This window comes from Ylistrum balloti, unplaced genomic scaffold, assembly GCF_031769215.1.
Source record: "Ylistrum balloti isolate Yb309-2 unplaced genomic scaffold, AGI_CSIRO_Ybal_v1 Utg369896, whole genome shotgun sequence".
Taxonomy (NCBI): Eukaryota; Metazoa; Mollusca; class Bivalvia; order Pectinida; family Pectinidae; genus Ylistrum; species Ylistrum balloti.
This window is the reverse complement of record NW_026782026.1, coordinates 1-272,307: the sequence shown is the minus strand read 5'-3', so window position 1 is coordinate 272,307 and position 272,307 is coordinate 1. Positions and strand designations below refer to the sequence as shown.

The 272,307-nt window shown below is 36.7% G+C and overlaps 5 protein-coding genes across 5 annotated transcripts; 4 read left to right on the top strand and 1 right to left on the bottom strand.

Annotated features, from left to right (window-relative positions):
* Positions 1-24,480: 24,480 nt before the first annotated feature.
* Positions 24,481-41,264, top strand: LOC132546566 (glycine receptor subunit alpha-2-like; the record flags this gene model as incomplete). The annotated part of the gene is made up of 7 exons (XM_060210284.1): positions 24,481-24,565; positions 31,469-31,536; positions 34,060-34,286; positions 35,605-35,687; positions 36,351-36,491; positions 39,297-39,616; positions 41,118-41,264. Coding segments are annotated over 7 exons (1,071 nt in total), but the record flags the coding sequence as incomplete, so codon positions are not given.
* A 10,802-nt stretch (positions 41,265-52,066) lies between these two features.
* On the top strand, positions 52,067-58,126 carry LOC132546565 (apoptosis regulator BAX-like; the record flags this gene model as incomplete). Its single annotated transcript, XM_060210283.1, has 5 exons — positions 52,067-52,241; positions 52,846-52,930; positions 53,177-53,312; positions 53,951-54,049; positions 54,910-58,126. Coding segments are annotated over 5 exons (603 nt in total), but the record flags the coding sequence as incomplete, so codon positions are not given.
* A 5,907-nt stretch (positions 58,127-64,033) lies between these two features.
* On the top strand, positions 64,034-67,664 carry LOC132546577 (ankyrin repeat domain-containing protein 49-like). Its single transcript, XM_060210297.1, has 4 exons — positions 64,034-64,120; positions 64,392-64,488; positions 66,104-66,264; positions 66,458-67,664. The coding sequence occupies exons 1-4, from the start codon at positions 64,034-64,036 to the stop codon at positions 66,794-66,796; spliced, it is 684 nt and encodes a 227-aa protein (XP_060066280.1). The 3' UTR covers positions 66,797-67,664.
* Positions 67,665-73,855: 6,191 nt separating this feature from the next.
* LOC132546575 (vacuolar protein sorting-associated protein 18 homolog) lies at positions 73,856-98,426 on the bottom strand. The gene is made up of 29 exons (XM_060210294.1): positions 98,370-98,426; positions 96,596-96,682; positions 96,110-96,183; positions 95,055-95,164; positions 94,489-94,637; positions 93,827-93,911; positions 93,560-93,639; positions 90,566-90,678; positions 90,205-90,293; positions 89,191-89,289; positions 87,379-87,547; positions 86,842-86,899; positions 85,954-86,057; positions 85,417-85,477; positions 84,883-84,947; positions 83,959-84,094; positions 83,470-83,622; positions 82,811-82,904; positions 82,055-82,128; positions 80,902-81,063; positions 79,923-80,063; positions 79,583-79,714; positions 78,655-78,739; positions 78,135-78,262; positions 77,692-77,813; positions 76,988-77,105; positions 76,469-76,609; positions 74,769-74,827; positions 73,856-74,598 (listed from the first exon to the last, which is right to left on the bottom strand). The coding sequence occupies exons 2-29, from the start codon at positions 96,677-96,679 to the stop codon at positions 74,535-74,537; spliced, it is 2,949 nt and encodes a 982-aa protein (XP_060066277.1). The 5' UTR covers positions 96,680-96,682; positions 98,370-98,426; the 3' UTR covers positions 73,856-74,534.
* A 15,639-nt stretch (positions 98,427-114,065) lies between these two features.
* Positions 114,066-268,523, top strand: LOC132546582 (MAM and LDL-receptor class A domain-containing protein 2-like). Its single transcript, XM_060210303.1, has 168 exons — positions 114,066-114,075; positions 114,951-115,097; positions 116,508-116,770; positions 117,184-117,274; positions 118,070-118,231; positions 122,315-122,568; positions 122,760-122,850; positions 123,117-123,254; positions 124,622-124,881; positions 125,536-125,620; positions 126,162-126,263; positions 127,186-127,326; positions 129,217-129,473; positions 130,141-130,225; positions 131,101-131,262; positions 131,821-131,975; positions 132,144-132,617; positions 132,938-133,048; positions 134,837-134,927; positions 140,156-140,296; positions 141,287-141,454; positions 142,496-142,678; positions 142,851-143,057; positions 143,401-143,669; positions 145,052-145,136; positions 147,483-147,632; positions 148,236-148,430; positions 148,853-149,014; positions 149,256-149,390; positions 150,323-150,582; positions 151,641-151,728; positions 153,632-153,763; positions 156,936-157,076; positions 158,546-158,811; positions 159,248-159,332; positions 159,538-159,714; positions 160,038-160,297; positions 160,798-160,888; positions 161,036-161,436; positions 162,501-162,663; positions 163,113-163,253; positions 163,569-163,828; positions 164,929-165,013; positions 165,227-165,382; positions 166,136-166,287; positions 166,804-166,920; positions 167,173-167,263; positions 168,325-168,465; positions 170,287-170,543; positions 170,708-170,792; positions 170,972-171,052; positions 171,794-171,952; positions 172,065-172,336; positions 172,568-172,655; positions 173,042-173,188; positions 174,003-174,203; positions 174,564-174,719; positions 174,886-175,026; positions 175,568-175,827; positions 175,984-176,140; positions 176,526-176,660; positions 178,002-178,282; positions 178,431-178,518; positions 178,813-178,998; positions 179,394-179,659; positions 180,338-180,425; positions 181,950-182,087; positions 182,768-182,931; positions 183,109-183,289; positions 183,712-183,789; positions 184,287-184,424; positions 185,484-185,831; positions 186,410-186,559; positions 186,913-187,169; positions 187,419-187,647; positions 188,423-188,557; positions 189,613-189,743; positions 190,095-190,179; positions 190,495-190,572; positions 190,784-190,930; positions 191,286-191,446; positions 191,779-191,974; positions 192,572-192,718; positions 192,931-193,190; positions 193,572-193,662; positions 193,931-194,074; positions 194,630-194,898; positions 195,771-195,855; positions 196,010-196,087; positions 196,298-196,441; positions 196,601-196,954; positions 197,707-197,850; positions 198,088-198,432; positions 198,942-199,079; positions 199,423-199,676; positions 200,720-200,804; positions 201,416-201,502; positions 202,587-202,736; positions 202,922-203,187; positions 203,834-203,924; positions 204,595-205,013; positions 205,389-205,479; positions 205,671-206,095; positions 207,726-207,843; positions 208,039-208,182; positions 208,631-208,887; positions 209,192-209,306; positions 210,496-210,755; positions 211,024-211,252; positions 211,730-211,855; positions 212,355-212,609; positions 213,161-213,561; positions 213,755-213,848; positions 214,116-214,253; positions 214,515-214,771; positions 214,904-215,132; positions 216,109-216,371; positions 216,852-216,948; positions 219,386-219,499; positions 219,970-220,104; positions 220,760-220,885; positions 221,472-221,602; positions 223,667-223,751; positions 224,280-224,399; positions 224,762-224,911; positions 225,659-225,777; positions 225,942-226,106; positions 226,251-226,341; positions 226,795-226,944; positions 227,059-227,193; positions 227,615-227,746; positions 227,855-227,988; positions 228,362-228,482; positions 230,251-230,391; positions 230,531-230,796; positions 231,144-231,234; positions 231,372-231,509; positions 231,921-232,183; positions 232,516-232,747; positions 233,482-233,604; positions 233,804-233,931; positions 234,519-234,654; positions 235,524-235,676; positions 235,817-235,975; positions 236,237-236,358; positions 236,959-237,049; positions 237,338-237,478; positions 237,772-238,033; positions 242,385-242,391; positions 243,385-243,604; positions 244,643-250,771; positions 251,182-251,804; positions 252,375-252,543; positions 252,833-252,930; positions 254,121-254,300; positions 255,330-255,420; positions 255,692-255,844; positions 256,031-256,519; positions 256,963-257,088; positions 259,373-259,674; positions 259,995-260,199; positions 260,832-261,209; positions 262,007-262,123; positions 262,349-262,418; positions 263,070-263,164; positions 267,981-268,077; positions 268,229-268,293; positions 268,510-268,523. The coding sequence occupies exons 1-168, from the start codon at positions 114,066-114,068 to the stop codon at positions 268,521-268,523; spliced, it is 34,677 nt and encodes an 11,558-aa protein (XP_060066286.1).
* The last annotated feature ends 3,784 nt before the right edge of the window (positions 268,524-272,307 follow it).

Here is a 272,307-nt window from a genome sequence, read left to right as displayed (position 1 = left end):
ACTGTTACAGAGCTCGTGTTTACGTCACTAGTGATGTCACTGTATTAAATATGAGTTAGTATATGTAATGTAGACAATGACTTTATTACAATGACAAGGTCTGTTTCCTTATTTACATAACCAAATTAGGTAGAATTTGTTGTGTACAATTTGTATACACATGTAAATCTATTAAGGCAAGGTTGATTCTGGTAAAAACCGCACCAAGCTATTTCTGTAAATACCGTGTAGGTAGCAACAGTTAACAATGATTGGACATTAAGAAGGAAATTCCTCCTCAAACTGTCGATTCATCATAAAAGTCCGCACTGAAAATATGTTTCATTCGTGGTCACGCGTGCAGATTTTGATATAAGAAAGAAGACGGATTAAAATGTAAATAAACCAGACCTTAAAAAACTGGTTGTTAGTTGTACTTTGTTGTACAAATGCCTCCACATGTCGTTTTTACTTATAATGGAAAATAACGTATCGGTAAAAATCCGGGAAAAGTGAAAATAGCAGCAGAAAAAGAAAACAGATGTGCGTGACCTTGTCAACAAAGGCGGGGTTACAATACTTACTGACAGTTATATACCTAGATATAACAACTCTATATACACATGTGTACGGTCAAGGCAGCTCGAGGTTATATCAAATACATGATACAAAACGGAGGATATTGAGGTCTATTACAACACAAGATAAAACTAATGCATATTATTGTTGTATATATGAGTGAGGTGTCAGTGCAGATCTAAGCATTTTACATAAATGTATATTGATTGATGTTAAAACGTTAAACGTTGTATTTAACTAGACATAGATATGTGCTATTTTAGACCAGTGTATGACATATTCAATAAAGACCCCTATCCCACTCAAAAACACAAACGAAACGGAAAACGATCGGACAAATACACACATTATAAACACAAACGAAAAACGGTCGACGTTAAACGGAAAACACTGATGTTAAACTCTGGACAGTTGGTGATAAAGACAAACCGGAAAACAGAAACAAAAATTGTAAAATAGTTATGTTTTTATGTACATTAAACAAGATAACGGTACCTTAACTTGTAAATGTAAAAACGTCTTTTCATTTTTCTTTCCTCGTACATCGGTTTTATTCCAACTTTTTCAATTTTCGTTGAAAAAAAGGTGCGTTGGATGAATCGAAACTGACACACTAACAGCGATGTATAGAAAGTGATTAATACTGAGAAAGGGAAAACCAAAACTGATCTCATTTATCAACCTAATTATTAAAGCTAACTTAATCGTCTGATATAACGGCAAAATATGTACAAGGGGAATATGACCAGGTGTTTCGGAAGGGTAAGCGTCGTCGGTTTCATCCACGACACTCACCATGTAAATCTTGGGAAATGCAAATAAGTAATGTTACGTTCCAAAATGAGGCCGAGCATGAACCAGCAGTTACCCATAATCTCCATCAACGTACATTTCTCGGAATCCTGTGTTGCTGGTTTATCTGGCAGGTGTTCATATTTTGCCAGCACCAAAATCTTGATATTTGGAGCAAGCCCTTGCATAACTAATCAACTGTGATATGTAAAATACCACAAGTATGGGTTGCAGAAGTGTTGCTATCAAGAAATTGAAAAAATCACGATAGGGACAGCATCACCGGCTTATCAGATAGTTTGTTGTCAGGCTACATCTCATTTGTTTTCCGTGTTGTCATCAGTATAGAGATATCAAAAGGAGAAACGGAAGGATTTGTCAAAGTATTTGTGACCTGTTTTAATGAACTCTCAGTACGCTCCACACAGGTATAGTGTAGAGACGTTACACATAGTTCTCTTACTTGTTATGATACAAGAATTTGTATCCTGTACATTTCGGTTCTTGTTTTACAGAATATTTGATGGATTTTGTTTTGACATCAATGTATTTTATGTAACCTATGTAAATATCGCTATTGTTCATATTCTTCACCGTTTAACAAATTCAAGTTAGAACTACAATTATTCTAATACGTCCGTATTCCGTTCTGATAGATTGATTGGTTGGTTGGTTGGATGTTTGTTTGTTGTTTGGTTGTTGGTTGGTTGTTGGTTGTTGGTTGGTTGTTGGTTGGTTGATAAGTTGGTTGGGTTGATTGGTTGGTGGTTGGTTGTTGGTTGGTTGGTTGTTGGTTGGTTGGTTGGTTGGTTGGTTGGTTGGTTGGTTGATAAGTTGGTTGGGTTGATTGGTTGGTTGATTTGGTTGGTGGTTGGTTGTTGGTTGGTTGATAAGTTGGTTGGGTTGATTGGTTGGGTTGATTGGTTGGTTGATTTGGTTGGTGGTTGGTTGTTGGTTGGTTATCGGTTGGTTGGTTGTTGGTTGCTAAGTTGGTTGGTTGATGGTTGGTTGGTTGGTGGTTGGTTGATGGTTGATTGTTTGGTGGTTGGCTGGTTATCAGTTGGTTGGTTATTGGTTGATACGTCGGTTGATTAGTTTGTTGGTGGTTGGTTGGTTGTTGGTTGTTGGTTGGTAAGTTGGTTGGTAATGGTTGGTTGGTTGTTGGTTGATACGTCGGTTGATTAGTTTGTTGGTGGTTGGTGGTTGGCTGGTTGGCTGGTTGACATGTTTAACGTCCGATTTGACCAATGTAATAAGCGTTCAGCATACACGAGGGGAGGGAGGTGTCCTCGCCTCTAATGAGACATGGCCATGCTCTGAGTTGTACCAGCTCTATGGAACGGAGTGTCGACCATAACTCGAGCGTCCCTCTGTTGAAGCAGCCGTCTATGGTGACTGATTCTGCCATTTCGTTGTTTCGTATTGTCGCCCCGACAGAACGATAATTATCGTCTTTTCGCCCCGCTAATGATCGTCTTTTCGCCGCGCTAATGATCGTCTTTTCGTTTTGTCGTGGCGAAAAGACAATAACTAGCGGGGCGAAAAGACGATAATTATCGTTATGTCGCTGCGAAAAGACGAAATTTAGCGTGGGCGAAAAGGCGATAATTTTCGTTTGGTCGGGGCGACAAAACGAAACAACGGAATGGCAGAAATGAGCCACCATAACCGCCCAATATCATTGCTACAGTTATACTCTGTATTATTGGCCGAATATTCTGACACCAATAGTGAAATTAACGTCACCTTGTTATTAATTGATGTAATGTGACAGTATTGTAAATATACTTTATTTTACGATACAAGTCTGTTAATGATTTATTTGGACAGTTATTGCTTGTTACTTATTAGGAATGAAAGAACTGTCAGGTAGCCCTGTCACCTACCTATTAGGTGTAGTTTATACCTGTCGTTAACCTTGACATCCCCGTGCGCTGAACCCTTTCTATCTCATCGTCCTGACTTATATCTAACACACGACTAAATTCCTTATCTATTGTCAATAACAAATCATTGTTATTGTTTTATTTCTAGGACATATATATATATATGTAAATAACTGTTACAAATTTTGTTTGGTTTGACCTATCTGACGTTAATTCGGTTATTCATTCACTGTTAAATACACATCAACTCCATAAGACTACTGAATCCATGTATCGCATATTCTATATTATATTGGGGCGAGGTATAGATAGCAGACGAAATAACAGTAAGATCATGCGCTGTGCTCGGTTTTCACGTCATGTTTGATGAAATCTAGAATTAAGAGCCAGCCTGTTCACATGCATGTCGTTTACATTGCCGTAAGATTAAAGAAAACCATAGATTTCATATGGAGATATTTTTCACAAGCAAAACGCAATTCGTTGATGGACATTTCAAGTGTTTAAATAAGGATTGGTCAGAATCTATCTCATTCCAAAGTATACCTCTCTGAAATTTTTCTTGTCGTAACTAAACACTAGAGTTCAGGTTTGTAGTATTTATAGTTCGTTATACGGGACGCGACTTATGTACCATTTCAGTAAAAATGGCTGTAAAAGATTTATACAAGTTCGGAACATCCTCTCCAGGTATATAGCTTTTGATTCTTTCCAGATTTAACGATTTGGAGGGCTTTCGTCTTTTCGTTATTTCGCTGTTTTCGCCCTGCGTCATTTAAATGGGCAGAAAAGCGAAAAGACGAAATGCCCATTCAAAATCAATTCAAAACAATAGGCAGTCGTAATGTGGATGTCGCTAAAAGTGTTTCGAAATTGCCCTCCCTGATATGAATGAGAATGCTTTTAAATTGCTTTTTCCCTTCGAGAGGACTATGAACACTAATAGGTATGAAAAAAAAAAAATTCGACATTCCGATATCAATGATTTACAGATTGACTTATATATTTTCACTTAACCTTTTAGACCGTAACAGGACTGTTTTGGACAAATGGTGACTGTAACAAAACGAAAGTTCGATAATTGAATGAAACTTTTTGTTTTAATCTGTACATTCTTATTCCGATTTCATTTCCAAAAAGAGGCAATTCAATTAAATTTTCTGTTAGCGAAAATATATTTATTCAAGATACAATTAAGGTCGGTGACTGGTGCTCTTACTGAGTGTTGTATTTGTGTATGTAGGTCTATTCTCAAGCATTTCCCCTATGTCTGCTCTGATAATTATTGTTAACGGGTTCTTTAATTGTTTTAGCCGAACGGAAAAGAGATTATAAATGGCTGACAATGGGTACATTTCTGGGACCGCCATTTATGTGGAAATGCCATGCTGATAATCATTTAATTAAACAGATGACAGTTAGTTGGCCTGGTGTACTCAGTAGGAATGTAGGAGCCTCTTAAGCCCTTCACGAGGTCTTCACCCACTCCGTAGGAATGTAGGAGCCTCTTAAGCCCTTCACGAGATCTTTACTCCCTCCGTAGGAATGTAGGAGACTCTTAAGCCCTTCACGAGATCTTTACTCCCTCCGTAGGAATGTAGGAGACTCTTAAAGCTCTGGACAAGGTCTTTACTCCCTCCGTAGGAATGTAGGAGCCTCTTAAGCCCCGTACAAGGTCTTCACTCACTCCGTAGGAATGTAGGAGCCTCTTAAACCCTTCACGAGATCTTTACTCCCTCCGTAGGAATGTAGGAGCCTCTTAAGCCCCGGGCAAGGTCTTTACTCCCTCCGTAGGAATGTAGGAGACTCTTAAACCCTCCACAAGGTCTTCACTCACTCCGTAGGAATGTAGGAGCCTCTTAAGCCCGGATAAGGTCTCAACTCCCTCCGTAGGAATGTAGGAGCCTCTTAAACCCTCCACAAGGTCTTCACTCACTCCGTAGGAATGTAGGAGCCTCTTAAGCCCTTCACGAGGTCTTTACTCCCTCCGTAGGAATGTAGGAGCCTCTTAAGCCCCGGGCAAGGTCTTCACTCACTCCGTATGAATGTAGGAGCCTCTTAAGCCCTTCACGAGGTCTTTACTCCCTCCGTAGGAATGTAGGAGCCTCTTAAGCCCCATACACAAGGTCTTCACTCACTCCGTATGAATGTAGGAGCCTCTTAAGCCCTTCACGAGATCTTTACTCCCTCCGTAGGAATCTTCTTACCCTCCCTCTTCACTCACTCCGTAGGAATGTAGGAGCCTCTTAAGCCCTCCACAAGGTCTTCACTCACTCCGTAGGAATCTTTCTTTACTCCCTCCGTAGGAATGTAGGAGCCTCTTAAACCCTCCGTAAGGTCTTCACTCACTCCGTAGGACTGTAGGAGCATCTTAAGCCCTTCACGAGGTCTTTACTCCCTCCGTAGGAATGTAGGAGCCTCTTAAACCCTCCACAAGAGCCTCTTAAGCCAGGTCTTTACTCCCTCCGTAGGAATGTAGGAGCCTCTTAATTCCCGGGCAAGGTCTTCACTCCCTCCGTAGGAATGTAGGAGCCTCTTAAGCCCCGGGCAAGGTCTTCACTCACTCCGTATGAATGTAGGAGCCTCTTAAGCCCCGGGCAAGGTCTTCACTCACTCCGTAGGAATGTAGGAGCCTCTTAAGCCCGGATAAGGTCTTTACTCCCTCCGTAGGAATGTAGGAGCCTCTTAAACCCTCCCTCCAAGGTCTTTACTCCCTCCGTAGGAATGCAGGTGCCTCTTAAGCCCCGGACAAGGTCTTCACTCACTCCGTATGAATGTAGGAGCCTCTTAAACCCTTCACGAGGTCTTTACTCCCTCCGTAGGAATGTAGGAGACTCTTAAACCCTCCACAAGGTCTTCACTCACTCCGTAAGAATGTAGGAGCCTGTTAAGCCCCGGGCAAGGTCTTCACTCACTCCGTAGGAATGTAGGAGCCTCTTAAACCCTCCACAAGGTCTTAACTCCCTCCGTAGGAATGTAGGAGCCTCTTAAACCCTCCACAAGGTCTTAACTCACTCCGTAGGAATGTAGGAGCTCTCTAAATGTAGGAGCCTCTTAAATCCTCCACAAGGTCTTTGCTCCGTCCGTAGGAATGTAGGAGCCTCTTAAGCCCCGGACAAGGTCTTCACTTAGTCCGTATGAATGTAGGAGCCTCTTAAACCCTTCACGAGGTCTTTGTTCCCTCCGTAGGAATGTAGGAGCCTCTTAAACCCTCCACAAGGTCTTCACTCACTCCGTAGGAATGTAGGAGCCTCTTAAGCCCCGGATAAGGTCTTTACTCCCTCCGTAGGAATGTAGGAGCCTCTTAAACCCTCCACAAGGTCTTCACTCACTCCGTAGGAATGTAGGAGCCTCTTAAGCCCGGATAAGGTCTTTACTCCCTCCGTAGGAATGTAGGAGCCTCTTAAACCCTGCACAAGGTCTTCACTCACTCCGTAGGAATGTAGGAGCCTCTTAAGCCCCTTCAAGGTCTTTACTCACTCCGTAGGAATGTAGGAGCCTCTTAAGCCCTTCACGTCGTCTTCACCCACTCCGTAGGAATGTAGGAGCCTCTTAAGCCCTTCACGAGATCTTCAAGGTCTTCACTCACTCCGTAGGAATGTAGGAGCCTCTTAAGCCCCGGGCAAGGTCTTCACTCACTCCGTATGAATGTAGGAGCCTCTTAAGCCCCGGGCAAGGTCTTCACTCACTCCGTATGAATGTAGGAGCCTCTTAAACCCTTCACGAGATCTTTACTCCCTCCGTAGGAATGTAGGAGCCTCTTAAGCCCCGGGCAAGGTCTTCACTCACTCCGTAGGAATGTAGGAGCCTCACTCACTCCGTAGGAATGTAGGAGCCTCTTAAACCCTCCACAAGGTCTTCACTCACCCCGGGTCTTCACTCACTCCGTAGGAATCTTTAAACCCTCCACTCTTCACTCCTCCGTAGGAATGTAGGAGCCTCTTAATCCCAGCACAAGGTCTTAACTAACTCCGTATGAATGTAGGAGCCTCTTAAACCCTGCACAAGGTCTTTACTCCCTCCGTAGGTCTTTACTCCCGTAGGAATGTAGGTCTTCACTCCCTCCGTATGAATGTAGGAGCCTCTTAAGCCCCGGGCAAGGTCTTCACTCACTCCGTATGAATGTAGGAGCCTCTTAAACCCTTCACGAGGTCTTTGCTCCCTCCGAAGGAATGTAGGAGACTCTTAAAGCTCTGGACAAGGTCTTTACTCCCTCCGTAGGAATGTAGGAGCCTCTTAAGCCCGGATAAGGTCTTTACTCCCTCCGTAGGAATGTAGGAGCCTCTTAATTCCCGGGCAAGGTCTTCACTCACTCCGTATGAATGTAGGAGCCTCTTAAGCCCGGATAAGGTCTTTACTCCCTCCGTAGGAATGTAGGAGCCTCTTAAACCCTTCACGAGGTCTTTACTCCCTCCGTAGGAATGTAGGAGCCTCTTAAACCCTCCACAAGGTCTTCACTCACTCCGTAGGAATGTAGGAGCCTCTTAAACCCTCCACAAGGTCTTCACCCTCCGTAGGAATGTAGGAGCAAGGTCTTTACTCCCTCCGTAGGAATGTAGGAGCCTCTTAAACCCTCCACAAGGTCTTCACTCACTCCGTAGGAATGTAGGAGCCTCTTAAGCCCGGATAAGGTCTTTACTCCCTCCGTAGGAATGTAGGAGCCTCTTAAACCCTCCACAAGGTCTTCACTCACTCCGTAGGAATGTAGGAGCCTCTTAAGCCTCTTAAACCCTCCACAAGGTCTTAACTCCCTCCGTAGGAATGTAGGAGCCTCTTAAGCCCCGGAAAAGATCTTTACTCCCTCCGTAGGAATGTAGGAGCCTCTTAAACCCTCCACAAGGTCTTCACTCACTCCGTAGGAATGTAGGAGCCTCTTAAGCCCGGATCTTTACTCCCTCCGTAGGAATGTAGGAGCCTCTTAAACCCTCCACAAGGTCTACACTCACTCTGTAGGAATGTAGGAGCCTCTTAAGCCCTCCGTAGGAATGTAGGAGCCTCTTAAACCCTCCACAAGGTCTTCACTCACGTCCGTAGGAATGTAGGAGCCTCACGAAGGTCTTTACTCCCTCCGTAGGAATGTAGGAGCCTCTTAAACCCTCCACAAGGTCTTCACTCACTCCGTAGGAATGTAGGAGCCTCTTAAGCCCCGGGCAAGGTCTTCACTCACTCCGTATGAATGTAGGAGCCTCTTAAACCCTTCACGAGGTCTTTGTTCCCTCCGTAGGAATGTAGGAGCCTCTTAAGCCCCGGAAAAGATCTTTACTCCCTCCGTAGGAATGTAGGAGCCTCTTAAACCCTTCACGAGGTCTTTACTCCCTCCGTAGGAATGTAGGAGCCTCTTAAGCCCCGGACAAGGTCTTCACTCACTCCGTATGAATGTAGGAGCTTCTTAAACCCCGGATAAGGTTTTTACTCCCTCCGTAGGAATGTATGAGCCTCTTAAACCCTTCACGAGGTCTTTACTCCCTCCGTATGAATGTAGGAGCCTCTTAAATCCTCCACAAGGTCTTTGCTCCGTCCGTAGGAATGTAGGAGCCTCTTAAGCCCCGGACAAGGTCTTCACTTAGTCCGTATGAATGTAGGAGCCTCTTAAACCCTGATAAGGTCTTCACTCACTCCGTAGGAATGTAGGAGCCTCTTAAACCCTTCACGAGATCTTTACTCCCTCCGTAGGAATGTAGGAGCCTCTTAAGCCCTCCTTTACTCCCTCCGTAGGTCTTCACTCACTCTGTAGGAATGTAGGAGCCTCTTAAGCCCTTCACGAGGTCTTTACTCCCTCCGTAGGAATGTAGGAGACTCTTAAACCCGGATAAGGTCTTAACTCCCTCCGTAGGAATGTAGGAGCCTCTTAAACCCTGCACAAGGTCTTCACTCACTCCGTAGGAATGTAGGAGCCTCTTAAGCCCGGATAAGGTCTTTACTCCCTCCGTAGGAATGTAGGAGCCTCTTAAACCCTCCACAAGGTCTTCACTCACTCCGTAGGAATGTAGGAGCCTCTTAAGCCCTTCACGAGGTCTTTACTCCCTCCGTAGGAATGTAGGAGCCTCTTAAACCCTCCACAAGGTCTTCACTCACTCCGTAGGAATGTAGGAGCCTCTTAAGCCCGGATAAGGTCTTTACTCCCTCCGTAGGAATGTAGGAGCCTCTTAAACCCTCCACAAGGTCTTCACTCCCTCCGTAGGAATGTAGGAGCTTCTTAAACCCTCCACAAGGTCTTTACTCAGGCTACATTTTTACCTGGTACATTTCGATGTTTTGAATGTCTTGAAAATTTTAGGCAGTCAAAAGTTTATCATTTCATAAAAGCGGGGAAGGTCGGTTCACGTTAAGATTCGTGTTTAATTTTACTCTATTACCAACAGAGAAAAAACAAAGGAATATAGCGGACTTGTTAACAAATGAATAATTAAAAAAGAGTCAACGTAATAGTTTTTTTCACCAAAATAAACAAAGAGTCTATAACAGACAGCTGATAATCTAATCCTTTGTGCGATGTGAAGCTGGACGTGTTTGATGCTCATTAGATTGCCTATATTTACGAAGATTTACATGACAGGTGCCGTCAATGAAGCAAATATTTTATTCTCCATATAAATCTTTCAATTGTTCATATTTTATTCTAGTTTTATTGATTTTGAGTTTAGATTATGATAATGTTGACATGGTTGTATTTTAAACTCCATGTAAATATATGAAGAAAGTTTAAACGATATTCAATGATCAAAATTCAGTATGATTACGTTGTCTATTAATCAGTAACTGGTAGAAGTATGTACTTTGTTTATGTTTTACTAAGAAATATACGAATCCACATATTTATTGTATTATATGACAGTAAGGATGACCTTATTGTGAATAGGAAAGAGATGCGATCTTTATCATTCTTCAATGCCAGTCTCTATGTAATTAAGGTCTGCCACCCACCCACTCTGTTTTAGGCAGCCTTTCTTTCCGAAGGTCATGATGGCACAGGACAATCAATTTCATACTTTGTTTTCCTCTTTTTTACCGTGTTTATTCTCATTTAATCAATTAAATACAAATCACTGGATTTTAACATCACTTTGAAATCGTTTAACACTAATTTAACAACATTGAACAAAACCCTATGCGATTTCGGATTGACGCAGATGAAATTAACTTTAAAACATGATTAATTTCAGTTTATTTTAAGCCGTTCCATGAGGGTCACCAGGTTAGCCTCACTATTACAGACCATGTTGCCACATAATATAGTAACGCTGCACGCTCTGATAAAGAGGTCTTACATTCCGTTAACTACTGGGCTTTGTTCTGAGCCAGAACCATTTTTAAAGCAATTTTTAAATTGGAAATGCTTCTAAAATTCAGATAGAATCAGTTTTTCGCTAAACAGGGTTTTTACGTGTCACACTGGAATACACTGACGTGTGTTATATTAGCAATGTTTCCACAGAATCCTTCTACACGCGGTCATTTTCTCAAATGACGTCTCCAGAAATGACGTATTTATTTAGCACTGAATTACACTGAAACACGTATATACGGTATACATCCAATCGTGGTACCACATCGGCTGAGTGTCTGGCCACATGAATGCCGAAGAGTGTTTTATATAAATAGTAACAGGTACTCGGAACAACCCTTAAGATCCCCTTTGACATTATAGTCGTTTCTGTTAGTGTGAAATTCGGTTCAAATTTCTCCAGGAATTAAGATTTGAGGACGACGAGATGAAGTTTCTAAAATACCAACGGTAACTTTGACCATATTTCCCTAACACATAATTGTGGCTCTTTTTAAGTATGTAAACCCTTAACCCTACAGCCTCGAAACTTGCTCGATAAATGATAGTCCTTTATAAGTATGCTGAAACTAAGCGAAGAAATCCCGGAGCTTTATATACTCGAGAGCTGATAAGAATTTTCCCAAGAGAAATGGTGACTTCAAAAATAACTCCACAGCACTGAAAATTCGTGCGAGGCATTCTGATCCTTTACGAGTATGTAATGTTTTATCAAAATCCCTCAAGAGATGAAACCGCTAGTGTGCTGGAAATGATTTACAAAACTAGCGTGTGACCTTGAGCTTGATTTTAAAAGTCTGAAAATCAAACTTGCTGGCGATATTAACGTCCTTTATAAACAAGTGATAAAATCGTTTTAAGAATGAAGTCGCTACAGCGAAGATTGAGCATACATCGAATTTGACCATGTCGTTGATGATAAAATCGAAACCACCATCCCTTTGACTTAATTTATATGCCGTTTTATTATTAGAGTCATATTAACTTATGATATTCGCTTTGTCGACGACTAAACTTTGTATCCCTAGTTCAGGTTTGATAAATGGTGCATGGCCACCGCACTCACGAATAATAAGTCATATAAATGGTGAATACCAGCAGTGTTGTAATGATTTATGTGCAACAGAACTAATACGAAGATGTCGTACATTGTACTACACAGTTTATAAGATGAGACAAACAATTCTTTGACATGCCAGATTTAAATCGCATTTCCTTGCCGAGAACAGTAAATCTTACATGCGTTAGGACGGCAATAAAAGCCGGGGTTCCACGAGTGAGGTGTTGTCCCCTATATTATATTTCTGAACATGGGATGCTATCAACTGCATAATGCACTGGAAAATATCATTATTGTGTAAAGGACGAGCTCATCCTTACATTATTTGATAGCCCCGCACCAACATGTGTATCAAGACTATTCCATGAAATCACTTTTTTTATGTGTTTTTCTAAGTGCTGGGTGCGTTTTTGTTCCACTGGATATCTATATGGGTGAAAATCGATTATTTCTGTCCTGAAGCCCCAACTGTAATGAGGCCACAGCTGACTTGAGTGATGCACATACAGGTGAAGTAGAAGACAATTGATTGTCAAATGTTCTGGAGACACACATCAAGTCTGAACTAGGAGGTACTGCAATGTCACGTCTTCGGAAGACAGAACCTGAACTAGAAGATATTGCAGTGTCACGTGTTCAGGAGATAAAGAGACTGAATTAAGAGGCGGTTTATAGTCACCTATTCGGGAGACACATAGTCTGAACTAAGAGGCAGTTGATAGTCACGTATTCGGAGTCTCAGAGTCTGAACAAGGAGAAAGGTGATCAACACGTGTTCGGAGGTTCAGAGTCTGACAAGGAGACAGGTGATCAACACGTGACTGGAGGTCCAGAGTCTTAACAAGGAGACAGGCGATCAACACGTGTTCGGAGGTTCAGGGTCTGACAAGGAGACAGGCGATCAACACGTGTTTGGAGGTTCAGGGTCTGACAAGGAGACAGGTGATCAACACGTGTTCGGAGTCTCAGAGTCTGACAAGGAGACAGGTGATCAACACGTGTTCGGAGGTTCAGAGTCTGACAAGGAGACAGGTGATCGACACGTGTTTGGAGGCTCAGAGTCTGGACAAGGAGACAGGCGATCGACACGTGTTCGGAGGTTCAGAATCTGACAAGGAGACAGGTGATCAACACGTGTTCGGAGGTTCAGAGTCTGACAAGGAGACAGGTGATCAACACGTGTTTGGAGGCTCAAAGTCTGGACAAGGAGACAGGTGATCAACACGTGTTCGGAGGTTCAGAGTCTGACAAGGAGACAGGTGATCAACACGTGTTTGGAGGCTCAAAGTCTGGACAAGGAGACAGGTGATCAACACGTGTTTGGAGGTTCAGAGTCTGGACTAGGAGACAGGTGATCAACACGTGTTCGGAGGTTCAGAGTCTGGACTAGGAGACAGGTGATCAACACGTGTTCGGAGGTTCAGAGTCTGGACTAGGAGACAGGTGATCAACACGTGTTTGGAGGTTCAGAGTCTGGACTAGGAGACAGGTGATCAACACGTGTTCGGAGGCTCAAAGTCTGAAAAAGGAGACAGGTAATCAACACATATTCGGGAGGCTCAGAGTCTGAACTAAGTGGCAGTTGATAGCCACATATTCTGGACACACGGACGTCTGTTCTAGGAGACAGGTGAAAACAAGGTGTTGATCGGAAGGTACAAGGTAACAACGGATATCTATCGGCTCGGGAAGCGAAGGTTAGTTATGAGACGATGTTGTAACTGAGATAGGTCAAGTACTAAATTGGTTTACTTTAACCAAGACTGTCATGCCGTGTTCACTAACATTTTTGATATACACCATTCAACATTTCAATCTTGCTTTATCTGAAACAAATACAAACACGATGTATTCCACTACTCTAACATTCCAACAAGTATTCACACACATAAACACACATTCACACCGTCATTACCACACACACACACACACCAAACACCCACCACAACACACCATCACCAAACACACACCCACCACAACACACCACCATCACACACACCAAACACACACACCCTCACCAAACACACACCACACACACACCACCACCACCACCACCACAAACACCCACCCACCCACACACACACACACACACACACACACACACACACACACACACACACACACACACACACACACACACACCACACCACCACCACCACCACCACACATACACACACACACCCTCACACACACACCACCACCACCACCACACATACACACACACCCTCACCACACGCAAACACCATTACACACATACCACAACACATAGAAACACACACCTACCTACCTTCCTACATACATGCATACATTAGATATATTGATTTTAATATACAAATGGATATTGAATATTCCTTTGGGCCGGGAGTGCACAACTTTTGTTTTCTTCGTTCCAATATCAAACTTAAAACTTATCGTCGTGTATGTTTTGTGGTTTTTGAACGTATCACATTTATGGAGAATCTAGACAACATCACTTACATCTATTGTGATATAAATGACACAAACACTAGTGTTGACCTCGCCTCGCTAAGTACATGTGTACTTAAACAAGTTATAAATATTTAAAGCATTAATTCTATTATTTGTTCGATGTTCAGAACCTGAAACCATAACAGTTTAGGAGAAGTGAACCTTCACACTACATATCACCTCCATAAGACAAGCCACCACGGTATTGTAAAATTTACATAGCCATGTGTATATATTATACTGTCTGAGAACCATTTCGATGTGATAGGCATAACTGATGTTGTAATGACCATTATGCTGGTCTCCCAAGATTTCAAGCCAATTACGAACAGCCGGAAAAGAGTATCAACTTCGAGTCTAGTCAAACGAGAACGTACTGGGCCTTTTATTTAATTTATATCTGTAATCTTGTAGTATTTTTTCTGCATTTACACATTCTGTAGGTAAATTTTGAATCTAAATCCCACTTCGTACTTTATATAACCGATGAAACCGGTGTTGCCAATGAAACAAGTGTAACCAGCAGAAAAAAACAGTCTCTGCTTCCGTCTTTCAGTTCTATTCTTCTTTATTTTTGTTACAGACGAAAGGCATTTGTCTGTAATATATCAAAAACATAACATTCGATGAAAACACAGATAATAACGCACCTGTAACAAATTAGAATAAAAGATTGAGAATGATTAACATATTGACCATCATCATACAATTACATTGATGGTCACATCTCACATATGATTACCTACACATTTGGCATGAGTTACACCGAGAAACAGCGTGCATTAACATGACCTATGTCAACAGTAATCAGAACAGTGTTAACAAATCTCAACCTAAGTAAGGTAGACGAGACATAATGGCATAACCATTCTTCGCTTCACAATAAATCTCACCGAGATGAACGCCTGAGGTGGACAAACAATCTCATTCAATAGAAACTTATATATGAAAAATACAAGAATAAAATCCAGTTACTTCCGAGATTCGAACCTCGGCTACGAGAATTAAAAACCATCCCAAATTACATCACCAAGACCTTATCCATTATACTATCGCAGACGTTATCAAATAGTAATGAAGCGAATACACACGAATTGACACTTACGATATAATTACACATATGTAGATACAGGTAAAATATTAATCAATAACAGCGATCACAAATACATTAAGTTGCGTTAACACGTACTTTTCATATTCCAGTTATACTTATACATAGCAAATCATAAACAGATATATTACTTAGAAATGAAATTGCTAACTCAGACGTTTGGAAACAGGTACTGACCGTCTGCTGTCAGATCTCGAACTGCCAGATCGATCACAAAGAAATTGATTTGAACTGATCGCTGAAATTTGATTGGTCGACGCAGTTCGTTTTATTCCGTGAATAAACTTTAATTTTTTATATAAATTACGTATTCGTTGTTACATATACTAAACCTATCAGTAGATCATAATACGATTATAACAATAATAATTAATATCATTGAAATACATGTAGTGTTAACCTACATTGTACATTTGTATCACGTGGCTGTCATGTGACATAGACAATATCTATATAGCATTATAGTGATAAAACCTTAGGGGACGAATATTAACAAGGAAATACAAATGATGTCCAATACACCATGTTATACAAATATTCAGCTCAATTTCAATCAAACTCGTGACACGGATAACCTTTTGTGTGTGGATGAAATCCCAGAGCGATTCTATACTGATGACTCTGTCGAAAGTTCATATATCTATCACAAAGCTGATATCATCACTCATGTCACCGGAAGCGACGACACATACGGTTCTACCGAAGATGATACAACAGATATATATGGCCGTCCCTGACAATAGGCGAAAGTTTTCCCGCCTCTCCTAACATTCTCAGTCGATAGAAGAACAATATATCCACTTCTGAAGTGGCCTTCTAACAGAATGATATCAAAATAATTAAAAAAAACCACACAAACACACCACCACACACACACCATATCACTTTTTGTCCCGAGGTTTAAGGTAGCCATGTTACAATTTCAATCTCTCCCGAGATGAAGGTAGCCATGTTACAATTTCAATCTCTCCCGAGGTGAAGGTAGCCATGTTACAACCTCAATCTGTCCGAGGTGAAGGTAGCCATGTTACAACCTCAATCTGTCCGAGGTGAAGGTAGTTACTGAAGTTGTAACATGGCTACCTTTACCAAGGGTCAGAAGGAAGTTGTAAGTGGACATAGTAAGTTCATTAAAAACGAAATGAGTCGATTGTGAATCCTAAAAATTATTAATAGTTAAAAGTTTCACTGATTTAGCTGTTAATATGAAAATAGTTTATATCATAACGTGAAAGGATTTTTTCGCTAGTGTCTGATTGTCACTTTGGGATTGCTCGGCGGAAATTGAACTGGAGAATATAATTTGAGGTTTATATGCCCTTATGATCACTGATGAGATCTAGAAGAACGAAACAGCTGTATGGTGTAGTTTAATTCAATTTTTGTTCTACTCTATCTTATTATAAATTTGAACTAAACAGTGATATTCAATGGTTTAATGAATTATGTAATGACAATAGCCAGATTTACGGTTATACTGCACACGACTGCAGTGTTCTTAAGCTTGCTTTCACAACACTAATAGAGTGCCGTGCCCATGCTCCGGAGTATGGCAACGTCATAATAGATAGTGACTAATTGACGTGCCCTTGGTGAAGTGAAATTATCTATCTTATGTAATGATAAAAAAAAATTCTCTTCCTATTTTTTCTGTTCAATGTTCCTAATTATGACACTTACTTGTTTACGGTTGCTTTTGAAAATGTAAGAAATGAAAGCACTTTCTACACCAGTCAAGTACAAAATAAAAAACAATGATTTTTTGTGCATTTAGGGAGCGCATCAGTATCTAATTTTAAGATAGTCAAACATTTTGTATAAAAAAAACAGCTGCTGCCAAGTAATCAACGGAATTGCTTTTTTAATCTAATGTATATTGACATTTCAGTGAACACATCGTTAATACTACAAGAAAATAATGATTTCTTCGTCTAGATAAACAGTATTAGAAAAACATGTCATTATGGAGAGGAAAATATTTTACTTTGGAATTGTTAAAAATGTTCGTTATTTATGATTGCATCACAGAAAAGAGTTGATTTCAATTTAAAAGGGTCCGACATTCTTTGATAGTGAGACGCCTCCGGCCTCCTCAGGTGACAATTAACTCAATTTCTTTGCTATCATTTAACATAACGTGTTCCAACGAATCCAGTAAAATGCCAGAAGAAGATAGAATTCTATGCATCAATGGGATACGGGTAATGTCTCCCAGGAAAAAAACCCAGCGTCGTTAGTAATGTTAGTGAATCCCTTGTCATCAATCTACACCAGTGACAAGCAGAGCGTCTCCTCTCTGTAACATCACAGACACGGTGATCACGTATCCTCTCTGTAACATCACAGGCACGTCGATCGCGTATCCTCTCTGTAACATCACATACACGGTAATCCCGTGTCCTCTCTGTAACATCACAGATACGGTAATCACGTGTCCTCTCTGTAACATCACAGGCACGTCGATCGCGTGTCCTCTCTGTAACATCACAGGCACGGTGATGGCGTGTCCTCTCTGTAACATCACAGACACGGTGATCACTATGGAAGCGTATTCCGGCCACGTTGTGTTTTATTTTAACTCGAAATTTCGAGATAGTAACTCGAATTATCGAGTTAGTAATCCGAAATTTTGATTGCAACACAGTAAAGAGTTACGGGTTAATAGCTTAAAATTTCGGATTTCTAATTCGAAATTTCGAGTTGCTTTCTCGAAATTTCGAGATGAAATAAAACACAGTGTATAGGGAGGGATTCCTTACAATAAAGACAAACTTAACCTCGTGTGAGACCGTGTATAGAGAGGGATTCCTTACAATAAAGACAAACTTAACCTCATGTGAGACAGTGTATAGCGAGGCATTCCTTACAATATAGACAAACTTAACCTCATGTGAGACGGTATATAGAGAGGGATTCCTTACAATAAAGACAAACTTAACCTCATGTGAGACGGTATATAGAGAGGGATTCCTTACAATAAAGACAAACTTCACCTCGTGTGAGACAGTGTATAGAGAGGGATTCCTTACAATAAAGACAAACTTCACCTCGTGTGAGACAGTGTATAGAGAGGGATTCCTTACAATAAAGACAAACTTAACCTCGTGTGAGACTGTGTATAGCGAGGCATTCCTTACAATAAAGACAAACTTAACCTCGTGTGAGACAGTGTATAGCGAGGGATTCCTTACAATATAGACAAACTTAACCTCGTGTGAGACAGTGTATAGAGAGGGATTCCTTACAATAAAGACAAACTTAACCTCGTGTGAGACAGTGTATAGAGAGGGATTCCTTACAATATAGACAAACTTAACCTCGTGTGAGACAGTGTATAGAGAGGGATTCCTTACAATATAGACAAACTTAACCTCGTGTGAGACAGTGTATAGCGAGGGATTCCTTACAATAAAGACAAACTTACCTCATGTGAGACAGTGTATAGCGAGGCATTCCTTACAATAAAGACAAACTTAACCTCGTGTGAGACTGTGTATAGCGAGGCATTCCTTACAATATAGACAAACTTAACCTCATGTGAGACGGTATATAGAGAGGGATTCCTTACAATAAAGACAAACTTCACCTCGTGTGAGACAGTGTATAGAGAGGGATTCCTTACAATAAAGACAAACTTAACCTCGTGTGAGACAGTGTATAGGGAGGGATTCCTTACAATATAGACAAACTTAACCTCATGTGAGACTGTGTATAGCGAGGGATTCCTTACAATAAAGACAAACTTAACCTCATGTGAGACGGTATATAGAGAGGGATTCCTTACAATAAAGACAAACTTCACCTCGTGTGAGACAGTGTATAGAGAGGGATTCCTTACAATAAAGACAAACTTAACCTCGTGTGAGACAGTGTATAGAGAGGGATTCCTTACAATAAAGACAAACTTAACCTCGTGTGAGACTGTGTATAGCGAGGCATTCCTTACAATAAAGACAAACTTAACCTCGTGTGAGACAGTGTATAGCGAGGGATTCCTTACAATATAGACAAACTTAACCTTGTGTGAGACAGTGTATTTAAGCATCATGAGAGACGAAATACCAGGAGTATTAACGAACAATGAAATATTTAAGCATAAGGTAGAACAACGAAGCACTTGGAATCTCTAACGAAAACGGAACCATCAGGCGTTATAACAAACAGCGATTTTTTTTTGCCTGACATACAAATTGACATTTCTATTAACACAATGATGTTTTATACAATGGGATTTTACAAGGGAAATGAAAAGCTTTGATTTAAGATAAATCTAACATTATGTGAGATGATATATCATCCTGTCAGCAAAGAATGGGTAGTAAAACTTCAATGTTGTCTTTCGAGCTTCACAAATTGACAACTAAAACATCAAACTAACATGAGATCAACCTAAATATTTCAACAGCTGAAGGTCTTGTATCAGATGTAGAGTCTACTTATACAACAAGCTTGCTATTGGTTATTGTAGAAATTAATAAGACGTGATAGTTTATTTCTTAAATACGGTATATCAATAGTTTATCATAACTTATCCATCAATATCATCCAATTTTATATAATTAAGTGTATACCTCTCTATTGTAAAAACAAAATACACACAAATGGACCATGTGTCACTACTAAACGCGGGACAGACACGTGCGTTACATCAGCTATAACGATGTAGTGACGTATCGTCATATGTCACTACTAAACGCGGGACTGACACGTGCGTTACATCAACTATAACGATGTAGTGACGTATCGTCATTTGTCACTACTAAACGCGGGGCTGACACGTGCGTTACATCAGCTATAACGATGAAGTGACGTATCGTCATTTGTCACTACTAAACGCGGGACTGACACGTGCGTTACATCAGCTATAACGATGTAGTAACGTATCGTCATTTGTCACTACTAAACGCGGGACTGACACGTGCGTTACATCAGCTATAACGATGTAGTGACGTATCGTCATTTGTCACTACTAAACGCGAGGTTGGCACGTTTGTTGTATCAGCTATAACGATGTAGTGACGTATCGTTATTTGTCACTACTAAACACGGGACTAACGCGTTTGTTGTATCAACTATAACGATGTAGTGACGTATCGTCATGTGTCACTACTAAACACGGGGCTGATACGTGCGTTACATCAGCTATAACGATGTAGTGACGTATCGTCATTTGTCACTACTAAACGCGAGGTTGGCACGTTTGTTTTATCAGCTATAACGATGTAGTGACGTATCGTCATTTGTCACTACTAAACGCGAGGTTGGCACGTTTGTTTTATCAGCTATAACGATGTAGTGACGTATCGTTATTTGCCACTACTAAACGCGGGTCTGACACGTTTGTTGTATTAGCTATAACGATGTAGTGACGTATCGTCATTTGAATGTTATCTTGCAATTACATAAAAGAAAAAAATATCATATCTAATCATTTCTGTACATCTTTTTAAAAACGATTGATTTAGTTGTTCAAGATTCATTAAATTTTTGATAAAATGGGAGTAGATCTGAGTCATTTACAGCCTGAGCGACAAATATGTTTGGCAGATAATTATGCCTCTCTCACATCAACTATTCCAATTTCCTTCTTCTCTAAAATCAATAATTATCCGATCACACAATTTCCAATGCACATATATTCCTCCAAGATTTTCAATCTTCTGAATGTATCAAATTTATAATGTGGTATTTACGGCGTTATAAATGACAGAGCTTTTCAGGAAAACATACGGCACTTTAGCGTGTAGTATTGTAGGGTTTTGTTACATAATGTTTATAGAGCGATTAGGAATAGATAACTGGAATTGAATTTCTGTAGTTAAAGTAACCATGTCACTGGATACTTAAAGTACCGTATATCTGGTGTGGATCAGCGCTCTAGAAGTATAAATGAAATTATCTCCCTTTATCCAATTGAGTTATTTAGGATGTAGAATACTAAATAGAAATAAAGGATTTTCCCATAAATCACATTGGTGTGATGAACAACTCTACGTTCATATTACATAATTATAAGATCAGATAGGGTCTCTGGAGACCGACCCACAGGACCGCTAGAGTGTCTGTGTTTGGTATCACTGGCCGAGGGGAAATGGCTGTACGAGTAATGTACTACAGTGTTTTGTTTCATGTAAATTAAGTTACAAGCAGGGACATATTGCCTTTAGTGTTCGTCACACAAATACTCTTTCACAGCTGTTATGTGTCCTATAAACATCTCGTTTCCACGAATCGTATATGTAGAGCAAAGCTCTTGGTTATAATGTGACTTTAATGATAATTTTACCAAAGCAAGAAAAAAGAAATTTAAAACACGAAAACATATATGGTTCAATGGCCCTCAATTGATACAAATGCGTTTAAGGCTGTTTCCGTGGTTTTTCCATATTGATTTCTCTTTTACTACTAGAAACATGTATTTCCGGATATCCACTTCTACAAAAAACACGTACATCTTATGATAGACATCCACCTCTACAGAAACACGTACATCTTATGATAGACATCCACCTCTACAGAAACACGTACATCTTATGATAGACATCCACCTCTACAGAAACACGTACATCTTATGATAGACACCCACATCTACAGAAACACGTACATCTTATGATAGACACACACCTCTACAGAAACACGTACATCTTATGATAGACACACACCTCTACAGAAACACGTACATCTTATGATAGACACCCACCTCTACAGAAACACGTACATCTTATGATAGACACCACCTCTACAGAAACACGTACATCTTATGATAGACATCCACCTCTACAAAAAACACGTACATCTTATGATAGACATCCTCCTCTACAAAAAACACGTACATCTTATGATAGACATCCACCTCTACAGAAACACGTACATCTTATGATAGACTTTCACTGTAACAAAAATACGTAAAATGTATTAATGACATTTTAATGATGACTGAGAACTAATTATTTTAGTGGATAATGTGTTTTTTGAGATCCACCTCTACAGAAACACATTCTTATCATAGACATCCAGATATAATGTCTACAGAAACACGTATTGGTTCCAATATTTATGGTGTGAGGTTTTACACGTACATCTTATGATAGACATCCACATCTACAGAAACACGTACATCTTATGATAGAAACGGAATGGTTGGAATTCAACGGGGTGCGCGAGTTATAAACGTTCGAAATAACGAATTTCGACTGATTAAGAAAATGCCGAAGGAAGATGTCACACGTCGCTAGCCCACCGGATCCATTTAGAGAGTATCTTGTAATAAAGAGAGGGGAATCTCACCAGAAAGATTGACATAAAATGATGTTCACATAGGCGTCAGGGCAACAAATCTCACCATGTTTTCTTCATTTAAAAGACAGTCGTTCAGTATTTTGTGATTAAATTGTCCAAAATATGGCGCTTTTTAGTTAAAATCGTTGTCCCGTTTATAATTGGTAGACTTTAACAGTAAAACCGATCACAGGAGCTTTGGATCTTGTTAGGAATGAATTTAAAATCTTAATCCCGTATCTCATTGTAATGTTATCTGAGACTGGAAATGAAAATAACATTGATCTCATTTAAGTCATATTGGCCCCACAAGCATGTTACACTGCCCTCACACGTTAAAATATGATTTTGTTTAAATTGTAAAAAAATCGATCGATGAAACAGGTACAGAATGGCAGCTCTGTTGGGATATGTATGACTGTAAGGCTTACAGATTTTAGCGGACCGCCTCTCAGCGACCAGTCATCCTCGTGGAACAAGTGAACCGTCAAACTTCGGTTAATGAACAGTGGTGGAAGCTGTCAGCATCACTGACTGTTACTGGAGAACTGTTTAAGTGAGGATGGTGTTCGGATGGCATTGTGAACGGTTCTCCTGTTCCAGGGGAATTGTCGTTCTTTTGTTTATGCTTATGCACGGAGTATCCAAGGCAACAAGGTATGTCAATTTTACTTTGTGAAAACGTACAGTATATAGCTTGGTCACTGACCAACACGGGCACGAATAGTCTGTTTCAAGTCATTACATGTTAATATCATTTTAATTCAGTGAACATTTCGAAATGATATTTTTTTTTTAATTGCAAACAAAAATCAAGGAATGATTTTTACAACTCTCAGTCTTCATGAAAGTATAACAATATCGTGTTTGTGGAAATATTCCATGAATCGCGATAGTAATTAAGTGAATCGTACATTGTTTTAATCCCATGAATTTTGATCAGAATTATATCTGATATTCTACCATGTTTTACTTATACTATGCACATTTTCTGATGTTTTACATGGGAGTGATGTCGAAAAAAGACATTTTTTTTCGCGCGAAAGTATCCGAGATATTGGCATTGTCATAGCAACCGTCCTGAAAACAACAGCAAAGAAATGGCTCGATTGACATTTAATTTGGTTTCTATCAGAAATAAAATCAAATTTGTTTTGAGTTTCTAATATAGCGTTTGAAGAAAAGGGAAAGTTTTCTAAAGATTTGACGGCGAAGAATGCAGTAAAGTCTTCGAAGTAACAACCCGGTCGTAGCGTAACTATTTCAGTGAAGGGTGTCATTTTGCCATCAGTTCACCGAACTTTGAAAATTAAAACCGTTGAAAACAAAATAAGTTGAAGACGATTCGATTATCTAGTTCGATACGAGTGTTTATCGGTTACAGCAGCAGACGCGTTAATGTGCTGTCAAACCTGGCTATAGCGATCAACCAGGACACTAATAGAATATGGTCGCTATAGACAGAGGGTCGGTACAAACATGTTTGGTCTGGTCGTCATCTGATTCATTGATATTTAAAACCCGGTTTGCCTTTTGAGAACGTGACATTATTTGGACTGACCAATATTTTCAACATCATCCAACATTTCCATATTCGTCAAATAAACAAGTATCTTAAACAATGACGAGATAATGTTTTGTAATTCAGTTGAAACTTTTTTTCGTGAGTTTCTTGGTGGGAACTATAAACTCTCCGTGTTAGAAATGATCATGTTTTTCAAAACGTCCAGTACGGCATCCGGTAAAAGGTTATTTGTATTTCTTACAACCATGCACAACGTGTCCTGCTACAGAAAATAAAAAAGAGAACAGAGAGAGAAACAGAAAACAAATTGATAATTTATTCCTGAAACGCGTGGTCTTCTCCATGCAGTGTGTGATATTCGCTATTTTCACCTTAAGTTACACGGCGCATATTAAACACGCGAATTTTGATAATCAAACAAAATGTTTTCAGTTCCTGACTGTAAGTGATGAAAATAAATGACTAAAATAAGATGACCCGATAAACTTTAATTTTTTTTTTTAATTCACTATATTGTTTTTATTTTACCGTTGCAGAGAAGAATTTATTCAAGCACTTCTTATCGACTACGACAGTAGAATACAACCAAATTTTGAAAATGGTGAGTATAGTCCTTGAATAAAATTTATACAAACCTTTTTGGTACACAACGGATGCATGTTCCTTTGTTAAAATGTTTTCACAAAAATGCTTGCTTATAATTAAGAAGCAGACAGACAGAACACATAGACAGAGATACTGAGAGATGAAGACCTTAACCTTCAGAGAAAAGAAATTCAGTGTTGAGAGCTGGTGGTTATATGTACTTTACTAAATGCTACATGAACAGTACAGGAAATTTTTCAACCTTGACTGTGCATTCAATCTTGTGTGGAGAAAGGAATTTCTAAATCCCGGGAGACTTTTTATTGTTAAAAATCATTTTTGAGACAAACGTGCCGTTTGACATTTACTTGTGTAAAACAGAATAATTCCATATTCTATTGCTGATTCAAAACATTCCCTTTATTTTATCTTTTGTGTTGTCTACACATGACCTTTATAAAAGTCTTGTTGCCCCAAGCCTCCTTGGTGTAACATTAGTGCGTGTCTCTAGCGATAATTCGTACTGAACATTTCTCAAAGGCACATCATTAGTGTGATTTCTGACCGAACATAATTTCGCGATAAATTTTCTGCCTATATCAAATAGTTCTTGATCTACAACCGCATGCGAGGAATCGACATGTCGACGGATTCTTTAAGTCGCATTAACAGGTTATCGAAATAACAAGGACTTACATGATATTGCGATTCCTGGAACACTTGCTTGTTCTGTGAAAATTAAGCCGTCATATGTACTTTTTCTGGCCACAGCTAAACACCATATCCCAAGCAAGGAATCCAGCCCTTACAACATTAATCTAACCAGAAGGTAAAGCATTTGTAAATGACGTCTTTCACTCCTCGACCGGTCACCCCCATTTCGAATCTACCTGATGGTATCCCTTTGAGAGTCGTGGAAAAATCGTGGGCTTAATACAAAATTCCAAGTCAAGTTTAAACTATCCCAGACAAGCTATTCATTACATCCGAGACAAAAATAAGAGACAAACACAGAATTAAACGAATTTCCTCCATAACAGACTTCTAGCAAGAGATTCACCTTGCCTCTACCAAATGCTATTTGAACCCTATGTCAGACAGTCTGTCTATCGCTGAGACCTTGAGACTTCTAGCAGTGTTATTTGCATCTTTACACTACAACTACAATGTAGCTTCTGTTTCGGAACATTTTCATCATCATGGTCATGTCGGTAGAGTAGAAGTTCTTATAACACAACCTGTAGAGGATTAAAGTGTGACGTTTCGATGACTACACGGACACTTTCATCTTATAACACAACCGGTAGAGGATTAAAGTGTGACGTTTCGATGACTACACTGTCACCTTCATCTTATAACACAACATGTAGAGGATTAAAGTGTGACGTTTCGATGACTACATGGTCACCTTCATCTTATAACACAACCCGTAGAAGATTAAAGTATGACGTTTCGATGACTACACGGTCACCTCTATCTTACTACACAACCAGTAAAAGATTAAAGTGTGACGTTTCGATGACTACATGGTTACCTTCATCTTATAACACAACCAGTAAAAGATTAAAGTGTGACGTTTCAATGACTACACAGTCACCTTCATCTTATAACACAACCAGTAAAAGATTAAAGTGTGACGTTTCGATGACTACACCGTCACCTTCATCTTACAACACAACCAGTAGAAGATTAAAGTGTGATGTTTCGATGATTACACGGTCACCTTCATGAAACAGATGACTATTGTGGAGTATAGTAGTACTGACGTACGTAGTGTACGGGATGGTGAGGAATCGGTTTATTTGTTCGGCTGTACCATAATCCTACCTGCATTAAGATAGAAAAAAATGTAGCGAGATTGCAAGGAATTGACTAACGTTTTCGGCTGTAATATAATCCATTGTTCACTAAGGTCGAAAATAGTGTGACGAGATGATAAAAAAATTGAAGACCAAAGAGTACACGAGATGGTAACAATGTACTTAAGTCAATTCGACCTCTGTTTAGCCCTAGAGGATGTATCGTAGGGCCAACCTTTCATTAAAAACATTCCAAAATATAGCTCCGCCATTCTCATATAAATCAGTGTGATATTTCATTATCTCGTTGTTTCACAGTGAAGAGCACACACTTTATATGCTGTTTCAGCTATTACTTAGAATAGGAATTGACGCGAGATGACTGACCCGAGAACCTAATTATACAGAACGGCCAAGTTTATCCCGTGATTTGTAGCCAGTACTGAGCAAGATGAAAGCACTAGCATATGTTTAAGCTACTATTCAATAAATCAAAATGATTTTTAGCTGAAAAGATTTGGCTTTGTCATTAGATAATATTAAGCGAAGCCATACAATTTAATACCCTGTGTCATTAGGTAATATCTAGTGAAGCGACCTTACAATGCTTATCCGACAAAATTCCTTATTTCATCACTCACTATCAACTTATAACTACCGCCTAAGTTGTGACCGAAAAATCCTTTCCACTCAGGAAGATTCCTCGTCATTAACTGTTTTATTCCATTGACAGTTTCAAAGACATCAGTTTGAATTTTTTGCCAAAATGTCCACCCCAATTTAGTCGGAGTATGTGACAATCAAATAAACCACGTGAGTAATTCCCAGTCGTAATTTAGTCTAGCGTGTTCGCTGGTCATTATTTGTCTGTAGTCTTTATCCTAAGCGGGGTTGTCTGTCCTGTTATTCTCTTAACGATTTCAGAACGCAGACCTTGGAAGTGTAACTAGTCTATACATTTCACGAGCCTGGTGTTTGTGTTTCCCTCGATAGTGTTGTTGGTGTTCTATGAGTTGGACTGTCGATACTATCACCTCAAACTTCAAAAGCACTGGGTATTGTATGTAACGAGAAGAGACGATCATATGGTGCAAAATTACATTGGCTATAATTTTGTCTGTTAGATCCTAAATCATATCAAACATTGCTTCACAGAGTCAAATAAAAAATATATTGTATTTAATTCGTCTACACAAGATATACGCTTGGTCAGTCACATATCATCCTACATATTCATGTTATCAATGGGTTGTAACTTTAACAGCCTGTTCATGAATTCACTACTGTGGCCTTGTCACTTCATACATTTACAAGTGATACTTCAATCTGACGAACAGACAGATTTGGCCAAACATCCGTCTGACGAACAGACAGATTTTATCAAATATCCGTCTCATGGGTTTGGAACATTTTATCATTCGGTTGTTCAATGCGAATATTCTGTCAAATATTTATTGCCACAGATAATAACATTATTCATCCATGACAAAATTCACAGACCAGGAAAACCATGTATCCATGTTTTATACACAATATCATATAAAATATATATCAAATTCCCTGTTATAGTATATTTTTGTTAGACCAGAAATCATTATATTTACACTTACATTTACGCCGTTTCATAAAAAATATTTATTTCAATTTGAACCCGTTTAACATAGAGATATTAAATCAAAGTCTGCTTTATTACGGTAAGTAGCAATAATTACTATAAATACATCAACCATCAGTTAAAATTTCCGAAATCTCTTAAAAAGGTGACATCTATTTATTGATGTAAGTTATTCATAGGATTTTGTCAAGGTTGATAAAAACCCTTCAGATATTAAAAGTGGCAGTTTTCTCTTTTTCATAGACAAAAATATCCAGTTTTTTCCAAACTTCTTTCCTAATGAAAAAGAATGAAATAAATATGGTTGGATGTGGGGGTTTTTTTGGGAGGGGGGGGGGTTATTTTGTTTTTGTTTTTTGTTGTTGTTCTTTTTTATTGTTTTTGGTCTTATTTTACCTTATTAACCGTGAAATTGTATCATTGACCTATATTGCATGGCGGGTGTCGTTGAAAAACTAGAAGCAAAAATATGCTTGTCCATGAACATGTTTTTTTATCATCTTTTATTATATATATGTGTGTGTGGTTTTTTTTACTTTCTAAAGTGTCAAAGATTCTTTTTTAACAATTTTTACCATGCTTTAAACGATTCTAAGTGAGATTTACAATGTGGTAGAAAATTTTCCTCATCACATTTACACCGTTTCATAAAAAAATATATTAATTTCAATTTGAAACCGTTTAATATAGAGATATTAAATCAAAGTCTGCTTTATTTTTGAAACATAAAATGGCAGATGTCATAAAAATTATAGATATATAATTATTACTAGTCACCCTAAAGCTCAGATCAGACGGCTCCACACATCGATTTTCTAAAAGAGACCTTATTGTGTATCATATATTAGGTAAGGGGGGCGGGGTGAGGGTGTCCTATGTCAGTCTCCCCACTCCTCATTATATAGAGTAGTCTGTCATTGATCATCTTTAACATTACATAGCCACCAAGTCGGCTTTGTTTAACATTAGTGGAACTTGTCTGAGTTATCGTGGACAATCAATCTCAATACGTCTTAGTTGTCTTTTTTCAAGGTTTTTTGTCTCGATCCCCAATTTAAATCCTGCATGAAACACTTCCCCACTTCCTTTCAGCCGTGCTCTTATCTATTAGAGGGTCATTACCCTTGCTGTGATAACCAGTTCTTTTTCTAAATAAAATACAGAAGCACATCTCCGATTCCTCATAGAAGCCTGTTTTTGCTATGAGTCCGACATCAATTTTGTTATAACTGGTCTCTTCAGACTTCTTCAATGCATCTATTTTATTTTATCTTAACGATTCCATTTTTCAGGAAGACAAACGAGGTATAATTATTGCAGTGTGATATTCCGTTAGAGTCTATTATCTGGTTGTAGGGACCGTGGGTGTTAGAGTTAAACTGGTCGTAATCGTTACACCGAAGGACATTGAAGATTTCTGTAGCTTAAAGGCCGACATTACATGGAATTGATAACCTAATAGAAGGATAAATCCAATAGAATATCCGGAAAATAGCTTCCGAAAGGTCATTTTAGGCAGTTCCGAACGTATCTCTTCGGATATTGAAAGTGACATCCGCAGATTCGCGTGAACTACGATAAACGTGATGACAATCGTGCTACACACATTGTCTCTCTCTCTATATATATATGATCATCTAGGTCTTAACTATTTACTACAGCTGTACATACTAATGAGCCATTAAATAGCATTGATATGGAGGGGAAAGTTTTGTAGGTAGAGTTTTAATAAATGTTATATATTTACATTTTATCAAAAGAAAACAGACTCGGTTCAAAACTGGCAAAAAAGAGGAATTGAGCCTTTATTGTACATCCATTCTGGCTCGGTTTAAAACTTGTAAAAAAGAGGAATAGAGTCTTTATTGTACATCCATTTTGTTCAAATATGACATAATAGGAATGAGAAAAACAACAACGTTTCAATAAGATATAGCTGAAATGTGTATCTATTGATGAATACTGTAACGAACAGACACGTTATGAAGGGATAGACCTCTGCATTCTGGGTCTCCTGACAGTACGACGTGTTATGTACTGTGGTACATAAGCTTTCGGATGTATTTATCACAATATATAATGATAATGGTATGGGTAATTTAGTTAACTCGTCAGGTGTTATAGGATTGAAGTTTTCGGCTAGTCTTATCATTTTGATAATGATTAATTTCAGTCAGTCAATGGCTTTCAAAATTGCAAAATCTTAACTTCAAAGGGAAAATCGATATCAGGCAGAACATCCATATCCTATTATCACAAAAACATTTTGTGAGTTGTAAGTTTCGTCTCTAGTCTGATCGACTTTTTTTGACAAATGTTATTTTAATGGTTATAATTAAAAATATTACTTGTGATATCATTAAACGAATCAGCATGGCTGTTAATACGTAGGCGAGACAATTATCCCTATCAAGGCTTTATAGTCAACATTAATATTGTCATCGCCCGATTACTTTAACGTGTTATAAGTAAACACGTCAGCAAATATCACTGAATCAATGTAGGCGTTCCTAATAAGGCTGTAAATATGCACGTTAACAAATGTTGCTGGAATCAATTAAGGCGTTCCTAATAAGGCTGTAAACACGCTAGCAAATGTCACTGGAATCAAGGAAGGCGTCCCTAATAAGGCTTAAAACACGCTAGCATATATCACTTAATCAATATAGGCGTCCCTAGTAAGGTTGTAAACACGCTAGCATATATTACTGGAATAAATGTAGGCGTCCCTAATAAGGCTGTAAATATGCACGCTAGCAAATATCACAGATTCAATATAGGCGTCCCTGATAAGGCTGTAAACACGCTAGCAAATGTCACTGAATCAATGTAGGCGTCCCTAAAAAGGGTGTAAACACGCTAGCAAATATCATTGGAATCAATGTAGGCGTCTCTAGTAAGGCTGTAAACACGCTAGCAAATATCACTGAATCAATGTAGGCGTCCCAAATAAGGCTTTAAACATGCTAGCAAATATCACTGGAATCGATGTAGGCATCCCTAGTAAGGTTGTAAACACGCTAGCAAATATCACTGGATCAAGTAACAATACCTCTAGAATTACTTTAATGTCCCCTAACAGACCTGAAGATATGACTGTAGACTTACTAGCAAGTGTCTGTGGAATGTGTATTTAATTGAATCGTCCTATTCATGATAATGTAAGAAGGGAGTAAGTAACATTTTGCACGGCTACATTGATATGATAAGCCGTACTTACATCTATATGTGAACATCGTAGTTTGGCTGTTCTCACTAACCTGTAATACTTCCAATATCCAGTATAGAGTTGTCTCGTTTATCCATTGCATACCAGAGCATTATAAAGTATCTTAAAATGGCGATCACAAAATCTGTGTTTGGACCGACAGTGGCATGTCGACCAAACATTTAGGGTTGGACATAGCAACAGTTGACCAAATTTATAGCAAATGAGAATGCTAAAATTTGTATCTGGTCCATTTCAGTCATCAAGTATTGATTTCAATATCTTATTTAATTCTAGATTCCTATACCGATGTAAACGTCAGCCTCTTCATCAACAGTGTAGACTCCATCAGTGAGCAGACAATGGTAAGTATTAACGTCACTTCCGGTCTCATCCCTTTCATGGACCTAGTCTGGATAACATGTTTTGATACTACAGTGAAAGCGTATGTAGATGATAACACTAACCCAACTCAGATTTAAAATAATAAGGAAGGTGTTGAAATGTATTAAACGTCTTCATACAAGCAAATATTGAAATTCATGATATATAGATGTACGTTGGTGTTGATATTTGCACGAGAACTACAAGTTCCGTCAATATTTCTAGAGTTGTAATGTAAATCAGCTTAGCCAGATCCCTGGGGAGCGGCGTCATTGTCGTTCTCGGAGAGTAAAACGATATGAACTTCCCCTAACTGTTTGACTAAAAGGTTAATGGTAGCGACGTGATCATAAGTGTGGAAGAGTAAGGTCATTCCTTTAACTTATCGAACAGATAACAAGTCAGGACGAATCATGCTTCAAAGGCACAAGTCTCAAATTATAAAGACAACAGACACAGACAGGAAGCGCCGCCACTCATAAATAAAGTAACAGTATGTAGGCTTTTCATGGGTAGTTCTCTACGAATTTTTTCAACGCGCCGTGTAATATATGATACTTCAAATAAAACAAATGTGAATCTACATTAAAACCTCTCACACAATGATGCGCACCTGTGTACATATGAATGACGGGAGAGTATCATGAAACGATATTTTAGAGTGTAACTTACATCAACAGACAGAAAAGTATAATTTCTATTTACTTTTTAATTGTATAATTTACAGTTTGTAAAAACATTATTTTTTTAACAAACTATAGCGGAATGAGCAGGACAACGTCATCCCTGATGGCCGTCTGGTCATCATCTTTTACTAAATCTCCTCGGTTGCCACATTGTCATGTTGTGACCAATGGTTTCCGGAGTCCACTTGATTGTCGACATCCTCGCTATCATCACTTGTTTACGTGCATGCTGCCTCTGCTCATGCACTAGTTAGAACGATTACAAAACGGTTGTCCTCCCACACAACGCTGTCCTCACCCACAACACTGTCCTCCCTCTAAGCACTGTTATCGCCCCTCAATCCTGTCCTCACCCACAGAGCTGTCCTTCCCCACAACACTATCCTCACCCACAACGTTGTCCTCTCCTTAATGCCGTCATCGCCTTCAACGCTGTCATCCCCCTCAACGCTGTCCTCACCCACTACGTTGTCCTCCCCCTCAGCGCTGTCCTCAGTCACAATCCTGTCCTTGCCCTTAACGCTGTCCTCACCCACAACGCTGTCCTCGCTCTTAACGCTGTTGTCACCAACAACGCTGTCCTGCCCCTCAACACCGTCCTCGCCCTTATCGCTGTCCTCGCCTGTAACGCTGTCCTTCCCCACAACACTATCCTCACCCACAACGTTGTCCTCTCCTTTATGCCGTCATCGCCTTCAACGCTGTCATCCCCCTCAACGCTGTCCTCACCCACTACGTTGTCCTCCCCCTCAGCGCTGTCCTCAGTCACAATCCTGTCCTTGCCCTTAACGCTGTCCTCATCCACAACGCTGTCCTCGCTCTTAACGCTGTCTTCGCTATTAACGCTGTCCTCACCCTCAACGCTGTCCTCAGCCAAACCGTTGTCCAAAGCCACAACGCTGTCCTTGTTTTGTTTGTCCTTTCCTTGTTTTGCACATTATTCCCTACACGGGAGCAAACATAAGCAGTTCTAGCCTCCACAAACAATGCACAAGGCACGACATGCCGCCTTTCGTACGGACAAGTCTGCACAAACAATGAACAGGACACAACGCACCGCCTTTCATACGGACTAACGTACACAAACAATGAACAGGACAGGACACGCCGCCTTTCATATAGACTAGCCTACAAAAATAATAAACAGGACACGACGCGTCGCCTTTCATACGGACTAGCTTGCACAAACAATGAACAAGACACAACGCTGCCTTTCATACGGACTAACCTTCACGAACAATGAAGATGACACGACGCGTCGCCTTTCATACGGACTAGACTACACGAACAATGAACAGGACACGACGCGCCGCCTTTCATACGGACTAGCATACACGAACAATGAACAGGACACGACGCTCCGCTTTTTGTATAGAGTAGCCTACACAAACAATGAAGAGGACACGACACGCCGCCTTTCATACGGACTGGCCTGCGCAAACGAGGAATAAGATTTTAAAAATTTTATTCAACGAGAAAAGATAGGAAAGTGAGTAAAAGGGAAGAATAGGAAGCAATGGGAGGGAGTGGGATACAGAGATGAGGTAGAGCTACTTGACTATGCTACTTGACCTGTTCTAAAACTATAATCTAGAAGACAACCCCTCGGCCTAATTGTAGACCTAGCCTACTATTAAATTACTTTTATAAAATGTTCACTCACAACTAATTATAAAGTATCCTAACTAACGGGAGATGACACAAGTGGCAATGACGGGAAAAGTCAGGCAAGTCATAAAACCAATTCCATATAGAAATACTTTCGTATGTAATAAAAAACAAATAATTTTTTGTATGATTTATTTTCGAATATCGTAGGATCTTCAGCTGAACATGTTCATACAACAAGAATGGATAGACGCCCGTCTACAGTTTTACGAACTCATCGACTCGGCATATCTCGAACTCGACTCCAAATTGATTGATCTGATCTGGGTTCCTGACCTCTACGTTACCAACGAAAAGAAGGCGTCATTTCATGACGTGACAGTGCCCAACAAAATGCTCCACCTTTACGAGAACGGTCGGATCGTGTATCGATTACGGTAAAGTATATATGATTTCATACAGATTTCAACAAATTCAATTACTGTTAAATAATTCCTAAATACATTTCTTAGTCCCTCGCTGAATATCGTATATCTGTTTTACCTTTCTGTTGATCTCCTGGCAATCTTATTTTGTATTTTCTTTCTTGTCTATTTATTAATCATTTTATTTATCTATTAACCAATTTATTGAATATATTCATTCATTCATTTATTTTTTTATTGTTTTAATTCCTTTTTCTTTCTCTTTGGTGTGACTGATTGTTTTGTTATTTAAATAGTTCAAGATATTTTGTGTATGTTTGTGTACATAATTTGAAGCATGGATTTTAAATTGTATTTGATGAAGTTAAACTTTTTAAATACCCTAACTGTTCTGGTTTCAACTTAAACTCCTTTTGAATGGATGATTTATTTTTTTCATCAGACACTTTTATCATTATCATTTAATGGAGACTTGTATTGAATTATTTCATTAGATTTCATCCTTTTACAGTACACAGAGGCTATAAGGCTATAAGGGACAGAAAATAACACTTTCACTGACTTATAGACAGGTGAAGACAGAAAACAATGTGTTCATGTTACAATCGCTAGAAATAAGGCAATGTGTTAATTATTGTTACCCCTCTATGTTGTACTATCCTTATGTTATACAAAAGACCAGCAACAACCGTCCTCAAGTACAAATGTTGAGTATTAACACAAGTTACAACAATGATAACATGTATGGCCTGAGTATCGAGCTTAACAAGTTACTCCTTCCACGGCCACACCAGGACTGACTCTATTTGCTGTGATCTTACAGTTTATCCTAAAGTAATTATAATCTAATTCTGATAGGGAAAAGTGTCTTCTACTGATCTACAATTAAACCGTGACCAGTTAATGTCTCACTGGTGGAGAGCATGTCCAGCCAATGTTTCACGGCATGATTCTGACACTAAGGTGACCGCAATTAAATTATCTGTCTGATAAGCCAGCCGGTCACATTAAGATTTAACACAAATTATGTTCTACACTTGAGCGACAAATTTCACTATTAACAATTATGTTACTGTTTTTTAGAAGTTATACAATGTTTTAACAATGTAGCTATCGCTAGAAATTATACAATTACTGAATAATGTTACTATTTTTAGAAATTATAAAATGTTTTAATAATGTTACTCTCGCTAGAAATTATACAATGTGTTTATAACGTTACTATTTTTAGAAGATTTACTATGTGTTATTTATGTTACTATCGCTAGAAATTGTACAATGTTTGAAGTCTTTCATGTCACGTGCGTGTTTTTCGAACTACTCATGACAGGGTGTCCATTACCACCTCATGTCCGATGAAGCTCCACAAGTACCCACTAGACTCTCAAATTTGTGCGCTCTACATGCAAAGTTGTAAGTTGGCAATCATTAGTATGTATATAGAGCATAGGAAATGTGAAATTATCATTACATATCCTTATTGTTTTAATAGAAGAATAGTCTTACATTGATGTTCATAACAGGACATATTCATAAGCATATTCAAGAATCATATGGTTATCAATTAGTTTTTCAGGGTATTCCATATATCATACGTATTATTTCAGCACACAAAATAACACACATGCGATAATTATTTTTCTACAGATTTCACAGCACCTTACATCTATTTCACTAAGAACGTTACCAGTTTATTAATTTTAAATAACGACGTTATCTAACGGCCATTTCACAAAATAACGTTACATAAGTCATTCATTTTAAACTACGACGTTATCTAACAGCTATTTCACAAAACAACGTTACATAAGTCATTCATTTTAAATAACGACGTTATCTAACAGCCATTTTATAAAATAACGTTACATAAGTCATTCATTTTAAGCATTTTAAGTTAAGTATATATATTTAACCATAGATATCGTTAACTAATTTGTCAATAACTACTTTTAGAATAAGACATAATCTGCTTTAGAATGATAATTGCGTCACATATTTAAATTTTCAATACAGCATATATATGTCAGTATTGTATCATTGATAAACCTTCATCAAACCTTTCATGGCTCATTACAGTTGCCTTTACCAGAAACAATTTACGATTCCGTTGGCGTAAGGTTAATCCGATACAAACCAACGAAAATATGGAACTCCCGCAATTTGATCTCACTGAGCACCACGTTTCGGAATGTTTAAGCTTTGGAGGTGATACTGCAGGTTTGTAAAAATACTTTCTTGCATGTACATGTTTCGGTTTCATATCACCTATTATGTTTCGATGTGATATCAACTGTTTGTGTTTCGATGTGATATCAACTGTTTGTGTTTCGATGTGATATCAACTGTTTGTGTTTCGGTGGGATATCAACTGTTTGTGTTTCGGTGGGATATCAACTGTTTGTGTTTCGGTGTGATATCAACTGTTTGTGTTTCGGTGGGATATCAACTGTTTGTGTTTCGGTGTGATATCAACTGTTTGTGTTTCGATGTGATATCAACTGTTTGTGTTTCGGTGTGATATCAACTGTTTGTGTTTCGGTGGGATATCAACTGTTTGTGTTTCGGTGTGATATCAACTGTTTGTGTTTCGATGTGATATCAACTGTTTGTGTTTCGATGTGATATCAACTGTTTGTGTTTCGATGTGATATCAACTGTTTGTGTTTCGGTGTGATATCAACTGTTTGTGTTTCGATGTGATATCAACTGTTTGTGTTTCGATGTGATATCAACTGTTTGTGTTTCGATGTGATATCAACTGTTTGTGTTTCGGTGTGATATCAACTGTTTGTGTTTTGGTGTGATATAAACTGTTTGTGTTTCGATGTGATATCAACTGTTTGTGTTTCGATGTGATATCAACTGTTTGTGTTTCGATGTGATATCAACTGTTTGTGTTTCGATGTGATATCAACTGTTTGTGTTTCGGTGGGATATCAACTGTTTGTGTTTCGGATTGTGTTTCGGTGGGATATCAACTGTTTGTGTTTCGGTGGGATATCAACTGTTTATGTTTCGGTGTGATATCAACTGTTTGTGTTTCGATGTGATATCAACTGTTTGTGTTTCGATGTGATATCAACTGTTTGTGTTTCGATGTGATATCAACTGTTTGTGTTTCGATGTGATATCAACTGTTTGTGTTTCGATGTGATATCAACTGTTTGTGTTTCGATGTGATATCAACTGTTTGTGTTTCGATGTGATATCAACTGTTTGTGTTTCGATGTGATATCAACTGTTTGTGTTTCGATGTGATATCAACTGTTTGTGTTTCGTTGATATCAACTGTTTGTGTTTCGATGTGATATCAACTGTTTGTGTTTCGATGTGATATCAACTGTTTGTGTTTCGATGTGATATCAACTGTTTGTGTTTCGGTGGGATATCAACTGTTTGTGTTTCGATGTGATATCAACTGTTTGTGTTTCGATGTGATATCAACTGTTTGTGTTTCGGTGGGATATCAACTGTTTGTGTTTCGATGTGATATCAACTGTTTGTGTTTCGGTGGGATATCAACTGTTTGTGTTTCGATGTGATATCAACTGTTTGTGTTTCGATGTGATATCAACTGTTTGTGTTTCGATGTGATATCAACTGTTTGTGTTTCGGTGGGATATCAGCTGTTTGTGTTTCGATGTGATATCAACTGTTTGTGTTTCGATGTGATATCAACTGTTTGTGTTTCGGTGGGATATCAACTGTTTGTGTTTCGATGTGATATCAACTGTTTGTGTTTCGATGTGATATCAACTGTTTGTGTTTCGGTGGGATATCAACTGTTTGTGTTTCGGTGGGATATCAACTGTTTGTGTTTCGGTGTGATATCAACTGTTTGTGTTTCGATGTGATATCAACTGTTTGTGTTTCGGTGGGATATCAACTGTTTGTGTTTCGGTGGGATATCAACTGTTTGTGTTTCGGTGTGATATCAACTGTTTGTGTTTCGATGTGATATCAACTGTTTGTGTTTCGATGTGATATCAACTGTTTGTGTTTCGGTGTTTGATATCAACTGTTTGTGTTTCGATGTGATATCAACTGTTTGTGTTTCGATGTGATATCAACTGTTTGTGTTTCGATGTGATATCAACTGTTTGTGTTTCGATGTGATATCAACTGTTTGTGTTTCGATGTGATATCAACTGTTTGTGTTTCGATGTGATATCAACTGTTTGTGTTTCGATGTGATATCAACTGTTTGTGTTTCGATGTGATATCAACTGTTTGTGTTTCGATGTGATATCAACTGTTTGTGTTTCGGTGGGATATCAACTGTTTGTGTTTCGGTGTGATATCAACTGTTTGTGTTTCGGTGTGATATCAACTGTTTGTGTTTCGGTGGGATATCAACTGTTTGTGTTTCGATGTGGTATCAACTGTTTGTGTTTCGGTGTGATATCAACTGTTTGTGTTTCGATGTGATATCAACTGTTTGTGTTTCGGTGGGATATCAACTGTTTGTGTTTCGGTGTGATATCAACTGTTTGTGTTTCGGTGGGATATCAACTGTTTGTGTTTCGGTGGGATATCAACTGTTTGTGTTTCGGTGGGATATCAACTGTTTGTGTTTCGATGTGATATCAACTGTTTGTGTTTCGGTGTGATATCAACTGTTTGTGTTTCGATGTGATATCAACTGTTTGTGTTTCGGTGTGATATCAACTGTTTGTGTTTCGGTGGGATATCAACTGTTTATGTTTCGGTGTGATATCAACTGTTTGTGTTTCGATGTGATATCAACTGTTTGTGTTTCGGTGGGATATCAACTGTTTGTGTTTCGGTGGGATATCAACTGTTTGTGTTTCGGTGTGATATCAACTATTTGTGTTTCGGTGGGATATCAACTGTTTATGTTTCGGTGTGATATCAACTGTTTGTGTTTCGATGTGATATCAACTGTTTGTGTTTCGATGTGATATCAACTGTTTGTGTTTCGATGTGATATCTACTGTTTATGTTTCGTTTTATATCGACGTGCAACATTACCCGAGATATAATAACATTCCTATATTACAGGTAACTTTACGTGCATTCAGATGCAAATGCATTTCGACAGGAACATCGGCTATTTTGTCATACAAGTCTACATCCCCACCATACTTATAGTGCTTCTCTCCTGGGTATCCTTCTGGCTCAGTATTGACGCGGTCCCAGCTCGAATCTCACTTGGAATTCTCACAGTTCTTACACTTACCAACCAGAGGACAAACCTAGCGTCGTCCGTACCGCAGGTTTCATATATCAAGGCACTTGATGTGTGGATGGCTGTGTGCTTAGGATTCGTCTTTGCCGCCATGTTGGAATACGCCCTGGTCAATGTCATGGAGCGGAAGGACGTATGTATTGATGATAAAATTTTTACATCATATAAACAAAACATTTCTGTAAAACTAAAAAGATTTGTTTGATCCCATGTATCCATTTATTTTTCTGGAGACAAATTGTCATAAGCATGGATAAGTTTTCGTAATAAGTGACTCTGCAAAGTACCAATACTATACCCAAGGTACTGGTATTTCTAAATGTTAGATAATAGAAATCTTTAATCCTTCTTAAAGAGCGATGAATGCAATATATACCTTAAAACATCACTGTCTCTCATTGATTGGATTGGACTTTGGACGATTTGATTTTTTTCTCGTACCTGTAATCCAAATATGTTCTGCAATAAAACAAAATATGAAAACAACAAAAAATACCAATATGTGAACAAAATCATAACCAAAACTTAAATCAAACTAGGGCAAAATATAAACAAAAATATATATTCAGGTGTTCCGGAAGAGTAAGCGTCTTCTGCTTCATCGACGACACCTTCCATGTAAATCTTGGCCAAGTTAAATAAATATTGTCACGTTCTCAAATGTGAACAATATAAACAACAACGAAACCAACATGCAAACTCGATGGAGCGTAAATATGGAAACATTTTTTAAAAAACATATGTTAACAAAGGTTTATATAAAGAAGTATTTACACGATGACGCCATACGTTGCTTCCCTTTATCGGCCTGTATCTCTCGAAACACTTTGAGCAAATTCATTGTAAAGTAACGACATCAAACAACCTTTGATATTGGAAACATGCTCTTGACTGCAACGTGGTACTACAGTGGCACATTTTAAGTGGCATCATTAAAGTGTGAGAAAAAAAGGAATAAAAAGAATTTTACTTGCAATGATTTATCTCGCAGGTTGGAAACTTTCAAAATTTTTATCCCACTTTTTTTTTTAAATATCTTGTATTTTTCAAGAAAGGAAGAATATCTTCTGATTCTAAAATATGGGAAAAATGTATCAATAATTAACCAAATTTTTAATTCAAACCGAAAAAAGGATTCAACAAGGGCAATGATGAACAAGACAGAATCAGGTGGAGACCGTTCTCTGTTAAACCAGGACAATAATGAGCGATACAAATTTAAAATAGACACCGTTTCTCTTCGACGGAATTTCTCTTTCCTGCCTTACTTTATGTATAATCACGCATTCTTCATATATGGATGTTAAATCGTCATCACTGTGATCCCTTATTAAGGCAATGATGTTATGAAATGAAATTCAGACCAAATTCATTGTTCTTTCTATATATAACAATCACATGGAAACAACAATGCACTATGTCTTTACTTATTCTAAAATTTTTATACCAACTATAGTAATATTACTGACATCTCTAAATAGAATAATTAAACACAGATCGACAATCTCATATTTAAGTACAAGTGGAAAAAAAAAGAAACGCAAGTTCCGTTTTTGTAATATAGCTTTTAATATAGGCATTCACTATATGGTATGAATCAATCATGATTCTTTATTCTAAATACTTTTTTGTAGGTGAAGAAAAGTGACAGTTTTGATCCCGATTTATCCAAAGTGAAAGTTCGGAAACGAGGAGAGCGAATCGATCGGATTTCCAGGCTTGCCTTCCCGCTGGTTTTCATCATATTCTGTGCATTGTACTGGATAGTTTACACTGTCTAGTGGTCATACCTTACCTGTATTGTACTGGGTAGTTTACACTGTCTAGTGGTCATACCTTACCTGTATTGTAGTTTACACTGTCTAGTGGTCATACCTTACCTGTATTGTACTGGATAGTTTACACTGTCTAGTGGTCAGACCTTACCTGTATTGTAGTTTACACTGTCTAGTGGTCAGACCTTACCTGTATTGTACTGGATAGTTTACACTGTCTAGTGGTCATAACTTACCTGTATTGTACTGGATAGTTTACACTGTCTAGTGGTCAGACCTTACCTGTATTGTAGTTTACACTGTCTAGTGGTCAGACCTTACTTGTATTGTACTGGATAGTTTACACTGTCTAGTGGTCAGACCTTACCTGTATTGTACTGGATAGTTTACACTGTCTAGTGGTCAGACCTTACCTGTATTGTACTGAATAGTTGACACTGTCTAGTGGTCAGACCTTACCTGTATTGTACTGAATAGTTGACACTGTCTAGTGGTCAGACCTTACCTGTATTGTACTGGATAGTTTACACTGTCTAGTGGTCAGACTTTACCTGTATTGTAGTTTACAATGTCTGGTGGTCATAACTTACCTGTATTGTAGTTTACACTGTCTGGTGGTCATACCTTACCTGTATTGTAGTTTACAATGTCTGGTGGTCATACCTTACCTGTATTGTAGTTTACACTGTCTAGTGGTCAGACCTTACCTTATTGTACTGGATGGTTTACACTGTCTGGTGGTCAGACCTTACCTGTATTGTAGTTTACACTGTCTAGTGGTCATACCTTACCTGTATTGTACTGGATGGTTTACATTGTCTGGTGGTCAGACCTTACCTGTATTGTAGTTTACACTGTCTAGTGGTCATAACTTACCTGTATTGTACTGGATAGTTTACACTGTCTAGTGGTCAGACCTTACCTGTATTGCAGTTTACACTGTCTAGTGGTCATACCTTACCTGTATTGTACTGGATAGTTTACAATGTCTAGTGGTCATAACTTACCTGTATTGTACTGGATAGTTTACACTGTCTAGTGGTCATAACTTACCTGTATTGTACTGGATAGTTTACACTCTCTAGTGGTCAGACCTTACCTGTATTGTACTGGATAGTTTACACTGTCTAGTGGTCATACCTTACCTGTATTGTACTGGGTAGTTTACACTGTCTAGTGGTCATAACTTACCTGTATTGTACTGGATAGTTTACACTGTCTAGTGGTCAGACCTTACCTGTATTGTACTGGATAGTTTACACTGTCTAGTGGTCATAACTTACCTGTATTGTACTGGATAGTTTACACTGTCTAGTGGTCATACCTTACCTGTATTGTAGTTTACACTGTCTAGTGGTCATACCTTACCTGTATTGTAGTTTACACTGTCTAGTGGTCATACCTTACCTGTATTGTACTGGATAGTTTACACTGTCTAGTGGTCCTAGCTTACGTCTGATGTACGAGAGTATTTAGTCTGTCTATTGGCTGTAACTTACGTCTGATGTACGAGAGTATTTAGTCTGTCTAGTGACCGTAACTTACGTCTGATGTACGAGAGTATTTAGTATGTCTATTGGCCGTAAATTACGTCGGATGTACGAGAGTATTTAGTCTGTCTAGTGACCATAACTTACGTCTGATGTACGAGAGTATTTAGTATGTCTATTGGCCGTAAATTACGTCGGATGTACGAGAGTATTTAGTCTGTCTAGTGGCCGTAACTTACGTCTGATGTACGAGAGTATTTAGTCTGTCTATTGGCCGTAACTTACGTCTGATGTACGAGAGTATTTAGTCTGTCTATTGACCGTAACTTACGTCGGATGTACGAGAGTATTTAGTCTGTCTAGTGGCCGTAACTTACGTTTGATATACCTATGATATATTTGATTCTTCACACTTTGTTAAAAGATATCTTAAATGGCACTCCTTCCAATACTAACATACACATTGACATGTACAGCACTGCTTTTTTCAATGTTGAGGTGATTTTTTCTTTTAACAAGAGCGCGTTCAACATTACATTTTAACTTAATTCCAGAACCTTAAAATACCAGTTTCGGAGTCCCAGCTTTGTACATACTTACTGATTTATATATAACATTTTCTTCTATTATGACATTTGTCATCGTCTTTATCTGTGCTGACCGAAAAGCACATTACGAATGTTATGACAGCTTGTTTTACTTCATGACAATAAAGAGTTTTTGATATAATACGGAAAGCCTTCTTCATCTTTCCGTTTCAAGCCAGAAACGAGAAATTTGCGTACACTCCGAGGAAGAGAATATGAACAGACAGTGATGGTTATATAGCCAAAATACAGTGAATTTATTCGTCGGCGTATTAACTAAATCACCAAGGACAAATTTCGAGTGAGAACAGGTACATGGAAAATTACACCAAGTGTCCTGAAGTGTAAGCGTCTTTATCTTCAACAACACATGCCAAGTAAAGGCGACGCTTTAGAAGTATGAACTTGGGGTGATGACATGCTTCGAGCACATTTCAATTTAACTTTTGAATCGTACCAGAAAATAAAATTACTAGCCAATGAGAGCTTGGGAGAACATAAAGAATCATACACTTCTTGACCTCGCATTTTTCGAAATCCTGACTTATATGTTGTCGATACCTGATGCACCATATAAACGAAATAAGTTGTAGAAGTAGGAATGTTACTAAAGAAGAAATAGGAAATTCAAGGAATGGAAATAAGATCATAACGTTACTCAAACAGCTGAGCGGAAATATGTCAGTAAACACCGAGGTTGGCGGCAGATGAAGAGGAAACTGATTTCTATTGTTAACGAATCTTTTGTTATTCAAGCACAAGACATTATCAATATACCTTAAGATGAAGCTACAGGACTTGAAAAATTTACATTGTAGTTTTTCAATGTAGTTTTCAATGTAGTTTTCATTGTTGCACATGGATACCCCTTGTCTTGGAAGAATTCCCTAATTTGCTCCGATCGTGACCAGATTTCATAAAAGAACTTATAGCAGAATCACTTTGGTGTTTTAAAGCCCCAATATACGTAACATTTACCAAAAATTCAGTGTAGAATCACACATAATTATTGAGATATTCTCTTAGATGTAGTTAAAATTAAGTTATTCAAACCATAGTTACCATGACTTTGTGCATAAAGTATTGATATATAAGCAGTTGAAACTCGTTATTTGTAAACACACCTCCATTTTAAACACGCCGCCATCGAAATTACGATTGTTGCCGAACCACGTCTGAAAGTTCATGACCTGATCTCGCGAGAGTTGAGGTTTCTACTTATAGAGGAAGCACATGCAGATATGTCTACTGTAAGTTTTTGTTTACAAACATTGTTTGCGAAGTCTTGTCGAAGACTTGAGGTATTCCTGTGATAAACATTCAGTTTTTGGGAAATTATTAGAAGGAATAATTAGTTTAGAAACGATACGACGCACAATTATAACGTAAGAATTCAAAATTGGCCTGATGTATGATTGGAAAAAAAGGAAGCGACTGGTGAACGTCTGTACTGTGTCTGCCATGTTTACACACGCGGAATATGCGCATGCGCAATGTCATCGCTACGAGCGGTAATATATGAATTATTGTGGGTCCCACATTGTTTATTTTCCGATTTTTTCAATTTTTATTTAAATTGAAAACAGTCAGTTTTATTTTCTTTAATTAAAGGAAAGTATCTGTTTTGTTACATATATTACGGGGAAAATAAGATAAAGTTTGTTTTTTATAGTGATTTTTACGTATATTGGGGCTTTAAAGGTCACAGATCAGAGTACGGATATATAGTTACAGAAAGTGACGCGGCTAGAAATAATGTGTCGTCCATAGGTATGTGTCTATCTCTAACATTCCGATTATCTAGCTCGTCAGCAATGTCGTTGATCGTTTCAAGAAAACACCATTCGGATACCACTTGACCTTTATCCCCTAAACTATTGGATACGTTCGCCGTCAAAAAGCACCGATAAGGTCACATTAGTAAATGAACCAAACACTCCAGAAAATTAAGATCCAAATGATAGAATTAGTAAATAGCATTGCTTATCTTCACTCTATTTTTAGTATAAAAATGATAAGTTTACCGTGAATGCTGTCGTGATACTTCTAATTTCCTATTACACGCCTGCTACACTGTTAAGGACTCTATAAGATAAAGCTTGTTTCCAATAACTTCTGTGGTATTGGTGTAAGAGTTATGTCCCTTTAGTTGTCTATTAATGATAGAATATATCGATATGTTTAAGATATGACGTCATTTCTAGTATATCATTTAAATATATAACGAATGTGTTGAGCAAATGACGTATCCAATATGTCTGGCAACTTTCTATCCTTGCCCACAGATGTTTCAACTGTTTCGGTCTAATAGCGTGTTCGATTCTAACTTTATACCTACACCGTTATAACGGTCGACTATTATTTCACTGAGTTTCTTGAATTTATCACCAAAATGTGACACATTAAGGAGAATTGATGATTTAAGAAAATACTCATATCATACTGCTCTCACAGAAAGAGCAAGATTTCAGGGTAGTAACAGTAACTGTGGGATATCAGAATGCGGGAATCGAACCCAGAACGGCCAGGTGAAAAGCGATTGTGTTATCAATGCACCAACGGACCATCCCTTACTACCACAAACCTTATTCAATGTATCTGTCATACAAATTATTCAGACACTTGACTGTATTAAAAAAACTTGTGAATAGATGAATTGGTAGATGACAACCTCTGTCATTACCATACTGGGTTGGTTATTTGGTTGGTTTCGTTCGGTACAGGTTTTCCGAATTAAACCAAAATTAGGATTATCAACACCGGAATAGAGAACTAACATGATCGAATTAAACCAAATATGGGATTGCCAACACCAGATCAGAGGAGGACCAACATGATCGAATAAAACCATAACTAGGATTGCCAACACCAGAACAGAGAACTAATATGATCGAATTAAACCAAAATTAGGATTGCCAATACCACGTCTGTGTTCTGGCTCTACGGCTATTCCAGAATCTGATCTCCGGTACATTACAGAGGATGGAACTGAAAACAGAACTGGATTGCCAACACCGAACAGAAACTAACATGGAAAACATTGAAAATTAAGAAAGTAACACCAAAAATGGAAACACATGACCTAAGAATAAAACCACACATCAACGAGGATTGCCAACACCAAAAGAATGAAGAAAGCAACATCATACAATACAAGGTTTCGGATAGTGACAGACTTCTTAGTGTAATTATTGATAAAAACACGAAATGCAGGGAGTATTTAAATAAAAATATACAGCAAATAGGATTGCCAACACCAAACAGAGAACTAATAAATTTCGATCGAATAAAACCAAAATTAGGATTGCCAACACCAGAACAGAGCAGGACCAACATGATCGAATAAAACCAAAATTAGGATTGCCAACACCAGAACAGAGAACTAACATGATCGAATAAAACCAAAATTAGGATTGCCAACACCAGAACAGAGAACTAACATGATCGAATAAAACCAAAATTAGGATTGCCAACACCGGAACAGAGGAGGACCAACATGATCGAATAAAACCAAAATTAGGATTGCCAACACCAGAACAGAGAACTAACATGATCGAATAAAACCAAAATTAGGATTGCCAACACCAGAACAGAGAACTAACATGATCGAATAAAACCAAAATTAGGATTGCCAACACCAGAACAGAGAACTAATATGATCGAATAAAACCAAAATTAGGATTGCCAACACCAGAACAGAGCAGGACCAACATGATCGAATAAAACCAAAATTAGGATTGCCAACACCAGCAGAATGATCGAATAGAGAACTAACATGATCGAATAAAACCAAAATTAGGATTGCCAACACCAGAACAGAGAAACATGAAAAATGGATTGCCAACACCAGAACAGAGATAAAATAAAACCAAAATTAGGATTGCCAACACCAGAACAGAGCAGGACCAACATGATCGAATAAAACCAAAATTAGGATTGCCAACACCAGAACAGAGAACTAACATGATCGAATAAAACCAAAATTGGGATTGCCAACACCGGAACAGAGGAGGACCAACATGATCGAATAAAACCAAAATTAGGATTGCCAACACCGCCAACACCAGAACAGAGAACTAACATGATCGAATAAAACCAAAATTAGGATTGCCAACACCTGAACAGAGAACTAACATGATCGAATAAAACCAAAATTAGGATTGCCAACACCAGAACAGAGAACTAACATGATCGAATAAAACCAAAATTAGGATTGCCAAAACCAGAACAGAGAGGACTAACATGACTAACATGATCGAATAAAACCAAAATTAGGATTGCCAACACCAGAACAGAGAACTAACATGATCGAATAAAACCAAAATTAGGATTGCCAACACCAGAACAGAGAACTAACATGATCGAATAAAACCAAAAATAGGATTGCCAACACCGGAACAGAGGACTAACATGATCGAATAAAACCATAACTAGGATTGCCAACACCAGAACAGAGAACTAACATGATCGAATAAAACCAAAAATAGGATTGCCAACACCAGAACAGAGAACTAATATGATCGAATTAAACCAAAATTAGGATTGCCAACACCAGAACAGAGAACTAACATGATCGAATAAAACCAAAATTAGGATTGCCAACACCAGAACAGAGAACTAACATGATCGAATAAAACCAAAATTAGGATTGCCAACACCGGAACAGAGAACTAATATGATCGAATAAAGCCAGAATTAGGATTGCCAACACCAGAACAGAGAACTAACATGATCGAATAAAGCCAGAATTAGGATTGCCAACACCAGAACAGAGAACTAACATGATCGAATAAAACCAAAATTAGGATTGCCAACACCAGAACAGAGAACTAACATGATCGAATAAAACCAAAATTAGGATTGCCAACACTAGAACAGAGAACTAACATGATCGAATAAAACCAAAATTAGGATTGCCAACACCAGAACAGAGAACTAACATGATCGAATAAAACCAAAATTAGGATTGCCAACACCAGAACAGAGAACTAACATGATCGAATAAAACCAAAATTAGGATTGCCAACACCAGAACAGAGAACTAACATGATCGAATAAAACCAAAATTAGGATTGCCAACACCAGAACAGAGAACTAACATGATCGAATAAAACCAAAATTAGGATTGCCAACACCAGAACAGAGAACTAACATGATCGAATAAAACCAAAATTAGGATTGCCAACACCAGAACAGAGAACTAACATGATCGAATAAAACCAAAATTAGGATTGCCAACACCAGAACAGAGAACTAACATGATCGAATAAAACCAAAATTAGGATTGCCAACACCAGAACAGAGAACTAACATGATCGAATAAAACCAAAATTAGGATTGCCAACACCAGAACAGAGAACTAACATGATCGAATAAAACCAAAATTAGGATTGCCAACACCAGAACAGAGAACTAACATGATCGAATAAAACCAAAATTAGGATTGCCAACACCAGAACAGAGAACTAACATGATCGAATAAAACCAAAATTAGGATTGCCAACACCGGAACAGAGGAGGACCAACATGATCGAATAAAACCAAAATTAGGATTGCCAACACCAGAACAGAGAACTAACATGATCGAATAAAACCAAAATTAGGATTGCCAACACCAGAACAGAGAACTAACATGATCGAATAAAACCAAAATTAGGATTGCCAACACCAGAACAGAGAACTAACATGATCGAATAAAACCAAAATTAGGATTGCCAACACCAAAATTTGCCAACACCATTAACACCAGAACAAAATTAGGATTGAGAACCAGAACAGAGAACTAACATGATCGAATAAAACCAAAATTAGGATTGCCAACACCAGAACAGAGAACTAACATGATCGAATAAAACCAAAATTAGGATTGCCAACACCAGAACAGAGAACAAACATGATCGAATAAAACCAAAATTAGGATTGCCAACACCAGAACAGAGAACTAACATGATCGAATAAAACCAAAATTAGGATTGCCAACACCAGAACAGAGAACTAACATGATCGAATAAAACCAAAATTAGGATTGCCAACACCAGAACAGAGAACTAACATGATCGAATAAAACCAAAATTAGGATTGCCAACACCAGAACAGAGAACTAACATGATCGAATAAAACCAAAATTAGGATTGCCAACACCAGAACAGAGAACTAACATGATCGAATAAAACCAAAATTAGGATTGCCAACACCAGAACAGAGAACTAACATGATCGAATAAAACCAAAATTAGGATTGCCAACACCAGAACAGAGCAGGACCAACATGATCGAATAAAACCAAAATTAGGATTGCCAACACCGGAACAGAGAACTAACATGATCGAATAAAGCCAGAATTAGGATTGCCAACACCAGAACAGAGAACTAATATGATCGAATAAAACTGAAATTAGGATTGCCAACACCAGAACAGAGAGCTAATATGATCGAATAAAACCAAAATTAGGATTGCCAACACCAGAACAGAGGACTAACATGATCGAATAAAACCAAAATTAGGATTGCCAACACCAGAACAGAGAACTAACATGATCGAATAAAACCAAAATTAGGATTGCCAACACCAGAACAGAGAACTAACATGATCGAATAAAACCAAAATTAGGATTGCCAACACCAGAACAGAGAACTAACATGATCGAATAAAACCAAAATTAGGATTGCCAACACTAGAACAGAGAACTAACATGATCGAATAAAACCAAAATTAGGATTGCCAACACCAGAACAGAGAACTAATATCATCGAATAAAACCAAAATTAGGATTGCCAACACCAGAACAGAGAACTAACATGATCGAATAAAACCAAAATTAGGATTGCCAACACCAGAACAGAGAACTAACATGATCGAATAAAACCAAAATTAGGATTGCCAACACCAGAACAGAGAACTAACATGATCGAATAAAACCAAAATTAGGATTGCCAACACCAGAACAGAGAACTAACATGATCGAATAAAACCAAAATTAGGATTGCCAACACCAGAACAGAGAACTAACATGATCGAATAAAACCAAAATTAGGATTGCCAACACGAGAACAGAGAACTAACATGATCGAATAAAACCAAAATTAGGATTGCCAACACCAAAATTAGGATTGAACAGAGAACTAACATGATCGAATAAAACCAAAATTAGGTTTTCCAACACAGGATCAGAGGACCAACATGATCGAATAAAACCAAAATTAGGATTGCCAACACCAGAACAGAGAACTAACATGATCGAATAAAACCAAAATTAGGATTGCCAACACTAGAACAGAGAACTAACATGATCGAATAAAACCAAAATTAGGATGCATTACACATGATCGAATAAAACCAAAATTAGGATTGCCAACACCAGAACAGAGAACTAACATGATCGAATAAAACCAAAATTAGGATTGCCAACACCAGAACAGAGAACTAATATGATCGAATAAAACTGAAATTAGGATTGCCAACACCAGAACAGAGCAGGACCAACATGATAGAATAAAACCAAAATTAGGATTGCCAACACCAGAACAGAGCAGGACCAACATGATCGAATAAAACCAAAATTAGGATTGCCAACACCAGAACAGAGAACTAACATGATCGAATAAAACCAAAATTGGGATTGCCAACACCAGAACAGAGAACTAACATGATCGAATAAAACCAAAATTAGGATTGCCAACACCAGAACAGAGAACTAACATGATCGAATAAAACCAAAATTAGGATTGCCAACACCAGAACAGAGGACTAACATGATCGAATAAAACCAAAAATAGGATTGCCAACACCGGAACAGAGGACTAACATGATCGAATAAAACCAAAATTAGGATTGCCAACACCAGAACAGAGAACTAATATGATCGAATAAAACTGAAATTAGGATTGCCAACACCGGAACAGAGGAGGACCAAATGATCGAATAAAACCAAAATTATGATTGCCAACACTAGAACAGAGAACTAACATGATCGAATAAAACCAAAATTAGGCATATAACATGTGATGAAATAGCGGTAAATACTTTTATATGACAATTTTACCTCTGGCTTACTAGTCTATCACACAACGAGGAGATCTTGTAGGCGGTATTTAGTATTAACCAGGGTTACATGTTACCTATATATGCATAATCATTTGGAGTACTTTTATCTGTCAAAACTTGTTAAGTCTGGTTGTAAAGTTCTCAAAAATTAAGGTTGGACATACTCCCATACATAATGGTCCTATGTTTGAAAAACAATTCACACTTTCAGTGAAAGATTTTTTACTGAGATGCAGGGTAATTTGAACATGAACAGTTCTTTGAAGCATTTGCAACAATAAATGTTCCATATTTTTTTACATTTACTGACCTGTACATGCTATCACCTGACAATTATCTGTCAGACTGTGTCAACATTATGAAGTGTTAAGGTACTCTTTACTTACTTGCAGCAATACAAAGCACACAATTTTAAGGGTTAAGGCACATATGCACCTGGTAGTCACTGCAACTCTCCCATGCGACCAGGACAAGTACACCTATTTTTTTAAGACACTGTGCTTCATACAGCTGTCACCCAGATCATAGTTTGTTTTTCAAAGTCTTACCCTCACAGAACTTAAATGCACCAAGTATATGTCTCCTTCACACACATCTCTGTCCCAATCCAAGCAATAAAATAAATTTCAGACAGCTTCTTAAACTGAGCCTATGTCAAGTTAATCTGTGTTTTCTTTTAATTTTTTAAACTGATGGTCATTATTCCACAGGTAAAAAGAGTTCAAGAAGTGAACTGACTAAAGATGACATAGGTCACCAAGCCAGATTTTTGTTGAACAATTTCATCCATGAACGCATTCAACAAGATGTTGCAGATCAAGTACCTGCTACAGATGATTTGCAGGAACCAGGCACACCAACAGGTAGGTAACTATTTATGGGTATCCTTAGTATGTCATCACCCAGACATGCTGGTTGGTATACTAGTCTACTACTGAATAGTGAAAACTTTTCTTATAGTAATTTGAATTCTCTTTATGAAGAAATAATGAATAATGTTTGTAATTATTAACCAAATCATAGTCTTGACACAGAGGATGCATGTATATTCCACAAGTATATGGGAGAATATAGCTGGTAGATATATTCTTTCAAACAAATGAAATATATATGCTATTTAACAAGAAATTATGGAATATTCTTTTTATTACATTTTCTTATAGGAAATATACTAATCCAAATAGGATTATCTGCAAATTTCAATGCAGTGATCAGAAAGCACTGCTATGTATGGTCAAAGCATTGCTATGATTGGTCAAAGCACTGCTATGTATGGTCAAAGCATTGCTATGATTGGTCAAAGCACTAGTGCTTCATTGCATGTTTTTGATAATAACCGTTTACCTTATGTTTGTGAGGTGCTCACTGATCAATAACATAATGGTTTTTGTTGATTTAAAATATGAAGAATGGAACGAGACTTGAGTACATATTGTGGTGAAATTGCTGATACTTGTTCTTTCACAGGGCCTCCAATGGAACACATACGTGAGATTGGTCGAGCTCTTCGCTGTATTGGAGATGAGCTAGACCGCAATGAAAATATACAAAAGTAAGCTGAAATTGTAGATAAAACTATAAAAATCATAGTAGCTGTTGTTTGTCTGCATTTGTACACAGCTTTATTTTGATGGTTCTTTACTTTCGGCATTTACCTTCTTTCAAAGTTTTTTTTCCAAAACTAGCCTTGAACAATGATAAGATTTGTTACCAGACTGAAAGTACTATCTAGATTTTTTCAAATATCATTAATGAAATTTTCTGAATTTTTTTTATGAAGTATTTGGGTTTGTTTTAGTCTGTGTGCCAGAGTTCCGCCTGATGCCCCACACAACACGTTCCTTAATGTTGCCAAGAGTTTCTTCTCTGACGGTATCTACAACTGGGGCCGCGTAGGATCACTCTTCTATTTTGCTTACAGAATGGCTTTAAAGGTATGGGATCTTCTTTTATCCAGCTACTATTTAACAACAACTTTATATAGACAATTATAATTCCACATTATAAAATGATCGAAGTACTTCTTTTTGACAATTTTCACAGATACAATATAACTACTACAAGAATGGCTGTCTCCTTTGTTTTGAGGGTTTTTCATGAATACTGGGTAAATAGAACTACCTGTCAAAGTACATTAGGCCTAAAAGCTTTCTTGTATATCTGCCAACACTGCTGACTCTATTTTTTAGTTTGTCCTAAAGCTTTTTTTCTTACAGTACCCAGAGAAGGACTATATTTAAGTCAAGATTACACCTTAATATCATATCTAAAAATAAAAAGATTTCACTATCAACCTACCTTTTTATGGCATATTGGTAGAAATACATAAACAATTTTTCATTTATATTTTCTCCTAAACAAGATTGTTTGTCATAACATTGCTTAGAAATACAAAGATGTGACCATGCTTATAACCTATAAGATTTTACACCAATTATGCTCACTCGTAATGAAGTCCTTTACTCAGCGGTGATATCACGGTAGTTCAGCAAAGTTAATGATGAGCTGATGTAGTTTGTAAACTTTACTATGTTTGGAAAATGTTGACTTTCTTAATTTATTTTGCTTTCAGGCTTTAGATAAAATAGCCCTGATACGAGCCATTGTGAATTGGGTAGTGAATTTTATAATCGATAATGTTGCTCCATGGATCATTGAGAGGGGAGGATGGGTAAGTAAAGTACCATATCACTGTAAACAATGTTGTATGTTGATATAGAAATGTTCTCAAATAACTTTTGGGGTCTACATCCTCGCTGTCTGCACTCCAGGAATATTTCATGACAAAATTGAAGGTTCCATATGCAACACCTTGTAGACAAGATGAAAAGATGTACTTTCAATAAATCTCGAGGTCACATAACACTATATCATAATGGCTTCAAAGTTGAGTGTCACTCCTTGATAATCCTCAAAGGGAGTGTATCAGTCTGTGATTGGTCAGTTTTTTTCTCCTGGAACCAATAAAATTACTTCACTTGTGCCTTCAATTTTGCCAATACATACTTCAAGGGTACAGAGAGTAAAAGTGATCGTAACCCATGGAGTATCAAGGATGATTTTGATAGTAGATAAATTAGAGCCGGTGATGTTGGGGAAATGATTGCAATAAGTTAACTTATGTTGAGTTTTTGAAATAAATCACTTACGTCAAAAGTGCATCAGTAGAATGGTTTTTTGATAAACCTAATTCCACAGATTAATGACATAGACCTATTTCATTGACACTAACAAACTTGGAATGTCCTTGAGCAAAGTAGATCCTTAGGTGCAGTTAGGTCTTGGATAATGATGCTATGCCTGTAAGCTTACTTGCTGTCAAGTTTGCTGGTAGAAGCCTTGACCTATTTTGAACATCATTATTTGGCATTTGTAAATAATATTGGTCATTGTTTTTCTTTTGCTTACCTTCCTTCAAATAGTGCCAGAGTGACAGCTAAATTATTAAATGAAAGATGAAAGATGGTATAACTATGAGAATAATTATTGTATGTTTTGACACAAAAGACATTAAACATTGCAATTTTTCAGGAGGCCATTGTGGAATACTTTGGAACACCAGGTAAACAGGTGATGTCTGTGTTTATGCTGGGTGTTGCCCTCAGTGCTGGCATCTACTTGTACAAGACCAGTCATTGAATCCTGAGATGTTAGAACTTAAATGTGCAATGCTGGGCATCACCTTGTCTCCTGATAAGGAAGATGTCTCTATGGAGAGATGTTTGTGTCGTTGAAAACGTGTCTGTTGTAATACTACAGCAATCATTATATAATGTTGGATAAACAGTGTTGTCATCATTCCTTAATGGTGTAGCCATATAATATGTATGATGTAAGAGCTGTGACTTAATGTATCACAAAGTGTAACAATTGTTATACAGGATTATAATGTAACATTTGTTACTTATTGTCAGGATTATAATGTAGCATTTGTTACTTATTGTCAGGATTAAAATGTAACATTTGTTACTTATTGTCAGGATTATAATGTAGCATTTGTTACTTATTGTCAGGATTATAATGTAACATTTGTTACTTATTGTTATGTGTGTAATGTGACACCTACAACCAACAGGTTTACATATTAGTTGCTGATTGTTGAATGTCTGGTGTAAGAGCTGTGACAGAATGGATCACAAGTGTAACAATTGTTACTTATTTACAGGAACATAATGTAACAATTGTTACTTATTGTCAGGTGTGTAATGTAACATCTACTACCAACAGGTTTACACATAAGTTGATGATTGTTGAATGTCTGGTGTAAGAACTGATATACAAGACTTGTTTGTATAGCTGTATACTTGACCTACTTAATTTATTTGTCTGGATGTTTTCTTTCTTGATATGTAGATGTGAGTATCCATCAGTAGATATTATAAACAGGAGGTCATGGTATACAATTTCATGTTATATTTTTGTTTTAATCTGCACTAAACATTTTTTTTAGTTTGAATGATTGATATGACAATACTTTGAGTGTTGTTGATGTGTAATTCAGTCAAGTTCCGCCAGATGTAGCAATCAAGGACCTTTTTCTTGGCCTCCATTAAATCCATATCATAAATTTATGTTGATAAGTGAAGTACACTCATAAGTATCCCTAGGATGTTGTTGTGGATTAGACTGGATTTTTATCTTGGGCTTAGCTCAAATCTGTAAAACATTCATTTAGATTTTTAAAGTCTGGGTGATACATTATTTACTCACCATTACACAATGATGATATCACCCTGGTTAAGTACTTAGATTCCTTTACTGACACAGTGGAGGGAAAGGTTACTTGGTAAAGCATTAAACTATAGTAGTACATGTAAGGCAGGGATCCCAAAGGTCTGAGTCCTAGTCATGTAGAAACAGAGACATAGAAGTATTGACATTTGTTACATCGAGGATAATGTGTCAGGGGTCAGAAGGATTCTCAATCCCTCTTAGTTCCACAAGGGACCATTCATTACTCCACTCATTATGTAATACTAGTGCCATCAATTGTTTCATTATTCCTGTCAGCTATTCTGATGGCGGCTGCTATTTGCCCTTCTAGCAAACTGCTATAAAATAATCAAAATTTTTGCTGGTCCTTGTTACATTGAGGGATCATTCATTATATTTGTCAATCCCAGTTGCACTACATGAGGGAACATTCATTATTCTTGTCATTTCCAGTTACACTGCTTGAGGGATCATTCATTATTCTTGTCATTTCCAGTTACACTACATGAAGGAGCGTTCATTATTCTTGTCATTCCCAGCTTCACTGCTTGAGGGAGCATTCATTATTTTCATCATTCCGTGTTACACTGCTTTTGGGATCATTTATTAGATTCATTGAACACTGCTACACTAATTCTTGGATCATTCATGATACCTCATAGTAATACTGGTGTGGAGCGTTGTCACTTTTTTCTGGTAAAAAGTATGATTTTATTAAATTTTTTCCAACAGTTATATTTCTAATTTTTAAGTGAACATAGACTGTGTTAGATTCATTATGTTTAAAGCTAGATATTGACATTGTTAAAATAAAATGCTGAAAAAAATTGCCAATAAGATAGATTTTCTGTAATGGCTGCTGTTGACTTTAGTTGCACATTAGCACCATGTCTACCTTGCATTCATACCAGAAATGGGAAACTTAACTACATCCAATTATAAAGAAGCAATGATTATCATCTAACTGTATTTTGATAATTTCTATGAAGTGCTTTGACTTTGTGAGTGCTGAACCATTGTGTTTTGTGGTGTTATATTAAAACAGATTTCTGCTTGGCTGGGTTGATGTTATTACTGATTTCCAGAATGACACCAGGGGGAATCTTGTATCAGTATTTCTATATCATATTGTACTTTTATAAAAGTTTTTTATGATTTTTTTATACTACATCTGTTTAGTTACATCAGAATGTAATGGATTTTTTAAGTTCACTGCAAAGCAGTATAATTCCACTGTGATTTGTGTTGTTATGACCATCTGTTAGAACCTTTACATACTGTATCATTGTAGAGTAAAATATCACTGCAATCAGATTACCAAGACAATGTGTATATATTCTGGGTCAGGTCGTGAACCTGTTGTTTGTTTTTAGTTTATCCATTTGTCTACACACCATCAACTACATCTGATATTCTGTGAAAGGTAACATATTGTATTACAGGACTACAAGGAGTTTATGATTGTTTAAAGCTGAAATTTAAATAAATGTGAAATTATATGAAAAATGTGTTAAGTGGAAAATTCTCTTTTTTTATCAAACTCAGATATTGTATTTGTCGTGGGATACACCCCCAAGTGTAAATCAGAGTTTACACCCAAGTGTATATCAGAGTTTACACCCACAAGTGTAACTCAGGGTTTACACCCTCAAGTGTAAATCAGAGTTTCGTGGTGATTTCATTTCATTGAAAACTTCAGTCTCAATAAAACAAATAGAGCAAATAGCATACTCATTATAACAGAATGCTGTTTAAGAGTATTTAATATTGAAGTAACTGTTTGTTGAAATGTGTAAAACAAACACTAAGTTAAAAAAATGAGGAAAAATTATAATTAGAATGTTATAACATATGTTTAATGAGAATGCGATGTTCAGTTTACTTTTTGATATTATACATTTGTGTTCAAGATGTGAAATAAAGTAATTTTTTTTCTATATTTTCAGAATGAATTGATCGGTATATAAATGAATGTTCATAATTTAAATAGAAGGTGATGTTATTTTGTTTTATTAAAAGTATAACTGTATAGTGTTTAGAGACCATCTTGGAAAAGTATACTTTCTTTTACAAACTTTGAACTTTTAAATTTTGAGGAGTTCTTTATATAGTGTTATAAACTCTTAATCTACAAATTAATTTGTCCAGGAAATGATACAAAGTTAAGAATTGACGTTAATTGTTTAGTACAAGTGGCTATCCTAAGTTTTTTCTTTCCAGTGCCAGCAAAACAGTGGGTAATTTCAAAACATGAAATTTTAGTCCTATGAAAATATATTCTTTTCCTAATACTTTGCAATGGTCAATCTAGAGTTCATTTCATTCTCACATTTGTGCTGACGTCATTTTTGAGTGAGTCTGAGTGGTGTTCTTCTTCAGGACTATATACAACATATGTGAAAAGCACACTTAAGCATTTAGGGTTTATGTATAGTAGTGTAGCTATTTAGCCTGATGTGAGAGATGATAACTCGGACATTGACTCATTAGTGTTACTACTAGTATGAGTGGTCAGGATTTGAAGAGTAAGTATTGAGTCTTATGTGAGAGATGATGACTCAGACATTGACTCATCAGTGTTACTACTGGTGTGAGTGGTCAGGGTTTGAAGTGTTACTATTGAGTCTGATGTGAGAGATGATGACTCAGACATGACTCATTAGTGTTACTACTGTAACTATTGAATCTGAATTTAGTCTGATATGAGACATGCTGAATCAGTCATTGACTCATTTGTGTTACTACTTGTGTGTGTGTGATTAGGACTTAAAGTGTAACCATAGAGTCTGTTGTTAGAGACACTTACTCAGAAATTGACTCACTTGTGTTACTGGTAGTGTGATTGGTCAGGGCTTGTAGTGTAACTATAGAGTCTGTTGTTAGAGATACTTACTCAGAAATTGACTCACTTGTGTAACTGGTAGTGTGCGTGGTCAGGACTTATATACTGTAGTGTAACTACAGAGTCTGTTATTAGAGATACTTATTAAGAAATTGACTCACTTGAGTTACTGGTAGTGAGAGTGGTCAGGACTTATATACTGTAGTGTAACTATAGAATCCGTTGTTAGAGATATTCAGAAATCAATTTGTTTACTTAACTCATAAAATCTGTTAACATTTTCAATTTTTTTTTAAATAAATGTTGTCTTCTATATTACATTACCTTTCAAAATGCTATGAAAGTCAAATAGAGCACAGCATTCCTCACTATCGGAGATACATGATGCATTCAATGTCAGATATATTAGCTCATTAGCCTGGAGAGTTGGTGAACTGATGCATGCTGTCTATTGTCTGTCTATTTGGCATCAACTCTTTCCTTTCAACACCTTCTTCTGAATTACCAGGCCTAGGGTCAGCTTATTTGAACAGCTGCATTCTGAGATTAAAGGCTGTCTGGATTTTTGAAAAAGATGACCCACTTTCAGTGTCAGCAGGGTAAAATATATTAAAAACGTTAATCAACTTCTAAATATTGGCTAGGACCAGGAGTATGCTGGGATGAAAGGCTCTCAGTTTTTGCAAGAGAATTACCTTTACATATCTTTAAGTTCAAAGAGGTAAAATATGATAAAATCTTTTGAGGACTTCTGTTGAGTAATTAAGATGCTTCTTTATGATATTTTTGCTGGTATTGTTCTACAAACTATTATCAAGACAGAATGACCTTGACCTCTCAAGGTCATCAGGATCCAATGTGATTAAGTTCATGAATGACTTTTTTTGTGAAAGAGTCTACAGCTCTGTCTAGTGACTGAGTCAACTTCACCAACAATGACTGAGTCAACACTGCCATCTCATGACTGATTAATAGAGTCACAGGACAGATTTGTTGATTCAGTCACAAAGCAGAAATGGTGACTCAAATATGGAAGGGTGTTGGTGCAAACACTGGACAGAGATATTGACTTGGTCACTTGACAGAGATGTTGACTCTGTCATAAGAAAGAGATTGAGTCAGTAATGAGTCAGTTGTGTGGAGTCAGTCACCAGATAGATATGTTGACTCAGTCCAGGAAAAAGAGAGATTGAGACAGTTATAGAACAGTAGTGTTGACTCAGTCATTTGCAGATGGAATATGGCAGGCTCTCAAGTAATTCTTGTTTCCTGATCCTCCCTCAGGCAACTCCTGTGATCTGCAAATCTCTTGTGAAACTCCTGTTATCTGGAAATCTCTCAGGCAACTCCTGTTATCTGTAAATCTCTCAGGCAACTCCTGTTATCTGCAAATCTCTCAGGCAACTCCAGTTATCTGCAAATCTCTTGTGTAACACTTTTAATCTAATTAATCTGGTAACTGCTGTAGATGATTCCTCAGGTAACTTTTCAGTTAGATTGATAATCTGGAAATCTCTTGACTCTTGTTATTTGGAAATCTCTCTGGTAACTCTAGTTATCTGGAAATCTCTCTGGTAACTCTAGTTATCTGGAAATTTCTGGTAACTCTTGTAACTGGATTAGGTACACCTCAGGTAACCCCTTTAATCTTATAATCCCACAAATAAACCTCAGGGTAACTCCTGTGACATGATAATCCCTAAAGGTAACTGTTGAAGCTACATTTCACTATGCACATAGTGATCTCATAGGTAACTTGTATGAATTATTGATAAAAGTGATACTCAACTCTCAAATCTCACATTTAATAAGAATGAAACAGACCATTTACTATGTGTGTGATAAGTCATTCTTTATGCAATATCTAGTGCATATTTCATGTCATGATACATTGATATTAAAAATAAACATGATGAAAACAATTGTTTTACTGTTTTTGTCGGGTTTTATAGGGCTAGATGCTTTTGATGTTTGAATATATAATATGTTTTGTTTAAAAAACTGAGACTGCTTGTCTTCATCTAACACAGGACTGATCTCCGGGCTGGTTGGAATAACTTCCTCTCAACATGTTCATATAGAGAATTTCACCCCTGTGACTTTAAACACAGAAGTATACTGGTAGGGTATGCTGTCTAAACATGGCGAATGTTCATCAAATGAATTAAAAATGAGATTAATTTTACTCCGAGGTGAATCAGGAGTGATGATGAACCTTTATTTTAGGTTATTGACAAGTTCAACAATCAACAGAAGCTCAGTACAGTGTATATTACAATGCTACCACAGGAACAAACATACCATTGATGGGGAAACGACTAATTCACCACACATCATCCCTCGATACAAGCGTGCCTCAAACCATGTTTTAGGTGAAAGCAATCTGCTCATTTGATTGCACAAACTACAGCAGTCATTCTGTTAGTGCATTGTTGACGATAGCTAGCGAGGCCCTAGTTGGCTTCATGGCAGCACAGTGGGAATGTGATTAGATAGGTAGTTTAACATCACAGATATAGCCATATGTTTAGTAGGGATGAGGATAAGTTCAGTCGTTATCATCTGCAGGACAGATTCTACTGGTCAAGAAGTTTTACTACTGGTTCAGATTCTATTACTGGTCAAAAAGTTCTACTACTGGTCGAGAAGTTCTACTACTAGTCAAAAAGTTCTACTACTGGTCAAAAAGTTCTACTACTGGTCGAGAAGTTCTACTACTAGTCAAAAAGTTCTACTACTAGTCAAAAAGTTCTACTACTAGTCAAAAAGTTCTACTACTGGTCAAAAAGTTCTACTACTGGTCGAGAAGTTCTTCCACTGGTCACGAAGTTCTATTATGGATCAAGAAGTACTGCTGGTCTAGAAGTTCAACAGGTCAAGAAATTCTACAGCTGGTCAAGAGTTCTTCTACTGGTCAAGAAGTTCTACTACTGGTTGAGAAGTTCTACTACTGGTCGCAAGTTTTACTATGGGTCAAGAAGTTCTGCTGGTCGAGAAATTCATCTGGTCATGAAGTTCTACCACTGATTGAGAAGTTCTACAGCAGATCAAGAAATTCTGCTGGTCGAAAAGTTCTAGTACTGGTTGAGAAGTTCTACTACTGGTCAAGTGTTCTACTACTGGTCAAAAAGTTCTACTACTGGTCGAGAGTTCTACTTTGGATCAAGAAGTACTGCAGGTCTAGAAGTTCAACAGGTCAAGAAGTTCCACAGCTGGTCAAGAAGTTCTGCTACTGGTCAAAAAGTTCTACTACTAGTTGAGAAATGCAAGGATGGAGTATGGTGCTGTCCTGAAACAATGGATGCTGTGTGTGATGAAAAAAACTAATATTGTCCTGTCTTGTCCACAGTTGTAATAACTCATTATCAGAGATCATTCATGACAATCTGGAATGTTTGCTGTTAAAGACGTATAAAGTTTTGCTACAGTTGCCCCTGAGGTACTGTTGTCTGCTTTGAGTGCTTTGGTGCATATTTCAATACACAACAGTTTTTTTTAATGTTTATTAATGACATTTCTATCTCTGAAACCATTATTCCACATCAGTCCAATAAAACGTCTTCAATACAAGACAAGGACAGAAATTTTTTTATTAAGTTCATAAATGGCATTTCTTCTTCACCATCTTGTAACAGATGTCATTACTTATATCAATGCCTCTTCTAGAATTTGGATTCAGGATCTCTGACTTACTAGTCTGACTCTAAAATAATAGAACTTAAAAGAAGTTCCCACTAGCCCTCTCCAGAATATCATAGCTTGTTTTCGAGTTTCCTAGGGTTACAGCAATGTTTATAATAATAATTTGAAGTATTATACCCGAATCCCTACCTTGGTCTAGTAATAAAGAACAGGCAAAAATACACATTCCCGCTGAGTGTTGTAACAAAATGGATAGTAAAAGTACATTTTGGGTCAGAAATTAAAGTACAAAAGGTATATCAGGGAGCAATAACAACAGGTGTCATAAGTCAGGCACCGGACCAGGCTTAAAGACCTGTGATGGACAGGCAGTATGTTAGTCCTGAGATACCTAAGGTGTGCCTCAGGTGCCTAGCCACAGTAGCGAGATAGCTGGGGAGGGATCGCTGATTGTAGTAGATAGAGTGCTGGACTGGAAAGTACATCTAGATCCCTGCCACCAGGTAAGATAAGGTCACCTGAGAGCGCACATGCCTTGATAATTATATTCTCCGAGGGTTGGGTTATTGTCATCCAATTGGGGCTTGGCTAGAATGGAAGTGTTAGGTATTATTAATACTAAGACGATGGTGAGCAGGGGAGAGTTGTTGGGTAGTGGCTGGGGAGAGAAGTTGGAGCCTAGAGCTCGCAACCCAAGGCGAGAAGGGACTTAAGCGGGAGATGGGGGAAGGACTTAACCAGTAACTTTTGTAACCACAATGTCATATAAAACAGAACTCAAATACCATGTGTCGGATTAATTATTGTGCAACAGTGTCCTGACCAGGAATCCAACCATATGTGATACTCAGCTCTGCCAACAGAACCACAGAAGCATTGCCTACCAACTGAGAGACAGAGGTCATGTAAGTCCTCCTTTTACACTACTCCCCCTGAGATTTCCAAAATTTCAACCCAAATCTCTAAATACCACAACCCACTGGATTTCATTGAACACTGAAGTAGCAGATGTCACTATATACATGTATATCAATGTCTCCACTCCTATTTTAACCAGGGATCCCTGGCTTACTAGTCTGACGTTCAAGCAAAAAATCAACTCTCTCTTACTGAGTAGAATGTATGCCTCTGCTAGTATTTTACCAGTGTGGCATGGAGACTAGGGTTTTAAAATGCTATGTTACTCTTCTGCTATCCATCTTTTAGTAAATATGTGATCAATGTGAATCGTCTTTTGTGGAAAATAAGACAAAGGGATTTGTTGGTGTATTTATTTCGAAAATAAAAGATTACTGTTTTGATTAAAAAAAAAATAATAAGTAAATGATTAAATAAATCTGTCCCCGTTCACCGTCGAACCAATTTAGCTGTTAACAAGGGCGCATCCATTTATTACTTGGGTTATCTCCCTGTACCGGAAGTTTAAACAAAGCACACGAACGAACGAGCGAACGAACGATGGAAGATGACGAGTACGATGACACAGAACTGGAACAACAGTACCCACCCCTGCTCAATCTGGGTTCAGCAGACGTGCTGGAAGCTGTATGTAACCTTGAAATTAATTTATGTCCATTAAAATGTAGGAACACACATTCGTTGTTTGGACCCTGAGTTTACCGGTGTTTCTCAACTAGCTTCTGTCTTTTATTTTATTGTCCATAATCAGCTGGTTGATTATTTTTAGTTCTGCTGTCATTGATGCATTTATAATCATATCTTTAATCTGAGTCTATGATTACAATTAGTCTACATGGTCATTTTTTCACAACAGTTTTATTTTCCTCACTAAATTCTTGTCTTCCTTTGTTTTCAGGTGATGAGAGCGAAGGACGGAGCACCAAACCAGTTTCAGAGTTTCTGGGAGATGGATGAGGAGGGTGTAGATGAGGCCACAAATGATGAGATACAGAGTGAGAGTTGATATTTTAACCCATCATCAGATGATGTGGTTTATTCAAATCGCCCTGCATCCGCCTTTCCTTTAACAGTACTTGTTCTCGCTATATCTTGAGAAGTACAACATGAATCTTTTTTCAAATTTCACATGTAGGTTTCCCTTGGTCCCTTGTTGTTCATTGTCCTACTTTTGAGCTGATCCGAAAGCAATATGACCGACAGGTGGTCGTCATGGATTTAGACACTAATAGATAGTTATTGCTATTTCTAGAAAAAATACCCGATGGAGCTTTTTCAAATTTCATATATAACAACCCCTTGTTGTGTATTGTCCCATTTTCGGACTAATCAGAAAAAGAAACAGGCCGAGGGCTGACAGGAGGCCATCTTGGCTTTTGAAAGTAATAATGTGTTATCACCATTTCTTGAGGAGTTGTTGATGAAACATTTTGAAATTTCAATTTCATATTCCCATGGTCTCTACTTGTACCTATTGATTTTGCGACTGATCAGAAGAACAAAATGGCTGACAGGCAGCCATCTTAGATTATGACTCTGAAAGTTTGTTATCACCATTTTTGGCAAGTACTAGATGGATCTGTAGGTTCTTCTCTGTCTGTAAATGTGCCCATTCAGTTTTCAGTCATCTTAGATTTTGAAATTAAACGTAGTAGTTTGTTATCACTATTTGTACTCTTTGACCCCTTGTTCTGTTGTTTTAATTTTGGGATTGTCAGAAAAATAAAGAACTGGCAGGCAATCATCTGTTATTGGACAATTAAAGATTATTATTCTATTTCTGGAGAGGAATTCTCAAACTTCATACAATTGTGGTATCAGGCAATGCACCAAAAACTTCATGCAAACATAGTGCATAAATGGTTTACACATCACACATTTATCATCCCCACACTGTGTGCACCCACTCACGATATAGCATCTCATGTACAAAAGGATCACACTTTTTGTGTGCTTTATTAAAAATGGATGATTAACATTACAGATTAAAAACTTAATTGAAAACTCACTACTAAATAGATGCATTGAATGTTGATTGGTGATTTTAAAGGTCATTTGTAGTTTGATAATCATTGAAATACAACTGGACTTTATAAGATTGGGAAAAAAATCCTGCGCCGCCGATTAAGAGCAAATACGAGAATATAAGGGAAAAGATCCAACTTCAAAGATCAGTCAGTGTTTTAAACCAAGATCCCTTCAAGATTTCTTGTTTGTTGGAGGCTGTAGCTAGAACTTCTATATGGTTGTAGTTACTATCACCCTTGTAGCTTTATATTTGTTGCCTGCAATGTTCCAACAATGTTAGAGCTTTTCACTTTGAGAAAATTATGCACCTAATAACAATCAGCACAATAATGTCAGACAATAAATCAGCTTAGCAGTGGCCTCCTATGTTATAGGAGTAGGTGGTTAGCTGTGATACAGGTATAAACTAAAATTACGGACATAATTTATGAAATATAAACCTGTGTTAACTCTGTAACAATGATGAGCCAGAAATACAGGTGTTGACTAGCTCAGGCAAACAGAGCTTTGTTTGAACTGAGTATCCAACAGTTTTTTCTGTATAAGGTTGTAGAGGTTTTAAAGTTATCATTTCCTTTGCAGACAACCCAAGAGTCAGGATATTGTGGGCGGCAGAAAACAATGAGCGGGAAATAGTGGAGACAATGTTAGCAGAGGACCCAGACCTGGTGAATGCTCGAGATAGTGATGACTATACCCCACTTCACCGTGCCTCTTATAATGGTCATGATGCTGTTGTTAGGGTGAGTATACTTTGGAAAAGGATGTGTTGGTATTTTTTCACATCAAATTTCTAATGCAGGTGACTTGTAGTAAATGCATTGTCTGTCTATCTGTCTATTATTTTTCCTATCCTTGCAGCAATGCCATGAAAATTTTTTGATGAAATTTTATGCGAAGAAAGTACTGGATATGTTTTATGCAACACTCTTTTAGCTCCTGTTGGCACGGAAAGCAGATGTTGAAGCCAGGACTATAGATGGTTGGCAGCCTCTACATAGCGCATCCCGATGGAATCAGGCAGAAGTAGTCGCAACCTTACTACAGCATGGAGCCCCTATCAATGCACAGACCAATGGGGGACAGACGGCCCTTCATTTGGCCTCATCAGAGCGTGACAGTCGTGCTACACTTGAGGTACTACTAACCAATTGTAATATTGACGTCAGCATCCGTAATCGTGTAGGAGAGACTGCACATGATATATGTCGGCGTACCAGTGAACATTGCTCACTGTTCCAGATAACAGACGACCATATCAACTCTCTACAGTGATGGAAAACATTATCCTAAATATCTCATATACTGATGCTTGAGTTGTGCCCCTTTGTAAGCAGGATCTCTCAGCACTTGTTCATGAAGACGTGTCAGTGATACACTATATGTCACAACAACTGAAGCTTTGAGAGGGTGTGATCCCTAGGAAAGCTTTATATTGTATGGCTGACTGTTGAATAAGGATGGCCTGCTTTTAAAGTGATGTGTTCACATTTGAAATATTAAGAATAAACAATTTTACTGTGTGTTGTGCCAATATGCTTGCCTTAAGTTCAATTGAAGTGGCTTAGCTTTGGTCAAGAAGGGACACAAATGCAATATGAAATATGTCATATGAAATCTGTCTCACTTCAGTGGAATCCTGGGAGATCAGGATATTGACATTCAGTGTTTTGTCCGTTCTAGTAATTAGCCTAAAATTACTAAATTTCATTTAAGTGTTGCAGACTGGATTCCAGTGTATAAACAAAGAGTGCCATACATGTTTTTACAGCTACGACTCATTATCAATTACTCTGAAACCTTTGGACTATATTTATTGATAGAATATGAGAGAAATGTTAACAGCTTTCCCATGTCTTAGTTGCTAAAATGAAATAGCTTAAGTCCTGTAAATCACTTGGATTACGCTAATAGATTATTTCATGAAAATATCTCTTCAGACATATTCGGGAATAGATAATTTCGCAAAGGAAAATCTAGAAATGACTTCAAATTCGCGAATAATGGACTATTAGAAAATACATACAGAGTCAGATATCTGTAACTGTTTTAGAGATAAAATGTTGTTTTGTTTGATGGTTCAGATTTTCAGTTCTGCCAAAACCTCAAAGCAGAAGAAATGTATATTTGTCACACAAGTCATTAAGTGAACTATTTTTTTCCTCTGTTTCATTTTTGACAAATGTCATCCTTCATTTCTTTCTCTTAGAAAGTCAAACAAAACTTACAGCGTACCAATATTGAGAGGTGAATTCAGGGTGTAATTGGTTTATGATAAAAAGTAAACAGTAATTATATGATATTACTTTTAAGTATTTCTTTATGATATATCTATATATTAGTCTCTACTGTATCTCAGTGGTCTCTCTAAAGTTATAAAATATTGAGTGATGCCTAGTATAGAATAAGGAAGTAGTATATAATGTATTTACTAGAGTACTACTGTAATTTTTACAATAATCCAATGCCAAGTAACCATTTAAATGGTACCAGGGTATATTAAACTGTTGTGTTTTTCTATTGTTTCACCTGTCCATGACTTTTTATATATCCATGTTGCTTGATATTATGTTTGAGAAACTATTTTTAATTTATATTGTGTTTATCAATAAGGCAATAATGCAGCTTCTGCTTTCAAGGTGTAGATCTTACACTAACTTTTCACTAATATTTTTTTTCTGTAGAATTGTAATGCCAAAAGGTTTGATAGGTGTCTGTTACAAATTAATTGCTGTGTAGAAACTGTGTCTTGGTTCAAACACTGTAGATCTCAAGATGACAAATGCATGTAATAATTAGAACCAAAGATTTAGGAATGATAGTCTTGGTTTTTTTTTTTTTTTTTTGTTTTTTTGAGGAAGGTAGTGTGTCAAATAAAGCTTCATGACTGAAATGTTTCTTTGAAAATTATAATTGATAAAAAGAAAACATATACTGGAATACAAGTACATGAATTATGTGTTTTGCAGCTAGCTGATGAAGATTGGCCTGGTTTTGTTTAAATGCATTCTTTACTTTCCTAAGATGTGTTAAAAAAGTTAGTGGTCTGCTGCATAATTGTTAAATTTGATCAAAGATATCATTTATACAAGTGTGTTAAGATAATGTGATGATTCATGGTCAGTTTTGTTGCTTCTACCATTAGCTAGCTTTTTTGGGATTAGATGTCATTTCCATGTTCTGAAGTTAAGTGACATTAAACAAGGTCAGCACATAACTATGTGACTGATTGGCTTACTCCACTATATAAATATTCTGAATACAATACAAAATGTTCAGTGATAAAATCAAGATGTTAAAAGGAAGATTAAAATATATCATTTATCATGTAAAATGTTTTATCATCGAGTATTATTGGGTGCAGAAATGTGTCTGCCACAATGAAATAAAAAGTTCATTTAGGTAGATTGAAGTTCTTTTAACACAACCAGTGAAAGATTTGAGTGTGAAGTTACAATGGCTTCATGATACCCCTTCATCAGACAAATTGAAGTGTCACACTCTAATCTTCTACTGGTTGTGTTATAAGATGAAGGTGACTGTGTAGTCATTGAAACATCGCACTCTAATCTTCTACTGGTTGTGTTATAAGATGAAGGTGACTGTGTAGTCATTGAAACATCACACTCTAATCTTCTACTGGTTGTGTTATAAGATGAAGGTGACTGTGTAGTCATTGAAACATCGCACTCTAATCTTCTACTGGTTGTGTTATAAGATGAAGGTGACTGTGTAGTCATTGAAACGTCACACTCTAATCTTCTACTGGTTGTGTTATAAGATGAAGGAGACCGTGTAGTCATTGAAACGTCACCCTCAAACCCTCTACAGGCTGTGTTATAAGAACTTTTATTATATTGACATATTGAACCTTAAGAAAATCTTTGGAAATGCTCATTTTGGTATCTATTATAAACATTGCAGCATCTTCATAAATACTCTTTTTATTTCATTTTTTTATTAGATTAGATATCAATATTTCACAGTATGGAAGTGGTATTAGTATTTGTTTGCTATCAATGGTGTTAACCCAGTCCTTTAATAAAGAGAATATGCAGGGTAGTGACTTTGCAGGTTTTCAGTAAAGCAGAAGTTTTTTTAAGGAGAATACTATTGCAGGCTGTTTGTTCAGCTTTGAAGTGTCAATGTTTGTAAGCATGCCCCTTTCCTTAAACAAAAATTATTTGACCTTTAAATCTATGTCAAAGAAATCAATCAGTTTGACTGGGAGAGCTGAATGAAAGTCTGTTTAACCAGATGTTTCTGTTTGAACCCAACTTGTAAGTATATTCTGAGTTCTATTTCTTTTTTATCAGCTTTTTTTTATACTTCATACTTTCCTTTTCATCAGTTTAAAGTCTAGTTTGATCTTCAGATGTATCTCAGGGGAACTAAGGATGGATAATCTTCATAATCCATACATATTTATGTTCTTAATTCTTATAGACTAATAGTTCATTTAATCCATAGAAAAATTTCCCTGAATAGTTTCATATTGTTTCAGCTTTTTCAAGTGTGACAAAAATTAATGTTTTGCAAAATCAATAAATTTCAACTAATCATACATTTTTAGATCAAAGCTTTCACAGTTATGAACATTCCTGTAGAGAATAGTGTCCAGTATCTATTTTGTTTGTCAAATTCAGCATTTTATTATCATCATAAACCTGGTTAGATATATCATATCAAGTGTTGGTTGTGATACACCATATTTATTACTCTCATATTATTTATAGTCCCATTTCAATACATTAAACAGATCAGCAAAAACTTCTGTCATGGTATGAAACAATAATCACCTTAGTTATAGACATATAGGTGTGGCAATCTTAGAATTACCCTCAATGTAGCCCCAAATGTTGTAAATTTCCCTCCACAGAGCCCTGAATGTTGTATAATCACCCTTTATGGCGCCAAAATGTTGTAGACCACTAGAGTCTTATTATTCCCAGTATCATGGACAACAATAACTTCATTTCCTTTTTACAATAATAAAAAGATCTCAATTTGCAGCCTTGTCATTACAATAAAACACACTCTTGTGACATGATTACTCCCCTAAATGACCTGATTACTCCTGGAGTGAATTGATAACCCCCTTAAGTGACATGATTATTCCCCATAGTGACACGATTACTCCCCTTTGTGACATGATTACTCCCCGTAGTGACCCGACTACTCCCTGGAGTGACATGACTACTCCATGGAGTGACACGATTACTCCCCTTTGTTACATGATTACTCCCCGTAGTGTCCTGACTACTCCATGGAGTGACATGATTACTCCCCATAGTGACACGATTACTCCCCTTTGTGACATGATTACTCCATGTAGTGACCTGACTACTCCCTTGAGTGACATGATTATTCCCCATAGTGACACAATTACTCCCCTTAGTGACCTGACTACTCCATGGAGTGACATGATTACTCCCCTTTGTGACATGATTACTCCCCGTATTGACCTGACTACTCCCTGGAGTGACACGATTATTCCCCATAGTGACACGATTACTCCCCTTAGTGACCTGACTACTCCCTGGAGTGACATGATTACTCCCCATAGTGACACGATTACTCCCCTTTGTGACATAATTACTCCCGTAGTGACCTGACTACTCCCTGGAGTGACACGATTATTACCCATAGTGACACGATTACTCCCCTTTGTGAAATGATTACTCCATGGAGTGACACGATTACTCCCCATAGTGACACGATTACTCCCCTTTGTGACATGATTACTCCCCGTAGTGACCGGACTACTCCCTGGAGTGACATGATTACTCCCCTTAATTACAGGATTACTCACCTTAGTTACAGGATTACTCACCTTAGTTACAGGGTTACTCCACTAGTGACATGAATATACCCTATAATATGTACAATCAGTTGATACTTGCAGTTAGTTTATAATTATGTGAAATAGATGTGCAAGCTTTCAGTTGATAGAAGTAGTAAGTTGATCTAGAGATGTACACTCCAACTGGTTTGCATAAAGTAATTCTTTAAAAGTTTATTACAGGCACAGACTTATTAATGAACCTGTACACCAGACTCAAAAGACAGAATAACATTAAATTCATGCAATTGTGATAAACTCAACAATGAAGGATTTCTGACTTTTAGTTAAATCCAGTTCAGCACAACGGTACATATAACTGAATTAAATTGTTGACAAGGCTGAGTGTTAATATTGAGGAATGAAAACAATCATGCTTTTTGTGGTTGTTTTAGACTTTTGAACAATTTCAGCATTTAAATCAAATAAGTCATGTATTTTATTATTGTAATCATAATTTTGATGTTATTTTAAATATGAATTTATAATTATTGAAAGTTTTTTGATGTTCAGATCCTACTGCCTTGCCTCTAGTGAGCCAGAGAGCACTGGCTGGAGCAAATATCCATGAATTATGAACACTTTGTTTTCTGACATTAAGACTGTGAATGTAAACAGGAAAGGGACCAAAGTATTATTCCCTGGAAAAACAATGCTCCAGTCTCTGTAGATATTTGTTTATGCATCAACTATGTAACTTTGTACACTTTTTACCTTTTTACTTGTTTCTGCTACAAATTATACAACTGTAGTGGTTTTTAACAATATTTCTGTTGTCCATTTTTTTATACTTTATATATAACTTTTGTTGTCCTTGTTTACTGTAAACATTACAAGTTATTGTTCATGTATGTTGTAATAAGTAACACTGTGTAATTCTCCAATAAACTGATTGTTTTCACTTTTTCGCTTTTTCTTTTTTGTTTTAAACAAATGTGTACAAATGATAGTGTTTAGTAAGACAGATATTCACATATAAAAATGATGAATAAAACAGGTGTCTTCATGTGTTGAGTCTAGATCTGGATGTGTCTGATAAAACAGGTTTCTATTAGATGGTATTGTTGAGAAAGTCAAACATCTGTTAACATGAGCAAGATAATGTTGAGTATGACACGTGTTTACACAGATTGTTGAGCAAGACATCTGTTACAATGAGTGGTGAGTAAGACACCTGTTTACACAGTGTTGACTTAGAAAGGTGTTTACATAGAGTTGAGTAAGGCATGTGTCTACATGTGATAGTGATAATTAAGACATGTGTCTGCATGTATAGTAAGGAATAAGACAGGTGTCTACATGTGAGAGTGTTAAGACGTGTCTATATGTTTAGTACTGAGTAAGAGGTGTCTACATTTATAATACTGAGTAAGACATGTATCTATGTGTGATAGCGTTACGACATGTGTCTACATGTAGAGTACTTAGTAAGACGTGTCTACATGTATAATACTGAGTAAGACATGTATCTATGCATGATAGTGTTAAGACAAGTGTCTACATGTAGAGTACTTAGTAAGACAAGTGTCTACATGTATAATTCTGAGTAAGACGTGTCTACATGTATAGTACTGAGGAAGACGTGTCATCATGTGAAAGTGTCATTGGTGTCCACAGATAGTTTTGGGTAAGCCATGTCTACATTTAGAGTTGAGTAAGTCAAGTGAATGTTGAGTAAGACAGATATCTACATGAGGTAATGCTCAGAAAGTCAGGTATCTACATTTGACAATATTCATGTGGTGTGGTAGTGTTTAGTTAGACAGGTGTCAATATAGATAGTATTGGTTAAGACAGGGGTCAACATGTTGACCAAGACAAGTTTTTTTTACATAGTCTTCTAATTGACATAATTACCGCTCTTGCAGGTAACACATTGGAAAGACAGGTGAATCTGACATCATTATAATCAATACGTCACATTTAGCTGTATGTGATTTAAAAGTACCATGTAAGTCTGACATGGCAACAAAATGTTGAAATATTGTAGGTCATGACAGGTGTATATGTAGGTATGTGTAAGTTATGATGGGTCTACAGAAAGGATGTGGGTCATGACAGGTGTCTATGTACTGATGTGTTAGTTATGATGGGTCTACAGAAACGATGTGGGTCATGACAGGTGTCTATGTAGGTATGTTATAAGATGGGTTTACAGAAGGATGTGGGTCATGACAGGTGTCTATGTAGGTATGTTATAAGATGGGTCTACAGAAAGGATGTGGGTCATGACAGGTGTCTATGTAGGTATGTTATAAGATGGGTTTACAGAAGGATGTGGGTCATGACAGGTGTCTATGTAGGAAAGTGCTAGTTGTGACAGGTGTCTTCATGAGGCTGCTTTGGACAAATGTGGTGTATCAGACAATGTTGTTTGAGATGTATATAGTCTGTATAGCTATCAAATTGTGCTAGGAGGAAAAATCAAAAACATCCAATATCTACTGTTATATTTTATGTTTAATTATGAAATAAATAATTATGATATTACTATTGCACATTAAATCACATAAACAGCAATATATTACATCTTCACATTTTGTTGTAATTGACAATTTTCATGATTTCTCTTTCAAGCAGGAATATTCAGATACACACGGACATTGCTTTCTCTACCAAAAATAACAAAATGAAATATGAATCCTTTGAGGCTGGAATAGGTGAATGTCTGAAATCTCCTTGGAAATTGACTACAAAAACTTCTAAACTTCTAAAAAACACACTTCCACACACTTTTAATTCAATCTATCCCTTTCTCACCAAAACAAATGACAGCTTTATGATCCAGACATAAAATCCTTCCAAGCACTACCCTTTATATCTGGGTACACTCTTCACTCTACCGTCGCAAAAATAGCACTACAGCGCTAATGTTATTACTGTTTGACATATGCTTATGACCATCCCTTTTTAAAGTTTTAACCATCCCATGCTAGCCAAATATATAGCTATCTTAGCCAAATATATAGCTATCTTGTGTCAGTCAAAGTTTTAACCATCTACTGCTGGTCAAAGGTTTAGCCATCCATTACTATTCACATGTTAAGCCATCTCTTGCTAGCCAAAGATATAGTCATCCCTTGCTATCTGAAGTTATAACAATCCATCGCTAGCCAAGGTTTTAGCCAACTGTAGCTTGCCAAAGTTATAACCATCCATTGTTTGCCAAAGTTATAACCATCCATTGTTTGCGAGTTCCTCTTCGTCCTCCTCTATAAATAATTTCTCCACAGACCTACAGACAATACAATGTTATATTCAATTTGAAATTCAAGATTACACAATATATTTTTGTTAAAAACTGTTTAACTCCACACCAAAGAATATTGTTAAAGGGTTACATTACACAATATCTACCTGCTACATATGTAGTCCTGATATATATATGGTATATAATGTACAAACCTGACCATCATGTCTCCACAATAGATACACTCAGAAGCCACCAAATCATCCAACTCCGACTGGACAAAATAAAACACATGAGGTTATAATTTTCTCTATATTAATACCAGTTTACATACATTTGATTCACGACTATGTAAGGAATGTACAATTGGATTGCAAGCAATTAGCATACACAAGAGTGCACACTTCCTTCTGGATCTAAATTCCAATTATACTTACCAGGTAAATATATACTATTTTGATATTTGAAAATCAAATATTGATTCCCTTCTCTTTAAGGTCATGAATGTGGCCTCGATGACTTGACAAATTAATATCACTGTAACTTCGGTGACTTGACTATTCCATGTCCCTGTAACCTTGGTAGATTAACTATTCAATGTCCCTGTAACCTTGGTAGATTAACTATTCAATGTCCCTGTAACCTTGGTAGATTAACTATTCAATGTTCTTGTAACCTTGGTGACTTGACTATTCAATGTCCCTGTAACCTTGGTAGATTAACTATTCAATGTCCTTGTAACCTTGGTGACTTGACTATTCAATGTCCCTGTAACCTTGGTAGATTAACTATTCAATGTCCCTGTAACCTTGGTAGATTAACTATTCAATGTCCCTGTAACCTTGGTAGATTAACTATTCAATGTCCCTGTAACCTTGGTAGATTAACTATTCAATGTCCTTGTAACCTTGGTAGATTAACTATTCAATGGCCCTGTAACCTTGGTAGATTAACTATTCAATGTCCTTGTAACCTTGGTGATTCAACCTTTCAATGTCCCTTTAACCCTTTAACCTTGGTGATTCAAACTTTCTATGTCCCTGTAACTTGGTAACTTGACCATTCAATGGCCCTGTAACCTTGGTGACTTGACTATTCAGTGGCCCTGTAACCTTGGTGACTTGACTATTCGATGGCCCTGTAACCTTGGTGACTTGACTATTTGATGGCCCTGTAACCTTGGTGACTTGACTATTCGATGGCCCTGTAACCTTGGTGACTTGACTATTTGATGGCCCTGTAACCTTGGTGACTTGACTATTCGATTGCCCTGTAACCTTGGTGACTTGACTATTCAATGGCCCTGTAACCTTGGTGACTTGACTATTCAATGGCCCTGTAACCTTGGTGACTTGACTATTCAATGTCATTGTTACCCTGGTGATATTGAACTTTCAATGTCCCTGTACTCTTGGTGATTCAACCTTTCAATGTCCCTTTAACCCTTTAACCTTGGTGATTCAAACTTTCCATGTCCCTGTAACCTCGGTAACTTGACCACTCAATGGCCCTGTAACCTTGGTGACTTGACTATTCAATGGCCCTGTAACCTTGGTGACTTGACTATTCAATGGCCCTGTAACCTTGGTGACTTGACTATTCGATGGCCCTGTAACCTTGGTGACTTGACTATTCGATGGCCCTGTAACCTTGGTGACTTGACTATTCAATGGCCCTGTAACCTTGGTGACTTTACTATTCAATGTCCCTGTAACCTTGGTGACTTGACTATTCAATGGCCCTGTAACCTTGGTGACTTGACTATTCAATGTTATTGTTACCCTGGTGATATTGACCTTTCAATGTCCCTGTAACCTTGGTGAATTGACATTTCCTATCATTGCACCCATGTGATAATGAGTTTTTGATATATAACTGACAGGGGATACTACACTCTACAGGGTAACATCCTTACCTTGATCTCCATTATTTTAAGGTTTGGACCTTGACCTTGACGACTAGACATACTATGGGGTCCTATGTCCTCATGTTCAGCCAACTTCCTCTGTAGATCTTCCACACGTGATCGTTTTTTGCTTGATAAATTGGGTACAACCTGACAAACAATAGAATGAAATATGATTACTTGTAATAAACAGATTTATCTCCCCTGGTATGCTGTCGTAATCAACAAACTTAGTTATCTACAGAATAGAAGTTCTTATTACACAACCAGTATAAGATTTATAATAACACTTTGATGACTACATGGTCACCTTCATCAGATTGTAGTGTACAAGATGATAAAGAATAGACATATTCACCTTTTAAGCAGTAATAATGTACAGATTTACCTCCTTAATTAAGCAGTCAGAATGTAATGACTTACCTCTCCTGTTAAGGAGTCAGAATGTACAGACTTACCTCCCCTATTAAGGAGTCAGAATGTACAGATTTACCTCCCCTATTAAGGAGTCAGAATGTACAGACTTACCTCCCCTATTAAGCAGTCAGAATGAAATTTGTGTTGACATGGAAACAGATAAAATCCACGAGTCATAAGAGGGAAACCACAGGCAGCACATTTGTCCACTGACTTCACAAAGGCAAATCTGTAAGATCAAAACAGATAATCAATCCTGACAATATGAAAGGTTTAGCTGTTTGTAAAAACAGTAAAAATATTGACAACCTAAAGTTTTTGGAAAAGATCCATTCAGTATTTCAGTACTCCAGAAACTGTGATTGAAAACCATCGTAGTCAAAATCAGGGATTGTTGCCTATCAAAAATTTTTTTCTAGGTCCTAAAATCAAAATGACACACTTAGGGACAAACGGGAACATTTATATCAAATTTGAGAAAGATCTATCCTCCACTTGTAAAGAAATATAGATGATATGAATTGTTTAAGGAATTCAAATACAAAGACCATTGATACAGCACGATTTGCCAATGGAGGGTTAATAAGTAGAATATGAAATAGACTAAAGTTCTATCAGCAAGTTTTTTTTTTTTTAATTCTCATTAAATTCAGGCAGGTTCTGAAAATTGGACTTACCATTTTTATGAAAGTTTCTATGAAATTTCTCAAATTTGAATGGCCAAAACTCTGAACATGACCTGCATATTACAACTGTAAGTAGAACCTTGAAAATGCTTGAGCAGAAAGCATCATTACAAATGAATTCATTCTTACTTGTTGCGAAATCCTTGAATTTCTTTTCTGATTTCCTCAGCACTTCCTGTTGCTTCATCCATCTCTTCCTTGAGAGCCTCTATGTGCTGGTTGTATTCCTTCAGTGACGTGATGATGGCGTCCTGTCAAGATCATGTATACAGGGAAACTTTTACCACAGTTTAACTTAATTTCCTCACACGCAGTTGCCTAAATAACAGTTTGGTTTCACATTTGACCAAGACCAATAAGGTTTATATGACAACTGTAAGAGTTAAGGTTTGGTAGTGACAGGTTCTTCAAAACTCTTTTACTTCTTGTCAAGTTTCAAATCGCTCTCTACATGTTCCTTCTTGTCCTCTTAACTACAGTACCTTGATTCAATATGAAGTCTTCCTTTTTTTAAATATATTATGTAATATATACATATGAATCAACATCTTCCTCATTAATAGCACTCTCACCTTAAAGTGATCAATCGTGACAAAATCAGGAAAGAAAGGCAAGATGTCTTCTATTTTGAGAAGGTCACAGTCATGGAGAAACTCCATTGCTCTCTTGACATCTTTTTCTTCCTCAACAACATGTCTGGCTGTAAAGGGAGATAATCAATCACCTTGTTAGTAAACAAAAAGATATAACTCTGTAGAAAGTAGGTTAAAGTAAATGAAGGGCTATAACTCTAAATACAGTTATTGAAAGTAAACAAAGGGCTATAACTCTATGTACAGTTATTGAAAGTAAACAAAGGGCTATAACTCTATGTACAGTTCTTGAAAGTAAACAAAGGGCTATAACTCTATATACAGTTATTGAAAGTAAACAAAGGGCTATAACTCTATATACAGTTATTGAAAGTAAACAAAGGGCTATAACTCTGTATACAGTTTTTGAAAGTGAACAAGGGGCCATAATTCTGTATATGAGCTTAAAGTTAATAAAGGACTATACGGTAGTTTAAATTAAACAAAGGAATGTACCAACCTATTCTGAGCCAGAGTTTCTTACGGAGGTCTAGATCATCTTCATCTGGTTTGTCTGCCTGGTGCTTTGCTAAGTCAACATCAACCTATAGAAAATAGTTAACACTTGTTGAATGTCATGGTTTTTATTAAGTGAATAGCATGACATATTCTTCTTAATCAAATCCAGTGAATGTTACCAATGTAAGAAACAATTAAAGACTGTTTAAAAAATTCATTAATTTGAAAATCTAAAAAAGGATATCTTCAAAGAAGTTGAATTGGACTGTATTGACTGTGTAGCAAAGTTTGGTTTCAATTTCCAAGCATTCTACCACACAAATAACATTACCCTGGGCCTAATGGAAAATGGAAAAAACTTTGCGGTTATAAACATGTTCAACCCCTGCACTTTGAAAATCGGACAATGTCACTTCTTTGAACAAACTTCATAGCCCTTCATCTCGACACACTACTTGCCAAATATCATTGGCTTCAGCCTTTTTCCATTTGTTATTGGAAAGTTATTTAGAAAAATTAACACACTGATTTTGTGACATTGAGTCATGACAGCCCTTCATGTTACGAAATCAATATCAAACCCTCCTACAATGCTACATAACCAATATCAGTTCCTTGGTCCTCTTTATTATTTAGAAGAATTTCTTTAACATTTTAACACATTTGACACCTCTTAACTTGAAAGTGGGCCAAAGTCATTAATTTAAGTAACTTGGTAGCCCTTCATCCAAACATGCTACCGGCACACCAAGGGTCTCTTGGCAACTGAGAAGTTGATTAAATGGAGAAGATGAGGTCAGACAGATGATGAATGGATAGACAAAAAACCACTTGCCAAGATATAAGCTTCAGGCATCCCATAATAATAAAGCCCAGCTTTTGGTAGCAGTATTACAACATTAGAAGGTGATGTAATCAGAGAAGCTTACCGCCAAGGCAAGGTCAACAGCCTCCTCATACAGTCCCATAAGGGAATAGATGTGGACACAGGCCTTCTTGTGTTTATGTTCAGCACACAAACGCAGGGCATACTTCAGGTCATAGCAGATACTTTCAGGGTCCTGTCAATATTGATCACAGTATTGAAAAATGCATTTCTGAATAAAACTAGAAATGTTTCTTTATTTATATAACAAGCAAACATAGTGTGGCCTAGCCTTTTACTTTCTGACTCCAAGCTGCTACATTTGTATCTAAGATGGTCCATGATTATTTACATAACCCTACATCTGTTGGTAAGTCATCATAGTGCAGTAATTTATTACTTACCGTACCCTGCATCTGTAGGTAAGTCATCAATTTGTCAGGTTGTAGTTTTGCATACAGTGACAGTAGATAGTTGTGGATAGCTTGCTCTGTGTTCTCCATATCTTGAATACAGAACTCCAAATAGCGTATTGCCTCATTCCCCTGAGAGTGTTAAAAGACAACATTGTAACTTACTGAGGGTGTGAAAAGGCAACATTGTAACTTACTGAGGGTGTGAAAAGACAACATTGTAACTTACTGAGGGTGTGAAAAGGCAACATTGTAACTTACTGTGGGTGTTCATTCAAAGGCAATATTGTAACTTACTGAGGGTGTTAGAAGGCAACATTGTAACTTACTGAGGGTGTTCATTCAAAGGCTACATTGTAACTTACTGAGGGTGTTCATTCAAAGGCAACATTGTAACTTACTGAGGGTGTGAAAAGATAATACTGTAGCTTACTGAAGGTGTGAAAAGACAACATTCTAACTTACTGACGGTGTGAAAAGGCAACATTGTAACTTACTGAGGGTGTTCATTCAAAGGCAACATTGTAACTTACTGAGGGTGTGAGAAGGCTACATTGTAACTTACTGAGGGTGTGAAAAGGCAACATTGTAACTTACTGAGGGTGTGAAAAGACAACATTCTAACTTACTGACGGTGTGAAAAGGCAACATTGTAACTTACTGAGGGTGTTCATTCAAAGGCAATATTGTAACTTACTGAGGGTGTTCAAAGGCAACATTGTAACTTACTGAGGGTGTGAAAAGATAATACTGTAGCTTACTGAATGTGTGAAAAGATAATACTGTAGCTTACTGAAGGTGTGAAAAGATGATACTGTAGCTTACTGAAAGTGTGAAAAGATGATACTGTAGCTTACTGAAAGTGTGAAAAGACAACTGAACTAGCAGTCATCTTGTTCATGTGTTGTTTTAATTACACATCTTGAAGAGTACATGTTATTGCCCTGAGTGTTAGCAGAGATAACTCTACCTGTTGTCTGTATCTGTTATGGTCATATTGTACAAGAGCTGGAATAAGGCGCAGAGGTTCCAGGTTATTTTTCAGCTTGATCCAATCAGTGACTGTCTCTTGTGGAATGTTCTGCATCAACAGCGGAGAGAACTTGTAGAATAGGTCAACATCTGCTGAACACTGCAAACAATGGGATACAAGTTTGTTACACCTCACAAACACCATAGACAATGGTACTCAAATCAGTTACTCCTCACAAACACCATAGACAATGGTACTCAAGTCAGTTAGGCCTCATAATCACCATAAATATTGGTACTCAAATCAGTTACTCCTCACAAACACCATAGACAATGGTACTCAAGTCAGTTAGGCCTCATAATCACCATAAATATTGGTACTCAAGTCAGTTACTCCTCACAAACACCATAAATATTGGTACTCAAATCAGTTACTCCTCACAAACACCATAAATATTGGTACTCAAATCAGTTACTCCTCACAAACAACATAGATATTGGTACTCAAATCAGTTACTCCTCACAAACACCATAAATATTGGTACTCAAATCAGTTACTCATCATTAACACCATAAACAGTGGTACTCAAATCAGTTACTCATCATTAACACCATAAATGTTGGTACTCAAATCAGTTACTCCTCACAAACACCATAAACAGTGGTACTCAAATCAGTTACTCTCACTCATACTATAAGTATTGAATAGGACTTTAATTTTGTATGGACTAACTTTTTGTAATTGTCCTAATTAGGCTGGGGTATAAAATTTCACATACACCTATGAACTGGTGTCAAACTACATGAGAATAACAGACATTTTCTGAGATATTTTCTCACTGTAGAAATATTTTGCTGTTTTCTAATTTTGCACTATTTCTACTGATTGCGACTATAGTGTAATAAAATTAGAAACTATACAGTTATACATATCAGTTACTGTCACAAATCCTGTAAATAATAGTAACAAGTCAGTCATTTAATTGTAACGAACACCTGTCAGTGATTCTTCTCACTGAGAAGAGATGATTTTTAGAGTTAAACAATGTAAAATAAAGGTATGAGAGAACTTTTCTACATGGTGTTTATGTCCCTGTGGTGTTTTCTGATTGATAAACAAAACTACTGTGAGAGAATCAGGTTTGACTTACATGCTTTGTAAGAACTTTCAGAGCATTCCTGTATTCATCATGTTGTAAGTAGTGTGTGATAACTTTCTCAAAGTCTGAAAGGTTAGATAAGAAAACAAGAAAATAACAACATGTCAGATATACATGGAGACCACAGAAAAAATTCAGGAATAAGACCAGGTCTTCAGGGTTTTCCATAAGAGCCTGTCGCCGGCCAATTTGACCGGCTTCTTTGATCATTTGGCCGCCTACACCAATCCAGTTCCGTAATAATGTTCCGTACACAACTACACGTACACAGCAGGCCACCCCCACCTCGCCGCATAGCGGCTCGGGTCGGCTAGCTTCGCCAGCCTCCTAATTTCACTACACAGCCTACTCCTAATAAAATTATGGAAAACCCTGGGTCTTAGAGGAAGTGTCTTCCTTGACAATGACAATTACAGCTAAAAGTCCCTTAGGATTAAAAGAAAAATTGAGTCCAATTTATGGTAAAATTTGATACAATTTCAAAAGTTACTCTAAACGGTTAGCTTAACCCAAAGTTACTCAAACTCATGAGCTTAGCCCACAGTTACTCTAACTGGCAAGCTTAGCCCAGAGTTACTCTAACTGGTGAGCTTAGCCACAATAACTCTAACTTGTGAGCCTAGCTCAAGGTTACTTCAACAGTTTCTCTAACTGGTAACCTTAGTCCACAATTATGTTTACTTGAGCTAAACAGTTACAGATTCCAGGAAGTGAATATTCATTAGAGACATTTTACATTTTACTTACCTTGCATTAGGAAGGCAAAGAAGACCATATCCTCCACATCACCATGACTAGCAATGAGATCATACACCACACCTCGGTTATTACTAACACACTCCTGTAAAACAAACAAGAGTTATTTCCCTTGAACAGTAATATTTACTACAACATGACACCAATCAGGGATATATCCCATTAACAGTTATATTTACTAGATCAGGGTTATCTCCCTTACCCGTTATATCTAAAACACCATGAAACAGACCAGGGTTATCTCCCATTAACACTTTTATTTACCACACCTTGACACAGATCAGGGTTATCTCCCATTAACACTTTTATTCACCACACCATGACACTGATCAGGGTTATCTCTAATTAACACTTTTATTTACCACATCATGACACAGATCAGGGTTATCTCCCATTAACACTTTTATTCACCACGGCTTGACACAGATCAAGGTTATCTCCCATTAACACTTTTATTTACCACACCATGACACAGATCAGGGTTATCTCCCATTAACACTTTTATTTACCACACCATGACACAGATCAGGGTTATCTCCCATTAACACTTTTATTGACCACACCATAACACAGATCAGGCTTATCTAACAGCCAGATCTTTATTCATTTGATTGAGCAAATACCTGACCAGACATACAATAAATAATTACCTTGACTCTGACTTCATTGAGGAACTTTCGAAACTGTTCTTGTAAGCCATCATATTCAGCTGTTTGGTCCCGACCAGCCTCTTTCAGTTCGCCAAGTTGGTTCAGGTAAATCTCTACCAGCCATGTCACCAACATGGTTAGCTGAGTCTTGTCCTTGTAAGAAACAAACAAACACGGTAAAATAACAAACCAGTTATCAGTTTGGATTCTGATCAATACCTAAGGCTTGTACAAAATACCCTTGTTTAACAGGTACATTAGTCAAAAATCATTCTTAAATACACGTATGTTCATGTGTCATAGTTAGAAACATGCATACTTGATGAAACACATCTGATTTTATTTCCAAATTAGTGTCTAGCATCAATAGATATTTCCAAAACCCCATCAGCATTCTTCAAACCAAACCTTAAAAGCGGCATCAGTATTCTTCAAACCAATCTTAACTCAGGACAAAAGTCGCATCAGCCTTGTTCAAACAAGCCTTACCTGTGGTTTAAGGGACTCCAATTTTTTCAGAATAAATGACTTGAGTGCATCTTTCTTGTCAAGCTTGATGAATCGAAGAGCAATTTCCTCAAATGAGTTTTGTGTCTGGGCATACATCATAGCACTTTCTTCATACCTAGAAAATACAGAAGTGGTGGTGAGTTACATTTACTTCTATACAGTTAACCTATGGTTTCAAAGTAATTTGTTTTGCAAACTTTGTTTAGCATCATCTCAGGAACTTATAAAGAAAACATTGTTATTCGAGGTCTTTCAGTTAATTACAGAAACTTTTGACAAAATCTGACCCCTGTGACCATGAATATGAGTCAAGGTCATTTCTTCTTGCAAATTTTGTTATGCTTCATCCCAGGAAACTACCAGCTAAAAATTGTTAATTCAACCTTTTGGTTATTGAGAAGAAGTCCTTTAGAATAAAATACTGGTGACAGAGTAACAACAGACAGACAAACACATTAGATGCTACGCCATGACATAAGATAAAACTTGTACTAAGTATATTAGTGGTAATGATGTCCTTCTTACTGGAGAGAGTTTACGGTGCAAGGTGTTCACAGTATGTAAAACATATTCTTTAATACATTACATTTGTGTAAATTATTGTCAACTACTAGGAGATAGGGATCACAGCTGAACTGCCCCTGAACAACCAAAATCTACACTAAAATTTTGCAACCAATTTTGTCCTTTGTGAAAAAAATTTTGTACCAGAATGCAAACGATGCTTCCAGAATGATATGTATGAATGGAATTTTAAAAAAGACAAACTACACCAATGCCAAGAAATTCATTATCATAATTTAAGCAGGAAAATGCGTAGATCCTAATAGACAGAGATCCAGACTAGAGTCAGGTTAGACAGGTTTTAGACATGATAGTAATCTAGATGTACCCTGTACCTACCTCTCATTAGTGAACAAATACTCTGCCTGTTTGGTAAGTACACGGTCCATCTGGGCCATGTTGTCCTACAAGTAAAGGATAATTAATATCAATTGTTTTCATAGATATAAAGAGAAATGGAAGAAAGTTGCAATGATAAAGGCTTGTGACTGCAGAAAATTCTAACATTTACAAAGTACTGTGTAAATGTAATGACTTAAAAATGATTACTTGACAATGAAGATCATATATGTATATACAAAAGTATCAGTGAAACTGATAAATGCTCCCCGAACACGACCTTATTTGGCATACAATTTTAACAAAGAGTAATTAAATTTGGTACACTGCACATCACCTTAATATGACCAATGTATAAAAATTTTCATGATCTTGGTTTAACTGTGAGAAAAGTTATGATCCAGATATATAGGACGGATGGAAAGATGGACAGATGGATAAACAAATTTTGGTAGAGCATGAAGAACTCGTTATCATCTTACTCATCCTAACAAGAATGAGGTTGGGGACAGTGTACAGAAATATAAAACCAACCCGACAGTAATCCTTGGCAAGATCAAACTTGCCCATATCAAGGTACATCTGCCATACATCCCTGGAGTAAAAGAATGAGATATACCATTACAGATATAATAAAATGTTCTTGTTTGGTGATTACAATACTCTATCACAAGAATATTTCAGTTTATGTCAAAGCTTAACAGGTAACCACCAGAAGTAAATCATGTCATATATACAGTATATATTGTATATCAACAAAATTTTTAAGAATAAGAAACAGACCTGCAGAGCACTCCTGGAAACAATAATATCTGTCTAGAATTCAATATCTGATATTAATAGTGAAAGAATATTAGACAAAACTTTAGAATAAGATTTAATAAACTAATACATAAAGCACTTCAGCCTGAAATGTGAACTTAACAAAGATAGAGCTATAAGGATAGATTTAACTTACTTATTCCTAACCCTGAGTAAGTATTACAATAACAATGATCTACATACAGAACCTTTATCCCCTCTGTCACCATCTGAGGGCAGGGTTCCCCTTGCCTCTGTGACCAAACTTACCGTGATTCTCGTACAATTTTGTACTTGAAAACACTCTGAGATGTAAAAGTCCATAAACTGCCTTTAAGCGGGTCTTTGCAAAGTCCTAGTAAACGTCCCAATCTCTGTAAAACAATTTACATAGTCCTAGTAAACGACCCAATTTCTGTAAAACAATTTACACAGTCCTTGTAAACGACCCAATTTCTGTAAAACAATTTACACAGTCCTTGTAAACGTCCCAATCTCTGTAAAACAATTTACATAGTCCTAGTAAACGTCCCAATCTCTGTAAAACAATTTACACAGTCCTAGTAAACGACCCTATCTCTGTAAAACAATTTACAAAGTCCTTGTAAATGACCCAATTTCTGTAAAACAATTTACATAGTCCTAGTAAACGACCCAATCTCTGTAAAACAATTTACAAAGTCCTATCTTTCTGTAAAACAATTTACATAGTCAGTCCTCTGTAAAACAATTTACAAAGTCCTTGTAAATGACCCAATTTCTGTAAAACAATTTACATAGTCCTAGTAAACGACCCAATCTCTGTAAAACAATTTACAAAGTCCTTGTAAATGACCCAATTTCTGTAAAACAATTTACATAGTCCTTGTAAACGACCCAATCTCTGTAAAACAATTTACACAGTCCTAGTAAACGTCCCAATCTCTGTAAAACAATTTACATAGTCCTTGTAAACGACCCAATCTCTGTAAAACAATTTACACAGTCTTAGTTCATGGTCCAAACTCTGCCAGGTCTTCATGCAGAATTAAAGAGGTGATCAGGTATTGGCTGTATTAGAGAATTATTAACCAGACAAAACTTTCAAATTATCTTAAAACAAAAGTGTAAATAATAAAACACATATTTAAAATATCAATATCAGAGAACTCTACTTACATCAGGGTAAATGTCATCAAAGATTGGCTGTTCATTCAGGACGCAGACAACCTTGATCCTGACAATACAAAACCAGATAAAGACATGATGAATTCAGTGGTACATACAGAACCTTACATCTGATAGATAATTGTATTAGTCAGGCTGGTACATATACAGAACCTTACATCTGATAGATAATTGTATTAGTCAGGCTGGTACATATACAGAACCTTACATCTGATAGATAATTGTATTAGTCAGGCTGGTACATATACAGAACCTTACATCTGATAAATGATTGTAGTCAAACATAATTTATCTAAGTTTACTAAGTTTACACAAAGCTGATGTTTGTAATTGGCATTCTTCTTACCTTGTTTTCCTATGTTTAATCATGTAGATTTAAACACATTAATTATTTAGGGTCTGACTATTACATAACAATTATCTACTATGTTGTTACATTGTCTATATAAATGTATAGAACTGTCAGCTAGGTAAATCGTATGTCTTTTGTATGTAATGAAGAGGGGGCTATAAAACATCACTACTTACCGGTCAGGGAAGAGCAACAGGACATGAAATTCTGTCAGAGCCATAGCCTGGGGGTTAGTGCCCCTCTCATCTGGGTCACGGGGGTAAGGCATCAGCTTTGTGTTGGTAGTGACGGTGGAGGGGCCAGCAGCCCCAGTCACTTCTACATCCCCGTAATACACTCCTGGTCCTAGACAATAGCAACCATAACATAGTCTTAGTTTTGTCCAATCAAACTTGCCTATTTGTCACTATATATATTGATTATCTAGACTTAGTCCTTGTCATTATATATACTGATTATCCAGACAATGTTCCTGTCACTATATATACTGATTATCTAGACTTAGTCCCTGTCACTATATATACTGATTATCTAGACCTAGTCCCTGTCACTATATGTACTGATTATCTAGACTTAGTCCCTGTCACTTTATATACTTACTATCTAGACTTAGTCCCTGTCACTATATATACTGATTATCTAGACTTAGTCCCTGTCACTATATGTACTGATTATCTAGACTTAGTCCCTGTCACTATATATACTGATTATCTAGACTTAGTCCCTGTCACTATATATACTGATTATCTAGACTCAGTCGCTGTCACTATATATACTGATTATCTAGACTCAGTCGCTGTCACTATATATACTGATTATCTAGACTAAGTCCCTGTCACTATATATACTGATTATCTAGACTAAGTCCCTGTCACTATATATACTGATTATCTAGACTTAGTCCCTGTCACTATATATACTGATTATCTAGACTTAGTCCCTGTCACAATATATACTGATTATCTAGACTTAGTCCCTGTCACTATATATATTGATTTTCTAGACTTAGTCCCTGTCACAATATATACTGATTATCTAGACTTAGTCCCTGTCACTATATGTACTGATTATCTAGACTTAGTCCTTGTCACTATATGTACTGATTATCCAGACTAAGTCCCTGTCACAGGTATATTTTTCTCACACTTCAGACAGAGATATCCCAATTAATACTCCATCCTAGATTTTTCTATTTCGCCCGATCTGTATCATACTCTCACGTGTTTTCGTGTAATTCTTTATGCATCTGTGTATTCATCCAAGTGTAGGCATAAGTGGCACCTAAACCCATGTATTTCAACAAAAGCATGGGTTATGTTGTTGTTGAAATTTCAACGATATTCTATTTAATTAATCATATTTAAAATGAAATCGAAAATGCGACCAGCCCTCTTGAAAGGTAGTACAGTACTTTTAATTCCTGCCTACATTGTTTATGCAGCACTATCCAAACGATATTTAAAAGTGAAGAGGCTGTAGATGCGAGAAAAAACTACTACCTGTAAGTGAACAAGATCGGGGTATCACAGTCTCGGGCTAAGATCCTGTAACTATCTAACCTTGGCTAACGCATCAGTTAGAATTATGTTACTGGATCTTAGCCCTCGACCGAGATACCCACGATCTCACTCAGTTACAGGTAACAGATTGTATTAATCACATGATTGTCTTGTTATTTAGGGAATATACTTATGTCATATTTTTGCATTTACACATGTGTGTATTACAGCTTATTGTCACTTAATGAAATGACGTCACACATTCACAGATGGCACTGTGATGTAACCATGGAGGTCATGGATACATAGTGGATGTGAATTTAAGTTTGATCTAAAAATGTCAATATTCTGATATATTTGCTTGAAAAATATGACAAAAAAGGGTCTAAAATGAATTTCCATTTGAAATGTGAACCGATGAACTTTCACCTTTAAAATTCCTAGAGTTGTTAAATCAGTTATTATTATTTACTTCCTGGTGATACTTACCAGTCATCCAAGCAAAATTCTTTGGAGCAGCTCGGAATCTTGGTAGGTACAGCTTTAATTCACTATTTCCAAAGTCTCCTGGCAGCTCTAGGAACTGTTCTGTTTATCACAAGAACAACTTTATTGTTAAGGTATTAAACACAAGTCACATACATGAATAACTCAGGTTATAACCTTTCATGTAGTCTTACTGTTTCCTGAACAAATCAAACATGTAAAATCACAATAGAAATATGACATTGTTTGAGCAAATCTTTATCTTAACTGTTGAGATAAATGTTTTTAAAAGCAATGACCATATTTAGCAGAGGCCATTAATATAATCTGAAAAGTGACAAGAATAAACACACAGGTCACAGGTGGACAGATCACATTACGAAATTATCACACAGGTCACAGGTGGACAGTTCACATTACGAAATAAACACACAGGTCACAGGTGGACAGTTCACATTACGAAATTATCACACAGGTCACAGATGGACAGATCACATTGACAGAAATAAACACACAGGTCACAGGTGGACAGATCACATTACGAAATTATCACACAGGTCACAGGTGGACAGATCACATTACAAAATTATCACACAGGTCACAGGTGGACAGATCACATTACGAAATTATCACACAGGTCACAGATGGACAGTTCACATTACGAAATTATCACACAGGTCACAGATGGACAGTTCACATTGACAGAAATAAACACACAGGTCACAGGTGGACAGTTCACATTGACAGAAATAAACACACAGGTCACAGGTGGACAGATCACATTGACAGAAATAAACACACAGATCACAGATGGACAGTTCACATTGACAGAAATAAACACACAGGTCACAGATGGACAGTTCACATTGACAGAAATAAACACACAGATCACAGATGGACAGTTAATATTGACAGAAATAAACACACAGGTCACAGATGGACAGTTCACATTGACAGAAATAAACACACAGGTCACAGATGGTCAGTACTAAATTTACAGTTGGCTGCAGTGAGTACCTGGTTTGTTTTCATACTGCTGGAACAGAGGCTGGAACATTGGGGGCTCCGACGACTTGGACACATTTCCAATAAACTGGTACAGACGACTATAATAAACACAATGATAGATGTTACTGTTTGATTTCTTACCTATGTCTGCCACATATGATATCAATCTTTACTCAATTAAAGGAAGTTAACATATTAACCAAAACACATTTCACAAACAAATCTCATAATAAGCTTTTATTGACAAACAATATAATGGAACCACCATATACACAAATTCAATCAACAGGCCATCAACTATCACACAAGATTAATCAGGTTTTCTGACTTCATAATAATTTTATCATGATATTACAGCTAAAGTACCTACCCTGGAGTGGTGATCATGATAAAATATTTATATTCAGTCATAGCATCAGATGGCATTCTGTCAAACTCCAGTCCTGTGATTGCAACAGCCTTGGATTTACCCAGGTTAAACAACTGAAAAAAAACCCAACTTTTTAGTAGTGATACATTCTAGTAGTATGACATTTTAGTAGTGATACATTCTAGTAGTATGACATTTTAGTAGTGATACATTCTAGTAGTATGACATTTTAGAAGTGATACATTCTAGTAGTATGACATTCCAGTAGTGATACATTTTTGTAGTATGACATATAGTAGTATGACATTCAGTAGTAATACATTCAGGTAGTATGACATTTTAGTAGTGATACATTCAAGTAGTATGACATTTTAGTAGACATTTTAGTAGTATGACATTCTAGAAGTATGTCATTCTAGTAGTAAAACTGCCAGTCAACTGGTTTTGACCTCTCAGGCTTCTTCAGGCCACAATTTTGCATAACATTGTTATTGATGAGTAAAATAACCGTGACTAAGTTATGGTTTTCGTATAATAGTTAGACGCCATAATTCAACAATGAGATTTGTCTCCTCATTTTTATCGGGGTAAAATCTCTGTGTAAATTTGTGCACTGAAGAAACCCGAGAGGTGAAACTGGTTGACAACAATAAATCTTAGAACCCAGCCTCTTCACCTGTTGTGATTTACCTCTATGCCTCTAACATTCTAGTGGTGAGACATTCTAGTAGTAAAACATTCTAATAGTAAAGCATTCTAGTAGTAATACATTCTAGAAATAAGACATTTTAATGAAATATATTCTAGTTTAGTAGTAGTTTAGTTCAGTAAAATGTTGTTAGATGTCCTATTAACAGTAGTATTTACTAGTAACACATTGTTGATGTCATACATTGTAGCAGTAATACATTATAAAAGTGATTAACACTAGTATTGAGTAACACATTGTTGATGTCATACATTGTAGTAGTAATATATTATAAAAGTGATCAACACTAGTATTAAGTGACACATTGTTGATTCAATACATTGTAGTAGTAATACATTATGAAAGTGATTAACACTAGTATTGAGTAACACATTGTTGATGTCATATATTTTAGTGTAGTAATCTATTATAAAAGTGATGCATTCTACCAACTGGAAAACCATATATATATATAACCTCATACTAAACATTTACTGTACAACAACAAGATGACCTGGTAGGAGTCAGTATAAGATAAATGTACAACCTCACACTGTTGAATGTATATCAATCTCATCAATATATAAAGGTAGGTAAATCACATGATATAAAATATATATAAAAACTTAAACACTTTAAACAATACATGCAATCACAACCAATCTTACGAGAAACACAAAAAAAGCAAGCTGTCAGTAGTCTTTAACCAACCCCCTCCCCCCATCAACCCTCTCTCCCAACCCCAACCCCCAAATTACACTCTAGAAATCTGCATTACTGCATTCTTGACACATGCAAAGGATGAATTCCCTCTTACAATGTCATATAGAGCAATGGACTTAAAGCTATATGCTAGATTAACAGAGTCATGAGGGAAGACAACTGACTTAAGGTTATATACTACCTTGGAACTTCTCTCATGACAATCTAGGATATTCAAGGATATACAAATATACATACTAGACTTAAGGCTATATGCTGTCATAATAACACAGAAGTATACTAACATGAGGCTGTATGATATCTTACTTTGTCACTAAGGACATTTTACTTAAAGATATATGCTATATTGCAGTATTACAGGGAACACTAACCCTGACCTTAGCTTGAGGTGTTACAGGTTACAGCACCAAGAGGTCTCATAGGGATTTTTTTGCCCACCATCAAATAGCTGAGTAGTTTGATCCCAAAGGCAAATATACACAACCAGGGGAAATGGGGGGCCTACACATGAAAGTTTTGAATGATCTATAAGTAGCTTCTGAAGAAACAGCAATAACAACCTGATGATAGTGAGCTAAAGATATATACTATCTTACAGCGTCACTTACTACAAACAACTCAGGAATATATGCGATTTTCCATGCATCAGATACATTATTAAAAATGAATTCACACAATTACAACAGTGGCGTTTCAAGCAAATGAAAATGCTTTACTACAAAAACTGTTAATTCTACGATTGTACTTTTCACCTTTGGTCTGCAAGGCAGGATTAAAGTAATGTTTGTTTGATTTTTATTTTTTCTTTCTTCAATAACTTGTACCATTGAATTAACAGAAAAAGCAGGCAAAGAACTGAGAAGTTTATTTATAACTGTATACAATAGCTAGTACCTCCTCTGGACGAGCCAGAATTTTCAGCTGCATTTAAGAGGAACACAAGATATAACATTAACACCTGTTCTCCTACAGGTACTGTACAAATTATATGTGATGTACAAATGAATTTGAAGTGCTATGCAACATGAATTCTGTGTGTGAATTCAAGGACTTTACAACTGAATTCTAAGGACTGTACAAATGAATTCAAAGTGTTGTACAAATGAATTCCAAGGACTGTACAACTGAATTCAAAGTGTTGTACAAATGAATTCCAAGGACTGTACAACTGAATTCAAAACGTTGTACAAATGAATTCCAAGAACTGTACAACTGAATTCAAAGTGTTGTACAAATGAATTCCAAGAACTGTACAATTGAATTCAAAGTGTTGTACAAATGAATTTGATTGATACTTAATCATGTTCAAATTTATAATCCTCATATTGTGTTACTAATGTCTAGTAGTTACCTGGTATATCAAGGCTTTATCAAATACTTCAATAATCAAAAGTTGTCCTACAAAATGTGAAATGTTCTTAACTTGCTCAGATGTAAATTTAGGCTTTCCTGTAATATTCTTTAGATGTTTTTAGATACTGGTCCATGTTTCACTATTAATTAATTTTTGATATAGAAGACTATCGTGTAATCTTGAGACACTTGTCAACATTGCTCCGTGAAACACTTTCTCTTGTCTTTACCTGTTTCAGGTATTGGTCCAAACTTCCCTGGAAAAAACGACTGTTTTCATTATCTGTTAATTCTGTTTCAAATATCAGACCTAAAACAGAAAACAAAACACATTCAGGAATCTGCCATTCAGTATCTATAACACAGAAATTTCTAACACTGTAAATGAACATATGTCAACATTTACCATATTTTAGTGTACTTCACTCCAAATGTATTACACTGAGATGTATTGATCCTATGATTTCTAGTGCTAAGGATAAAGGATTCAGTCTTACCCTTACTAGTGCCCAGGAGGATGGCACCTGTTGTGTTGTCATTGGCATTCTGTAGGTTCCAACCAACTGCATGCACATGATGACCCTAAAACAATAGCTGTATGTTAGAGAATCCCATAACATTGTCATCATATAAAAACCCTCATCAATACACTTGGCATGTTAAGATGAGGGTCTGCAACAATATGAGTTATGTGTTCTTTCTGCTTTGATCATTACATGCTATTTAGGCCCTGAATCAGTACATATTAGTAGAGCCCTGAATCAGTACATATTAGTAGAGCCCTGAATTAGTACATCTACCTTTTTTTGCCCTTATAATAAACTTTATTTATTTCACAACAATTACGAAGCAAGTTTTTCCAACTTTTATAAATCACTCTTGTTGGCTCGAATGGAAGCGCGTGAGGGGTCTTAGTGTGGGACTACCCGGGGAAAACCCACATGGTTGGTTTTTTGCCCTTGATCTTACCATATTATTGTTAAATAAGCACATTTCATAATATCTAGAGGCCCTACATCAGTATATATTGCACGTTCCTTTTGCCCTGAACCACCAAAGCCTGTGTACAATAATTTCCAAATGACCAGATTTCCCTTTTCCTAATTGAACAGACTGGTATATAATAAGAAAGATAAAACTATTGAATGCACCAAGGTACCTTTAGTTTGCCTATGGGACGTGGCTTCTTCGAGTTACGGGAGAGATAGTAATTCTCAGTAGATTCCATGCTGACAATAAGATGTCTGCCAGTTGGGTCAAGAAAAATTTTGTAAACCTTGTCTTCAACAGCTCTTGGAAGTTCCACCTCTGTTAACACAAACATTAAGTACAGAAGAACACTACAAAAGTTGTTTATTACAAAAACAGTATGATAACTTGTTTAATACACAAATATTATTACTGTAACTTTGTATATAACAGTATAAAAATCCTGACTATTCCTAGGAAGTATTTGGACAATTTCATCAATACTTTAAAACCAATTCACAAGTTAAAAAGAATCTTTGTCCAACTAATATGTTTGCATAATCTAACATACATGGCTAACTAATTAATAGACAAGGCAACACAGTGTGTGTACATAATCTGACATACCTGTCTAACTAAATAACAGAAAGGTCAACAAAGTGTGATTAAAATTAAATAATAAGATACTGACCAAATTGCATACAAATGTACCGTGTTAAGATAATATATCTGTTTTTTATAATCATTTAATCTTACCATCTGGTGTTTCAGGATGTTCGAGGTCGAGGCGCAGTAAGATATTACTGGTCATTGATATCACCAGGAAGTTGTTACATACTGCCATATGTGTTATAGGGTCAGGCGGTCTGGCAAAAAAAGAAGTCATATCTCAAAGGATTTAAAAAGAGTTTCAACTGTGACTCAAAAACATTGCCTTAAAGGTATCTTTATCATAATGAGGTTTGAGGAAGTTAAACTGTCATGTATCTTCATCAGGACAATTGAGGATGTTATCCTGTCATGTATCATCATCAGGACAATTGAGGATGTTATCCTGTCATGTATCATCATCAGGACAATTGAGGATGTTAAACTGTCATGTATCATCATCAGGACAATTGAGGATGTTATCCTGTCATGTATCATCATCGGGACAATTGAGGATGTTATCCTGTCATGTATCATCATCAGGACAATTGAGGATGTTATCCTGCTATATATCTTAAGATCATTTACATTATCAGTTAAAAGTACCTTATATCCTAATAACACAAGTTTATGTGACCTGTCTTTACCACAGTTAAAAAGATGACTTGTTCTGTACCAATATGTCTTTTGTTAATGCAAATATATTATAATTCTTACAAATCATACACTGTCAGGTAATAAAGTGATTTGTTATCTTCAAAACAATAAATTATATTATTCTTCATAAAAATAAAATTATTACAATCATGAACTATATGTTGCATGTTTTCATTTCTGTAAATATGCAAGGTGCCCTTTTGTAATTGGTCAAAGTTCAACTTATCAACCAATCCAAAGGACCAGAAAGTAATAAACAACTAGTAGTATATATTTATCAAACCATCAGCACAGAAATATACAGACCTCAGCCATAAAATATGTGATGGTTTGTGAAATATCTATTTCCTTTTTGCTGTAGTAAAAGATCTCAAGCCTTTTAGAAAGCAGGAACAATATGAAAATGTCAAATGTTATCATTTTCCTCATGTCAGATAATTTTCGTCTGATGAAGCATTAATCAATAATGTAACAGTGAAAGATAAAACAGATTTTCAATAACTCACTTGAAGTTGACCTTCTTTTTACTAAAAATTGGAACATCTGTATCTAGTCTGGCATCAATGAATCCAGGTCCAATCTACAAAACACAGAATAGAATAAACAAAAGGAAGACTAGAATTATTAGTTAAATAACACATTATTTAAACATATTGTACAACATTGTGTTTTACAGTACAGATACACTAGGAACATCCTTGCCTAGTCTTCAACTTCATAATGTTACCAAATTCAACAAAACTAAAACAAAACAGGTTTATCATAATTGAAGTTACTAATCAACTAAGCTTATACGCTCAGAATTAGTGATGTTTTACATATGTTCAATATATGTGATTTTTTTATAATAACATTGGTTTGGTCAACTTACGACCGACATATAAAAGTGAAAACTTGTATAACTCTTCACTTTGTAACGATGGAACCGTGACAAAAATGACACTGAAATGGCAGGAATATTAGAAAGGTAAATTATTCATCTATATAGTTACCGGCTCCTGAACAGGTGGCATTGTGGTGCGGACTGATGCTGCTCTCGCAGATTCTTCCTCATACTGATCGAGGATGGAAGCCATATCCTAGAACGTAAAACATAACATCGAAAATATGGGCAGTTATAGTACTGATGTGATGATTGTCAGGCACTGGTTATATTTTATCTATAACATCACAGCAACAAGAAAGTGTAAAGTTGGGGAGAAACACTTTTAGTCCAGGTGTGAACATCACTGGGTATTAAACATTGTTCTGTAATATAAGCTTATAAACGTAACTCTGATATTACCCAAGTAATTATTTATAGTCACTAATTATTCTAACATTTCAGTGAAGCTGAATCATGAACATTTTGTCATTTTCTGTAACTGTTTTTGAAGCTAATCACTAGTGATTTACAGAGTCTAATGTCTAGTCTGTTTGACTGAAACAAGAACATTTAAAATTCTGTTTGTTTTGCAGGGTTTACAGAGTTTTCCATACAAGCCAGTCGCCGGCCAATTTAACTGGCTACTTTGATCATTTGGCCGCCGACACCAATCCAGTTCCGTAATAATGTTCTGTACACGACTACACATACACAGCAGGCCAGCCTCCTACTTTCACTACACAGTCTACTACTAACAAAATTATGGAAAACCCTGGTTTGTAATCCTGTGAACACCCATGGTCATTTGGAGGTGGGGTTTCCTTAAGTAGCTGGTGGCTACCTTACTATATATATAGGAGCAATTAGGGTTAGGTATCTTGGTAAAACCATGTCAGCACAGACATGTAACACCACAGGTAATTTTTAATTTAAGATGTTTCATGAAGTCTATAGACAATTTTAATAAAATGAATTATATACTGTTAGAAGTATAGCATGTAAGTTGACATTAACTGTGTGGTGTGTGATATGCTCAACAGATCCGATACAATAACAACCAATTTAGTGTTTGTGTCAGGTTCCTGACATTTCCTGTTCGTCTCTATGTAGAAGTTGTGAGAAGAGGTTGTCTTATTAGCCTTGACTTGTGTGAAGTTCCCTTTAGTCGAGTGGTAGAGTGTCCATCTGGAGATCACAGACTCACTATTTCAAACCCCAGCATTTGCAGTGTGTTTTTCATTACTTCTTCCAATTACAGATTTGGTGCCGTTGACCACACAAAGACTAGAAGCTATAGGAGATTAAAATGCTTACTTGGAGATACTAAACCTTGGTTGGTGTTTTTGAGGTCGAAGACTTTGTGAAGGAGGGGTAGTGTAGAAGTTGTGAGTAAAGGGGTGCTTTCGCGTAAGCAGTTGAAACGGTTGGACCAGTTGAACCTGCATGAAAAACGCCAGGTACAGATCAAAACCAAGGCTGAACTGCGGAATATTTGGCATGTGCAGTTAGAGGGGTCCAGCCGTACCTGCCCAAGACTAACTTGCTGCATGTCATTAGTTTTCAGAATAAAAAGTAAAAATGGATTTAGTTCATCGATTTCTGCTTGACAGCAAATTCCGAAACTGTGCACTTTCAGCGTTATATATATCAGTTCAAATAACAGGCACACGTGTTTTCATGTATATTGGGATAGTTCCAGGCCACCTGAACCGTTTCAACCGGATTTCGCGAATGAAGCCCAGATCGCCTTTTCCTACTTAGCAGTGGGATTTTTTTCCTTTAGCCGAGCGTTAGAATGTCTTATTTAGTGCTTACCAGCATCATTACAATCAATTACATATAATTACGCTCGACAGCGCAAAAATGTCGTTTTGAATTAGTGAAACTCGCGTGTAGCTTACGTTTTTTTAAAGACAAACAGACTAAGGCAATCTTCGAACTTTCGGCATCATCTGACCTGGGGAGGCTGTGTTGATATTTAGTTTTCTACCTTCTCATTGACAAGATTTACCACCAAGGGAAACTACTCGTACAGTTTGTAAATTACAACAATAGTGGACGTAAATAAATAATTAATAAAACATCCGCAATACTGTGCTCGGTAAAACTTCTAAACGGAATTAAGTGAAGAGATAAAAACTACGGCAGCCAACCAGTCTATTTATAAGTGCTTTAATTTCGACTTCCGGGAGGATGTATCTTATAATCGAGCTTATTTTTTCCGACAACATTATCGTCAACCATTTTTATCATGTTTAAATATTGATGGATTGTAAACATGAAAAGAAAATTTTATAATTTCTTAAATTCAATTTAATTCAAGATTCACCAAAATAGGACTCTTTACTTAAACACGTTTTTTTTTGTACCAAAATAAAAAATACCACGGACGGATAACTCTATAGGCATCCATGTTAAGTCCTTGAAAACAGAAACGTATAGGCTATATCTGTGTTATATATGTCTCTGTTGAAAATAATTATTATACGATTATTCCATAAGAAAATACTAAGTTTACGTGAATGTACGTAACCACAATAAACTTATCTGAGTACATTTTGACCGTTCGCGGCCCCTATCGACTTTCAAACTTATCGCTATACCATTTTTACTGATAGAGTGAAACTCTGGGGTGTCAGAATGATTTTGACTGAATAAGTTTATCTGACCACACGGGAACATTGTACAGGGTTTACAGGCCCAAATATACGCTACTATACAGTGTTACCTCCCTTCAATGTTGAGTCAATATTTCATTTATTTTGACTACTATTAAATTACTGATGACGAACTGAGTTTGATCAAAATCAGTATTACCAGAATATACTATTAATCACTTAAAGTAGGCATTGAAATCATTTCTTTTATGTATGAAAATGAAAAAAATATATATATAACGGGTGTTGTGAGCTCAGATATCCATACAATATTCCAGGATCGAAATAGAACATGTATTTCTCCAGCGGCGTGCTTTTAACGTAAGATCAACACTGAAACAAATATTTAAATATGTTCACATCTTAAACAGAAGACATTAAGATGAATTGCATTCTTTATTAAGCCGATTACCCCCGCCACGCCTATCAGGAATATACATGCACTTTAAGCAACAGCTAATCATTGCAACATAAATGTCATGTTCTGTTGACTAATTGTTCCTCTGGTGATGTCCTCTGAGCACTTTCTGAAAAAAGTGGTAAAAGATTGAGTGATTTAATTAGATAGTGACATATATTTACAGCGGCTAATATCTGCTCAGAGACACATTAACTTATCCTTTCACTCTCACACATTTCTGTTTAACAGCAGACAGTTGACCAACATGTGATTTACAAAAGATGATAAGGTATGTCACTTCACATCATTAAGATAGAAAAGCCCGACTACATCTTCCCACATGCGGAAATTTGAAAGAAAGTGTTATCGTTTGGTTTACATTTGATATTTACTGTACATAATGCCATAACTCCATTCAAACATCTAAGTTTATCAAATTAAAGACAACATGTATCTGTGAACTATGGTTTGTCCTTGACCTAAAACGTTCTTCATTGCTAGAAGACATTGACCCTGGGTTAGACTTTAGTTTTGATTTTCTCAATGGTGCCTTTTCTGACGAAGATATTTTTCTTTGCGATTTTTACCGGAAGCTAATTGCTGTGTCTGGAGAATATGTCCTCCGTCAGATCCACTTTGTGATTTGTATCGGTAATCTTTATAGAATGACCTTGACATCTATGTCCTCCGTCAGATCCTCTTCGTGATCAGTATAAGTAACCTATGTCTAATGACCTTGACATCTACCTGAAATTACATGCAATTTCTAATGGTGAAAACATCATCTTGCATTTTAAAAATATTGTAATAGAACGGTTTGGGTTTTTGTTGGGTATTTTAAGCATAATAATGTGCTTGATCATATTCACATACTGCTTGGAAAAAGATGATGGTTCCTACTTTATCTTTGTATAAATAGTAACTTAATAATTAATTCAGTCATACTTGTATGATATATCTCTCTAATAACTGTTCCAGGGCCGTATGATATATGTATTTTTCAACTTTCATTTAAAAAAAAAAAATATTCGAAAGTTACAGTTGTGTCACACTACCACAATGATATTACAATTTGATTGCTAATTTCTTGTTTCATGTATGAAAGAAAAATTTTAATATTGTTAATTACCTTCCGTATATCAACCACACACTTAAAATGTTTGCACCAATATCCTACCCTTAGTGATTAACTTAATTGTTTGTTAATACATTTACTTGGCTTAATTAGCCCTCTCACAGCAATATTTTAGCCAAATATAGGTTGAGCTGAATTACACGGACAAAGCAAATCTTTAACACTTTATTCAAAATTTAAAAATGAGAAATGATTTTGCATCTTCTGTATTATATCAACAAAGTGTTCCATAGGATTATATTTACATACTCTGACATATGTCACTATAACGACATCAGCAATTAATTTGATCAGGAGATTTGTTGCTGTATTAACTTCGCCTTTGGAAGTGACTGAAGAGTTTAACAGAAGCAGAGGGAGAGCAAACTATTGTACATTTTATAAATCCTAACAATTCACTATTTCAAACATATGATGTAACTCTTTACAAAGTAAATCTCATTCTTGAAAATAATTGTAATCAATACACCAAAAGTTCAACTATCTAATTTTCAATTTCAAGAACTTCTTTGATCTATAGCGGTAATATTTCTTTTCAGCTTATAATTGGATTGATACATAACTTCTTTTATTTAATTCCATGCTGTTTATTGAAAAAATAGGTTCTCAATCACCTTAGTTAGGTTAGTTAAACTTAATACAAAAAAGTGTTTCTGATATAAAGTCAATAAGAATAATAGGAAAAACAATAAGAACAAATTTTATACAAAAATAATAATAATAATCTCGGCTTCATTGAAATTACGTGAAACTGGTAAATTAATAGAATTTTGCTCTTAACAAAGCGATGCTGTTCATTATTATTGTTGATGTCCGAAAACAACGTATCAGAAATTAGAAATCTCCCAAAATGCAAAAATTCAAAGTGAAGTGTTTGGTAAAGTTTATCATTGGTCGCCAGGTATTTGACATTATGAAAGTGTACCTGGTACTCGAATGCTCCTGGCGGCGTTTTATTTTCTTTGTGCTTTTTATTGAAGAAAGATCACTTGGTATTTTTCTATTTTGTTTCTTGTGAGAACCTTTAAAGTAAGAAACAATTAAATCGTTGATTGTTTGAGATATGAAATGAAATGTTTACATAGATCTCCAATCACAAAAACTTCAGCTGAATGTAGATACGACAGTCAATGTGTGGATTTTTATCTCTATCTTTGTATTTGTTCCTTATATATTGTCTTGTTAATAGCTTTTGTAGAGTGTATATATACATTCAGAAACAACAGCTATTAACAAGACAATTCAAATTGACAGCCTTTACTTTATAATTTAACTCTAGATTTACTCATATATATACCCATAAAGCTGACAGTAAATTTTTTATTAAAAAAATGTTCAAAATTATATAAACCACGGCGAACGCTCTCTCTCTCTCTCTCTCTCTCTCTCCCCCCTCTCTCTCTCCCCCATTTCCACATAAGATATCGTTCACTATATATATTGCGTCAATTGTCTTATCAATTAATTGCCTGTATCTGTGTAATTAGTGTAATTCGAAGAAAAGTACAGTGACAAACTGTAAAAACTTGTGTCCAATCAGATGAATGTTTTAAAACCGTTATAACTTTTTATTCGAAACTGGATCTATACTGACTTTCTTCCACTGTCCGAGAAATCTACGTGTGTTAGCCGAAAAAAATACTTGCCATGATCGCCAATTTCTTGGGGTTATGTAAAATATGTCTATATTAACCAATCTGAGTGACCCTGAAAATTCATAGTAATTAGTGTCCCTATATCAGTGACCTTGAAAATTCATAGTAATTAGGGTCCCTATATCAGTGACCTTGAAAACTCATAGTAATTAGGGTCCCTATATCAGTGACCTTGAAAACTCATAGTAATTAGGGTCCCTATACCAGTGACCTTGAAAATCATAATAATTAGGGTCCCTATATCGTTGACCTTGAAAACTCTTGGTAATTAGGGTCCCTATATCAGTGACCTTGAAAACTCATAGTAATTAGGGTCCCTATATCATATAACATATCGACAGGTTACAATCAACAGTAATTACTTAAGTTAAATATACCGATTATAAGAACCTGTTGGTAACACGCATCTCTTACAATTTAACTTCATGCACCGAAAATAAGAGAAATTCGTTAATAAATACCATCAAATACAGACAGGGTTCAACATGAACTCACAAGGAAGCAAAGGCGATTACAAACTCAACAGACCGTAACGAACACGACACGACAGCATTCATAGAAACGATAATTGGAATATGGATAAGGAAAACATTGTTTTTGGGAGCTTTGTTTATGTGATAACCAAGTCTTGTCAGGAAATCACACTTTACTTCTTTCTGGGGACGTGATTTAATCACGCTTTTGTATTCTATATATACAACATAAAACATCTTAATCGCGGTGTTTCAGACCTATTGACTTCAAAATACACTAACTTAAGAATAGCAACGAAAATCAGACAGTGAGCTAATGTCGGGTATTAAGTTTTGTAAATTGTGGAATTAAATTTCGGATTTTACATCCGTTTCATAAATTGAAGTTAATTATTTTTACACGACATCAATGTGTATCACTAATGAACGTATCTAAACAGATATGTGCAAATGACTCTACACCCACATAGACGACTTCGTGAAACCCATATGAGAAATTCACCAAACGGAGGACGGTGGGCGTGTCGTTACCTGAAAAAGAGATCTTCCAACAGATAAGGTTGCACTTAGTCCACAGAAGAAGACGTAACACACATACTGAAGGCGTTGTCTTAAACTGTTATACACTTTGTATCAATAAATTTACAGCAAAAGACCACTAACAAATGCGTAGTTTTCACGGTTTAAAATTACCAGATTATACGAAATTTATTGAATCATGTGTTCACTGTAGTAAACCTCCCCGTCTATAGATTTTCACCTTTCTTTCCATCACTTTGGATTTCCCTCAGTCGCCTCAAAGGCATCGAAATTTATACCCTTAGCATCATTGACGAAACAGCTGTATGATGTAACATCACTGACGAGTCCTAGAAGGACGAAACAGCTGGATGACGAAGTTTAATTCATTGTCTGACTCTACTGTATATAACTCTAGATTTGTTTTTAATCTAAAACTACTTGATATATGAAAATTACGAAATGTATTGAACTATGGGGCTAGTGTATATATCCCTGTTACTTGGGATTTTCTTCAATCGCATCTTAGACTTCAAAATTTAGGCCCTTAGCAACAGCTGTATGATGCAGTCTAATTCAATATTGGACTCTACTATATCTAACTCTACATTTGTATAAAAAGGTGCTATTCACTTATTTGTTTTTTGTACAAACATCTCAATAAAAGATCACATTTGTGTAATGTATTTTATTTGGAAGAAGTTTTACTTCAGAACGTAGGTTACAGGGTTTAATGATACTGAGATATTTGAACTGTTGCGGTGTTAGAATAATTATTCATTAGTGTATGAAGTTCCCAGTACTATATGTGTATACTGACTTGATATTCGACCGACTGCTATGATAAACCAATACCTGACTCAAGAAGAAAGGTAATGAGGACCCCCCTAAAATATGCTGTGTACATTGAAATGAATGCCGGCGAGGTGTCGTGTCGCACGGAAACATTTAGTTTAGATCTACCAAGAGTTCTTAATAAGAGGGGACTGCCATGGTTAGTTTACTTCACTAACCTCAGATGAAGGTCCAAATTGTGTGGTCCGACGCTCCTGACCTTTGGCGGTTTGTGTTTTTCGGGAAGATGAGGTCGGACCGACGTGATTTTGTCCTTAGTAAAGACACTTTACCCTGATTACTCTGAAGGACATAGACGTATCCAGTATGCTGTTTAGTGAGGTTGTCACCATGAACGACAGGATACAGCATAAATAACAGCACCTCGCAAAACGACGACGACGAAGACGATGATGATGATGATGATGATGATGATGATGATGATGATGATAGGATTAAAATATATGCTAACTACATGATCAATCATTGAGATAGTAAATCCATTTATCATACAACTGGCACTACCATTGTCGGAGCACACATGCTACATATATTTTGCAGTATTCCTTAGTGACAATTGTATTTTAGCACGTGCATAAATGATCGACAATCTTTATTTATTTTACTATTTTGTCCCTTTGGGGTCCTCCTGTTTCTCTAACAGTAAGACCCATCGCGCGGTTCCATCTGGCAGCTTGTCGTAAAATAAATAAAGATGATGCTATGTCGTATATCTTCAGAGGAAAAAACTAGGAAAGTCAAATGGATAACTAACGCGGTAAATTACGAAAGTGAAAGTAAAGAGCAGATATTCCACGTACATGTGATAGTAGTGCACGACATACATAGATAAGTACACCACGTGATGTGTGCGGTGTGTACAGGTACCCGGTATACCGCTATCTCGTCCTGTCGTCGCTATCTCGGCCGACATCCACAGCCAGGACGTTATCAGGACACCACCAAGAACACTGTGTTCTTAATAGATATTACTTTGTCGAGGAGATTAAAAATTTAGTATGAAGTTTGTGTAACTCAGTTTTTAAAAACGTGCCATCAGGTGTTAGTACTGACAAGAAAACAGATTTCCGATAACATCATGATAAGCAGCTGATACTTTGAAAATAGATGCCTGGTAATACACGATACTTAACATATGTGGATACAAATATTTCGGTAATAGATGCCGCTCAGTAGTTTTGATATATCCCTTTAATACCTGCACACGTCTACCATATTTAAGACTCGTATACATGTAGTCTGATATTTTCAAGATACCTATTCTTCCACCAGAGATATGGCACGAGAATTTTAAGATATTACATTACAGAATGATGAGGCCTGGTAATTTTTAAATACTTCCATGATAAACGAGGCCAGATAATTGTTGAATACTTCCATGATAATGAGGCCAGATAATTGTTGAATACTTCCATGATAAATAAGGCCAGATAATTGTTGAATACTTCCATGATAAACGAGGCCAGATAATTGTTGAATACTTCCATGATAAACGAGGCCAGATAATTGTTGAATACTTCCATGATAATGAGGCCAGATAATTGTTGAATACTTCCATGATAATGAGGCCAGATAATTGTTGAATACTTCCATGATAAATAAGGCCAGATAATTGTTGAATACTTCCATGATAAACGAGGCCAGATAATTGTTGAATACTTCCATGATAATGAGGCCAGATAATTGTTGAATACTTCCATGATAAATAAGGCCAGATAATTGTTGAATACTTCCATGGTAAACGAGGCCAGATAATTGTTGAATAATTCAATCATAATGAGGCCAGATAATTGTTGAATACTTCCATGATAAATAAGGCCAGATAATTGTTGAATACTTCCATGATAAACGAGGCCAGATAATTGTTGAATAATTCAATCATAAACAAGGCCAGATAATTGTTGAATGCTTCCATGATAATGAGGCCAGATAATTGTTGAATACTTCCATGATAAACGAGGCCAGATAATTGTTGAATACTTCCATGATAAACGAGGCCAGATAATTCTTAAATACTTCCATGATAAACGAGGCCAGATAATTGTTAAATACTTCCATGATAAATAAGGCCAGATAATTGTTGAATACTTCCATGATAAACGAGGCCAGATAATTGTTGAATAATTCAATCATAAACAAGGCCAGATAATTGTTGAATGCTTCCATGATAATGAGGCCAGATAATTGTTGAATACTTCCATGATAAACGAGGCCAGATAATTGTTAAATACTTCCATGATAATGAGGCCAGATAATTGTTGAATACTTCCATGATAATGAGGCCAGATAATTGTTGAATACTTCCATGATAATGAGGCCAGATAATTGTTGAATACTTCCATGATAAATAAGGCCAGATAATTGTTGAATACTTCCATGATAAACGAGGCCAGATAATTGTTGAATAATTCAATCATAAACAAGGCCAGATAATTGTTGAATGCTTCCATGATAATGAGGCCAGATAATTGTTGAATACTTCCATGATAAACGAGGCCAGATAATTGTTGAATACTTCCATGATAAACGAGGCCAGATAATTCTTAAATACTTCCATGATAAACGAGGCCAGATAATTGTTAAATACTTCCATGATAATGAGGCCAGATAATTGTTAAATACTTCCATGATAATGAGGCCAGATAATTGTTGAATAATTCAATCATAAACAAGGCCAGATAATTGTTGAAACTTCCATGATAATGAGGCCAGATAATTGTTGAATACTTCCATGATAAACAAGGCCAGATAATTGTTGAATACTTCCATGATAAACAAGGCCAGATAATTGTTGAAACTTCCATGATAATGAGGCCAGATAATTGTTGAATACTTCCATGATAAATGAGGCGAGATAATTGTTGAATAATTCAATCATAAACAAGGCCAGATAATTGTTGAATACTTCCATGATAAACGAGGCCAGATAATTGTTGAATAATTCAATCATAAACAAGGCCAGATAATTGTTGAAACTTCCATGATAATGAGGCCAGATAATTGTTGAATACTTCCATGATAAACAAGGCCAGATAATTGTTGAATACTTCCATGATAAACAAGGCCAGATAATTGTTGAAACTTCCATGATAATGAGGCCAGATAATTGTTGAATACTTCCATGATAAATGAGGCGAGATAATTGTTGAATACTTCCATGATAATGAGGCCAGATAATTGTTGAATAATTCAATCATAAACAAGGCCAGATAATTGTTGAATACTTCCATGATAAATAAGGCCAGATAATTGTTGAATACTTCCATGATAAACGAGGCCAGATAATTGTTGAATAATTCAATCATAAACAAGGCCAGATAATTGTTGAATGCTTCCATGATAATGAGGCCAGATAATTGTTGAATACTTCCATGATAAACGAGGCCAGATAATTGTTGAATACTTCCATGATAAATGAGGCCAGATAATTATTAAATACTTCCATGATAATGAGGCGAGATAATTGTTAAATACTTCCATGATAAACAAGGTCAGATAATTGTTGAATACTTCCATGATAATGAGGCCAGATAATTGTTGAATAATTCAATCATAAACAAGGCCAGATAATTGTTGAATACTTCCATGATAAACAAGGCCAGATAATTGTTGAATACTTCCATGATAAATGAGGCCAGATAATTATTAAATACTTCCATGATAATGAGGCCAGATAATTGTTGAAACTTTCATAATTGTTGAAACTTTCATGATAAATAAGGCCAGATAATTGTTAAATACTTCAATGATACTTCCATAATAAATGAGGCCAGATAATTGTTGAAACTTTCATGATAAATAAGGCCAGATAATTGTTGAATACTTCCATGATAAACGAGGCCAGATAATTATTAAATACTTCCATGATAATGAGGCGAGATAATTGTTAAATACTTCCATGATAAATAAGGCCAGGTAATTGTTGAATACTTCCATGATAAATGAGGCCAGATAATTATTAAATACTTCCATTATCACAGAGTTTGTAATCTTGTAGCTCTCCCACTATTCGTACTAAACACACTCCCATGTCTCCACCAAATTTTATCAAAATCAATGTTGGTGGGGTAGTTCTATTTTAGAGGGGAAAATGGCAACGGGTGGATCATGGACACGGTGTAATGGTGTTAATTTGCTTGTGTGTTTGCTGGTTTTACTGTCCCATGAACAACCAGTGTCATTTGGCGTTCAACAATATCAGCTGAATACCGACTCGATTTAGAAAAAAGAAAGACCAAGCTATGACACGTAAGATGTTATGACACGTAAGAGTAAATAATATAGAACTGCAATATGATACTTACAAGCAGTGTTGTCATTTATATCAACCATAAAGGACATAAGAAGACCAGTTCTGTGCTAACATGATTATTTTGTTGTACTCAAAAATGCTGTCAATAAGCTCGGTCTTTTTAGCTGTAGTGATGTGTTCTCTTGATAGAAATGTTCGATATTGCTGGACATGTGTCATCACTTCTGTGTTTTTTATATTAAAACCTAAATAGATACATTTCAACATGATATCAGTTTTTATAAAAACAGTTAAAAGATATTTTACATGTATCTAAGTTTGCTGCGATAGCTGACAGGTTGGAATAGAACCACAGCCGCATTCGTCGGGGTTGTTTTTGTTTTTTGAAATATCTTATCTGCGATATCTTACACAAACAGAGAAATTACCATTCCAAATACTTAAATATTAAGATACTGAAAATGTCCTTAATTCTCACCCCCTTGACATTCTTTGACCACAAAACCCAAAACCCGGAAGAGGGCTGTAAATTTCATACGTTAATGGGTTCCACATTGGTATATAGACTCACTGGTATATGTAGGTAGAATACTTGAAAGACAGCAGAAATGTTTTATTTGCTGATTGATATCGCATTCTCTAAACCAATAATGAATAGATATACACCACATGAAAACTTGATAACGTAAACTCTACTTAGTACAGAATATCAGTGATATAAGTACTGATGATGTCTGCGCATAACACGGCTTTATCTTATAAAATCTATGGCTTAGCTGTTGACTTACACGTACTTTGTCCAAGGCTGTGTAAACCTGAATGACAGAGATATCAGAAAATCGTATATAAGTATACAGTCCGAAAAACAGAAAGACAGACAAAAGTGTCAGTTTCATAAACATACAAATTCTTTTGAGAGAACAGCAAAAATATCGTGTCATTTACGACAGAACAGCGTTTGTACCTAAAATAGTACTCACCCGATTCTCTACCTAACAATTGCGTCTCCTCCTGAGTTTGTACCTAGTTAGCGTCCCCTCACCCGATTCTCTACCTTACAATTGCGTCTCCTCCTGAGTTTGTACCTAGTTAGCGTCCCCTCACCTGATTGTGTACCTAACTATTGCGTCTCCTCCTGAGTTTGTACCTAGTTAGCGTCCCCTCACCCGATTCTCTACCTTACTATTGCGTCTTCTCCTGAGTTTGTACCTAGTTAGCGTCCCCTCAACCGATTGTGTACCTAACTATTGCGTCTTCTCCTGAGTTTGTACCTAGTTAGCGTCCCCTCACCCGATTGTGTACCTAACTATTGCGTCTTCTCCTGAGTTTGTACCTAGTTAGCGTCCCCCAACCGATTGTGTACCTTACTATTGCGTCTTCTCCTGAGTTTGTACCTAGTTAGCGTCCCCCAACCGATTGTGTACCTAACTATTGCGTCTTCTCCTGAGTTTGTACCTAGTTAGCGTCCCCCAACCGATTGTGTACCTTACTATTGCGTCTTCTCCTGAGTTTGTACCTAGTTAGCGTCCTCTCACCCGATTGTGTACCTAACTATTGCGTCTTCTCCTGAGTTTATACCTAATTAGTGTCTCCTCATACGAATGTTTATCTAATTAGTGTCCCCTCACCAGATTCTGTACACATTGAGTGTCTAATAAAGTCTGTGCCTTATTAGAGTTTCCTCACCGGATGGGTGTTTAATCAAGCCTGTACGTAACCAACATCTCCGATGCCCAGTCTGTACCTTTAATTCCTTTAACCTTATCATTTGAGCTGAGTCTATACCTAATTTCGTTTGATATGAGTCTTTACCTAATTTCGTTTGAGCTGAGTCAATACCTAATTTCGTTTGAGCTGAGTCTATACCTAATTTCGTTTGAGTTGAGTCAATACCTAATTTCGTTTGAGTTGAGTCTATACCTAATTTCACTTGAGTTGAGTCTATACCCAATTTCGTTTGAGTTGAGTCTATACCTAATTTCTTTTGAGCTGAGTCTATACCTAATTTCGTTTGAGCTGAGTCTATACCTAATTTCGTTTGAGCTGAGTCTATGGCCAAGCATGTTATCCTCCTCGAAATTTGTATTAAAATTCATCCTCATTTGAGCCTACACTTGATATATTTAATATCTGTACCTAATTATGTGTTATCGTCTGATTCTATACATGCATTTTAAAATCCCTCCTCGCCAGTATTTATTCCCGATTCTAATATCTTCATAAAGAATAATGTCATAAGAAAGTGTACTTTATTTGATACGAAGGTATTTATTATGAAACAGAAGTTTACATAATAAAGGGACTGTGGCTTGTTTATCTGTGTGGACTACTGTACCCGATGAGATAGCGTAAAGGGGTGGATGATATATAGACACATACACTGGGCCTATGTAACAGTCTTTCTCCTGTCTCTCTCGTGGTAATCTACATTGGAATTATCCTAAATATATGTCGCGGAATACACTCAGCGATCTCGGAGGGAGATGAACGGAGTTTACTTCTTTCTCGGCATTCTGGTGGTTGGATTACCAGGTAAAGTATGACAACCCTCCTTCACCGTGTGATGACCTTTTCTTTAACACCCCTCCTTCATCGTGTGATGATATTTTCTTTAACACCCCTCCTTCATCGTGTGACGAACTTTAACACCCCTCCATCATCGTTAGCCAAAACTTGCTTTGAATTTATGCAACAGAGAAGTGCATGGAAGTTGTCATTGAAATCCAAGACATTTTGAAGATTGAAATAGAGGAAACGAGAGTAAGAAACAGAGATTGAAAGTGAAAAAAACTAGTCTGATTTAAGAGGGATTCCTCTCTTTAAACTCGTCATTACAGCATCCGTTCATTCTGTATTTTGCAAATGACTTTCAACTACAATGCTATATAATATTGTTATACAGGATTTTATTTAAGACATCTAATAGAAGTCATCATACAAATATAAAGTATGGTATATTAAGTCACCTAATGAAATTTGAAAGGACCGGACAAAAGAGTGCTCCGACCGTCTAGCGACTTCGGTGTGATCGAGAGGGACCGAGCCTTTCCGCTTCTTTTAAAGAAATTATCAACGGGAATGTTTCAGATTCTTTATAAGCTTAAGTTTTCACAACTTACCACTAAACATAACAAACACATATAATATACAAATATGCAAACTGCGCACCAACACCATGTTTATCATAAGCATTACATACAATGTCTCACACATTTCATGATTATGTTTACACATATAACATATACTGGAGAGTGCCGTGTACATCTACTCTCAGTAACTGTTATAATGTCGCATCATTGAACAACATGTAACAAGATTTATTTATTTATTTACGTAAGGTTTTTCTTTCATCGGAAACGAAAAAATATAGAACAACATTGATCACATCCAGTGAATTCGCCCGTGTTATAATTTTGAGATACTTAAGTCACTTGTCGCGGTAATTTATCCTGGAGCGTTTTTCATTCGCGGCGTTTGTCAGAAATCCACTGGTAATTGAATTTACGTTATGAATGTTGATAATGGCGCAACACATGCATTTGCAGTCTGCGTTTAATTTTTGCTTAAAAACCTACCGAAATGTAACAACTCGGAGTTCTGAAATACCATTTCTTGTGTTTGTGTGTGATGTTTTGTTTGAAAGACATGTTGCAGCCTTTCTAAAATGCAAAATATGTGTTTCGTTTATCAGCTCGAATTAAATTCAATGTTAAAAAAAAGAAACTTTGTCATGAGATGTACAGAGAAACGTTTGTTGCATATGGCGTCGATTGTCTCCTTCGACCAGAAAGTGGCACATACACATGCTTGCAAACCAAATTACGCACGATGCATACCAAATACCACGAACACTGTCCTAAAGAAAGTGGCATTAGAAATTAATTTTGTTTTCTTACCCTTTTTTAAAGAACCCAGAGGAGGTTTTGATCAGTCTTGAAGAGAGATGGATTTATATTTTCGTTGCATTGTTCTCATGCGAGACTGATCATTTCAGATTAAGTATTCGTGAAACGTGTACCGTTCGGTGATCCTCGCGATCAAGCATTGATTATCACACATCGATACATGTACATACTCAATCGATGTTATCCTCGGAACTAACAAGTAGAAAGTCATTAAATTTTACAGGACAACACGCGCGTCAATGCAAATTTGTGTCAGAAAAAATGTCTAGACTTTCTGCCCTTTAAAATTACTAAGTAAATTATAGCCTTCAGAATTGTTCTGTTTCATTCGAGGCTCGACCAATCCCCTATGGATGAGGGGCTGTATATTAGGTTGAGACCTCGGTACCTCGGACCTCTGACTTGAAAAGGGAATGAGTTTATTGAAAATAATTTCAATTTTTAACAACATCAATATCAATAAAATAAGCGGCCCTACCCCCATTGGCTTCCTGGAACAAGATAAAAAAAACATTTTGAAAACCCCAAGTTCGTCTGCTCTCCTGCCGGAAGTGGTTGAGGGTAGGGATGACATCTGAATTTCTGTGGAGGCTGGGGTTGGTAGAAATCTAGACTAAAACGATAGACACGTTTCGTAGGTAAGATCACGATATTTTGGCACAGATGTTTCAACAAAAGTTGGCAAGTTATGTGGTATAGACATAACAATCATTTCCCAAGGGATTGGCGAGAGGCGTATTGAATATAACGTCGACCAATTAGGCCTAGGACTTGATGCTTCAGTAACGCTACGCCGATGAATTGCAACCAAGTTGATACATAAATGTATTAGAATGTGTTTAGCATATCATGTAATATTTATTGAATAAAACGTTGTTTGGCATTGATATTCTTTCGAAAAAATAACCACAAATACACACTGGCCCAAACTCGCTCTCTAGAAATAGCAACTCTAAAAGAGTAAATCTAACGATTGTTGCGTGTAGAAAGATCATATTGTGAAAAGAATTACTTGTGTTTGTGAGTTAATTTTTTCCCATCTCATCCCCTCTTATCCAATAGAAATGTTAGAATTTTGTCTCAATATTTCACCAGAAGCATCTCCAGGTGACGGGGACCCTGTTTTATATAAATGGTATGCCTGACCACCCTAGGGACAGAGGCAATGCTCAATAGGGAAAACAGGTCAATCCTTTTAAAATCTTTCTGATTTGACCACATTTTGTCATGAACATCCTTAGGGAAGGGGAATCAGCCACCTGGGGCCTAAGAGGCAGGACCCAAAAGATTGTTTAATGCAAATTCTTCAAAAGTCTATCTTGTCAGTAGGAATGGCAAGATATTAAAGGAATGACAGTATATCATCCAAACGGATTTGAAATATGTAGGAAAGACATAACTTTGTTCAAAGTCTGCTTTTCTTTTGCAGACTTGTATAGCAATGACAGAATTCCTTCAGATTTGGTCTGAAGCATCCCTGGGTGAAAGGGACTCATTTTTGTATAAATGAAGTGTCCCGCCCACCTGAGAGAATTTCTTCAGATTTGGTCTGAAGCATCCTTAGGTGAAAGGGACTCAATGTTGTATTAATGAAGTGTCCCGCCCACCCGAGGGGCAGTGGGGCAGAGGCTGGTTCCAGTTGGGAAAATAAAAAGTAAATCTTCAAATCCTTTTTTTTTGTAAGGATAAAGGGATTTTGAGAAAATTGGTTTTGAATTGTACCTCTTAGGTATCAGAAATGTATCCATGGGGTCCAGTAGGTGTACAGCTGTAATAAACCTTAAAAGACTTTCTTCTTCTGTATGGATAAAGTAGCTGTGACAAATCCAAACTAGTTGTGTAAAAGGGGCTCACATAGGGCCTTGTTTTTAATTGGTCACATAACCTTTAGTCTTGAGTAAGCGATCATTGAATGGTGTATTCCACTTTCTGTTATCAGTGAACTTTTCTTGACCAATTTTAATTAAATTTCATTCGGATAACTAAATTCTAATTCTAGTAAAATGTACTTTTCTACACATGTGCTTTTACACATATGCCAATAGGGACAGACTAAGATATTGTCAGAATACAAGCCCCCAACCCCCATTAATTGTTTCACCAAACCACCTGTGATAGGTTGATTACTGAATCACCAAACCACCTGTGATTTGGTGGGTTACCATTACACAAGTCTGTATTTTCTTCTGTATCACCAAATTACCTGTGATTTGGTGGGTTAGCGTTACACAAGTCTGTATTATCATCTGTATCACCAAATTACCTGTGATTTGGTGGGTTAGCATTACACAAGTCTGTATTATCATCTGTATCACCAAATTACCTGTGATTTGGTGGGTTACCATTACACAAGCCTGTATTATCATCTGTATCACCAAATTACCTGTGATTTGGTGGGTTAGCATTACACAAGTCTGTATTATCATCTGTATCACCAAATTACCTGTGATTTGGTGGGTTAGCATTACACAAGTCTGTATTATCATCTGTATCACCAAATCACTTGCGATTTGATGGGTTACCATTACACAAGCCTGTATTATCATCTGTATCACCAAATTACCTGTGATTTGGTGGGTTACCATTACACAAGCCTGTATTTATTATATTTTCATTTTGGTTATTTTACAGCTGCCAGAGGCCAGAATCTAAATTGTAATTTTGAACAAAATTTTTGTCAATGGACCCAAGCAACCGGCGATAAAACAGACTGGAAGAGGATTAATGGATCAACACCAACAGGGAGTACAGGTCCACCACATGACCACACGACTGGACGTAAGTACAGCAACTAGCAGAAATGGGGAAATAAAGCAGCATGATTAGGAAAATAAATGTTACATTGTCTTCAGCATGTTTGATTAAAATGTATAGCAGTGAAAAAAAACTCTTGAAAAATAATCTTTGATGCATTTTCTCAAAATACGACATCCTATAACTCTTCGCACATTTAGAAAACAAGGGTTCTTTTCTATTACCTGTAAAATGAAAGTGGCATTTTTTGTTTAAAAAAAAAGCTTAATCCCATTTTCCATTTTAAATACATTTTAGTCTACGTATTCATGTAAAAAACAATAACTTTTCAGTCTTGTACTTTGTGGTTATTTCACACCGGTTAGGATTTTAATTTTCTAAAGAATTAAAATGATATATGCTTTAATTTATAGGACAATATTAATTCTGTCTCCATTCAGTTAGTACCGGTGTCATATCATATTTGGATCCCCCATCAGAAAAGGATCCGGATCATATTTCTGGCCATCAGAAAATGATCCCCCCTATAGTATTTTGATCCCCCTCAAGAGAAGTTATATTAACAATGCATATAGGCATATATTTAAGGTGATAGTGAAAATATGATGATAGGTGCTATGTTAGCTGTGAAGTTGTTAATTACACCTGGCCAACCAGTCAATTACATAAGAGGATTAAGTGTAGAGGGGTCAAACCTGAGTGAGCACCCATGTGCATATGGCAGGTATAACGAGTGATCAATTAAAGTTACCTGTGGATAAATTCAATTAAAGATTGATTGAGGTCATCATTTTACATAAAAGCTGTGTTTAATATACATTTTCCACTTTAAAATTATTAATTCATATTTGCATGAATATTAAAACTTGCAAATAAATTGCTTAACAGTTATATAATTGAAAAAAACAATGCATGCTATACCTGTACGTGTGTTGGATCATTAGGGATTTAATTTTATGTAAAAAACGCCCTTGTTTTTATGAGAAAATAACTGATGTTTGCCCAAACATAGGTCTTAAATTAATATTTGATTTAATAGAAATTTGAAATAACTAAATATGTATACAATTAAAAGATATTCATATAATAAATATAATAATTATGTATGCAGTCATCATTGAAGCCCCTGTCAATCACTACCTGTACAGGGTAATCTGGAGCTTGACCTCTTCAGCCTTGGCTCCATAGGTGTTATGTAACCACGGGAGATGCATGCACAGCTTCATTATTCATAGCGTGCTTCCAGCTTCTTAGTACTCAGAGTGAAATTCTATTCCTCTGAGTTTTATCGTTTTTTTCTGACATTTATAACACTTTTCAGTTATATACTTAGAGTTGTTTGATCGTGTATAATACCACACATCATTTGAACAATATCTTCTTCGGGAGCGTACCCATAGTACAGCATTGATTAGCATTATACTTGTTTTACAGATGGAAACTATGCGTACTTTGAGGCTAATGCAGGAACCGCTGGTTTTAATGCCCAGCTGACGAGTCCTGCAGTGAGGGTGTCAGCCCGCAGCAAGGCCTGCTTGTCCTTCTGGTACTATATGTATGGCCAACATGTCAATAACCTCAATGTGTACCTACAGAAAAACAACAACAATGGCCAACCTGTATGGCAGCGCAGCGGTGACCAGGGAAACAAATGGATGCATGCGCTAGTCGATGTTCCTGTCAATACTAGGGCCAAGGTTTGCTTCCTTCATCCTAGATCGAAAATAGATTTACTTCATTGCGATGATATGTGTGACAGAGGTCATTATCTGGTTCTTTTCTGTGTATCCACTAGGATTCAAATGTGGGACCTCAGGTTTACTAGTCTGATGCTCAACTGATGGAGCTAAAGAGAAGTTCTCTCAAGCTGACCGGTATATTGCGACTAGTATTTATAAGGGTTACATACCCCTCCTCCAGGAAATAACAAGTCCATTTCCAGAGGTTAGAGCAGTGTCTGTGGGACAATGCTTAGTACTAATATATGAAGACATGACACATATATACTTTGTATATGATTAGCCCTGTATGTTTTTTTCTTTCATCTTTGTAATGATTCTGTTGTCATGCAGTTCAGCAATAACATGCTGTTATTCTGATGTTTTTTCAGTTTGTTTTGGAAGCAGTTCGAGGTCGGGGCTACAAAGGAGACATTGCTATTGATGACATCACGTATAATACCAGACCATGTCCCCAGAATGGTAAGTGTCAGGAGGAATATTAGGTCTATGTCTTGTGTTGTGAGGGATGTTATTGCTTTTGCTGAGGATGTAGCAAACCTGAGTGTGTAGAGGGATAGTATAGTTATATCTGAGTGTGTAGAGGGATAGTATGGTTATATCTGAGTGTTTAGAGGGATAGTATGGTGATATCTGAGTGTGTAGAGGGATGGTGTGGTTATATCTGAGTGTTTAGAGGGATAGTATGGTTATATCTGAGTATTTAGAGGGATAGTATGGTGATATCTGAGTGTGTAGAGGGATGGTGTGGTTATATCTGAGTGTTTAGAGGGATAGTATGGTTATATCTGAGTGTGTAGAGGGATAGTATGGTGATATCTGAGAGTGTAGAGGGATGGTAGAGTTATATCAGAGTATCTATGGAGGAACATTATGACAATATTTGCGTGTCTGTAGAGGAATATTATGACAATATTTGAGTGTCTGTAGAGGAATATCATGACAATATTTGAGTGTCTATAGAGGTATATTATGACAATATTTGAGTGTCTATAGAGGTTTATTATGACAATATTTGAGGGTCTGTAGAGGAATATTATGACAATATTTGAGTGTCTGTAGAGGAATATCATGACAATATTTGAGTGTCTATAGAGGTATATTATGACAATATTTGAGTGTCTATAGAGGTATATTATGACAATATTTGAGTGTCTATAGAGGTATATTATGACAATATATGAGTGTCTATAGAGGTGTGTAGAGGGAGGAAAATTGTGGCTACACCGGTATTATACAAGTTGTCCTATGTTTTAGGCGTGAATACTTCTACCAGTATTCAGTGCAACTTTGAAGATGGCCGTATTTGTGGCTATACACAGGATCAGAGTGACAACTTTGACTGGACACGGGCATCAGGTGCTACTCTTACATCAGGAACTGGCCCCAACATTGACCACACTTATGGTACACAACAAGGTAGGTTCCCCAACAATGACCACACTTATGGTACACAACAAGGTAGGTTCCCCAACAATGACCACACTTATGGTACACAACAAGGTAGGTTCCCCAACAATGACCACACTTATGGTACACAACAAGGTAGGTTCCCCTACAATGACCACACTTATGGTACACAACAAGGTAGGTTCCCCAACAATGACCACACTTATGGTACACAACAAGGTAGGTTCCCCAACATTGACCACACTTATGGTACACAACAAGGTAGTTCCCCTACAATGACCACACTTATGGTACACAACAAGGTAGGTTCCCCAACATTGACCACACTTATGGTACACAACAAGGTAGGTTCCCCTACAATGACCACACTTATGGTACACAACAAGGTAGGTTCCCCAACAATGACCACACTTAAGGTACACAACAAGGTAGGTTCCCCTACAATGACCACACTTATGGTACACAACAAGGTAGGTTCCCCAACATTGACCACACTTATGGTACACAACAAGGTAGGTTCCCCTACAATGACCACACTTAAGGTACACAACAAGGTAGGTTCCCCAACAATGACCACACTTATGGTACACAACAAGGTAGGTTCCCCAACAATGACCACACTTATGGTACACAACAAGGTAGGTTCCCCTACAATGACCACACTTATGGTACACAACAAGGTAGGTTCCCCAACAATGACCACACTTATGGTACACAACAAGGTAGGTTCCCCAACAATGACCACGCTTGAGGTACACAACAAGGTAGGTTCCCCAACAATGACCACACTTATGGTACACAACAAGGTATGTTCCCCAACAATGACCACACTTATGGTACACAACAAGGTAGGTTCCCCAACAATGACCACACTTATGGTACACAACAAGGTAGGTTCCCCAACAATGACCACACTTAAGGTACACAACAAGGTAGGTTCCCCAACAATGACCACACTTATGGTACACAACAAGGTAGTTCCCCTACAATGACCACGCTTATTGTACACAACAAGGTAGGTTCCCCTACAATGACCACGCTTATAGTACACAACAAGGTAGGTTCCCCAACAATGACCACACTTATGGTACACAACAAGGTAGGTTCCCCAATAATGACCACACTGATGGTACACAACAAGGTAGGTACCCCTACAATGACCACGCTTATGGTACACAACAAGGAACATGACCCAACAGTGATCATACTTACCGTACACAACAAGGTAGGTTCCCCTACAACGACCACACTTATGGTACACAACAAGGAACATGACCCAACAGTGATCATACTTACCGTACACAACAAGGTACATGACTGAGCATTGAATATTCTGTTCAGATTCCACTTTGTTGTTCATTATTTGTCCATCCTATCTTTGTCTTTAAATAATTCACATTTTTGCTTCACTTGTGCTAGATTGATCACTTTTAAAGTTTATCTGAAGGAAAGTATGAAATGTATTCGTTCAGTAGAAGGTACATCCATGTATTTTATATACAATTGAAACTCGTATCGCAATCGCTTGAGTTGAAATTCCGTTTGAGTGGAAATAATTTTCAAGGCCTAATTTTTTCCCTTCTATATCTTCATAATTTAAGTTTAGATGACTCAAATTTCATTGAGTCGAAATTTCATTAGTTTCAGTAGAAGGTACATCCATATATTTATATACAATTGAAACTCGTATCACAATTGCTTGAGTTGAAATTCCGTTTGAGTGGAAATAATTTTCAAGTCCTAATTTTTTCCCTTCTATATCTCCGTAATTTTAGTTTGGATGACTGGAATTTCATTGAGTCGAAATTTCGGTTGAGTTGCAGTGATTTTTCTTTCCCTTCAGTTGTAAAGCAAGGGAAAAGTCATTCGTTGCCTTGAAATTAATTTTTGTAAAAACATCTGCACGTCTTATGACGAAATCAGTCAATACATACACAGAATAGAAAGTCTTCTGTGCATAACACATGGCTAATAACGGGGTGTCCGTCCATCGTTCACATAACATGTGATCACTTGCTATTAATTGACAGTTTAATTATCCAGTTAAAGGTTGGCTTCTTAATTAATGTAACCATTCTTTAGAAGTGACTTACCTTAAAAAAGTAGCACGTTTACACAAAACATAAAAACATTTAGCTTGGTTGTGTGCATCTTCAGGAATGATAAAAATGAAACCTGTTAAATCAGGACATACTTTTTAGCCCACCATCATCAGATGGTGGGATATTCAAATCGCCCTGCCGTCCGAGGTCCGTGGTCCGTCTGTCCGTCCGTAAACAATTCTTGTTACCGCTATTTCTGGAAAAGTACTGGATGGATCTTTCTAAAATTTCATATGCAGTTTCCCCTTTGTCCCTAGTTGTGCATTGTACCTTTTTTGGACTGATTCGAATTCAAGATGGCCAACAAGTGGCCATCTTGGATTTTGGAAGTAAAAGTTTGTTACCGCTATTTCTGAGAAAGTACCGGATGGATCTTCCTCAAATTTCATATGCAGTTTCCCCTTTGTCCCTAGTTGTGCATTGTACCTTTTTTGGACTGATTCGAATTCAAGATGGCCGACAGGTGGCCATCTTGGATTTTGGATGTAAAAGTTTGTTACTGCTATTTCTTGGAAAGTACTGGATGGATCTTTCTCAAATTTCATATGCAAGTTCCCCTTGGTCCCTAGGTGTGCATTGTACCTTTTTTGGACTGATTCGAATTCAAGATGGCCGACAGGCAGCCATCTTGGATTTTGGAAGTAAAAGTTTGTTACTGCTATTTCTTGGAAAGTACTGGATGGATCTTTCTCAAATTTCATATGCAGGTTCCCTTTGGTTCCAAGTTGTGCATTATACCTTTTTGGATTGATCCGAAATCAAGATGGCTGACAGGCAGCCATCTTGGATTTTGAGAGTAAAATCTTGTTACTGCTATATCTGAGGAAATACTGGATGGATCCTTCTGATATTTCATAGATATTGGTTTCCCTTGGTCCCTAGTTGTGCATTATACCTTTTTTGGACTGATTTGAAATCAAGGTGGCCCACAGGCAGCCATCTTGGATGTCGACAGTAATACAGCACAAGCATATTGTCCATTATCCACCTGTAACTGACTGCTATCTAATAATACTTTGGGATCTTTTTCACATGATATTTGCTAATAGGTGTTTAATAAAAATATCTTGTGCCATCATTGAGTACATTCAATGAAGACCAGTTCATGAACATTTACAACACCTGTAACAAACAAAAAAAAATAAACAAATCTTCAAGAACTGAAAACAGATCCTCAAATGGTGGGCGCCAAGATCCCTCTGGGATCTCTTGTTGATGAAATGTGATCCCCACAATTCGGAAAGAAACTAATTTTGAGCTTGTTAACTAAAGGACTAAGATCAGGCACTTCGTTAGATTTAGTGTTCGGACAAAGAAGTGCTGGAAGTTTTTTTCAATGATAGAGTCTATATCAGTGTGTGATTTGTTAAGTCTGGTGCTTGTACAATTATTTCTGTAACAGCTAAAACTTTTCTAGTGACACGTTTTTCATACATTTACTTATTCATAGTAAAGTCATATTGATATGATCTTTGGCTTCATACATTTTTTCTTATAGTGTATCAAAAGCAAATTTTAATTTTGTTTTATGTCATTCTGTAAAATATATGGTGCTTATGTGCTTGGTCAGTAAGGGTATTGTACACGTGTGTGGTGAACGAAACGACGCGAGTACGATTGCATTTTATTAGAGTTGTTATTACATGTTTTGTTATTTGGATGAATAAACAATAAAAGGAGAAAGAAGGATAAATTCATTTGTTTATTTACTGCCATTTCAAATATCAGATTAAACTACTCTGTTTGCATGCTATCATAGCGCTACTTCGTTCATCCGTAATCAACGTCAGAAAACTGATATTGTCAACCTTATTTATACATTCCGTTTGAGCCGAAATATGGATAAGTCGAAATATTTTCTATGATCCCTTGAATTTGAGCAAACAAGTTTTGACTGTAGTTTAGGTCACAACTTATGATTGGGTTGCATTTAATCTCCATGAATACACTCTCAGTGGTTTATGAAAAGGTCATTTATTGTCTTTTAAAGGTCATTATGTGTACATTGATGCATCAAATACTCAGTCTGGTCAAAAAGCTCGCCTTATCAGTCCGTCCAGCACTGGTCGAAGAAGCATGTGTTTGACCTTTTACTACAGCATGTATGGAACTGGTGTGGACAGTCTCAATGTATATACCAAGTCTAGAAACTCTCTCGGGCAGCCTGTCTGGACCCTTAGTGGCAACCAAGGGGTGGGCTGGAATATTGCTCAAGTCACACTACGGAGAGGAAGGGCTTTCAATGTATGTATCATTAAGTTATTAAACCAGTTAACTTTTATCAATTTGAGCCTTTAGGAACCAAATCATGTTTTAATACATATGTCAGAAAAAGAAACACTCATATCCTTGTTATTGGTTTGATCAGTATATCTACTAGAAATTAGAAGTATTATATGTTAGGTGTAATGAAACATTCTGCCTTTTTATTTCAGGTTGTGTTTGAAGCAGTGAGAGGACAAGGCTTTAAGGGGGACATAGCTATTGATGATGTTAGTGTCGCTTCAGGAAACTGCCCAGCCATTGGTAAGGTCAATTGATGTTGTCTACATTATGTCACATTTCAATAGTTTTCACTTATAGATGAAATCCCTTTCGTCTTTAAGACAACATTTGTAATAAGCAAACAAAAGAGCTTCAGAGAATATTACAATTAGTGTCTAAAGATGTCATCTGAAGAGAAAGATGAACATAATTGATGTTTTTTTTTAATGTGACTGTCATCAGATGCTCTTATATCTCATGGCCAAAACTTTAATCAAAACCTACATTGCAAATCAATTTTCCCTCAGGAACCTGTAACTTTGATAAAAACTTATGTGGGTGGACTAATGTGAGGCAGGATGATTTTGACTGGATGCGTCATCATGGAACAACAAGTTCAAGAAACACAGGTCCTTCAGCAGACCACACCCATGGCAACAATAGAGGTAGGGTAGAAGTGTTAAAGACAGCAAGGCCACAGTCAAGATAGTGTAGAAGTGTAAGGGCAACAAAGCAACAGTCAAGATAGTGTAGAAGTGTAAGGGCAACAAGGCAACAGCCAAGATAGTGTAAAAGTGTAAAAGACAACATGACAAAATTCAAGATAGTGTAGAAGTTAAAAGACAACATAGCAACAATCAAGATAGTGTAGAAGTGTAAAAGACAACATGACAGCATTCAAGATAGTGTAGAAGTTAAAAGACAACATAGCAACAATCAAGATAGTGTAGAAGTGTAAAAGACAACATGACAGCATTCAAGATAGTGTAGAAGTTAAAAGACAACATAGCAACAATCAAGATAGTGTAGAAGTGTAAGGGCAACATGGCAGCAGTCATATAGTGTAGAAATGTAAATGCAACAAGGCAACAATCAAGATAGTGTAGAAGTGTAAGGGCAACAAGGCAACAGCCAAGATAGTGTAAAAGTGTAAAAGACAACATGACAGCATTCAAGATAGTGTAGAAGTGTAAGGACAACAAGGCAACAGCCAAGATAGTGTAGAAGTGTAAAAGACAACATGACAGCATTCAAGATAGTGTAGAAGTTAAAAGACAACATAGCAACAATCAAGATAGTGTAGAAGTGTAAAAGACAACATGACAGCATTCAAGATAGTGTAGAAGTTAAAAGACAACATAGCAACAATCAAGATAGTGTAGAAGTGTAAGGGCAACATGGCAGCAGTCATATAGTGTAGAAATGTAAATGCAACAAGGCAACAATCAAGATAGTGTAGAAGTGTAAGGGCAACAAGGCAACAGCCAAGATAGTGTAAAAGTGTAAAAGACAACATGACAGCATTCAAGATAGTGTAGAAGTGTAAGGGCAACAAGGCAACAGCCAAGATAGTGTAGAAGTGTAAAAGACAACATGACAGCATTCAAGATAGTGTAGAAGTGTAAGGGCAACAAGACAACTGAACTGCTTTTCTTTGTCACTTATATTAAGTTCTAATGTGGAATAAGTGATTTTCCAATAAATTAGCATTGTAAATTGAATTAATTACAAATTTTAGTTAATTTATAGGGAATCAAGTAATTTCAATGAATCATTTTTGTTGACTAAGACAAGTTGAGTACATGTATTAATATTTTATGCGATGAATCTTGTTTGAATCATAGACATGACAAAGTTTGATGTTTATCAAAACATATAACTATCTTGTTTGTTACTTTTTCTTGGTATAAAGTTAGATTTTCAAGAAGTTCTTTGATCAGATTTTTTATTAGCCGACAAAGTAACTGCCAAATGAAAATCATTAAATAATAAAAATGGTGAAACTAAATCTACAGGACTATTTGATAAATAGGTTACTATGTGTACACTGAGGCAAGCTCTCCGCAGCGACCTAATGACCAAGCTCGCTTGATTAGTCAAGTGTTTCGAAAGTCCTCCAGACAGAAGTGTTTCCAGTTCTGGTATAACATGCAAGGGTCTGACATTGGAACGCTCACAGTCATAATGAATGTGAATGGTGTAGACCGACCTATCTGGACATTGAGTGGCAGTCAGAATGGCACCTGGATATTTGGACGCGTTCCCATCACCAACAACCAAAATAACTTCAAGGTATTCTTGCTTGAAAGTCTCACTCTATTATGACCCATTTGTAATGTATAGTTTTCAAATTGAAATAATGACATATTAGCGTGTTGAATGATTGACTTAAATTACACTCCCAATTAAGGTTAGGGGGATGTATATAGTAAACATTTTGTGTGTCTGTGCATCAGTGATAAAATTGTCAACAAAATGTCTCATGTGCCCATGGACAAATTCAATTAATATTCTTAACATAGCAGCACCCAACTATGGTCTACACTTTGATTTTTGTGGTCATCAATCAATGTTAAAGGCCAAAGGTCAACCTTTAACACATTTGAAGTACCAGATATCTGATGAACCAAAATATCATCACCCCAACAAGGTCTACACTTAGCTAGATTTTGATGGTCATCTGTCAAGGTTAAAGGTAAAAAAATCACCATGTATTTGTCTTCTTTTGAAATAAAAAGCTTGTGTAAAACATATCTCACGGATTCATGGACAGACTTTTGAAAGCTCTTGTGAGGAGGAGATATATCTCTTGTTTTATTAAATTAGCTGTAAACTCTATAATCATTGATGGATTACAGCTGTTCCTTTTTGGTCCTGATGGTAATAGTGTATTAGGAGATAACTTGTAATTCAGATGTTAATCCTACAATCAATGATTTATTACAGCTGGCCATTGTTGGCATACGTGGTAAAGGAGTTCAAGGAGACATTGCTTTGGATGACTTTCTTGTGAGAAATTCTATATGTACAAGTAAGTTTTTCTAATTGATTTTAGTTTAAAGGCTGGCTATTTTCTGTAATAATTGTTTTTGCTACAAAGCTGTCCATCTTAAAATCAATCTCCTGGTCTATGAATTACTGTGATTAAACGTTTTTTATTGTGTGAATTACTCAAGTGATTTTGTTGATTGAGGTAAAGGCATGAAAATTAATTGTCAGAAATTAAAATTAACACCAGTTTTAAGTTAAATTTTGTTCATTAATAATACATGACTATATACCTCAGGGTAGTTTAAGCTGAATTTATTTGAACTTAATATAGCTATGGGGTTTAGCAGGCTTCGTAAATCTTTTGTTAATTTTAGTGACAAATACAATTTGTTCCCTTCATGCATTGTTCGATTCTGAAAAGTTTATATCAGGTTATTTTTAGGTAAAGTTTTCAAGCATGTTTAGATTTTCTGATTTGGTTACTGACCTTGGTATATTTACTGTCAAGCATTGATTGAAGCATGGTGAAATAAAATCAATATGATATTGAAAATCGTTATGATTTTTTTTATTTTTATCAGTATCTCCACGTAATGCCCAACCTTCATCGCAGATTTCAACAAAACCACCAACAACTGCATCAACAAAGGCAACAACGCCAGGAGGAACATCTCCTCCAGCAAGTCAGTTTTCAACTCACAATACAAAAACCTGACACAACAGAATGACATTATTTTCACCTGTTAGCATTTTGACATCATACTTTTGTTTAGCTTCAGTCTCATTTGTATAGTGACTTGACAACTGTGGATTCATTTTATTTTGTGGGGGTCCAATTTTTGTTGTTTTCGTTGATGAGCAAATCCATGAAATATGAACTACATACTGAAAATGCAAGTAAAAACGTTTTTCTTAGGGAAAATTCTAATGATTTTAATTTTTTTCCACAGAATAAAAAATCAACGAATTTATGAGTCCACGAAACTGTCTAATCTGTAGAAACAACGAAATTTGAACCCAACGAAAATAAATGAATCCACAGTACTTTCTTTATGGAAATACCAGAAAGTTGACCATTAGAAATCAATTTCAATGAGATGAACATTTTACTTATTGTATATATCTTAACGAAATGTACATGCTAATGAGGTACCTGTATCAAATCACTTTTAATTTAATATGATATAAATTCTTGATATATAACAAAGCTTCTCTTTGCCCTTATCAGAACAGAGATGTTGCTAACGTGACATATTGATGGTATTGACTTGTCCTGCACACTTAGGAACTCAAATCATGATATGAGAAAAAAACTCCCAAATCACACAGCATTGTAGGGTAACATTGACTTGTTGTAATTAATCTAGATCTTGGATAATCTTTAAAGGTGTCTGTTGGGATGTTGATATCTAGAGTCCATCCAATAAGTGACCAGCTGATTGATTCCACATGATAGACAATGTTTCTGACAATGACAGCAGAACTATGAAAATCATTTATGACGATACTTAAAGCAATATATAGGTTTTGGATTAAATAAACTCCAGCTGATTTCTTGAGAATCAATAATAGAACCTTGAAATTCCTTACCAATTTTATTTATAGGTACAAACTCAGTCACATGCAATTTCGACTCAAACTTCTGTGGTTGGACAAACCCTAAAAATGATGATTTTGATTGGACAAGGCAGAACAGGCCAACAGTAACTGGCCGCACTGGACCCTCCTCTGACCACACCTCTGGACGTAAGTAATACGGTGCTGGTGTTTCATAAACCCTTCTCTCAATGATGAAGTTGAAAGGGTTGTACAGGAACAAGCTAGTCTATCTATCTATTTGTGTTTTCTGTCCATCTATCTGTGTTGTGTGTTGTTGTCTGTTATGACAATTTGTTCAAACAACTACTCCTAATCTTCCACGTCAACGGAACAAAATTTGTTCTGCAAGATTGATACACCATAAAGTTGTGCATGTCCTTTTTCACAGAATGTTGTTTTAGTTGAAACTGGTCCATACATGGACAGCTCCTCTAAAACTTTTAATTCTTTAAATAAACAAATATTTAAGTACATGATCATTAAATGATGTAGTTATATATGTCATTATGTTTTATGTCCAAGCCATTTCTTCAGAGGAATGGGGGCATATAAGTTTGCCTTGATTGTTTTTCTCAACTTGTATCAGCATCCAGATTCTTTCAATTCACTTCCATTAATCTAACAACTTTATTTTGATAGCAATTTTGACGAATCTTTATATACAGAAGTTAACTAAGAAAGTACCTCAGAAAAGGTAGTTTTTTAGAGGTCAAGATCAAGGTCACAGTTACTATTTTTAGAAATTTATAATATATTATTTTGAAATATCATACATTTCTTGTCCTTTATCTCAAATTACTTTTTATGTGTGGTGCATATGTCAATCAATCAAGTGAAGTTATCATTATTGATAGTTGTTATGGTTATAAACATGGCCAACTATAGCCTTGAAGGATTTTACAACCATAGCAAATGAAAATATTTTTTTTTGTATTCATTTTATTATTTGAAAAATTTCACATATTATACACACACATATGTGTATCCATTTATCATCATAATCATCATCATGGTACCAACATATCATTTTCAACATCATTACACCATTTTATAAATATCATAATGGCATCAGTATTTCATGATTATCTCTAGACATTATAATCTTCAATACATAGATATGTCATCACATTCCTCATGATCAACATCAGTATTTCATTATTACTTTGTCAGGACATCTTTCATAAAAAAAGAAAATAATAATGATTTAAACACAACAGTGTTACTAAAAGATATAGTTAAAAATAATCAAAATAGTTTTGGAATTTAAAAAATAACACTTTACATGACATCATGGATAAAGACTACAATCACAGTGAATTTGTCTGATATGACATTATAGACATTATCATATCTAAGACATCACACTATTGTTACATTTAATTAATACGTTACAGTATTTCAGATACACATGATTTACTGTATTTGTTCCAATAACTGCCCACACTCTTTTAATCATCCATTTCTTACTATGAAGGCAAAACTTTTAATCATTCATTTCTTACTTTGAAGGCAAAACAAAAGTTGAAAAGTAGGCATTTCTTTACCACCTTCATAGGCTTATGATAAACCTCTTGTTATAGCCTTCTCCCCCACTTTTAGTTAAAAGAATTGTAATGTTATCATCTGGTTGATTTTGACCATCCTGATCCTTACTGCAAATAAACCTCTGATTTATTGCTGTCCTTTATCATAAGCATTGTTTTGATCAGGATTCAAAGTCTGTTTCATAGTAATTGTTGTAAGCTTGTCTTCCTTGACTTTCTGTTCTCAAAGTCTGTTCAATATTTTCTAAATGATTTTGTAGTAAAGAAACGTTTTGTGCCAGTTTCCAATAATCGGTCACCCCTTTTTTTTTGTAATTTGATTTGTTCAATAAGGTCTGTTGACAGGGTGGGCTCGAAATGTGACACAGTCAGTCTGGACATTAGTTGAGGCTCATAAATCTTATCAAAATATTGTCAAAATGTAAATACTAAGTTGTCATAACATGGTAGTTATAATGACTAATAGTAATTTATAATCCATTTTATACTGTAGATGGTTACTATGTGTTTACTGAATCATCCCAGCGACATGTCAATGAAAAAGCACTACTACAGAGTGTTCAAGTGAGGCAGACTGGTCCACATTGCCTCATTTTCTGGTATCATATGTACGGGTCAGATATTGGGACACTGAATCTGTATGTACAGACAGGGGCAACTCCTGGATCCCCAGAGTGGACACGCTCTGGAAATCAAGGGAACCAGTGGAGGCAAGCAAATGTGACCTTCACCCCCGCTGCTCCCTTCAATGTAAGTACAGTACTTATGTATGATACTAATCTATTCCTGTCAATATTGGTTCTTATTATGAATAAAACACGTTAATTTCTTTTTTATTTCATAAAGATTGGAATATGTACATATAGCCATCATGTTTTGTTTGTCATTGTTTGCCATCCGCTGGGCAAGATCTTTCTGCATTTTAGATTTCTTCTCAAGCTCCATAAGTGAAATTGAGCTGGAATATAAATGAAATGATCCTGAGATAGTGCTGACTAAGTGTTGTTATATTTTGGGTCTATCCGAAGTCTAATATGGAATGTTAAGGAAGGAAAGTCATGATGGCCATTTGTAACATGATCGTGAATTCATTGTTTCTCAAAACGAAACAAGCTTTGTCATGAATGTATACTGTTGCTATGAGACATCAAGTATTGTACTAAAACTTACCAAAATTGACAGAATAGGTGTTCATTAAAATAGTCAGATTAAGATTTGCATCTCTCATGAAATAGCATTGCTCAGGTTTTGCTTTACTGATGAAATATTGCTATTTGTTTTAATCATTTAAAAACTGTTCCAACTACAACTACTGCTGTGTTATCATGTAGAGGTCTTGTGGTCCATTAGTGAAATTCTATTGGCTGTTTAGTGTCATGTGATTGTTAGTAAATAGATTCTGTCATTTCTGTTTCAGCTCATATTTGAAGGCATTATGACAGATGGTTACCATGGTGATATTTCTATGGATGATGTAACGCTGAAAAGTGGAACATGTTCAGGTACTGGTTCATTAGCACAAAAGTGACTCAGATACACAAAAGTGATTCATTAACACAAAAATGACTGAAGTTACTGGGTTATTAGAACAAAGATGACACAAATTACAGGTTCATTATCTTAAAAATGACTCAAATTACTGGTTCATTAACACAAAGATGACACAAATTACTGGTTCATTAACACAAAGGTGACACAAATTACTGGTTCATTAACACAAAGATGACACAAATTACTGGTTCATTATCTTAAAAATGACTCAAATTACTGGTTCATTAACACAAAGATTACTGGTTCATTAACACAAAGATGACACAAATTACTGGTTCATTATCTTAAAAATGACTCAAATTACTGGTTCATTAACACAAAGGTGACACAAATTACTGGTTCATTAACACAAAGGTGACACAAATTACTGGTTCATTAACACAAAGGTGACACAAATTACTGGTTCATTAACACAAAGCTGACACAAATTACTGGTTCATTAACACAAAGATGACACAAATTACTGGTTCATTAACACAAAGGTGACACAAATTACTGGTTCCTTTACTCAAAAGTGACATGAGTTATTAGATAATTCATTCAAAAGTAATTTATTAACACAACAGTGACACAAGATATTGGTTCATTAGCACAAAAGTGACATGAGTTACTGGCTCAACAATACAAAGTGACACAAGATATTGGTTCATTAGCATGAAAGTGACATGAGTTACTGGCTCAACAATACAAAGTGACACAAGATATTGGTTCATTAACACGAAAGTGACATGAGTTACTGGCTCAACAACACAAAGTGACACTACTTACTGGTTTGTTAACACAAAAGTTGTTTTGAATGAATTTTTGATGTGTGCTTTGTCTTCAGGGTCATCGTCACTCAGTGGAAGGACATGCAGTTTTGAGGATGCTCATATCTGTGGATATACACAGGACAAAACTGACGTGTTTGACTGGACAAGACACTCAGGATCAACATCATCTTCAGGGACAGGACCCTCAAATGATCACACATACAATACCAAACAAGGTAAAGATCAGACCCTCAAATGATCACACATACAATACCTGACAAGGTAAGGTCCAGACCCTCAAATGATCACACATACAATACCTGACAAGGTAAGGTCCAGACCCTCAAATGATCACACATACAATACCAGACATGGTAAGGTCCAGACCCTCAAATGATCACACATACAATACCAAACAAGGTAAGGTCCAGACCCTCAAATGATCACACATACAATACCAGACAAGGTAAGGTCCAGACCCTCAAATGATCACACATACAATACCAGACAAGGTAAGGTCGAGACCCTCAAATGATCACACATACAATACCAGACAAGGTAAGGTCCAGACCCTCAAATGATAACACATACAATACCAGACAAGGTAAGGTCCAGACCCTCAAATGATAACACATACAATACCAGACAAGGTAAGGTCCAGACCCTCAAATGATCACACATACAATACCAAACATGGTATGGCACATGACCCTCCAGAAGTTTATTGTGATAGATATATAATTCTTTTCTGTTCGTAAAATTAATATAAAGATATCTAATATTAAATCTTGTAGGCTTTTATATGTACATTGAGACGTCTGCTCCACGTCAAGCTGGGGATACCGCACGATTGATCTCTCCGACTTACACTGACAGCCAAGCCATGTGTGTCCAGTTTTACTACCATATATATGGCACAACCGTAGGGGCACTCAACGTATACATACAGGTTTGATTACCATTCTTCATTCTTTTTATACAATTGGTCAGTGAACTTATGACATGTTAATGCATATCGGTTTTAACAATTGATTTGCTGTATCACCAAAAGGAAGGGATCCCCATATTATTGTATTACTTAAAGGAAGGGATGTTCATATTATTGTATTACCCAAAGGAAGGGATGTCCATAGAGTTGAATCACCCAAAGGAAGGGATGCCCATAGGGTTGAATCACCCAAAGGAAGGGATATCCATAGAGTTGAATCACCCAAAGGAAGGGATGTCCATAGAGCTGAATCACCCAAAGGAAGGGATGCCCATAGAGTTGAATCACCCAAAAGAAGGGATGCTGATAGTGTTGAATCACCCAAAAGAAGAGATGCCCATAGGGCTGAATCACCCAAAGGAAGGGATGCCCATAGGGTTGAATCACCCAAAAGAAGAGATGCCCATAGGTCTGAATCACCCAAAAGAAAAGATGCCCATAGGGTTGAATCACCCAAAAGAAGAGATGCCCATAGGGTTGAATCACCCAAAAGAAGAGATGCCCATAGGGCTGAATCACCCAAAGGAAGGGATGCCCATAGGGTTGAATCACCAAAAAGAAGGGATGCCCATAGGGTTGAATCACCCAAAAGAAGAGATGCCCGTAAGATTGAATCACCCAAAAGAAGGGATGCTGGTGTATAAGCTTGATCAGTAGTTTGTTTCTAGGGTTACGAGAAGGATAGAAATAGATCATTTAAAATACAAAGGCAGGGGATGAAGTATACCATGTAATGTACTCCGATTGTTTTACAGAATTTAATCAAATATGACTGTCATTCAATCAAATTTGATAATTAAACAACAGGAACACACGGTTCACTTCCTCAAATCTGAGGAAAATCTGCACATGTTATAAATGATAATTTTATCTTTTAAAAATTTCTTAAACAATGCCGTATATTGAAATCACTGTTTCCACAGACTGGCGGCCAATTAGGGAGAGCTGGTTTTACAATGTCTAACAATGATGGGAATGTCTGGCACCTTGGAGAAATAACAGTTCCATCCTCAGCTGCCACAGCTGGATACAAGGTATCTATTCACAGTATCACAAGTTTCTCTAGACATTAAAGTAGACATAAAATGTATTTTACTGTAAATTTCTTAAACTATAAATATCTGATTTTGAAAATGAGTTTAAGGTCAGAATATTGGAATCCATATATGTATGTATCTTGTACAAAGCATTTATATGGCATCTTATATTCATGTTACTCTTTACCATATTACATTTTAATTTAACTTCATAAATCATATAAAAGTTTACGAGGATTTACATCACAGAGACAAAGTGTTGATCTAAAATGAACATGAAAATTTGTGTTATATTGTCCAACCAGCTCACCGCAGAATTATTTCATAATAATGAGGAATTTTTTCCTTACTGACAATATCGCTACATGGAGAAGGCTTTTATAGGCGATGTCTGTAGCCCAATTCCTTTTGTCAGTAAAATCATAAAAAAAAATTAAATATTCTGTAATGAAATATTGCTACAAAATTATATGAGTTACAGACCATTTTGGAGGGAACCATAATGCACTTTGTACCAAGTGTAAAGTTATGTTTTTATATGGTGTTTTACTGTATACAGTTTCTGTAATAATGATATGGTTGATTGGTGTTGGTATTCTTGCAGCTGAGGCCAATAGCTAGCTTGGGTGGCCTTGCAGGAGAGTGCCATTTCTCTAATGTAGTTAAGTTAAGCAGTGTTGAATGAGGTCAGCACTTGGATGGGATCCTTCATTGGAGTTAAGTTATGCAGTGCTGAATGAGGTCAGCACTTGGATGGGATCTGTCAATGGAGTTAAGTTAAGCAGTGTTGAATGTGGTCAGCACTTGGATGAGATCCTTCAATGAAGTTAAGTTAAACAGTGTTGAATGAGGTCAGCACTTGGATGGCATCCTTCATTGGAGTTAAGTTAAGCAGTGTTGAATGAGGTCAGCACTTAGATGGGTTTCTTCAACGTAGTTAAGTTAAGCAGTGTTGAATGAGGTCAGCACTTGGATGGGATCCGTCAATGGAGTTAAGTTAAGCAGTGTTGAATGAGGTCAGCACTTGGATGGGATCCTTCAATGAAGTTAAGTTAAGCAGTGCTGAATGAGGTCAGCACTTGGAGTCTGTCAATGTTAAGCAGTGTTGAATGTGGTCAGCACTTGGATGAGATCCTTCAATGAAGTTAAGTTAAGCAGTGTTGAATGAGGTCAGCACTTGGATGGCATCCTTCATTGGAGTTAAGTTAAGCAGTGTTGAATGAGGTCAGCACTTGGATGAGATCCTTCAATGGAGTTAAGTTAAGCAGTATTGTATGAGGTCAGCACTTGGATGGATTTCATGGATAAAGGCATATCAGTTATGTATTCCAGTTGGTAGTTTTTGTGGCTGTTTAGTTGAGTGTCATGTGTGTGTAATGTAGTTATGCGACTTAGAGATCAAGGTCACCACTTGGATGGTTGACCACTCCTTTGTGCCTTCGGTGCATGTATCAAGTTGTCAACAAACTACTTGCTTGGTTGGTAAAGTTGCCATTTTTGAGTTGACATCTCTGTGTGTGTTATAACTCTGTACCAGCTTGAAAGGTAAAGTTGCCATTTTTGAGTTGACATCTCTGTGTGTTATAACTCTGTACCAGCTTGAAAGGTAAAGTTGCCATTTTTGAGTTGACATCTCTGTGTGTGTTATAACTCTGTACCAGCTTGAAAGGTAAAGTTGCTATGTTTGAGTTATTATCTTTTTGTTTGTTATAACACTATATTGACATTATACATTATACTAACCTGTGTCTTTAATGAATATCAAATTAACAAAACTCTTGACAGGTTGTCTTTGAGGGAGTGAGAGGTTCAAATGCCAGAGGGGACATTGCTATTGATGACATCAAATTTAAATCAGGACCTTGTCAAAACCCAGGTAAACAGTTGTAATATAACCAATACGTTTGATGTTTTTAGATCAGTTGTGAATTTAATATCATAACATAATAATTGTATACTGTAAATCACTTAAAATACTAACAGAAAGTACCTTTTCAGGTATGTAATTTCATAGTTGTTGATCAAGAAATTAATTAAAATTTACAAATAATAAGCTATTAGAGAAATGAAATCTGCAAAACGTTCATATAAATAACTGAATCAATATAGATGCCAGAGTTATTTTGTACAAATTTTTGCAAGGGATGTGAATTAGCAATTGACTCTCCTCTTGTAAATATATTAAGTGATTTACAGTAGCTACACAACATGGAATTGATGATAAGTTATAAAATATGTACTAAGTTTTATGTTGTGTGTTGCTTGGTGTTTGGTGTATGTTATTTAGTGTATGGTGTTTGGTGTATGCTGTTAGGTGTATGTTGTTAGGTGTATGTTGTTTGGTGTATGGTGTTTGGTGTATGCTGTTAGGTGTATGTTGTTTGGTGTTTGGTGTATGTTGCTTTTTGTTTGGTGTATGGTGTTTGGTATATGGTGTTTGGTATATGTTGTTTGGTGTATGTTTTTAGGTGTTTGTTGTTAGGTGTATGTTGTTAGGTGTATGTTGTTTGGTGTATGGTGTTTGGTGTATGTTGTTAGGTGTATGTTGTTAGGTGTATGTTGTTAGGTGTATGGTGTTAGGTGTATGTTGTTAGGTGTATGTTGTTTGGTGTATGGTGTTTGGTGTATGTTGTTAGGTGTATGTTGTTAGGTGTATGTTGTTAGGTGTATGTTGTTTGGTGTATGTTGTTAGGTGTATGTTGTTTGGTGTATGTTGATAGGTGTATGTTGTTTGGTGTTTGGTGTATGTTGTTTGGTGTATGTTGATAGGTGTATGTTGTTTGGTGTTTGGTGTATGTTGTTTGGTGTATGTTGTTTGGTGTATGGTGTTTGGTGTATGTTGCTTGTTGTTTGGTGTATGGTGTTAGGTGTATGTTGTTAGATGTATGTTGTTTAGTGTATGTTGTTAGGTGTATGTTGTTTGGTGTATGTTGTTAGGTGTATGTTATAGGTGTATGTTGTTTGGTGTTTGGTGTATGTTGTTTGGTGTATGTTGTTAGGTGTATGTTGTTTGGTGTTTGGTGTACGTTGTTAGGTGTATGTTGTTTGGTGTATGTTGTTAGGTGTATGTTGTTTGGTGTATGTTGTTAGGTGTATGTTGTTTGGTGTATGTTGTTAGCTGTATGTTGTTTGGTGTATGTTGTTAGGTGTATGTTGTTTAGTGTATGTTGTTAGGTGTATGTTTTTTGGTGTATGTTGTTTGGTGTATGTTGTTTGGTATATGTTGTTAGGTGTATGTTGTTTAGTGTATGTTGTTAGGTGTATGTTTTTTGGTGTATGTTGTTTAGTGTATGTTGTTTGGTGTATGTTGTTAGATGTATGTTGTTTAGTGTATGTTGTTAGGTGTATGTTGTTTGGTGTATGTTGTTAGGTGTATGTTATTTGGTGTATGTTGTTTGGTGTTTGGTGTATGTTGTTAGGTGTATGATATTTGGTGTATGTTGTTAGGTGTATGTTGTTTGGTGTATGTTGTTTGGTGTTTGGTGTATGTTGTTTGGTGTATGTTGTTTGGTGTATGTTGTTAGGTGTATGTTGTTTGGTGTATGTTGTTATGTGTATGTTGTTTGGTGTATGTTGTTAGCTGTATGTTGTTTGGTGTATGTTGTTAGGTGTATGTTGTTTAGTGTATGTTGTTAGGTGTATGTTTTTTGGTGTATGTTGTTTGGTGTATGTTGTTTGGTATATGTTGTTAGGTGTATGTTGTTTAGTGTATGTTGTTAGGTGTATGTTTTTTGGTGTATGTTGTTTAGTGTATGTTGTTTGGTGTATGTTGTTTGGTGTATGTTGTTAGGTGTATGTTGTTTGGTGTATGTTGTTTGGTATATGTTGTTAGGTGTATGTTGTTAGGTGTATGTTGTTTAGTGTATGTTGTTAGGTGTATGTTGTTTAGTGTATGTTGTTAGGTGTATGTTTTTTGGTGTATGTTGTTTGGTGTATGTTGTTTGGTATATGTTGTTAGGTGTATGTTGTTAGGTGTATGTTGTTTAGTGTATGGTGTTTAGTGTAGGGTGTTTGGTGTATGTTGTTAGGTGTATGTTGTTTGGTGTATGTTGTTTGGTGTTTGGTGTATGTTGCTTGTTGTTTGGTGTATGGTGTTGGTGTATGTTGTTTGGTGTATGTTGTTAGGTGTATGGTGTATGTTGCTTGTTGTTTGGTGTATGGTGTTAGGTGTATGTTGTTAGGTGTATGTTGTTTGGTGTATGGTGTTTGGTGTATGTTGTTAGGTGTATGTTGTTAGGTGTATGTTGTTTGGTGTATGTTGTTAGATGTATGTTGTTAGGTGTATGTTTGGTGTATGTTGTTTGGTGTATGTTGTTAGGTGTATGTTGTTTAGTGTATGTTGTTAGGTGTATGTTGTTTGGTGTATGTTGTTTCGTGTATGTTAGCTGTATGTTGTTAGGTGTATGTTGTTAGGTGTATGGTGTTAGGTGTATGTTGTTAGGTGTATGGTGTTTGGTGTATGTTGTTAGATGTATGTTGTTAGGTGTATGTTGATTGGTATATGTTGTTTGGTGTTTGGTGTTAGGTGTATGTTGTTTGGTGTATGTTGTTAGGTGTATGTTGATTGGTATATGTTGTTAGCTGTATGTTGTTAGGTGTATGTTGTTAGGTGTATGGTGTTTGGTGTATGTTGTTAGGTGTATGTTGTTTGGTGTATGTTGTTAGGTTAGGTGTATGTTGTTTGGTGTATGTTGTTAGGTGTATGTTGTTAGGTGTATGTTGTTTGGTGTATGTTGATAGGTGTATGTTGTTTGGTGTTTGGCGTATGTTGTTTGGTGTATGTTTGGTGTTTTGTGTATGTTGTTTGGTGTATGTTGTTTGGTGTATGTTGTTTGGTATATGTTGTTAGGTGTATGTTGTTTGGTATATGTTGTTTGGTGTATGGTGTTTGGTGTATGTTGTTTGGTGTATGTTGTTAGGTGTATGTTGTTTGGTGTATGGTGTTTGGTGTATGTTGTTAGGTGTATGTTGTTAGGTGTATGTTGTTTGGTGTTTGGTGTATGTTGTTAGGTGTATGTTGTTTGGTGTATGTTGATAGGTGTATGTTGTTTGGTGTTTGGTGTATGTTGTTTGGTGTATGTTTGGTGTTTTGTGTATGTTGTTTGGTGTATGTTGTTTGGTGTATGTTGTTAGGTGTATGTTTGGTGTTTGGTGTATGTTGTTTGGTGTATGTTGTTAGGTGTATGTTGTTTAGTGTATGTTGTTAGGTGTATGTTGTTTGGTGTTTGGTGTATGTTGTTAGGTGTATGTTATTTGGTGTATGTTGTTAGGTTTATGGTGTATGTTGCTTGTTGTTTGGTGTATGTTTGGTGTTTTGTGTATGTTGTTTGGTGTATGTTGTTTGGTGTATGTTGTTAGGTGTGTGTTTGGTGTATGTTGTTTGGTGTATGTTGTTAGGTGTATGTTGTTTAGTGTATGTTGTTAGGTGTATGTTGTTTGGTGTTTGGTGTATGTTGTTTGGTGTATGTTTGGTGTTTGGTGTATGTTGTTTGGTGTATGGTGTTTGGTGTATGTTGTTAGGTGTATGTTGTTAGGTGTATGTTGTTTGGTGTATGTTGTTAGGTGTATGTTGTTTGGTGTTTGGTGTATGTTGTTAGGTGTATGTTGTTTGGTGTATGTTGATAGGTGTATGTTGTTTGGTGTTTGGTGTATGTTGATAGGTGTATGTTGTTTGGTGTTTGGTGTATGTTGTTTGGTGTATGTTGTTTGGTGTTTTGTGTATGTTGTTTGGTGTATGTTGTTAGGTGTATGTTGTTTGGTGTATGTTGTTAGGTGTATGTTGTTTGGTGTATGTTGTTTGGTGTATGTTGTTTTGTGTATGTTGTTTGGTGTTTGGTGTTTGGTGTAGGGTGTTTGGTGTATGTTGTTAGGTGTATGTTGTTTGGTGTTTGGTGTATGTTGTTTGGTGTTTGGTTTTGGTGTATGTTGTTAGGTGTATGTTGTTAGGTGTATGTTGTTTGGTGTATGTTGTTAGGTGTATGTTGTTAGATGTATGGTGTTTGGTGTATGTTGTTTGGTGTATGTTGTTAGGTGTATGTTGTTTGGTGTATGTTGTTAGGTGTATGTTGTTAGGTGTATGTTGTTAGGTGTATGGTGTTTGGTGTATGTTGTTTGGTGTATGTTGTTTGTTTGGTGTATGTTGTTAGGTGTATGTTGTTTGGTGTATGTTGTTTGGTGTATGTTGTTTGGTGTATGTTGTTAGGTGTATGTTGTTTGGTGTATGTTGTTTGGTGTATGTTGTTAGGTGTGTGTTGTTTGGTGTATGGTGTTTGGTGTATGGTGTTTGGTGTATGGTGTTTGGTGTATGTTTTTTGGTGTATGTTGATTGGTATATGTTGTTTGGTGTATGTTGTTAGGTGTATGTTGTTAGGTGTATGTTGTTTGGTGTTTGGTGTATGTTGTTTGGTGTATGGTGTTTGGTGTATGTTGTTAGGTGTATGTTGTTTGGTGTATGTTGTTAGGTGTATGTTGTTTGGTGTATGGTGTTTGGTGTATGGTGTTTGGTGTATGTTGTTAGGTGTATGTTGTTTGGTGTATGTTGTTAGGTGTATGTTGTTTGGTATATGTTGTTTGGTGTATGTTGTTTGGTGTTTGGTATATGTTGTTTGGTGTATGTTGTTAGGTGTATGTTGTTAGGTGTATGTTGTTAGGTGTATGGTGTTTGGTGTATGTTGTTAGGTGTATGTTGTTAGGTGTATGTTGTTTGGTGTATGTTGTAAGGTGTATGTTGTTTGGTGTATGTTGTTTGGTGTATTTTGTTTGGTGTAGGGTGTTTGATGTATGGTGTATGTTGTTTGGTGTATGTTGTTTAGTGTATGGTGTATGTAGATGGTATTGTGGTTAAACATATGATTGCTTTGTTATAAGGTCAATATACCCATGTCATATTTTTGTGAGGTTTACATAATAAAATCACACATTTACAGATATATCATGTGTTAAAAAGGATTTTCATTTTATTTCCATTTGATATGTAATCTACAAAACTCAACAGAGTAAGAGGCTCGCTAAAAAGAAAAATTCTTGAACTTTGTTTTACAAATTCATATATTAAATGAAAACTTGTGTAAGAATTTGTACGTAATATCATATCTTTTTACGCAGGCGAGTGTGACTTTGAAACAGGTCAATGTACCTGGTCCAATGTACAAATAGGAGATCAGTTTGACTGGGAAATTAATTCGGGTACAACATCATCACAGTTCACTGGTCCTAGGACAGACCACACAACTGGAGGCTCAACCGGTAATTATATTCTCTCTTTTTATACTGCCCCCAAAATCATACCCTCTGAGACGTCATTTTTTTATATCCTCTCCTTGTTACTCTCTCCCAAAATATATATACTCCCTGATGAAGGCTCTTCCTAAAATCATTCCCTCTCTTTTTATACTTCCCTAAATCATGCCTTCTCTTTTTGTACTTTCCCTTGAACCATACTCTCCCAGACAAAGTTTTTATACTCTCCCTTAAACCTTACCCTCCCAGACTGAGTTTTCATACTCTTCCTTAATTATCCTCTCCCTAACAGAGTTTTCATATTCTCTCCTAAATCATCCTCTCTCAAACAGAGTTGTCACACTCTCCCTTAAAACATACTCTCTCAGACATAATTTTCATATTCTCCCTTAAACCTTACTCTCCAAGAGAGAGTTTTCGGACTCTCCCCCAAATCATACACTCTCTTAAAAACAGTTTTCATATTCTCGTCTAAATCATCCTCTCCCTAACAAAGTTCTCATATTCACCCTTCAATCATATTCTCCCAGACAAAGGTTTCATTCACTCACTCACTCATGCCCGTTATGCCGTGTGGCATGTAGGGCGACTACGAAGGATCGCCACGTCTGCCGGTTCTGGGTCAGCCTCTGGATGGTACCCCAAGTCTGTTCCATGGTCTTGAGCTCTGTCTGTACAGTTCGGCGCCAGGTGTTTCTTGGTCTGCCCCTTTTGTGCTTCAAAGGTTTCATACTCTCCCCAAAATCATACTATCTGGAACTGCGATTTCATTCTCTCCCCTAATCTCCCTGGCAATGCTTTCTTTCGTTAAAGGAGTAGAATGTTGTCATTTTATCTGAATTATTTAATTGATACTTATACTCATCATCAACATCCCTTTGTCTATATTTCATAAAATACACAGTGTTTTGTATTTCTACATTTAATGTGTTATAAAAATATACAAGTTATTTGTGCAGTTAGCATGAATAAAGTGTATTCCTACCTATGTTACAGGTCACTACATGTATATAGAGACATCTGCGCCGCAACTGGCTGGGAACGTTGCTTGGCTAGTGAGTGAGGTTTTCCCACCAACATCTGCGTCTGGACGCTGTATATCCTTCTGGTACAACATGTACGGCCAAACCATAGACACTCTTACAGTCCTCATGAGGGTTCAAGGTAAGTTCAAGGTCAGGTATATTTGAAATGCACTATGTTGCCAATCATAATATTGAAATCCAAGTTCTAATTAGTCATCAGACAGTATAGATACTGTATGTGTATTACAGGTCATCAGACAGTATAGATACTGTATGTGTATTACAGGTCATCAGACAGTATAGATACTGTATGTATATTACAGGTCATCAGACCATATAGATACTGTATGTACTTACAGGTCATCAGACAGTATAGATACTGTATGTGTATTACAGGTCATCAGACAGTATAGATACTGTATGTAATTACAGATCATCAGACAGTATAGATACTGTATGTACTTACAGGTCATCAGACAGTATAGTTACTGTATGTGTATTACAGGTCATCAGACAGTATAGTTACTGTATGTGTATTACAGGTCATCAGACAGTATAGATACTGTATGTACTTACAGGTCATCAGACAGTATAGATACTGTATGTACTTACAGGTCATCAGACAGTATAGATACTGTATGTGTATTACAGGTCATCAGACAGTATAGATACTGTATGTGTATTACAGGTCATCAGACAGTATAGATACTGTATGTAATTACAGATCATCAGACAGTATAGATACTGTATGTAATTACAGGTCATCAGACAGTATAGATACTGTATGTATTACAGGTCATCAGACCATATAGATACTGTATGTACTTACAGATCATCAGACAGTATAGATACTGTATGTAATTACAGGTCATCAGACAGTATAGATACTGTATGTACTTACAGGTCATCAGACAGTATAGATACTGTATGTACTTACAGGTCATCAGACCATATAGATACTGTATGTACTTACAGGTCATCAGACAGTATAGATACTGTATGTAATTACAGGTCATCAGACCATATAGATACTGTATGTACTTACAGGTCATCAGACAGTATTTGAATGTATATTCAGTATGAGTTTTGAGTTATTTTAGAAGTCATTAGTCAGTATGAGTTTGTGGTATTTAAGAGGCCATTTAACATTGTTTTAATTGGTTTTATGTCAACATTTCAGGTACTGCTGACTCAGCTATTTGGAGTCTGACTGGTGACCAGGGACAACAATGGCAGGCTGCCAGTGCTCCAATTAGTATGCCCACTAAAAGTTACCAGATTGTGTTCCAAGGGCGAAGAGGAACATCTGTTACTGGTGATATAGCAATTGATGATATATCTTTTGCTGAATCCAGCTGTGGAGGTGAGTTCTTTACATCCAAATTGAAAAATAAAATAATGTTATTCCAGATATGTTACGAGCATCCTGAAGATTTATGAAGTATGTTTTTTTTAAAGAGCCTGCCTCTACATGTCTGCAATACACAATATAATAACATTTATTGAAATCGTCAAGGCCTGTTTTCTGTTAATAGTGAGACCAAGTCGGGCCCATCCTATAATTGGACCAACCACCATGTCTACTACCATTACAACACCCGTAGCCCAAGGGTCATTCAACTGCAGCTTCGATACTAACTTCTGTGGTTGGATCCAGGATAAAACCGATAATTTTGATTGGACAAGGATGCGAGGGCGTACTCAGAGTAGCTCAACAGGTCCCAACTCTGATCATAGTGGAAGTGAGATGTCCTTCTTACACATATTAGTGTTCTATTAACTCCTTCCATTATTTTCACTCAATATTCTGTAACAATGTGGCTAAATGAAGCAGTGTTAGTATGATAAGAGGTAAAAATTATGTTGATTTAAGAGTAACAGTTGGGCTGAACAAATAATTGTTTGTCAGATTAATGGTTTTAACATCCTTGTTTAATATAGCTTAATATGAAAATATTCATTCTTTGGATCTTTAAAGCTGAGATTTAAGGTAAAAAGTAATGGTTCTTTATATCTCAGACTTCAGGTTAAAGTTTTAACTGATTACACTAATTTACCAAGATTTAAGTGTAGCTCCTTTGACAGGTGGCTATTACGTATACACGGAGGCATCTAGGCCAAGGCAAAACGGAGACAAAGCTCGACTGATAAGCCCTGATGTAGCTAACACTGGCACCCCAACCAAGTGTCTCACTTTCTGGTATTTCATGATGGGACGTAATGTAGCCCAATTAAATGTCTATACCAAGAGCGGTCTGGCACTGCCCTCTAGCCCTATCTGGAGGCGAAGTGGAAATCAGGGTAACCGATGGTTGATGGGCCAAATTGACATTACTGCCAAAACCGTTTTCAATGTAAGATTGGAACATACAAATATCTTTAAGGCACTTTTTCTGATATTGATTTCACTTCCTATTTTTGATGAAACATTCGGTAATTTCACTTTCTATTCTTGATTGTACTTCCTGTTTTAATGACACTTCCTGTACATAATGTTACATAATTCTTGTTCCTGATGGTTTCACCTCTGGTTGCTGTTTGCACTTCCTGTTTACGATATAAAATCACACTTCCTGTTTGCATTGACACTACCTTTTTGTGAAGGCACTTCTAGTTTATTGTTTCACTGCTAGGTTATGTTGGCGCTTCCTGTTTACAATATAACTTCACATTCGCAAACTTCTGATTGCTAATATCATTTGCAGTTCATGATGTTTCTGTAAGTGATGACACTTCCTGTTAGTAATGACACTTCCTGTATATGCTATTATGTAATTCTTGTTATTGATGGGGCTTCTAGTGTTGGCACTTCCTGTTTATAAAGCTTTGAACACTTTCTGTTAATGATGACACTTCCTGTTGATGGTGTCACTTCCTGTTTATGAAGCTTTAAACACTTTCTTTAAATGATGACACTTCCTGTTGATGATGGCACTTCCTGTTTATGAAGCTTTAAACACTTTCTATTAATGATGACACTTCCTGTGGATGGTGTCACTTCCTGTTTATGAAGCTTTAAACACTTTCTATTAATGATGACACTTCCTGTTGATGGTGTCACTTCCTGTTTATGAAGCTTTAAACACTTTCTTTAAATGATGACACTTCCTGTTGATGATGGCACTTCCTGTTTATGAAGCTTTAAACACTTTCTATTAATGATGACACTTCCTGTTGATGGTGTCACTTCCTGTTTATGAAGCTTTAAACACTTTCTTTAAATGATGACACTTCCTGTTGATGATGGCACTTCCTGTTTATGAAGCTTTAAACACTTTCTTTTAAAGATGCCACTTCCTGTTGATGATGGCACTTCCTGTTGATGATGGCACTTCCTGTTTATGAAGCTTTAAACACTTTCTTTTAACGATGCCACTTCCTGTTAATGATAACACTTCCTGTTGATGATGGCACTTCCTGTTTATAAAGCTTTAAACACTTTCTGTTAATGATGACACTTCCTGTTGATGATGGCACTTCCTGTTTATGAAGCTTTAAACACTTTCTATTAATGATGCCACTTCCTGTTGATGATGGCACTTCCTGTTTATGAAGCTTTAAACACTTTCTTTTAATGATGCCACTTCCTGTTGATGATGGCACTTTCTGTTGGTGATGATACTTCACATTAGTGACCAGACTTCCTGTTGGTGATGACACATCTTGTTAATGATGAGACTTCCTGTTTATGAAAAGACTTTGTACTTTATAATATTTGATTTCCTGTCTGTTGAAGGTGGTCTTTGAGAGTACCCGAGGCGGTATTTTTGGTGATATAGCTATAGATGATGTGGGCATTTCAGAAGGCAGTTGTACAAATGGTAGGTATTCTGACTGATTGTGTTAACCTTATTAGGAATACTGTGATAATGCCATGAAATATCTCTTACTGGGATAAATTACTTGTTTTGATTAGGTTTATTTAAGAATGGGATTCCCTTTTCCCCTATTGTTTCAGTGTCAGTCATACTGAATAAGTGCTATAATTGTTATCATTGAGCTCTACTGTTATAGAATATTTATCTGGTTTTATGACTTTTTGTGTGTTGTTCCTTTCTTTTTAACAGAACACCTTTGATGGTGACCGGGAATTCATACTTTTGGTGGTGTCAGATAAATGATACTTTTGCTGGTGACCGAGAATTTATACTTTTGGTGGTGACAGAGAATTTATACTTTTGGTGGTGACCGAGAATTTATACTTTTGGTGGTGACAGAGAATTTATACTTTTGTTGGTGACAGAGAATTTATACTTTTGGTGGTGACCGAGAATTTATACTTTTGGTGGTGACAGAGAATTTATACTTTTGGTGGTGACCGAGAATTTATACTTTTGGTGGAGAATTTATACTTTTGGTGGTGACAGAGAATTTATACTTTTGGTGGTGACAGAGAATTTATACTTTTGGTGGTGACAGAGAATTTATACTTTTGGTGGTGACAGAGAATTTATACTTTTGGTGGTGACAGAGAATTTATACTTTTGGTGGTGACAGAGAATTGATACTTTTGGTGGTGACCGAGAATTTATACTTTTGGTGGTGACCGAGAATTTATACTTTTGGTGGTGACAGAGAATTTATACTTTTGATGCTGACAGAGAATTTATACTTTTGGTGGTGACCGAGAATTTATACTTTTGGTGGTGACCGAGAATTTATACTTTTGGTGGTGACCGAGAATTTATACTTTTGGTGGTGACAGAGAATTTATACTTTTGGTGGTGACAGAGAATTGATACTTTTGATAGTGGCTGATGAATGATACTTTTGATGCTGACAGAGAAATTATACTGTTGATTGTGATCAAGAATTTATACTTTTGGTGGTGACAGAGAATTTATACTTTTGGTGGTGACAGAGAATTTATACTTTTGGTGGTGACAGAGAATTTATACTTTTGGTGGTGACAGAGAATTTATACTTTTGGTGGTGACCGAGAATTTATACTTTTGGTGGTGACAGAGAATTTATACTTTTGGTGGTGACAGAGAATTTATACTTTTGTTGGTGACCGAGAATTTATACTTTTGGTGGTGACCGAGAATTTATACTTTTGGTGGTGACAGAGAATTTATACTTTTGGTGGTGACAGAGAATTTATACTTTTGGTGGTGACAGAGAATTTATACTTTTGGTGGTGACCGAGAATTTATACTTTTGGTGGTGACTGAGAATTTATACTTCTGGTGGTGACAGAGAATTGATACTTTTGATAGTGGCTGATGAATGATACTTTTGATGCTGACAGAGAAATTATACTGTTGATTGTGATCAAGAATTTATACTTTTGGTGGTGAAAGAAATTATACTTTTGGTGGTGACCGAGAATTTATACTTTTGGTGGTGACCGAGAATTTATACTTTTGGTGGTGACCGAGAATTTATACTTTTGGTGGTGACCGAGAATTTATACTTTTGGTGGTGTCAGATAAATGATACTTTTGGTGGTGACAGAGAATTGATACTTTTGATAGTGGCTGATGAATGATACTTTTGATAGTGGCTGATGAATGATACTTTTGATGCTGACAGAGAAATTATACTGTTGATTGTGATCAAGAATTTATACTTTTGGTGGTGACCGAGAATTTATACTTTTGGTGGTGACAGAGAATTTATACTTTTGGTGGTGACACTTTTGTTGGTGACCGAGAATTTATACTTTTGGTGGTGACAGAGAATTGATACTTTTGATAGTGGCTGATGAATGGTACTTTTGATGCTGACAGAGAAATTATACTGTTGATTGTGACCAAGAATTTATACTTTTGGTGGTGACCGAGAATTTATACTTTTGTTGGTGACCGAGAATTTATACTTTTGGTGGTGACAGAGAATTTATACTTTTGGTGGTGACCGAGAATTTATACTTTTGGTGGTGACCGAGAATTTATACTTTTGGTGGTGACATAGAATTTATACTTTTGGTGGTGACAGAGAAATGTTAATTTTGGTGGTGAAAGAGAAATTATACTTTTGGTGGTGACAGGGAAATGTTACTTTTGGTGGTAACAGAAAAATGATACTTTTGGTGGTGGCAAAGAAATTATATTTTTGATGTTGACAAAGAATTGATATTCCATAAAGAAATTTATGGAAGGCTATGAATGCTTTCTGATACCTTACATGTTTACAATATTACTGAATTGATATCATGTTGACAGGGCCTGCAATGTCATGTGATTTTGAGAGTTCAATGATTTGTGGATTTCAACAAAGTCATGCTGATCAATTGGACTGGACAAGAGGAAGTGGCACAACCAGCTCAACTGGAACTGGACCGACTAATGACCACACCTATGGAACATCAAATGGTTAGTTTTTAATACTTTCATCTTATCACCATACTTATTTTATTTATAAGTTTGAAATAATAATTTTCTTAGTGAAGTATACACAGGTACATTGAACAACAGGTGCTTGGTCTAGTCTGAGTTTGTTGAGTCTCCCCAGGGACTAATCAGATTTTTTACTTTCTGTTTTCTGAGTCTAAATAAGGGACTGGCCAAGGTAGCCTCAGTCTCTCCTGGGACTAACGTGATTTTCTTTAGTCTCCCCAGGGACTAACCTGATTTTCTTTAGTCTCCCCAGGGACTAACCTGATTTTCTTTAGTCTCCCCAGGGACTAACCTGATTTTCTTTAGTCTCCCCAGGGACTAATCTGATTTTCTTAAGTCTCCCCAGTGACTAATTTGAATTTCTTCAGTTTCAGCACTGGCCATTCCTTGAAGGTGATATTGAGCAGAACCAGTCATAAGCTTATTACCAGATAAATTGATTGTTGGTTTTATTGAGAGCTCTGAAGTGGTGATTGTTTTTTACTCCAAAATGAGTGTTTTTATGTCAAGGTTTTCTTGTTGAGTCTGGTTAGAATCCTACCCCTAATGATTTTTCTTAATTTGAAATTCCTTTACCAGGTCATTACATGTACATGGAGGCAAGTGGACATCATCAAGGAAACAAAGCTCGCTTAATCAGTCCCATTTACCAAAGCCCCAGTACACCAATGTGTCTCCGATTCTGGTACAACATGTATGGAAGCACTGTACAGACCCTCAATGTCTATAGACAGACACGTGGAGTCCTAGGATCTCCAATATGGACCAATTCAGGTAAGCATAAGCCCACATTCATCAAACAGTAATGATGATCAACCCATTGTGAATAAGGAGTAGCCCCCCCTTACATTTATCTCCCTTGTTCAGTGAAGCATTCTGTTATATGTATTGTCCTAGTGTAAGTCTCACTTGTATGACTGATTTAGGTTGCTGAAGTGTGAATTGTTCAAATGATATTCAAGGCTGCACTAAACTATTAAATACATAGTCCTTTACTAAATGTTGGCAATTCAACAGAGTACTTCAAAATGCAATTTCTTTCAATTATCAAACAAAAAATGGATACATTTCCTGGTTGGCGTATGTACCTGTGTGTGAAGTAGGAGTAATCTCAATTCTTTGGGAAATGGGATTATCTTTCTTGTGTGCCATAGATGATTCTGACATAAAAATATATCTTTTTTTCCTTTTTTCAGGTTCCCGTGGCAGTCATTGGTTTGTGGCATCTGTCAACATCCCAGTTAGCCAGTCCAACTCGCCTTACCAGATCGTGTTTGAAGCTGTTAGAGGACGTGACTATCGCAGTGACATTGCTATTGATGATTTCTCCATTACTGGTGGAGCTTGTCCTTTAGAAGGTGAACATTTGTCTTAAATAAGATTTTATACAGAAATTTTATCTGATTGGAAATCTACATTGTAGTATCTCATTGATATAAGTTATCACACCACTGTTTCCTGAAGAGTGCAGCTGCATAAATTAAACTATTTTCATCCTCAAGCCAGTCAAATCTTACATTTACTTCGTTTTTCATCACCATGTTTTAGAACTTATAGTACAGCAGTACAGTGAGTTCTCATTTTGTCTATATCTTGCAGGGGTTTGTAACTTTGACAATGGATTCTGTACCTGGACAAATGCCAAGAGTGGAGACCAGTTTGACTGGACATTAGGGACTAGGACCACATCCAGTACCTTTATGACAGCCTTCTCTGACCACACCGGCGCCAATGGTATATTTGTACTCCATCTATCTTGATGAATAGATACTATCAGCTGTAAGAATAGATACTATCAGCTGTAGATAAAGATACTATCAGCTGTAGATGAAGATAATATCAGCTGTAGATGAAGATACTATCAGCTGTAAGAATAGATACTATCAGCTGTAGATGAAGATACTATCAGCTGTAAGAAAAGATACTATCAGCTGTAGATGAAGATACTATCAGCTGTAAGAATAGATACTATCAGCTGTAAGAATAGATACAATCAGCTGTAGATGAAGATACTATCAGCTGTAAGAAAAGATACTATCAGCTGTAGATGAAGATACTATCAGCTGTGAGAAAAGATACTATCAGCTGTAGATGAAGATACTATCAGCTGTAAGAAAAGATACTATCAGCTGTAGATGAAGATACTATCAGCTGTAGATGAAGATACTATCAGCTGTAGATGAAGATACTATCAGCTGTAAGAAAAGATACTATCAGCTGTAGATGAAGATACTATCAGCTGTAAGAATAGATACTATCAGCTGTAAGAATAGATACTATCAGCTGTAAGAATAGATACTATCAGCTGTAGATGAAGATACTATCAGCTGTGAGAAAAGATACTATCAGCTGTAGATAAAGATACTATCAGCTGTAAGAATAGATACTATCAGCTGTAAGAATAGATACTATCAGCTGTAGATAAATATACCATCAGATGTAGATAAAGATACTATCAGATGTAGATAAAGATACTATCAGCTGCAGATAGAGACAGTATCAGCGGTAAGAATAGATAATATATGTTGTAATTTTTGAAAGTAAATGCCTGCTGAAAATATCTAGGTGTATGATAAATAGTACTCCATCAATTTCAATGTGTTGGTAAAACAATATGCTAATATGTAGTGAAACATGTGAATTTTTGTGTTCTTCATGTTTTTTAGGGCAATATGCCTACCTAGAGTCATCCAACCCTATCCATCCTGGATATGATGCCAAACTTGTGAGCGAGAGTCTAAGTGCCCATACCCATAAGTGTATGTACTTCTGGTACAACCTCTATGGTAGCAACATTGGTACACTACGTGTATGGAGCAGCACTACCACCAGCAACCCAAAACCTTTGTGGGAGCTTTCAGTTAGCCAGCAGACTCAGTGGTCAAAAGGCATTGTTCCTCTACAGGATCAGAACACCAGCTTTACAGTAAGCTTTCACAGATTCCTATGAGGACTTTTTGGCCACTGTAAATTCTGCTTGTTATTTTGGGACATGATCAGTCTTATCTTCATTTATATTTGGATTTACATAAAGTTTTTAGTACAAATCAGTACATTTTTTGTACTTCACACTAAGTAATATATCACTCTGGTACCATCAGTTTTTATCAGATTTCCAGGCAGTAATAGGGTCAAGTACAATGTTATTACTAGTTAAATATCAATTTACTGGTTAAAAACAAGGTTAGCAATGTTAACCCAAGATGGAACGCTATACGAAATAGAACAGTTCTTTAATCTTCGATGCAGGATTTTCATTTTGCAATACAAGTGAATATTAACTAATTCGGCACAAAAATTAAGGTATTCCAAAGTAAACATAGGTGAAGGTATATAAAATAAGTATTTGTGACATATTTTCATCAGCCTTTGCCTACCATGTTGTTAATAATCTCTTTTTAAAAAAAAAAAAAAAATTGGATGAAATATCAAGAAATATAAGGAATGCAAATACTTGTTAGAAAATTTTTACAATTTTCTTTAAAACATGTTTTAATTTGGGTTGTGTCACATTAGCCTGTGTAGATTTGAATGTTTAAGTATTCTTCTTCATAGTGAGGGGGGTTTAATGGAGTTGCTTAAAATAATGGGAAAAATGCAAAAAGTGGAAATGTGATCAATCTTCTACCACTTTGCTTTACATTTACACCATACTTTATAGTGCCATCATGTTCTACACCTGTTTCTATTTTCTTGGCTATATGTCAAGGTTCATGGGTCATAGGTCATACTTGATAAAAACTATTGTTGTGTAAAAGAAATGAACTTTTCAAGAGATTTAGTTCATATTTTCGCACCGTAGAATGCATAGGTCAGAGGTCATATTCAACCACTAATAGACTTTCAAGGACTCATTATAGGTATGGTGATATACCCCATTTCCTTGTAAGGAATTGTCTTTGTGAGGTCTTGCTCACTTTATCTAGCCAAGATAGTTAAGCCTTCGTGGTAACAGTTTCCCAAATATTGATATCTCTGTTGCAGGTGATCTTTGAGGCAGTGAGAGGTTCCAGCAATGTTGGACACATCGCCATTGATGATGTGACATTTGATAATGCTCAGACTTGTCAACGTAAGTATCTCGTACTGTGGTGTTACCTATGACCTTGGTTATAGTATTAAGCTTCAAAATTTAGATGTTTTATATACTATTTACTTAATTTTTTATACATTTTGATTTTGTGAGAAGTATAATCCTGCTCCTTTAAGAATGTAATATAGAATTCATCATAATTCTTCAAATGGTCTCACATGTCATAACTATTGTAGATAATAGAATTTTTAATTCTATTGAGGGGATGAAATGATCTCACATGTCATAACTGTTGTAGATAATAGAATTTTTAATTCTATTGAGGGGATGAAATGATCTCACATGTCAAAACTGTTGTAGATAATAGAATTTTTAATTCTATTGATGAAATGATCTCATATGTCTCACATGTCAAAACTGTTGTAGATAATAGAATTTTTAATTCTATTGAGGGGATGAAATGATCTCACATGTCATAACTGTTGTAGATAATAGAATTTTTAATTCTATTGAGGGGATGAAATGATCTCACATGTCTTAACCGTTGTAGATAATAGAATTCTACTGAGGGGAATGATATGGGTTATTTATAAACATGAGCAAACTACGAGAGTATGTGACCGGTATTGTTTCGCATTACCCCCTGCAATAATTCAAACACAAAGCTGACCAGTCATATAATTAACAATGTACCGATACAGAGACAAAAGATAGGAATTCATGCCGACAATTGACACTGTATATTTTTTTAACTGGGACTAATTTTATGAACTTTACACTAATTCCTTTGAATATTAATAACAATATAATTAGGAAGGTTTCTTTACTCAGTTATCATGCTGTTTGTGAAAATGAGCAGACTGGAAAAGTCATCCATATATTAAGCAAATTACCACAACAGGACAATTTCCGTGTTCTCACATGTATGATTATAGAATAATAATTACCTTTGTGATGCAGAATTAAGACATATCAAAACAGAATAGCAGCATAGATGTTGATATGCAGGAACATTAAAAGATAAAGATACAATCAGCCTGTGTAATGTTGACTGATAATGTAGTAACCACTGTACACACTCATGTACATGTATCTTTATTTCAAATGATTAAAAACTGCACAAATTATAATTAAATTGCTAGTAAAGATAATGACATGCCAAATAAGCATTCAAGTATAGGAGAACGGCCATATAGCAATTGAAAAGGACACAGACAGACAATTTAGATTGGACAAATTCATTCCCTACCTGTTGTTACCACCCTCCCATTCGTCCAGTGGTCAGACAGAGGCCTAACAAACCCAACCCACATAGCCAGTCATGTATCACCTACCAACGACATCACACTGCTTACTTATAAAACACTGTTTTGATGTCGTTACGTCATTGTCTCGGTAGTGAAAATGTACCAATCATGTGGAAATAAGTCTGTTTTGTAAGGAAATCTGAGTTTAGATTAATAAAGTTGAGATAAGTTTGAGTTTTTGAATATTTTCCAGATGTGTTAGTTATATGATGAATAGATTCTTTAACTCTTTTTATTAATGTAATATGGATGTTGTTATACTTAGTTATATGATGAATAGATACTTTAACTCCTATTAATGTAATATGGATGTTGCTATACTTAGTTATATGATGAATAGATACTTTAACTCCTATTAATGTAATATGGATGTTGTTATACTTAGTTATATGATGAATAGATTCTTTAACTCCTATTAATGTAATATGGATGTTGTTATACTCGTTAATTAATTGGATACATCACTAGCTTACAGGCTTGTGACATATCAGATTGATTCTATATTACATTGACACGCATGTAAGGTCCTCTGTGTAATGTCCACGGACATTATTTTAATAAAGATTTCAGATTTACTATGCATTCAATGAACTAATATACCTATAAGAATATATTATGCTTTGTTAATTTGATAGGTATGCCAAGCAATGCTGTTCCGACTGTTACTCAAGCACCCACAACCAACACCGCATCAACAAGAACAAGCCAGATCACAACCCATTCTACTAAGACTACACCTTCTCCCAGATCTACATCTAAACCTACAGGTGTGTACTACTCTATTTTGCTTAGAGAATATTAGTATGAGGTAAGTTGTAATTTTCAAATATTCCATTCAAATGCGGGCTGAAAAAAATCTCATTGTCTTAAAGCCAAGTGAAAATATCAGAGGTTTTCTGTAATTACTGAAGCCTGATGAAAAACTACTGAAGGTTTCAGTTTTACTGGCAGTTTCCATCCACTGGTCACATTAACTTGACCTGTAATGTTTACTGTCAGTTTACATCCACTGGTCACATTAACTTGACCTGTAATGTTTACTGTCAGTTTACATCCACTGGTCACATTAACTTGACCTGTAAAGTTTACTGTCAGTTTACATCCACTTGTCACATTAACTTGACCTGTAATGTTTACTGTCAGTTTACATCCACTGGTCACATTAACTTGACCTGTAATGTTTACTGTCAGTTTACATCCACTTGTCACATTAACTTGACCTGTAATGTTTACTGTCAGTTTACATCCACTGGTCACATTAACTTGACCTGTAATGTTTACTGTCAGTTTACATCCACTGGTCACATTAACTTGACCTGTAATGTTTACTGTCAGTTTACATCCACTGGTCACATTAACTTGACCTGTAATGTTTACTGTCAGTTTACATCCACTGGTCACATTAACTTGACCTGTAATGTTTACTGTCAGTTCCCATCCACTGGTCACATTAACTTGACCTGTAATGTTTACTGTCAGTTTACATCCACTGGTCACATTAACTTGACCTGTAATGTTTACTGTCAGTTTACATCCACTGGTCACATTAACTTGACCTGTAATGTTTACTGTCAGTTTACATCCACTGGTCACATTAACTTGACCTGTAATGTTTACTGTCAGTTTACATCCACTGGTCACATTAACTTGACCTGTAATGTTTACTGTCAGTTTACATCCACTGGTCACATTAACTTGACCTGTAACATTTACTGTCAGTTTACATCCACTGGTCACATTAACTTGACCTGTAATGTTTACTGTCAGTTTACATCCACTGGTCACATTAACTTGACCTGTAAAGTTTAATGGCAGTTTCCATCCACTGGTCACATTAACTTGACCTGTAACATTTACTGTCAGTTTACATCCACTTGTCACATTAACTTGACCTGTAACATTTACTGTCAGTTCCCATCCACTGGTCACATTAACTTGACCTGTAATGTTTACTGTCAGTTTACATCCACTGGTCACATTAACTTGACCTGTAATGTTTACTATCAGTTCCCATCCACTGGTCACATTAACTTGACCTGTAACATTTACTGTCAGTTCCCATCCACTTGTCACATTAACTTGACCTGTAATGTTTACTGTCAGTTTCCATCCACTTGTCACATTAACTTGACCTGTAATGTTTACTGTCAGTTTCCATCCACTGGTCACATTAACTTGACCTGTAATGTTTACTGTCAGTTTACATCCACTGGTCACATTAACTTGACCTGTAATGTTTACTGTCAGTATACATCCACTGGTCACATTAACTTGACCTGTAATGTTTACTGTCAGTTCCCATCCACTTGTCACATTAACTTGACCTGTAATGTTTACTGTCAGTTTACATCCACTGGTCACATTAACTTGACCTGTAATGTTTACTGTCAGTTTCCATCCACTGGTCACATTAACTTGACCTGTAATGTTTACTGTCAGTTCCCATCCACTTGTCACATTAACTTGACCTGTAATGTTTACTGTCAGTTTACATCCACTGGTCACATTAACTTGACCTGTAATGTTTACTGTCAGTTCCCATCCACTGGTCACATAAACTTGACCTGTAATGTTTACTGTCAGTTCCCATCCACTGGTCACATTAACTTGACCTGTAATGTTTACTGTCAGTTTACATCCACTGGTCACATTAACTTGACCTGTAACATTTACTGTCAGTTTACATCCACTGGTCACATTAACTTGACCTGTAATGTTTACTGTCAGTTCCCATCCACTTGTCACATTAACTTGACCTGTAACATTTACTGTCAGTTCCCATCCACTGGTCACATTAACTTGACCTGTAACATTTACTGTCAGTTCCCATCCACTGGTCACATTAACTTGACCTGTAATGTTTACTATCAGTTCCCATCCACTGGTCACATTAACTTGACCTGTAACATTTACTGTCAGTTTACATCCACTTGTCACATTAACTTGACCTGTAATGTTTACTATCAGTTTACATCCACTGGTCACATTAACTTGACCTGTAATGTTTACTGTCAGTATACATCCACTGGTCACATTAACTTGACCTGTAATGTTTACTGTCAGTTTACATCCACTGGTCACATTAACTTGACCTGTAATGTTTACTGTCAGTTTACATCCACTGGTCACATTAACCTGACCTGTAATGCTTACTATCAGTTTACATCCACTTGTCACATTAACTTGACTTGTAACGTTTACTGTCAGTTCCCATCCACTTGTCACATTAACTTGACCTGTAATATTTACTATCAGTTTACATCCACTTGTCACATTAACTTGACCTGTAAAGATTTATGGCAGTTTCGATCCACTGGTCACATTAACCTGACCTGTAATGTTTACTATCAGTTTACATCCACTTGTCACATTAACCTGACCTGTAATGTTTACTGTCAGTTCCCATCCACTGGTCACATTAACTTGACCTGTAATGTTTACTGTCAGTTCCCATCCACTGGTCACATTAACTTGACCTGTAACGTTTACTGTCAGTTCCCATCCACTTGTCACATTAACTTGACCTGTAATGTTTACTATCAGTTTACATCCACTTGTCACATTAACTTGACCTGTAAAGATTTATGGCAGTTTCGATCCACTGGTCACATTAACCTGACCTGTAATGTTTACTATCAGTTTACATCCACTTGTCACATTAACCTGACCTGTAATGTTTACTGTCAGTTCCCATCCACTGGTCACATTAACTTGACCTGTAATGTTTACTGTCAGTTCCCATCCACTGGTCACATTAACTTGACCTGTAACGTTTACTGTCAGTTCCCATCCACTTGTCACATTAACTTGACCTGTAATGTTTACTATCAGTTTACATCCACTTGTCACATTAACTTGACCTGTAAAGATTAATGGCAGTTTCCATCCACTTGTCACATTAACTTGACCTGTAACTTTACTGGGTATATCTATTGACAGGTGGCAATAACTTCACCTGTGACTTTTCCTATGACCTCTGTGGCTGGACCCAGGATCAAACAGATCAGCTTGAGTGGACCAGACATCAGGGTACCACGTCATCTGCAAACACAGGACCCAGAAGTGATCACACCACAGGAAGTAGGTTTCATCATTTTTTTTATTTATCACTCCAATTAATAAATGTATTTTTGGAAACCATTTCGGCAAAAAAAAATTTGATTATCCTGAATATTTTTGAGGTTTTTCAATATTAATTCAACTTTGATATGGTTGATGTATTGTATTGTATTGTATACCGCTTTCTGCCTGAGATATGAAAAAAATCATCCGTAAAAAGATAGTGTTAAAAAACTGAGTAATTTTCTGATTGGCTCATGTAACTTTTGTAATGTGTCACTTTACCTTATTAATATTATTTTGGTTATGAAAATGAGATTCACTTCTCACTGGCTGACAATATGACTCTGGTCAGGCCAGTAAGTGCTAAGATTACACTAACGCAGCATAGGGGCACAGGTAGATAGGATTAGATAACAGCAGTAAGGTGACGGGGCTTCATGGCTCAGTGAACTAACACCTAAGAATCCACCACTGGGCCTAGTTTCTTATCGCGCTGTATTGTACAACCTTTGAAGTAGGCAATGTTCACAATTATCTTGTGTCGCCAAGTCTTGTTTACAGCAACAATAATTATGTGTCTCCCCAGTCTAGTTCACAGAAACAATGGTTATGCATCTCTCAAGCCTTGTTTAATAATGGTAATGTGTCTCCAAGCCTTGTTTACAATAAAAAAGGTTATATGTCTCCCCAGCCTTGTTTACTGGGGAGATAATGGTTATATGTCTCCCCAGCCTTGTTTACTGGGGAGATAATGCTTATGTATCACCCCAGCCTTGTTTACTGGGGAGATAATGGTTGTATGTCTCCCCAGCCTTGTTTACTGGGGAGATAATGGTTATGTGTCACCCCAGCCTTGTTTACTGGGGAGATAATGGTTATATGTCTCCCCAGCCTTGTTTACTGGGGAGATAATGGTTATATGTCTCCCCAGTAAACATGGCTGGGGAGACATATAATGGTTATGTATCACCCCAGCCTTGTTTACTGGGGAGATAATGCTTATATGTCTCCCCAGCCTTGTTTACTGGGGAGATAATGGTTGTATGTCTCCCCAGCCTTGTTTACTGGGGAGATAATGGTTATATGTCTCCCCAGCCTTGTTTACTGGGGAGATAATGGCTATATGTCTCCCCAGCCTTGTTTACTGGGGAGATAATGGTTATATGTCTCCCCAGCCTTGTTTACTGGGGAGATAATGGTTATATGTCTCCCCAGCCTTGTTTACTGGGGAGTTAATGGTTATGTATCACCCCAGCCTTGTTTACTGGGGAGATAATGGTTATATGTCTCCCCAGTCTTGTTTACTGGGGACATATTGGTTATATGTCTCCCCAGCCTTGTTTTCTGGGGAGATAGCAACTGAAAAAAGAAAAACCAACAGCATGTTTCGAAGTGTATAGCAATGCCTTCTTTGAAATATACTTTCACCTAAAAAAAACTATAATTAATTGTATTGAATTTCTTTTTGTTTCTTTTGTTTTTATCAGGTGGTTACTATGTCTACACAGAGGTATCAAGCAAACAAAGAGGAAATAAAGCCCGCCTGGACAGTCCTGTTGTTCCAATGACCAGTGGTCAGCAAAAGTGTGTGACCTTTTGGTATTCTATGTATGGGGCAAATGTTGGCAGCTTGACTGTTTATGTGACCACCAACATCCAATCCCTTGGTCAGCCTGTTTGGCAAAGGACTGGTAACCAGGGCAACTTGTGGCACAGCAGTCAGTTCACTCTAAATGGTACAGGCTCCCTCCAGGTCAGTCAGTTTACTCTTTTGTTACTTGTTTCAGGCATCCCAGTGTAATGTTAACATGAGAGATATAGCTATGTTATAATTTCTGTGACAGGTCGTGTTTGAGGTGTCCCAGAATAATGTTTACATGAGAGATATAGCTTTGTTATAATTTCTGTGACAGGTCGTGTTTGAGGTATCCCAGTGTAATGTTTACGTGAGAGATATAGCTTTGTTATAATTTCTGTGACAGGTCGTGTTTGAGGTGTCCCAGAATAATGTTTACATGAGAGATACAGCTTTGTTATAATTTCTGTGACAGGTTGTGTTTGAGGTATCCCAGTGTAATGTTTACGTGAGAGATATAGCTTTGTTATAATTTCTGTGACAGGTCGTGTTTGAGGTGTCCCAGAATAATGTTTACATGAGAGATATAGCTGTGTTATAATTTCTATGACAGGTCGTGTTTGAAACGTCTCGGGGGAATGGTTATCAAGGTGACATTGCTTTGGATGACATCAGCCTGGCAGTGGGACCATGTTCTGGTATGATTAGAAATTAAGCCGTGATTTTTATCACATTGTTTTCTTATTGGTTGATAGGAAATAAATAGCAGAAAATATATAGCTTTTAATTGAAAATATTTTCTCTTGCAGTGATATTTGTTTCAATTTAAATGAGACTTTTTTTTGGTTATGCTAAACAGTGACCTATTAGCACCAAATGAACTAGTTTTTGTAAAATTTTCAGGACAAACATCAACATCAGCCCAGAATGTTGGAATCTTATCATGTGATTTTGAGTCAGGCAGTATTTGTGGATACACACAGGATAAATCAGACAACTTTGACTGGACAAGAAATCATGGCAGAACTGGTTCGGCAAGAACTGGACCTTTCAATGACCACACATTGGGAACCCCATCAGGTTAGCTACATGTTTCCCTATTTACAACACAAGCTATAGATCTGTCAGACGGTATTTAGATATTTGTCAGTATATTCTTACAAAGGCATGTTTCATTGGTTTATTTGCAAGTCCTGTGCATCTTTATCTGACATAGAGGTTTCACCTTTTTATTTACAGGAAGGTGTTTATATTTGCCTATGACTTAATGACAAGGACATATTTCATCCACCTTTTTATATTAGCAAAGATTTGAAATATAAGATTTTGGGTACCATGGAGATTTGAAATGATGAGCTTGTATATATATATATAATGTAACCGGATATCTTATTCAATTACAGGTAACTATATGTACATAGAGACTTCAAGGCCACGAACCCCTAACCAGAAAGCTCGTCTGTTATCACCAACGACATCATACACCGCAGGACCAGCTTGTGTGTCATTCTGGTACCATATGTATGGCGGCAATATTGGAGCTCTGAACTTGTATTCAAAAGTGGGATCTAATCTCGGCCAGCCCATATGGTCACGTCATAATAATCAAGGCAACCATTGGAGCACAGGACAAGTGACTGTCCATCCATCAGGGGCATACCAGGTAAGTCTTTCAACAAGATAACACACCACCCAGTCAGTAAAAGGTGTAACTCAGTGTCCAATCATCACAGGTGTAACTCACTTACCAATCATCACAGGTGTAACTCACTTACCAATCATCACAGGTGTAACTCACTGTCCAATCATCACAGGTGTAACTCACTTACCAGTCATCACAGGTGTAACTCACTTACCAGTCATCACAGATGTAACTCACTGTCCAGTCATCACAGATGTAACTCACTTACCAATCATCACAGGTGTAACTCACTTACCAATCATCACAGGTGTAACTTACTTACCAATCATCACAGGTGTAACTCACTGTCCAATCATCACAGGTGTAACTCACTTACCAGTCATCACAGGTGTAACTCACTTACCAGTCATCACAGGTGTAACTCACTTACCAATCATCACAGGTGTAACTCACTGTCCAATCATCACAGGTGTAACACTTTCCAGTTTTTAACTGAATGCATGGCTTTGTCTTTATTTTAGATTGTCTTTGAAGGAATTGTTGGAAATGGTTTTGCTGGTGACATAGCTATTGATGATGTCAAAGTTACACCTGGAACTTGTGGCTCAAGTGGTGAGTTGGTTACCTATTGAGTAAAATATCAATTAAACATTAGGCATTTTGTCTACATAGAAAATATGTTCCAACTGAATAGACTTGTTTTAACTATTTCACATTTTTCACAACTGCTGATTTGAAGCTTGATGATTTATATTTCAGGTGCTTGCAATTTTGATAAAGGCAATTTCTGTTCCTGGTCTAACCTTAAGACTGATGATTTTGATTGGTCCATAAGACAAGGCCACACCCCCAGCTCTCAGACAGGTCCAACCTATGATCATACCCAAAACAATAGGAATGGAAGATATATCTACATTGAGACAAGCGTCCCTCGTCGAAAAGGTCAGAAAGCTCAGCTTCAGAGTGAGTCGTTCACCCCAACTGGAAAGGGAACCAAGTGTTTTAAGTTCTGGTATCACATGTATGGTTCACACATGGGCTCTTTGAATGTGTATGTTGTACAGAACTCTTCTAACACTCTCATGTGGACACTCAGTGGTAACCAAGGAAACAACTGGCACTCCGCCCAATTTCCTGTCACTTCATCACAAAGTTTCAGGGTAAGTGGGGTGTTTTGTTTATTTTGTGTGTTCAGATTTGTTACAAAGTGTCTGTTTATGTATATCAGACAATTTTTCAGAACATAAATGGTTGTTATATACGACAGGCTTTTAAAATGTAAAGGGTTGTTTTAAGACAGTATTTCAGAATATAAAGGGTGTGATTAGACAGGATTTCAGAATATAAAGGGTGTGATTAGACAGGATTTCAGAATATAAAGGGTGTGATTAGACAGGATTTCAGAATATAAAGGGTGTGATTAGACAGGATTTCAGAATATAAAGGGTGTGATTAGACAGGATTTCAGAATAAAAAGGGTGTGATCAGACAGGATTTCAGAATATAAAGGGTGTGAATAGACTGGATTTCAGAATATAAAGGGTGTGAATAGACTGGATTTCAGAATAAAAAGGGTGTGATCAGACAGGATTTCAGAATATAAAGGGTGTGATTAGATAGGATTTTCATAATATAAAGGGTGTGAATAGACTGGATTTCAGAATAAAAAGGCTGTTATTAGACAGGATTTCAAAATATAAATGGTGTGATTAGATAGGATTTCAGAATATAAAGGGTGTGATTAGATAGGATTTCAGAATAAAAAGGGTGTGATTAGACAGGATTTCAGAATAAAAAGGGTGTGATTAGACAGGATTTCAGAATATAAAGGGTGTGATTAGACAGGATTTCAGACTTATTGTTTTATTCATTTCAAAAATGACAAGAAGAAGAAAAAAAAAATTGAATCCCAATATTATTTGGAAGGGTTGTTTTAGAGAGGGGAGATCTCCTCAGTAAAAGTGTTTCATATTTACCCCATATCATAACAACAAGTTCATCCTATTAGGGTGGTGATTGATCAAGGTTCAAGGATTAAAGTCACATTAGACAGGGGTAATGCATGAAAGCTTGGACATTCATTATTTACAGGCATTTTCAATTTTTGTTGATTTGATTCAAAGCACTTCTTCCAAGGAATAAAAATTATAGAATTAACCATCAGTGTTTTTCTATGAATATCATATAAAGAAATAACTTCTGTAACATACATTATAACATTCAGATCCTAATTGAGGGAGTTGTAATGGGAAGTGTCACTGGAGATGCTGCTCTTGATGACCTTGCCTTTACCAATGGCGTGTGTGGATGGTCTCCAACTACAGCAGCACCACCAAACCTGACCACGCCTTCTAGCAGTCCAGCTACCACGCCAGCAACCACCACCAGTAAGTCACTCCTGACTAAATCACTGTTACAGATATCATTTATGTTATAACTACCCTGTTATAAGTGCAATAAAACCCATTTCTGAAAAATGGGTGTTATTATGTTAAATTTATCATACATGTTAAGATGACATAATGGTGACTTCATAGCTTAATGACAGTATAGGCATTGTGACGATTATGAATCTCATTACAAATTTTTCACTTTACCTCGCCAAATGCTCAATAAAATGACAAATTCAAGGACTTGTTTTTTATAAATCTCTCAGAAACTCTAGTTAGATCATTGATTTATAAAAAATTGATGTGATGACTATAGACTGTAATAGTAGTGTTAGAGACTGTAATAGTAGTGTTAGGAATGACTAAAGAGTTGATAATCACTCCTAGAGAATTATGTTTGACTTGCCATACAGTAAAAGACTGATTGTTCCTTTTCTCTCATGTAGATCCACCCATCACTAGTTGTAATTTTGAGTCGGGAACTTGTGGATGGACTCAGGCTAAAGATGATCAGTTTGACTGGACTCGTCAGAAAGGCCATACAGCGACTACAAACACTGGGCCAACTAGTGATCACACAACAGGAAGTGAGTTGTTAGGTCAAAATAAAAACATGTATACAGAACTTTGAGTTTCATCAACATTTAGTTCCATTTGGTGTGACTTGATGCTTGGAAACATATTTTGAAACAATCCTTGTTAAGATATGTAATAATATCACATTATTCATTTGTATGGAACTATATGTGACATTCATGGTCACTTGAACTTAGGGCATGATTTTGACATACATATTAATATAAGATGTTAAGGTGATCAGTACCAAAGTCCAATCAGCTTTGAAGAATTATAATAGAGTTATAAAAATATTTGAAAATGTGACAAAAATTGTTATGTTGTAGATGGCTACTACATGTTTATTGAGGCTAGTTCACCTCGCAGGAATGGGGATAAGGCACGACTTGTGAGCCCACCTATTACAGGGTCTGGGCAGATGTGTCTCAACTTCTGGTACCATATGTTTGGGGCCAATATCAACAGTCTCAATGTATACATTCTCCGCAGTGCCTCCTTGGGAACAGCTGTTTGGACAAAACAAGGAACACAGGGAAATAGTTGGAAACTGGCACAAGTCCCTCTGAATGTTCAGGGACAGTTCTCTGTAAGTAAGGCACAAGTCCCTCTGAATGTTTAGGGACAGTTCTCTGTAAGTAAGGCACAAGTCCCTCTGAATGTTTAGGGACAGTTCTCTGTAAGTAAGGCACAAGTCCCTCTGAATGTTCAGGGACAGTTCTCTGTAAGTAAGGCACAAGTCCCTCTGAATGTTTAGGGACAGTTCTCTGTAAGTAAGGCACAAGTCCCTCTGAATGTTCAGGGACAGTTCTCTGTAAGTAAGGCACAAGTCCCTCTGAATGTTCAGGGACAGTTCTCTGTAAGTAAGGCACAAGTCCCTCTGAATGTTCAGGGACAGTTCTCTGTAAGTAACGCAAGATAATCTGGTGCTCTTGGCATTCCTTGGGTGGTTATTTTCTTAAATGATACAAAGTTTTCTTGCATCATTAGAGACATAAAGTATGCTGGTACCCTTCATAAGTGACAATATTCTGTTACAACTGCAATATCTTGTCTTAGTAGATTTATGTCTGATGATCTTGTACTGATTTCTCTATACAGATTTGTGTTGTACGACATTGCACTCTTTTCTCTTGATAGATTTTTCTCGCACCTCAGACATGGATATCCCACATAATACCCCATCCTACATTTTTCTATCTTGCCTGTCTTGTACCCTTATGTGCGTTTTGCGGAATTTTTGATGCATCATGGTATTCATTTGCATTTAGGCATAGGTGGCACGTACACCTGTGCATTTCAATAAAAACGATATTCTATATAATTAATCATATCTAAAATGAACTAAAAAATCTTCACCGTAAAATGTGATGTATTTTTCTAAGTGCAGCCAACATTGTTTATGCAGCACTATCCAAATGTTTAAAAGTGAAGAGACTGTGTGGGTAGTGTGAGGCTCCCACAGGATACGTCAAACTCTGATGAAATATTTAATAATTTTCAGAGTAGTAGGTGCGAGAAAAAAAAACTATTATCTGTAACTGAGTGAGATTGGGGTATCTCAGTTGAGGGCTAAGATCCTGTAACATGTTCCCAACAGAGGCAACAGATTTGATTTAGTGTTGGATGACATTGGACTAATTTCTCTAGATATATAATTGTTTGACAACATTGTATTATTTTCTCTAGATTGTAATGGAAGCCACCAGAGGAGTGTCCTACCTCGGGGATATTGCCATTGATGATGTTGCCTTGACGTCAGGAAGTTGTTCAGGTACTTCAGAGTCTGTGTACCTTTGTTTTCAGTAGCTTGTTAGATAAAGGTGGATGTCATATTTTTGGAATGTTAACTAGTTTATCATCTTTTTTTTCTATGTTTCTCAGTGGCTATTGAACTGCAGTGTATAAAAACATCAAAGTGCAGGCACATATAGATTGATTCTTATTTATCTATAATCTAAAGTTTGAAATATTGGACATTTCATAGGCAACACCAATCCACAATTCTGCAATTTCGAAAACAAGGACCTATGTGGCTACCATCAAGACAACACTGACAACTTCGACTGGACATGGCAAAAAGGACGCACAGCTTCTGCAAACACTGGACCAACCACTGACCACACTTTTGGAACACCTTATGGTTAGCTCAAATCTCATTGTTTTATCATAATGTCACATAACTACATTGTCAATTTATGACATGTTTCAAAATTTTGTCCTTGGAATTATGTTTTTTTGCTAAGTTTTGTTACCTATCCCATATAAATAACTTGATTTTATGAGGTTACACAGTACATGTTTCTTTGTTTTGTAATTTATTTTCTCATGAAGTGATAGAATTTTGTCACATTTTAGTTGAACATAGTTATTACCTTGTTTTATCGAGATGAGATTTTGGTATTTCTAATAGCATTGTCATGTTATCACACATATGTTTTATTAACACCTCATTGGAAACTGGATGAACTATTCTTTTATGTAGCATCTGTCCATCCTTACGTTTGTCCTTTCAGTATCTTGTCCAATTTCTGTCACCTACTCTATCTGTCACTAGAACTTCTATTTGTCTATTAGGGATATTTGTTCCCCTTGGTAAGGCTGTATGTCATGTATCAAAAGTAGATCATTCTGACCTACATTTTGACGTATGACCTACATCAATAAAATTTTTGTCTTACACAAATTATGATCTGTGCATTCTTTGCATATAATTTCACATTAATTCCCCAGATTGTCTTGTTTAAAATTAAGGGTCTGAGTGCATAATGAACATCAAATTTCAGGAGGGTCACTGTGTATATGGTCAATTTGTTAAGATGTTTTATTTTTACAGCTTTGATAAACAATCTCAAGATGTCCTTTATAATACTAAATGATCTGGTTTAATTATCAGGTCACTACATGTTCATCGAGTCTTCAACACCCCGTGTTACCGGTGATAAAGCAAGGATCATTTCTCCGTTGTACAGTGCAACTACTACCGACCAATGTGTACAGTTTTACTATCATATGTACGGACGTCAGATTGGAAGTCTTAACCTCAAGGTAGACTCCCATTGTCATTAGTGTAGTAGTTACAAGGTGAAGGTCACTCTATTCATTAATATTAACTTACAGTAGTAACAAAGTAAAGGTCACTCTAGACATTAATATCAATCTATGGAAGTTACTAGGTGAAGGTCATTCTAGAAATTGATAATATATATATATATTAATTCACAGTATTAACAAGGTGAAGGTCAATCTTTATATTGATGTTAACCTACAGTAGTTATAAGGTCACTCTATGCATTAATGTTAGCCCCTGTATTAACAAGGTGGAGGTCACTGTATGCATTAATGTTTACTGCTGTGGTAACAAAATGAAGGTCATTGTATACCTTGGTGTTAGCCCCTGTGGTAACAAGGTGAAGGTCATGATCAGTCTGTAAATTGATGTTAACCTTCATAGATAAAAAGTTCAGTTGATACATTAATGTTTTTCTTAAGTAGTTAAAAAGTTCAGATTCTATACTTTAATGTTGATCTGAAATGGTTAAAGACAAATGTAATCTTTTACAGCTGAAAGTACAAAATACTCTTGGCAACAACGTATGGACAAAGGCAGGTAACCAAGGCAATGTGTGGAACGTGGCTCAGGTGACACTAGCATCTAGTCGCCTCACTCTTCCTTATCAGGTAAATAAATACCAAACTACAAATGTATAAATATTCTGTTTTGGTTTGTTTCTTTTGTCTGGTGTAGTTATCAAAATGCCACACCTAAATGTTCTACTGGTTGTGTTATAAGAGCTTCTGTTCTATTGAAATTACCAACCTTAATCAAATGTTCTGAAATATGTAAGAATATTCATTTTATTCCGATATTGTTAATTGAATTTACATTGTTTTTCAATTTCACATAACATGACTTCACATCTGTATTGACAGCTGGTGTTTGAGGCTGTTCGTGGGAGTGGGTACTTAAGTGATATTGCCTTGGATGATATTCAGATACAAAATGGTCCTTGTGTTTCTCAAGGTAAGAAAGTGATTCAAATGTGTCTCAAATTCAGAAAATTGTTCCTGTATTTCATAAGGGTTACAATAGGATTGCTGTATTTCTCAAGGTGGGGAAATGTTATTTATTATTTATGTAAGGAAATGGTCCAGTGTTTACTGAAGTAAGGGAAATGTTTCCTGTATCTGGTTGATAGATCTTGATAAGGAGAAGTGCAGTGTTCAGGATAGATCTTGATAAGGAGAAGTGCAGTGTTCAGGATAGATCTTGATAAGGAGAAGTGCAGTGTTCAGGATAGATCTTGATAAGGAAAAGTGCAGTGTTCAGGATAGATCTTGATAAGGAGAAGTGCAGTGTTCAGGATAGATCTTGATAAGGAGAAGTGCAGTGTTCAGGATAGATCTTGATAAGGAGAAGTGCAGTGTACAAGATAGATCTTGATAAGGAGAAGTGCAGTGTTCAGGATAAATCTTGATAAGGAGAAGTGCAGTGTTCAGGATAGATCTTGATAAGGAGAAGTGCAGTGTTCAGGATAGATCTTGATAAGGAGAAGTGCAGTGTACAAGATAGATCTTGATAAGGAGAAGTGCAGTGTTCAGGATAAATCTTGATAAGGAGAAGTGCAGTGTTCAGGATAGATCTTGATAAGGAGAAGTGCAGTGTACAAGATAGATCTTGATAAGGAGAAGTGCAGTGTTCAGGATAGATCTTGATAAGGAGAAGTGCAGTGTTCAGGATAAATCTTGATAAGGAGAAGTGTAGTGTTCAGGATAGATCTTGATAAGGAGAAGTGCAGTGTTCAGGATAGATCTTGATAAGGAGAAGTGCAGTGTACAAGATAGATCTTGATAAGGAGAAGTGCAGTGTTCAGGATAGATCTTGATAAGTAGAAGTGCAGTGTACAAAAACCATAATTCTCTTTTGCATAATCAGCCCATTTGGAACTAGCGTTTATTCCAGGAACATGCATCAGTTCTACTGATTCTCTTGTTTATTATTTTGCATGTTTTTAGTTTGTTTTGATTCTCTTGCTGTTATTGCTAATACTTTTATGTCATGTTACCTGTGTTTACTGTCTCTAGGTGCCTGTAACTTTGAGCGTGGCTTGTGTACATGGAGTAATGCCCATACTGGTGATGACTTTGACTGGAAGCAGAGTTCTGGTGTCACAAATTCCCAGAACACTGGCCCCTCTGTGGACCACACCCTCCAAACAACTGCAGGTCAGAATGTCTTTAGTATTATTGTTAGGAACAGGAAGGCTCATTACATGTCCCTTCTACTGACCACATCCTCCACATTCCAAATTGAAGCTTTATTGAGCATCTAGAAAATGAATTTGTCACTTTTTTTCAAAATTGGATCAAAGTACAGAGACAGGACCTTCTTTAGTGAGTACCACATCATAGAACCATAGCTTGTCCTGTGTGAGATTTAGATCAATGCAACTTTCAAAATGGCCACCATTCATTAACCCTTGATTGCAGAAATTTGAGATTTTTGTCTCTAGGAATTAATGAAGGTTTCACCATTTCTTGAGAAGTACTGAATAGAAATGAACTGACATTGTTTGATAAACAACAGGTATAGACGTGAACTGACACTGTTCTATAAAACACAGATAAAGACATGAACTGACACTGTTCTATAAAACACAGATAAAGACATGAACTGACACTGTTCTATAAAACACAGATAAAGACATGAACTGACAATGTTCTATAAAACACAGATAAAGACATGAACTGACAACGTTCTATAAGACACAGATAAAGACATGAACTGACAATGTTCTATAAAACACAGATAAAGACATGAACTGACAATGTTCTATAAGACACAGATAAAGACATGAACTGACACCGTTCTATAAAACACAGGTAAAGACATGAACTGACAATGTTCTATAAAACACAGATAAAGACATGAACTGACACCGTTCTATAAAACACAGGTAAATACATGAACTGACACTGTTCTATAAAGCACAGAGATAAAGACATGAACTGACACTGTTCTATAAAACACAGGTAAATACATGAACTGACACTGTTCTATAAAACACAGGTAAAGACATGAACTGACAATGTTCTATAAAACACAGATAAAGACATGAACTGACACTGTTCTATAAAACACAGGTAAATACATGAACTGACACTGTTTTATAAAACACAGGTAAAGACATGAACTGACACTGTTCTATAAAACACAGATAAAGACATGAACTGACAATGTTCTATAAAACACAGATAAAGACATGAACTGACAACGTTCTATAAAACACAGATAAAGACATGAACTGACAACGTTCTATAAAACACAGAGATAAAGACATGAACTGACAATATTCTATAAAACACAGATAAATACATGAACTGACACTGTTCTATAAAACACGGAGGTAAAGACATGAACTGACACTGTTCTATAAAACACAGGTAAATACATGAACTGACACTGTTCTATAAAACACAGAGATAAAGACATGAACTGACACTGTTTTATAAAACACAGGTAAAGACATGAACTGACACTGTTCTATAAAACACAGATAAAGACATGAACTGACAATGTTCTATAAAACACAGATAAAGACATGAACTGACAACGTTCTATAAAACACAGATAAAGACATGAACTGACAACGTTCTATAAAACACAGAGATAAAGACATGAACTGACAATGTTCTATAAAACACAGATAAAGACATGAACTGACACTGTTCTATAAAACACAGAGGTAAAGACATGAACTGACACTGTTCTATAAAACACAGAGATAAAGACATGAACTGACACTGTTCTATAAAACACAGTGATAAAGACATGAACTGACAACGTTCTGTAAAACACAGATAAAGACATGAGCTGACACTGTTCTATAAAACACAGATAAATACATGAACTGACAATGTTCTATAGAACACACATAAAAACATAAGAAATAAATCAAAACCTAAATTTTGACCAAGAGAGAAACAAGTAAACCGAACGCCTTTGTCCCCCATGCAAATAAACCAGGACATTTTTGTAACTTGCAGGTAAATACCTCTACTTGGAGGCATCAGCTCCCCGCAAACAAGGTGATCGCACATGGCTGCTGAGTCAGAATTTTAACCCTACTAAGTCAGGATGTTTCAGTTTCTGGTATAATATGAATGGCCACAACATTGGCACACTGGCTGTCTACATCAGCTACATCAGTGGAGGAAACAGGACCATATGGTCAGTCAGTGGTGACCACGGCAATAAGTGGATAAATGGTCAGGCACCAGTTGTGTCAACCACAGCTTACAAGGTAAACTGGTACTTTTTATTTTCATTTCAGTCTGAAGAAACAAAGTGCACTTTAGATTTATTAAAAGTTAAGTATTTTGTTTTCAGTGACATATATAATTCAGAATCCATAAAATCTGGATGACAACATTACCTGAATTAATTTTTACTATTCTTTGCCTGTAGATTGTAATTGAAGGCTTACGAGGAAATGGATTTGCAGGAGACATTGCCATAGATGATCTGCTTGTCTCCAACTCCCTCTGTGGCAGTGAGTAACGCAGATCTTAATGTCATGTTATGTTTATTGGGGAGATTTGTAAGTGATGGACATGATGATTTATCACAAATCTTATATTGTATATTTCCTGTAAATCTTAACCTTCACAATAGAATGTAACTGTTTATGTCATATGCTGTGAAAGATAAAAGGATAATTTGTTCATTCAGTACTTCCAAGTGAAGCTCAACCAGTCAATCAGACAGGAACCATGCCACCCAGTGGATCTACTACGCCAGCATCAACTTCAGGTAAGTCTTAATACCAGTAGATCTACAAACCAGCAACAATTCCAGTCTTTGTACCTGTAGGGACAGGACTGATACCATTTGATGAATCAACTTCCCCAGATATAACTCATTAACTCTATATGGTACTTCCCCAGATATAACTCATTAACTCTATATGGTACATCCCCAGATATAACTCATTAACTCTATATGGTACTTCCCCAGATATAACTCATTAACTCTATATGGTACATCCCCAGATATAACTCATTAACTCTATATGGTACTTCCCCAGATATAACTCATTAACTCTATATGGTACTTCCCCACATATAACTCATTAACTCTATATGGTACTTCCCCACATATAACTCATTAACTCTATATGGTACATCCCCACATATAACTCATTACCTCTATATGGTACTTCCCCAGATATAACTCATTACCTCTATATGGTACTTCCCCACATATAACTCATTAACTCTATATGGTACTTCCCCAGATATAACTCATTAACTCTATATGGTACTTCCCCAGATATAACTCATTAACTCTATATGGTACTTCCCCACATATAACTCATTAACTCTATATGGTACTTCCCCAGATATAACTCATTAACTCTATATGGTACATCCCCAGATATAACTCATTAACTCTATATGGTACATCCCCAGATATAACTCATTACCTCTATATGGTACTTCACTTTATTTCGAATTATTTCTAGATGAAATTGTTTTGTGATTTTTGCTTTAGTTCCGGGAGCCTTTTCTTGTAACTTCGATGCTGGACCTTGTGGATGGACACAAGATAAAACCACAGATACATTTGATTGGCTGAAGAAGTCTGGATCAACCAATTCCATTGGCACTGGTCCTCGATCAGATCATACAGGTCAGATAATTAATTCTAATTGTTTCTTCTTGCCATCTTCAATATTGGGATTGAAAAAATAATGTGATAATTGTTATTGCTAGTATTTAGGTGATTGAAGATACTTATTGTTCTGAATTTTATCTTCTGATAGGCTCTGGATCTTATTACTACATCGAGACATCACCACCAAAACAAAGTGGTGACAAGGCCCGCTTTATTAGCCCGACTGTGACCCTGTCTACAGCCAATGCTCCGAAATGTTTCACATTCTGGTACAACATGTATGGTGACCATATAGGTACTCTTAATGTTTACATGAAGACTGGCATCCATTATAGTTCTGTTATCTTCAACCGAACAGGAACTCAGGGACAAGCTTGGAAACAGGCAAATGTCAATCTTGTGTCAGCTGTCCCATTTCAGGTACGGAATACTGTTGGAGTAATCTCCCTTTATACTTCAGTGTCTCCAGGACACTTTCACTCCGAGTTATGAAATGTTATAATTGGATCAATCTGTCTGATTCGCTTTCATTAGAGCAACTTACTCACATACACAGACACACCCCCATTCTAACAACGTTGAATGATTCTGTATGTTTTTCCTGTTGTTATATTGTCTGAGGGGCTCTATTTTTATGTTGATTTTCTAAAGGTGGTTCTGGAGGCTACATATGGGAATGGTTACCGTGGTGACATTGCTGTAGACGATGTGTCAATTGCAGATGGATCTTGTCAGCAAGGTAATAATGACTGCGTGCATGAACCTTTAACTCATGAAATGAAATGTTATATTTAAAACAACTTCGAATTTGACGTTTGAATTATCTGTGTCATACACTTGAAACAATATGTGAGATGTTCAATGACATGGAATATTTCACATCAAATTCTCAATGTTCGCATGATTGAATTGAATAAGATTTTACACTTAAAATGATTCTTATCAAAAAATTATGTGAAATGATTAAATAATTCAATATATGTAGTACCTCCTCTTTCTTATTTCTTGATTTTAAGGTTTGAAAACTTTTTTCTTGATTTTAAAGTTTTAAAACATTTCATTTATATATTGTATTGATGTGTGTGAGGTAATATTGTTTGTTGAATCTAGGTACAGGACCTACAGGATTTAATGGCTGTAACTTTGAGAACGCTAATATCTGTGGCTACACCCAAGACAAGACAGACATATTTGACTGGACAAGAAAGACAGGATCAACTGGCACTAGGGGCACTGGACCATCCAATGACCACACATATGGTAGTTCTAGAGGTATGAAGGATGCCTTCGGTACAGAATTAATGTTGTGGAGTTGTATAATTGTCAGGACCTTTGATGATATGGTATTATGATAGTGACGCGGTTGAAAAATATTGACTACGAGTATTGACTGAAATCAAACGTCCCTAAGTTTTATATTACATATGTACTGATAATTTGATTATTGCCTTTAATATATTCATGGAATTCTTATCTTAATATTGAACAGTCAAATACAAAATAACCAATATATGTGTGAATAAAAATTCTAAAACATTTTAACAAATAAAATACCTGAATATCACAAAAAATCCTTTTAGATTTATACTCTTGAAGTCCATATGTTATCATACTGATAATTTTGATGTAATATTCATAATAGTCTGTACAGTACAAGTATTGAAAGATTGTGGTACTCCATATAGACAATTTTTATACAAGGTTTTTTTTAAACTAAAGACACAAAAGAAATATAAGCTTTCTCTACATATTTATTTATCGTTAACATAATTGAGTTGAGGGGCTATAGCAGCTGTGGTACTGAACTATACATCAGTTGTCATACATACAGGCTTAGTAGGAGAAGATACAGGCTGAGTCAATATAACTTACAGGAGCAAGTTTAATCAAAGAATACTTGAAGGTGTCTGATTTTGATGCAACTACTGTAAGTGATATTCTAAATATCATTTTTATGTCATAAAATAAGTGGTAATTAGATATGTAATGTCAAATGCACACTCCTATTGTTGTTGGTGAATGTGTATTTTGTAAATTGTCATCTCTCTGCCTGCAAAAGTGACTTTGTGAGCCCCCTGTTTTGTAGGTCACTACATGTATATTGAGGCATCAGCACCCAGGCATCAGGGTGATGTGGCCCGCCTCATATCTTCCCAAGAGCCATCTACAGGCCAGAGTAGTATTTGTGTGGAGTTTTGGTACCACATGTATGGGCGACAGACAGGAACTCTTAGTTTGTATCTACGGCATGGTAGCAATAATGGAAACCCAGTCTGGACTAAACAAGGTAATTACACTTGTGCTATTCAGTGTAAAACTCAATCAGTGTTTTTTTTTAATATATAGAAAGTAGTTGATGATTATTTTGACTTATTTTTTCCCATTTCATTCCCAGCTGTTTTTTGTTTTGTTTTGGTTTTTTTTGTTTATTGTAATGTTCTTGTTTGTTTATTTTTCAATATTTAAACACACTTGTTTTTATCAATTTTAAGACTTGTATCTTTGCCATTTCAGTGTTGTGTTTTTTAGCAATGAAGAAGTTGATGACTTGGAAAAGCATTTCTTCTCTCTGATTAAACATTCTGTCATCAAATACTTTACTCACAATTTCTAACTTTGAAAGAAAAATACATTAATTTTGATACAGGTAACCAAGGAAACCGCTGGGTAAAGGCAACATATGGCGTTGCAGCAAACACACCAGCCTTCAATTTGGTGTTTGAAGCTACCCGCGGGTCTGGCTATGTGGGTGACATCGCTATTGATGATGTATCAGTGAAAAGAGGCTCTTGCTCGTCAGCAGGTGTGTATCCATGTCTGAGCAAGCTTATCTCTAGTAAGATTGATGGTTAGTTACCTGTGAATTTTGTTTCATAAAAGTTATTAAAATTAAAACTATTTTAAGCATCAGAAATATTACACAAAATCAAGCTTAAACTCAGGGTATATACCTACGTCTTGTTATTTAGGAAGCTGTAACTTCGAACTAGACTTGTGTACCTGGAGTAATGCCCATACTGGAGATGATTTTGATTGGATCACAGGATCTGGAGGAACGACTAGTTCTGGCACTGGTCCACAAGCTGACCACACCCTCAACAATTCCAATGGTATACCTCACATGTCCTGGCAGGCTTAATTATGAAATAAAGAGAAATAGTGATATTTTGGAGAAAATAATTACATTAAAAGGTTAAAAAAAACATAGAGATATTATCAAGTAAGTAATGACATTAGTGGGTAAATGATAATATTGAGAGAAAAAGTGATATTGTGGGGTGAATAATTACATGATGGGGTTCGTGAAAATTTTGAGTTAAATAGTGATGTTGTAGAGCAAGTACTTTCATTATGAGGTTAAGGATCAATAGTGGCATTTAATGGCAATTATGATATTGAGACAGAGAGGTGAAAGATGTGAATATGGGATAAATAATGACATAGTGGGTTAAATTGTAAAATTGTGTGGTAAATAATATTTAGGTTCATAAAGACACAAAAAATATTGACATTGCAGGGCTATTGATGATATTGTGAGGTTAAATGACGTAAATTAGGGTGAAATGAAAAGTAATTGCTTTGATTTTGTGTCGTAATGTAATTACATAGCCCTGTAATTGTGATATTTGCCTTTTATTTTTCATTTGTTAGGTACCTATATCTATATTGAGAGTTCAGCACCCCGACATCCAGGCGACCGGGCAGTTCTACAGAGTGCTACCATGCAGCCTACACCTGGTCAGTGCATGCATTTCTGGTATCACATGTTTGGATCATCCATTGGCACTCTTCAGGTATGGAAACAACCACAAGGGGGCAATGCCACTAAAATCTGGGAGCTCTCTGGTAACCAAGGCAACCTGTGGAGGAATGGTATTGTACCAATCAGCAGTACCACTACATCCTATCAGGTAACACCTTCACATCTCACATCACATGTCCATTATACTAAGTTTTAGTGTGAAAAAAGGTGACTCTAAAGTCTCATGTCATTTATATTGGAGATTATTTGCATGATGTAGACAAGATGATGTGTTACAAATGAATGTGTATATGACATTTAACAGGTGTTGGTGGTTGGTATCCGTGGAAGCAGTTATTCAGGTGATATTGCTGTTGATGATTTTATGTTTGATACCTCTCCGTGTACATTGACTCCATCAAGTGCTCTGCCTGTCAGTACGACTCCAGCTGCCACAACTGTTCAGACACTCAAAGCGCCAAGTAAGTGTCTCTTCAGTCCAGAGGTTACAATTCTCTTCCTTTGGAATCATCATCTAAATATCAAACTTTATACAACAGTGTGCTGAGAAAATACCTCAATTTGTAGGCATATTCTAGCTACATCAAAGCTCTTAGGAAATTCCAATTTATGCACAGGATAAACTTTCAATATTAATATAAAAAAGATAAAGCAATGAAATAACTTTGTATTAGACCTCTGAATGGTCAAATCAAATATATCAATTGATTTATCTAAGAATTTGTACATTTCGAGATATTGTAAAAATAATTCGCTCATTTGTAGTAAACCTCCATCAATAAGAACACAGTAACCATTTCACAAATTCTAAAGTTTGAAATTATTTTTGTGTATGATTATTTGCAGCTTCATATGTTTGTGATTTTGAGACAAACCTGTGTGCTTGGACCCAAGACAAAACTGACAACTTTGATTGGACACGTCAGCGAGGCCCCACCTCCTCAGCAAACACTGGCCCAACCACTGATCACACCAAAGGCAGTAAGTGTTTTATTTTGTAGTCTATTGTTTACCGATAATTATGCTTTCTACTTAAAAACATTCGGTAGTGGACACCATTAAATAAAGAATACTTTAGGTCATCTGACTCAAAGAGTCTGGATGGTCTATACCTATGGTGTTTCTTGTGTTGTGCTTTGTGTGCCCTTTGTAATATGTTTTCATTTTAAACTTTAAATTCCTTCTGGGATTGAGCTGACACTTACCTGAAATGATCCTGTGGTGGTCCTGAACAAGTGTTGTTATTTTTTCCAGTTGGTCTGAAATCCAATATGGCAGGCATGACGGCCATCTTGAAAAACACATTTTAAATCTTCTTCTCGATTCCATTGGTGCTATTGAGCTTGAATCCTCTGGGAATTTTAAGAAACTTAAATAAGGAGTGGTTTTTACATTTACTACTAAAATATTTGGAACTTTTATAATCCTTTTATAACTGCTGTGATATTACATATAGGGCTTTATACTCGGATGACCGTTATCTGACTATAAAGAGACAGGGGCGGCAGTGGTTGAATAATTAAGGCATCTGACTGTCTTTATCACTAGCCCTCCACCTCTGGGTCATGGGTTCAAGTCCTACATGGGACAGTTACCAGGTTCTGGCCTCAGTTTGGTGGTTTGTCTACAGGAACTCTGGCTTTTCTCCACATTCCAAACCTGACATGTCTTTAAACAATCCTGGCTGTTAATAGGACGTCAAGCAGTAATAAAACAAACTAATCCAATCCATTAAGACAAATGGACCTTAAGTTGTATTCTGGTACTTTGTAAATGATGAATAAGACACATTGTATATTGTCCATCAAACTTTCTGTGATATCATTTCAAAACCTAGATTCAATGTAATCAATGTCAGGTACAAAGTATACCTGAGCCAAGAATATAGATTTAAGCAAGAAAATATCTTCTTTGTTTAAAGGGAGGATGATGGCTTAAAAGATGCGATTTTGGGCACTTTAGACATGCATAGTTTTGTTATTATGCAAACAAAACATACAAAGTTTTCAAAGTTAGCATATCTAGTCAATAACCTGGAGTGCTATGTAGAAAGAAGAAAGACCACTTAAGTATTCTTTGGTTATGTAGGCTCTTGGTGTTATTGAAAGTATTTGATACTTGATGAATAATATTGTGGTTATAAATCTGTTTTTATGTAGATTACTAAGGACAATTGCTGAAGTGGCTTAATATAGTTCATTTACATGCAAAATAACACTGTTTAATGTCTGCAGTTATCATGTCATAATCCTTCTCACGGATGTTGAAACAGGTTTCAATCATGTGTAATTTGTATCTGTTATCCTTTTCATTGTTTTCCAGCCAATCAGGGGTACTATGTATTTATTGAGGCTTCGTCTCCCCGTCGTCCTGGTGATGTGGCACGTCTGATTAGTCCAGTCACAGATGGTTCTATCAAACAATGCTTCACATTCTGGTACCAGATGTATGGTGCTCACATCAAGGCTCTTAACATTTACTTAAAAAGCAACAATAATTCCCTCGGAAATGTGGTTTGGACCCGACAAGGCACCCAGGGACGACAGTGGATTCAAGGTCAAGTTCAGATTCCAGGAGGCGCAGCAACACATAGTGTCACGAATGTAAGTGTTGGATTGTCATTCAGATAGGAGGAGTAATGTTTGCTCTCTTTTGCTTGCCAAGGTAACCAAAAGAAGACCAATGATTTGATAACATCCTTTCCAAACTGAGTTATTTTCAGGATGACAGTTGTGGTTATTCTGTTATCAGGTTGTTATTGAGGGAGTTCGAGGAATCGACTACGTTGGAGATATTGCTGTAGATGATGTAAACCTGTTTGCAGGCAGCTGTTCTGCGGGTATATTGAATTTGACATTAAATATTTTAGATTTTTAAGTGTAAATTGAATGTAGATTAGTATTTAATAGGTGTGTTGTGATAGAATTTTATTGTTTTGTGAATTCCTCTATGTTAACCTGTGTGAAGGCAAATGTACAGAATATAAATAGTTGTTTCAGAGTGATGTTAATTATAAAACGTGTCAATAAAAAAATACCTATTCACCTCTTTGTATCACTTCTAAACTGTAAGCTCCATTGTGTTACTGGTTCACTGTCAGCTGTCTGACTTTACTACATTGTTACATTTCTAGCTGTAGGACCCACTGCTAATCCTGGATCACTGTCTACTGCAATCAACTGTGACTTTGAGAATGTTAACATTTGCAACTATCAGCAAGACAAAACTACAGATGTTTTTGATTGGACAAGGAAAAGTTTGGCAACAACCTCACGATATACTGGGCCGAGCAATGACCACACATATGGGACATCATCAGGTACACTTAGGCATTTCATTGATATAAGAATGAAACTTTGTGAATAGATGATGTACATACCAGATCAACATCATATTTAATGAAACACAGTTACTTTCATTTTATTGGTTGTCTTCTATTTCAAAAGTTAGAGTTTGAGGTAACTCACTATGAACAATTTCACTTATACAGGTTGTCTGCTAAAAGGCTGAAAGGCCTTAATAGCAGAAATATACATAATAATGAATAAAAACTTAACCTGAACTAAGTAGGTCACTTCCACAAGTTTGATTGTTTTGTATAAAATATACCTGATCATAAAGTTCGAAGTGGATCTACCTTTTTCACAAAATCTCCAGCATTTTACTAATAAAAGTTGTTTGTATCAGAAGTTTAAGTCTATTTTGTGTTTCCAGGTCACTACATGTACATTGAGGCATCAGCACCCCGTCATCGTGGCGACTCCGCACGTCTGATGACCCCAGTATTTTCTGTATCCTCACAGCAATGTCTATCCTTCTGGTTCCATATGTATGGCAACACCATGGGCACTCTGAATGTATATGCCGTCCAAAACTCATCCAACCCCAGCTTTGGGGCACCAATATGGTCACTAAGTGGTAATCAAGGAAATGTATGGCTCCAGGAGTATGTACCTCTCCCCTCCTACAGTTCACAGAAGGTAGGCCAGGAAATTATTTCATATCAATCCTATGTTATTGAAATTAAATCGAAAAAATAAAGATCCTGTTTGAATGTCTTGTGGGGCATGGCTTTCAAAGACAAACTCATGTTAACGTTTGATCTTGCAGATCATTTTAGAAGTTTGAAGGTCCTTCAGGACATTGTATCCATAGCCTGAAAGACTTAATGAATTTTGATCAAATTTGTTGGAAGCATCCTTTGGGAAAGAAGGGAACAACTTTTCTTTAAATGATTGGTCTTGGGTCTAAGTGGGTTTGGAGCATGGCCCAAAAGAGGAGATTTGGCAAATAATAAAAATCCCGATCTTCCTGTAGGAATGAACGGATGTTATCCAAATTTGGTCAGAAGCATTCTTGGCTGAAATGGAATTAACTCTTTATGAATGCTTGGTCTCAGGATCAGGCATGGGGCCCAATATGGGTAACAGAGCTAATCATTTAAAAACCTACTCCAGTAGGAATGATTAGATTTTGCCCAATTTTGGTCAGAAGCATCCTTGGTGCAGAGGACCAAATTTGTTTCATAAATGATTGGTCTCAACCCTTTACGACACAAGGCAGGGCCCAATGGGGAAAATAGAACAAATTCTTTTAAATCCTATATTAATCCCAACTTTTGTCTGTAGACCTACTCATGATATTGTTTGACCTTTCAGATCGTGTTTGAAGGTCTTGTGGGGCAGGGTATCCAAAGTGACATTGCCATTGATGACGTCCAACTGGCTGCTAGCTGTCCTACTCATGGTAACTTCTTATATTTAGTATTTGTTAGGTAAAAAGCAAGTAAGATGTTTAAGCAAAAGCTTGTACTTACTGATGATGGTTTTCTGCAGTAGTTAATTTTCATTTCTTGTGCTGTTATGTTTCCTTATGTTTGATGTGCTATCTCTGCTTTCCTATCAGCAGTTTACTGACTTGTTAATAAGTCTGCCTGTCTGGCATATTTGCTTGTCTGATAAAAACTCTGTACTGATATACCTGGAATGGTTGCCTGTCAGCAAAAATATGTTTTGATTTGCTTGAATAATTATCTGTCTGCTAAACTGTGTACTGATATGCCTGGAATATTTGTCTGTCTGCAAAAATATGATTTTATTTGCTTGAATAATTATCTGTCTGCTAAACTGTGTACTGATATACCAGGAATATTTGCTTGTCTGCTAAACTGTGTACTGATATACCTGGAATATTTGCTTGTCTGCTAAACTGTGTACTGATACACCTGGAATATTTGCTTGTCTGCTAAACTGTGTACTGATACACCTGGAATATTTGCTTGTCTGCTAAACTGTGTACTGATACACCTGGAATATTTGCTTGTCTGCTAAACTGTGTACTGATATACCTGGAATATTTGCTTGTCTGCTAAACTGTGTACTGATATACCTGGAATATTTGCTTGTCTGCTAAACTGTGTACTGATATACCTGGAATATTTGCTTGTCTGCTAAACTGTGTACTAATATACCTGGAATATTTGCTTGTCTGCTAAACTGTGTACTGATATACCTGGAATATTTGCTTGTCTGCTAAACTGTGTACTGATATACCTGGAATATTTGCTTGTCTGCTAAACTGTGTACTGATACACCTGGAATGGTTGTCAGGCAGATCTCTATTTCTTCGCCATGATTTGGTGGTTTGCCTTTGATCTTTGCTGTATTTGGAATATTTTCCTGAACTGTGTGATGTTGCATGTTGAACAATGCCTGATGCCTGTTTGTTGGTTTTCTTGCTTCTAGACAGCTTGTGACGGGCCTCTGTCAGCTGTCACGATGCCTTCTTCAACATTAGAATTAAGAGGTCATCGTAACAGCTTTCACAAACCCTGTCTGCTATCACCAGATTCTATTTGGAAACAAGACCTTTCCTATAGCTGCATTCTACATCATCAGATTCCTCTGTATTATGAATATACATTTAAAATTCTTGCTAAGTATATAGTAAACCTCATTAAATCAATTTAGATATGATATTTATTGTTTTATTTTTCACCAAATCCTTTATGTAATCTAAGGAAGGTATAACAGAATTGAAAATTATGTACTGGAGAGATGAGGTGTTATATATATTATGTACAGTGTAGGTGAGATGCTATGTAAATTTTATCATACATATAAAATGTAATGAAAGCAATGTACAATGTAGATAGATGTTATACTGTGTAGAGGATATGTTATATAAAGTAAGTACTGTGACATGTTACTTTGATTGTAATAAACTGTTCAGGTAAAATATGATTAACTGTTTCAATGTTAATCTATACAGGTGATTGTAGCTTTGAAAATGGAACATGTGGTTGGCGTAACGACAAGACGGACAGCTTTGATTGGGTTGTTCATCAAGGCTCGAGATATATATCACGACAAACCCCAACTGGAGATCACACCTTCGGAGCAAGGAAAGGTAGGATTTCTCATATTACTACAAACTGTGTGGAGAATTTTATCAACTTAGATAGACAAAATGGATGTGGTCAAATAAAACACGTACTATGAAGTAGTTCAGTATTATAATATGTCGTCCTAACTGATACACATCGAATGTTGATGTTTTTAATGTGATTAAACATTGTTTTTTTATTAAATATAACCAAATTGATTCAGATCAAGTTCTTGCAACAATGAAATCAGAATTGCGGTAAATATCCCAACAATGAGATGTGTGAAATTTTGATGATATCAAATGTTTATGGAAAAAAGAACTGGAAAAGTAATGTGCTAAAATTTGATTACAAAATTGTTTACGTGTACAGTAAATCACTTATATTTCACGGTGGATTTATTTTCGTGTTCATATGTGTTGAGAGTCAATCACAAATTCAGATCCCTTGCAATCTTTTCTATGAAATTAACTCTGGATGGCATCCATGTTGATTAAGGCACTAATATCAACAATCGCAAAATTATGAATTCGGGAATCTATCTGAAGAAGTCATTTCACGAAATAAAGTATTTGTTAAGTCTAGTGATTTACAGTAATTGGAACCCAAAATACATCAGCCTTGAAAAGTTTCAAGGAAAAGAGATACAAAGTTTGAATGACATACAATTTTCATTGTGTTATGTAACATTTAAACATTTCAGGTCATTATTTGTACTATAATGGTCGAAGCACTGTGGCATCAGGCTCTAAAGCTTCCTATATGTCCCAGATTATGGCTCCAACTACCAGCACTGGCCAATGTTTCACATTCTTCTATACCATCACTGGTAACAATGTAGGAACGCTCAACGGTATAGTTTTACAGGTAACGGACAATTTTTTATGAAATTATTTAGCTCAGCATTTTTTTTTTCAAATGCTCTCCATTTATGTAATTTATATTTTCAGTGTGAAAAAAAAGTTGACTTTGTTCTGTTTCTAGTGCAAAATCTTCTGGCATAGTGATATTGGAAATGTATAGAGAAAATATTTATTTGTTTAGGGTAACACAAGCACTTTGCTGTGGGATCTTTCCTTCAACCCGTCTACGGGATGGAATCAAGGTCAGTTCCCCATTACTAGTGCCACACCCTTCAGGGTCATCCTTCAGCTGGCCAAAGGAACATATAGAGGAGGTTATGTTGCTATTGATGACATTGCCTTCAGTGTAGGCACCTGTCAAGGTAAGGCCAGTTTTTTTTGTACTATTCATGTCATCCCTTATCAGGATTATATTCAGTACAACCCTACAAGATACAAAAGTAATTGTATGTGGACCATATATATCCACACATAGTAACTGGGTGTCCACAAACAGAATCTGATCACCCACACATGGATGCCAACATACATATATATCCACACAAATACATAGCTAGGTATCCACAAACATAACAAGTGATAGATCCTGATCCTACACACATCTAAACCACCTCATGATTTCCCACACTAATAGATAAACATATCCACATACATTCTATTCACCCACCTATACTTTTTTGCTCCGACACACATACCAATGAATGACATGTACATTTTATTACATGATTAGTGGTTTTATTTCCTGACTTCAGTCATAAATGTTCACTTTTATTCTTTTGTTAAGTATTGCCGGTGGATGCGATGTCAGGCCATACGATGCCTCCTGTTTCTACAATGCCGACAACAGCCAGTCCAACCAGTGGTAAGGTTATAGGTGATGTACCATGTATACACTGTGACAGCCCAACCAGGAGTAAGGTCGAGGTTAACTAACGACAGCCCAACCAGGAGTAAGGTCAAGGTTAACTAAAGACAGCCCAAACAGGTGTAAGGTCAAGGGTAACGAGAAACATTCCAACCAGAAGTAAGGTCAAGGTTAACTTAAGACAACCCAATCAGGTGTAAGGTCAAGGTTAACTAAAGATAGCCCAACCACTTTACGGTCAGATGTCATGTACCTTGATCACACAGTCTATGCCTAGGTCTGGCAATTGATAGGTCATGACTCATCAGTCTGTTCACTATAACTAATTTAAAAAAGAAAAAAATTTTCTTGATGTTAATACTAATTTGAAACCTTCATTCTTTAAATAAGAGCTCTTTATTGAGGTTGTGATTGCATTCTGTGGTTTAGCCTCATTTCTGTTTAAACTTTGTGTTACAATATCACTGATCTTTCTTCTACACTCAATGTTTCAGCCCCAGGGCAGTATGACTGTAACTTTGACAATGGTATTTGTACTTGGACCCAAAACAAGGATGATCAGTTTGACTGGACACGGCATAGGGGCAACACTGGAACAGGTGGGACTGGTCCGAGCTCTGATCACACATCAGGTAATCAGAAACAAACAGTACTGGGAAAGGTGGGACTGGTCTGAGCTCTGATCACACGTCAGGTAATCGGAAACAAACAGTACTGGGAAAGGTGGGACTTGTCCGAGCTCTGATCACACGTCAGGTTATCAGAAACAAACAGTACTGGGAAAGGTGGGACTGGTCCGAGCTCTGATCACACGTCATGTAATCAGAAACAAACAGTACTGATAAAGGTGGGACTCGTATTTGATAACAAGTATGAAGGAGGATGGTATTTGATAACAAGGTATGAGGGAGGATGGTATCTAGTAACAGGGTATGGCATAGTCTTTGTTGTAGAATCAAAGTTCTAAAAGGGTCACACTACGTTATGGGGAGAGTTTTATGGGTCTGTGTTAAAGAATTAAAGTTCTAAAAGGGTCACACTATGTTATGGGGAGAGTTTTATGGGTCTGTGTTAAATAATTAAAGTTCTAAAAGGGTCACACTACGTTATGGGGAGAATTAAAGTTCTAAAAGGGTCACACTACGTTATGGGGAGAGTTTTATGGGTCTGTGTTAAGGAATAAAAGTTCTAAAAGGGTCACGCTATGTTATGGGGAGAGTTTTATGGGTCTGTGTTAAGGAATCAAAGTTCTAAAAGGGTCACTCTACGTTATGGGAAGAGATTTATGGGTCTGTGTTAAGGAATAAAAGTTCTAAAAGGGTCACACTACATTATGGGGAGAGTTTTATGGGTCTGTGTTAAGGAATAAAAGTTCTAAAAGGGTCACACTACGTTATGAGGAGAGTTTTATGGGTCTGTGTTAAGGAATCAAAGTTCTAAAAGGGTCACACTACATTATGGGGAGAGTTTTATGGGTCTGTGTTAAGGAATAAAAGTTCTGAAAGGGTCACACTACGTTATGGGGAGAGTTTTATGGGTCTGTGTTAAGGAATAAAAGTTCTAAAAGGGTCACACTACGTTATGAGTAGAAGTGTACATGTTTTTGTGAGCTAGTGTTCACTTTCTTTCGACTAGAATGTTTAAGATCAATCATTTGACTAGAATCTGTTAACAGTGATGATTTTATTCAGGTTCTGGATCTTATCTGTACATTGAGGCATCGTCCCCAAGGAGAAACAATGACAAGGCTAGATTGACAAGTGCTCCAATAACAACAACAGGGCCCAAGTGCCTCAAGTTTTGGTACCATATGTATGGTACAGATGTTAATACCCTCAATGTTTACACCAAGGTGGGCTCTTCATACGGCATTGCTGTGTGGAGTCACACAGGCACACTCAGCAACAAGTGGTACTCTACATCTGTAAATATCCAAGCCAACTCCACCTATCAGGTTGTATTTGAGGGTGTCCGTGGAATCAGTTACCGTGGTGATATTGCCATTGACGATGTCAGTATAGCTGATGGCTCCTGTCAGGGTATGGATATTTATTAAGTATATTGTAGTTGTCCATTTTAACCTTTAACCTTGGATGATGTAATGTCTTAATATTTCATAATAAGCATTTTATGATGGTTTTCCTGATGTAAAATTAGGCATGGTGTTTACATCTTAATAAATTGATATAACCTGTTATGTTGATACTTAGCAGAGATTCCTAACTGCAGTACAAGGGAAAACATTTTCTAGTAGCTACTCACAGAAATGAAATAAAGGATGACACAAATTATTATTACAGGATTTTCAAATTTTAAGTTGTAAAGTATTGTAAGAAGTTCATAAAAAATTGCTAAACTCAATCTTTCATTGCATGATTTTTACTGTGTAGTATTGAACAAATCTTCATGTTGAATATTCAAAATCTTAAAAGAATTAATCCAAAAGCAGGGAAAACCTGTTTCATGATACATATTTCTTGTACAAAAGTAGAAGAAAATTTGAAAAGTCATTATACATGTGTCTTGCACAGAAGATGGAGAAAATTTGATAAGTCATTTACATCTTTCTACAGAGGTAAGGAAAATTGTTGTTTAAAAAGGAACCTTTTTGTTGTAGGACCAGTTAGTTCATGCACCTTTGAAGATCGCCAGCTATGTGGCTACTCCCAGGACAGAACAGACAATTTTGATTGGTCATGGAAGAGTGGTCACACAGCATCTAGTAACACTGGACCAAGCGCGGACCACACCTATGGGTCAACAAGAGGTAAGGAAGTCATTGGGCACTGATGATCAATGATACAGGGACTGGTAAACTAGATATGTATAAGATTTTAGCAAGGTTTAAAAGGAGTATCAGAATCATCAGAGGTTAACGAGGTTAAACAGAACAAATATATATCAGATGTTATCAAGAATGATGGGGATTCAGATTTACTGGGTAAGCCAGGTTACAAGAGCTAAATGTACATAACAGCAATGTTAAGAGATGTTACAAATACAAGCTTGACATTTAAGTAATTTCAAATTGTTACATATATCTGCAAATTTCATTGCAATTGCTTCACTCTAGATGATATATAAATAGCATATGTGTTACAAGACACAACTCTTTTCTAGGTCATTACGTTTACATTGAATCCTCCCGACCCCGACAACCTGGTCAGAAAGCACGCCTCCTGAGCACGGACAACAGTGCCACAGTTGGCAGCTGTCTACAGTTCTGGTATCACATGTACGGAAGACAGATTGGCAACCTCACCATTTATGTACAACAGGGTGGCAGACATGGTGCACCCATCTGGACCAAATCTGGAAACCAAGGCAACAAGTGGATAGAGGGTGAAGTGACTGTTAAGGCACAGTCTACTTGGAAGGTCAGTGTCTTGTAAAGTCCATATTTTGCTGTATGCTAATCAGTTTTAATACTTGCATAAAGTTTTTTTTTCTTCTTTTTTTGGGAATGGAGGACAAGAGGCAATGAAGATGGGAATATAGAAAAATGCCAATGTTTGTTTTGAATTGTGTGTTAATGATTTGTTGTAGACCCGATATGTTACATACAATTTCAAGCTGATGTTTCTAGGAAACATTTGTTGTAAAACTCTGTGTAACTTGTGTTGAAGGCTGTATTTGAAGGAGTGATAGGAAGTGGCTACCTCAGTGATATAGCTATTGATGATGTGAAAATTGCCCCTGGAGCCTGTACAGGCAATGGGAACTGTAACTTTGAAAAGGACATGTGTGTATGGTCAAATGTTCAAGGGGACGATTTTGATTGGTTGAGAAAGAAGGGTCGTACTCAAAGCCAGTTTACTGGTCCAAGCTCTGACCACACCACAGGTGATTTCACAGGTCAGTAATAACAGCTGCAGGTGATACATTATTTTGAAATGTAAATATCTGTAATAGCTTAAGATCACTGCTCAGTTTCATAGCTGAAGGTCATCATGGGTGACTTTTAAAATTCTAGAATTTTCTAATATGTATATAACACATCAAAATTAAGTCTGTAAAAGTTATTCCAATGAATGTTTGGAAGTTTTTCAATAAACAACTTGTAAAATCAAGAATTCCCTAATATGACAGTATTCAACATAAACAGACATTGAATACGGGTGCAACATCAAAACTATAGTACAAGTCTTCCCTTGTGATTTAAATTAACAATGTTTGGCCTTTCGACCTTAGAATCGATAGGGGTTATATAATGCCATACTATGTACATATTAACATTAATATAGCATAAAAGGATATACAGTTAAACAGCTTAAACTAATTTCATATGTTATAACACTTTTTGCCTTTTAAATTGAAATCCTTTAGGTCATTTACTACAACTGACAAACTGACAAACTAAACAATGTATGAATATTGTAATAATACAAGAGAGAATTTTCAAGATATTGTTTAAAAAGAATTGGTGACCTGTGGATTCACATAGTCACAATTGTCCAAGGGTAAAAATTAAACCAGTGAAATCTACTAGAATCACTAGATACAGGACATATTTGAGGAGCGATACAAAACATCGTCCCTCCTGCTTCGGTATGGCTGAACTCTCTATTATAAGTTACTATGTGTTCATTGGCACCACTTAAAGAAGTGTTTTTATTGTTAACTGTTATAGGTTACTATGTGTTCATTGAGACATCAGCACCACGAGTACGAGGTGACAAAGCATGGCTGGTCAGTAATCCAAGGTCTCCTAGCACCACTACCACCTGTATGAGTTTCTGGTACCACATGTATGGCACCGCTGTCGGTAGGTACTCATAATCACAGTTTTTAAATTTGTTCTGGTAATCAGGTTTTTTTATAGCCCATCATCACTGATGGTTATCTATTCAAATCGCTCTGCATCTGTGCTCAGTGGTTTTCCGTCATCTGTCCATCTGTAAACAGTTTTTGTCATCGCTATTTCTTGAGAAGTACTGGATGGATCTTTCTCAAATTGTGTATGTAGGCCCCCCTTGGTCCCTAGTTATGCCCAGTTGATTTTTTGACTGATCAGAAAAACCATATGGCCGACAGGCAGCCATCTTGGATTTTGACTTTGAAAATTTGTTATCGCTATTTCTTGAGAAGTACGGGATGGTTCTTTTGAAATTTCAAATGCTGGTTCCTCTTGGTCACTTGTTGTGCCCATTTGATTTTAGGTATGATAAAAAAAACAAAATGGCTGTATTTTATCTTTTAAAGTTTGTCTTGGGAAGTGCTTGATGAATCTTTCTTAAATTTCATATGTAGGTTTTCCTGTTGATCTCTTGTTGTGTCAGTTTGATTTTGGGTCTGATCAGAAAACCAATTTGGCCGACAGATGGCCACCTTAGATTTTGACTTTGCATTTTAGGGCAGATCAGACAAACATAATGGCAAAAAGAAAAGATGGCCATCTTGGGTTTTGAATTTGAAAGTTTGTTATCACCATTTCTTGACATCTACTCTATAGATCTTTCTCAGATCTTGTGTGTAGGTTCTTTAAGTCCCTGTTTGTGCCTGTTTTACTGATCAGAAAAACAAAATGGCTGACAGGCAGCTATCTTGGATTTTGCATGGTAAAGACTGTTATTGCTAATTCTTAAGAAGAATGGATATCTCTCAAATTTCTTAGGTATTTTCATGTTGGTCTCTCCTTGTGCTCATTTGAATTTGGGTCTGATCAGAAGAAACAAAATGGCTTCCAGGTGGCTTAGGATTTTGCAAGTAAAGATTATCATAGCTATAATAATAAAAAAATGATAGGTGCCAAGATCCCTCTGAAATCTCTTGTTTTTAATTTGTTTTCATCTTAACTGTTTGAACATTTTTGAACTGTAGGAAGTCTTAATGTGTATGCTAATACAACTTCTACTGGATCTCTAACCATGCTCTGGACACTGTATGGCAACCAGCAGAATGCTTGGCTCCAGGGACAGATACCTCTAGTGCCTATGTCCAACACATACACAGTAAGTACCTGACATCTCCTTCAGGTGTCTTCTATTTTACTCACAATTCAAGAGTAAGGGTGTTGATGCAGAAATAATTTTGCATGTTGAGAACAAGACATTTAATTTCACTTTGTAACTAATGAAGTGTCTATATATGATATCAATATAACAATTTTGGCTTAAGCGGTATTGTAATAACTCTGTCAGTAATGATGAAATTTTTACTATGATATTGATCTAGGATCCCACTTTGTCTTCATTCTCATAAGACTGGCTGTTTTTTTTATTGGTCAGTATTAATCAACTGATTGATAACACTATGTAACAGATTGTGTTACAAGTGAAGAAATGTTTGTTCTCCTTTTACAGATTGTGTTTGAAGGTATCCGAGGTTCTAGTTACCAAGGAGACATTGCCCTTGACGATATCCTGTTCACACCATCACCATGTGGATGTAAGTTCAGACTTTCGTGGATTACTCTTTTCTTTCACTGTTATTTTTTTGTCTTTTTTTTAGAAATAGTTGTGAAATGTGATATTTAATCTTATTTATCAAAAGAGTAGAAGTTTTTTTTATATTTATCAATTATCAAGGTTATGTTAAAAATGATACAATCCCATATTCAAGAATATAAAGGTTTAACTCTTGTGAAACCTTCTGGTTGGTGTCTTCTACCAAATTTATAAACTATTCTAGTATAAATTGACTAGTACCAGAACACAGAATATCAGGACTTTTTTATGATGAAAATTGTACTTTGTTTTCTAGATTTACCTGCAACAGCTAATCCCACCAATGCTAGCACCACCCCAGCACCTACGACAACTCCAACTCCTACACCATTTGGTAAGTATAGTGAATTGTTTAAAACCATGCCCACACCCTTCATCAATGGGTCCTGATCATGTGGAGACTCTTGTTTTGTGACATTCAACACTCCCTTGAATTTTAATAATGTATTTAAAATGTATTTTTTTAAGAACCAATAGACAAAATGTTCATATTTTCATCATGTTGTCTAATTTAGTGATGTGTTCATTTGTATTATGTTTCGTAGTGAGCCAGTCCAAATATGACTGTTCATTTGAACAAAATATGTGTTCATGGACACAAGCTACAGATGATGTATTTAACTGGACACGAGCTCAAGGTCCTACTGCGTCCGTCCAGACCGGTCCAACCAATGACCACACACTAGGGACTGGTCAGTATGACATACTGTTCTTAGTTATTGGTGCTTTCAAAAAATTTTTTTGTTTTTTTTTGTTATCATAATCTGTTTAAGATCAATATATAAAGCATACCATCAAGATGTATGCATGTTTGAGAATAGGTTTACATTAACCATATTTACTGTATTTATCCTTACTTCCCTTGGTGTAAAATTTTAGTATTAATGTTTTGGGAGGGATTAATTGTGAGCCACTTTTAGCTTACTATTTTAGGAAACATGATTCCACAAAGGCTTATCTTGCAGATAAATACAATATGATTAATATTTCTCGAAATATCATCATTAAATAATATTTAAAGTTTTTCTTGATTGTTCTTCTTTTAAGGACAAGGTTGGTACATGTTTATTGAGTCGTCTAACCCACGTAAGATGAATGATTCTGCTCGTCTTGTGTCAGCATCTGTACCTTCTGGGTCTCAGCAATGCTTGAGTTTCTGGTACCACATGTATGGACCAAACATCAATAGACTCAATGTCTACATCAAGGTATGTGTGTGTATAAGTTAGAGAAACATCTTTATGCCAATTTCATATCCAGATAAAAAGATATAGATGATATTGACGTTATAAATTGAAAGTTAACTTACCTATATGATATCAATTGTGATATACCAGCATGTAAAAATCACTCTGTGATAATAAACCAGATTCCCTGGGAATACCCACATGGACGTGCATTTGTCCCCATACCTTTTCACATCTATTCAGAGAGTGTGTTACCATCACACCACTCTGAACCTCTGATGTCCTTTGAGTCCAGGCAATGTTAATTATCCCAATGCCTGGTGTAGTAAGTCTGTTAACTTCTGTATTTACAGAAGGGCAATAGCTATGGTACACCGGTATGGACAAGATACGGCACTCAGGGAAACATCTGGATACAGGCTCATTACCCAATTCCTAGTCAGTCAGTCCAGTATAATATCGTATTTGAGGGACTAACTGGAGCAGGTTACCGTGGTGATATTGGACTTGACGATATCAAGCTTGTAGCAGGACCTTGTCAATCTACAGGTATATGTATCACATTTAATTAAAGTCATTAAATAGATTCTTGCAGGTGATTGTTTTTTCAATTGTGCTGTGAGTGATAAAGGATTGTTTATGCTTTCCGTACAGTCCCGCTTTGTCTGTCCATCAGTCTGACTGTCATAATTTTGTTTGGAGCATATCACAAAAAAATTCAGATAGATTCAGGTAGATAGATCTTGATAAGGAGAAGTGCAGTGCACAAGAACCATAACTCTGTCTTGTATAATTTAGGAGTTATTGTGCAGTATACCAAATTCAGGGCCTGTGACTTCTTAATTACAGAATTATTGCCTTTTGATTTAATTTTGTGTCCAATAAAGTTGTTTTGGGTAACATTGCTAGTTTCACTGCTACTCTTGTTTATAAAATCTGATTATATCCCGGCATAGAGAGCTTTGTACAAGCTGTGAAATATTTATATATACATAATTGAGTCTAAAAAATATTCATTTGCACAAAATTACAAATCACATTTGTACTTCAATTGTTACAATTGTTTAAACTAATGGTGTCAGTGGATAACAAAATCCTGAGGTAATTTTTGCATGGAGAGTTGTAACTATTGTTGTGTGTGACAAGGTGGACTACAGTGCAACTTTGAGACGTCACTCCTGTGTGGATGGAGTCAGGACACAAGTGATAATATAAACTGGATACCAAAGGCTGGCAGGACTTCCTCCTCAGGCACTGGACCATCAACTGACCACACCACAGGAACATCTTCTGGTAGGACACTTCAATCAAATTTTCCTTACAATCAAAATAATTCTGATTAATCTGTTGTTTTTGTTTAGCAGAAACCACTATAGCCATTCACAGCTATCAAATGCATTTATATTAAGTTATGAAAAAAAATAGCCAAATAAAGACTGTTTTAAATTAATAAATAAGTGCAACTTTTTGGTTTAATCAACGACTCTTTATATATGTTATTGTAGGACACTACGTCTACATTGAATCAAGTCGACCAAATGTTCCTGGCAACAAGGCTCGTCTGCTGAGTTCTTCTGTTACTACGACAACACCCATGTGTCTACAGTTCTACTATCACATGTATGGGAGACAAATGGGAACCTTGAACGTGTACCAGCGTGTAGGCACAACCCTGCCTACTGCTCCTATCTGGACCAGGTCCTTTAATCAGGGCAACAAGTGGATCCCTGGTCAAGTCACCATCCAAAACAATAAGGCTTACCAGGTAGGTGTGTGTAAGAAGGGTGGGGATAGGGCCTGGGGACCCAGGTCAAAAGTCACCATCTAAAACATGTGTGATTATAGACAAAATATTAGGTTTTCCAGGTAGGTTTCTGTATGGAGGGATTGAATGCCTAGGGCTCCTGTCAAGCCGCTGTCAAAAACAATCTGCCATGTAGATGTCTGGATTGGTAACAGTAGAGTATAATGCAGTAAGGTTTACCCTGTCGTGAAAATATAAGCTGTATGGCTGTATGATAGGACTATTGTCAGCCAGGTGTTTGAAGTTATAATGTTATTTGGTTGTTAAGGGTTTTTGAGGTTATAATATTATTTGGTTTTTACAGGTGGTGTTCGAGGATATAATGTTATTTGGTTTTTACAGGTGGTGTTTGAGGGGATTGTAGGGGCTGGATACACCAGTGACATTGCTCTTGATGACATCAATACTTCTGCAGGAGCTTGCCCTGACCCAGGTAATAGACTGGAATACATCTGTAATATTTGTTGCTGATTAAATGCTTAAGGTTGAATGCAGAACTATGTAGGACTAAATCTAAATATCAGTGTTATTTGAAAAAAAATTATTTGCCTAAAATTACAAAATGAGACTGGTGAAACCAAATTTTACCAACTGTCTTGTATTGTACTATTTAAATATGAACTGTTTATCTTATCTGTTGGCTTTCCTGCGAAAGGCTTTATGAGAATATTTTCATAAAAACGTCTGGCTTATATTCTCAGGAAACTGTGACTTTGAGACAGGCTTGTGTACTTGGACCAATGTACATGATGGGACAGACCAGTTTGATTGGCTACTTAACAGGGGCCGCACAACTAGTGCTATTACTGGACCAAGCAATGATCACACCAAGGGAAATTCAGGTGGTAAGTGAGACTGTGGTACAGCCATAATTGTCATTACAGGGTTTAGTAAAGTAAGGTCATTACAGGGCCTAGTAAAGTAAGGTTATTACAGTGCCTTGTAAAGAAAGGTCATTATAGGGCCTAGTAAAGTAAGGTCATTACAGGGCCTTGTAAAGTAAGGTTATTACAGTGCCTTGTAAAGAAAGGTCATTATAGGGCCTAGTAAAGTAAGGTCATTACAGGGCCTTGTAAAGTAAGGTCATTACAGGGCCTAGTAAAGTAAGGTCATTACAGGGGCTAGTAAAGTAAGGTCATTACAGGGCCTAGTAAAGTAAGGTCATTACAGGGCCTAGTAAAGTAAGGTCATTACAGGGCCTAGTAAAGTAAGGTCATTAAAGGGCCTAGTAAAGTTAGAATATCAGACAATGCTGTTCATTTCAAGGCCTGATTACACTACACTATTAAAACAACTGATGGTAAATTAAGTTTTGTCAGAGTTAATGGTGTCCTGATTACAGCGGTTGTGCAAACAATAATTGATGCATGAATAAAGTTTCCCTATTCTATCACTTTCAGGACAATACATCTTTATTGAGTCATCTGCACCACGGAGACTTGGAGACCGTGCAGAGCTTAAAAGTCAGTTATTGCAAGCTACATCAGCAAGATGTTTGAATTTCTGGTACAATATGTATGGGTCAGAAATTGGTTATCTGAATGCCTATATACAGCCTCAGAATGCTACAAACAGCACGCAAAGAATCAAGATCTGGTCCTTGTATGGTGATCAAGGCAACCAATGGAGGTCAGCCAGGTCCATGTACTACAGCAGTGTACCCTTCTATGTAAGCCACCTTGATCAGCAGGTCTGACAGTCAGTCTTTCTGTGTGCTTGTCAGAATTTTTTTTTAATTGGATGACAGCATTTAATATTGCATCAGAGGTCGTAATTTATTTCAATGCCTTTGCTTGGATTCCAACACGGGACCCTGCCTTACTAGTCTAATGCTCAGCCAGTTGAGCTAAAGAGAAGTTCTTGATAGCTGAGCAGTATGTTGTGACTAGACATTTAATACAGTTATATTATCTTCAGATTTTGATACATTTTCTTAGAAATGTACAATGTAGCAATGTAAAACATCTATAACCAAAAAACTTTGTCGGCACTGTCATGCTTTATCACTGTACAGTCAATAAAGCTTACCTTTAAGTGAAAAAAATTGTACATGTTGAATATAACTATTGTACTGTGATTTATCAATACCTTCAATGAAATAGCTTAATCAACAGGGCTTAATTTTAAAGAACAATGAACTTTTTCCAGATATTTTACTTAACAAAGACTGAAGCTGAATTCAAATCCAGTGTAGACTTTGTTAACTTATTAAGGTGAATTTGATAATGTGTACACTCTTAAAAGTTAGTTGTTACTTTATATAACCTTAGACAAGGATAACGACAGCTGTGATTAACAGGTCCATACCTGATCCAAAAGTCCAATATTTTGAGCTGTTGATTTTCAGTATCCAGCAGAGAGAAGGACCTTACAAAATGTTCTTTGTTGTGCACTTCATTTCAATTATTTCTAATTTACCTACATCACCGTTTTTGAAGATTTCATATCTTGCTTGAAGATTTAAGCATATCACCTATGTTCAAAACTTACTTTTAGTTCAAGAAGAACACCTAATAAAAAATGTTTTATACCATGATTTAGTTGGTGTTGGAAGGACAACGTGGGAATGGTATCCATGGTGATATTGGTGTGGATGATATAAGTCTCACAGATGGCCCATGTACAGGTATATGAGAATTCTCTTATGTTTAGCATTCCTCGAAATGTTTATGGTGACTGTTGTTGATAGTTTTATACCCCAGATTTTGACCAATGAAATTTCAAAGAGGAGTTTTGGCAATTTTTCTGAATCTTACAAATGACTGTGTATTGTGTTGCAGTATTTCCTGTCCAGGCAGCTGCCCCTTCAGAATTGACTCCGCCCACCACTGCCATGCCAACCTCCATGACAACACCTTGTAAGTGTCAATACTTGATGTAAACTCTGCATTCTAGTAACCAGTTGTATCAGACTATTTATGTGTTTTTAGAGTAGGACATAGTCAAGAATTGAATTAAACATGTATATTTGAAAAGTCATGGTAAATTACCATTTTTTCCCTTTTTTTTCAGTTTAAAATATTGTTGATTTAGAATTTAATAAAAAGTTTGAAATACTGTATTTGTAGTTGTGTCTTCACCATTTGACTGTACTTTTGAGAAGCATTGTCCCTGGACACAGGCCCATAATGACAACTTTGACTGGACACTGGCAAGTGGCCCCTCGTCCACTACTGGAACTGGCCCCACTAACGACCACACTCTTGGTACATGTACGTATGACTCTCTCTGTTCTCTAATAACAACATTTCAGGAGTTTATTAACAAAGAATGTACAAAATGTATTTTGAAGCTAATATTGGACTTTTTCATGCAAACATACTTTTTTTATTTAGAACAACATTAATATTTTATTTTCGTTTTCACAATAGCTCTAGGTCATTACATGTACATTGAGGCTTCATCACCCCGACGACCCAATGATACAGCTCGACTTGTATCCCCCAGTATTGGAGCTACCAGCGGTTCTTGTCTGCGATTCTGGTACCACATGTATGGAACTCATATTAACACTCTTAATGTATATATGGCTGTAAATGGGTCAAGGTCAGTTGTCTGGACACACACTGGTACCCTAGGCAACCAGTGGAACTCAGCTTCGGTTAATCTCATCAGTTCCCAGTCATTCCAAATCCTGTTTGAGGGAGTGCGAGGGGTGAGCTATCGGGGAGACATTGCCATTGATGACATAAGCTACTCATACCAACCATGCACGGGGTCACCTGGTGAGTATTTCCTTACAGAATATACTAATGAGTTATTATTATTACACTCATATTCTGTGCTTAATTTTATACAGAGAGATGTACAATACTAACTGGTCATTCTGAATTAATTGATGCTATATATCCCTGTAACCTGTAGTAATGAGAAACTACACAGAAATGTTTTATTTGTTATCTATCGTAACAGAGAGATGTATGGTACTTAATGTCCCTGTAACCTGTAGTAATGAGGAGGTACACAGAAATGTTTTGTTTGTTATCTATCAGATCAGAGAGATGTATGGTACTTAATGTCCCTGTAACCTGTAGTAATGAGAAACTACACAGAAATGTTTTGTTTGTTGTCTATCATAACAGAGAGATGTATGGTACTTAATGTCCCTGTAACCTGTAGCAATGAGGAACTACACAGAAATGTTTTGTTTGTTGTCTATCATAACAGAGAGATGTATGGTACTTAATGTCCCTGTAACCTGTAGTAATGAGAAACTACACAGAAATGTTTTATTTGTTATCTATCATAACAGAGAGATGTATGGTACTTAATGTCCCTGTATCCTGTAGTGATGAGGAGGTATACAGAAATCTTTTGTGTGCTCTAAACAGTTTAACTCTGTAATCTCTATTATCTCTAATATAGACTTCACATGCAAGACGAAAGGTTGAATAAATTGTTTACATAGAGAGTAATAAGTACATCAGTATGAAGATTCCTCATCTCACATTTTCAGTCAAGTTCTTTAATTTTTCAGTCACATCCTGCAACTTTGAGAATTCCAACATCTGTGGTTTCCAACAAAGCAAGAACGACAATTTTGACTGGACAAGATATGCTGGTCACACATCAAGTTTATATACGGGTCCAACTAATGACCATACTTATGGAACAGCCAGAGGTATGAATTATCAGTAATCAAAATCTACCAGATTACTCAAACAAATAACAGTCTCTGTCCCTCTAACCACCTCCCCTACCACATGATTAACCACAGTCTGACACTCAGATAATAACCTCCTTCTTTCTTTTACAAAATATCAGGTTGGAGTAAACTATTTGGTCATACTCTTATCAGCTTTACTTTTTTTAAAGTTTACTGTGGCAAATGCTTTATCTTTTGTTTATTGTGTTTCAGGTCATTACATGTACATTGAGTCAAGTCGGCCACAGGTTACTGGACAAAAGGCAATATTAATGAGCCCCTCTTTCCCTCAGACTTCTGGGTCTTGTATCAGTCTCTATACACATATGTATGGCAGAGGTATCGGTACACTCAATATTTATGTCAAAACAAGCTCCTATGTGAAGAAGATTTACACCAAGTCTGGCAACCAGGGAAACAAGTGGTTCCTCGTACAGGCTTCTGTGCCATTGACAACAGGCAACTATTCTGTTTGGTTTGAGGGGATTGTTGGTTCTTATGCAGGCGATATTGCCATCGATGACTTAACCATTAGTCCTGGACTCTGTCCATTAGCAGGTGTGTAATTACGATAAGATAGATGGTATTGAAAAAGCATCCAGATATTCTTCTAAATAATTTGAACTGGATATATTATAAGTCCACGGTGAAATGGGATCATCCACAACAGTTCTATGAAATAGTTATTAATCTTAAAACTGCTGTTGCTAAAGAAAAAATTGTCAGAGTTGAAAGTTAACAGCCGTCCCATTTATAAGGGAATCAGTTTAAACTACTGTGATATAGCAAACTAGGCAACAGAAAGGGTCTACAGAGAGCAAATTTACTCTACTTACTATGCACTATTATGGGCTAAACTTAATTTGATTATTTAATGGGTTAAACATTCATTATTACAGCCTTTCAGCTTCATGGTAGCTAGACTGTAGTTAATAAATTTTCACAAAATTTTAAGCGAGTTATTCAGGATTATCAACCAGCATTGGTCGCTTACTACTTAGATTCTAAATATATATTTTTTCTGTCAATAATATATCCAAATAACATCAATGATTACTGTGTTTCAGGAAACTGTGGCTTCGAGAAGGGCTTTTGTACATGGACTAACATGAAAAATGATGATTTTGATTGGCTGATCGGGAAAGGTCAGACAAATAGCCAGTTTACTGGTCCATCAAATGACCACACTCAAAACACACCCCAAGGTAAGTGTATCTACATCCCTATCCCACATGGTGACAAACTCTGAGTTTTGATATGTATCGTTGTTAAAAAGATGCTCGTGGCAACGAAGAACCTTTGGCTTTATTTAATTTTTTTTCCTGGAAAGATGTACCTATATTTTCAAATCTTGGGTGTACATAATACGTATATGAAACATTGTTAACTCGTAGATGAAAATTTTCAGCCAAGTGGCATATTTTAACTTTTTTGACTCAGAAATTTGATAATTTCATACATTGTATGTAAATTCCACAAAAAAAAATTAAATAAAAAGAATGAAGTTGCTGTGACGACTTCCTTTTTTATGGTCATCTCTGTTGACAGGACACTATGCCTTTATTGAGGCCAGTTCCCCTCGTGTACCGGGAGATATCGCTAGGATACAGAGTCAAAGTTTTGCCCCAGGAACAAGTCAGTGTTTCCATTTTTGGTACTATCTAACTGGCAGTGGTATTGGTACACTCAACGTGTACTTGGCAACAGCATCAGGCAATCAGACTCTGTGGACACTGAGTGGAAATCAAAAGAGTATGTGGGAGTCTGCCCAAGTGCGCCTAAATAGTACAACACAATTCACTGTAAGTTCATTTACTGCTTTTTTAATTGTCTGACTTATTCCTGATATGTAAACATTGCAAAGATGTTAGATTGAGGATAATTACCGTATTTTCTGGGTTATAACAGACAACGGAGGGCAATTTATCAAAATCTTCAATGAAACATTTAAGTAAGTTTGCAAATGAATTATACAGAAATAATCCTTTATTTGATTGATGTATTTCAGAAAAACAAAATAACAAATATCAAAGTTTGGCTTAGGTGCCTCCTTCACAGATTGTCAATGCACAAATATACAGTTTACTAAACAATCTTTTCATTGGTGTCTGTACTGTTAGATACAAATGAAGGCCCTTGCATGCTGACCAAATTCTTATAGTCCCATTTTATTTCTTGTAAGTTACATGATGCCATTCATATCATAAACAAGCGTGATGGTCATTCTAGAATTTGACCTATAACCAAATGACCTATTGATCCCTGAACCCCATTTCTAGAATTTGACCTATAACCAAATGACCTATCGATCCCTGAACCCCATTTCTAGAATTTGACCTATAACCAAATGACCTGTCGATCCCTGAATGAAAAAAAGACTGTTGTATACTTCCGATATTGCTTCAAAGTAACCACAAAAGTCCAGAAGACACTATCGTGATTCATATTAAAAGATTTGATTAATTAAATCCAAACAAATATTATTGTAATGTTAATCTTAAAATAATCCTGTATACGATTGCAAATGACAGTTCTAGACAGTCTGTTTCTGTCACAAACACGTGATGGGCAGGTACTCTTAAAAAAACAAGTAACTTCTTATACTGGTGTACTGGTATGCTTCCTGTTTTTTTTTTTTTTTTGCTTTCCTGTCGGTTTTTTTTGTTTTGTTTTTTCGTCCACATATAAACTTCACCGATATATAAGCCGCATGCCAGACTCACAAAAAAAGGTGGAGTTTATAATCAGGAAAATACTGATCATTTAACACATTAGTTGTGTTGCTAACTTAAAGTCACTTGAGATCATACCTTTAGTTAATAGCTTTCTCTCTTTTTCTAACTAGGTGATAATAGAGGGTATCCGCGGCTCTAACTACATGGGAGACATTGCCATTGATGATGTTAGCTTCACTACTTCAGCTTGTACATGTAAGACATTTTTCAAACATGATATATTGATGTGTTATATGAAAAATAATTCAATGTTTATTCCTAAGCAATACAGCCATATCTAATCCAGCTTAGACATCATATGATGATATTAGTTCTGTCATGTCCTACCTGTCCAGCTAGTTTACTGCTGAAGATATTTTATGATGATATTAGTTCTGTTATGTCCTACCTGTGCAACTAGTTTACTGTTGAGGATATTATATGATGATATTAATTCTGTTATGTCCTACCTGTCCATCTAGTGTACTGCTGAAGATATTATATGATGATATTAATTCTGTTGTGTCCTACCTGTCCAACTAGTGTACTGCTGAAGATATTTTATGATGATATTAGTTCTGTTATGTCCTACCTGTCCAGCTAGTGTACTGCTGAAGATATTTTATGATGATGTTAGTTCTGTTATGTCCTACCTGACCAGCTAGTGTACTGCTGAAGATATTTTATGATGATATTAATTCTGTTATGTCCTACCTGTCCAACTAGTGTACTGCTGAAGATATTTTATGATGATATTAATTCTGTTATGTCCTACCTGTCCAGCAAGTTTATTGTTTTATCTATAAAGCTTTCTTTTACTTTTACAGTAACACCATCCTATGCTAATCCATTATCTCAGACAACAGGCAGTACCATGACCACACCTGCTTTAACTACAGCTGCTCCAACACCAGGTAAATAATGTTCTTATCTTCAGCTTTTTAGAACTTCCCAGGTACTCTGGGAAGGATATTGATTTTAAATTAACTTCTCAAACTCAAGATATGAAATAGATTTTCTAATGACCTTTCCAAAATTAAATTATTTAGCTTCCCAACCTCTACATTTAAAATTGAATTCTCTAAACTTCCCAAAAGTAAGGTATGAAACTGAGCTAACGGAACTGACGTCATTGAGCTACACAAACTTTTGTTATAAATCAAGATTAAGTGAGTTTCTCAAACAGGTTTGTTTCATTTAGCTTCCCAAATTTTAGGTAAGAACTTGACTGAGCTTAAATTCTAGATAAGCCATTGGACTTGACTGAGCTTAACAAATTCTAGATAAGCCATTGGACTTGACTGAGCTTAACAAATTCTAGATAAGCCATTGGACTTGACTGAGCTTAACAAATTCTAGATAAGCCATTGGACTTGACTGAGCTTAACAAATTCCAAGTAAATGAGCTGACGATACTGAGCTTTATTTAATCTCCAAGACTTCAGATAAACAGCATTGCATTCTTCAGTGGCTTTACAAAGCTTTCCCAACTCAAAGATTATATGTTTGTATGCTTGGGCTTTAGCTTTACTGTGTATATTACTTGATAATCATAAGCTTTACGGAGCTTCTGCATCTTGATCCTGTACTGCAATTTATTCTAAGTTGTCTTTTGTGTTTGATTGTTGCAATAAGAAACTACAAGTACAATCTATACAGAAGTGGGGTTATGTATTTTGAAGGGACTGCAGTAACACTAATATCATTGTTGCAATTTCTACAGAAGTGAGGTTATTTATGTTGAGACATTAAGAAACAATCTCTACAGAAGTGGCGATATGTATTTTGAGACATTAAGAAACAATCTCTACGGAAGTGGGGTTATGTATGTTGAGACATTCAGGCACAATCTCTACAGAAGTGAGGTTATGTATTTTGAGAAATTAAGAAACAATTTCTACAGAAGTGGGGTTATGTATTTTGAGACATTAAGGCAGCACTGTTATGGTTATAATATCAATAAAACTTTGCTCTGTATTGTTTAATAATAATATCCAGCGGCCACCCAATACGACTGTAACTTTGACACAAATGGACTCTGTCTATGGAAGCAGGATACTCAAACTGACCAATTCAACTGGACACGAGCACAAGGCCCAACAGGCACAGCCCTGACAGGTCCAACCAATGACCATACAAAGGGAACGAGTAAGTCACCACACTTCCAAGCACTGTTTTAACATTATCTGCAGAATGTTTTAATTAACGAAGAAACACCTTGGTTTTTATGTGTGATTATTTTAGACACTTATTACAGAACCATGTTTTGGTTTTTTAATATTCAAATGATGAAATGGTCGAAGACAAGTCTAATGTTTGATATTATTTCCTAGGATATGGCTGGTACATCTTTATTGAGGCATCTAGTCCACGTCGTCCTAATGATACAGCCAGGGTGATGTCCCCATTAATATCAGACAACAGCCAGAGATGTCTTAGTTTCTGGTATCACATGTACGGTACACATGTAAATGCCCTTAATGTATACCAAACTGGTAGTATATCCAACCTTGGTGCTGCTATCTGGAGCAGGCATGGAACACAGGGTAACCAATGGCGACAGGCAAAGGTTTCTCTCACACCCACCTCACCATATATGGTAAGTATTTAAATATACACAGATAAATCACCTATGAACATTACATATGTTTAAGACTACACCAGAAACAGGGTCCTATTAAGTGATATTGTATAAAGCTTGTCTTAAATTTAGGTTATATCACATTAGAACCAGGGGTCCCTTTTAGCCTATTAGGAGCAGTCAAAATCTCGAAACAAAAGTTTAGGTTATTTCGCATCAGAACCTGAGTTCCTTGTCAGCTTATTAGGAGGCATCAGAACCAAGGGTCCCTGTCAGCCTGTTAGAAGCAGATTTAAATCTTGACTCAAAAGTCTAGGTTATTTGGCATTAGAAACAGGGGTCCCTGTTAGCCTATTAGGAGCAGTCTAAATCTTGACTCAAAAGTTTAGATTATTTCGCATCAGAACCTGGGTTTTTTTTGAAGATTTGAAGATGTTGTTTTTTATGTGAGTGACTGTTGAAGTAATGAAGTGAATGAATGATCTATTCTGGTGTTGACATGTCTTTGAGTAGGATTATTATATCAGGATAACTTATTTTCCTCACAACTTTTCAGAAAAGTTTTTACAAATTTTTGCTGTTAATACATTTTGAATAGATAAGTTTTATATGATATTGAGAAAGCTGTTGATCTAAGTATACATGGAGTGTGATTTGTTGACAGATTGTGTTTGAGGGAGTTCGGGGCCTGAGCTATCGTGGTGATATTGCCATAGATGATATCAGGATGGCATTAGGAAGCTGCAGTTATGCATGTAAGCATAGACAATAAAATTTTCCATCTTTTCATAAAGCAGAGTTATCAGCTCTTGTGAGCAAGTATTGATTCTTACTGCACATTATTCTTTTGCATGAGACAATGACGTTGCTTTCTCATGATGGTTTTCTCACAAACAAAAACGTAACATTGTAAACCTGCTAACAAGAGCAGATAACTCTGCATTGCAAAAAGACAAAATAGTGAAATACATATGATGAAGAAGGCAGGAAAGTGAAAGTTTTATAAAATGTTAAACAGTTAATCTCTCCTAAGGTGTCAACATGGCAACGTTATTTTGTATCATTTCTTCATTGTGTCAGTTTTCTTCATTTGAAATCTGCTTGGATAAGACTGGATATCATCTGATATTTATAGAAATTTGATCTTCTGCTGATAACAAACATATCTGTCACAGTTTTTGTCTCCAAAATATCATCCTGGCTGTAATTATCAAATCGCGACATTTTATGTTTTGTATGTACAGTTGGACCTTGTTTGATTTGAAGCATTTCATTGGTCCCTGCCAAACTTAACACAAAACATTTTAACTCTCTCAAATTGAATACTCAGTTATCTTGAAGTTTTCCAATGGTACTGCGAAGTTCGAGATAATGAGGTTCAACTGTATGTATTTTCTTCTCCTTAATGGAAGCTTTTGTTTCTAGCTATGAACAACTCGTGTGACTTTGAGAGTTCTACAATCTGTGGCTACACCCACTATATGAGTGACCAGCATCCATTCCAATGGCACCATGGATCAACAGCCTCCTCCGGAACTGGACCAACTGCTGACCACACCTTGGGTACCACTTCCGGTCACTATGTCTACATGGAGTCCTCAAATGTACCAGTCAACATGACAACGCACTTAATAACACCAGCCATGACTCCCTCATATGGTCCAGTTTGTGTGCAGTTCTACTATCACATGTATGGTCGTAATATTGGGGCACTGAATGTCTACGTCACAACCTCTAACACTGATGTAAGTCAAAAGGGTCAGGCTGTGTGGACACGTAACTTCAACCAGGGCAATGTATGGCATCGTGGACAAGCCACTATTACTCCGAATGGACAGTACTATGTAAGTTTTCATCTTTCCTCATCCATTTTTGTTTGATTTGCTTGTGAAGAGGGTAAGTGTTCTGATGATAACCATTAATATTTTCCAGTTAACCAGAACATAGTCTTACTTCTCTCCTTCTTGTCACTGATTTGATTTTTTAAAACTTTGTAACATTTATGGGGTTCCAAACTTCTACAAACCTATGCATGATCAAATTAACTCATTATAAAACAAATATTTATTTTCAAAAGACGTTAAGGCATTGAGACTAACAACTTTTTTCTTTTACAAAACATTAAAATTTCCTCAGGCCTGTAAGCAAAAAATAAGTTTAAAGATTCCATGTTTCTGTGACATACATTACAATGATACCACTGACATCTACCTGTCCAGGTTGTATTTGAGGCTGTGAGAGGAAGCTCTTATCTTGGAGATATAGCACTTGATGATGTCAGTTTTAGGAGTGGACAGTGTGGAAATGCAGGTAAGAATGTGTTATCTTGTCTACTACGATACCAAATTTGGTATTTTGATATCCAGTAAAAACCAACTCAGTATATAGTGTTATGTATCTGCTGGAATATTGACCTTGGATATTTATTTCACGGCAGAAAATGAATGAAATTTGTGGAGTAATTCATATTTTTGATTAATAGAATTTTTATAAAATTTCAGGTTTCTGTGATTTTGAAAAGAACACATGTGCATGGACGAATGTTCAGAAAGGAGATGATTTTGATTGGCTTAGATCGCGAGGAAGTACCAGTAGTCAGTTCACTGGGCCTTCAACAGATCACACTCTTGGCACTCCTCAGGGTTACTACATGTTTCTGGAGACTAGTGCACCTCGTGTTCCAGGGGATAAAGCCCGACTTGCCAGTGAAATATTCCCTTCAAAGCAGACAGCTTCGTGTTTTATTTTCTACTACCACATGTATGGAGCTGATGTGAACAGGCTTACAGCTTACATTCTCACCAATCAGACAACAGACACATTTACCTCAGAGGCCATGTTATGGACCCTGCAGGGGCAGGCAGGCAATACCTGGAATATGGGGCAAATTAATATCCCAACAGTTTACACTGCAAGACCTTTCCAGGTAAAATATTCAAACCCATTCATTGATTGTAATCTTTCACATCGAGGTTCTTTAACACTTAAAGATGTTTCCTTGTATAAATATCCTATCAGTACAACGAGGAAACTTTCTGGCAGAGTTCCCATTTCATTACAGACCCTTACTATCAAAATAATCTATTCTATAAGGTAGGATTGTCCTAACTTTGCAATGATATACCATTCTAACTACCGTATCCAATAAGACCCTTCTGGATGTAACTCTACCATCCTTGATAGTTCTTTGAAGGTAAAATTACTCCAATCTTATAAATATTTTCCTACCTTAACTTTGTGATGGCTAAGCTGATTCATGTATAAAGTCACAAACTTTACTGTGATGGACAGTTTCTGTGATACATGGTGTCGTCCCTGTTTCAGATTATACATGGTGTCATCCCTGTTTCAGATTACACAGTGTTGTCCCTGTTTCAGATTATACATGGTGTCGTCCCTGTTTCAGATTATACATGGTGTCGTCCCTGTTTCAGATTATACGGTGTCGTCCCTGTTTCAGATTATACATGATGTCATCCCTGTTTCAGATTATACGGTGTCGTCCCTGTTTCGGATTATACATGATGTCGTCCCTGTTTCAGATTATACATGGTGTCGTCCCTGTTTCAGATTATACATGATGTCATCCCTGTTTCAGATTATACAGTGTTGTCCCTGTTTCAGATTATACATGGTGTTGTCCCTGTTTCAGATTATACATGGTGTCGTCCCTGTTTCAGATTATACATGGTGTTGTCCCTGTTTCAGATTATACATGGTGTCGTCCCTGTTTCAGATTATACATGGTGTCGTCCCTGTTTCAGATTATACAGTGTCGTCCCTGTTTCAGATTATACATGGTGTCGTCCCTGTTTCAGATTATACATGGTGTCGTCCCTGTTTCAGATTATACAGTGTCGTCCCTGTTTCAGATTATACATGGTGTCGTCCCTGTTTCAGATTATACATGGTGTCGTCCCTGTTTCAGATTATACAGTGTTGTCCCTGTTTCAGATTATACATGGTGTCGTCCCTGTTTCAGATTATACATGGTGTCATCCCTGTTTCAGATTATACAGTGTCGTCCCTGTTTCAGATTATACATGGTGTCGTCCCTGTTTCAGATTATACATGGTGTCGTCCCTGTTTCAGATTATACAGTGTTGTCCCTGTTTCAGATTATACATGGTGTTGTCCCTGTTTCAGATTATACATGGTGTCGTCCCTGTTTCAGATTATACAGTGTTGTCCCTGTTTCAGATTATACATGGTGTCGTCCCTGTTTCAGATTATACATGGTGTTGTCCCTGTTTCAGATTATACAGTGTCGTCCCTGTTTCAGATTATACATGGTGTCGTCCCTGTTTCAGATTATACAGTGTTGTCCCTGTTTCAGATTATACATGGTGTCGTCCCTGTTTCAGATTATACATGGTGTCGTCCCTGTTTCAGATTATACAGTGTCGTCCCTGTTTCAGATTATACATGGTGTCGTCCCTGTTTCAGATTATACGGTGTCGTCCCTGTTTCAGATTATACATGGTGTCGTCCCTGTTTCAGATTATACATGGTGCTGTCCCTGTTTCAGATTATACATGATGTCGTCCCTCTTTCAGATTGTACTTGAAGGTGTCCGTGGAACAGGCTATAAGGGAGATATTGGTTTGGATGATTTCTCACTAAGTGACCAGAGCTGTGTAACTTCACCACCATCTGCTAACCCTATAACAAATGGTTTGTTGGCAGGACTAACTATAATAAATATTCACATGTATCAAGTTTAAACACACATTTTATCAATGTATTCTGAGACCATTCATTTTTGTGCCCGTATTTAGATATTTGATGACAAGAAATGCCAAAATCACATAACATGAAATCATACAACATGGTTTTGGATATAGGTATTGATGTTTTTTGTTATTAAAGCTCCATCAGTGTTCTGTCAATTTGACATGGGCAATACATGTTCCTGGACCCAAAGTTCGACTGACAACTTTAACTGGACCCTTACTACAGATGGCCATGGTCCATCAACTGGACCTTTTGGTGACCACTCAGACTCTGGTAATGGTGAGTACATTGCAGAACATAAGGTAAAATGTCACACCATAAACCTTTACTTTGAACCAAATGTAAACTGGAAGATCTTTGTAAAATTCTCATATACTGTATAGAAATGGAAATATTGAATTCTCTGACACTTTCATGGCCAAGAATCATCCTTAAATAAACTTAAATCTGGAACAAGGTCTGCTGTCTGACTCTGAGATAAAAATCTTCATCCCATGGGCTGATTTAGCCTTTTTGACTCAAAGAAAAAAGATAATTCCATAAATTTTATATAGTTTCCATTAAAAAATAATTATGATGTGATTTCTTTTTTCCTATACTGAAATTGCATTATAATTTGTTGTAATGAGATTATAAAGTCACTGTTCAATTGGAAGAAATTGCACATTATTTCCTATTAAGTTGTGCTTTATGATTAAGAATCTATAAACTGTTCAACATTTTTCAGGTCACTACATTTATACACAAGGGAGTGGACACACACCAGGAAGTCGAGCTGTCTTGAACTCACCAGTTCTGCCTCCAACTACACAAGGTGGAAACTGCTTCACATTTTACTATCACATGTTTGGTCCAACTGTTGGATCACTGAAGGTCTATACTGTACTTGGAGGCTCTCGTCAGTTACGTGGATCATTTACCGGTACACAAGGCAACCGCTGGATTCTGGCTCAGTATAACATTGAATCACATACTGACTACCAGGTATGATAATGGAGATCTGCCAGCCGTTTCTGTAATATGTAAAACTGTATATTTGAAAAAAAACAAAATTTGTATTAGTTAAACAGGACAGGTTGTTCTTTTTCATTGCCTTCTTATCATGGTTAGTAAGTGTACATTTAATTCTATCAAACAGAAAAGGACACAGTTTAACATTCTTATTAAGAATGAGGAGAATCAAAACAGAAATCAGAAAATTAGTTTAATGGTTATAAATTGAGTTTCGTAATCCATTGCAAAATCTATATGCATCAGTGTGACAGAACTTTCAATTTGAATTACTCAGATTCAGTTAGAGGCCACAACTAAGGGAACATTTGCTGGAGACATTTCTATTGATAGCATCAACATGGACAACGTCAATTGTGCCAACTCCAGTCTTGCCCACCACAATACCGACAGTAAGTGCCTAAGTCCTATCAAATGTCACTTCAATGCTACAATAAGGGGCTGCAATATAGGTCCAGGATAAGTTTTCAGACTATGAGGGGTTAGAAACCTTTAAGCTCTGGATCCAGGATAGGTTTTCGGGCTATGAGGGGGTAGAAGCCTTAAAGCTCTTGGTCCAGGATAGGTTTTTTGGCTGTGATGGGGTAGTAGCCTTAAGTTCTGGGTCCAGGATAGGTTTTTGGGCTGTGATGGGTAGTAACCCTTAAAGTCTGGGTCCAGGATAGGTTTTTGGGCTGTGATGGGTAGTAACCCTTAAAGTCCGGGTCCAGGATAGGTTTTTGGGCTGTGATGGGGTAGATTTGTACATGGACATAATTAGTTTATAAATGCTATGTATAAGATATTCCCCTAAAGGACTCTTTCTGATACAAAAATTAAGACCTCAAAATAAGGAGACGTTGATGCTATCCTTAAAAGTTAACAGATTCAAAAAATTGTCCATAAAAGTTTGATAAGCTGCTAAGTAGCTTATAAATCCAATTCACTCCTTGTGGACTTGTGATGAATTAGAACATACAAGATTTCGTAAATCTCTACGCACAGCAACATACAGTTGAATAGTTTTACTCTTGATCTGATACTACTTTGTGCTTGTGATGAACAGGATCAGGATTTTCTTCGGAGCTTTGCACCCATGTTATGTAATCCTTTTATAAATAAACATTGGAAGCAGGGTTAGGCTTTGAGTTAGCTTCTGGCTATTGTTTTACTTCAGATTGATTGTTGTATGAATATGTATTTAAATATTATGCCATATTACGTCACTTTCCTGAGAAATTTGTTGTACATTATGACAGTGATCCCTATTTGTAGATCTGTCTTTCTCTTTTTGTAGAGTATATATTACCTTTTAAAGAAGAAACGATGTGTGTTAAATGTATCTGTTTGTAGTTTCCTGTACCTTTGAGAGTGGTCTCTGCGGTTGGACTCAGGATCATAAGGACAATTTTAATTGGCTAAGTTCAAGAGGTTCAAACTCTACAGGAATAACTACTGACCATACAACTAATACTGCTGCAGGTAAAGTGCTGAACTTCTTCATAGTTGTTATTTGCCATATGTATAGTAGAACTAACTTGTCACCTTAATGACAATCTATGTCCTGTAGGTTTAATTACAAGTTTCTTGTTTTTGGTACAGGTCACTTCCTGTATGCGGATGCATCGTCCCCAGCCAGGCAGGGCTGGAAGGCACGCCTTATCAGCCCTCAATTCCCTTCCTCTACTGGAGAATGCCTGCGCTTTTACATGTTTATGACAGGGAAACCACATGCCAGCCTCAGTGTTTACCTACGGTCTGCTTCGGGTACTGAGAGCTCTATTTGGTCGAGGACCGACAATGTTCAGGGCAATACCTGGATACCAGGGGAGGTGACTCTAACCAGCCAAACTAACTTCAATGTAAGTAGCATTTCTTATTACGTTCTTGTGTAATTTTGATCAGAAAACAAAAGAGTAAACATGCAGCTAATGTACTTAGGTCATTAAAGTTAGAATTGCTATTGCTAAATTTACAAACTTTTAGATTGTTTTGAAAAACAAAATGGCCAACAGCTAGTCTTCTTTTGACTTTAAGATTACAGGTTCCTTACCACTTTATGTTTGGGACTGACTGGATGGCAAAAAGGCTTCCAGTGAAAGTGAAATAATGTTGCTGTTTTTATATCAGGTGATAATAGAGGCCTTGCGTGGTCCTTCCTCTACAAGTGATGTAGCCATTGATGATTTGACCATCAGTCCTGGACCTTGTCACAGGGCAGGTGCCTGTAATTTTGAGCAGGGCCTCTGTGGTTACACAAACTTGCAGGGTGATCAGTTTGACTGGACACGTGGTCAAGGGAAATCCCCCTCATCCTACACTGGTCCTACAGTAGACCACACCAAAGGGACCACCACTGGTAAGTTTGGGAAATTCCTTTCCTCATACACTGGTCCTACAGTAAGACCACCACTGGTAAGTTGGGGAAACTCCTTTCCTCCTACACTGGTCCTACAGTAGACCACCACTGGTCAGTTGGGGAAATTCCTTTCCTCATACACTGGTCCTACAGTAAGACCACCACTGGTAAGTTGGGGAAACTCCTTTCCTCCTACACTGGTCCTACAGTAGACCACCACTGGTAAGTTGGGGAAATTCCTTTCCTCATACACTGGTCCTACAGTAGACCACAATACAGGGACCACCATTGGGTTTGTCAGGGAAATTCCCCTTCTTCCTTTACTGTCCATAATATAGGCTCATAGCACGATATATTCAAATCATGATAAACAGGCTGTTGAATTACTCGGATCTATATTTTGGTTAAAAACATCAATTGTTTGGTGATTTGAAGTTTCAAATGAATTTCTCATTTTACTTGCATAAATGTTGACAGGTCACTACATGTTTATCGAAAGTAGCAGTCCCCAACGTCTAGGTGACAAGGCATGGCTTGCCAGTGACCCAATACAGCCCACAACTGGATCATGTCTCACGTTCTGGTACAACATGAATGGTGCAGGTTTGTATTGTCATAATGATAGTGCAGCCAGATCATGATATTACAGCATCTGAAGATGTTACTTTACAAGGTCATAATGACAAAAATATATTAGAGACATTTATCATTAAAGTAGATCAAGTGTTTCTAGGTCACAATGTCATGCCAATGTATCATAAAGAAATCAAACTGTGAGAGTCATAACGGTAAAGTCATATTAGGTGTCAGGAGTAGGCACAACACGAAGCTGTTCCCGGAATTCCCTGATTTCTATGTTTGTGGGACGTTGTGCCTCCATCCCCCCCTGGTATAGTCATATTGTATGTTGAGCAAGGTCAAACACTGATATTCCAGGTAGCAGACATTGTCCTCTTTGTATCTCTCTATGTTACCTATTGTTATAGTAACAACTTTTTGTGGTTTATAGAGCAAAGAAACTGCATGCAAATCCTCTCTTCATGTAAATATTTGAGGTATGAAATCAAGGTGAAACAGTGCGTAAAATTTTAATCTTTTGCAGGAATTGGCACACTGAATGTATACTACATGAACTCCACTAACAACAAAATTTTCTCCATGAGTGGAAATCATGGGGATGTATGGATGATGGGCAATGTGACCCTTGTGTCCACCCAGCATTTCAAGATTTTGTTTGAGGCTATCAGAGGACAGAATTACAAAGGAGATATTGCTATAGATGACATTGATGTGGCACCAGGTTACTGCTCTCTACAGACCACAGTATCACCTATAACTACTCCACAACCCACTCTTGGTAAGTTTGTACCCTTAACTTGCCCTATGTAAGTCTGTGAAAAACCATCCAAGGTAAGCCTTTACCCCAAAACCACCTTAGGTAATTCTGTGCCCACAACCCTTCCTAGGTAATTCTGTGCCCACAACCCTTCCTAGGTAATTCTGTGCCCACAACCCTTCCTAGGTAATTCTGTGCCAACAACCCTTCCTAGGTTATTCTGTGCCCATAACCCTTCCTAGGTAATTCTGTGCCAATAACCCTTCCTAGGTAATTCTGTATCCACAACCCATCCTAGGTAAGTCTGTACCCACAACCCAACCTAGGTAAGTCTGTACCCACAACCCTTCTTAGGTAAGTCTGTATCCACAACCCTTCTTAGGTAAGTCTGTACCCACAACCCACCCTAGATCATTCTGTGCCCACACCCTACACCCCACAAACTTTCTAAAAAAGTTTTGACTGACAAACCATTATGGGTAAATCTTGAGTCTGCCATCCATCCTAAGTCAGTAATACATTAGTAAACTTCAAGTTGTGTTAGACTGAATTTGATGACTTTTTTTTTACAGCTACGCTTACAGGTTGTGATTTTGAATCTGGATTCTGTAATTGGAATCAGGACCATTCAGATACTTTTGATTGGACAAGGGATACTTCAGGCACTTCCAGTGTAGGAACTGGCCCCCAGTTTGATCACACACTTCAAAACAGGAATGGCCACTACATATACATAGAGGCATCAGGCAAACGTGCCAATTCCACAGCACGCCTAATCAGTCCCCCTGTAAACACCCCTGGTAAACTGTGCGTCCAGTTCTGGTACAATATGTATGGCCAGCATATCAACAAATTGAACCTTTACACAAAAACGAATAACATGCTCAGTCCTGCCCTGTGGACCAAGGCTGGTAACCAAGGAAACAAGTGGATCCAGGGACAAGTGGATATTGTATCATCTCCTGGGAGTCAGGTAAGATCATTTCTGTAATTTGTATACGTAAGCAAAATCACGTCTACATGTAGATCTACAATTATGAATAAGTTTTGTGTCAAGATCAACATGTAATCTTTATTGTTGTCAGTATCACTTTTTGATGTCAGATCATTCTCTTCTGTGTGCATTTTCATCTGAATTGAAAGTAAACTTTAATCTCTTCATACAGGTTGTTTTTGAGGGCACAGCAGGTTTAGGTTACCAGGGAGACATATCATTGGACGACATCAAAATCTTGAATGGTGTCTGTCAAGGTTCAGCCAGTAAGTCACAAAAATATATAATATTCGTTGTGGACGTAGAGGATTTGTTACAGAAACCTGGGAGATAGTGAGATTTTAACATCACTGTCACTCAGGTGTAACCAGGATGATTCATGGATCTGTTAAAACACTTTTACACTTCATAATAGATAAAGTTATTGTAAAAACTTACTTTCTGAATATTGTCCTTTCACACTTCTAATGATAACGTTACACAGGGATGATGTGATTACTTGTCTGATCAAACAAAACATTTCTCATTTGCAGCTTGTGATTTTGAACAAAGCAGTATTTGTGGATATCAACAAGACTTGAATGATAACTTTGACTGGACATGGGGCCATGGATCAACAGGGTCAGCTGGAACAGGACCCACCAATGACCACACATATGCTACATCTTCAGGTGATTAGGTTTACCTCCCACTGCCCACAGCTATGTCAAATCATCAGGAGAGTAGGTTAACCTCCCACTAATTAACACTCATTTATACACAGTAAGAAGTTGCCTTTTTTATACACAAGAGACTGAGTCATTGAATTTTGTATTGATGAGGTGCAATGAATATTAGAAAGCTTTACATAGCTCAAGATGTTAATAAATCCATTATCCTAGAATTTGACTAAGATTTGTATGCCTTCCCTAATACCAGCTCTGTACTTTCAGGTCACTACATGTACACTGAGACATCAGCACCACGTGTCCAGGGCGACAAAGCTAACCTTCGCTCTCCATCTTACCCAGCCTCCCAACAAAAATGTCTCTCATTCTGGTACCATATGTATGGTCAGAATATCGGCACTCTTAACATCTATGTCAGCACCTACAACCAGCTAGGCAGCGCAGTGTGGTCACTGTATGGTAACCAGAGTAATTCTTGGCACAAAGGTCAAGTGACCATCTCAAGTCGGTCCACCTACCAGGTTAGTATTTCTGCATAAAATGCAGTTCCATACATTACATAATAATGTGTATAATTGTCACCAAGATGTAAATTACGAAATCAGAATTCCTTGTGTAATGTAATGAGGACTATTCAATACTGGAAACTTTAGGTGGTGTTTTCTGGGATAAGAGGAAGTGGTTACCATGGTGACATAGCAATTGATGATATCAGTATGGATGATGGTGCCTGTGCTGGCCCTGGAACCTGTGACTTTGAAAGCGACTTGTGTAGTTGGACACAACGCCAGGATGACAAATTTGATTGGTTAAGACGTAAAGGACCTACACCATCTGTAGGAACAGGACCATCCTCTGATCACACCCTCGGCACATCAGCAGGTGAGTTTGGTGTCCAACCATTCCTCAGGTAACCTTTTTTGTTTTGAGTTAATTAATACATTCATTTGTACAATTTAAAATATGTAAGGGATGTTTTTTCTCGGTTTAACTTGGAACATGAACCCTACAGAACAAATATTTTCCAACCTTATCAAAACTGTTATTACAAATAGACAAGGATGATTATTAATTGTATCTGAACTCCTGATTGGTTGATGTAAACAGTTATTTGTTTACCCAACATGAATTACTAAGTGATATCACTGCAGGAATAAGTGATCGCCATTTCAGTATAGCCAGCAGTATCAAAAATGTTCCAATCAAAATATTGGTGTTGTTTTGATGTTACCAGAATACACAGAGACAAGTACTGGGCTGAAATGCTATGTATATGAAAAGTTGACAAATATTTATCAGACCATTCACTTAGTTAAGGAGACGTAATCACTGTGACTGCAATACATCTGTGTATCACTTCCTAAACCTGAAGACATGTACAGTAATCACTGTGACTGCAATACATCTGTGTATCACTTACTAAACCATAAGACATGTACAGTAATCACTGTGTCTGCAGTACATCTGTGTATCACTTACTAAACCTAAGATATGCACAGAAAGAATGTCATTAACAATCCCTAAACAATATAGTTTCTATTGGCACCATAACATTACAAGGTCTATATCTGGTGTCATTGATCGATGTTAAAGAGTCAAAGTTCACACATGACCACTTTTAAATTAAATGATATCGAAAAAGATACCTCATATACGTCAAGAAATATACGAAACAAAAGAAAAGCTAGGGGATGGGGCTTAACTCACAATTACAGAGCTCAGTTATCAGACAGCAGACTTATTGAGTAAACAAACAGATAACCATGTTTAACAACATTGGATATTTGTGTTACTCTAGCAGAGAGAATTATATTTAACCGATGAAACCACTTCATTTTTAAAATATGTCAATTTACAGGGTATTACCTCTTCATTGAGACAAGCCGCCCACGCAAGTTGGGAGATAATGCAGTGATCCAATCACAGCTGATCCCCAACCAACCACAGCTCTGCTTCAGTTTCTGGTATAATATGCATGGACAGAGTGTGGGCAACCTTAACATCTCCATGCAGATAAAGGGTGACCCTAATAAAAACTTAAAGAAGTCCATCTCAGGTGATCAGGGCACAGGCTGGAAACAGGGCCAGGTTGACATGAGTGATGCTTACGATGACTTCAAGGTAAATATTTTGTGTTTTACATGGTATCACTACAGTCAAATTTCATTATCTTGAACTCTTTTAAATTGAAGACCCTGTTTAATTAAAGCATATTCCTGCTTAACTTTACACAAAACATTAAAACTCGCTTAAATCAAATACTCTGTTATTTTTAAGTTGTCCAGTGGTCCGGCCGACTTTGATAATGAGATTTGACTATTTTGTTACAACAATAGCAAGCTCAATGCAAGTTTTTTCATAGTGGTTCTCAATATTCTATCAGTTCATCATAATTGTTTTGTGAGATAATTATCTAGGCAAGTTATCATGATTATCTATTAAGAAAATCTTTTGGGATAATTATCATGAATTGTAATTATGTAAATAATGATAAAGATTTTGTACTCATTATTGTTGTTATTTGACAGTGTTTTAAGTTTATATTACATACTGGGTTTGGATAATAACATGATGTTCTTGAAATGCCATGTTATTTTGTAGATATTGGTTGAAGCGGGTGTTGGATCTGGTTACCAAGGAGACATAGCCATTGATGACTTAAGACTGGACTACACTGCCTGTGGTGGTGGTTCTAGTGGTAAGTTATCCCTGTAACTGTATGTGGTGTATAGGTTGTTAGAGGACACTGTAACAGTGACACAAGTAAACAGGTAGCTGATTGTTAAATTTATCTGTTACTGTCAGTAAACTGGCTTACACTGTAACAGTGACACAAGTAAACAGGTGACCGATTGTTAAATTTATCTGTTACTGTCAGTAAACTGGCTTACACTGTAACAGTGACACAAGTAAACAGGTGACCGATTGTTAAATTTATCTGTTACTGTCAGTAAACTGGCTTACACAGTAACAGTGACACAAGTAAACAGGTGACCGATTGTTAAATTTATCTGTTACTGTCAGTAAACTGGCTTACACTGTAACAGTGACACAAGTAAACAGGTGACCGATTGTTAAATTTATCTGTTACTGTCAGTAAACTGGCTTACACTGTAACAGTGACACAAGTAAACAGGTGACCGATTGTTAAATTTATCTGTTACTGTCAGTAAACTGGCTTACACTGTAACAGTGACACAAGTAAACAGGTGACCGATTGTTAAATTTATCTGTTACTGTCAGTAAACTGGCTTACACTGTAACAGTGACACAAGTAAACAGGTGACCGATTGTTAAATTTATCTGTTACTGTCAGTAAACTGGCTTACACTGTAACAGTGACACAAGTAAACAGGTGACCGATTGTTAAATTTATCTGTTACTGTCAGTAAACTGGCTTACACTGTAACAGTGACACAAGTAAACAGGTGACCGATTGTTAAATTTATCTGTTACTGTCAGTAAACTGGCTTACACTGTAACAGTGACACAAGTAAACAGGTGACCGATTGTTAAATTTATCTGTTACTGTCAGTAAACTGGCTTACACTGTAACAGTGACACAAGTAAACAGGTGACTGATTGTTAAATTTATCTGTTACTGTCAGTAAACTGGCTTACACTGTAACAGTGACACAAGTAAACAGGTGGTTAATTGTTAAATTTATCTGTTACTGTCAGTAAACTGGCTTACACTGTAACAGTGACACAAGTAAACAGGTGACCGATTGTTAAATTTATCTGTTACTGTCAGTAAACTGGCTTACACTGTAACAGTGACACAAGTAAACAGGTGACCGATTGTTAAATTTATCTGTTACTGTCAGTAAACTGGCTTACACTGTAACAGTGACACAAGTAAACAGGTGACCGATTGTTAAATTTATCTGTTACTGTCAGTAAACTGGCTTACACTGTAACAGTGACACAAGTAAACAGGTGACCGATTGTTAAATTTATCTGTTACTGTCAGTAAACTGGCTTACACTGTAACAGTGACACAAGTAAACAGGTGACCGATTGTTAAATTTATCTGTTACTGTCAGTAAACTGGCTTACACTGTAACAGTGACACAAGTAAACAGGTACGATTGTTAAATTTATCTGTTACTGTCAGTAAACTGGCTTACACTGTAACAGTGACACAAGTATACAGGTGACCGATTGTTAAATTTATCTGTTACTGTCAGTAAACTGGCTTACACTGTAACAGTGACACAAGTAAACAGGTGACCGATACTTCAGTAAACTTGCCTAAATTTATCTGTTACTGTCAGTAAACTGGCTTACACTGTAACAGTGACACAAGTAAACAGGTGACCGATTGTTAAATTTATCTGTTACTGTCAGTAAACTGGCTTACACTGTAACAGTGACACAAGTATACAGGTGACCGATTGTTAAATTTATCTGTTACTGTCAGTAAACTGGCTTACACTGTAACAGTGACACAAGTATACAGGTGACCGATTGTTAAATTTATCTGTTACTGTCAGTAAACTGGCTTACACTGTAACAGTGACACAAGTATACAGGTGACCGATTGTTAAATTTATCTGTTACTGTCAGTAAACTGGCTTACACTGTAACAGTGACACAAGTATACAGGTGACCGATTGTTAAATTTATCTGTTACTGTCAGTAAACTGGCTTACACTGTAACAGTGACACAAGTATACAGGTGACCGATTGTTAAATTTATCTGTTACTGTCAGTAAACTGGCAATACAATTCACACATAGGTCACAATTTAGATACAGATCTAATCCTGTTGTACTTATCTTGGTTTATCTGCTTTATATTTGATGTTAAATTACCCAAAAATTTGATTTTTGTGTTACATTTGGTTTTTCTCAACGATCTAGATCACATTTTTTAGAAATTTTTTTGAGGTGATATGCTATCATTATTAATAACATTAAGTGTTGAAATAAGGTTTCTTATGCTGTTAAGTAGTGATAATTGATTTTAATGTTAATTTGCCATTCTGAGTTGCCAAAATGAATTTCTTTTTTACTTGAATTATGTACTGTGAATGAATAAGAAATGGTTTTACAGTAATTTTGATGCCTTTGATGTATCTGGAATGAATTAAAATGTGCTTTGTTTCTGGTAGTTTTATGAATTTGTTGAAGCTAATGGAACATTCAACTGCACTGGAGGACAAAATCCCAGCAAAGTAATTCCTCTCAACAAAGTCTGTAACTTCATGGTGGACTGTCCATACGCCTCGGATGAAACTAATTGTGGTAGGTCCATATTTATTCAAAATTGATTTAACATCAATTTGTTTTGATATGAGAAATCCAATGATAAAATGTCAATCAGGGTTTGGGTAAAAGAAAATTAATTTCTATTTTACTGTAAAATCATATATTTTTGTTGGGCACCATTTTCATATGAATTGCTTTTATTAAGAGTACCAACCATGTAAATGAAAATAATTCCCCCACAAAAATGAAAGATTTTATGGTATTTAATCATATCAAAATTTGATGTTATAAAAGAAATATGTATGAAATGATCACACAGCATGTGTAAGTAGAATTATTGAACTAAACTTATGAACAAAATCAAGTGTTAACAAAATAACAAAAACATTTTTTTTTTTGTTAGACCAGGAAAATTGAGCCCCACAGAAAAAGTTTATTTGACAGTAAGTTTATGTCTATCAGTGTGCATCAGCTGTTTATTAACATCTCTAGCTTGTTAAATACAGGTGCTTGTAGTTTTGACCAGGATTACTGTAGTTGGCAACCAAACCTGCAGGGAGTGTTCACCTGGGTACGAGGAAACAGGAGGAGTAGTGATAACACAGGTCCGGCATTTGATCACACACGAGGCAACCAATATGGTAAGTTTACACATAGCATGGATCCCCCACCATTTGATCACACACAAGGCAACCAATATGGTAAGTTTACACATAGCATGGACCCATCATTTGATCACATACGAGGCAACCAATATGATAAGTTTACACATAGCATGGATCCCCCACCATTTGATCACACACAAGGCAACCAATATGGTAAGTTTACACATAGCATGGACTCACCATTTGATCACATACATGGCAACCAATATGGTAAGTTTACACATAGCATGGACCCACCATTTGATCATATACAAGGCAACCAATATGGTAAGTTTACACATAGCATGGACCCACCATTTGATCACATACGAGGCAACCAATATGGTAAGTTTACACATAGCATGGATCCCCCACCATTTGATCACACACAAGGCAACCAATATGGTAAGTTTACACATAGCATGGACCCACCATTTGATCACATATGTGTCAGGACAGTCTCAAACAGAAGTGGGAAGGAGGAAGGTCTCCAAATTTTTCCCTACTATAAGGTCGACCAATGATTATCATCCTACGTCTATAATAGTATTGACTTTTCTGTTTGTTACAAAACATAATAATCAAACACAAGTGGCTTTTTTTGTTCAGACTGAAGTGTCAGAATTAATTACTCAATATTTCTCTGTTCCAGGTTACTATGTCTATGTAGATGCAGCACTTGGTACATCCAGGAGTATAGCAACTCTGACAGGACCACTTCTACAGCCTTGTAGTTCAACCTGCCAGATTCAGTTCTGGTATAACATGTATGGCAGAGGTGAGTCACTCTCTATGAGTAGAATGGAGCTCGATCTCTCATTCAAACTCATGTTAAATTTGCTTCATGTTTGGAGTTTTATTAGCTTCAGATGTAGGTCAACAGATTTACAGGTCTAAGTCAAGTAAAAGTACAGCAATGTGAGCTTCAGACAACTCACCCTACAAAGAATATTAGTTCCATGTCTGGCAGCAAAAAAGAGTTTTGTTGGCTTAGTCACTTAATTAGACACTAATTTGTTTGTTTTGATCAAATTGTGTAGAACAATGTTGTCTTTCCAATAGAAATCGGAAGTCACAGTGATCTGATAGAACCATGTGTAAAATGTGTTGTCTTTCCCGTAGAAATCAGAAGTCTCATTGTTCTTATAAAACAATGTGTAATCAAAAGTCTCACACTTGAAAAACTACGTACGTCAGTGATAGTACACTCCACACTGGTCATTTGTCTGATGAAGGTGACCATGTAGTCATTGAAATGTCACACTCAAATCTTTACCTGGTCATGTTATAAGAACTTTTATTTTACTGACAATTCAAACTTCAAGAAAATGTTCTGAATTATGTATGTGTTGCCTTTCTCATAGGAATTGGCAGTCTTAGCGTAGTCATCACCGAAGGGGGCCAGAATACGACCATCTGGAAACAGAGTGGTAACCAAGGTAGCCATTGGATCAAGGCTGTTGTAGATATAGGCCGTGTGGGACGACCATTCCAGGTAATATGGAAAACCTTCTTTAATTTCATTACTTAGTACTTTTTTCCTAAAATTTTTCATAATCTGTAGTTGTAAGTTTCCATTCATCTTTAAAGTTTTTGAATATTTAATATTGATACTCCTAAAATTTCAGTTTTCCTTGGGAGATTTCAGTATTCCTGGTTAGATTTCAGTATGCAATTTCTGGTCAGATTTCTGAATTCCTTGTCAGATTTCAGTATTCCTGGTCAGATTTTAGTATTCCTGGTCAGATTTCAGTATAACTTCAGTATTCCTGGTCAGATTGCTGTATAACTTCAGTATTCCTGGTCAGATTTCAGTATAACTTCAGTATTCCTGGTCAGATTTCAGTATAACTTCAGTATTCCTGGTCAGATTTCAGTATAACTTCAGTATTCCTGGTCAGATTGCAGTATAACTTCAGTATTCCTGGTCATATTTCAGTATTACTGGTCAGATTTCAGTATAACTTCAGTATTCCTGGTCAGATTGCAGTATAACTTCAGTATTCCTGGTCAGATTTCAGTATTACTTCAGTATTCCTGGTCAGATTTCAGTGGTCAGATTTCAGTATAACTTCAGTATTCCTGGTCAGATTTCAGTATAACTTAAGTATTCCTTGTCAGATTTCAGTGGTCAGATTTCAGTATTTCTGGTCAGATTTCAGTATAACTTCAGTATTCCTTGTCAGATTTCAGTATTCCTGGTCAGAGTTCAGTATAACTTCAGTATTCCTGGTCAGATTGCAGTATAACGTCAGTATTCCTGGTCAGATTTCAGTATAACTTCAGTATTCCTGGTCAGATTTCAGTGGTCAGATTTCAGTATAACTTCAGTATTCCTGGTCAGATTTCAGTATAACTTAAGTATTCCTTGTCAGATTTCAGTGGTCAGATTTCAGTATTTCTGGTCAGATTTCAGTATAACTTCAGTATTCCTTGTCAGATTTCAGTATTCCTGGTCAGAGTTCAGTATAACTTCAGTATTCCTGGTCAGATTGCAGTATAACGTCAGTATTCCTGGTCAGATTGCAGTATAACTTCAGTATTCCTGGTCAGATTGCAGTATAACTTCAGTATTCCTGGTCAGATTTCAGTATTACTGGTCAGATTTCAGTATAACGTCAGTATTCCTGGTCAGATTGCAGTATAACGTCAGTATTCCTGGTCAGATTGCAGTATAACGTCAGCATTCCTGGTCAGATTGCAGTATAACTTCAGTATTCCTGGTCAGATTTCAGTATAACTTAAGTATTCCTTGTCAGATTTCAGTGGTCAGATTTCAGTATTTCTGGTCAGATTTCAGTATAACTTCAGTATTCCTTGTCAGATTTCAGTATTCCTGGTCAGAGTTCAGTATAACTTCAGTATTCCTGGTCAGATTGCAGTATAACGTCAGTATTCCTGGTCAGATTGCAGTATAACTTCAGTATTCCTGGTCAGATTGCAGTATAACTTCAGTATTCCTGGTCAGATTTCAGTATTACTGGTCAGATTTCAGTATAACGTCAGTATTCCTGGTCAGATTGCAGTATAACGTCAGTATTCCTGGTCAGATTGCAGTATAACGTCAGCATTCCTGGTCAGATTGCAGTATAACTTCAGTATTCCTGGTCAGATTTCAGTATAACTTCAGTATTCCTGGTCAGAGTTTAGTTTTTTTTGTCAGATTTCAGTATTCCTGCAAGAAGCCGTTTTTGACTTATTTTATTTACTAAAATATGTCTATAGAATTTCCTGTGGAACCTGAAGTAATAATTCAGGAGAAAGATGAAAATATATCTTCATACATTTATACCATATATACAAGAGGAGATTTAAGTGCAAAAAAATACAACCAATCTGTTGTATTTTGCAATTAAAGTAGACATAATTTTCTCATGAATTTGATCTCTGATGAAGGTTTTCCTGGTTTATTGGAATGCATCTTTTGTTTACAGACAAATTGAAGAAATCTTTCTTTACTCATCATTGTAGTGTTCCTTTTGTTTTAGTTTTGATTCGTACTGAACAAAGATTTGATACCAGTTCTGATTATCTGCTTATATGTGCTATTTTTATACAGCTGGTATACCAGGCAACACGTACTTTCAACCATTTAGGAAACATTGCTATTGACGATCTGCAGCTGATCAACTGTAACTTCCCAGGTTTGTATATAAAATATCTGCGTTAATTCTCTACAGTTTTGAGGTCACAATTATTACTTGTAGATATTGTCTAGTTTGTAACATTAGGTTTTCATGAATAAATCTATTTTTTTTAATAATTTGATGTACACAAAATAAACTTATATTTAAGTTTTTGAGTTAAATACCAAAACGTGTCTCTGTTCACTCTTGGTTTACCTAAAATATTTAGTGGCAACTTTACTAAGTGGAGTCATCGACGGCCCCTTGTTGGAATCAATTTTCTAATTACAGCACCTCTGAATGTGGTTTTTCATGTACACTGTATTTTCAATATTTCTTTTCTGTCAATGTTTTTTTCAGGAAGTCAAACCGTCTTGTGCTTTATCTTAATTTTGTGTAATATTGTTTATTATTGTTGATTATATTGAAGGGTCATTGTGCACATTCAAGAATTAGTTTTTGTTTTAAGAACAAACACTCCAAGAGTTATCCTCTTATTTTTTAGTTGTTTTATTTACAAATTTGTGGTGAAATCTGTTTTTACAGCGGTTCAGCAAACATGTTCTGCCGATCATTTCAAATGTACTCGTGGAGCTTGTGTACCCAACTCTGACCTCTGTGACTTCACAGATGACTGTGGGGATTCGTCTGATGAGCAGTCTTGTTGTAAGTATTATTCACTGATAGAACTGTTTGATTCCAGGAGTTAAAAGGATGTTTGAAAGCATAAATGGATGTGAAACAGAATTAAATTATAAGGAGAGAAAAGTTTGTTGCAAAAAGTTTAATATTAATTGGGACATTCACAAGAAGTATATAAGATATTATAACATGACTGGGCTTGGTCAGTAGCAGTGGCCATGTTGCTCATTTAATCCAAGCTTCCGTTTCAAGTTTGGGTAATGTCATGCCCAAATCTTTAACATGTCCCATTGTCTCAATCCTGTGACTGCAGTATGATATGGAAGACAACATGAATGTTATATGTGTTACCAGATTTATACATTATCATGGTTTGGTTGTTACAGCTTCCTACCACGCCCGGTGTGACTTTGAGACTAGTCTCTGTTCTTGGTCACAAGATAATACTGACAATTTTGATTGGACTCGAGCAACAGACCACACAGCTTCCTACGGTACAGGGCCATCAAGAGATCACACTAGAGGAACTGCAGCAGGTATTTAGCTGCTCATTTTTATACTATTATTTCATCACCATTCAACTCCCAACTGAGTTACACTTTCACGACTCACTGTCATACTGTTATTTCATCACCATTCAACTCCCAACTGAGTTACACTATAACGAATCATTGTCATACTGTTATTTAATCACCATTCAACTCACAACTGAGTTACACTTTAAGGCAGGGTTATGTTTGTCCTTCATTTTACACGCTACTTCTTAGACTTATTCTGATGTAAAACTTGGAATCAACAAATATCAGAAATCATTGTAAATGAAGTTTTATGAAGGAAATTAACACTGTCAGGAAACAAAGTATGATGTAACTCCTAGTGTAAAGAAATGTTTCCAATAATACCTCTACATTATGCTTTTTATGCCTGTTAGTTTTACACAGTGTATTATTGAAACATTCTGTTATTTGAAGAAAAAAATTTAAAAAGTAAACTGTCAAAAAGATTTACGTGCACACAGAAATACAGAAATGTTTGTGCAATTGTAAATTGTAGGTAACATACTGAACTTGAGGATTGCATTACATATATTGTCATATTCATAATATGTTGACATCAGAATAAATGTTGACTTCTTGCCCTAAGCCTGTTAATCTTTTGGTTCAATAAAATATTTTGAAAGATAAAGAGAACATGGTCAACTTTTGGGGGATGATGTAAATATAATATGTAGGGTGTTTCAGTTTTTTTTATTGATATAAAACATCTCTTTGTGTCTTTTGTAGGTTATTACATGTACATCGAGTCATCAAGGCCTAGAAAACCAGGCGACAAAGCAAGACTTGTCAGCCCTGCCTTTAAAGGAGTAGTGACCAGTTCTACAGGTCAAAATCAGGCATGCACGGTGAGTCACTTTAATGGAGTGGTGATGATAAATTGTGACCATTTATCCAACACAGCATACACAGTTGGTCATTTTAATTGAATGCAGCCTACTCTGCTTGATACTTATAATCATTGCATCCAATATAATGTGCTTTTATTGATTGTGAATATTTCATTTTTCAGCTTCGCATGTATTATCACATGTTTGGGAGGACCATCGGAGCATTGAATGTGTACACACGCACTTCAGTGGGCGGACCCATGAAAATTATCTGGCAGAAAACAGGCAATGTGGGAGACTTCTTTGAGAGAGTGGACATCCCCATATTTGAATCTAGTCCATTCCAAGTAAGACAGGCTTAAGAAGTTTTCTGTTGTAGACACATATCTTAAATAATCTATAGCATGCCACTAAATACTTCTAAATATTTTGTGCATCACTTAATACTGTACTGGGGATGTGTAAATTTTACTGTATGTTTCTGATGTCAGGTTGTGATAGAAGGTGTGACGGGACAGGGTTACCAAGGCGATATTGCTGTGGATGACTTGTCTATGACCCCAGGATGTATACCATCTTCCAGTAAGTACTAATCTAGATTTCTATCATAAGTATGGCTTGATGTATTGTAAGAATCCCAGAGCATTCTTAGATTTCATGTAATAACTTGAAAATCCAAAACCCAAACTGAGACAAATCCATTGAGCCCTCCAAAATCAAATTGCAAAAATTAGGATTCTTTACTCAGAGTCCTAGCTTCGAATGTCTTTTCAGGTATGAAGGTTTAAGGTCAAGGTCACTGTTAGATTGAATAAATACAACAAACTCCCTAATACCTGTCAGTTCTAGATTAAGGTCTTTTACTAAAAATAGTAAATATCAGTTTCAACACCTTACACACATTCATTTCAATTATTCCTTCAAAATTAATGAGATTATTGTTAAACTTTAGAATATTCTGTTTGATATAAATAAAAAGTCTGAGATCTGTTTGGTAATTACTGCTTAGTGATGATAACTATGACTTTTTACTAGCACCACTTGTGACGGGTACACCAGGACCAGCAACCACACCTGGACCCTGTGGTAATGGTAGCTTTGCCTGTCCTGGAAAGTGCATTAATCAGAACCAGGTCTGTGACTTCATCACACAGTGTTCTGACAACTCTGATGAGGTCAACTGTGGTAGGTTCACACTAATTGCTTGTAAAGTGATTTTATGGTTCTCATTTATGTATAAATTTTTCTTCATTGATGAAGCTAATAGCATTTGCTGTAGCAATGATTTTGTCATTACAGGTGCTTGTACTTTTGAGACTAACCAATGTGGTTGGAGTGATGCCAGTTCTGGCCGCTACAATTGGCATAGGTTCCAAGGAGCATCACCTGGGACAGGAGGACCACAAGGGGACCACACTACAAACTCGCCAAATGGTAAATATGATGAGTATCATCCCCAATAAGCTTCACAGGTCATTTAAATGGTTGTCTGGTATTGATGGAGTTAACTTGAATTAAACTTAACAACAACTGTCAATTAGATGTCACCTAGCAATAGGACGATACACAGACATGTGTAACCAACCAATCAAAATTAATAGTCACTTTAGTTAGTTCCTATTCAACTTTTTCACATTCTGAATAAATAGTTAGTTTGTTATTCTAGAATAAGTACTGTAAATATATTTCAATTTCAGTCAATTTTTCATATATTGTATTAAGATAGATAGTGTGCAGAATCTTTTAAATGTGACAATGCACAACTCTCAAATCTCCTAGATTATTTTCCAACGTAAACCTATTTTGGGATGAATCTCTGATCATTAATAAGGGTTATGTCTTGTTCCTGATTTAGGTTACTACATGCTGGTAGAAGGATCATCAGGCACTTTTTACAGTCGTGCTAAGATGACAACTGTTGTTCTGGGACCAACTGCACCGAGCTGCCAAGTCCAGTTCTTCTACCACATGTACGGTATAGCAGCAGGTAAGTTGTTCTACAACAATTACACAGATATTACCCACATATTATTAATTTTTTTGCTTTGTTTGGTTCTGTCAGATCTGGATGTAGAAGATTCTGTTTCTGCTGCAGGAAACATTCAGCTGAGTGTTGTCAATGCTAATAGACCAACAGACTCCACAGTGATCTGGTACAAGACTGGAAACCAAGGGAATGGATGGAAGCAGGCAACTGCTGACATTGGCACTCTTCCTGCTGGCTACAAGGTTTCTATCCTGTTCTGTTTCTTCAAATTCAGTTATTGAAGAGGATTTCAGTTTCGTGATGCAAATGCTTATCACAGGTTTCAAAATGACTAAAATCTGTTTATTTTAAAACAGTTTCATTTAGTATCTAAACACTATTCAACACATCTGAAAACACTTGTTTAATTTTTTTTTATCTTTATGTATGTCTGTAGGGAGAGGAAATTCATAGAAGGCTTAATAAATACAAGTATGTTACATTTATCTTAACTGCCATGACTTATAAACAAGTGTAACTGACATACTGTATCTTTCTATTTCTACTTATTTTTCAGTTTTATTTCCCTATGCATGTTATCAAGTGTTATCAAATGCCATTTTGGGTTTTTTTAAGCTTCAATTTGATGCTCTGCCATCCAAGTCCTTCCAAGCCTCAGGAATTCCCCAATCAGACATAGCCATTGATGATGTGAAGTATGTAGCCTGCAATCCTACACAGATTGTAAACAACTCAGGTAGGTAAACAGGATAGTAATATTGTCTTAATGGCTTACACGAATTAACTGACTTCAGATTGTGTTTGATGAGTAAAATATGGGAGGTTTAAGTGACTTATCAATCACTCTAAAAGTCCATACATTGTCATAAGGAAATGTGGAAATGTCCATTATTGTGCTGAAATTGTAATAATGTAGACTCATCAGGTTTGTTACATTGAAAATAGGAAATCTGTTGATATCTCAAGCTATATAAGTTTATTGATCTTAATGCTGATTTGGGTGATCAAGCTGTAATGTAATTGTATCTAGTATTTACACAGTGTAAGAGACAGGTCACCCAACTGTTTACTTTAGCGCTATTGTAATATTAGCTCGAAAGTGAGAACTTTTTTAATGTCAGTATTTGTTGATAACAACACCTGAATGATGGTTGTTCTTGCAGCTAGTAGACTATTAAAGAGAGGTGTAGGCAGTAATTTTGTAGGTAACGGAACAAGCTAGATTACATGTAAAAGCTTACTTTGCGCTGCATGCTTTCTATAAAGGTGCTGCTATTGACCTGTAATGCCTTTCAGGGCTTGCTTTTATTATCATTGTCAGCTGTTTGGAATAATCGTATATATCTGTCATATCACCTTTCTTTGGTCATATATAATGCCATTATTGTAATGTTCAGACTGGTGTCAGTTATCTCTTTTTTTATTCCTGAGCCAAATTATTTCAGAATTGCCAGTTGATCCTTGAAAGATGTGGTAACATGTCAGTATTCATCTGTTATTATCTCCCCTACCTGGACCTGGGCAGTTGTTTGTTAGTGATTATCTCCCCTACCTGGACCTGGGCAATTTTTAGTTGGTGATTGTCTCCCCTGCCTGGACCTGGACAGTTGTTTATTAGTTATATCTCCCCTACCTGGACCTGGACAGTTGTTTATTAGTTATTATCTCCCCTACCTGGACCTGGACAGTTGTTTATTAGTTATATCTCCCCTACCTGGACCTGGACAGTTGTTTATTAGTTATTATCTCCCCTACCTGGACCTGGACAGTTGTTTATTAGTTATTATCTCCCCTACCTGGACCTGGACAGTTGTTTATTAGTTATTATCTCCCCTACCTGGACCTAGACAGTTGTTTATTAATCATTAACTCCCCTACTTTGACTTGAGTAGTAGGTTATGTACTTAGCTATCCTTACCCATATTACCCTTCTTACCATTACTAGTTCTTCTTTTAGATCTGTCTTTAACATTATAATATCAAGTATTACATGGGTGGTGGTTATAAATGTTCAATGGTGACATTGTATCAATTATTTTTGAAAATGCTGGATCTTAATGGTTCTCATTTTCCTTAGAAAGAAAGGAATACAAATTTCAAATTTCTGTGCAGCAGTGTTTTACTTAGCTTAAACCTGTTATATTAATGTAACATAATCAGTATATGTTAATCAGATTTCTTTATTTATTTTTTTGGACTTTTGAAACGACACAGTTTAAAAGTGTAATACTGTTATGTTGTATATATGATTTGAATTGCCTGATAAATATACTAACATATCAAGTGTTTGTATAGCTACATATTTAATACATAAATGTACCTGTAAGTCTGTACAGAAAAATGTGTGAAAGGTTTTATAACATCACATAAGTTAATATTAATTTGTCTACATGTGTGATGTTGGTAAAGGTAAAACAGTATGCAGCTATAAAGAAACAATGCAGTTCATAAGTCCACATGTATGTAACTGTAGGTAGAATTACCATTTTAATTCTATGTTCCAGCCTTCAATCTCAACTGTACTTTTGAATCTGGACTGTGCGGCTACTTCCAAGAAACATCTGATGACTTTGATTGGACACTGACCAATCAGTCATCTCCCACTATGGGAACAGGCCCTGACAGAGACCATACAACAGGAACAGGTGAGACGCTTGAGTGTGCAAATTCAACAATTAATATTGATCACCATTTTTTTTGAAGAACTTTAATTTAGTGGGGCAATTTTCCTCATCTTGACAAAAGAATTATATATGTAAAGCTTGCCTGCCTTCTATTGGATAGGATTTTACATCTACATTGAGACCTCCTCGCCTCGGCATGCTGGTGAAAAAGCAAGGATCACATCTGGTATCCAGAAGCCGACCTCAGCCCAGGGTGTGTGCCTGACCTTCTGGTACCATATGTTTGGGGCCCATGTAAATACCCTCAATGTATACCAACAGCATCCCCAAGTAGGCAACCTCTCTCTGGTCTGGTCACGCTCGAAAACACAAGGCAATGTTTGGAAGAAGGGGCAGAGAACAATCATCAGCAATCAACCATATCAGGTAAATCATTTAACCATTGTATTTAAAAGGCCTGGGTGATGAGGTTGCTGTTTTATAGGTTTGGAACCTTTCTCTTACAAACTGTATTAAAGACTTTTTTGTATTTTATCTTTATTTGAATTTATACATATTTCAAACACTTAATTCATTCATGATATGATGGAGGTTTGTGTTAAGGGTTTCTAATTGAGCTTGACATTTTTCCCTACAGATTGTGAGTAATGAGTACTTAGTATTTATGAATACTAGACAAATCTCTATGTTTCCTATTTCCCCCACAAATTGTGTTTAACGAGTATGCGTTTATGAATACTAGCCAAGTCTCTATGTTTCCTATTTTCCTTCAGATTGTATTTGAAGGCATGGTTGGAGTTAGCTGGCAAGGTGACATTGCTTTGGATGATATTTCTGTGGTCCCTGGACCCTGTCCTGCTCCAGGTAAAAGGAAGTCAATTAAAAGTGTTTATAGAAATGTTCAAAACAAATCTAAGCTTTTGACTATTTGATATTTAGTTTGGTGTTGTAGGTTTTGGAACATTTCATTATCTTTCTAAATACTGATGCTTTGTCTGCAGCCATTTGTGACTTTGAAGCAGACTTCTGTGGATGGACTCAAGATACAACAGATGATTATGATTGGACCAGAGATAGAAATGGAACATCCTCCACTGGAACTGGTCCAGCCTACGATCACACAACAGAGAGTCAATATGGTAGGTCATACTCCCTAAACTCTGGCAAAAACGTACAAACACTCAACACAGAGACAATATGGTAGGTCATACTGTCTAAACTCTGGCCAAACGTACAAACACTCAACACAGAGACAATATGGTAGGTCATACTCTGACCAAACCTATATACCCTCAACACAGAGACAATATGGTGTGTCATACTCTCTAAACTCTGGTCAAATTTATATGCACGCAACACTGATATGGTAGATCTTGTACTCTAAAAATTCTGATAGATAATATTCTTAAATATATGGTCAAACTTCAGAACACACAACACAAAGATCCCACAAGTATCAATATGGTAGGTTTTACTCCCAGCATAGGTAATATTGATGTGATCTAAATGAAATTATGCCTCTTAAAAACACCTTTGTTATTTTATTGCAGGTTACTATATCTACACTGAAGCTTCTTCACCTTTAGTGATGGGAAACAAAGCTCGTCTTATCAGTCCCAACTTCACACCCCTTGGATCATCAGAATGTTTGCACTTTTGGTACCATATGTATGGACAAAATGTGGGTACTCTTAACGTGTATCTCCAGCCAAGCAGTTCGTCTACAAGATCTACCATCTTCACTAAGACCGGAAACCAAGTCAATCTATGGCTTTATGCCACTGTGCAGTTGACTCAGACCATTGACTACCGTGTATGTAACATAGTGTAGAACAATAGTTATGTGATCATCAGTGTTAACTTTTTGGATTGTGGATCTGAACATCAGCATGAAAATCAAATAAATGGCCTAGATTGTTCTAAATGATGACTCAATTCATTAACATTAAGATTTTATGTATAACTTTGTTTAAATTGTTGAATTGATCTTGCACCTAAACAGTCAAAAGTTCTATTTTGTACATATATTTACCCCTCAAAGTAAAAACATAATATCACATCAGATGATATATACAGGTGAATGTATTAAGTTCTTAATAGATGATTCATCCCCAATTTAATAACAATTTGATATCTGTTTTCTAGATAATTTTTGAAGGAGTTCGTGGCAATGGTTACCAAGGTGATATTGCTATTGATGATGTCAGGATTACTGCTGGAAAGTGCAAGCCTATAGGCACATGTGACTTTGAACTTGACACATGTGGGTATGGAAACACACGTATAGGTGATCAGTTTGATTGGCTGAGATCGGCAGGTGGTACTATAACTCGTAACACCGGACCCTCTGTAGATCATACCACCAACTCTGACAGAGGTAAGTCTGGTAAAATCTATGCTACACTGTCCACCATAAACAGTCACCCTGAAATCATTTGTAAGTGAAAGGCCATGACATAGAGAGGTTTACAGAAAAAGAAAGGTGTGCTAGCCAATGTAATCATCCGTTTCCGGTTGTTCTAAGTTTAGTCAGAGTTAACAAGTGGTTATTGGAAAAATCCAATCGCTGCCACTGAGCAAACAAAGGTGTTAAATTCAAAATATAGTAATCTAATCTGTCTCAATAAACCTACAGCTGTGAAATGATAAAGCATGTTTCCAATTTTGTCTATAGTAATTAGCTTGTCCCTCTGTCTGTCTGTCTGTCTGTCTGTCTGTCTGTCTGACTGTCTGTCTGTCTGGTTATGCCAAGCCTCCTATAAATACTAACTACTTAATAAACTGTCTACAAACAGGTAGAAGTACAAAGGAGTGATTCTAACACAGTAGTTCTTCTGAATACTGGATGTTTATTGCGGAGCGTTGTTTATATGTTTCGGCTCTAGGTGCCCATGTTAACGTTCTGTAATAACATCCAGTTTATGGAAGAACTGCCGTGTTGGACTCGCACTTTTGTACTTATTACCTGGACTCTTAGCGGATTCACGACTAGTTCATCGCAATTGCCACCGAAAGTTAATCTAGGGATGTTGTGCCTCCATCCCCCGTAGTGATTATGTCTACAAACAGGTGTGAAAATCATATGATGGAACACAACCGTTGTTGTTTAAGGTTTCTACATGTTGGTAAAAGCTAATGGACGCCAAGCTGGGGAGAGAGCCTGGCTTTACAGCCAATACTTCCCTGCCAGTCCGGCTTCCTGCCTGACTTTCTGGTACCATATGTATGGTAAAGGTATGTAGAAATCATTCTATAGTTATTCTCTGTCTCCCTATTGTGGGATATGCTGCATCAAAAATCTAGTCTTTACAGACTTAAGAGATAATGAATCCTTAACCGTTTATTGATATGGTTCATGCCTAAAAGAATGATTCCATTACATATTGATGGCCATTTTATTTTGGAACTAATTGCAAGTATAACTATTCACTAGATATTGGTGTCCTTCGTGTGTACCAACCTGCATCTACTGGGACAGCGTTAGTCTGGAATGCCACTCATAACCAGGGTAATGTTTGGAGACAGGCAAAAGTGGATCTCAACAGCACAGTTAGCTACCAAGTATGTATACTTCTCTAAAGGTTCTACATCTTATACTGTTGTGTCTCCTGAATTATAAAGAAAGGTTAGCACAATAAATCACATAATCACGTCTTGTCTGTTAATTACTATTGTATAGATATGCTAACTATTGTAAACAGTGTGATAGTCATCTTGTCTGTTAATTACTATTGTATAGATACACTAGCTAGTGTGAAAAGTCTGATAGTCATCTTGTCTGTTAATAACTATTGTATAGATACACTAACTATTGTAAACAGTGTGATAGTCATCTTATCTTTTAATTACTATTGTATAAATACACTAACTATTGTAAACAGTGTGATAGTCATCTTGTCTGTTAATTACTATTGTATAGATACTCCAACTATCTTAAACAGGGTGATAGTCATCTTGTATGTTAATTACTATTGTATAGATACACTAGCTATTGTAAACAGTGTGATAGTCATCTTGTCTGTTAATTACTATTGTATAGATACACTAGCTATTGTAAACAGTGTGATAGTCATCTTGTCTGTTAATTACTATTGTATAGATAAACTACCTTGTGTAAACAGTGGATTTCTTGATCTTTCTTTTAAAAGGTGACATTTGATGGAGAAGTTGGTACTGGTTACCAAGGTGACATTGCCCTCGACGATATCGCTCTTAATCCAGGACACTGTAGTGACCTGACTACAACAATACCGACAACTGCTGTTGTTAGCACTGTCACTTACCGTAAGTTTAGACTGTGATAATTCATATGTGTCATCCTTTGAATCCTTAAATCAGGGAGGTCTTTGTGATTCCAAATCACAGCGGGAAAGTTTGGTGACACTTTTGCGGGCATTTTTCTCTCCGTATGTGCAATAAATGAATGAAAATGGTGATTTTACTTGGTCTGAATGAAAAAGTTTGTATAGTTGCCCGCTCACTCAAACTAAAAAGTTTTGATACAATAACTTGTGTTCTACTGTGTACACAAATAATAAGCAGCTGCAAAAACATTCTCAGATTGGGATTTTTATTAAGCCATCAGTGTTCACGTTTTGTTTTCTACATAATATTGAACAGATTGTATCATTTCCAAGTTTCCAACAAGAATGAGTTTAATGTAAAAAATAGTCTTTCAGGGTCAGCATTGCTGATAGGCAGCACAAGTGTTACGTATATATGTACTTCAGATGTCACAATCACATACTATAAACATTGTGACATACAATTGTACTATTTTATACCTGTAGATGTAAGAACCGCCATAGTCCCGTACTACAAATATATGATCATTTAGACTTAAGTAAGCTGTTTACCTTAGATTCAACTGTTGTATCCTGGTTTCACCAAAACTATGTCTGTGACCTCGCAACAGCTTATCAATTCTCCTCTGTCTGTCGGTTGTTGCTCTGACTTAGTGCAATTTACATGTCTCCTGTTTTGTTATTAATTATAATTAATTTCACCAAAACTCTGCCTGTTGTAATCTCACTACAGTTGTCTCCCTTTGGTTATTTTTTGTGACTTGGTACAACTTACTTACATCTCTCTTATTTGTTGTTGCCTTGTTATTGTATAATGAATTTCACCAAATGTCATTGCATTTGTTTTAGCCCCTAGTGTATACGACTGTAACTTTGACCAGAACACTTTATGTACATGGAACCAGGACAAGGCAGACATATTTGATTGGACACTGCACAAAGGTCATACAACGTCATTTGGCACTGGACCTTCAGCTGATCACACCACAGGAAGTACCAATGGTAAATCTCTGTCATAATTTTATCATGCTTTGTAACTGGATTGATGGTATGAAGAAAATAAATTTTGTGTCAATCATATTTTATTTTAAACAACTGCTGATTTGATTATCTTATTTAAATGAATTTTTTTTTCTAAATAGGATATTATGCTTACATCGAATCCTCCGGTCGTCATAGAAATGATACAGCTCGTTTGACCAGTCAGAGTATGATTCTAATGACTAGTGGGAAGTGCTTCAAGTTCTGGTACCACATGTTTGGGGCTGATGTTTACAAGCTTAACATATATGCTAAACAAAGTAAGTATTGAAGTCAACATTTCTTTACAAAAACATAATTGTAAATATCTTTGAACAAAGGAGTTAGTGTTTAGTGAATGAATGGATAGAACAACTTAATTAATGATTTGGCATTAGTAGAAATAGAAGCCTTTGAATAGAAAAATATGTGTAATAAGGCTTCTAGGGTATGATTGATGAACAGCTATTAACAATCATCAAGTTTGTGGTTTAACAAATGTTATTAAACCTGACATTACTCTGATGTTTTACTGTAAACAGGTGGAAATATAGGAAATCCAATATGGACGAAGATTGGAAACCAGGGTAACTTCTGGAAGTTTGCATCTGTGTACATGACACCAGAAACACTGGCCTCTCCATCACCACAAGCCAGTATACAGGTAAATCATTTATAACAGAAAGAGTGCCAGCCACTTTTTATCCTTGTTGTTTGTATTCCAGTAAATAATGCTCAGGTCTCAGTTAGGATTCTTAGCATGGTCATTATATGTAACTAGTTTACATCACAACAATGCAGTTAGTTATATTCAATATATGTAGCATGTTACAGTATATAACAATGCCTACAGCGAAAATGTGTTGTTGATGTTAGCACTACTTAATATGTGTCATGATTCCCAGAAATGTATCATTAGCCAAAGAGTTATGTTTTAGAACGTTACATAGGGTTATGTTTTAGAACGTTACATAGGGTTATGTTTAAGAACAATACATAGGGTTATGTTTTAGAACGTTACATAGGGTTATGTTTTAGAACGTTACATAGGGTTATGTTTTAGAACGTTACATAGGGTTATGTTTAAGAACAATACATAGGGTTATGTTTTAGAACGTTACATAGGGTTATGTTTTAGAACGTTACATAGGGTTATGTTTAAGAACAATACATAGGGTTATGTTTAAGAACAATACATAGGGTGATGTTTAAGAACAATACATAAGGTTATATTTAAAATGATGTGTTTTATTCTTACTTTCAGGTTGTTATTGAAGGAGTTGTAGGAAAGAGTTACCTTGGTGATATTGCTATTGATGACATTTCAGTCAATGATGGCCCATGTCCCACCTCCAGTAAGATATACGTATTATCTTCAATTAAACCCCAAGTCCGACACTGTAAATGTGAAAAATATCTATCATGTTAGTCATTCTCAGATCAGTTCTTCCCGTAAGATACAACCTCCCATACAGCATGTTTAACTGATAGTTAAATCCTGTAAGTTATACTTCCATACAGTTTATTTGTGTTTATCAGCTTCATCCTTTTGTAAGTACATCCAGGACTTTGGTTTTGATGGTTTATACACATAATCATGATAAGTGGCAGATTATGAGAACATGCACTTTCAATTATTTCAGATACCTGTGATTTCCAGTCTTCCGACATATGCCAATATTCCCAAGACAACACAGACAACTTTGATTGGGTGAGAACATCCGGAGGAACATCAAGTGTCCAAACTAGCCCACAGTCAGATCACACTTATGGAACTAATGAAGGTACTGGGCAGTGATATATTATCATCCAACACCTTATCCATAAAGAAATATAGTTTTAGTATCACTCAGGCTTATATTATGAACCTCTTTCTTAAAAGATAGTTTTCTTGAGCAGTCTGTTTAACTCAATAAAATTGAAGCTTCTATTTTCACCGAACTGGTAAGGAGACTTTATATTACAATAGTGATATTTCCAGAATAATTGTATTTACTTCTAAAGGATTTGAAATTTTAAAAAATTGAACTTATATTTGATCTATTTTCTTCATCCGTATTGTTGATTATCTTGCCAGGTTACTACATGTATATTGAGTCTTCTGCACCCCAAGTTAGTGGAGATAAAGCTAGGTTGCTGACCCCATCCTATCCAGCCACCACTGGCCAGTGTTTGACCTGGTACTATAACATGTATGGAATCGGTACTGGCTCCTTGGCTGTTCGCCTCTTCTCCCAGGGTCGGCTAAAGCCTGCAATATGGTTGAGATCAGGTACCCAAGGAAACATGTGGAGAGTAGCTCAGGCAACATTGAATAGTGACTCGCCATTCCAGGTAAAGTATAGTTCTGACAATACTGACTCACCATTCACGGTCAAGTGTAGTTCTGACAATACTGACTCACCATTTAGAATACAATTTGTGGTTCTCAAAAATAATGTAACATCATACTTCTATTGTGTTAAGTAAAACTCAATTCTGCTTCACTAATCTTTTTAGATACAGTCAAATTTCTATGAATCGAACTTCAATGATTAGAATTTATTAGATGTATTGTTAAGTCCAAAATTTTATTCCTATATATTACTGCTAACTGAACCCCTTATGAATCAAAGTTTTATAGATTGAACTTTCTGATTTCAAAGTTTTTTTCACAGATTGCAAGCTATGATAACATAGTTATTGACACCTCATGATTCGAAGAAATTATTTACGTGTACTGTATAGGTATTTTTGCCCTGCAGCAAAATTTCACACATTTCCACGAGGCTTGCTACCTGAAAAAGGGATTACGATTGCCCACTATCATTAGCTCTGTGCTAAGAGGTTAATTAATGACTGGACACTGATTAAAATTTAATTGCTTGCTTACAAGCCATGACATGTAATCAAAGATAATCGGATGTCGTGTGATGTCCACTGCCGCCATTGTAGTAATGGCATTTAGTTAGGTCAAATTTACGGAATTTGGAAAATAACCAGAGGAAATCCTATCACTTGTATCATGATTTCACTTATTCCTAAAGAGTCACAGTTTTAAGCCAGACAGCATGAGAAACACAGTAATTGATCTGTCAGTCATGCATTCTCTTATTGATTCAGATTAGCTGTCATTAGAACATTGGCGCAAACTCTTGTAATTATCTATGACCGAAGATGTACGATGTTAGTGCTGTCGTTTCTGGATAGAATACATCATGATATTAATTTGCTTTCTTTTAAATTCATAAGTGCCTATAACATTTATGTATCAGTCTTAAAATAATTACTGTAGCACGTGAAGACCACTTTAATGCTGTGTGTCGTTTCATTTAAAAATGACCTGTAAAATGTGTATATACTTTATGACATGAAGGATCAATTTCTTGTCGATTTTTATTTTAACTAATGTTTTCTCTTCATGAAAGAAAATCTTTTGTGTAAAGATAAAAAATGCATCTTTTCATTTAGACTTTTGTTTTGGTTTCTGTTGTGTTTGTTCAGGTAGAAATATTGTGTCATCAGCTGTATATAGCCATGAACATGAAAACCTCAATATAATCCAACCATGTATGATTCAAAATCTCAATGCATTAAAGTTTTTTTGGTAGTCCCTTGAACTTCAAAACATCAAAGTTTGACTGTATTAGTTATCACAACATTTTTGCAGAAGACTTGCTCAGATAAAAAATGTTGACTCATTGTTTGAAAACGGATTGTAAGTTTGCAACTGATAAAAAATAATGATTGAATATTTGACCTTTGCTTGATAGATTGTTGATGGTTTAACCTTGTCTGATACAGGTGGTGTTTGAGGCGACAACACGACAGCAAACTGGAAATATTGCCATTGATGACATCGCAATACGGAATGGACCTTGTCCTGGCCCTGCAGATTGTGACTTTGAATCCAATCTCTGTGCCTGGAGCAATGTTGAAGGATCTCTTGATGACTTTGATTGGCTGAGAAACAAAGGTGACACAACTAGTGTCCAAACAGGACCATCTGTAGATCATACCCTTGGAACCAGAGAAGGTACTAATTATTATAGATCTCACAGAAACCATGGTAACCAGGGAAGGTACTAATTATTATAGATCTCACTGAAGAACACTAAGTTACCATAGTAACCAGGGAAGGTACTAATTATTATAGATCTCACAGAAACCATGGTAACCAGGGAAGGCACTTATTATTATAGATCTCACTGAAGAACACTAAGTTACCATGGTAACCAGGGAGGGTACTTATTATTATAGATCTCACAGAAACCATGGTAACCAGGGAGGGTACTTATTATTATAGATCTCACTGAAGAACACTAAGTTACCATGGTAACCAGGGAAGGTACTAACTATTATAGATCTCACTTGTTTATCTCTAGGTAAACCCATTAAACTCATAACTAGAGTAGTACTCATCATTTGCCTCAAATGGATAGCACATGATACTAATGATAAAGATTACACTGATACAAAATGATTTTTGTTGGTAAATAATCTTACATTTGACTTATTTCATTTGGCATTTGTATCATTCATGAAATGATAGTAATAATATTTATTATTTTCAGGATGGTATGTGTACATGGAGTCATCTGCACCACAAAAGAACGGTGACAAGACAAGGCTGACATCAGGCCTCCTTCGACCTACTAGGGCCTCTTGCTTCTCTTTCTGGTACTTAATGCATGGCTCACAAATGGGCAGTCTTAATCTATACTTGGATACATCATCTACTCACACAAAAATCTACAGCATTAGTGGAGACCAGGGTACAAGGTGGCTTCAGGCCAGCGTCAATGTGACTAGTTTACGTTACTACTCCTTAACTCTTGAAGGCATCGTGGGAGCAGGGACAAATGGAGATATTGCCCTAGATGACCTCTTGTTAACCAGTGGGGCTTGCACCTCAGCCTCTTCCACTGCACACCCATTCAACTGTGGTAATCAACAAATTGCTGCCACTAAAGTGTGTGACTTCATCACTGACTGCTCTGATGGCACGGATGAGAAGCTTTGTGGAAATTGCACATTTGAACAAAATTTATGTGGATGGACTGACAACAGTTTTGGTTCATATCGCTGGGATGTACAACGAAATGGAACAGAGACAGCCAACACTGGACCATCAAGTGACCACACCCTGGGTACTGCCAGAGGTCACTACATGTATGTAGATGCAAGCAATGGTAAAATGAATAGCAAAGCATTCTTTGCCAGCCCTGTCCTTCAGCGGTCAGCGGCCACTTGTCAGGTGTCTTTCTATTATCACATGTATGGTTCAGGAGTGGGAATGCTGTCTGTTGACCTTAACCTTAATGGTCGTAGAACCTCCTTATGGCAGATAACAGGTGGCCATGGCAATCAGTGGATTCAGAAGACCGTGGATATCGGCCACATCAACTCTCCTTTCCAAGTGGAGTTCGGAGCAACTAGAAGGTTTTCTGTACTTGGAGATGTTGCTATTGATGATGTGTCTATGATAAATTGTGCTCTGCCTCCAGTTCAAGCGACATGTGACTCTGTAACTCAGTTCCGCTGTACCCGTGGAGCCTGTGTGGACAAAAGTCAAGTTTGTGACTATACTGATGACTGTGGGGATGGCAGTGACGAATCTCTGACTGCATGCAAGAACATAACATCCAGATGCTCTTTTGACTCTAGTACATGTGATTGGATACAAGATAAGCAGGATGTTTTTGATTGGACAATACATCGAACAAGATACCCTCTTTCATCACTAACTGGACCAACAGCTGATCACACAACAGGAACTGCTTCAGGTGGCTATTTGTACATAAGAACATATGCTCCTAGGCGACCTAATGACAACGCTGTCCTAATGAGCCCAGTCTGGCACTCTAGTCCCAACTGTTTCTTTACCTTTTACTTCAATATGAATGGCAGAAACATGGGAAGTCTCAATGTATATCTCAGAGACAGTTCTAATAACTTGTCGAAAATTTGGTCAAGGAGTGGTAACCGTGGAAACATTTGGGAGAAAGCAATGATTCACGTACAAGGGACATCTGATCTTCAAGTTCTTATAGAGGGAGTGAGAGGTCAAGGCAATTATGGCATTATTGGTATTGATGATGTTGTATTTAGTTCAGGATGTCAGAAGTCTAGTCAGACCTTCCAAAACGGGGTCACCATCCCGCCAACAATTCCAACCGTTAGTCCTTGTGGAGTAGGCATGTTTATGTGTACCAAGGACAAGTCCTGTATCACCCAGGCCAAGGTATGTGACTTCGTTCCTGACTGTACTGACGGGTCAGATGAGGGATTGTGTGGACCATGTAACTTTGAAACGGGCAGCTGTGGATGGAATGATATCAGCACAGGCAAATACAACTGGACAGTTCACAATGGAGCGGCTAACACAGCATCAGCATCCGGTCCATCTGCGGACCACAGCCTTAAAACCACCCAAGGTCACTATATCTATGTGGAGGGCACAAGGGGTGTGTTCTACTCCAAAGCAGTCCTGCAGAGTCCAGTCCTCCCCCGTACATCTGACTCCTGTGAAATTCACTTCTGGTATTCAATGTATGGTTCTAGTGTTGGCACACTTGTTGTGGCGGCGTATGTCAACAACACCGAACATGTGCTCACAACCATTCGTGGATCTCGAGGTGTTGGTTGGCACAGGGGATCTGCATATCTTGGTAGAATGCTTGGAGCTGTCAACAACGGGACTATGATTAGGTTTGAGGTTCTACCTGCTCGTGGATTTTCTGCCTCAAGCACTGCTGATATCGCCATTGATGACATCACTTTTGACAACTGTAAACCTAATGCTGTCCTTCCAAACATTTCATGCTCCTTTGACAATAGTTTTTGCTCTTGGAATCAAGCAATGGACGATGATTTTAACTGGAGCCGTCACAATGGTTCCACTAACAGTATTGGTACTGGGCCACCTAATGACCACACTACAGGACATGGCTCTTACATCTACATTGAAACATCTAGTCCACGACGAAGGGGTCAAGTAGCTATCTTAGATAGCCCTTCACTGCCCCCTACAGACAACCAAGGTCACTGTCTCTCCTTCTGGTATTACATGTTTGGTCCCACTATGGGAAGCCTGGATATCTTTTTAACAACCCAGACCAAACGCACACTCTTTTTCTCACGTAATGGCACTCAGCAAGACAAGTGGCTCCATGCCCAGCGTCCAATCATTAGCTCCTCGGATTATCACCTCTCCATACATGGTTATGTTGGTAATGGTTATCTAGGTGATATTGCTCTCGACGACTTTAATGTTACTGCAGGACCCTGCCCGCCCGTTCGAGGTTGCGGGTTTGAATTTGGCTTCTGTGGATGGACTCAGCTGGTAACAGACGAATTTGATTGGACAATTGGAAGTAATGGAACAGCTTCAAGGGGTACTGGTCCTGCTTTTGACCATACATATGGATCCAATTCTGGCCATTTTGCTTACATAGAAAGTTCAGCGCCCCAGAGACAGAATGATAGAGCAATCATAAAGAGCCCACTATATAGCGGATCTAACAGCCGGTGTTTGCGCTTCTGGTACCACATGTATGGCCAAAGTATTGGATCTCTGAATGTGTACACCCAGATAAATGGATCATTCCCCAGACAGATATGGACCAGAAATGGAAATCAGGGTAACATGTGGCGACGAGGCACAGTTACTTTGGCTGCCAACCAGAATTCTTACAATATACTGATTGAGGGAGTCAGAGGTTCCAGTTACACAGGTGATATTGCTATTGATGATTTGTATATCTCAGATGGCAATTGTCCTACAGTAGGATTCTGTAACTTTGAACAAGATACATGTGGCTGGACTAATGCAGTAACAGTGGATGATTTTGATTGGTTGAGAGATAACAATGATACCCCCAGTAAATTGACAGGACCAAGTGTAGACCATACTAGAGGCACATCATCTGGTTATTACATGTACATAGGGACCTCTGAGAGGGGCCCAAATAAACAGATTGCTTGGCTGGTGAGTGATATTCTGACACCAACCTCTGGCAGCTGTTTAAGGTTCTGGTACCACATGTTTGGATCTGGTCCTGGAACCATGAATGTGTATACGCAGAACACAGGAGCTCATTCCAAGTCTTTGAGATTGACCCTGTCTGGCAACCAAGGAAATGTATGGAAACAATCTACTGTGTCTATACCAGCAATGTCAAAGGAATTTAACATAATATTTGAGGGTGCTTTCAGTGGAAGCTATTTTGGAGATTTTGCCATTGATGATGTGGCTTATACTGGATATCCATGTTCTGTTCAGCCATCATCTACAACTGTAGCCAACACTGTGTCACCTTCTCCCTCTGCCTACCCCAGTACACCACTGGACTGTAACTTTGAGCATGGCATATGTAATTGGCAACAGGACCCAACAGACAGTTTTGATTGGTCACTTCATAGAGGTTCCACAGCTTCGACAAACACAGGGCCCGTCACTGATCACACACTGCGCAACATTAATGGACAATATGCTTACATAGAGGTGTCAGGGAAACACAATAATGATACAGCTAGACTGCTGAGCCCCATCCTCAACATTGGCTCTCAAGGATTGTGTCTTAAATTCTGGTACAACATGTATGGTGCCAATGTTAATCGTTTCAACATCTACACCAACTCCTCTAGTCTCTCCAGCTTGGTTTGGACAAGATTTGGTGACCAAGGACTTGGTTGGAAGTATGCTCAGGTCCACATTGAGAATGCCGGTAGGTCGTCGTTGGTGTTTGAAGGCGTAGCAGGAACTCGCTATGCTGGTGATATTGCTCTAGATGATATCACAGTCAATATTGGTAAATGTCCACAGGACGGCACATGCGACTTTGAAAATGGACTTTGTGGCTATGTGCAATCAGTGAGTGATGAATTTGACTGGATTTTGAATTCTGGACGTACATCAAGTTCAAACACTGGTCCACCAACAGATCATACCTTTGGTACCAATGAAGGTCATTACATGTACATCGAATCTTCAAGACCTCGTCGGCCTGGTGACAAAGCACGATTGGATACCCCAAAATTCAGTAGCACTACTGCATCCTGCTTCCAGTTCTGGTACAGTATGTATGGCAAAACTGTTGGCCGTCTCAATGTATATCAGCGAGCAGTTTCAACAACAAACCTTGGCCAACCAATTTGGAAACGCAGTGGCCCACAAGGCCCACATTGGCATCTGGGCCAGGTAACGGTTCGTAGCCAGACTGACTTCTTTTTGACATTTGAGGGAGTAGTTGGAAGCAGTTTCTATAGCGACATAGCCATAGATGACATTACCATGACTACTGGATACTGTCCACCCCCAGGCTCCTGTGATTTTGAAGCAGGTCTTTGCACTTGGTACAATAACCAGGTCAATGATACATTTGATTGGCAGAGAAATAAGGGGCCATCAGCATCTGTAGGAACTGGGCCTGTAGTGGACCACACTCTGAACAGCAGGTATGGAACCTATATTTACATAGAAGCTTCATCTCCCAGGCACTCTGGAGACAATGCCTACCTGATGTCACAGATGTTCACTACAACACAGAGGTGTATACAGTTTTACTACAACATGTATGGCAATGGTATGGGTTCTCTAAACCTGTGGATGTGGCAAAATAATGGACAGACATCCCACAATTTATGGACCATGGCGGGTAATCAAGGCAATGCCTGGAAACAAGTTCAGATACAAATACCTACTGCTTCTTCAAGTTACAGACTTGTGTTCGAGGGAGTTGTGGGTAATACTTTGACCAGTGATATGGCTCTGGATGATATATTAGTAGTATCTGGATTGTGTTCCCAGATACCGACCCCGACTCCAGTGGCCACATGTGCATTCCACTGCAAGAATAATGCAAGTCAATGCATCAGCAGCAATCAGGTTTGTGACTTCAACAATGACTGCAGTGATGGTAGTGATGAAACCACTTGTGGATATTCCTGTGATTTTGAGACGAAGGGAGCCTGCAAATGGACAAATGGCACTACTCCACAAACCAGTCAGTTTGCATGGAAGCGACAACATGCCCAGTTACAGTCTAGTAATGCTGGTCCTGCAACTGACCATACCACCCTGGGACCAAATGGCTATTACTTGTATGTGGAGCCTGTGACAGGCCAAACTTATAATCATGCCAATTTATTGAGTCCTGTCTTGGGTCAGGCTGCTAGCACTTGTCAGTTATCCTTCTGGTATCACATGTCAGGCACTAACATTGGATCGCTTGCTGTATACATGGTAAATGGTGGTAGTACCACTAGTACACGACTCTGGAATATCGCAGGGGACCAAGGCAATAGGTGGAACCAGGCTATAGTACCGATTGGCCGCTTAAAGAACAGTTTCTATCTTTACATCGCTGCCCAACGTACCTTCAGTACGATTGGTGACATTGCAATAGACGATATCCAGTTCCAAGGGTGTTCTCTACCCTCATTGACCAACTCCTGTAATAACTTTAACCAGTTCCACTGTACCCGTGGGTCATGTGTGAGCTCCAGTCGGGTTTGTGACTTTACTGATGACTGTGGCGACAATACTGATGAAGCTACATGTACAGGTTATGACAGGTGTGACTTTGAACAAGGAATATGTGATTGGACACAACTCACAGATGATGATTTTAACTGGTCATTACGAACAGGATCCACCCCAAGCAGGAACACTGGGCCAGCAAAGGACCATACTCTTAACACAGCCAGTGGACACTACTTGTACATCGAGACATCACGCCCGAGGAGACAGGGTCAAAAAGCCAGAATTGCAAGTCGCTTTTTTACAGGAACACCAAATGCACCCTACTGTGTGATGAGGTTTTACTACTTCATGTTTGGACAGACTGTTGACACATTAGCTGTCTACAGAAGATCTCAAGTCAATGGTCCTCTGACATACATTTGGAGCATCAAAGGTGCAGTTGGGGAATTTTATGCTAGGCGTGAAGTTGCTGTAATGACAGGGTCACCATTCCAAATAGTTATTGAGGCCACAGTGGGAAGTTCCTACCTCAGTGACATTGCTATTGATGATGTGTCTTTCTCAAAGGAATGTATACCATTTAACGGTAATGTGCCCACAGGTACCCCAGGAAGTAGTATTGGCACCACTGTTGGACCCTGTGGCTCTGGCCACTGGCAATGTACAAACCAAAAGTGCATCCTGACAAGTCAACGTTGTGACTTTATAGACAACTGCGGGGATGGATCTGATGAGGCTATGTGTGGTGCTTGTACCTTTGAGGGCTCCAGTTGTGGATGGTCAGACCTCAGCACAGGACGTTATATGTGGCAACGGCACAATGGATCTACACCATCACCTATATCCGGCCCATCAGTTGACCATACCTATGGTAGTTCTGGCATTGGCAACTACATGTTCGTTGACTCCTCTAAGGGATCATCTTATGGCAAAGCTGAACTTGTCTCTCCAAACGCATATGGAAATTTGGCTGACACATGCCAAATTAGTTTGTACTTCCACAAGACTGGTACAACATCAGGCTCCTTGAAGCTGTATGTTGTACCCCCCACAGTACTTCCTAATGCCAGAACAGGACGAGTTCAGATATGGGCTGTGTATGGTGACCATGGTTCACAGTGGAATAAAGCTACCGTAAATATAGGCCGTCTCACACCAGGATATAGGTTGGTGTTTGAGTCAGTTAAATATCAAAATTCCGGTGACATGGCTATTGATGACATCTCTTTTAACAGCTGTGCTTTGGGAACAAATGCCACTGGTGGAGTTTGTGCCTCAAATCAATTTTCATGCCGGCGTGGATCTTGTGTGGACCAGTCACTGGTGTGTGACTTCAATGATGACTGTGGTGATTACTCCGATGAGGAGCAATGTACAAAATATGTTCAACGTTGTAACTTTGAAAGAGACCTTTGCAATTGGTCACAAGACGACAGTGATGACTTCCAATGGACTTGGAAACAAGGTAAGACAGCTACAGACAGAACAGGACCAGCAACTGACCACACCTATGGTAATCCAACTGGACACTATTTCTTCATAGAAACTTCCGCTCCAAGACGATTTGGTGACAAGGCCCGTCTGAAAAGTATTGTCTTTTCACCTAACACACAAAGTACTTGTAGAATAAGATTCTTCTATTACATGCAAGGTGTGGATGTGAATGCACTAAATGTGTACACAGAAAGCTTTGAGAGTGGACCGCTTAATCTAATTTGGAGTAAGAACGGCTCTCAGCCGGCTCAGTGGATCAGGGCAGATATTCCTCTGACAAGTTCTTCTGCCTTCCGAGTTGTCATTGAGGGTGTGCGAGGTACCTCCTACCATGGAGATATTGCCATTGATGATGTCTCATTCACACCATCCTGCAAGGAAATCCAGTATGCCACTCTACCATTCATACAGACAACAGTTGGCCCGTGTGGGTCAGGTAAGCGACAGTGTAACAGCGGCCAGTGTGTAGCCTGGTCAGCCTTCTGTGATTTTAAGCGAGATTGTTCAGATGGAAGTGATGAAGATAGCTGCCCCTGGCTCTGTGACTTTGATACTGCAGATTTCTGTTTCTGGACAAATGACCACATTAACCAGTTTAACTGGACACTGGGTAGAAACATGAACCCCGCAGCGACTAGTAACCCGGGACCCAGTACTGACCATACTCGTGGGACATCAGCAGGGTCATATGCTGTTGTGGATGCACCACAAAACACACGTAATGCTGTCACACGATTAGACAGTCCCCTCTTCCACCAGTCTGGCAAAACTTGTGTCTTTTCCATGTGGTTCCAAATCAATGGTGGAAATTTCCGCTACTTCACAATATACCTTAGTACTAGAGGAAGAGAAAGCCAACTTTGGTCAATGGACAACCAAGCATTACAGGCTGTGCCTAATGCTACCTGGACACAAGTTCAAACCAATCTACCTGTATGTGCCTCAGACTTCCGCATTGTAATTGAAGTAAAGACATATGGTACAAGGGCTGGCTACATAGCTGTAGATGACTTGCATTTTCATAGTTGTTCTTACCCTGCCCCCACTGGCTCTTGTTTACTGGGACAGTTTACATGTGGATCTGGCAACTGTGTACCACAAAACTTAAAGTGTGATTATCAGCATGACTGTTGTGACGGAACAGATGAGTCGGCTCAGACTTGTGATGGCTACGGACAATGTGACTTCGAGTTGAATACCTGTAACTGGCAGCAGTTGACTAATGACCAGTTTGATTGGAAGCGACACAAAGGTAAAACCTCCTCCTTCCTGACTGGCCCATCACAGGATCACACCACTGGAACTGTGTCTGGATATTACATGTACATAGAGAGTTCTTCTCCTCAGAGGGTTAACGATACTGCTAGACTTGGGTACTACTTACCAGTCCCTACATCACCTTGTGCTTTGCGATTCTGGTACCACATGTATGGCCAAGACGTTGGGGAACTCAATGTATACATGAACTCGATTGGTAGTGGTGGACTTGTACTGCTGGATAACATTACATCTGATCAAGGTAATTCCTGGAAGCGGCGTGAGGTCCCACTCACCAGCAATACGCCTTACATGGTCATTATTGAAGGGGTCGTTGGATTGGGTTACCATGGTGATATTGCCATTGATGACATAACGTTTACACCAGGATGTGGTGCTTCACAGCCACCTACACCAACCCCAAGTGTGAACCCCTGCCCTAACAATGGCTTTCAGTGTGGGGACAAATCATGCATTGACAGTTCTAAGGTGTGCAACTTTCAGAACGACTGCAGTGATGGCTCAGATGAAAATCAGTGTACATCTTCTTGTCAGTTTGAACAAGGCATGTGTAATTGGAGGGAATCTTCACCAGACTCTTTTGACTGGAAGCGGGGAAGTGGAGGTACCACTACAGCAATCAGGAGTATGGCACCCAACATTGACGCCAACTACCAGAACCAAAATGGATTCTATGTATTCATTAAAGACGGTACTCAAGGCCACCCAGTAGGTAAGACTGCACAGCTCATGAGTCCTACATATGTGTCGTCAAATTCTGAATGCCTAATACAGTTCTCTTACTACATGAATGGAGCAAGCCCCGGCTCGTTGTATCTCTACCTTATAGAGAATGGGGTGAGGGTTACACTGTGGCACCAGACCACCGCCCAAGGTGACCAGTGGAATGCGGTCACAGTAGGTGTAGGCAGGCATACATCCGCCTTCAACTTTGTCTTCTCCAAGAAAACGGCTGTGTATAGTGGTGTGACAGCCATTGATAACATCAAGTTCCTGAACTGTAAGATGAAGCCTCCAGTTCAGACTTGTCCAAACAGCCAAACAACACACTTCTGGTGTCAGAACAAAGTCTGTATATCACGTAATAACCTATGTGATCTCAGTGACAATTGTGGTGATAGGTCAGATGAGCTCAGCTGTAGCAGTTATAAACAGTACAGCTTTGAGTCTGGAGGCATTCGGGATCTGATCCAAGGCAATAACAGTGTTGATGACGATTTTGATTGGTTATTGTGGAATGGCAGCTCACCCTCTCTCTACACTGGGCCCCTGTGGGATCATACAATAGGGAATCAGAACGGCCACTACCTGTATATGGAGTCTTCACGAAGGCGCTATAACCAAAAGACGTGGTTACTGACGAAGCCATTTTACAGAACAAACGGTCACCAATGTACATTACGTTTTTACTTCTACATGTACGGAAAATATGTAAACCAACTGAATGTGTACTACCGAGTATACAATTCTGGCCCTCCAACAAAAACACTGTTCACCCGGTCAGGAAATCAGGGTGCCTACTGGCAGAGGGTAGCCTTAAAAATCAATGTTACTCAGAGTTTCCAAGTTATCTTTGAGGCTAAAGTTGGAGATACCTTCCTCGGAGATATTGCTATTGATGATTTGTCATTCACTCCTGACTGCCAGTACACTTCAGAGGCACTACCCGGCCCGCCAGTGACACCTGGTGTCACCACTCACACACCTCCAGTGACTGTTCCTCACACCTGTAATGCAGCCACTGAGTTCAACTGTCATTCTGATGGTCATTGCATTGATAAGAACAATGTTTGTGACTTCAAGGCTGACTGTAATGATACATCTGATGAGGCAAACTGTGGTATGTATAAATATTATTTCTGATTTAACACTTTAAATGTATATCCAGTTTATCACATAACTATTCTGTTGTCTGTTTCTACACGAATGAGGTTATGACCACATGTATGATAAAACGAAGTGGTTTTGCTGAAGATATACATAGTTTTGATTGTGATGTCATAACTTCATGGCTTCAAATTATTTTGTACCAAAGAAAGAGATATAGTGAGATTATCACTAATTTTTATTTTGATATCAGTCCAATGAAAAGCTGTTAAATTGAATGCTTGCTCAATCATTCATGTCTTGTTCCAAAAGAATCTTGAATTCCTTCCTATTTCATATGCGATTTATGAAAGTCATCAAAAATTTTACTTCAGCAGAGTCTTTGTATTTGCGACTGATAAGAAAGTGATTATTTTTTTATAGCCTCTCTCTTCTGTGACTTTGATGATGGTAGTTTGTGTGGCTGGCTTGTCAACACTACAAGCAATGGTTTGCCTGACCAGGATTACAAGTGGAAGCTTGACCATGGATCAACAGTCAATCCTGGAGATCGACGGCCAGCCAATGACCAATCTACTGACACTCCTGTAGGAGGTTATGTTTGGGCTGACAGTTCTCCTGGAGTCTTCCATGACACAACAGAACTATATACACCGATGATTGGGCAGACAGGGCCACAGTGTGTTTTCAGTTTTAACTACTGGATGGAAGGTCCATCAGTCAACGCCCTCGATATTTACATCCTCTATAATAATCAACAAAAATACCTTTTCTCAATTGAAGGTGATCACGGTGCCAAATGGAATGAGGTAAATGTATTTATTGGTCCAAAGTCCAGTTTCCAGGTGGTAATTCAGGCACGGTGTGGTAGGAGTTTTCAGAATGACATCTCACTAGACAGCCTACAGTTTATTGACTGTATGCCTCTGGCTCAGCCTCCATCTGGATGCCCACCCGACATGTTCTCTTGTCACAATGGCTACTGTATTGACCCTGCAAAGCAGTGTGATTATGCGGATGACTGTGGTGATGGTTCAGATGAATTTGTAAGAAACTCTTTCTTGTATCCTCCTTTTCTTCAATTAATGCATATTGAATAAGATTGTGATTTACAGATAGTTTTACTCTGTATATATTAGTAGTAATCTTATTTAAGCACTTTCCACATAAATATAATAAATTGTAAATATTTTGCTCAAATATATTAATTACGGTTTCTGAATGTGGTTTTATTTTTTAATTGTAGATTTGCTAATTCATCATTCAGCTAATTTGCAAAAAGAAAAAAAAATTGTGCCAAATTAAGGATGTTAATAGTATTTCCACCCCATTATGTTATCAGCAATTGTACTACTTTAATGCATTTAAGTCCTAAAGTGATTATCATATTGACATGTTTGTATCAAATGATAACTGAGAAGTTTGGTGGTCAATATTACATATCCTTACATGTTGGTGTAAATTATTCCATATAACGAGCAGCAATCATATTATCTCATAAATTTTACCTTCAATCTACAATTTCATGACCCTGAAGTGTTGATCTAGGATTTTGTAAAATTTCTAGGGAATTTTACTGACCTATGGTCACTTTCGTCACCTATTTTTGTGTGCAGGTGGTACATTGTGATGAGATATACAAAGCCAGGTGTAACTTTGAAAATGGCATCTGTCCTCAATGGTCAAATGAGATCACAGACAACTTTAATTGGACACTCTCTACCTCCCATACTCAAACTATCGGCACTGGACCTCTAACTGACCATACCTTGAGAAGTTCTAAAGGTGACTATTTTAACTGCTACATATTTCACACTTTTATAAGAAGTTGTTTAACTTGTTTCAGTGTGTTATACCAACAGTTTCACTAAGCATACATCATATCTTTCAGACTTTATGAATTTTTAGCTCACCTGGTCCCAAGATCCAGTACTAGTATAGTATTAATAGTCTGTATGTACATTGTACCTACCTCTGCACGGATAGTACCAGCACTATAGTATGCATTTGTAAGTACCCACCTCTACATAGAGAGTACTAGAACTGTTATACAAGTATTAATTTGTCTGCATAGGTACCTACCTCTACATAGAGAGTTCCAGTCCCAGGAAGGAGGGAGACCAAGCACGCCTTGCTTCTGTTACTATCAAAGGAACATCACAGAACTGTGAAGTAAGTAAACATCATTATTACTTTAAATTCTTACCTGTATTCAAAACTAGTGACTGCTTTCCCTTTCCAGCCTATGTAGACTGGAACCTTTCCATACCTCTCTTCCTTTCTTTTTCTTTCTGAAATTGTTTAAGCATTTGCAGGTTAAATTAAGTTCTCACTCTTCATTTGCAGTAGAATTTCCAATCTATTATAATTCTTCACTTCGTCATAATTAAGTCACTGTGACTTTTATCTAAAGGTTGTCATTAGTGTGTTTTACCAAATATTTCTTTCAGTAAATATCATTGCAGATGAGTAGGTCAGAGGTGAAGGTCAAATTTCAAATCTTTTATTGGTTTACTTATCTTATTGTTATACTTATAAAGCAAACTTTTAAAAAAAAAATTTAAAAGTTACTTGACACAAAGTCAAGGTCACCAGATTGAAGGTTAAGGACAGATTTTGAATATTTTCATGGTTTTGTTATTACATTATAAAACATTTAATGAACTGAAATGAAAAAGTGTATTATCAGAAGTCTCATTCAGTGGTCCAGTTCAAACATTCTTTCTCCTAATTGATATATATATATATTTTTTTAATTTTTTACATATTACAAATTACAAACGTGTATTGACACATCCTTACACACTCACACAGGCAAAGATACATATTTGCATGAATATATAGATACAAACATGCATGCATGCATGCATGCACCCTCATATACATTCATGCAAACACACATATGTATGCACGCACATACAAATTACGTACATACATGTACATACTCACATGCCTACTTACACACATACATACCCACACTCACCTATACATACATATACACAAACACACATACATATGTATACAATTAAATATAGAACACATATCAGTTATATATTGAGAGTATAATTATGATACAAAGAAACATACATACATACAAACTTTATACATACACATAAACATATGCACACATGCACGCACTAACTGATAATTTGTTATACTGAATCAAGGATCATTGTAGCTCAGTAACTAATTGCATTAATTAAGATTATAGGTCAAAGACCTGGGTCAAGTTGTTGTCTTTACTAGCTTGTTGTTTTGTAAGGCATAGGACATATGTTCTTAGAGGTTGTTTTCTCCTCAAAAATCAATCTTTAAGTTTTAGTTTTCTTCAGATAGGACTGATTAGCTAACTTTTTCTACAGGTAAGGCTGTGGTATCACATGTGGGGCCAGGATATTGGAGACCTTACTATTCTGAAACGTTATGGATACAATCCGGGTGATCTTCAACCAATCGGTACACTCACGGGAAACAAAGGCGATTTCTGGTTCACTGAGGATATCTTAGTGTCAAATCATCCTGGAGACACGAGGAATTATGAAGTATGTCTGCAGCTTTGAATACACACTGTTACATTTCATTGATTTCCATAATAAAATTAATCTTAATTTTGACAGAATTTAATCAGATCTCTAAGTACCCGTGCAGGGACATATATGGCCATTAATGATACATTTTCATAATGAATTAGGTTATTGTTCTTACTATACCTTTTCCATAGCTGTATGTGGATTCAGTCAAATTTAATTTATGTCTCTTATTGTGATGTTTATGCAAGTAAAATGTTTGGAATAGTGTCAATATGATCACACTACTGACAGTTGCCCATTTGTAATTTGATGACATTTTTATGATAATATCTTCATAACTAATGGTTGCCTTTGTTGTAAGTGTGCCACTATCAGAAGGTTGGCTGTTTAAATTGCTTGTGTTCCAAACATTTGGACATATGTTAAATCTAATTAATGACAAGTTCTGTATGGAACTTGCCTTCATTGTATATGTATATAACCCTTGGTACCTAGTTGTATAAAGACAGTATTAAGACAGAAAATCCAAATGACTGCTAGCTAGGTGGCCACATGTATATTATTGCTATCTCACAGAATCTTTGTAAAATTTCTACTTAAGTTCAGCTTTGGGCATGGAATATTACGAGATTGACAGAAGTTCAGTTTGTTATTAGTATTTCTGGAAAGTATTTGAAGGATCTTTCTTAAATTTTTGTATAGGTTGTTTGTAGAACAATGGGTTGAGTTCTAAATACATTGTACTACAAATAATAAGGAAGAAATTGAGAGCTAAAGACAGGGGAGGGATTCAACTGATCAAGTTATCGATAATATAATGGTGGGTGTTGAAATCTGTCCTAGATACCGGTATTTTGTATGGGAAAAAAATAGACTGAAGTTTTTGAGTGGGCATTTCAGTAACATATTCTTTAATCTACATATTCAATGAGATTGCAATCAGTTTCCTATCTGACTGGTTAATTTTTTCTGTATAAATGCAATTCAATGTGTGCATCGTACAGAACATACATAAACAGTAGTTCACAAATTGTTTCACAGATTGTTATTCAAGCCACAGTTGGAGCCGGTTACCATGGTGATATTGCCATCGATGATATTTCCTTAACACCAGGATGTGAGCTAGCAAACAGTAAGTTTATCTCTTATGATATTCTATCAGATAATTTAATTCACAGCAAACAATGAGTTATCTGTGACAATATTTTATCAGATAATTCACACTTAGATGTGAACTAGATATGGCTGTCCTTTGGTAAATTTGTCTTTTTCCTAATGTTGTCATAATATCCATTTCTGCTTTTATGATTTTTTTTTTGTTTTTTTGGTTGTTTGAAACTTGTCACCAGTTGATCTCTGTCTCTATGATTGAACGCATATGTTGTACAATTTCTGCTACATAGCACTTCTGCCGGGCACTCCAACCTCAACGCCTCCAGTAACTGGGTCCTGTGGTGCAGACAGACATACATGTACCAATGGTAATTGTTATGGACCAGAAGAGCTGTGCAATTTTATTGATGATTGTGGAGACAACACAGATGAGATGACTTGTGGTAAGTAATATACTGAAGTGATTATTACCAATTAACACAGAAATCAGCTGTCTCAAAATGGCTTGCATTAAATTATCATCTGTGGTTTACGTGATGAAAATTATATTTACTGTGAGCTGAAAACCAATTTGCAAACGTGACAGATTTAGATATGGTATCAGCCTTACTTATGTTATTTCTTTTTAGGTACTGGATGTACCTTTGAGACAGGACCTTCTTGGTGTGGCTGGAAAAATTCAGAGCAGGACAATGCTAACTGGAAATTACAGACTGGACAAACCCCCAGCAAACTGACTGGACCACTTAATGACCATACAACCAACAAAACAACAGGTCACTATCTATACCTGGAGAGTTCGGCACCATCTCACCCAGGAGATAAAACCATTTTAGAGAGTTCAGAATACTTTGAGTCTGGCCCAGCTTGTAACATGACCTTCTGGTACAATATGAAAGGACGAGATATCGGCTCACTCAGTGTATTGGTCAAACTGAGTCTTGGTCCAATACAGACACTCTGGACAATATCTGGTGACCAGGGACCTAACTGGAAATTGGCATCGGTGCCTCTGATGAGCTATCATAAATTTGTTATCATGATCAAAGGTGTTCGTGGAAATGGCTACCTTGGTGATATTGCCATTGATGACATCTCATTCAATAACTGTAAACCTAGTAAGTACATTCTGTGAACACCATTTGGAATGCTTTAGATGGATGATATCAATGCTCAAGTACAAAACACTTGTCAGTTTAGCCACACCTGGCTTGAATGGGAAATGATTAAACAGAAAGGAATCATTTGTAATACTTAGTAATATTTTGATGTGATTGGTTTTGAAAGTAATTAAGTCTCTTATATTCATCTGTGTATGGTACTCGTTATTATATGAGTTATATTGTTGGTTTGATCTGAGTTTACTGGAGTTATCTCCTTTATTTCACACTCTTATTACTGGAGTTATGCCCCTTGTTTGATCTATATTTAACGAAGCTATTTCACTTGTTTTGCAATCTTTATTATTGGAGGTGTGTCTTTATGATATTCTGATGATTGGGTAAAGGAATTACTTTTGTTACTCTTGTGTTTTACTTATTACCTTTAACATTCTTTTCAGCCATTGAAGTGGAGACATGCCCGGATAACCAATTCAGATGTCTCAGTGGAACACAATGTATACAGCAACGATATCACTGTGATGAACGTACTGACTGCTCTGACAGCTCAGATGAGGATAATTGTCGTATGTATTTCATTCATTTTTTGACAGCTGTCATGAATATAATCATTTATAGACAATAATCATGATTTTTTCCGCTGAAATATTTAAGAAGGAAAAAGTTATCTTGTTTGTTTCATGGCCATGTTTCATCCATTGATAGCATTCATGTTTGGAAATGATGTTTCCTGATTATCTCTCTCACTACAAAAGTTTGGGAAGGGATACAGGAATGTTCCTGTAAATAAAGTTTTGGAGAGGATTCAGGAATGTTCCTGTACATAAAGTTTTGGAGAGGATGCAGGAATGTTCCTGTACATAAGGTTTTGGAGGGGATACAGGAATGTTCCTGTACATAAAGTTTTGGAGGGGTTACAGGAATGATCCTGTACATAAAGTTTTGGAGAGGATACAGGAATGTTACTGTACATAAAGTTTTGGAGAGGATACAGGAATGATCCTGTACATAAAGTTTTGGAGAGGATACATGAATGTTACTCTACATAAAGTTTTGGAGAGGATACAGGAATGTTCCTGTACATACAGTTTTGGTGAGGATACAGGAATGTTACTGTACATAAAGTTTTGGAGGGGATACAGGAATGATCCTGTACATAAAGTTTTGGAGAGGATACAGGAATGTTACTGTACATACAGTTTTGGTGAGGATACAGGAATGTTACTGTACCTAAAGTTTTGGAGAGGATACATGAATGTTACTGTACATAAAGTTTTGGAGAGGATACAGGAATGTTCCTGTACATAAAGTTTTGGAGAGGATACAGGAATGTTCCTGTACATAAAGTTTGGGAGGGGATACAGGAATGTTACTGTACGTAAAGTTTTGGAGGGGATACAGGAATGTTCCTGTACATAAAGTTTTGGAGGGGATACATGAATGTTACTGTACATAAAGTTTTGGAGAGGATACAGGAATGTTCCTGTACATAAAGTTTTGGAGAGGATACAGGAATGTTCCTGTACATACAGTTTTGGTGAGGATACAGGAATGTTACTGTACCTAAAGTTTTGGAGAGGATACATGAATGTTACTGTACATAAAGTTTTGGAGAGGATACAGGAATGTTCCTGTACATAAAGTTTTGGAGAGGATACAGGAATGTTCCTGGACATAAAGTTTTGGAGGGGATACAGGAATGTTCCTGTACATAAAGTTTTGGAGAGGATACAGGAATGTTCCTGTACATAAAGTTTGGGAGGGGATACAGGAATGTTACTGTACATAAAGTTTTGGAGGGGATACAGGAATGTTCCTGTACATAAAGTTTTGGAGGGGATACAGGAATGTTACTGTACATAAAGTTTTGGAGAGGATACAGGAATGTTCCTGTACATAAGGTTTTGGAGGGGATACAGGAATGTTCCTGTACATACAGTTTTGGAGGGGATACAGGAATGTTCCTGTACATACAGTTTTGGAGGGGTTACAGGAATGATCCTGTACATACAGTTTTGGAGGTGATACAGGAATGTTTCTGTACATAAAGTTTTGGAGGGGTTACAGGAATGTTCCTGTACATACAGTTTTGGAGGGGATACAGGAATGTTCCTGGACATAAAGTTTTGGAGGTGATACAGGAATGTTCCTGTACATAAAGTTTGGGAGGGGATATAGGAATGTTCCTGTACATATGTACATAACATTTACCCTTGATGGAATTTCATCTGTTTATGACAGATCATTATATCTCAGAAATTACAATTTCAGGTTTTAAGGATCAAGGATAAGATACTAATTTTTAGAAATTCCTTGTCAGCATTCTAGTAGCATTACCGGTACTCCTTCAGGGATTCTTATCCAACTTCACCCTCTTATATCTAGGACAAGTTAAAATTCAAAGGTCTAGGTCATGGTCATTGTTACTATTTTTAAGAATGTTTTCAAAACTCTTAACAGCGTAATTTTCTGGGATTTTTTATTTTTTTATCAAACTACACATGCTTGTCTATTCAGCCATCTTTATTGCACGTTAATTGTTGAATTGTGATAGGATAATGCCTGCATTTTGCATAGAGCTGATTTTGTGACAGCACCTTGTTTAACAGGAGATCATTTGATATTCGTACTTGGGAACTATGGAACTCAGTTTCATATCACCTGTTGAATAGGAGGGTATAATAATGCATTGAAAAGACATGGAATCCAAATAAGGAAAATCTAGCCATATTACGCCCCAACCTTTTGACCTTTCTGGCTACAGGTAGATGGTCCAATCACCTTCCGTCAATTCCATGATAAAGTTGATTGTGAACTTAAATATGTTCTATCTAATCATATGTTGTATAGGTACAAATTCAGGGGATTGTACATTTGACCAGCCAAGCCCAATTTCATCTTGCGTCTGGCTCCAGCTGCAAGACGATGACTCTGATTGGCTTCAGGGACCTACGGTCTCTGCCCAGAGTGTAGGTACCAACATTGATCATCGCAATACAGCCAATGGAAAGTTTATGGTGATGGACAGTTCAAACATGAGACCAGGTGACACAGCACGCCTACAGACACCAGTTTTCCCGGCTAGTCGTGGATTGTGTTATGTACGCTTCTGGTACTATATGTATGGCTCATCAAACCTGGGATCCCTTAGGGTAAGTGGCAAAACATTTATCAAATGAAATTGCTATGCTTCCTCAATTTTATTGATTGTATAAAGTGTTACCCATGCTTATCAAATCCTATTGGTTTTCACATCATATCCTATCCTATCCTATATCGAGTTCAGCACTCTTCTAAAATTATCTCTACGTATCCAACAATATCCTTTCATGAGTTGATGTTTCATAATTTTTAAGGTCAAGGTCACTGTTTCTAGCTTAAGGTTGATACATGAAGGCAAGGTCATTTAGTAGTTAGGCTAGGTAAGGCTACAATAGTTGAAATCTCATACATAGTGTCTTCTTTCTTGCAGCTATTTACACAGAATGCCAATGAGCAGAATAATCAACTGTTCTGGTCCATGAGTGGGAGTCAAGGTAACAAGTGGAAGTATGCAAATGTGTTGCTAGGTAGCGGCAAGAATTTCTCAGTGATATTTGAGGCTACCCGTGGAGACGAGCCTCAGTCTGAAGTCTTACTGGATGATGTGTCCTTTACACCAGAGTGTTCTACAGGACGTGAGTTCCTAAAAGAAATTGATATTAACTAATTCCCAACTCGATACTCTATATTTCATGTCAGGAATTTAATGTTAATATTTTCACCTTTAACTGTTAAAAAAATCATATTTACATCTTCAGTGATAAATTCTATATCTGCTCTTATTAGTATCCAAACCTACATGTGACTACTTGTAATCATATGGTATATACAGTAACCTATGGAGTAAAATCTTACTTTGATAAATTTACCTGTGACATGTGACTATCTTACCTATGATAAATTTACCTGTGACATGTGACTATCTTACCTATGATAAATTTACCTGTCATGTGACTATCTTAACTATGATAAATTCATCTGTCACATGTGACTATCTTACCTATGATAAATTTACCTGTGACATGTGACTATTTTACTTATGATAAATTTACCTGTGACATGTGACTATACAGTATACTATGGAGTATAATCTGACATATGATAAATTTATCTGTCACTTTTATTGTCATGAGATATGTTCCTCATTATAATGAACGTATGAGGCAGGTCCCCAGTTATCACTGTTACATATTATCATATATGTTTTGACTTTCACAAGGTCTGTGATATGTGTCTAAATACATAACTCTTATTTTCTAAATTACAGAAGCAGCTGTATTACCTACTGGACCTGCCTGTGATGCAAACTCCTTCATGTGTGCTCCAGTCAATCAGTGTTACCCCGACACCTGGCGCTGTGATGGTGTTGTTGACTGTCCTGACCGATCTGATGAACCATTTTTCTGCCCTACCTCACCAGCTCCAACAGGAAGTACCCCTAAACATGTGGGTTCCATTGGAACCACTCAAACTCCAGCCCCAAAAACCCTGCCACCATCATCTCAGAAACCAAGCACCCATGCACCCATCATAAGTACATGTACTGACACCCAGAAGTCTTGTAGTGATGGCAAGTGTATCAACAAGCTCTACTTCTGTGATGGTGTTGCTGACTGTTCAGATGGTTCCGATGAAAACGGCTGCTGTAAGTTCTAGATCTGCAAACAATTACTATAATTAACAATTTTCCCATTCCGTGGGACAAAACAGGCTACTGTAAGTTCTCAGTAATTTTGTATTTTATGACAATGAAACAAATTCCTTTTTTTACTCACACAGTACACTGGTACCCATCTTTAAAGAAATGGGTGTAGATTATTTCTCAGCTCTAGAGGTTTGGTGTTCTTATAGCTAAGTAATACATCCTCCGTGGATGAGATGATGGCAGCAACCAAACCTCTGCCTTTTGTGTCTTATCTAGGTTTCTTTCAAAAGGGGATCAGGATTTATGTATCATTCTTTTTAGAATTATCTAGTGAAGGTAAACTATACAATACCTTGTGACGTGACTTTGTTTGATTTTACAGTTGAAGTTGATTGCTGGATTGAGAATATCATCTACTGTAGATTTAACTTATCATATTTATCAACATTATGACATTACCAACAATCTCACTTAAAGTGGAAAAAAGTAAATTGAAATATGTTCGCTGAGATTATCATCATCATTTTCTACACTTCACATTTTGATAACACATTTCAGCAGGTTGTTATGAATTTCCCCAATGCGGAGGGTTGATCATCTTCCTCAACAGGAAAGTTAGCAGTCATACTTGTGCTAGCCTGAGAATGATTGCCATGTCAATAACTTACTGAGTATGGAGAGGGGGGATGAGGGAGGGGAATTATATCAATTCAAATTATTCAATGAAACAATGTATTACATTATTTCAGAAAAAGTTATCAATTAGCAGTTTCTTTATAAATGTTTTTATTATGTAGTGAAGTGCCACAAGGGTTTTTACTACTGTCTGAAACAACGCCAGTGCATCAACAGTACTCGCTGTGACTCAATAGATGACTGTGGGGACATGACTGACGAGAGTATCTGTGGGTCAGGTAAGTACACCCAAATACACAAGATTTTAATATCTTCAGCTGCTGTATGTATTTAGTGTCCAGATTAATCCCACATTCTTTTGAAGTTACGTACAATGTCAATCTTCTACCGACACTACATTAACTGTTAACAAAACAATGAAGAAAGTATGTTTTGTGTGACTTTATTTACAAATAGACTAACAAGTTTTCATTTCATAAATAAGACGTGTATTTATATTCTAGCTTGCCCACCAAATTTCTGCCAAAATAATGGAGTATGTAACGCTGCCACGACCAATGTACCTGGATGCAGGTAGGTACTTTTTACTTTTATTTAGTCGCTACCCACATTCTAGCCATTATTCTCCCTGAAATATTTCAAATCCAAAATATCTCAATTATTATGAAGGGTCAAACGGATGTATCAGATAATTATCCAGATTATAAACTGACTAATTAGAGACAAGGACATGTTTTAAACATCCAGGACAACAACATATTAGATAATTACTATAATATATAAAGTATCATTGTCTGGGATTTTTAGATTAAGATTTTTTCTCTAGTATTAATGATAAATCTGACTTTGAATGGAACAAAAAGTTTTTAGGATCACCAACATTGGTTTGATCAATCTTGCCCTATATATGCCAGACTTATCAATGATTTCCATAGTTATAAACAAATTTTCAATTAAAATCGTCTGAGGTCCTTTTACTGAAGGAATTTAACAACATTAAATTCTCTGTGAAATAAATGTAATGTTTTTTATTCTTTTTCGTGTCTTAGATTTTTAAACAATGAAATGTTTTGAAATGATAAATTAAGAAAAAATGTAATATTGATTTAAATAATTGTGATTACACCATACGTGTACAACCAATGCAGAAAAGTGTAATATTTATTTATTACAATATGATTTCAATATAAAGTGTCTTATATGTTATCCTATCTTTTTTAATAGCTGTACCAGTAACTTCTATGGTGACAGATGTCAATACTTAGGCAAGGGATCAACAGCATCACACACACAGACTCGGTCTAAGAGTAATTCATCTAGTAAGTTTATAATTCTTCATCATACACAGACTCTGTCTAATGGTAATTCATCCAGTATGTTTAGGATTCTTCATCATACACAGACCCAGTCTAACAGTAATTCATCTAGTATGTTTAGGATTCTTCATCATACACAGACCCAGTCTATCAGTAATTCATCTAGTATGTTTAGGATTCTTCATCATGCACAGACTCTGTCTAACAGTAAATCATCTAGTATGTTTAGGATTCTTCATCATACACAGACCCAGTCTAACAGTAATTCATCTAGTATGTTTAGGATTCTTCATCATACACAGACCCAGTCTAACAGTAATTCATCTAGTATGTTTAGGATTCTTCATCATACACAGACCCAGTCTAACAGTAAATCATCTAGTATGTTTAGGATTCTTCATCATACACAGACCCAGTCTAACAGTAATTCATCTAGTATGTTTAGGATTCTTCATCATACACAGACCCAGTCTAACAGTAAATCATCTAGTATGTTTAGGATTCTTCATCATACACAGACTCTGTCTAACAGTAATTCATCTAGTATGTTTAGGATTCTTCATCATACACAGACTCTGTCTAATGGTAATTCATCCAGTATGTTTAGGATTCTTCATCATACACAGACCCAGTCTAACAGTAATTCATCTAGTATGTTTAGGATTCTTCATCATACACAGACCCAGTCTATCAGTAATTCATCTAGTATGTTTAGGATTCTTCATCATGCACAGACTCTGTCTAATGTTAATTCATCCAGTATGTTTAGGATTCTTCATCATACACAGACCCAGTCTAACAGTAATTCATCTAGTGTGTTTTGGATTCTTCATCATACACAGACTCAGTCTAACGGTAATTCATCTAGTGTGTTTTGGATTCTTCATCATACACAGACCCAGTCTAACAGTAATTCATCTAGTATGTTTAGGATTCTTCATCATACACAGACTCTGTCTAACAGTAATTCATCTAGTATGTTTAGGATTCTTCATCATACACAGACTCTGTCTAACGGTAATTCATCTAGTGTGTTTTGGATTCTTCATCATACACAGACTCTGTCTAACGGTAATTCATCTAGTATGTTTAGGATTCTTCATCATACACAGACCCAGTCTAACAGTAATTTATCTAGTGTGTTTAGGATTCTTCATACACAGACTCAGTCTAACAGTAATTCATCTAGTGTGTTTAGGATTCTTCATACACAGACTCAGTCTAACAGTGATCAATCTAGTAAGTAAACACAATCTAAGTTGATATATTTCTAATAATATTCATTTTATCATTGTTGCTAGGTAATATTGACAAGTGGATTTATATATTTCATTTATGAAATACACATAGACAGGAATATCTGTAGACAAACAAATACGAAGCTATATTCAATCATCTATTACATTGACAAACATTTGCGATTGGAGCTAGGGTGTTCTTCATCAGCTTTTTTAAAGCATAAATTTCCTAAGCTAAGTACTTAATGTGTCATCAGCTAATTACCCCTTACCTATTGATTATTTTTCACATTAAAACATCAGATTTGTAAAGCATAAGCAATAAAAAGTGGTAATTACTGTATCCAAGGGAAAGAGTTCTGTAAATATTTCATGACAGTTTAATATTAATCACGTGATCTTACTAGTATTGTGTTGTTTACAGCTTGTTAACGGTACTGTAGAGCCTCTAAAATTCTGTCAGTTCCAAACTTAAGAGTATGTAAGTACAGTAAGATAACTCATGACAAATCTGTCAGTTTCAGTGGTTGTAAAGGGACAGATGTCAGTAAAGAGGTCCAAAGAGGGCCAATAGATCTCCCAGTTTTCATTACAGCATATGAAAAAGACTGATATGGCTTATTTATGGCGTGTGTAAGGTTGACCCCTAACCAATACATTTAATCAGATTTTTCCACACGAACAGAAGTATTTACTTTCCTTTTATACACCTGGCTCTGTCTGTAAAATTGAATCCCCAACTCCTTATTCAATGTCAGGACTTTCTGGGAGATTGAATCCCCAACTCCCCATTCACTGTTAGGACTTTCTGAGAGATTGAATCCCCAACTCCCCATTCACTGTTAGGACTTTCTGAAAGATTGAATCCCCAACTCCCCATTTATTGTCAGGACTTTCTGAGAGATTGAATCCCCAACTCCCCATTCACTGTTAGGACTTTCTGAAAGATTGAATCCCCAACTCCCCATTTATTGTCAGGACTTTCTGAAAGATTGAATCCCCAACTCCCCATTCACATTGAGGACTTCCTGAGAGATTGAATCCCCAACTCCCCATTTATTGTCAGGACTTTCTGAAAGATTGAATCCCCAACTCCCCATTCACTGTTAGGACTTTCTGAGAGATTGAATCCCCAACTCCCGATTGAATCCCCAACTCCCCATTTATTGTCAGGACTTTCTGAAAGATTGAATCCCCAACTCCCCATTCACTGTCAGGACTTTCTGAAAGATTGAATCCCCAACTCCCTATTCACTGTCAGGACTTTCTGAAAGATTGAATCCCTAACTCCCCATTCACTGTCAGGACTTTCTGAGAGATTGAATCCCCAACTCCCCATTCACTGTCAGGACTTTCTGAAAGATTGAATCCCTAACTCCCCATTCACTGTCAGGACTTTCTGAGAGATTGAATCCCCAACTCCCCATTCACATTGAGGACTTCCTGAGAGATTGAATCCCCAACTCCCCATTTATTGTCAGGACTTTCAGAGAGATTGAATCTCCAGCCCCCCATTCACTGTCAGGACTTTCATGAAGGTTATTATTGTCTTTGTGAATATAATTACCTTTCTTCTTAATCATTAGCCTTACCAGAGATTGAATATCTATTCTGCTATTTATAAGAGCTTGGTTAATTAAGAAACACGATAAAATCTTGCCAACTCATTGTGAAAGCTGTAAATCACCTCATTTAATGACATGAGAATGAAAGCTGATGTTTTCAAGGGTAATAAATTTCTGAATAGCTTATGAATATTTACAAGAAATTCATTAGCTAGATAGGTAGTTCCAAGTGCATGAAGTGAATTATAGTTGTACAGATGTAATCTTGTTCACAGTAAAACTGTGTAAGTTCTCTCTAATTAGGGCCCCGCATCGCGATGCGGGTGCCCTATAGTAATCACCTTGTCCGTCTCGCCGTCTGTCTGTCCGTTTCGCTTTCCGCACGATATCTTGAGAAGGAATGATGAGATTTCGATGAAACTTGCTTATGATACTTGGTACATAAGTCCCTCGCTCAAGTTCGATGTTTGCCGAATTCCGCGCATATTTAATGAGGCTGCTGCAATCTGATTGGCTGAATGTTTTACAGAGAATATCTTCTGAAGGAATGATTTGGGATTTCTTTAAAACTTGCTTTGTGATACTTGGTACATAAGCCCCTCATTCGAGTTCAATGTTCACCCTGTCCGTCTGACTGTCCGTCCGTTTCCCTGTCCGTCGATCCATATATCTGTCCATCTGTCCATTTTCATTGGATTTTGATGAAAGTTGCTTTCAATACTTGACACCTGTCCATAAGTTGTCTGTCCGATTCGCTTGTTGACCTAACACTCATTATAACAACCAAAATTGCTATGTCTTCACATATGTACCTGCAGTTTTTGTTTTCAATTCTTGCCATGAAATTCATACCATTTTCAATTATTTACATACTGCTATGACCATTTTTCAATATTTCTTAATATTAAGAAACTCAATCATAAGGGGTAGGTATTATGCGGGGCCCTTCCTCGACATTGTTCTAGTTTAATATTTGATGATTTGTATTCTTTTTAGATTTTTAACATTTATGTGTCAGTTTAGTTTACTTTTTCAAGATTTCAGAAATTCTTTTGACATGCCATATTGTGCAAGACAGAAAACTGTGAAGATTTTTTTTATAACAACAAAAAAACAATGTAATAAACAAGGCATGCAAAAATAGGAATGCCAAATGGTTATACAGTGAAAGGTAAAGAACCTAGAATCTGCACAGATGTACACGACATCGTATATAATATTAGCACATCTATACATATATGAAAGCGAAAAATTGGTACCAATGCATAAAACAAAATAAAAAAAACACATAAGACGAATAGAATTTAGCAAGTGTGCAAATAGCATGAACTTGTCACAATAGTTGTGATATATATCACAGCGATCGCTTGACTATCTTACAATGTAGACGTACAAGGTGGTTTATGTATCATGATGGACAGTTATGGTATTACAATGTAGACATACCGGTGGTTAATTTATTATGATGTACAGTAACGGTATTACAATGTAGACGTACAAGGTGGTTTATGTATCATGATGGACAGTTATGGTATTACAATGTAGACATACCGGTGGTTAATTTATTATGATGTACAGTAACGGTATTACAATGTAGATGTACAAGGTGGTTTATGTATCATGATGGACAGTTATGGTATTACAATGTAGATGTACCAGTGGTTAATTTATTATGATGTACAGTAATGGTATTACAATGTAGACGTACCGGTGGTTAATTTATTATCATGTACAGTAACGGTATTACATTGTAGACGTACCGGTGGTTAATTTATTATCATGTACAGTAACGGTATTACATTGTAGACGTACCGGTGGTTAATTTATCATCATGTACAGAACACTAGTGGTATTACAATATATCCAAATTTCGGTCCTCTTGAATTTCAAATTTGTAATGATTCCTTCCGCTGTCAGACAAGCTATTCCTTACACAAGGGGTTACAGCAGCAGTAGTTATAGCAACAGTCCTGGTTGGATACTTTCTAATTTTTTGTGTTTTTTCGTCTGTTACAGATAGTGTTGGTATTGGACTAGGGGTTACAGCAGCAGTACTTGTAGTTGTAGCTGCAGTCCTGGGTGGATACTTTTACAGAAAGAATCAAAAAGCAAGGTATGAAAGGTTGTCACAAATATGTTCCTGTTTGAACAAATCTTTTCTAATCATCAAGTGTAACGTTTCTGTAAGATGATATACTGGTTAATTTAAGGGCAAAATATATGTCATCATTTCTTCTTAATAGTACAAATTTTGTTTCCAACAGATTGGCTCTACCTGGCATAGTGAATCAGATCTACGAGGAATCATCCAATGATATGCGTGACGTAAGTACATTTTGTAATACCTGAAAATGAGTCATATTCTAATTTCTTTGTGTTTTCCTTGTTTGAGTTACTGCAGTATATCATTTTCCTGACAAAAATTGTAGTGTAATACATTCCTGGGGACCCACTTGACATATATCTATGTATAGCAATCCAGCATTGAAATTTTGAATTCCCACAAAAATACTTCATGATTTTTTTTTTCTTTTATCTTTTCCAGTTTGCCATGAGTGATGTAGAGCCATCTTTCAACGATAATACATTCAGAGGAAAATATGGAACAGGGGTATGTTTTGATAACTAGAAAATTATATAATTTAGAGCTCAACTGTGTTGGACATCAGAAAGACTTTCAGATCATACAAGAGACTATTGTCTCTAAAAATCTTTTACCAGGATTATATAGTAGTCCAAGGCTGAGATTATAACTGATAATATATGATGCCTGAATTAATCATTAGAAAAATTTACTAACACATTAATTGTTTACAATGTCTGTGACAAGAAGGGTCACTTAATGTCTAGTGAAAAGTTAAGAATATGCACTGTTCATGTAAATTAGAAAGGTTGGCACACCTTAATTGACGTACAATGATATTTTGATGTTACAGTGATATTCAGTAGTAAGGAGGGTGTGATAAAATGTTATGGTGATAATAATTAAATATTCTTGTTGATGTTGTAGAGAATCACAATGGATGGAGCATCATTAGAAAATCCCCTCTACCAGGAAACTGCCTAGTGACTCGAAAAGTGAATGTTGATTATATAGTGCAATAAAATCATTATTTAATTTTATTTGTTATAAGTGACACTGTGATAAATTGTGGATTGATAATACATTTTATATGCAATTTTCTGAATAAAATATATATAACAGTTATTTGCATTGATTTATTTTTTGCTTGTCCCATAAGCTTATTCCATATCACAGTGTCATCCTCCATTAACTTTTTCCTTATGCTACTGTTCATACACAACTATGTGGAATTTGACCAAATTTGGTCAGAAGCATCCATAGGTAAAGATATAATATATTTTTTTGAATGATGGATTTCAGCCCACAAAAGTTTGAGAATGGGTCTCAAAAAGGGAAATTTTGAAATTCTAATCCTCCTTTAGGATTGATTGGAATTTGCCAAAATTTGGACCGAAACATGCTTTTATAAATGGTGAGCGGGAGGCCTAATGCAGGAAAATACAGCAAAATATTTAAATTCTTTTTTTTTTTAAGGGAATGCCTGGATGCTGTCCCAATTTGATCTAAAGCAAATGTAGGGGAAATGTAACAAGCATTCAAAATCCTTCATCTGTACATGGATGTTGTCAAAGTTCCGTGTGTAGCATTCCTCGAAGTAAGGGCTCAATTTTGTATGAACAATGGATTTGATTTTTAACACACCCAGGTATGGCATAATCAAAATAAATTCTCTTTGTAGATGAAAGGGACTAAAGATGCCGCACCAAAATAGTGTGTGTAACTTATTATTCAAATTTTTGAAATTATCACAAAACAGCAATTCTTTTCCTCATGTTTCATTATTCATAGAAATTATAAGTCTATTTTACTGTTCAGGTCACTTAGATAATAGAGAAATGTGTACTTGCTTGTAATTTTTTTCTGTCCTGGTCACAAACACTCAGAAGAACCACATGTTACATCGCCACAGCTTGTTGTTTATGATGTTCCTTTCAATCTTGTGGATCCTTTTTCAAAAGTTGTAATAGAACACCTTGTTTTAGTAAGTTTTGTAAAATAGCTGACTGGATTGGAGAAAAAAACATATTTCACAACCACAGGTTGTGTGAACCTTTTCAACCACAATACTATATATATAACATCACAAGTTTGTGTTACCTGTTTCTACCACAATACTATATATATAACAGCCACGAGTTTGTGTGATGAGTTTCTACCACAATACTATATATATAACAACCACAAGTTTGTGTGATGAGTTTCTACCACAATACTATATATATAACAACCACAAGTTTGTGTGATGAGTTTCTACCACAATACTATATATATAACATCACAAGTTTGTGTTACCTGTTTCTACCACAATACTATATATATAACAACCACAAGTTTGTGTGATGAGTTTCTACCACAATACTATATATATAACAGCCACGAGTTTGTGTGATGAGTTTCTACCACAATACTATATATATAACAACCGCAAGTTTGTGCGATGAGTTTCTACCACAATACTATATATATAACATCACAAGTTTGTGTTACCTGTTTCTACCACAATACTATATATATAACAACCACAAGTTTGTGTGATGAGTTTCTACCACAATACTATATATATAACATCACAAGTTTGTGTTACCTGTTTCTACCACAATACTATATATATAACAACCACAAGTTTGTGTGATGAGTTTCTACCACAATACTATATAACATCACAAGTTTGTGTGACTTGTTTCTACCACAATACTTTATATATAACACTACGAGTTTGTGTGACCTGTTTCTACCACAATACTATATAACAACCACGAGTTTATGTGACCTGTTTCTACCACAATACTATATAACAACCACGAGTTTATGTGACCTGTTTCTACCACAATACTATATATATAACAACCACGAGTTTATGTGACCTGTTTCTACCACAATACTATATATATAACAACCACGAGTTTGTGTGACCTGTTTCTACCACAATACTATATATGTAACAGCCATGAGTTTGTGTGACCAGTTTCTACCACAATACTATACATATAACAACCACGAGTTTGTGTGACCTGTTTCTACTACAATACTATATATATAACAGCCACGAGTTTGTGTGACCTGTTTGTTTGTGTGACCTGTTTCTATCACAATACTATATATGTAACAGCCACGAGTTTGTGTGATGAGTTTCTACCACAATACTATATATATAACAGCCACGAGTTTGTGTGATGAGTTTCTACCACAATACTATATATATAACATCACAATAACATCTATATATATAACATCGTTTGTGTTACCTGTTTCTACCACAATACTATATATATAACAGCCACGAGTTTGTGTGACCTGTTTCTACCACAATACTATACATATAACATCCACGAGTTTGTGTGACCTGTTTTTATCACAATACTATATATATAACATCACAAGTTTTTATGTGACGAGTTTTTACCACAATACTATATATATATAACATCACAAGTTTGTGTGACCTGTTTCTATCACAATACTATATATGTAACAGCCACGAGTTTGTGTGACGAGTTTCTACCACAATACTATACATATAACATCCACGAGTTTGTGTGACCTGTTTTTACCACAATACTATATATATAACATCACAAGTTTGTGTGACCTGTTTCTACCACAATACTATATGTATAACATCCACGAGTTTGTGTGACCTGTTTCTACCACAATACTATATATATATAACAACCACGAGATTGTGTGACCTGTTTCTACCACAATACTATATATATATAACAACCAGGAGTTTGTGTGACCTGTTTCTACCACAATACTATATATATATAACAACCATGAGTTTGTGTGACCTGTTTCTACCACAATACTATACATATAACATCCACGAGTTTGTGTGACCTGTTTCTACCACAATACTATATATATAACAGCCATGAGTTTGTGTGACCTGTTTCTAACACAATACTATATATACAACATCACACGTTTGTGTGATCTGTTTCTACCACAATACTATATATATAACATCACAAGTTTGTGTGACCTGTTTCTACCACAATACTATATATATAACCAGAGACGTATATAACATGTGTTATACATGTCTCTGGTTATATATGTCTCTGATATAACATCACTTGTGTATGTGACGAGTTTCTATAGCAATAAAAAAGGCTATTCTAAGGGAGATTTGACATGTCCTGTTCTAACATAAGTCGTGGTAAAAACATTCAGAGGGGCTAGTGATATGACCTTTAGTGAAATACTACTTTTGATATACAAAAATGACTATTTCAGCAATACATGAAAATATAT

Coding starts and splice junctions, on each gene's coding strand:
- LOC132546577 (XM_060210297.1), top strand. CDS start 64,034: ATGGAAGATGACGAGTACGATGACACAGAACTGGAACAACAGTACCCA. Junction 64,489..66,103: donor CACAAATGATGAGATACAGA/GTGAGAGTTGAT, acceptor TTTCCTTTGCAG/ACAACCCAAGAGTCAGGATA. Junction 66,265..66,457: donor GTCATGATGCTGTTGTTAGG/GTGAGTATACTT, acceptor ACACTCTTTTAG/CTCCTGTTGGCACGGAAAGC.
- LOC132546575 (XM_060210294.1), bottom strand. CDS start 96,679: ATGGCTTCCATCCTCGATCAGTATGAGGAAGAATCTGCGAGAGCAGCA. Junction 89,290..90,204: donor GCAGTATGAAAACAAACCAG/GTACTCACTGCA, acceptor TGTGATAAACAG/AACAGTTCCTAGAGCTGCCA. Junction 82,129..82,810: donor CTTTGCCTTCCTAATGCAAG/GTAAGTAAAATG, acceptor CTAACCTTTCAG/ACTTTGAGAAAGTTATCACA.
- LOC132546582 (XM_060210303.1), top strand. Junction 118,232..122,314: donor CACTTATGGTACACAACAAG/GTAGGTTCCCCA, acceptor TGTCTTTTAAAG/GTCATTATGTGTACATTGAT. Junction 182,088..182,767: donor CACCTTCGGAGCAAGGAAAG/GTAGGATTTCTC, acceptor TAAACATTTCAG/GTCATTATTTGTACTATAAT.